This window comes from Mytilus edulis, chromosome 1 (assembly GCF_963676685.1).
Source record: "Mytilus edulis chromosome 1, xbMytEdul2.2, whole genome shotgun sequence".
NCBI lineage: Eukaryota > Metazoa > Mollusca > Bivalvia > Mytilida > Mytilidae > Mytilus > Mytilus edulis.
In genome coordinates this window covers 78,984,760-79,221,274 of record NC_092344.1, presented here as the reverse complement: position 1 = coordinate 79,221,274, position 236,515 = coordinate 78,984,760, and the positions used below count along the sequence as shown (strand labels likewise).

The window sequence follows — 236,515 nt, the reverse complement described above, 5'->3', positions numbered from 1 at the left end:
TATTTTTTGGCACAGGCTCATATAAAATTAACTTCTGGCCATTTTGCATAAGTCTGATACATGAAATATGCTTTCTGTTGCTTTAAATAGATGTTAACTTATACATAGAGACATTAAAAAGTGTTAGTTTTGGTATCTTTTGGTTTTTAGAAGCTCAAATTTGATAGTTTTAATTGTTCTAATTCAACGCCACAATTCAGCACCCAAAATTCAGATATAAAAAATGCCACATTTTTTTTATTTGGTATCATATGGCTTTGAAACTTTGTAACCTGTTTTATAATATACTAAGCTTGAATCATGCCAAGTTTTATTAGAATTGGTCAAGTTTTAGGCCCCTAATAGGCCCAAGACCACAATTAATGACCCCGCTTTTCGTTGTCCACGAATATAGTTCCTTTTAATTAGAGTGTATTTTTCCTTAATTTTTTTTCTTTCCTTTCCTCACTCATTCCTCAAATCTTTTTGGGTGGAAATGAAAGAAGAGAGGTCAAATAAATTTTTGGAGGTTGTATTTTAACTGATTTTGATATGGAATGAGTGATTAGGTCAAGTGCAAAAAGGTGATATTTACAGTTTTCGGAACATCTCTTGACTTGTCAATAGGGGTATAGATGTGTATTGGCTAAATTTGTAAAAGTGATTGCTTCAATCTTTCTGAATTTTGGATATGTATTTGGACTAGGACAAGACATTACACACACAAAAATTGGACAAAAGTGCATGGTGCAATTTTTTTAAATGATGCAAAAGGTTATAAAGAACTGATAGAGGAATTAATTGTGGTCTGTGGCCTAAGAGGTGCATTTCAGCAAATTTAGAATTTTTACTTTGGCATCTTTTCTGAATGATCTATTGGTATTGATTTGTCAAACTATATGAGAAGAAATGATTTTCACTTTCATTTGATAGAAATTTTGTGAAAAAGTCACTTTTCAGGTTAAATGCCTAAAATGTAGCTTTTTCACTTTTTTCACTATTTTTTCAAAAACAGCATGCTTAATTTCTCTCTGACAGTTTTTTTCTGATATCTATTTGTGTTTGTGGTATTTATTTCAGTTGTTTAACTTATTTGTGAACTCTGAACACAAAAAAAAGTAGATAAAAACATAAAAAGAGTACAAAATGTGCTGTTTTAATAGTCTAAGTCTAACGGTCATTATACGCAGCAGGTGAAATGTGAAGTTCTATGCACTTAAAAGTTGTATTCCAAAACAGATTGCACTGAACCTACATCAAAAACACTTATTACTGGTTGCTTAACCATTTCTGTTTCACAGAATACCTTTACTTTCTTCTGTTGGATAGCTAGTGGTTTAAATATTGGCCTTTTGAGGCTGACATTTCATTCAGTTTTTAAACAGTAAAGTTAATAAACTTTGCATCAGACCATACTGTCTGCATATATAGTTGAAAGTGACAGTCTTGTTACATCCAGGCTCCATGTTTTATCATATCTGAGCACAGATTTTAGCAAAAAGAAGTATATCTCCATCTCCCATATCATTTATATGCTTTTAAATATGCAAATGTGGGGAACGGCCTAAACTGGCAATCTGTTTTTTTAAGCATAACATTGCTAAAGACCATTTTATCCACATGCGTTATGCTATTTGAAACTTATATTTCCATCAAAAGTACATTTATAACCTGTTAAAGTTTGTTTGATAACTTAACAACTTCAGAAAATTGTATTAAGTGAAAAATATTACATTTGATATAAGGCCTCACCCTAATTGAAAACCTCTATTTTTTGGCACAGGCTCATATAAAATTAACTTCTGGCCATTTTGCATAAGTCTGATACATGAAATATGCTTTCTGTTGCTTTAAATAGATGTTAACTTATACATAGAGACATTAAAAAGTGTTAGTTTTGGTATCTTTTGGTTTTTAGAAGCTCAAATTTGATAGTTTTAATTGTTCTAATTCAACGCCACAATTCAGCACCCAAAATTCAGATATAAAAAATGCCACATTTTTTTTATTTGGTATCATATGGCTTTGAAACTTTGTAACCTGTTTTATAATATACTAAGCTTGAATCATGCCAAGTTTTATTAGAATTGGTCAAGTTTTAGGCCCCTAATAGGCCCAAGACCACAATTAATGACCCCGCTTTTCGTTGTCCACGAATATAGTTCCTTTTAATTAGAGTGTATTTTTCCTTAATTTTTTTTCTTTCCTTTCCTCACTCATTCCTCAAATCTTTTTGGGTGGAAATGAAAGAAGAGAGGTCAAATAAATTTTTGGAGGTTGTATTTTAACTGATTTTGATATGGAATGAGTGATTAGGTCAAGTGCAAAAAGGTGATATTTACAGTTTTCGGAACATCTCTTGACTTGTCAATAGGGGTATAGATGTGTATTGGCTAAATTTGTAAAAGTGATTGCTTCAATCTTTCTGAATTTTGGATATGTATTTGGACTAGGACAAGACATTACACACACAAAAAATTGGACAAAAGTGCATGGTGCAATTTTTTTAAATGATGCAAAAGGTTATAAAGAACTGATAGAGGAATTAATTGTGGTCTGTGGCCTAAGAGGTGCATTTCAGCAAATTTAGAATTTTTACTTTGGCATCTTTTCTGAATGATCTATTGGTATTGATTTGTCAAACTATATGAGAAGAAATGATTTTCACTTTCATTTGATAGAAATTTTGTGAAAAAGTCACTTTTCAGGTTAAATGCCTAAAATGTAGCTTTTTCACTTTTTTCACTATTTTTTCAAAAACAGCATGCTTAATTTCTCTCTGACAGTTTTTTTCTGATATCTATTTGTGTTTGTGGTATTTATTTCAGTTGTTTAACTTATTTGTGAACTCTGAACACAAAAAAAAGTAGATAAAAACATAAAAAGAGTACAAAATGTGCTGTTTTAATAGTCTAAGTCTAACGGTCATTATACGCAGCAGGTGAAATGTGAAGTTCTATGCACTTAAAAGTTGTATTCCAAAACAGATTGCACTGAACCTACATCAAAAACACTTATTACTGGTTGCTTAACCATTTCTGTTTCACAGAATACCTTTACTTTCTTCTGTTGGATAGCTAGTGGTTTAAATATTGGCCTTTTGAGGCTGACATTTCATTCAGTTTTTAAACAGTAAAGTTAATAAACTTTGCATCAGACCATACTGTCTGCATATATAGTTGAAAGTGACAGTCTTGTTACATCCAGGCTCCATGTTTTATCATATCTGAGCACAGATTTTAGCAAAAAGAAGTATATCTCCATCTCCCATATCATTTATATGCTTTTAAATATGCAAATGTGGGGAACGGCCTAAACTGGCAATCTGTTTTTTTAAGCATAACATTGCTAAAGACCATTTTATCCACATGCGTTATGCTATTTGAAACTTATATTTCCATCAAAAGTACATTTATAACCTGTTAAAGTTTGTTTGATAACTTAACAACTTCAGAAAATTGTATTAAGTGAAAAATATTACATTTGATATAAGGCCTCACCCTAATTGAAAACCTCTATTTTTTGGCACAGGCTCATATAAAATTAACTTCTGGCCATTTTGCATAAGTCTGATACATGAAATATGCTTTCTGTTGCTTTAAATAGATGTTAACTTATACATAGAGACATTAAAAAGTGTTAGTTTTGGTATCTTTTGGTTTTTAGAAGCTCAAATTTGATAGTTTTAATTGTTCTAATTCAACGCCACAATTCAGCACCCAAAATTCAGATATAAAAAATGCCACATTTTTTTTATTTGGTATCATATGGCTTTGAAACTTTGTAACCTGTTTTATAATATACTAAGCTTGAATCATGCCAAGTTTTATTAGAATTGGTCAAGTTTTAGGCCCCTAATAGGCCCAAGACCACAATTAATGACCCCGCTTTTCGTTGTCCACGAATATAGTTCCTTTTAATTAGAGTGTATTTTTCCTTAATTTTTTTTCTTTCCTTTCCTCACTCATTCCTCAAATCTTTTTGGGTGGAAATGAAAGAAGAGAGGTCAAATAAATTTTTGGAGGTTGTATTTTAACTGATTTTGATATGGAATGAGTGATTAGGTCAAGTGCAAAAAGGTGATATTTACAGTTTTCGGAACATCTCTTGACTTGTCAATAGGGGTATAGATGTGTATTGGCTAAATTTGTAAAAGTGATTGCTTCAATCTTTCTGAATTTTGGATATGTATTTGGACTAGGACAAGACATTACACACACAAAAAATTGGACAAAAGTGCATGGTGCAATTTTTTTAAATGATGCAAAAGGTTATAAAGAACTGATAGAGGAATTAATTGTGGTCTGTGGCCTAAGAGGTGCATTTCAGCAAATTTAGAATTTTTACTTTGGCATCTTTTCTGAATGATCTATTGGTATTGATTTGTCAAACTATATGAGAAGAAATGATTTTCACTTTCATTTGATAGAAATTTTGTGAAAAAGTCACTTTTCAGGTTAAATGCCTAAAATGTAGCTTTTTCACTTTTTTCACTATTTTTTCAAAAACAGCATGCTTAATTTCTCTCTGACAGTTTTTTTCTGATATCTATTTGTGTTTGTGGTATTTATTTCAGTTGTTTAACTTATTTGTGAACTCTGAACACAAAAAAAAGTAGATAAAAACATAAAAAGAGTACAAAATGTGCTGTTTTAATAGTCTAAGTCTAACGGTCATTATACGCAGCAGGTGAAATGTGAAGTTCTATGCACTTAAAAGTTGTATTCCAAAACAGATTGCACTGAACCTACATCAAAAACACTTATTACTGGTTGCTTAACCATTTCTGTTTCACAGAATACCTTTACTTTCTTCTGTTGGATAGCTAGTGGTTTAAATATTGGCCTTTTGAGGCTGACATTTCATTCAGTTTTTAAACAGTAAAGTTAATAAACTTTGCATCAGACCATACTGTCTGCATATATAGTTGAAAGTGACAGTCTTGTTACATCCAGGCTCCATGTTTTATCATATCTGAGCACAGATTTTAGCAAAAAGAAGTATATCTCCATCTCCCATATCATTTATATGCTTTTAAATATGCAAATGTGGGGAACGGCCTAAACTGGCAATCTGTTTTTTTAAGCATAACATTGCTAAAGACCATTTTATCCACATGCGTTATGCTATTTGAAACTTATATTTCCATCAAAAGTACATTTATAACCTGTTAAAGTTTGTTTGATAACTTAACAACTTCAGAAAATTGTATTAAGTGAAAAATATTACATTTGATATAAGGCCTCACCCTAATTGAAAACCTCTATTTTTTGGCACAGGCTCATATAAAATTAACTTCTGGCCATTTTGCATAAGTCTGATACATGAAATATGCTTTCTGTTGCTTTAAATAGATGTTAACTTATACATAGAGACATTAAAAAGTGTTAGTTTTGGTATCTTTTGGTTTTTAGAAGCTCAAATTTGATAGTTTTAATTGTTCTAATTCAACGCCACAATTCAGCACCCAAAATTCAGATATAAAAAATGCCACATTTTTTTTATTTGGTATCATATGGCTTTGAAACTTTGTAACCTGTTTTATAATATACTAAGCTTGAATCATGCCAAGTTTTATTAGAATTGGTCAAGTTTTAGGCCCCTAATAGGCCCAAGACCACAATTAATGACCCCGCTTTTCGTTGTCCACGAATATAGTTCCTTTTAATTAGAGTGTATTTTTCCTTAATTTTTTTTCTTTCCTTTCCTCACTCATTCCTCAAATCTTTTTGGGTGGAAATGAAAGAAGAGAGGTCAAATAAATTTTTGGAGGTTGTATTTTAACTGATTTTGATATGGAATGAGTGATTAGGTCAAGTGCAAAAAGGTGATATTTACAGTTTTCGGAACATCTCTTGACTTGTCAATAGGGGTATAGATGTGTATTGGCTAAATTTGTAAAAGTGATTGCTTCAATCTTTCTGAATTTTGGATATGTATTTGGACTAGGACAAGACATTACACACACAAAAAATTGGACAAAAGTGCATGGTGCAATTTTTTTAAATGATGCAAAAGGTTATAAAGAACTGATAGAGGAATTAATTGTGGTCTGTGGCCTAAGAGGTGCATTTCAGCAAATTTAGAATTTTTACTTTGGCATCTTTTCTGAATGATCTATTGGTATTGATTTGTCAAACTATATGAGAAGAAATGATTTTCACTTTCATTTGATAGAAATTTTGTGAAAAAGTCACTTTTCAGGTTAAATGCCTAAAATGTAGCTTTTTCACTTTTTTCACTATTTTTTCAAAAACAGCATGCTTAATTTCTCTCTGACAGTTTTTTTCTGATATCTATTTGTGTTTGTGGTATTTATTTCAGTTGTTTAACTTATTTGTGAACTCTGAACACAAAAAAAAGTAGATAAAAACATAAAAAGAGTACAAAATGTGCTGTTTTAATAGTCTAAGTCTAACGGTCATTATACGCAGCAGGTGAAATGTGAAGTTCTATGCACTTAAAAGTTGTATTCCAAAACAGATTGCACTGAACCTACATCAAAAACACTTATTACTGGTTGCTTAACCATTTCTGTTTCACAGAATACCTTTACTTTCTTCTGTTGGATAGCTAGTGGTTTAAATATTGGCCTTTTGAGGCTGACATTTCATTCAGTTTTTAAACAGTAAAGTTAATAAACTTTGCATCAGACCATACTGTCTGCATATATAGTTGAAAGTGACAGTCTTGTTACATCCAGGCTCCATGTTTTATCATATCTGAGCACAGATTTTAGCAAAAAGAAGTATATCTCCATCTCCCATATCATTTATATGCTTTTAAATATGCAAATGTGGGGAACGGCCTAAACTGGCAATCTGTTTTTTTAAGCATAACATTGCTAAAGACCATTTTATCCACATGCGTTATGCTATTTGAAACTTATATTTCCATCAAAAGTACATTTATAACCTGTTAAAGTTTGTTTGATAACTTAACAACTTCAGAAAATTGTATTAAGTGAAAAATATTACATTTGATATAAGGCCTCACCCTAATTGAAAACCTCTATTTTTTGGCACAGGCTCATATAAAATTAACTTCTGGCCATTTTGCATAAGTCTGATACATGAAATATGCTTTCTGTTGCTTTAAATAGATGTTAACTTATACATAGAGACATTAAAAAGTGTTAGTTTTGGTATCTTTTGGTTTTTAGAAGCTCAAATTTGATAGTTTTAATTGTTCTAATTCAACGCCACAATTCAGCACCCAAAATTCAGATATAAAAAATGCCACATTTTTTTTATTTGGTATCATATGGCTTTGAAACTTTGTAACCTGTTTTATAATATACTAAGCTTGAATCATGCCAAGTTTTATTAGAATTGGTCAAGTTTTAGGCCCCTAATAGGCCCAAGACCACAATTAATGACCCCGCTTTTCGTTGTCCACGAATATAGTTCCTTTTAATTAGAGTGTATTTTTCCTTAATTTTTTTTCTTTCCTTTCCTCACTCATTCCTCAAATCTTTTTGGGTGGAAATGAAAGAAGAGAGGTCAAATAAATTTTTGGAGGTTGTATTTTAACTGATTTTGATATGGAATGAGTGATTAGGTCAAGTGCAAAAAGGTGATATTTACAGTTTTCGGAACATCTCTTGACTTGTCAATAGGGGTATAGATGTGTATTGGCTAAATTTGTAAAAGTGATTGCTTCAATCTTTCTGAATTTTGGATATGTATTTGGACTAGGACAAGACATTACACACACAAAAAATTGGACAAAAGTGCATGGTGCAATTTTTTTAAATGATGCAAAAGGTTATAAAGAACTGATAGAGGAATTAATTGTGGTCTGTGGCCTAAGAGGTGCATTTCAGCAAATTTAGAATTTTTACTTTGGCATCTTTTCTGAATGATCTATTGGTATTGATTTGTCAAACTATATGAGAAGAAATGATTTTCACTTTCATTTGATAGAAATTTTGTGAAAAAGTCACTTTTCAGGTTAAATGCCTAAAATGTAGCTTTTTCACTTTTTTCACTATTTTTTCAAAAACAGCATGCTTAATTTCTCTCTGACAGTTTTTTTCTGATATCTATTTGTGTTTGTGGTATTTATTTCAGTTGTTTAACTTATTTGTGAACTCTGAACACAAAAAAAAGTAGATAAAAACATAAAAAGAGTACAAAATGTGCTGTTTTAATAGTCTAAGTCTAACGGTCATTATACGCAGCAGGTGAAATGTGAAGTTCTATGCACTTAAAAGTTGTATTCCAAAACAGATTGCACTGAACCTACATCAAAAACACTTATTACTGGTTGCTTAACCATTTCTGTTTCACAGAATACCTTTACTTTCTTCTGTTGGATAGCTAGTGGTTTAAATATTGGCCTTTTGAGGCTGACATTTCATTCAGTTTTTAAACAGTAAAGTTAATAAACTTTGCATCAGACCATACTGTCTGCATATATAGTTGAAAGTGACAGTCTTGTTACATCCAGGCTCCATGTTTTATCATATCTGAGCACAGATTTTAGCAAAAAGAAGTATATCTCCATCTCCCATATCATTTATATGCTTTTAAATATGCAAATGTGGGGAACGGCCTAAACTGGCAATCTGTTTTTTTAAGCATAACATTGCTAAAGACCATTTTATCCACATGCGTTATGCTATTTGAAACTTATATTTCCATCAAAAGTACATTTATAACCTGTTAAAGTTTGTTTGATAACTTAACAACTTCAGAAAATTGTATTAAGTGAAAAATATTACATTTGATATAAGGCCTCACCCTAATTGAAAACCTCTATTTTTTGGCACAGGCTCATATAAAATTAACTTCTGGCCATTTTGCATAAGTCTGATACATGAAATATGCTTTCTGTTGCTTTAAATAGATGTTAACTTATACATAGAGACATTAAAAAGTGTTAGTTTTGGTATCTTTTGGTTTTTAGAAGCTCAAATTTGATAGTTTTAATTGTTCTAATTCAACGCCACAATTCAGCACCCAAAATTCAGATATAAAAAATGCCACATTTTTTTTATTTGGTATCATATGGCTTTGAAACTTTGTAACCTGTTTTATAATATACTAAGCTTGAATCATGCCAAGTTTTATTAGAATTGGTCAAGTTTTAGGCCCCTAATAGGCCCAAGACCACAATTAATGACCCCGCTTTTCGTTGTCCACGAATATAGTTCCTTTTAATTAGAGTGTATTTTTCCTTAATTTTTTTTCTTTCCTTTCCTCACTCATTCCTCAAATCTTTTTGGGTGGAAATGAAAGAAGAGAGGTCAAATAAATTTTTGGAGGTTGTATTTTAACTGATTTTGATATGGAATGAGTGATTAGGTCAAGTGCAAAAAGGTGATATTTACAGTTTTCGGAACATCTCTTGACTTGTCAATAGGGGTATAGATGTGTATTGGCTAAATTTGTAAAAGTGATTGCTTCAATCTTTCTGAATTTTGGATATGTATTTGGACTAGGACAAGACATTACACACACAAAAAATTGGACAAAAGTGCATGGTGCAATTTTTTTAAATGATGCAAAAGGTTATAAAGAACTGATAGAGGAATTAATTGTGGTCTGTGGCCTGATGCAACTTCCTTGCGGGGTACCATTTTGGATCGTGAGAATATCAGAAAGAGTGTTATTTATTTTGACATGTATTGTTCTGTTAGTGAGAAAACTATTAACCCAACCGAGCATGTTACCCTTTATCCCAATTTTAACCATTTTGTTTAAGAGTCCATACTTCCATATCATATCAAATGCCTTCTGAAAGTCAATAAATACTCCAATTAAATATTCTTTCTTTAAAAATGATTTTTGTATATCGTTATCAAGTCTAATTATTTGTTCCATCGTACTTCTATTTTGACGAAATCCACTCTGATAAGGTGAGTAAATATGGTTTTTCTCAAGGTACCACCTCAGTCTGTTATTTATCATCTTTTCCATAATTTTTACAAAATTAGATGTTAAAGCAATTGGTCTATATGCATGTGGGTCACTTGAATCTTTCCCCTTTTTAAAGCTTGGAATTATTATTGAATGTTTCCAAGCCAGGGGAAGATCTTGTGAGAACCAAATTCTGTTATATAATAAAAGAAGTACATCAAGTGATTTATTACTAAAACTTTTAAACATACTATAGGTAACTTTATCTTTACCAGGAGATGTATCTGATGTATCAGCAATAGCATCCTGTAATTCATTAAGGGTAAATGGTTCATTATAACTCTGAGAGTTTTCAGAAAAATATTGTTTCAAGTTTTCAGCTTCTTTAGACTCAATATGTTCTTTATGTGATATAAATTCTTCTGAATAGTTACTTGAACTACTTACATTGGCAAATGCTTCAGCTAATATATTAGCCTTTTCTTTAGTAGATTCATATATTTTATTTTTATAATTGTCAATTGTATGTGCATTAATAGCAGGTTGTTTAGCTGTTATCTTAATAATCATTCATAAATAAAAGTTGAGGCTCATTAAATTTAAAACTTGGATATTTCCTTGTCTTATTAAATAAAGTAATTTAAAAATCGCTGTGAATTGGGCTAGAAAGGGTTAAACGCGAAATAAAGTATCTGCGAAAATACGTTGGTTTACAGTATAACTATATATCCGATCATGTTCTCTCAAGCTTACTATGCAAGGCGACCATTGCCTTATATGAAATACAGGAAATAGATGATAAAGTGTTTTTGTTAATCAAAACAAAAGTTTGTAAAACAAAGATTTCTCTACTATCGCCTGCAAGTGCAGTTTTGACGTTTTAATGAAAAGGTTTCAAATTGACAAATTGTTATTACGTTTGAGTTGATGTGTAACATAGTAAAGCTGATAAGAAAAACATCATTAAAAGGTCTTTTTGTATACAAAAGTTGAGAATGGAAATGGGGAATGTGTTAAAGAGATAACAACCCGAAAAAAGAGCAGAAAACAGCCAAAGGCCATAAAAAGGTCTTCAAAACAGCGAGAAAATCCGGCACCTTAACAAAATTGTATACTAGTTCAGTTAAAATGAATGTCATACTAAACTATAAAACATATAAATGAACTAAAATTATAAGAAAACGAGACTAACAATGACCAGAGGCTCCTGACTTAAGACAGGCGCAAACTGCGACGGGGTTAAACATGTTTAGTGATATCTCAACCCTCCCCCTTTACCGCTAGCCAAAGTAGAAAAAACAAACATACCGCAATACGTACAGTAAAACTCAGTTTAAAAGAACCCGAGACCGATTTCAGAATAGGTAACAAAATAAATTAAGCAAAATGACAATGATAGATAAATTTACAAAGAACTACCAGCAGTTACTGACATGACAGCTCCAGATCTCTATTAAACTGATTTAAAGTTTATGTCTTGATCATATGAAAATCAAGCACAATTCCTCTCGTTTGGGCTTTAGTATCATACCATCATAAAACATATGACAAGAACATAACCCGTAGCATGCAAACAACTGGTATGCATATGTAAAGAAAATATACTGCATTGCAATGAGAACACATTTGAACACTAAACCTAGTGAAAGAGAAAAAGGTTAAAAAAGGTCAATAAGAAGTATTCTTATTTGACATGAGATGGTCTGAATATAGCAATAATATGCAAGAGCTTGCAGCTGCTAGTACTGAACCTAAGTGTTGTCAACGAGTACACATGACATCACCTAAGGTTTGCAAAAAAGGCGAGCAACATTAATTATAATCTAAATGTTTGTTCAATTTACCAATTAGTCAGAGAATTAACAAGAAAACATGGCAAACGCACAGTTAGAGAGGTTTTGCATTTTCTGATTCTTTAATTTTCTATGTTGTGTTTCGTGTACAGTTGTTTTTCTGATTGTCTTTTTCTCTATATGCCATGGCGTTGTCAGCTAATTTTCAACTCATGAGTTTAAATGTTACTTTTGTATATTTCTCATTTCGTTCATTATGAATGTAAATTCAGAAAAATGGATCGATCTCAACAAATTTATTTATGAATATTGAACAGCGGTATATTACTCTTGCTGGTAAACTGTGTGTCCCCAGATGGTAAGATCAGTTCAGTAGTTTGTGTATCTTTACTAAGTTGGTTTTCTATAACGTACTTTTGCATATGAATAATCCATTGAGAAATTGTAACATTATTTTTTTTCAAAGTCTAAGGTTCTAACTTTTCAGGTGAATTGGAATTTCGTTTGTTTTGATTTTTCTTTTGGGACTTCATTATTATGCTGTTCATGTGTTCCTGATGGATTCCTGGTGAAATTGTTTTTCAATTTTTCATCAATGTGCGTTTTATATCAATGTTGCTTACATTTGAATTTGCCATTTTCTAATTTACACTTGAATACAAGAATAAGGATATCATTAATACTCTATATTTATATTTGTAAATTCTTATGTCTGTCTTACATCCACTTTAGGTTTTTTTTATCTATTTAACTTATTTTCTTTTTTTAAATGAAAAAATTTAAAGAAAATAACAGCTAATTCATGGTTTTATTTCATAAATAGACATAGTGTTAGTAAGTCTGGGGGCGTATTGCGTTTCCGCTAATTTTTCAAAGTCCAAATAACACGTTTCCGGAAATTTAAAGTATACGTTTCCACAATTTGTATTTATTACTTTTCCGGAAATTTACCTGGTAGATTATAAATATTTGCATATATATTAGATACATTATTTATTTATTTATTTATTTAATAAAGAAAAGGTTTTGATCTTATATCTACAATACACTAGATATAACCATGGACGAAATGTTTGAATATTAGGTCGTTAGTTCTGAGTGCTGATTACAAAGACAAAAATTCCGATTTTGGTAAATGGCTAACACATTGCTTTGGTTTGGCTTACTTGCCAACTGACAAGTTTGAAGAATGCTCCATCTGACCATAAATGCATGAAGTTTGTCGATTATATATATCGATGGCAATTCGAGATTTCCACCAACCATTTAGGCATCACCTCCTGATCCCGAGGAAAAGAGAACAACTAATGGTGCCCAGTCTTTTATGCCTACCTGAGCTAGCAGTTTTATGCTAGCCATCCTAACATTTTTGTTTTTTTCGATGCGTTATTGAAACTGCAAACAACATCATACATAAAGATGAGAACTCTATCTGTAAAAAAATGAAAATGAGAAGATGGACTTCCTTCTTGAACAAAATACAAAGCTTGTAAACGGTGAATGTACTACTGTGGTTTTTGTACAACTTGTTGGCTACAAATATTCAGCCAGAACTGACTTACGAACTCATATCAAGGTATATCTGATTAGTGCTGACTTTTGAACACACGTTTTCATACATTTTAATGATGAATTTTACTTGCATGTTATGATGACCTTTAACATAATAAATATTTATTTCTTATTATGACTTAGCTTTCGTTCAACAGATATTCCTTAATAATTTGTCGAAAAGTAATAAAAAAAATCCGGAAAAGTTACTTTTTTTCCGGAAAAGTAAGATATTTATTTGCGGAAAGGTAGACTTTTTTCAGGAAACGTCATCTTTTTTTCTGGAAAAGTAATGCCAATTAGCGGAAACGTAAAATGCCGCATTCTGGAAATGAAAGAAAATATTAAAATGTATAAAAACAAAATCTGTCTGACACTGACCTCGGTTATACACTAACTACTTGTTTTATTACTTAGATTATTGATAAAAAAAAAATGTTTATTCATTTCATTAGCACATAGGCGAGTGACAGTTTTCCAAAAAAGCTTAGTTAGCGATTTTTGTGCACCACCCTAACATACGAATAATTATATAACATTTGAAAGCTTATTTTTGTACTTTTTGTTTTTCCTTATCGTCAATATTTTCTTTCTAAAGATTAAAAAAATTATCTGATTCTTATAAAACAAAATACCATAATTCCGAATAAAATGCAAATTAAAATGTTAACTGCACACAGAAATATGCATTTCTGGGGGAAAATTGAAAAATTATAAAATTGAAAAAAAGCTTAATGTTTGCTGAGATTTGAATATTATTATGTCAGTAATATATATAATATAGCTATCGTTTATCGGCCAAGTCAGTAATATATATATAATATAGCTATCGTTTATCGGCCAAGAGGGTTTTTTTCCATCATTTAAAAATGTAATTAATATGATATAGGTTAGGATGCAGCCTTCTAATGAAGCTCAATCTATGAAAAAAAACACCATCTGCAAATAGAGATAATTTTGATTTTGGGGGCTAAATAATGTTGCAATTAATTTGTCAATATCGGCAGAAAATCATTAACCATATTTGAGAAAAAGGAGTAATCTGAAAGACTTTAAGGAACAAACCAGATATATCTAGTAAACATTAGTTTTCCGATGTCGAAAGACATGTTACGAAGTTTATATATATATTTACGTTAGTGAAGTTCTAATTTTAAAAGTGCACATATACAGATTGTACATGAAGGGAGTTTATTTCATATTACACATATTCAAATGGAATTAAAAATAGACTGCACTTCAAATTTACCATAACATACCTGCTTTCAAGCTTTCTCATTACTTTCACCCCAATCTTATTGAAATGTAGATCTCTGATTTCGTTATACGTATACGCTATATAACCAGGCGATTCGTAGTTGGTCTTAATTTTAGTCAGATTGTTTTATTTTAACCTATGTTTTACACTTACACGTACCATTTTGTACGTTGTTTTTACATGTCAATTAATATCCCTTATCAGTCGGTGAGATCTTCGCACCATTAGAAACCCTAAAGAAAAATAGTTTCAATTTTATGTACTATCTTTAAAAAGATAATATTCAAGCAATGCTTGACAGATGATCTACTAAAAGAGGGACGAAAGATACCAAAGGGACAGTCAAAAATAGCTCTCTGTATTTCGGAATGCCTTAAATGATAATATCATGTGTCACATCTACATTGAAATTTAAATGCCATCCTATTATATGGCCAATCAAATTTGAAATGAAAGAGGCTCAAATGCATTTATATTTCAGATTCTATTTATTTGTTACATGAAGCCGAAGTAAACATTAAAAACAAAACTGCTTGGTAATACATGTAGGTTGTCTACGTTCACAAAGGATATTGGTGCTAATTGGAAGATTTGTTGTTGTGACACCTACAGATTAATCTCGTCCTTGATACTAATAAATAAAAGTAATGTACTGTTCACGGGGATCGTCAGTTTTTACTGTCGAAGGTCGGTTGTTCCGTACTTGGGCTTCCACCAATACAAACTGATCGCTTCAAAATACTTTAGTAGCGTAAAGTGCTGAAAATTGCGTTCAACACCAACATTCAATCAATCATCTTTAGTTTTTGGTGGGGTTCTTATTGCTTAGTCTATAGTGTTCTATGGTGTGTGTTGTGTGCTATTGTTTGTCTTTTTGTCTTCTTTTTTAGTAATGGCGTTGTAAGTTTATTTTCGACTTATGAGCTTGAATTTAGTGTCCGTATTATATATTTCGCCTCTCTATTGCCCTTCCATAAATTGACTTATAAAATTCAAACAAACATACAAAAACATTTAACTAATACGTCAACAAAGATATTTGGAGAAATTGAAAGTTATTATGTATAAGATCTGTGATTTCTAGATTCTGATTCCATACTTCATATGCCTGCTTTTTTCATTAAGGGGCACACAACTTCACATGAGATATACGTACCGAAATATAAAGAGTTGCAGAATTTGATTGAGAACCCCTTAATACTATAAATACATGACTTATGCATCTTAATGCTAATCAACTTTGTACTTTTCTAACTTTATAACTTTTTTTTATCCCAGCGTCACTGATCAGTCTTATGTAGACGAAACGTGCGTCTGGCGTATAAAATTATAATCCTGGTACCTTTGATAACTATTGATACCACTGTGTCGATGGCATTGCTGGTGGACGTTTCGTCCCCGGAGTATCACAAGCCCAGTAGTCAGCACTTCGGTGTTTACATAAATATCAATTATATGGTCATTTTTTTTAATAAATTTCCTGTTTACAAAACTTTGAAAAACTAAGGATTTTCTTTTTACAGACATAGATAACCTTAGCCGTATTTGACATCACTTTTTGAATTTTTGGCTCCTTAATGCTCTTCAACTTTGTACTTGTTTGGCTTTATAACTTTTTGATCTGAGCGCCACTGATCAGTCTTATGTAGACGAAACGCCCGACTGGCGTATTAAATTATAATACTGGTACCTTTGATAAATATTTAAGCAGGCAAATAAAAACTAGTGATGATACTGATGATACATCTACCAATAGTGATAAATTTGGTGAAGATATATGGTTTTCTTTAATTTTTTATTATTTGATTTTGTCGAATTTTTTTATAAGCCTTGCGTGCGTGTCATGCACATTTAGAATGCAAATCCAAAAGAGTTTAGACAAACAAAAAGGGATTGAATGTTTAAAATATGTAACCTTCTTTTTTTCTTTGCAAACAGACTATATTGTGTTTCCCAAACACTTTGCATACAGTTATTCATATCACAACATAATTATACTATTATGTTGTACAGACAAAGTGTGGACCAACAGCAAAAAAGGCGAAAGGCAAACTGCAATTCAAAAAATACCTCGAAATCAACGACACTTCATGGGAAAGAGGGACTTGGTATTATTAAGAATTCGGGAAATCGTATTTAAAGATGGTTTTTTTCTTTACTTTTATTTTAAAACCAATGACATAGAAATTGGCATTACAACTTAATAGCTTAAACAGAGATTGATTACCATATAAAGGTTTGATATAGTTGAGTAACTTTATGTTGGCGTTCATAATTATTAAGCCCAAGTAAGGATAGAACAAACAAACACCTATACATTATACATTTTTATTGAATTGTCTTCGCGACAAATGGTGGAAAACATAATCGACACCTTAAATTAATGTTGGTGTAACAAATGTGTTATGTGTGAATAACTTTATCAAATTCAAACTCTATTGCCTCGTCGCAAGGTCAGAACTAGCTTTAAAATGTCAAATTCCAGTTTATGTTCGGGATATGTCGAAATTAAACTCATAATAGATACGAGGATTGCAATTTTATATTTGTAATCATTTTCAAGACGCGCGTTTCGTCTACAAAAGACTCATCACTGACGCACGAATAAAATAAAGTACGAAGTTGAGGAGCATTGAGGACAAAAAAATCCTAAAAGTTTTGAAAGATACAGCTAAGGAAATCTATTCCTGAGGTAAAAAAAAAACTTAGTATTCAAATAATTCGAAATTGTGTAAACAGTTAATATATAGTTATGACCATATCAATGATACTGGTCAAAAATTCTCCTTTTCTGATACGATATTTACATGTACCTTCTTTAATCAATAATCAGAAACTGTGGAGGAAATGCTTGTTCAAAAGTTACAGTATCAAAGAAAAAAGAAGATGCATCAAAGTTTTGGATACTGAAGGTCTGAAGTATATGTTTTCAAACTATGCGAAGATATACTTTCCAAAAGCATCAGGGTTTATTTGATTTCATTTGATTAATTTCAGATGCACGATTCCTCCAGGAGATCAAAAGCATTTGGAAGCAGGCATAGTCTTTCAAAGAGAATGTTTTGGGTATAACTTGTGTAGTCGGTGGTAACATAATAGATTCAGAGTGCAATAGACAGAACATATATGTGTTTTCTATAAAGGTGTTGTCTAAAGGCAGCAATGCAATTATAGAAATATTTGGCATTATTCTAGAGTACTTAGGAAACACTAGACCCAAACAAACCAGATTTACACAAAAAGAGGATCAACGACAGAAAAAGATCAAACACATAAAAATCAAAAATAAATTTGATTACCTATAAGAAAGTTATACCAGGACAAAGTGTTCACGGTGTTTAAAGGTTTCAAAGAAAATTATATCATAAAATACAACAGTCCAATGAGATGATTCATTAGGTATAACGATGCACTGACTATAAAACCGCAAATGACAGAAAACAACATAAAGGAGAAAGGGCTATAAGGGGCAAAATTGGCCCCATTTCAGAATCTATTGATATTTCTTTCAATTGATCTCTATGATATGGAACTTATAAAACACCAAGAATTTTATAGTTATCTCTTGCCGTTTTCTTGTTATGACGTCATAAAAATGGTATGCCGACTAAGCTAAAATATCAGCTTTTTACGTATTTTATCCTTTTTTTCTATGTATTGTGTACTTTGTACAATAGATTACACCATAAATAATCAACGTGAATACATTATTACTAGTGAAACATTGTATTAATACAATGAAGAACAAAATTGATATAAAGTTTAACTATTTAATATCAGTAATATAGTTGCTATGGTTACAACAAAGTTAACATTCGTTCTATGAATGACTAAATTACAAAAAAAAATCACAAGAGGGAATCTACAGTTATTGTTTGTGTTTTCTTTTACCTTGAATTACCAAAAATTAGTTTGTGTGTACTTTTATGTACTCTGCTGATAAAAACACAAGAAGGTAGAACATATTACGTACTAGTATACATATAATATATGAATAAAGTTCACAATTTCATAAACTATACATTTCAACAATTACTCAACCTTAACAAAACTGAAATACTGTTAGCACATTTATCTTTACAAATTTTTCACATGTTCTTCATATCAAACTAAAAATATAATGCCCTTTTTTTATACCTCAACCTTCCTTTTTTTAAATGTTGCCAAGGTTACAAGTGCTACATCAGGAGATAGTGTATCAGATCAACAAAACTGCTACTAGACTATGATTATGATTTTTTTAAACAGCAGTTATCACAAATTCAGATATTATGTAATCAATAATAATTATGCCAGTTTGGTGTGACAATTCAGTGTTCGAATTTACCAATTTAACTATTGCAATAAATGTCCTCCTTTCTATATTCGTCATCTCGGCATAATGGTACCCTGATATCGACGTCATCTCGGCATAATGGTACCCTGATATCGACGTCATCTCGGCATAATGGTACCCTGATATCGACGTCATCTCGGCATAATGGTACCCTGATATCGACGTCATCTCGGCATAATGGTACCCTGATATCGACGTCATCTCGGCATAATGGTACCCTGATATCGACGTCATCTCGGCATAATGGTACCCTGATATCGACGTCATCTCGGCATAATGGTACCCTGATATCGACGTCATCTCGGCATAATGGTACCCTGATATCGACGTACGTCAGTTTGATTCCCAACAATGGTACCCTGATATCGACGTACGTCAGTTTGATTCCCAACAATGGTACCCTGATATCGACGTATGTCAGTTTGATTCCCAACAATGGTACCCTGATATCGACGTATGTCAGTTTGATTCCCAACAATGGTACCCTGATATCGACGTATGTCAGTTTGATTCCCAACAATGGTACCCTGATATCGACGTATGTCAGTTTGATTCCCAACAATGGTACCCTGATATCGACGTACGTCAGTTTGATTCCCAACAATGGTACCCTGATATCGACGTACGTCAGTTTGATTCCCAACAATGGTACCCTGATATCGACGTACGTCAGTTTGATTCCCAACAATGGTACCTTGATATCGACGTACGTCAGTTTGATTCCCAACAATGACATACAAAACAAAAATGACATTATACTATATGCCTATATGTCCAAGTAGTTGTTCAGCAAAATACAAATGCTTAACATGTTTACTCCTCCGGTTCACTGTCACTATCATCAATGACTTCCGGCTGATTAGCATCATGAACATAGTCCCTCCATTGATTTGCTTGATTTCCTTTGCAACTTTGATGCCGGTAAAAACTTAGAAACCATATAAATGACGAAATATGACTACAAGTACCAACAATTCGATCACCGGCCTTACAAGTACAGTACCAAGCCTTTATGCAGCAGTCATCGTATGTAATCCATAGATTATGCGTTTTGATGCTTGTATGCCTGCTTGCCATTCTAACCCTAATGAGTTGATGACATCATGTCCCTGTTGCATGACTTCATAGTATTCGTCAATTTCTAAATGTTCCTCAGTATAACTATTTGCTTGTTTAAGCTGGTATACACCGAGCGTTATGTCCCTAATGTCCTCCTCCGATAGCTTCGGAAAATCTTCAACTCAATCGTTGCCATCTACTTTTTGCCACCTACCACTTCTGGAATGTAAGTTTTCATTTGATACCCGTTCCATGAGCTCATTTTTCTTCTTTGACATGTGAAGCATGCTTGCACCTAAGAGAAGGTCTTCAGTTTCATTACCAACATTAAGTGGTGGTCTATACTTATTACATGTGGCACTGACAAAACGTGTATATTCACCAGCATACGGTATAAGGGAATTTGGTAATACCTTGTCAAGCAATTGCCACTGCTTGATTCTGCCATTAGCGGACCTTTGTTACTAGACGTGTTGTGTTGCTGTCTTCAACCGAAAGTTGCTTCTCGTTACGTTTGAGAAAGCTTGGCATTTTAATTTGAATACCAAGAGGTCGATACTGTCTCGAAATCCCCGATCAACCACAACAACATCATTTGTATCAAACCATTCCTTAATTTTCTCTAAGTTATTTTTGAAAATTGAGTTTAAAATTTTGGCATTATTATTTTTGCCGTTACAAAGGTAGGGTCCAATCACACTTACAATGTATCCTGTAGTTGTGACAAACATCATTGGCTTAGTCAAGTTGCGAAATTTGTGCATGCTATATGTACTACGTTTAAATTTAAATTGTCCACTCTTTTGTATGTATATATAAGTACCATCAATTACGAGTATGGCAGTTGTGTTTGTGATATCACCAAATAATGTTTGTGCCAGTGGACGAGTGTGGTTTTGTATAACGCTTTCTCGGGATACATTATCAAATCCTAAATATTTTAGGTCCACGCAACCACTAATAACTTACAAATGGTGATGCTGAAGGGAAATCTCAAGGATGAAGAAACTAAATAGCCAGATATACATAAACTTAAATCGTTCAAATGGGAGAATGACCATGTAAAGCACCAAGATAATGATTTATCATGTACCAGGTTGGGAGTGTGGCAGTTGTTGTCCTTTCGTTTGATGTGTTTGAGCTTTTGGTTTTGCTTTTTGACTACGGACTTTCTGTTTTGAATATTCTTTGGAGTTCAGTATTTTTGTTATTTTACTTTTTTTGTTAGATTGTTCATATAAAAAAAATAATAAAGCATGTTCAAAGTCTAACAATTTTATGTCATTTCCGTCTCTGATACAGTCCAGATGCAAATACAGATCGACAAAGTATAGAATTTATGGTTAATTCCTTTTTAAATCCATTCAACTAGGATACGACCACTTTGAAACTTTGAAATCGGGCGGGCGGGTTGATAGATTTTTTCATACATAAATAATCTTTTAAGAATAATGTTTTGATCAGGGAGAATGAAAAATAAATACTGAATAAGTGTTTTTGCCATGCATACATTCAGGGATTTGTTTGTATTATTTAGCTTATACATGCTGATCTCTGCGGCTGGATCTTTTCTAATTGGCTAATGGTGCGTGTGGTATGGATACCCATTATATTGCTCCACATTCCATTGAAGATCTTACCAATGAGATGCAGGCTGTTTTCTTGTAGACTTTTGGGCAAAATCGTAGGTTGCGTCCGAGAAAGACGAGTGTTGAATTTGTCTTCTTGTCTATATAAGGATTGTGTTGGACCTGTTGAAGTATGTGTCCATCTGGGTTTTAGAATTTCGGGCTTTCGGGTTCTTACTGCTCAGAACATTTCATTGCGTTATTAAAGCACATAATTAAGTCTATGGCCCATTTTTTTTCATGTTAACCAGATCTTCTTGTAATATTATATGTTCACGTTGTGTTTTCATATTTCTGTATAGCAGACAATCATCAGCAAAAAGTATAACGGTTGATTGAACAGCATTTGGCTGGTCGTTGATAAGACAGAAAGAGAGACAGAGAGAAAGAGAGAGTAGGGTTCCGAGTACGGTTCCTTATGGAACTCCTGAGTCGACTGAAGCTTCTTCCGAGTCCTCTTCATCAATGACAAGTTTAATTTCATCTTTCTCTGAGTAAGAAACATTTCCAGTCATGAATATATTAAGTTGTCTTCTCACAACATAGTTCCTCTAGTTGTGTGGCACGGTGTCAAATGTTTTCAAAAAGTCCAGGATATCAACATCAACTTGGTTACCAGTATCATCTGATTTCATGAAGTCATGCAGTGTGACTAATAGCTGCGGTGCGTGAGTATCTGGACCTCAATCCATCGTGAGACTTAAAGTGGTGTTAGTACTCTGTGCTTATGAGGGTGTTTTGGCATGTGCTTGTGAGCAGATATGTCAGTCTAGTATTTTATACGGCACAGATGTGAGTGATACTGGTCTGTAATTTTCTGGTACGTGTTTGTCTCCTGTTTTGAATACGCTCGAGATATTGACGTTTAGTTAGTCTCTATGCAGTAGTCCAGTATGACACACACAAAAAATACAGATGTAAAATTATTGAAAACTTTATCCCGGTCTTACTAGCATAGAAGTACAATAAGAGCAATTCATACACATAATTTACAATTGAAATTTTAAAATAATGAAATCAATTGCTTATGTATTTTAATTAAGTTATTATAACATGCGGGTTAAAGTGTAATGATTCGGTAAACTTAATGTAGACTCTAAAAACCAGCTGGGAAGGTTCGTAAGTCATATGATATGTTCTTTTTAAAACGTGTGCAATTTTAGTTATAATTCGTATATGTTAATATCAATCCTGGTATTTATGATGAGTTTATTCCACGTTTATTCAGTAGCATTGGCTAATCAATTACGGATTTAGGATTTCAGAAAAGGTGGCTAGCTGACTCAAAAAGGAGGCCCCTCATGGGGATGTTCAAGTAATCACATAATCACATTTTTTGTTGCAAAAATATAGTATAATCATTAAAGGGACAATTCTAAAGTATGATTTTTTTTCGTTTTTACAATTGTGTCAAATTAATTAATTCCCTTGCAAGAGACGGATAATGCATGTTCGATTATTAAAAGGAAAAGAATGTCAACATTGAAATTAAAACAAAGGTAAATCATTTGATTGTCTGGTTCGATCCACAAAAAAATCATTCTTCAACAGGTAAAAAAAATCTCAGTAATTAATCATCAAGTTAAAAAATTTTAGGAATACAAATTTATTTTTTTTTCAAAATTTTAAACAAGATCATCACACAATCAAAATTACAGTCCACGATTATCAAATAGTCAAACAGTTATGAAATGTGTTGTCCAGTAATCAAATAATCACTAAAAAACGACAAAGTAATCACATAATCAAAAATCCCATGAGGAGGCTCAAAAAGGCGGCCGCTCCAGTCAAGCTACAGTGATTTCTTATTAAAGCTACCAAAATTTTCTCCAACATTTAGGAAGAAAACTCATTTCGTTTATAAAGTTAGAGATCCTTTAAACAATTTTAGAAATATTTGAAAACCGCGGCTTATATTGACGTCAATGTAACATAGACGACAAAAGGAGGAACTGTTTGGCCAATCAAAAATGATCTTACATCACGTGAAATCGATACGGAAGAGAAGAATTCCGAGGTCAATCATATTTTCGCATTCTTCTGAGGTAGTTGTTTTTGGTTGCATGCCTTTAGCATAATAATGAGTTGACATTTCCAAACACCAAATATTTCACCTGACTGCATTCCCTACTTAAAATACCATCTATGTATCTCTTCACACCTTATTCCCCTCCTGCAGGCAAGCCGGTCAAGTGGCCTTCACCACTTGTTTTTTGCGAATATGTAAACACTACGGTCTATTCTCGAAATCTGTTTCATCACTAATTGGGTGGAAAAGAAACACTCATACTCTGAAAAGAAAATGTAAACATGTGACCGATAAGTCAAAATTTTAATTGACTAAAAATAAAATAACATCAAATTATGCATAATTTATCAAAAAAACAAATGGAAATATGAAGCTGGTTTTGCATGTTTGTTTCTCCTAGGCCTGCTTCGATTCATCCAAAAGCCAAACACGTTTTGGCTTGAGTAAGAAAACCGGTGCTAGTGAGCATGTGTGAAATTTTCAGAACTGGAAGTGAAAACTCTGTAGACATTAAAAAAAATTTGCGTCTCATGGATTTTTTTGTTATCGAGAATGCATAATGACGTCATAATTTTCAATGAAAAAGCACGCATATTACAAATTTACATGATGAAAGAAAACATATGATCTTTCCATAATTGGTTTTAAATTTACTTTTTATTGACCGTGACAATACACAACGCTATCAAGTCCAATCCAAAAAAAACAAACCTGCCACTTAGACAACTTCTTGTTTGGGTCAAGACTCAAGTCTAAGACTTACTTGCAAAAATTTAATTACATCAGTAATATCTTATGATGGTTCGAACATGTCTTTGGAAAAGCTTTACACATTATAATTGTTTTAACAGGGCCTCAGATAACTACAACTGGATGAAAAAGTTTTGTAATTTCGTTACTTATCCACATTGGAATAAAGATGATCAGCTATAGGTGTATGAACAACTTCATGTTCAAATATGTTACATAAAAAATTAAAGAACTTTCATCAGTTTATTTTCACTCTTTTTTCCTTTTTTAAACCTTGTCGTCCTGGGACTAAGTATTTTTAAAATCTCTTCTGCCTCAAAGTCCTGCATAAAAAAATTAAGTCACTATTAACACATTTATGAAACTGCATGGCAGAATCCTGCACATGTTCTGTGTAACTTAACAATCTACAAAATAAAAACATGTTTAAGATACTTAACCAGTACATGTATATTGTTTAATTATCTTAAACATGTTTTAATTTTTAGTTATGAAACTATGATATGTAAAATTATTTTGTATAAAAAGAAAAATTAAACTTTCTGACTATAAAACTTATTCCCCATTTCCATTCTCAATTTTGCTTAACCAATAGTGTCAAAGAGGCGACAAACTTACCAAGGAGCAGAAAACAGCCCAAGGCCACCAATACATGTAGGTCTTCAACAAAGCAAGAAAATCATGCACCCTGATGTAGGCTATAGCTGAACCCTTTAACAAAATGTGTAGATGATTGAAGATGGATGTCACACTAACCTCTGTAAAATATAAAATAAGTAAAAATTTTAAAACAATTAAGGATGTACTTAGGTGAGGTAAGGTGAAAATTAATAAATTAAGAAGTTAAAATTGATGCTATAAGCTGGTAAAGCATCAACTAAGGATAAAAATAAGTTAAAAATATTGACAGGTCATGGACCTCCTTTTCGAGATATTTGAGATTTAAAATATGGCGGGAAAAGGCTGACTCTGACTTTTACCTTATATTTGCATTGGTATTATTAGGTCTCAAAACAAAAGAAAGAAAATTAAGAATCTTCTTAAATTTTGGTAAATTACCTTTCGTGAGCTATTAAGTCTTATATGAAAAAAAAAATGGGTGTTATGGGGCAAAATATTTTACATTGTATTGTATGGAAAAACACCAAGGACTCCGAACATTTGACACAAATTCCAAAACCTCACCTAAGTACATCCTTAAGACAAACAAAGGCTTGAGGCTCATGACTTAAATGCGGTGGGGTCAAATATGTTTTGTGAGATCTCAACCTTCCCTTTAACTCTAGCCAATGGAGAATAAATAAACACACAGTAATATTCACGGTAAAACTAAATTATAAAGAAGTCTTGAGTCCAGTGTCAGGATTGGTAACAGAAGAAAACTTATGCAAATGACAATGATACATAAGTTATCATTCAGTCATTCAATGTCATTGCGCTTAATAGGACCATCTAGAAAACTAATTTCAAGTCACATTTACATGTAGACAGTAAAATATAAAAATTGCATGACTGATTATCGTCTATTACATTTTCATATACATACATCTACATGTACACAACCTGTTACAGGGTGAATTATATTTGTATGACAATCTTCAAATAATTTCTGACTACTTTCAGATTTTATGTATTGAATAGAATTAGCTGATAAAAAGATTTAAAGAAGATTTCAAGTTGTTATTTATATCTGGTAAGTAGTTAGTTGTTTATAGAAAAGAACCAGGAATAACTATTCCTATAGTATAATACATTTGTCCTTTTACCCTCAACTGAAAAATGTACAAATATTCAAACCTGAAAACTCTTAAATGGCCTAATTTATTTACAATCCAATGAACAAAAAACAAATATATGTTATCCAGCTACAAATGACAACCCCTGAATAAAGGCCTCTTACTGGGGACAGACACATACAGAATGTGGCGTGGTTAAACTCGTTTGAAGGTGCCAATTCTCCCCTAACCAGGGACAGCGGTGTAACAGTACACCATAATAACACTATAAAAATGAGTATACATTTTTGTACATGTACATTGCATGTACCGGTACATGTATACTACTACTTTTTATAATGATCTGAACAGTGAACATGGTGAAGTCGCTTTTGAACCATGTAATAAATGTTTTAACACATATAGATATTTTCATATGTGCTGAATATTAGAAAGTTCTTACATTTGTAGTATTGGGTTCCATCATTACTCAGAAAATAGGAATTTAATGTCATGTTCTCCTTGTCTGGAAAAGTCCTTAAAATTGATACAAGTTGAAAAACAAGATAAAAGTAAGAAATTTTGTTAAATTTAATATCTGTAGTCTGAAAAAAATTAAACTGGTTTCCAAAACCACAATGAAATATGTTTCTATTTGAATACTGAAATGCATTTAATAGATGTTATATACAGTCCGCCAAAAGTTAAGCACCACCTATTTTTATTGCATCAAATTTTTTTCAAATTTAAAAAATGAATGATTCCTTGAAAAAAGAAAACAATCATATAGCAATTTTGCTAATGTATACCATAAACAAACCACAAATATAATTTTGGTCACTTATGAAGGTTCAATGCATGTAGGTTTTTCATTCATAGAAATAGTGGAAATTACACTATTCAGATACGGAATTTAAGTTTCACTGTGACTTTATTTTTTTACAACAATTGATCACTCAATATCATTAAAATTTTCTACACATTATCTTTGGTATGTTCGGCAAATTTAATGTCAATATTTGAGTCAATAGCATGTGTAAAAACCTCTCTTCCGGTACAGTTTCATAACACAACGTATTATTCTCGGTACAAGCCTTCAAAACTTTAGTTGAGGTAATCTGTTGCATTAAACAACAAATGCCACTTTTAAATCGACAGAATATTGTAAAGGTGGATCTCTGCGATTGAGAATTCCGCCAATGGCATTTCAGACATGTTTGACAGTGTTTATGCATTGAGACATGGAAGGCCAAAAAATAGTGTAAATGGCTTGTTGCTCTTTGGACTTGGTATAAATCCTTGCCCTGTGTGGTCTAGCGATGTTGTCCATGTACATTGTACATGGGTCTTGTCAATGTTGACACAAGTGGGGGATTATTAAAATGAGGGACTACAAGGCCTAAATTAAAATATTGTTTGTTTCCCAAATCCCGAACCTGCCAAGCCAGGTGTGGGTAGGTAGGTAGGGAAATAATTTAATTTTTCCAAAAAGCTTGAACATTATCGGACAATCCAGCAAGCCTGAAAATCCAAAATGAATAAAATAATATTTGACTTAGTTTTGACAATAAAATTTTATGAGTAGCACCAATTTTGCAGGGTCGGTCGGGATTGGGGAAACAAACAATATTTTATTTTAGTCCCAATGTTTTAAGGCACCAAATCTCTGTATGTCTGTCCGTTTATGTTACCCTGCAGAATATGCATACCCAGCTTGTAACGGTATACATGTAAGAAGCAACCCCGTACTGGAACACCACCAGCACTGAATGCAGTCCTCGTGCAAACATTGTTTTGGTCATAGGCCGTTTTTTTCCCCGCGAAATTCGTATTATGGTGTCTACTGGCAGTAAAAGAAACTGACTCCCATCTGACCAATGAGTGTTTTGTCAGCTTCTTATGTTCAAGCATAGATAGTCATTATCCCATTTAAACCTAACGGTATAGTGCCTGCCTGTAAGTACAGGTATCTATACACCACGACTTGCTCTTCGGTTGCCTCTATGAAGTCAACGGACCAATGTACAACACTAAGATGACCACCTGGAGAAACCGTGTATTTGTAAACACGCAGATGACCACCTGGAGAAACCGTGAATTTGTAAACACGCAGATGACCTTTGATAAAAGGTTGCTTGACTAATTTATCGGAGTTCAATCTTTTTGGTCGGAATGGTTTTTTTTAGTGTATGTTAAAGATAATTCATAACACCATACATTAATATTTTTTTATCATTGCTTTATTGCAAGTTGGAAAATAAGCCTTTTGATAGGTAATTTATCATCGAACCATTGATGATGTGCTGGAGTTGTCACCCTTTGTATGTTGAATTTTAAGTTAAAAAATCAGGAAGAGTTCACACTTACATTAAAAATTAATTGATTACCAGTCTTTTATATTAAGTTATGTATATGATTTACTTCTTGTAGTTGTATTGGTTACTTTCAATTATCATTTATATTGGAAAAAGTGCATCATAAATGATCATATGATACAATGTAATTGACCTGTTTGATAGAACTTGTAAATTTTGGAGTTGATTTAGGTCATTGTGTACATGGTGTAGGTTGTATAGGGAAATATACATCTATTTCGAAATTTCATGGAGAAATTCAGAATAATTGTTTTGCTCTTATTGACATTGTGTGGCATCAGTTTGAGTCCAATACATAATTTTGGATAAGCCTGGGTTATCAGTGCTTTTTATTGCTATGACTTGCCTCCATGAATTTATATAAAATTTGAACATTAGGTTACTACTGTTGCCTCTATAGATTAATTAGCTTTGCATTGTTAGTGAGCTAGGATACCTGTTTAATCATTGCTTCTGATGTATTGCCTTGAATTAGATCATTGTTTACAAGGAAATAAGATTAAACTAGTTTCTTTTTTCATTGCTCTTTCAGTCTTCTAATCATAGATAGTGTCAACATTTGATTTAGTTTTGTTTTTAGATAACATTAAAAATACATAAGTTTGATTGAACAATCTTAATTTGTTATATTTTTTAAACAGTCAAATACATGTACATAGACTCTTTAATGTATTGGGGAATTCCCCTATAGCTATCCCCTGCAAATCTGTACAGCTATTCAAAGTATGTCTGTTTGCATTTTTATAAAGTTTACTTTAAATTAGGCAAAGTTACTAATAGCTGGACTAAAAGATTTATAACCTTTAAGTTCAAATGATGGTTTATTTGTTTTCAATATAAGAGTTGTCTAATATTTTCAAAAATATCAGAACTAAACTGAATATTTTAAGCAAAAGTTATCAGCAGCACAAAATCTTCAAACAAGTCATTATGATTGAACCATCAAAAGACTCCTTACAAGAGTTTTTGTCTCTACTCGCTAAAATGATACTTAGTCTTGCTATTCAGTTCCCTGCAATGTACATGGCAGTGTCAACAATATGTTTTAGTAGAATTTGAGAGGAACCACATTCAGTACAATCTTGGATGCAGGTGAAATAGCATTGGCACATCCAATGTCTATGGGCATGACTTAGCCTTGGGCGCAGGTGAAATAGCATTGGCACATCCAATGTCTATGGGCATGACGTAGCCTTGGGCACAGGTGAAATAGCATTAGCACATCCAATGTCTATGGGCATGACTTAGCCTTGGGCGCAGGTGAAATAGCATTGGCACATCCAATGTCTATGGGCATGACTTAGCCTTGGGCGCAGGTGAAATAGCATTGGCACATCCAACGTCTATGGGCATGACTTAGCCTTGGGCGCAGGTGAAATAGCATTGGCACATCCAATGTCTATGGGCATGACTTAGCCTTGGGCGCAGGTGAAATAGCATTGGCACATCCAATGTCTATGGGCATGACTTAGCCTTGGGCGCAGGTGAAATAGCATTGGCACATCCAATGTCTATGGGCATGACTTAGCCTTGGGCGCAGGTGAAATAGCATTGGCACATCCAATGTCTATGGGCATGACTTAGCCTTGGGCCTATGGTTTATTGACATGGATGTTTTACATAAGTTACCTGTCAAGGTATTGCCATTTTAATATCAATATTTGCACCTTATTATATGTATAATTCTATTCAAACTACATTCAGGCCAGACATTTCTCTGTGTCAACAGCTTATAAACCTCAAATCATCATTTTCAATCAAATAACATTTTTGCTAATTTAAAATGTATCTTCAAAATTTTAATTGATAGACAAAATCTAACAAAATTTATCAGCAAGACGAGACCTTATCCCAACAATTTTAAAACAACACATGTTAAAATATTCTTCATGTTCTTGTTGTATTCTGTTCAAAAAATGCAAGGTGATTATATTGATCAACACAGACTGCTTTGAGCCTTTTGTTGTGTATGGAATTTCAACTATATATGTATAAATGTATTCATTGCTATCATTTCCTCCACTTTAATAAAGATTCGATCTATCTGTTGCTATCTTTTACTCCACTTTAACCAGGATGCTATTCGTTGCTATCTTTTCCTCCACTTTAACCAGGATGCTATCTGTTGCTATGTTTTTCTCCACTTTGACAAGGATGCTATCCATTGCTATCTTTTCCTCCACCTTAACCAGGATGCCATCCATTATATTGCTATCTTTTCCTCCACTTTAACCAGGATGCTATCTGTTGCTATGTTTTCCTCCATTTTGACAAGGATGCTATCCATTGCTATCTTTTCTTCCACTTTAACCAGGATACTATCAATTGCTATCTTTTCCTCCACTTTAACCAGGATGCTATCCATTGCTATCTTTTACTCCACTGTAACCAGGATGCTATCCATTGCTATCTTTTCCTCCACTTTAACCAGGATGCTATCCATTGCTATCTTTTCCTCCACTTTAACCAGGATGCTATCCATTGCTATCTTTTCCTCCACTTTAACCAGGATGCTATTCATTGCTATCTTTTACTCCACTTTAACCAGGATGCTATCCATTGCTATCTTTTCCTACACTTTAACCAGGATGCTATCTGTTGCTACCTTTTCCTCCACTTTAACCAGGATGCTATCCATTGCTATCTTTTACTCCACTTTAACCATGATGCTATCTGTTGCTCTCTTTTCTCCACTTTAAACATGATGCTATCCATGGCTATCTTTTACTCCACTTTAACCATGATGCTATCCATTGCTATCTTTTCCTCCACTTTAACCAGGATGCTAATCGTTGCTATCTGTTCCTCCACTTTAACCAGGATGCTATCCATTGCTATCTTTTTCTCTACTTTATCCAGGATTCTATCCATTACTATCTTTTCTCCACTTTAACCATGATGCTATCCATTGCTATCTTTTTGTTAGAATGACTATGATACAATGTAATGTAAAAGACATATTTCATTGATGTGTGATTTTCATCATAATACTGTGAATGTTTTGACTCTCAGCCATTATGAACATTGTTGATAAATGTTTGATAACATTGGTCAGTTATTATTAAAAGTGGTCAATGATGATAGAACTTAGAAGTGACTCATTCTGTCACAGATTAATGATAAATGGCGGTACCTACTTAAAGGGTGTTTATTATTACCAATCATTTCTATGAAATAAGTTATAATTTTGCATTATTGGTAGCGTGACAAATAAGAAAATTGATAATTCCAGTCAAACAACAATGAACAGTGGTTTATATTATAGACTGGCTATATATGAATCATACAGATTTGCATGCATTTAAAAATTGTATCTATATTTCAATGTAGAATAATAAAAGCTTTGTTTTTTGGATTTTTAGAGGAATTTCTTTGCTTGTTTTAAAAATCAATATAAACCATAAAGTACTAATTTATGTTTCTGCAGAAATTTGTCTGCAATTTAGTTTAACATTTTATATTTTTAAAGGATTAATTGTCCAATTTTTATAAATAAATTTTATATGACAGTTTTTCATTAATTATTATGTAAATATAGACTGAACAAAAACTGTTACTTACATCAATCTGACAATAGAATAAAAGGTTAATTGACACTCCATCGAAATATTCTTTTCATATAAATCCTGCATAGAGGTTATGCGTTGTAAGTATAAATTGTTTTCTTTAAAAACAACTAATTTTGTATAAATTCTTATAATTTTTTATCATGTGAATTTGAGAAAAAAATATATTTCTTATTAATGCTTCGGTTCAATTAAGACTCTGCAAAGGTTGAATTAAAAACATAAGTCATTTGAATGATTTTCACAATTGAATCGTAAAGATTTTGTTAATAAATTAGCAACATTGTTATGCCTGGTCTTAGATGACAGATCGATGCATTATTATGCCATATTGTTTATCTGTCTGTATTATTTTTTGTTAGTTAGCACCATATGTTAGATTAAAATTTCTGTTCAAGGTAGTTTACATGTACATGTGTACCATGAATTTGTGGTCACATGAACTTTAAAAAAGTAAGTACATATGTTAATCATGATATTTACTTTTTAATTTATGCTGCATTAGGGTGTTGACCCTGATTTCCTAATTACTATATGCATGAAAATTTGCAAGTGTGAACCACTCAACTAGTCATGGTGTTGTTCAGACACAAATCTTTGTTTTACCCTTTCATATGCTTTTACCTTTTGGTCATCTTTGGTTTTCATGCTGTACTGGCCTCAAATATGGGAGGTTGTTTTTTATCTTTTGATGTTATGTGGCATCACACTTTTACATGTACTGGTTTACAGTTAATTACAACATTTGTTTGCCCTCTGCATTTCAAAGCATATATTTTTTTGAACTAAAATTATCATTGTTTTGATGTCATCTTACTTACAATTATATCTATCAGTCAAGTCATGTTGTCTTTTTTGTTGATGTCATCTTACTTATAATTATATCTATCAGTCAAGTCATGTTGATGTCATCTTACTTACAATTATATCTATCAGTCAAGTCATGTTGATGTCATCTTACTTAGAATTATATCTATCAGTCAAGTCATGTTGATGTCATCTTACTTACAATTATATCTATCAGTCAAGTCATGTTGATGTCATCTTACTTACAATTATATCTATCAGTCAAGTCATGTTGATGTCATCTTACTTAGAATTATATCTATCAGTCAAGTCATGTTGATGTCATCTTACTTACAATTATATCTATCAGTCAAGTCATGTTGATGTCATCTTACTTACAATTATATCTATCAGTCAAGTCATGTTGATGTCATCTTACTTAGAATTATATCTATCAGTCAAGTCATGTTGATGTCATCTTACTTACAATTATATCTATCAGTCAAGTCATGTTGATGTCATCTTACTTATAATTATATCTATCAGTCAAGTCATGTTGCATGATTGATGTTTCATTAATTTACACTGAATAAATAGATTTACCTCAAATATCTCTATCATTACAAATTGATAACTAATATAGTTTTGAGTTTAATACATATATACATGTACATACATATAGATACAAACAGACTCAGTGTTTTCATAGCAAGTTCAGGCTACTAAAAGTTATAATTCAGTTCTCACAATCATTACAAGTTGATGACTAATATAGTTTTGAGTTTAATACATATATACATGTACATACATATAGATACAAACAGACTCAGTGTTTTCATAGCAAGTTCAGGCTACTAAAAGTTATAATTCAGTTCTCACAATCATTACAAGTTGATGACTAATATAGTTTTGAGTTTAATACATATATACATGTACATACATATAGATACAAACAGACTCAGTGTTTTCATAGCAAGTTCAGGCTACTAAAAGTTATAATTCAGTTCTCACAATCATTACAAGTTGATGACTAATATAGTTTTGAGTTTAATACATATATACATGTACATACATATAGATACAAACAGACTCAGTGTTTTCATAGCAAGTTCAGGCTACTAAAAGTTATAATTCAGTTCTCACAATCATTACAAGTTGATGACTAATATAGTTTTGAGTTTAATACATATATACATGTACATACATATAGATACAAACAGACTCAAATTTTTCATAGCAAGTTCAGGCTACTAAAAGTTATAATTCAGTTCTCACAATCATTACAAGTTGATGACTAATATAGTTTTGAGTTTAATACATATGGCAGATTTTACAATAAGAAGGAATTATTGTTTTTTTGTATCCATCAAAAAAGCAATTGCTGAAACTGTGAAACAGACTGTGTAATGGAGTAATGCATTATGTTATTGAATAAAATGTGTCTTTCTGAGTAAATAAAAATAAAAATTACTCTGTGCTTGTGTTTTTTGTTAGAATTAGAGGGTTTTCAATTTCAAAATATTGGACATGGAATAGACATCATGACCTACTTTACTGACATCCAGCTTATTTGGAGTGGAATTTTGAAGTATTATTTATAAGTTGAGCCTTATCACATGGACTTATATTTTAATAAAAAGTCTTCTTTTGTGTTTTAATCATAACTTTAAGGCAGATTTTTATTGGTAAAGGCTAAAAAAGGTAATTTAATAATATTGTTGCTAACGTCACGTCTTTTCCGTCCATTGTGGTATGTCACGATCGCAATTTTCTTGTTGGTTCTCAGACAGGCAATTGTAGTTATTTTTATCCCGGGTTTTATAAATAATTGAAAATAGCAATCATATTAAATTTGGATGACGTAAAGGGGTCAAAGGACTTGAGGAATCAATATCATTGGCTGTTTTATTTTTTGCGAACGTTACTACTTGAGGTTTCCGTCCAAATCAGTGTCACGTGAGCAACATATATTTAGATCTGTAACTCTCCTGTATAGGAGTTACGATATCGCCCTTTGCAGAATTAGATTCGGAGTCAGTTCCTTCACATGATGGGGTAGCAAAGAAGGTTAGTTGTATGTAATATCGTTACAAGAGGACCTTAAATGTATTCCGTCCATCAAAAAGACGTTCGCAACAAAACGTAATGTCATGATAGTAGATGTTGCTAATGTTACTATTACGAATTGGTTTCATGTGTATTCATTTGATATAAAGTACACCTGCAAATGACATTCTGTATATTTAGAAATTCTAAACCAGACTGTACAATTTTATTACTTCAGGCATATATTAAACATCACTGTGTGCATACATTTGAACTTTTAAAGATGTTGTTGCTCATGTTACATGTCCAAATGTCGCTAACGTTACTTATTTTTGTCTCCGTCACGTTAGCAACATGAAAGTAGGAGACAGAACACAATACTGTAAAATCTGCCATATATACATGTACATACATATAGATACAAACAGACTCAGTGTTTTCATAGCAAGTTCAGGCTACTAAAAGTTATAATTCAGTTCTCACAATCATTACAAGTTGATGACTAATATAGTTTTGAGTTTAATACATGTACATGTAGATACAAATAGATACAAACAGACTCAGTGTTTTCATAGCAAGTTCAGGCTACTAAAAGTTATAATTCAGTTCTCACAATCATTACAAGTTGATGACTAATATAGTTTTGAGTTTAATACATATATACATGTACATACATATAGATACAAACAGACTCAGTGTTTTCATAGCAAGTTCAGGCTACTAAAAGTTATAATTCAGTTCTCACAATCATTACAAGTTGATGACTAATATAGTTTTGAGTTTAATACATATATACATGTACATACATATAGATACAAACAGACTCAGTGTTTTCATAGCAAGTTCAGGCTACTAAAAGTTATAATTCAGTTCTCACAATCATTACAAGTTGATGACTAATATAGTTTTGAGTTTAATACATATATACATGTACATACATATAGATACAAACAGACTCAGTGTTTTCATAGCAAGTTCAGGCTACTAAAAGTTATAATTCAGTTCTCACAATCATTACAAGTTGATGACTAATATAGTTTTGAGTTTAATACATATATACATGTACATACATATAGATACAAACAGACTCAGTGTTTTCATAGCAAGTTCAGGCTACTAAAAGTTATAATTCAGTTCTCACAATCATTACAAGTTGATGACTAATATAGTTTGAGTTTAATACATATATACATGTACATACATATAGATACAAACAGACTCAGTGTTTTCATAGCAAGTTCAGGCTACTAAAAGTTATAATTCAGTTCTCACAATCATTACAAGTTGATGACTAATATAGTTTTGAGTTTAATACATATATACATGTACATACATATAGATACAAACAGACTCAGTGTTTTCATAGCAAGTTCAGGCTACTAAAAGTTATAATTCAGTTCTCACAATCATTACAAGTTGATGACTAATATAGTTTGAGTTTAATACATATATACATGTACATACATATAGATACAAACAGACTCAGTGTTTTCATAGCAAGTTCAGGCTACTAAAAGTTATAATTCAGTTCTCACAATCATTACAAGTTGATGACTAATATAGTTTTGAGTTTAATACATATATACATGTACATACATATAGATACAAACAGACTCAGTGTTTTCATAGCAAGTTCAGGCTACTAAAAGTTATAATTCAGTTCTCACAATCATTACAAGTTGATGACTAATATAGTTTGAGTTTAATACATATATACATGTACATACATATAGATACAAACAGACTCAGTGTTTTCATAGCAAGTTCAGGCTACTAAAAGTTATAATTCAGTTCTCACAATCATTACAAGTTGATGACTAATATAGTTTTGAGTTTAATACATATATACATGTACATACATATAGATACAAACAGACTCAGTGTTTTCATAGCAAGTTCAGGCTACTAAAAGTTATAATTCAGTTCTCACAATCATTACAAGTTGATGACTAATATAGTTTGAGTTTAATACATATATACATGTACATACATATAGATACAAACAGACTCAGTGTTTTCATAGCAAGTTCAGGCTACTAAAAGTTATAATTCAGTTCTCACAATCATTACAAGTTGATGACTAATATAGTTTTGAGTTTAATACATATATACATGTACATACATATAGATACAAACAGACTCAGTGTTTTCATAGCAAGTTCAGGCTACTAAAAGTTATAATTCAGTTCTCACAATCATTACAAGTTGATGACTAATATAGTTTTGAGTTTAATACATATATACATGTACATACATATAGATACAAACAGACTCAGTGTTTTCATAGCAAGTTCAGGCTACTAAAAGTTATAATTCAGTTCTCACAATCATAACAAGTTGATGACTAATATAGTTTTGAGTTTAATACATATATACATGTACATACATATAGATACAAACAGACTCAGTGTTTTCATAGCAAGTTCAGGCTACTAAAAGTTATAATTCAGTTCTCACAATCATTACAAGTTGATGACTAATATAGTTTTGAGTTTAATACATTGTACATGTAGATACAAACAGACTCAGTGTTTTCATAGCAAGTTCAGGCTATCAGGCTACTTAAAGTTATAACTCAGTCCTCGAAATCATTATGCAAGTTTAGTCCGCTGACTAAATTTCTTTTAGCTTAAGGTATTAAGGTTAATGATTTATTATAAAATGATTTTTTATTAGCTTAAAATTTTCTGACATCTTACTTTAGGCACTGGATCCTAATGAATTTGTGTTATTTCCGTACAAATCTGTCTGTTATAATATTAGAAAATTAAATTGTAGAAAGAATTTGACCTATTGCTGGGCTGAGTAAGGGAACTCTACTTATAATATAACATAAAATCATACTGCCATTTTGTCAACAGTGATTTTACCAAAGTAAAATATCAAGATGCTGTTTGTAAAAAATTAAACCTAACTGTTCAAGCAGGCAATTTGAACTTGGGATTGGCTTGCTCCAGTCTCTCCTTGCTGCAGGCAAGTGGGAGATATTGTAGAAATAATGTATACATAAAAGTATATACTTATCTTAGAGACCATACACCTTATGAAGATAACTATAGATTATCGTTGGTCATCTCAACAAGATTGATTTTCTTGCTTGAGTCGGCACAGCGAAAATGAGAAAAGCAATCAAGTTGAGATGACCAATGATAATCTGTTTATTGCTATTTTACCTATATATGAAGACATTGTTGACAAGGGACATGTGCCCCCTTAGTTTCTAGCGTTAAATTTTCATATCACTCTACTTAGTATGCTTAGAAAAGAAATTATCAGCCAGTAAGATCAAAGAAAATTTCGTAAAATAACAATAAATGTATATATAACAGAGCATGAGATATCTTGAGATTGCAGTGAGGTCAAATCTTCTTGTTCTTGCTGAAATATAAGGCCTCACTGTAACTGAGATGAAGAACAGCAATATATTAAAGTGTAGTTCCTCTTGCTTTTTTACTCATCCCTACACATAAGGGGAGACAAGACATGGGCATACTGCTCCCAGCATCAGTACCTACAATGTGGTAAAGTTTGTAAATAGTTCAGTTGAAGGGGGACACCTAATGGTAAGTCAATGATATTTTGTTTCAGCATAAGCATATTTTTCAGCGAGATTATTTTGTCTAGGCACCTTCAATCATTATTTCATTGACTTCAAATGTTTTACATAGTTTTATACATGTTAAAGAATTGCCTATTTACATTTCGCTATGAAAAATAACTCACAGGCGAGTTATATATCTGTGTCAACAGTTAATGTGAAGTGATTTTGTTTCATGAACTTATACACATCCTTATTTTTCTACTACCATCAAAATTTGATGTTGTGATAGTTAAGTTGAACTTAACAAAATAAAGCCATTAGACTTATTGTTGACATTTATACAGAGGTCTATTCAATGATTCAGTTTGCCAATCTCCTGTCAAGAGAAAATGTTTACAGAACAAGTTAATAAAAAGTTTTGTCACATATATCCTAGAACTTATTGATTATCAGCTAGGCTAGTTAGGCCTAAAGGCTGATGAAGGTAAAATTGCTAAATGAACCTTCCACAAATCAATTTATAATCTAAGCTGCCCTGTGTGTTCTATTTGATGGCTTTCAATCTATATAAATGTTATTTTTACAGTCTTATAAGATACCTAACTAGTATTTAAAAGTTCAAAGCCAGTGTAGCTGTCTTGTTAATAAAAACTGAATTATTTAAAAGTTCATAGTCAGTCAGTGTAACTGTCTTGTTAATCAAAGTTGAATACAATTTAAAAAGAAATGACTCACTTGAAGGTGAGGGCCCTCATGGGGTTTTTGATTATGTGATTACTTGGCCGTTTTTTTAATGATTATTTGATTATTAAGCCAAATATTTCATGATTATTTGATTACCTAGGACTGTATTTTTAGTTTATGATTATTTGATTACTAAAGATAAGCAAATATTTAATGATTATGTGATTATATTGGCAAAAAAATGGTGATTATGTGATTACTAGGACCCCCCCCCCCCCCATGAGGGGCCTTGAAGGTGTAGTTTTAGTTTCAAGGTTTAGCCATATTGTTTTAGGCTTTATAAGGGTTTGATCATATGTATATAAACATGTATATATATTATGGAGGAAATGGGGTATTACTGTAAATATATGTAGATACTTGTATAATGTATCTTCTTTATACTTGCCTTTATTACTGTAAAATCTTGTTTACCTGCACAGAATTCTTTATCTTAGCATTTACTACAATAAAAAAAGTTATAATACTAAATTTTTATCCCCTTGTGTATTATGAACATTATTATTAACTGGCTATTTCTATATTGGCCCTGTTATAGAAATGAGGTTGGCTGTATTGGAACTTAGACTTGCAGAGTAGAGGGCCAAAACAGATCATCGAGGATCTATAACATGACGAATACAGAAACTGCCAGTTCATAATACTATTATTAAATGATATCAATTCTTCGATTGAAATGGTTCTCTAACTTTAGTTTGCCTCAACCAAGTGTTATGAAACTAATACATAAATGCTTTTTACCATAAAACACAGGTCAAGTTTGAATTTTGTTGGCATCAATTTCACTGTTCTAAAGTTATGCCCCTTTACAAATGAAACAAAATGCTGGAATTTTTGTTTCTGTTCTCTAACTTTAGTTTGTCCTAACAAAATCTTATGCAACTTATATATAATGCCCATTACCACAAAACACAGATCAAGTTTGAATTTTTGTAGCATCATTGTTACCGTTCTAGGGTTATGCCCCTTTACAAATGGAAAAATTGCTGGAATTTTTGTTTCCATTCTCTAAACTTTAGTTTGCCTCACCTAAATGTTATGAAACGTATACACACTGCTTAGTATAGCTACAAAACTCATATCGAGTTCAAATTTAGGTAGCATCACTTTTACAGTTCTTAATTTATGTCCTTGTAAAACGTTATATGCTAGCAGAGGCATCATTTAAATCATGGACACATTCCCCATTTATTTTATGTTATTTTAGGTTAAAATTATGAATTAAATGTATTTAATGCATACATATATCCAAAGTTAAGTAAGCTTAAGTGTAAGAAAATTGAAACCATTAATTAGACCATGGACCAATATGGCTTTTTCCATATTGTACCGGTCTGAAAAGCAATATTAACTCTTGATTTATATTGACAGTGAGTGCAATGTCATCAGTATTGTACATGCTGATTTATCCATATTAGGGCTGATTTGCTCAAACCATTTAATAACGTTGCATAATAAATGTATATTGGACTCTCGTGGATAGATGTCTGATTAGCAATCACACAACATCTCCTTATATTTATATATGTTATTAGACTTAAATATGATACCACAGGAGCAATAATAATATTAGAGCTATATTTGGCCCCAGAAATTACAGAAATTATGGAATTTCTAAAGTTCACAATGGTTATAACTGCAGACTGTTAATTAGAGGATTGCATATTGAATGTTAATTAATATTATCACTCGGATATTTTATTTGCATGGTTTATTTCTGTGAGAAATTAGAAAACTATTTAAGCACACGACCACAGACAAATTAAGTCATCGTAATCATTATAGACTTGATATTATGATAATTGATTTTACACAAATATGGTGTACATGTAATATGTATTACCTTTACTGGTTACCCAGTCTTGTGGTGACTACTTATTATCATGTTTATTAACATCCTTTATGTACATACAAATCCCAATATCAATTGTTCAGTTCACAATTACAAACGAAAGTGTAAAATGATATTGTTGTAAGCAGTTCAAATCTAACTTGATGTTCATTGCTTAGAAAGAGGTAATTAATTTTTTGTTTTATTTGATTTTGTTAAATGTTAGGCTAGATGATTTCCACACCTTTTTATGAATTTACAGAAAAAGTAATTGAACAAGTCATAAGTGGTAAAACTTTTCATGTAAGATTTAATTTAGGTTGTCCTTTAAGTTTCCAAACTCAATTTGAAAATGGACACCCTATGAAAGTAAGCCATTAATTATCTGATTGGTTTTCTCCTGTAAACAGTTTCTTTTGGTTGTAAAAGAATTTTTACTATATAAAGGCATTCTCTGATGCCATTTGATAATTGTCTCTTCAGATGAATATAAAACATCTTTAGAATTTAAAAATCTTTAAGAAATTTCTGCAGCCAATTCTGTTGATCCAGTCTATAATTTTAAAGGCATCAGCCGTGATAGACTTTATTATGTTTTTTTAGTCCCCTGCATTGACAAGCTGAAAAATCAGTGCTAATTAACTATTTTTTACAGGAATTATGCTCCTTCACACAGTACCTATACTTTTTGAGAGATGTGCATGGGGGGCAGGATTTTAACTCATACTTTGTTGTCCATGAACTTTTAAAAAAAAATTTCACTGAAACAACTGGACCAAATTTATCCCTACTTTGACACAATCATCATTATCGACTCAATATTGAGGTCACTGCCTTTTAATGAAGATTTTTACGATATATTTTTTTATGATTTGCCTGATATGATAAAAATGATGAGATAAATCATTAAAATGATCAACAAATTTTGCCCATATAGTTAGTAGATTTTCACTCTTTAATTGAATGGTTAACCTCAAATGAGGATTTTCTACCCTTTTCTGTGTTTTGAGCAAAAAAGTAAAAAAAGATAAAGAGAAAATAAATAAGTTAAATGATCAGCAATATCATAAGTAATATATTATAAATACAAAGTCAGTAGTTTTCCCTCAAACTTGTATAATGTAAGTTTAACAATGCAGTTTTAAATTGAAAAAAAAAGAAGTCCTGAAATGTTTGTGTCAGTAAGTTATCATTATGTAATTCTGGTTTTCTTAAGTTTTTCTTTTCCTGTTGTAATGTTCTTATAATGGACTACTTGGCCTTGCCATAATTCACCATGACATCAAGGTTATTATAAAAATCCATCTCTCAACTTGTTGTATGGTATATATATAAATGGAATATTTATAATAGTAATAGTATTACCATACATAATTTATAAACTATTTTTAGATTCAATATTTTAAATAAATTAACTAACAAATAGAATGTTGATTCGAATTACTCAATAAACAGATTTAAACGGGTTAGATCCGTAGAAGTGTTTTTATGTGAGGTAATGATAGTCGAGTGACATAAGAGAGGGTATTAGTCATTGTATAACTATGGTTAACCAGCAGGCCTTTGAGATTTGTACCACTATAGGGAAATGGACTATAAATGTAGAGTAAATGTCAGTTGGTGGATATCTGCTACTAGAATCAATATCATTACAATTGATTAAAACCTTTTATTTGATTTCCTTTCATTCTAACACTTTAACATTTATTTTTATTTATCCATATATCAAAAATTTATTGTTGAAATGGGATATGGGATAAATGTTGCAGGCTAGTTATCTTTTACTTAATTGAATGAATCTCATTATGTCTATAGTGATGCACCTTTGGCTACAGGTACAATACATGTGTATTTGCTTTTCTTTAATTATAGTTCAAAATGATGCAATAAAAACTTCTTACTATTATTTTAGCAGCATACTAGATAGTTTAGTACTCTGATTACTCTCATTTGAATTTATTTTTAGATTAATCTTACCAACATTTTAAGCAATGAAACATGATTGTTGGCCTTGTGGGTGTAAATTTGCTTTATATGGATACAAAAAGCTATTCAAAAGTCTGTTTTATTACTTGTCAGTAGGTCTTATTATTTACATGGATTGAAATTGTTTGATATAGGTCTACTTGTCTAAAAATGAAAACCAATAATGGTGCAATTAGGATTTTAAACAGTGTTTCATTCGATCAGTTTGTTTTTTTATACAATTGAGATGGGTTTTTCGTCACCTTCAGAGGACAATGGAAATATTATTTAATAACAGTACTGGAATTTGTTTTCTGATGGTTTGAATGTGACTTTTGGTTGCTATCATGTATACTCATTTCACCTTTTATTCATATTTCTGTATTGCCAACTTCTGGCCCTGTTATTAGGTACATGTATATATGTAAACAGTTTTTTTCTAATGAATACAACTTTTATCAGTTAAGTACAGTCAAAATAATGCATATGTAGAATTTTCATAGGGAATTATTGCTAAGATAGTTATGTAGTTTCCAAATATATAGAATTCATATTCTGTAAATTCAGAAATTTTTGTGATGTTTTATTTATTGAAAAAAAAATTGCGACATGATTGTTGTTGCAAAAAAAAACACCTTGTATTTAAAATTTGTATGCAATGCAAGAATTACTGGAATCGTCATACTTAATCTTGCATGTTTGTTGATTATTAACAATAGCAATAATAAATGCACACCCAAATTTCTGAGTTGGCAGTAGAGACAGTTATTTTTTTACCATTTTAAAAAGTCTAAAGTATAATAGCCTAATTCAAGAAAATTTTTGGTGTTTATTTTATTAGTTATGGTTAAACTGTGTTACAAGGAAGAGCATTGATAGAAAGACCAAAAGAGATGGTTCAATATTCCTCAGAAATATATGGTCATTTTATCATGATAGAGCTTATAATAGTGCATAATTGAAACTACTAACTAAATTGCTTATTTCAAAAGAAGAAGAGGTAAAAAAAAAAAACATGAAATATGACACTATCATAAACTTAATTCTGCTCTGCATTGAAGGAAAGACCATTCTCAATTTCTGTTTTTATTTTGGAGTCTGCAGTTTACTTCAGTTTTCTTCCTATACATAATGCCACCCCTTTCTTATCTTTTCAATGTAACTTACAATAATTGGCTTGTGGGTGTATTATATAAGACAATGTTTCACAATTTAGTCAGTATATATAGATTCAATACTATAGAAAAAATCTAAATTTTTCATCACTGAGGTGTCACAGTTTTTATGCCCCATTTATGGGCATAATGTTTTCTGGTCTGTACGTCCGCCCGTCTGTCCGTCCTTTCATATGTTCGTCTGTTCGTCCCACTTCAGGTTAAAGTTTTTGGTCGAGGTAGTTTTTGATTAAGTGGAAACTTAGTGTACATGTTCCCTATGATGTGATCAAATGCCAGATTAGAGAATTTCCCCCATTTTCACAGTCCACTGAACATTGAAAATGATAGTACGGATGGGGCATCTGTGTACTGGGGACACATTCTTTATATGGACAATATTTACAAAACTGATTATTGGCATACAAATTTGCATTAATAAATAATTGTGTTTTTAGAAAACACATTTTATACTAATATTATATATATGATGTCTATATATAAGTTTGATATTTGTACTGTCTAGTGTGAAGTACTAATTACAGTTGTGGTTAACCATATTCAGTACCATGCCTGAATGTTAAAGGTCACAGACTGCTACATGTAAATCATCTGGTAGTAGATAGTAGGTATCTTATAGACTAGTTGATATTATCCATTACTTCAAAATCAATTTTACAGATATTCTCGAGGCTTTATGTATCTGGCTGTTTACAAGCCATTTGTTTTGTTCACACTTAAATAACATTTAAGTAATTCAGTTTCCAAGATAAAATGTAAATTACAGGAGAAAAATCAATCTGCATATTGTGTTCTTTTCCTAATTATTCAGCAAAAAAGCGAAGTTTCTATTGATGATGATATTCTAGGCATGAAAATCTACCAAATAATGCCAGTGTATTGTTATTGGTAAAACTTCAGTTTTTTGCCTACAGTTTGTATTTAAATTAAGAGCATGATAATGAAGTTTGTCAATCAACAAGAATTAAAATGAGAGAGTCATGACATTTTATTCTTTATCACTCAACTTTTTTGTCCTGGAATGAAAGGATTGGTTTGTTAGAAAAAGAAAGCTACAATTAGTTGAAAGCTGGTCTTAAAATTTCTTGATTGAAAAACTAATTATGTAAAAGGTTGTGTCAAATCCTGTATTGATTTCATAGAAAGCAGATTATTAGAGTTGAAATGATTGAAGAAATTGAAAGACGTTCTCTTTGAAGTCTTTTTCTTTTTTGAACGAAAAATTTGAGGTTCATTATGAGAGCATTAGGATAACGTTTTATCTGTATTTTATAGTTTTATTGAAAGTTAATGATATGAGGAAGTCTGAACTCAAACTTATATTACAAATCTAACAAATCTTGAAATAGATTTAATTTCATAACAAATGGTATGTTATATGTGTTTTGTCTGACCTAATTGTACTACAAAAATAAGAAATAAGCTGCATTGCATGATTAGAAATAATTGGTATGGTATTTCTGGGCCAAAACTCAATAAGTTATTTAGATATATATGCACTTATTGTTGTTAGCCGCAAACAAAGTTGAACTCGGCTTACAATTCAATGGATTCCTCTGGATGCTCAGTCCAGTTGTCTACATGTTGTAAATTTAATGGTCAAAAGTTATCTCATTCACAATACCAAATCTCCTTATTTATGTAAATTTTTTAAATCCTTGAAATGCAATTCAAGAAACTAATGATCTTACATGTATATGTATGGCCCTTATGTTGGACGTGGGGTACCTCATAAAACCCAGAATGGAAATGGGGAATGTGTCCAAAGTGACAACAACCTGACCAAAGAGCAGAAACATTGTGCATAGATATTGTAATATGAATAATTTGTTAAGGCTAATATAGGAATCAATATTGGATTATGTATGGGATAGCCTCCACAAATATAGAAAATTGTATTGTTTTGAAGACTCTCTTAAATGTAAAAAATACACGCATGTTGAAAGTTAAACAATTGAATTTTACCGTAGGCCTTATTTTATAAAATCAAACCTTTGTCAGTAGTAGATACAACTTTTGTTTTTAACGTCTTCATAGTAGTCTATTATGATTCTTTCAAACTATAATATGGTGTAAACTCATTTAATGTATATAGCCTATTTATTAAAATTGTTGATGTAGAAATTTGTTTAGTTTTTGTGTTACAACCTCCAATCTTGTGGATAGACATTTAAATACCTTTAAAATTTGCCTGATATTAATTATTAATAACTGGTTTTGCAGGAACTTCTACTTTCACAGCTTCACTGTAATAAACTAGAGTTACCTCCCATTGAACATAATTTCTTTTTCTTTTTTAGGTAACAAGCTTGGGGAACTCAAAGGATTATCAAACTATTGCCATAAAGAGTAAGTAAATTATATAATAGAAATGTCGTGCTGTGATAATAAAAGTGCAGATATTAAATTGTAAATTATGGTAATAAAATGTTCTCCTACCATGATTTTATGTCATACATAATGCATTACATATTTTAGTTTGATGTTCTATCTTGTAGACATTTATGAATGTATAAGCATTTATTGATCATATCTTTTGTTCAATCAACTGATCAAGTGTTGATTGGGGCTTGAAAATCATTTGGAATGCTGCCCTCCATAATTGATTGGAAAGATGAAGTTAACTTTATAATGTGAACACTTTCTGAGTAACTTTTTTTTATAGATATATATAGATCTTTTACCATGTTAAGGAAATTTTAAAATCAAAAGAAATAAAACTTTTAAAAGTGAACTGAATTTATCGAGTTCTCTAGTCATAGAAAACAATAGGCCTTAGAATGGTGAATCCTTTTAGGATTATTGATATTTATAGACTTAACCTAAATTTCTATTGAGAGATTCCTTAATTACTGTATACTCGAGTGTAAAAACTATAAACTTCTTATAGATATTCATTTATATTGTCAAAGGAATGCTGATACTAGTAATGTTCTTAAGATTCACTGATCTCTAAAGCCTAAAAACTAGGCTCTATCTAAAGTGTTGTTTAGTGATTGATATATATAGCCCAAAATATCTAAAGTGTTCTTTAGTCATTGATATCTATAGCCCAAAATATCTAAAGTGTTGTTTAGTCATTGATATCTATAGACCAAAATATCTAAAGTGTTCTTTAGTCACTGATATCTATAGCCCAAAATATCTAAAGTGTTGTTTAGTCATTGATATCTATAGCCCAAAATATCTAAAGTGTTCTTTGGTCACTGATATCTATTACCGAAAAACTATGCTCTATTCTCAAGTGTTCTTTATTTCATGATATCCATAGCTTCAAAAATAAGTTCTACCTAGAGTGTTCATTAGAGTCAATGATATCTACAGCCTTAATCTATGCTCTAAATAGTGAGTTCCTTAGAGTCACTGATATCTATAGACTTAAAGTTATGCTCTATTTAGAGGGCTCATTAGAGTCACTGATATCTATGACCTAAACACTATGCCCTATCTAGAGGTTCCTTAGAGCCACTGATATCAATAGCCTAAACACTATGCCCTATCTAGAGTATTCCTTAAAGTCACTGATATCTATGGCCTAAAAACTATGCCCTTTCTAGAGGTTCCTTAGAGTCACTGATATCTATGGCCTCAAAACTATGTCCTATCTAGAGGTTCCTTAAAGTTACTGATATCTATGGCCTAAAAAGTATAGCCTATCTAGAGGGTTCCTTAAAGTCACTCTGACTACTACTAGTCACTGATATCTATGACCTAAAAACTGTGCTCTAAATAGAGGGTTCATTAGAGTCACTGATATCTATAGCCTCAAACCTATTCTGTATCTAGAGGGTTCCTTAAAGTCACTGACATATATATAACCTAAAACCTATTCTCTAACTAGAGGGTTCCTTAGAGTTACTGATATCTATAGCATAAAAACTACCCTATCTGGCTCCTTATAGTGAGTTATCTATAGCTTAAAAACTATACTCTATCTACAGGGTTCTTTAGAGTCAATAACAGGGGTCGAAATTAGTGCTGGTCCGGTTGTCCAAGACCAGTAGAATTTGTGTCGGACCAGTAGATTTTGTCAGCTGATGGTCTGGCAGACCAGTATAAATTTGTCGATAAAAATCATGGACAAAAAATTTCCCTGCGAAATCAATTACACGGTACTCAGGGTACAAAGTATTACAATTAACTTCTCAGGTGAGCTTCCTCCACAACAACACAAAATGAGGAAAGTTTTGGAAGGAGTTAAACAACCGGACAAAATTAAAAAAAAATAAGTGACATTCAAAAGGAATGTATTTGTCAAATGAATGTAATTTTTACAGGACCAGGAGATTTTTCAGTCCACTGGTCCAGCTTGACAGTACACAAAAAAAGCTTAAATTTGACCCCTGGTCAATGATATCTATAGCCTTTAACTATACTCTTTCTAGAGGGTTCCTTTGAGTCACTGATATCCTTGATTGGGATGTTCCTTCTGCTTTTTCTTAAAGAATGTACATATCTGAATTTAAGTTTGATATAAACTGCATGTGTTTATATATATACTATGATGTCTCACATTTCAATGATTATAAAATTGTTTAACAATTTTAAAAAAAACTTTTATTCCATTGATATAGATAAATCAGTCCTCAGTTTGACTCAATTTTATCACAAATGTAGATTTATTATTGAAGTCAATTAAATCCTACTGCTAGAGCTCTTTTTACAAAATATTGTAGGATAAAATTAATCTTATAAAAAAGTTATACTGAATTGTTCATGACTTGCATGTACTTTTTCTTTGTATGATTTTTTTGTGAAATTAATCGTATGATTTTGATAAAAGATAGTATTTCACACCCACATTTTTACACCTGTATTGTTTATAAAGCTTCAGGAACTGGTCTGCAGATTTTTTTTGCTTTCAGATATTTAATAAAGGTACGTTGTTATAAATTAATTATGCTGTACTGGGTAATGTAGTTTTTGGATAAACATATAATTTGCCAATTTATAATTAGAAGTAAGAGTTATATGTTTTTTGGGGGGATTTTATGCATTGAAATTGTGTGGAGTTTAAATTACTCTTGGTATTGTACTAATTTTTTTCCATAGGCAGATTGGGGGGAAGGGGGGGCGCTGCCCCCCCCCCCCCCCTTTCTGGGAAAAATTTGGTTGATTATATAGGGAATCACTGAAGCATGACCGGAACGGCCCCCCTTAGGTCAGTCAGTGCCCCCCCCCCCCCCCCTCTTTTATGAAAAGGTCTTGATCCGCCACTGGATTCTTCATACAATGATAATGGAATCTTCTGTGGAGTGCAGTCTTACAAAATATTAGAGTATTGTACTGCATTATGTCCTACAATATCAGCAGTAGTTCAATTGACATAACATCAAGCCTTATTTAAAGGAAGGGTTGAGAACTCATATAGATATTGTTAAACCCCTCCACCAGTTCATGAGCATGCATGTTCCAATTGAAAGAGCTGGCTTGGTTTTCTGAAGCCATATCAGAATTTTTTCTTTTTATTTTTGAGAATTTAGAATGTGGTGCTATTTTTGTTTATTTATTTAATGTAATCACAACTTTTTTACACTTTGCGATTCAGAGCTTGACATATTGTAAAGGCAACCCTGTTAGTTAATTTTATCTTTGGGTTGCTGTCTCATTGACATACAATGTATATACCCACATCTCAATTTATTCATACAAATATAGAAATACTCTTATTGTACTATCATAGACCAAAAACAAAGATGATTTGTTGGATGTTGACCCTTGTGGTTAGTTGTACACTGAGATAAGTAAAATAATGAAATGGTTGATCCCCAATAGTATATACAGTATTATGATTGGTCAGTTGTACACTGAGTTAAGTAAAATAATGAAATGGTTGATCCCCAATAGTATATACAGTATTATGATTGGTCAGTTGTACACTGAGTTAAGTAAAATAATGAAATGGTTGATCCCCAATAGTATATACAGTATTATGATTGGTCAGTTGTACACTGAGTTAAGTAAAATAATGAAATGGTTGATCCCCAATAGTATATACAGTATTATGATTGGTCAGTTGTACACTGAGTTAAGTAAAATAATGAAATGGTTGATCCCCAATAGTATATACAGTATTATGATTGGTCAGTTGTACACTGAGTTAAGTAAAATAATGAAATGGTTGATCCCCAATAGTATATACAGTATTATGATTTGTATAAGACATGACCTTATGTTGCCCAAGGAATGTATTAGTTAGTCTAAAGAATTTTGATAACATCATTATTATTTAGGCAGTCAGTAGTTATCACTGCGTTGGACAGATGCTGAAGCCTTCAAGATGTATATTGATCAGCATTTTATTGATTATTAACTGTATGTATTGTAATTAAACGTATATTAATTTTGCTTGATTAATTAAAGATGCAAAGAAATCCCTGTGAGGTGCCCATAAATTCCTATGATAAAGATCACTAGATATAAAATTACTGACTAAGAGATTATGTTTCACTATACCATATTGTCATATATACATGTGGTATTATGAATAATGAAAAAATGTAAGCAATTATTGATTGATTTGAATTTTCCCCCTTTTGGTACCCCTTATTGGCAGGAACAATTTCTCCCTGACATTGGGAAGTGTAATACACAGAATTGACAGGAATTACTACCACAATAAGATCACAATTGGTTTCCATAGTGAAGTGTACAAGCTAGGTTGCACATTTCTACAATTGTTGGGGAAATATATATGTGTATTTTTTCCACCTACATTTTTTCTGTGTATAATTTAGTGGTGTACAGGCAATGACCAGTGAAAGTGTATATTGATTGTACAAACCAGCAGATTTTATGTTAATTTTATGTCAAGATTACCGTATTTTATATATCTATGGATTAATATTTCATTGGTAAGTTCTTCTTGTTAAGATTACCTCTGTACAATTTGATGAGAGCATCAATTATTTTGGCTGTGTGTTAAAAATAACACAAAATGTGTAACTATTGATTGATCTGTTATCTTGTAACAGGTTTTCCTATTCTAATGAGATTGACAACTCACAGAAAACTTGTTTTATCTACTTAATTCCTTACGAAAATTAAAATATTAATTTTGATATTTGACAAGGAACATTTAGCCAGTAGGATAATAATTTGCATGTTTAAAAACAAGATTGATATACGATTTAACTTAGCTGATTAATTTGTAATACAAAAACATGTTTTTGTCAACTCAAGTTGTAATAGATAATGGGTGTTAGCTGTAAAATCAGTATTATTTAAACACTTTAGCTGCCTGTAGTATCTCACAAAGATTGAATAATCAATCAAATAATTATCACAAACTGATTAACATAAAACTTAAGTCCTTGATGGTAACAGGTGTCACAAATCTTTTTTAATATTGTAGTAAGGTATAGTTTTCTCATAGTGACTGTATATAGAAAGTTTATCGTCATCCATCATTAACACCTTTGTTTCCTAGTGTGTAAACAAGTGATGTCCTTGTTATGAATTTCACAGTATTTTAAAGATCAGATTTCAGAAATCAGTGACCAATTTTTAAAAGATTTTCTGTTGGATCAACCTATAGATATTTACTTCGGAATATTCATGCAAGAATAGTTTGCTTTGTCAGCGGAATAAGACTTCCTTCCATAGTATTTCGACGAAATACTATTTAATTTATTTAAGGTTGGCATTTAAATTTTATCCTATAGTATGGATTAATTTGGTCATTCATAAAATGCATTCCGTCATTGTGTCAATATTTGTATAGTATGATCTCCTGGAGGGGAGAAGTTGAACTTAAATTATATAATTTATGATCATCAGTAATCTCCCTTTGACAGAAAAGAAAAAAATATGGCTTCCTTGAAATTAAACTTTGATTATCTTGGAATTTAAAATCACTGGACTATAGATTTATCATTCTGTAACCATCTATCCAGGTAAAATATACTCACATTCAATTTAGGGAAAGGTAAATATACATTTTTCTTTCACAAATGCATAAGCAGCTGGGACAATGTGTATGTACATAAATTTTCTATTTTCGATATATTCTTACACTTAGGAATATCTTGATTGTGAAAAGTAACCATGCATTGATTTTATATCATAACTGTACTAATTATGGACCTTATGAAACCTAAGTGTAGTTTAGTAGAAATACTTGGCATTTTGTGTAAGTTGTATACCTTACATTTGCCTTATTAGCCAGAGATCTTATCCTTTAGCTGTATATAATGTGTATTCTTGGGATTAAAGAAAACAAACAAACGTGGAATAAAACAGATGGTTTTACATTTATTTGATGGGTTTAGATGTAAAGTAAAGGTTAACCAGGCATGTTTATATATACAAATGTATAAGACAAATTAGTGGTAAAATCCATGAAAATGTCCTGGTTTTTCTTGTCAATATTTAAATAGAATTTTGCAATCTTACAGAGAGATATATTAGTGTGACAGCCCCCTCCCCCTTTATGGAGCTACATATATGTTTAAACTGTATAGATATGTCGCAGGTTCAACTCCTTTAATGTTGCCTAGTTTAACAACCTCAAAACCCTTTCACACACCCCTTTTCCCCCCCTTAAAATCTAGACCAATGGGGAGATCTTACCTACACCATGATATTAAGGTTAAGGCATAACAATAGCTCAAATAGTCCTCAGAGGTGGGGAGAGCATCCACATTGTACCATTAAAAAGATGAAATAACTTCATGGTGTCAAGTGTTTTATAAACAGGGCTAGGGTCAGTTGATTTTGTGTATTCTTAAAACAAATTCAGGACATATATATTTTCTGGACTGATCTTGATCAAATGAACTTTATACAGAAATAAAGTTATCAATGACTTGAAACAGCTGATATAAACTATAACAAGAAAAGAGTGAAATGTATCTTTGGAAAGTAGCCATTATGCCAGTGGCTATAGATGAAGGAGAAACTTTGATGGTGATATCGCCACTTTGTAAGAATAGTATGATGGGGAAAGTTGCTGTTTATTGACATTAATCATTTAAATAAAGGTGTTAAAAAAAAGAGAAAGAAAACAGTCCAAAATGATTTAATTAAAAAGTTTTTAAAGTAGATATATATAGTTTATCAAAAGTGTAAATTGACGTTCACCTAGGTCTAAAATTGGAAGTCTAAGACTTGTGTTTACCATAATATTTATAGGGCATTTGTTGTAATTTTAACACTTGAAGGAGGTTGTTATCATTGGTGTTAGCATATCATGTTTTAGGATAATTGGAGTAAGTAGAATGTTTCTAAGACTAAGGAAAATAACTGATTACTTTTGATTGATAAGACATACATGACATATTAGTTTGTTGTTGATCATTAAAAAAAAATTGTTTTTATATTTTTTTAGTATCTTTCAATTCAATGCAGAAATAAATGTCTCATATAAATTTAGCATTAAGTTTAATGTTGATAAGGTCATGTTTAAATTATATAAGTTTCTACACTTGATGTATGACTAAACACAATTGTGCAATACCTCCTCCTACAAATAATGAATAAGTCTATTGCAATGTACATGCATCTTCAGCGATCATAATGTAATGCATTCTCTTTTTATGTAATGTTCGTTTCTGAGATATTATAACAATATTTGGTGTTGAATGATTGTAAAATGTACATTTTCCTCTATTAGGGTTTATATAATAACCTTGACCTCATTTTCATACTAAGTTCATTGGTCAAAACCTTAAGTTCCAGTGGTTAGTTGTGTTTCTCTGATACTATGAGCAAACAATCAGGTAAAAAGATCAAGTATATTTGGTGCAAGGAATGGTGCCATGGTGTCCAGGTTGGTCCGGTATAGTATGCCCTTCATCTGACCTTGACCTCATTTTCAATTGACAATATTGAGTTTAAACAGAGTTTTGGAAATCTTTTCCCCTTGGTGTTCCTTGGAGAAAATCTGCTGGTCCTCAATAGTGTTTCTATTGCAAAATACCAAAATTGTGTTGATCCTTGGCAAAAGTTTGGTGGTCAAGACATTCAGACCACCACTTGGGTTTAAAACCTCTTCCTGAAATAGTTTTAACATAAAATAATCCATCACGATCAATTAAACAGACAATTCAGTGGGTACACTCTTGTATTATTTTTGTTGTATTCAAATTTTTTGAGTGATACCACAAATTTATTCATTAACAAAGATGATGCATTTAATTAATCAGTTTTGACAGTCAATTGAGATGCCTATGTTGAAGTCTATAGAATATAAAACAAAATTGCAAAATGCAATCTGTTACTTGACTAGAAAGGAAAATGACTGGACTTATGGGAATGAGTCACACTGTCACTGGTTATTTATATGATTGGCAATGAGACAACTAGTCACCAAAGACCAATATTAGGACAAAGAATGTAAAAACTAAAGGTCACCATACAGCATTCAACAATGAGCAAATCCCACACCTCATATTAAGCAATAGAAATATGCATTACAAAAAAACTAAAACAATGACTGTTTAGTATAAGATTTGTGAATAGATGATTACCTACATTCCTCCCTAATTACAGGAAAGATTTGTTCTATTTGATGAGGAAGATAACATAGACTACTACTCAACCTTTGATTAGGGTTGTGATGTTGTTTCTGTTTTGTCAAGGGTAACATGATTTGATGCATATCAGTTTATGTAGCTTCGTTGGAGGGGGTGTTAGATATGTACTGCACAGGCATTATTTTACCATTGTTAGGTTAAGTTTTTCTAATATTTGAAATGTCTTGAAAGGCGTTGTGGCACTAGATCACACAGCTATCTGGTATTTCTTTTCGTTTTATCTTTCTGTCCAATTTTCCATGTTAAACTGAAATATATATGTACAAAGTTTGAAATATAACCCATGTTTTTAGATCTGCAATTTTTTGTCAGATGATTTTTTCTACCTGCATAGTGATTAGAATCACAGGTTTTGTAACATTGTGGTACATTACTGCCTTTTCTGCGTCCAGCGCTTTGGACCACTCATACTACAAGACGGTATATCCTCCTTTATGACATTTAAGTCTCTGAATAATACTGATTATATATTGAATGGATTTTAATATTAAAATTTCTAGCATGAAAATATGTAGAGCACAACAGGAAATAAATTCACATGATAAATATACATTCATATTTAGAAAAATGGGATATTTTTAGACAAAAGTTATATATTAGGATTATGATGGTCATCTGATAGAGGAAGTGGTATACATGTATGTTGACTTCTTGTCTGAGTGAATGTACATCATCAGTTAATTAATCACATGTGTGTTAGTATTGCATGTAATTTGGGGGTGGAATGGGGGATAAGTATGAACTCATTGACCAAAGGAGGAATGAATGAAAACTATCATAAAGGGCAATCATAAAACTAAGGTACATGTAAAACATTTATCCTTACTGGAGGTCTGCAAAAAAACACTTTTTTTTAACAATTCAATTCCTTTGAAAGCATTACCTAAGCCAAGAATCAATTATTCAATGATCATTTGATTTTGTCTTAGGTTTGACAATAAGAAAAAAAATTATCGACCTAAATTTTGCTCTTGTGGGGTCTAGCCAAAGTGCATTAATATTTTACAAAAGTCAATTTAGGCTAGCTTTGGAATGTCTTTATAAGTATTCCCGAGTTTGGTGATATCTGGATGTGGGAAGCCTTGCCCTGGAAGGTCCAAACTTGGCTTATTTTCGTATCATGCTTTAAAGATCATAATGTCAGAGATTTGAAAAATACTTCCTCTCTAATGACATGTAGTTCTTTGACCTTTTTGAAATTTGTAACATTATAGACCAAAGGTCAATCAAAGTTAAAGATGTCATTGTACAGTCTAAAACGTATCTGTAGTTTGATGGAATAGATGCACTCAACATAGTCACCAAATGTTGAATTAAAGTTAAAGGATATTGACTTCTTTTCTGTCTTCCGAAGTTATTACTCAGGGAAGTAATGACATAACAATTGTTAAATTGGAAATGTTCAGGGAAATGATGACTCTTTAAACCTGATATTCAAGAGCTTTACAATATGATGAGGCTGGTCCCTAAGAATGCCTTATCCTCACTAATATTCTCCTGTTACATGTAGGTCTTTAACATAAATCACTGCAATTACTATATAATTTCAAACCAATTTCCTACTTTGTAAAACAATCCGTTATTGTTTGTGTCCTCGTACTTTACCATGTTAAGATATGTAGAATAAAAAGAGTATTTGTGTAACCTGTAGGAGCACCTTGTGTAAATGGAGGTGTTTTATACTAATTAGTGGTGATGAAAATGCTTTTTTTCTGTATATTTTTATAATATCCTCACTTACCACTTATTACTGATGTAGAAGAAAGTATGTGGTGCATTAAACACAAACAGATGGTTTTTACATACTGACTTATCTCACCGACCTTGAACAATGGTTTGTAAGGTTGTGTAAGGATACAACTTCAGGTTATTTGTTTAACAGCAGTAGCAACAGTAAAGTCTACAATCGGAGTTAATATATGTCCCCTCTATGAGTCCTTATGTTTTATAGCTGTTGCTGTACTAATACCTGCAGCTAGACTCTGCTAGAGCGTACAAAATTTTCTTTGATCAGTTCTAATTTTGATCAGGATATGGGAAGCTTTGCCCTGGATGGTCCTGTCTTTGCTAATTTCTTATCATGCTGTAAGGTTGTCAAAATTTTCTTTGATCAGTTCTAATTTTATGTCTTATAGTCATTCACGGGTCTTGCTATAGTAACTGATTAACTAAGACTTTTCTTTGACCAATCCCTCTCATGCCTTATAGATGTTGGCACCAAAACTTAACGCTAGGGAAGACAGACTTTCGGATTATTGGACCCCTTCTACTGCTGATATAGGTATTGTTTTCTCCAGTGTCCCCTTATATTTCACAATACATGTACTATACTTGAGATTATTACATTTATAATTCAGTTTTTCGTCATCTCCGTTTCTAATCACATTTACCAATGCTTTATAGAATACTTCCAGTTTTCCAATACCTCCTGGGATTAACCTATGGAAATGGTGTTTTTTCCCTCAACTACTTGAAATTGAAATGCCTCATTTGCAATAATTTTTAAAATGAATAAAATAGAATGACAAGCTGTTGAAATAAATGAGTGGGTGAGGTATTATATAACAACACTCAAATTTATATTTTTTTTTTATTCCCTGAACTTAAAACTGAAATAGATTTAACACAGTGCTTTATAACCGTCCTGAATACAATAAAAGATTATAGAACAAGAAGATGAAACTGAAAATGACATTTTTTTTAATTTGTGAATTCTTTTGAGATTTAATGAGATAAACAATATCAAAATCTTTACAGATGAACTAGATATTCTAAGGTTACCTTTGAGAAGTAAAACTATATGCTAATACTTGTTTCTTTCCTTGTTTCAATGGTTTCTTCCTTATTCCAGATATTCAATAGTCTTCTAGACAAATAAAGATATGTAGTATAAATTGCATGAACTATCCACCTGAAACCAGAAGGACAGGGGACTTTTACAAGTATAGGTCATATTACTGCCTGCAACAATGAGCAAAACCCATACAGAAAGTAAGCTTAAAAGCGAAACAGAAAGGACAAAATTTGAAACAGGTCAAAAGAGAAAAAAAAACAATGGCCATATTTATTCTTCAAACATCAAAAGAAAGCGATCTGTATTGCAAATAAACAAAAGTGCTTTTCAAAAGACAAAAACAAAGTTCTTATATAAGCATACTCTCAGTTACTGAAAGCTTCAAGTTCAAAGATTACTAAAAAAGGAGCAGTGTTTTTTTTCATTAATTAATTAACCACTCAACATGTTCGAATATTATTTAGTATTTGATATAAGTGACAAGTAGCAGTAAAAAACCTTTCTAGAATACTTATCATGACTGCTTGCCCCCTAACCAAGACTCTCACCTGACTGCTACATGAAACGATGAGTAGTGCAAAATTTTTTGAATTATCACCATGTACAATGTACAGTCCTGGTATAATATATATTCAGGGTAGAAACTCATAGACTTGTGTTTATTGAAGAATGCTTATGATAAGCAGTTAGTTTTATCGAAAAAATCTAAAGCTTTAAAAATCTGGAATGGGAAATTAAAAACAAATTAATTATTTTTGAAACCATTCAATTTATATAGAATTTTTCTTTCATTAGCTGAGAGATATTACTCAGAGCAAATAATTCTGTCTGTTGGAGAAAAAAATATTGATCTTGCATCTGTACACAAAAAACTAATAAATGTTCTCTTCTGGGTTTTAGATTAAAAGTGAATGAACTTCATCATCATCACAGTACGGATAATTAATAGCATTAAGATTAACTTTAGTATTACCTCATTCTACCTTAAAACAAAAAAAACGTTTGTAAATATTCAATATATTTCAGGGCCTTTTATAGCTGACTATGGGGTATGGGCTTTGCTCATTGTTGAAGGTGACCTATAGTTGTTAATTTCTGTGTCATTTTGTCTCTTGTGGAGAGTTGTCTCATTGGCAATCATACCACATCTTCTTTTTAGCTCACCTGGCCCGAAGGGCCAAGTGAGCTTTTCCCATCACTTTGCGTCCGGCGTCCGGCGTCGTCCTGCGTCCGTCGTCGTTAACTTTTACAAAAATCTTTTCCTCTGAAACTACTGGGCCAAATTGAACCAAACTTGGCCACAATCATCATTGGGGTATCTAGTTTAAAAAATGTGTGGCGTGACCCGGTCAACCAACCAAGATGGCCGCCACGGCTAAAAATAGAACATAGTGGTAAAATACAGTTTTTGGCTTATAACTCAAAAACCAAAACATTTAGAGGAAATCTGACATGGGGTAAATATGTTTATCAGGTCAAGATCTATCTGCCCTGAAATTTTCAGATGAATCGGTCAACCCGTTGTTGGGTTGCTGCCCCTGAATTGGTCATTTTGAGGAAATTTTGCTGTTTTTGGTTATTATCTTGAATATTATTATAGATAGAGATAAATTGTAAACAGCAATAATGTTCGGCAAAGTTAGATTTACAAATAAGTCAACATGACCGAAATGGTCAGTTGACCCCTTTAGGAGTTATTGCCCTTTATAGTCAATTTTTAACCATTTTTCATAAATATAAGTAATCTTTTACAAAAATCTTCTCCTCTGAAACTACTGGGCCAAATTAATCCAAACTTGGCCACAATCATCTTTGGGGTATCTAGTTTTAAAAATGTGTGGCGTGACCCGGTCAACCAACCAAGATGGCCGCCACGGCTAAAAATAGAACATAGGGGTAAAATGCAGTTTTTGGCTTATAACTCAAAAACCAAAACATTTAGAGGAAATCTGACATGGAGTAAAAATGTTTATCAGGTCAAGATCTATCTGCCCTGAAATTTTCAGATGAATCGGTCAACCTGTTGTTGGGTTGCTGCCCCTGAATTGGTAATTTTGAGGAAATTTTGCTGTTTTTGGTTATTATCTTGAATATTATTATAGATAGAGATAAACTGTAAACAGCAATAATGTTCATCAAAGTAAGATTTACAAATAAGTCAACATGACCGAAATGGTCAGTTGACCCCTTTAGGAGTTATTGCCCTTTATAGTCAATTTTTAACCATTTTTCGTAAATCTTAGTTATCTTTTACAAAAATCTTCTCCTCTGAAACTACTGGGCCAAATTAATTCAAACTTGGCCACAATCATCTTTGAGGTACCTTGTTTGAAAAATGCGTCCAATGACCTGGCCATCCAACCAAGATGGCCACCACGGCTAAAAATAGAACAGGGGTAACATGTAGTTTTTTGCTTATAACTCTGAAACCCACATCATTTAGAGGAAATCTGACAAGGAGTTAAATTGTTAATCAAGTCAATATATATCTGCCCTGAAATATTCAAATGAATTGGACAACCTGTTGTTGGGTTGCTGCCCTCCAATTGGTAATTTTTAAAGAAATTTTGCTGTTTTTGGTTATTATCTTGAATACTATTATAGATAGCGATAAACTGTAAACAGCGATAATGTTCATCAAAGTAAGATCTACAAATAAGTCCACATGACCCAAATGGTCAATTGACCCCTTAAGGAGTTATTGCCCTTTATAGTCAATTTTTAACAATTTTCATTAATTTGGTAAATTTATGTAAATTTTTACCAAATATTTTTCTCTGTTACTAATGGGCAAAGTTCATTATAGATATAATTGTAAGAAGCAAGAATGTTCAGTAAAGTAAGAACTTCAAACACATCACCATCACCAAAATACAATTTTGTCATGAATCCATTTGTGTCCTTTGTTTAATATGCACATATACCAAGGTGAGCGACACAGGCTCTTTAGAGCCTCTAGTTTAAATATATGCTACCATTTTGCTTGTTGAACCTTTCAGTCCCAACAAGTGATTTGACTATGATGATTTGGCATTTAAAGACCTGTTTGCTACCAGGAAAACAATACTGGCTCCATGAAGGCTCTAGTTCTGTCAGAATATTTGTTCTGAATATTCTGATCTGCTTGTGGTATTGTATTACAAGTATATACCGTTAGATAACAGGTTTCTATTCAGTAACATTTCATTACTATCCCTTGGGTATTGAAATCTTCTATTCTAGCTTTATCTGCCATATTTTTTAGCTCACCTGGCCCGAAGAGCCAAGTGAGCTTTTCCCATCACTTGGCGTCAGGCGTCGTTAACTTTTACAAAAATCTTCTCCTCTGAAACTACTGGGCCAAATTTAACCAAACTTGGCCACAATCATCATTGGGGTATCTTGTTTAAAAAATGTGTCCGGTGACCCGGTCAACCAACCAAGATGGCCGCCATGACTAAAAATAGAACATAGGGGTAAAATGTGGTTTTTGGCTTATAACTCGAAAACCAAAGCATTTAGAGCAAATCTGACATGGGGTTAAATTGTTCATCAGGTCAAGATCTATCTGCCCTGAAATTTTCAGATGAATCGGACAACCTGTTGTTGAGTTGCTGCCCCTGAATTGGTAATTTTATGGAAATTTTACTGTTTTTGTTTATTATCTTGATTATTATTATAGATAGAGATAAACTGTAAACAGCAATAATGTTCAGCAAAGTAAGATTTACAAATAAGTCAACATGACTGAAATGGTCAGTTGACCCCTTTAGGAGTTATTGCCCTTCATAGTCAATTTTTAACCATTTTTCGTAAATCTTAGTAATCTTTTACAAAAATCTTCTCCTCTGAAACTACTGGGCCAAATTAATCCAAACTTGGCCACAATTATCATTGGGGTATCTAGTTTGAAAAATGTGTCCGGTGACCCGGTCAAGCAACCAAGATGGCCGCCATGGCTAAAAATAGAACATAGGGGTAAAATGCAGTTTTTGGCTTATAACTCAAAAACCAAAGCATTTAGAGCAAATCTAACATGGCGTAAAATTGTTTATCAGGTCAAGATCTATCTGCCCTTAAATTTTCAGATGAATCGGACAACCTGTTGTTGGGTTGCTGCCCCTGAATTGGTAAATTTAAGGAAATTTTACAGTTTTTGGTTATTATCTTGAATATTATTATAGATAGAGATAAACTGTAAACAGCAATAATGTTCAGCAAAGTAAGATTTACAAATAAGTCAACATGAACAAAATGGTCAGTTGACCTATTTAGGAGTTATCTCCCTTTATAGTAAATTTTTAACCATTTTTCGTAAATCTTAGTAATCTTTTACAAAAATCTTCTCCTCTGAAACTACTGGGCCAAATTAATCCAAACTTGGCCACAATCATCTGTGGGGTACCTAGTTTTAAAAATGTGTCCGGTGACCTGGCCATCCAACCAAGATGGCTGCCATGGCTAAAAATAGAACATAGGGGTAAAATGCAGTTTTTAGCTTATAACTCAAAAACCAAAGCATTAAGAGCAAATCTGACGTGGGGTAAAATTGTTTATCAGTTCAAGATCTATCTGCCCTGAAATTTTCAGATGAATTGGACAACCCATTGTTGGGTTGCTGCCCCTGAATTGGTAATTTTAAGGAAATTTTGCTGTTTTTGGTTATCTTGAATATTATTATAGATAGAGATAAACTGTAAACAGCAATAATGTTCAGCAAAGTAAGATTTACAAATAATTCTACATGATTGAAATGGTCAATTGACCCCCAATGGAGTTATTGTCCTTTATAGTCAATTTTTTTAAAACAATTTTCATAAACTTTGTAAATTTTACTAAAATTTTCCACTGAAACTACTGGGCCAATCATTATAGATGGAGATAATTGTAAGCAGCAAGAATATTCAGTAAAGTAAGATCTACAAGCACATCGCCATCACCAAAACACAATTTTGTCATGAATCCATCTGTGTCCTTTGTTGAATATTCACATAGACCGAGGTGAGCGACACAGGCTCTTTAGAGCCTCTAGTTTTATTCTTCCTGGTTGTGAACAGTTTGTTTTTAACATATGTATGTTTTTCATTGTTTTACCAGTTTGAAGCACACTTGTGTATGTTCTTCTTGTTTGCAGCATGCATATGTATGTTCTTCATTGTTCTACCAGTTTGAAGCACACTTGTGTATGTTTTTCCTGTTTGGAGCATACATATGTATGTTCTTCATTGTTCTACCAGTTTGAAGCACACTTGTGTATGTTCTTCCTGTTTGGAGCATACATATGTATGTTCTTCATTGTTCTACCAGTTTGAAGCACACATTTTTATGTTCTTCCTGGTTGTAGCATACATATGTATGTTCTTCATTGTTCTACTAGTTTGAAGCACACTTGTGTATGTTCTTCCTGTTTGGAGCATACATATGTATGTTCTTCATTGTTCTACCAGTTTGAAGCAAACATTTGTATGTTCTTCCTGTTTGCAGCATACATATGTATGTTCTTCATTGTTCTACCAGTTTGCAGCAAACATTTGTATGTTCTTCCTGTTTGCAGCATACATATGTATGTTCTTTATTGTTCTACCAGTTTGAATCACACTTGTGTATGTTCTTCCTGTTTGCAGCATACATATGTATGTTCTTCATTGTTCTACCAGTTTGAAGCAAACATTTGTATGTTCTTCCTGGTTGCAGCATACATATGTAAGTTCTTCATTGTTCTACCAGTTTGAAGCAAACATTTGTATGTTCTTCCTGTTTGCAGCATACATATGTATGTTCTTCATTGTTCTACCAGTTTGAAGCAAACATTTGTATGTTCTTCCTGTTTGCAGCATACAAATGTATGTTCTTCATTGTTCTTCCAGTGTTTGCAGCATTTTTTTAACCCAGCAACTCAAAGAGCTCATTGATATTCAGTACCAAGCTTCATATTGGTAACCTTTGCAGTTTGACAAGATAAATTTCTATATCATCTTCCTGTATGTTGCATAATTGTATACTCTTCAGTTTTCACATTGATGCACATATAAAATGTTAATGTTTTTCTCAGGAAGGACAAGACAGACAGGCTTTTGTGTGCATATCCATTGTTTGCATTTACATTGTATGATATTGTATTTTCTTTCACTTGAAAGTGAAGAATAAGGAAGAGTAGTACTTCATATTACAATTTGAATGGTTAAAGAATAAACTGTCAGCTACAGACTGCTTATTTATGCAGTAGCTCTTAAGCCTTATTATTTTACGATTGAGTTATCTCCCTTGCTTATTGCATATTATTCTTTAGTAAGCACATAGTCAACATGTACCAATCTTGTGATGGTCCACATACTTTTGACCAGTGGCCAAATAAGATTGTGACAAGCAATTAAAAGTAAAATGAAAAGATTATGATACATCTGTATCAAACATGTGTGTTGGGATGCTTAAAGCTATATGTGAAATAAAGATTTATTATTGACTTGGAAAAGAAAAGAGAAAAATTCTAATATTTGTTATTTTTATTCTTGCAGGTAATTAATGGCTAAAGACCAGGTAAGTTTCTCATATTTATCATGTTTATAACTCACTTTATTTCAACATTATCAGAAAAATCTAAAAAGTTCAAAGATTTTAATAAAATATGTTCAGATATCAATATAAAAGATGAGGAAGGTGATATGATTGACAATGAGACAAATATTATTCATGTTTGTTTTAATGATGCTAATGTAATTTTTTTAACTGCAGTTATTTAGCAATTTGTAGACAAGTAAGGACCTTAGACATTTTAGTAATGTTAGGTTCAAAATGTCTGTTTTATCTTCCTGTACTGGTTAATTTACCTTGATTAATAAAAAAAAAGGGAATAAAAGCAAAAAGTGTAGCTGTTTTAAAAAAAATGGTGAAAGATACCAAAGAGGCAGTCAAACTCATAGGTCAAAAATAAACTGACAACACCATGGCTAAAAAGAAAAAAGACAAACAAACAACAGTTTACAAAACACAACATAGAACACTTAGACTACGCAACACTTAAACCCTACAAAAACAGGTGATCTTAGGTTCTATGGAAGGGGAAGCAGATCCTGCTGTCACATAAGTCTGCATTGTTTGTAGCTATATATATTTAGTGTACAAGAACAAAAAGGAAGCAGAAATATAGAGGACATAAAAAACATAAAAAAAAAGAACATACAATAGCCAAAAAAAAAATTACAAAAAAACCAAAACTGTTGTTTGCTAAACACAACACAGAACACTTAAGATTGACCAACACAAATTCCATCAACATATCATCTCAGGATGCTCTGCAAGGGAAAGCTGTTTCTCTGCTTTAGTTGTGGCATCTGCTGTTTTACTCTTGATAAGTAAAAATGGGATGATGAGTTACATTTAACATTATGGACTCTCATTTCAATATATTATCAGGTCTAAAATTGTCTGTTTAAAAATTTAGAAAACAGAAAAAAAAAAATTAGGTTTAAACCCCCACATGCATTCTATTTTTTATTCTATTTGATCATTCTGCTCTTCTACTTGTTTGGTTCATATATATCCTTGGCTTTTAAAAATTGGGCTATAAGTGGTCATGACAGTCAGTAGTCAAAGTCAGGAGAGAGTTTTGAATTCATGGAATTGATTAAGTGTTATTTTCATTTTCATGTAAGCAGCAATAGTTATATTAAAACTATTAGCATTGACATTTTAAAAAAGACTTTCATCATATAAAGGTCTTATCTTTCAAACATTATCTTAATGAATTAAAATGTAGTTAGACATCCATATCTCAAGTACTTACAAGCCACCTAGCTCAATAAAAACAGCAACATATGTTGTTAAACATTCATTGATAAAACTGTCGATTTCCTTTATGTAACAGTCCTTATATCTCAGATACTTTTCAAATTTGAAAAAGTAACATTAAAAATGAATTAATTGTATACAAAGGTCACAAAAGATAAGAGAATGTCTTTGGAATGTATTGACTAGCAATAATAATGATTAGTAATGTGTTAACCCACCCTGATCAATGGCATCAATATTACCCCCTGCAGAGGATCATCAATACAGGTATAGTGTGCAAATTCAATGGATACAACAAATGTGTGAAAAAAAATTATTCTTGCTGTCGGTCTTATTTTTTGGGGTGGAATAGTTGGTTTCCATAGTTACGTCTTGTGTTAATTGATTGGAATGGAAAGGTATAGCAATCAATGCAGTAGTTAAATCGTTGTGTATACTGTTGTGTGTTACATCATTGACAGTGGACAGCCGATATATATTTACTATCATCAATAGCTAGGGGATAGTAAGAGGATATATGTTTTCTGTTAGGGATTAATTCATTAACAATGCATTCTGATGATAGGATCTGCTTGAAGGTTAGCTAATGAATTAGTACTATTTTTGGATTTGTTTTATGAAGATTCTGTATTGATGCACTTTGGGTTTTCAATAACAAATTAGAGTAATGAGAGAAGTATGGTCTATATACATGTCATATGGTAATTTGTTATGGATAGATATTGTTTAATCAGTTTTAACTCATTATGCAGTATTTTCATCTGAAGATTTCATTAATGTGTGTGTAGTGTATTACAGTAAAGGCTATATTAAAACTGTTTAAAAAAGAAAATTAGAATCAAATAGAGAGACATATGGTACCTGGAGTGACAGAAGAGGCTTAGGAATCAGATGCATAAAGTGCAAAAGATGAGAGTTTAAAAGGAGATGAGGTCAAAAAAGAAATGAGTGGCTTAATTAATAATTTGAGTTTGAAGCATTTTGTGATAAGTTGGTAATATTGGGCTTACACAGAGATATATTTACTCGAAAGATTTTGTCTTGGGTATAAACTGATTCAAATTGAATTATTTGAAAGATAAAATATTTATCTTGACATATTGAATTTTAATGTATTGGCGAGTTATGTGAACTGATAAACATAGTATCAGTTATACATAGGTTTTTCTATCTTCAGAAATTTTACAAAATTGGTCTTTAAATTGTACAGTTTGACTTTGGTATGGAATAATACAAATGACCCCACAAAACAGATACAAAGAATAGTATATCTCTATAGGATTCCAATTCACTTTAAAGTAGATGGAAACAAAAACTAGACTGAAAATATGAAAATAGATTTTACTTTGACATATATTTTCAATTTGTCAGTTGATTTCATTTTCCAGATTAACTTAGATTTATAGCCTAAATTTCAGCAGTAACTTTTGTATATATATAATCTATTTTTTATATATAAACAGTATCAAGTCAATAAGTCTGGTCAATATAAAATATGTTTAAATATCATATCACCTTGAACTTTTTAAACACCTACATTTTTGGACTGACTGACTTTGATGGATTGATTGACATGTGAAGAACTATTAATTTTCAGTAAGTGGCATTTTTGTATGGACTATTTTCATCTCCCCAGTACCTTTTTATTTGGCCTCAGGATACTGAACAAAAGTCCATGTCAAAAATGATGTTGTGTTCAATTGATATATTATTTTACTTTAGGACAGACTTGTAAATGTATAGGGTAGGTCTTTTTTCATATTTTTTACTTGAATTGTATTATATTTTAACCAAATACAATGCAAACATAAAACTTTAAAATGCTTTAAAATAAAAAGGCTAATAGATCAGAAATATGAAATTATTAGCTTCATTGTAAATTTATTCAAAATGCAAAATTGGTTCTGAAACGGATCTTGTTGAGTGAGTTTATTATGTTATAAATCGTTTTGCATTGAGTGTAGAAATATTGTTTTTTCCCTGCAACTGGATATTATGTAGATGGGGTTTAATACAATCCCAAATACATGTTTTAATAGAGATGACATTTAGATAGTGGAGAGGAGACAAATATTACTCTATTGCAATTCAGTGTGAATGGAATTTATGGAGATTTTGTCAAATAAATCAATGATTGCAGGATAAAAAGCATGTATTCCAATTCTTAAAAATCATTATTTTATTGGATGAGAACCCATATTGGACATTACCATTGCATAGCAACAATGACAGCATATTTAAAATGGAACTTTTACTATTGTTACTTTAGGACCAAGTCTTTTTGTGACTAAAAACAAATTATAGGCTGAGATCACTGACAATTTTTCTTTTAAAACAGCCAGGAATCGTGCAAAGAGGCCTTTTGAGGGAGATTGTTAAAAGTGTTCTCCAATTGCCAATATAATTTGAGGGATTGAAAGAAAGCCAATGGTTTTCATCTCTCTATTCTCCATAAATTAAAACTTCAACCAAAGATTCTTTTTCGTGAGTTTTGTCAAGTTCACAAGTTGTGAAGAACTAGACTTAGTTAAGTAAAATTTACACCACGTCTGTAAGTGTCATGGACAAAAAAGTCTGTAGGGCTTTGACTGCACTTATCTAGTACACTTGTTATCATGTACACCATTCATGAAGGTTTCTGCATGATCATTAATTCTTCACAATATTAAAATGTAATTGTACTGAGACAAAATATGAATTTTAATGACAATGCATAATAATATGACTAATTAAAATGACATGCTTTATGTCATACCATAAGATATGGAAACAAGTTTCGGCTTGTATTATGTCTAACACTTTAACTTATTTAAATGTGTTACATATGTTTGAAAAATCATATAGAGAAATAATCCTAGAAACATTATAAGTGGGTTTCATTGGGGTCTAAGCGTGATGTAGGACCAAATCGTAACATGTGAAAGTCAAATTATTGAGTGTGATAACGGGAAACAAATTTGTACATGTGTGGGACACGTGCAATCACAAGGGTTATAATTACAATGATAAGTAGGAAACAGGAATTGGCCAAAACAATATGCATGGCTCAGGATCCAACCCCCCAATTAGACCCCTTTGTTTAACATTGCTTTAGAACTCCAGTTTGATGTGTGTCATTGTGGACTATCAGAATTTGTCTAATTAATGATCAAAAATCAAATGTCATTTCCTAACTAGATTTATGCATAAATTCAAGACTACTGATAGTTTATTTAGTAGTTATGTAACGCAGGATGTATAATTTATCCATTATAAATAAACAAGATTCAGTAAATAAACAAAAGAGTACATATTGTCCATTTGGCTTTCACTATCAGTTCTAGATAAGTAAGCCTCAATGATCTAGCTATCATTTCTGGTTTACATTTATTCCATTTATGAATATGAGAAATGTACAGATAGTGATCAAAGCTTCCATTGTCTGTTATTATAACAACTCATTAATATACTGTAGAATTTCTTATTAACTTTCTAAAGCAGAGATCTATTGTAAATGAACATTTAAATATCTCCATTTCTATTGACAGAAGTCATTTTTTCTGCTCAACCATTTAAATGATTTTGTTTTGTCTCTTATTTGTTTATGCACAGTTCAATATAAAAAACAGAAGACCTTGTATGATTGCAAATGTTTTTCCTTTCAAGAATATAATGACTTTATCACTGTGACTCTAATTATTGTCTATTTATATTCGTCTGTCTGTATACATGTACAAGTTGTGTCATATTCAGAACTTATGAATGCCTTGTAAGTTGAAGGATGTTAATGAAACTTGGTATTAGAGTTTCCCACAACAAGAAGGTGTGACATGATTTTGTTTGGAATGTCTTTCTGCATGCCTTGACCTTGATAGTCACAAACAGTTTCAAATATATATGTTTAACATTTTTCTACACAGAACTTTTGAATGCCTTGAAGGATATAGGGTGTTTTGCTAACATGGTTTAAATATCTGTCTGTAATGTATGGTTAGTACTTATTTAGATAAAAATACAAGGGCAGAATATCTAGTTTTTGTTGGTTTTCTGTCTTATTTATGTTTTTTTTGCCACCTCTTCTTGTATGTATAATAGTATATATGCCATGGTTTTATACTCTGAATGGATAATGGTTTGTATTAGAACTTGTGAATCTTTATCTAAATTAAAATGTCTCTGAATAAATAAATAATAATTTACTCCAAATGTAAAATGACTTCCTCAGAATTGATATCTATCTTGCTCAGTCTACAGTACACAATGATGGTATTATTCCTGAGTTGTTCTTCTGAGCAATGACTCTTCTTCCCAAGAAAAAAACTTGTATCATGAATCACCTTAATGTGAAATATTTCTCATTCCTCTATTGACTAGTACTTGATAGTGGCATCTTTCCTCTCGTAAATTCGTTAAGGTTAATGATTACTTGATAGACTATAAGAATCTATTTTTCCGTTCCTGCATATTGTATTTATGGAGACTATAAGAATCTATTTTTCCGTTCCTGCATATTGTATTTATAGAATGTTTGTCAATGTAGGAGGTTTACTGTTACGTGGTACAATCAAAACCTTTTCTTCAGGAACTGTCTGTACAATGAATCATAGAATTGATTTGTCATTTCTTTATCAATAACATTCATGTTGTATTATATACAAAACAGTTTGTATTCTAGGAAATATCTGTTCACAGAAATCTTTGCATACCGTATATATATAGTAAATAATAATTGATTTTTTTTTTTAGAAAAGTTGAGATTAATTTAAAACAAACAAAAATTGTCAGAGGTCAATGGATGATGACCTTAAGCTTATATTATACGATTCCAAGTACCTGCTGATGTCTTTTTTTGTGATACAACTTCTCAGTTTTCAAGAGAAAAAAATCTTCTCAAAATAAAATTTACGTCTTTATTCAATGGCCTACTGAATCCTAAGATTTTAACTCAGCCAATCCCATGGAATAGCAGTATTTGTCTTAAGATAAAGGTCTGAAACGGGATTCATGTTTCATTGTTCAGTGTCACTGATCAAGTTTTTAGGCTTCTAAGACAGAAGTTTTATGTTTATTTCTCTGGCAGACGACACTCATTGTGGCTTATAAATCATAATGGTGGTTCTTTCTTTAAGCCCCTCTTCAGTCTTGACCTTATTTCATAGGTTCATGGTGGAAATAAATAGGAAGAGGAGTTTTCAACTATTTGAATTTAAAAAGCATGAGATACAAGCTCAATATCCTGGATGGGAGTCTGTGTCATGGCATTTTGACCACACTCCCCCTAAATAGTTACCTATTGTCAATAATTCTCATGTAAGTCTGACAGAAACATAAGAGAACATGAGGGGATACAACTGAGGTCTTGTCTACTATGTTTTATTGTCTGTAGGGTTATTCATTACTAAGTGTCAATATTCTATTGTCTTTTTACACTCTGTCTAGTATATTGTGACATTTATGAATATTTATGGAAAATTTATAATTTTTTGTTGTTTGATTGACATAAAAAGATTGTTTGTGGTTTTGATTGTCACTATAACACCCTTGGACATGATCAAGGTCACCTGATACCTAATGGGTAGTGTTGTAAAGATGGGATACAGTATTAGGGGTGATCTATAGTTTCCACTGTATTAGAATTAGGGTTATTTTGACTCTATAGAGATTTTGGACAGAAGCTTTGTTAGGACCTAAATTCTCTTATTCAGAGCCAAATTTTGAAAACATTAATTTTGATTCTTCCATATTTAATTGATAAATGGACTTTACACGAAGATAGACTTGGGTTAAAGTTTGTTACACATCAATTACTTCCTTTGTTGGCTTATATGAAACATTGGAAGGAGCTTTTTTATGATGAAGAGACAATATCTGAAGCAAATTTTCAAAACTTTTTTTTTTTTTTTACGTTTCCAGTAATTTTCTGATAGATTGACTTAGTTTTTCACATTTAACATTTACAGACACACTGGAATTAAACTTTTATGACATAATAAATTTGGTCACCTTCATGGATTGTACTGAAACTTGGACAGTTCAAGACAATGATGTACAGTAATGATCTAAAGAAAAAGCTTGAATTTTTATTTTAATTCTGTATTTTATTGATAAAAAGACTCACTTTTAAAATCAACATTACACTTTTACACTGACAGCAGCAATTTGAGACGAGACACAGGAACGCCTTACCATTTTTCTTCACCTTGCTGAATATTGTTGATCTGGAAAAGAAATAACAGGGGGGAATGTAAACCCATTTATTATGTATTGTGTGTTTCATCAAAAGAGCTAGATGAAGATGCTGTGAATACCCCCATCAATTAAGAAATTATTGGTATCAATATCCCTTTGATCCTTAAGTTGAAAGGTCAATGTATAAATACCACAAATAAATGAAGCAACAAACAATCAGTCAATAGAAAATAAAACTTTCTGATTGAGTTAATAATCAATAATTGAAAGTATATACTGGGTAAAAAGTATTGTTTCAAGTTGTATTTATTTTATAAAGATGCATCTCAAATAAACTTTCCCAGAACACCAGGTGCATATTTTATGTTTACCTTGGCATTCAGATAATAATGCCTTTTTATCATCTCTATATACTCATAATTGAATTAGCAATTCACATCTATAAATAAGTTCAAATGTCTTTGTGTTAGGGAATGATTGATATGTATATCTTTGAAAGCTGGTTTACATTTGTGCTCTGAGGGCATAGAAAATAATAGTCTCATTGATTCGCATCTTATATGCATAATAAACTTGTTTTTTTACAACCATTATATAATTCTTGGAATAAATTTTGAACACGGATTATTGTAATATTGTTGTCAAAATCATCTTTTATTTTAGTCTGTTGCAAAATATTGTGGTTTAAAAAGATAGATAGAGGCGTGATCTTACATCAGTTGTACAAAACAAATAGTTCATTTTAATTGTGTATCCTGTATTTAAGTAGGATCTCCTTGATTTTCAAGGTTCACAAAATTCTTTCTATTAAAATGTTATGATGTGAATGGTTGATTAATTCTGTGTCCAGTCCAGGTGTGTATTGAGTGGTCAACAATTATTTACCTGTAATCATTATTGATCTTTAATGTATACAGGGAGGAAAGTACACAAGAAATATTTATAAAGAATGTTGAAAAGTAGGGTAAGCGATCAATTTACAATTTTCTATTTTAAATGCAAGAATTTATTAAAAGATGAGCTCAATGGTGTTCCTATATATTTAAATTCCTGTCAAGGCCAGGGAAATATACACCAATGTATCCATTGCATATTGTAATTATGCACAATAATTATTGAAGACATAGTATTTGTTTACACTTTGTTATGAATATTTCACAAGTAGTTGGGTTTTGATTAGTATTTCTCATTGATTGCTTTTGAAATAAGTGTTATCTGTTACTAATATTACATACATTGTAATGACCAGATGTCTTGTTCTTTGCTGTTTTACATTCCCTGTCTCAACCCCTCCAACCTCACTAAGTAACAGGTTTATTTTGACAAACCTAAAACTAGCCTATGGGTGCTCAGTTGCAAAAACCATTACCTCAGACTGTAACATCTTGCTTACTGATTGATTAGTAAAAGCTTCTGAAGAAATATGGATACTCACAGTTACAGTTATGTCACCTACTCTAGCTAGAAATACCATTTAATTCAACAAATAAGTTTGAAATTTATTATCCTTACATTAACCCCCCCCCCCCCCCCCCCTGTCTTTGGAGAATTACAAAAATTTCACAAAGAAGTCTAAAAGAGCTATTTTGACATAATGTTTTATCCAATATCATTTTAAAAAAATAGAATGTTTTTAATTCACTGCAATTCTTCTAGAATCTGGAATATTTTTTTAGCAGAAGCTATTTAAATCATACGATTGCATATTGCAATAATGGATTGTAATAATGACGTATATATAACTAGTGGTGTGTACTTGATGATGTCAGAATGCTCCTACAGAAGATTAGAGTTACAAACTAATCATGGCTCAGAGGAATTATGCTGACTACATGCAGTAAAATGATATTCTATAGTATTGAAGTTTATTTTGATTATATGTCTTGCTGTAATGATGTCTTAGATTTATGTTTATTTCAATAATGGAAACTGCAAGGTTGAAAATATTATCTATGTGAATTTGAATGGTATTTGTTATTAGCTTTATTTAACCTTGATCACAGCGACAGAGTTCATTGCCCTTTAAATCATTCCAAATATTGCAGGTGAAACATCTTAGTGTGTTCACTTTTGTGTTTCAAACTGGTCCCCTGATAATATTATAGGCAGTAGAAAGCCTATACCTATTTGACCCCATGCTTTACTTACTATGAGGGGGAGGACAGGGGTAAGGGAGACAGGGAGAAAGGGGGTAGGAGAAAGGAGAAAGGGGGTGGGAGAAAGGAGAAAGGGGGTAGGAGAAAGGAGAGGAAGGCTGGGAGAAAGGAGAAAAAGTTGGAGAAAGGAGAAAAAATAAAATATCTCTCCTTTTGAAATTTTTTCTAAAATTTCAAGAAAAAATATCTCAAAAGGAGATGTTTTATTCTAATGGGAGAAAGGAGAATGGGGGTAGGAGAAAGGAGAAGAGGGGTGGGAGAAGGGAGAAGGGTACCCCCCTGTCCTCCCCCTCTACTATAACATTTGTCTTTCAATGGTTTTTCATTTTTACTAATTAGAGTTAATTGTTTCAGTTGAGGCCCTAGATATTAGAAAATTGCTTTACAATATCAGTTTTCTCCACTTTTTTCTGTAATGCCTAAATCGATTACTAATTTAGGTAATTAATTTATGAAGTAAATTAAATGGATTAAGCTTGAGTTGTCATTCTAGTTGAAAGATTTTTGCAATCTAAGTAACATCAGAAACAACTCTATTACTATTTAAATTGAAATACACCAGTCGTTCTATCTCACACTTGAATAATTTTGTCCATATGGGCATAAACTCAACTTAAGCTCTGTCAGAAGAAGACATTGTACATGCAATACCTGCAGCTTTCTTGGTTACTGGCAATAATGGCATACAGTATAGATTTTGTTTCCCACTGGTTCCCAATACATGTATTATAATATACTCCAATAAATCTAAAGATATAGGTCTACCACATCTCCAACAAAATATATGGGTCTTTTATAATAAAGATGTAATTTACAGGAGTTCAAAGAAGATATTGTTTTAACTGGTCTGATATCCTGTTTTACCGCTGTACATTTGAAATATATTGTCTTCTCTATCTGGTCTCCTTCCTTTAAGGATTGACTGTGATTTATTGGAATGTGTTATAGATTTTGTTTCTTACCGGTGCCCCTCACATTCTTCCAGATTTATTGGAACCAGTTATTGATTTTATTGCTGTATATATCTAGGGTATTGTAACAGTCAATAGCTTTAGATTAAATCCATTGTATTTCTACACAAAACACTGATATATTATACTGTCTAAATAAACACAATAAGAGGACCAGAATAAATCTGCTTATTGTCATCAGCAATGATGGATCACAAACTGTTTACAATCATTGATAATCAAAATATTCCACAGTCTGTGTCCATCTATATTTATATTGCTTTCTTTATCCATCTTTATAACTTATGTTGGTAGCACTCAATAAGTCTCAATTTGTTTAATTGTGAGCTTGTATATATATTTAGTTTTTCTCAGTCAGCAGGCTTCACCTTGGACTGTGTAGCAGCCTGTTTAAGAAGTCAAATGACATGTGTATTTCACCTTCCCATCTAATATGATGGTCTTCTGGGGATAGTAATGTCCCATTAATGACAGTCATTTCTTATTTTTGTCCTGGTGATGTAACCTTTAAAAAAAAAAATTTTTGTTAGCATAAGTAGATCATATATACATATTAAACTACTTGGTAGCGTTTGTATTTCCAACATAGGTGGCAACAGCCACATTTCTGAATTTTCTACTTTTTTTTTATAAAAACCCTTACAAAAAGTGATTTGTGATAGTAGAACTGTTTTAGAAATTGAAGTAAAAAAAATGGCATTTTGCATAAGAAAATCAGAAGCTTTTTTTCATGGAATTCTCAAAAAATTGGAGGGTTACTGTTTATAAATGCATATTAATTGTTAAACATCTGCTTTAACTGTTATTTTGTAAAAACCAAATTCACATACATTCTGAAGAAAAGTGTTTGTTATTTATCAAAACATGAGTTAGGTTCACAATAATCACAATATTATTTATTAATTCCACAGATGGATGCCTGCTTTGACATTCATTATAACAAAACAATCATACAGAAACATATTATGGATGATGGGAATTCTAGATATCTCAGTGCATATTGTAACTTTTGTTTGTTAGTGCAAATACAGCAGATCTGAAGCTGACTTTCAGTTGTATGAATAACTGTCCAGACATTAGTCTATCAAAACTTTATTTACTAGGGGCAAGATGTATATAAATGGTTATCATAATTATTTTTCAATTGAACCTACGTCATTTGGGGTCTTGTGAATAGTTGTCTCATTGGCAATCATACCACATCTTCTTATTTTTATATACTAATATTTGAACTTTATGAGCGTAAAAATACTTGTGCATCTCAACAGGTGAATTTTAATTACGTTTTTAGTTTGTAGTATTATAGAACATTCCTATGTCAACTTAACCATTGTTGTTCCGAGATGTTTTCCATATGTATGGACCTTTTATGGGCTATAACCCTTTAAAAGTTTGGCTCTATTTACTGCACTGTAGCAATTCTCAGTCTAAGAAATGCTATACTTTTATCATTATTGGTTGTTCAGTGAAAGCGCTTAAGTGTTTTTAACATGTTTGTTATTCCAAAATTGTCATTGTCAAACTTTGTATCTGATCTAACTGTGACAAGAAAACTGGCAATCCTTATATAATTAGGTCAATTAAGATCGGAGTCAAAACCCCTTGCTTTTGAGGATGTAATTGTGGATTTTCTTCCTTCCCTGTTGTCTCTCTGTAATTCTCCTATCACAGCTTTGAAACAGGGAGCAGATATTATAAGCAATGTCACAATATCTGCAGAGAAGTTATCAGCATCATCATAATAAGATAGGACACATTATCAAGCTTACTTATTTCAAGAGTAAGACTGTGTAAAAAAGGGGGAAAAGACTAGTAATAGAACAATAAACAGATAATTGGGGTTTCTCTATATAGATATCATCAAATATCACCCACTCATTGCATTTTAGGATATCAATGTGTAGAGAACCCTATCAATGGTGTATATAAAAATAATTCTGAGAGTACATCATAAACAATATATCTTAGCTCTGTATGCTTAATGTTGTATATTTGCTGATATTTCTAATGATTCAAGTTCTCTGAAAATTGGAAATTTGGTTGACTATATAGGGAATCACTGAAGCATGACTGGAGCCCCCCCCCCTTATGAAAAGTTCTGGATCCGCCACTGGATAATATGCAAATGCTACATATCAAATTAGGGGCATATATTTTGCATGAAGTATGGTATATGCATTTAATATCACTATATAAAGACAAGAAGCAGTCATGCAAGAACCAATTGTTGGTAAAACATATAAATTTGAAAAGCTGTTTGAAGAACTACATTTTGATAACAGCCAAAATTTGGATCTCAGCTACACTTCCAAGAATTCAACAGAATTAGTGCATTCTGATGTATACTCTGAGAGATGATCTTTTATCTTAACTTTTTTTTAAGACAAATAAGCTGAAGAGAATTATTATATTATTAGATGATGGTTGATCTCATCTTAAATTTGACTTTTTCTATTTTCAGACAAATAAGCTGAAGAGAATTATTATATTATTAGATGATGGTTAATCTCATCTTAAATTTGACTTTTTCTATTTTCAGACAAATAAGCTGAAGAGAATTATTACATTATTAGATGATGGTTGATCTCATCTTAAATTTGACTTTTTCTATTTTCAGACAAATAAGCTGAAGACATAATCAGAATTATGGCAGGTGAAGAAGTGGATGGCCTTGGTCCATCTCGTTGTAGAGATGGAAATTATGGAATTAGCATAGCAGATTTACGAATAATTAACGAACAAAAAGGATTAGAAGCTGTAGAACATATACAAAGCAAATATGGCAGTGTTGTAGAAATCTGTAATTTATTATTTACTTCACCTAATGAAGGTGAGAACACATTATATATATATGGAGAATTAAAAGTAAAATTGAGAATGGATTGGGGAATGTGTCAAAGAGACAACAACCTGACCAAAGAGCAGATATCAGCCGAAGGCCACCAATGGGTCTTCAATGCAGTAAAAAAATCCTGCACCTGGAGGTGTGCCTCAGCTTGCCCCTAAACAAAAATGTATACATGTACTAGTTCAGTAACATGTTATTATAGCCAAATTTGGTTAGGAGAATAATTCTTATTGCTGTAGCTTGGTTTCAAATGATGAAATGTCAACATTGAGCATCAATATTTGAATTATGATTGAGGTCATTGGATCATTCTAAAAAAAAAAGTCCACCAAAGACTAAAATTGTTATTTGCTTCTTCCCTAGTGTATAGTTTGTAATTCTTGGATAGAATCAAAACGGGTGGAAAATGTCTGCTTTTAGTCACAATGACATGTCTGCCCTAAGTAAGACTTATTTAGAGTCGTCAAAGTATACAAATCAGGACATAACAGAAGCTGTATTAAGCTTTTAAATGACCTTGCCCTGGGACAATTACGTTGTAAGCTAGAAAGATCAAAATCTAAATGAGGGTGTGTCTTGTAGGACATAAGCACATGACATTTAAATGTTACTGATCAGAAAATATATGTAATATTTGCTTCTAGACATTAAACATCGACCAATGAGTTATTATTGCTATTAGAAAAAGCTACAATATTGGTGTATGGAATGGGTGTCATTCTTTCAAGACACAAAAACTCCTTTGTGTAGTCATTAATGGGTGCTCATATGCCTCAAGTTTGGAAGAAGTTTATGGGCTTCATTCCTTGGACTAGTCAAAGCAAAGACTTGAAAACTGAACCTATAGGGTTATCCCTATACTGGGTTTAGATATTGGTTTATAATGAATGATAAGTAGCAGATAAAGGTTTTTGTTCATTCAAGTTTACCCTCTTTTAATAGAATTTCACTCTGAGTCCATTTTCTGTCATTCTGCCATTCATTCTGAAATCCCACAGTTGTCGACTTTTTTTAGATGATATCTGTACATAAGGATACTAGATCTAAATTTGCTTTCTGTTTGGGATTACATGAGTACCTACTTTTCACAGAATTTCAGCCATTACTAGTTAGAATTTGAAAATTTCATTATTATTGTGTATATTATAGGATGTTTTTTATGCTTCATTCAGCATGATTTTATTTTTGAAATATGTCGTTTTTGATGATTTTCAAGATGGGGCATTAGTGTCATGCCTAGTTTTCAGTTTTGTATATATCATTAACTGAAGTAGCTGCTTAGTAGGTTTGGGAACATTGCTGCTCATTAGAATCAAGTTATATGTAGGTCATATAAATGCTATATGCCATAATGATGTTGATGACAAAATTCTAATCGAGTTTGAATGATTTGACTGTTGAGAATTTGCAGTGCCAGTTTGATTAGATAAGGAAAGGTTTGAAGTTCCCTGTTATAAGACAGAAAATCAATATTGGAATAAATACTCCATGATTCAAACTTGATTTCATTATAATTTGGATGTGATTTATACTTACAAAGCTAAAAATACATTTAGAATATAAAAGATATTAATTTTGGCTTTAACTGTACTGGTAGTTGTCTTTTAGGATTTGTGTTCGGTGTTGTTGGGTTGCTGTTATATTAATGCATATCTCCCCTCTTTTATTCATATCTTTCATATTAACATGATCTTTCAATGTATTTTGTTACTGTATTAGATGGTAAAGTTAAACTGAAATTTTAAAGCAACGGTGGCTGTGATGTTTATTCTGATTTTGATTGGATAAAGCTACAAATAGTAGGGCATTTATACTGTAATTGATAGTCTCAAATTGCATATTCCAGCCAAGACAATTTTTAATTGATTTTAAAATGTATGATTTGTTGATGTTTTCATTTTCATTTTTAATAAAAGTGCTGTGTTTAAAGATTTGCTAGTTCAAGCAAAGCATGGCCAGAAAAATTACTCAATTTCCCACCATCAAATTGCCAATTGATGTCCACAAATCTTCAAATACAATCTGTCATCTTCTATATACATGTAAAAATGTCATCAGAAGTATTACTGCATGTAAATCAACTTATTTTCACAACTTTCATAACAGGTTAAAAGTCCTTCAGAAAGATTCATGAAAAAACAAATCCAAGTGTATTAAAACTGGCAGAATAATGCTTATATCAACTCTTGTAGCTAGCCTGAGTAGCTAGCTAACTAAAAGATGAATCTATTTCCTATGTAAATCTTATACGTTCCTGATAACATCTTTCAGTGGCTTTCTCAAGTTATGTTAAGCCTACATATTAAATCAGTTCCTAGTATATAATTATATAACAATGCCATTATTCATATTTAAATGTCTACTTTAGTCTTTTTGTGGAAGTCTGTCGCACTAGTTTTAAATAGCTTGTAGATCTGATTTTAGTTTTGTGTGATATATTTATAACAGTTTCTTCAGACAATTATTGTCAGGCTAATCATGGCTATTGATTTTTATGTCACAATGAAAAAAATCGGCAATCTCAAGGGAGAGAAGTTGAGGATTCCACAGAATAAATCACTTCATTTACATCAAAATGTTTCCTACTTTTCCCATCAAGAAAGTCTTAGTTTACACTTGGTTGAATTGCAGGACATCAATTTTGAATTGTTATAAACCCGGGTTAATTCCATTGCTTGATTAATGGACTTTGGATGGTTGAAAAATACGATATGACATTCTCTCGCCCTCACACCATAGTAATATCGTCACGTTAATTAGATTAATTATAGGATTGGGATATTTTAAAAGCATAATATAATGTGCATGTTTTATTAATGGGAAAATTAATAGGTATTTATTCTTTATAGAGTGTCATATTGTATGATTGATGTTAGATTAATATATTTGCCAATTTTATGATTTGTGAAAGGATCTTTTATTTAATAAATTTTGTAAGAGTTGTTTCCCTTTGATAGTATAATTATTATTTAATGAAATAAGGTTTTTCTTTGACATTGCAAGGACTCTTCAGTTTAGAATATACAATTCCTGATTTTCGTTGTAATTTCCCCATAAAATCCTAGAGTTTAGTGCTGAGCCCACTGTCCTAATAAGGTCTTGTCTAGCCGTCTTCAATTAAGGTTTTGACCTAGATTTCATCAAACACTCAGATAAGATTGAAGATTTGCATATGTTTACTATGACATGACCTTTTGAGAATATATATGCCAGAGTTTAGATCCAGAATTAATGGTTCACTGATCATGAATGTGGTAAAGTGTTACTGCAGGGCATGTCGTCTTTGGACAAATATTCTTGTTTTATGTAATATAATCTTTAAATATACTTTTTGTAAAGGACCCAATATTGTTGTTTTATACTATATAATCTTAAATTATATACATATTGAATTGTAAATATTTATTTTTATGTTTTTCAGGATTATCAGGAGCACCAGCTGATTTAGAAGATAGAATAAAGTGTTTTGGTTCTAATGTTATACCACCTAAACCTCCAAAGTCATTTTTACAGTTAGTGTGGGAAGCACTTCAGGATGTGACTTTAATTATTTTATTAATTGCTGCATTAGTTACTATAGGTTTATCATTTTATCCTGCTGGAGATGACGGAGGTGACGGTAAGTACATCTGCACCGGTCAGTCGGTCATTTTGATAAGATGAACTCTTGTTAACTTAGAATTATAAGGATGTAGTATTCTGGCCATCTTTTAATTTATGTCCTACATCCATCACTGGTTCCCAAGTTTGTGTAGTGAGATGTAAGGAATTGAAGGAACAAAACTTCATAGTATGGAATATACTGTGGATTCATTTATTTTCGTGGGTATCAATTTTCATGGATTGAGGAAAACTTTTGGTGGATATCTGATTTCTAGGTTTTACTGATTGCTGTGTACAAAGCCTATAGAAAATTTGTTCTTCTTTGAACATTTGAATTCGTGGTTCACCTGAAACCACGAAACCCATGAAAATTGATATCCAGCGAATAACAGTGAATCAACAGTACTAATTTTCTAAAATGAAGAACGAATGGGTGAAAAGATTATCATTCAAAAAGTTGTTAACATTGTGTACAGTTTTGTCTGTAATCTACGTTGGACTTTGAAAACTGTATAGTACACATGTACTGTTCCAACCAGAAATTGTTAAATCCAACCGACTCCAAACATAAAGAACTTAAGTGCCATTAAAACTCTATTCACAACTTTCTAAAACATTATTACACTCAAACCAATACTGAAATGGAGATTGGTTTTCCATGTTGAAAATTATTGCAATGTATATTTTTAATTCTTTCCCTTGGTAGAGAGAAAATTGAAAGTACTTTGAATATAATAGAATTTGATGTTATTTTGAGTTGGATTGCTCTTGGGAGGATCCCTCAAGTCAAATGTATTGTAGCATATTCAAATCTTTTCCACATTAACTAACACATTAACATTATTGATGGAAATTCTCCCTAACCACATGAAACTTGGAAATCTGCACGGTATATATGTAAAACGCAAATCGATAGAAATGCATCCAGAAATAAAACGTCAATCAATTGATGTAACGACTGAAAAAATCTAACGTCTGCTTCCAAAACAACAGCGGGAGAGAGATGGCAGTCCCGACATTTACAATATTCAGTATCAATTAATATCTGTTCGATGAGAAGCAATCGTGTTAGATCTGTATCTAGTTTGTTAATCATATTGTAACTGATGGTTCGATCAGCTGAAAATTAAGTTGCCGTTGTGTGAAAAACTTAAGGTAGAATTAAATCAATATGTGTTCCTAGTCTTCATCAGCTCAGATTTGTAATTATTCAACAACGGCTTTTAAAGTAAATTGAATCACCGATTCACCTTGATGTAATCTTATTTTCTTTGTTTAATTTGGCAGTTTAAATATCGGTAATGAAATACGACAGGAGTGCTTCTCCGTTATATCTTTAGCATAGTACTGAATACTATAAATCTAAAATAGTACTCAATCAGATGACTTTAGATTTTTATGCTACAGATAATGATGTCCACAAACTACAAAAAATTAGATGCAATTTTATGCAAAGTAGACCCCCACAAGCTTTATTTCATGAATAACTGCTCACTGGGTATGAAATAACTTCATGCTCACTGGGTATTATATAATTTCAAAAGATCTTCGAATGGAAATTGAAAGTGTGGCAGGTCACGTTGAACATCTTAACATTATAATATTCCAGACCATATATCAAATCTTTCAATAAAACAGAAGCAGTGTAACACTGTGTGAGTGGAGAGATTATAATCAACTTCATAAAAGAAAAGATTGATTTATTAATAGAGATATCGTTTAATAATGTCATATTTAATCTTAAGAGACTTTGAAGTCCAGAGCTGTAGTTAATGTTGTTTTAAAGGAGACTGCATGCAAGGTGCAGTTATTTGTCTTTTAATGTCTTGATGTCTTTTTTATAAACTTTCTAGCCATATAATCATATTGATAAAAAAAACTTTAGTGTCTCTGACAGAACAATCATCTGTTTTTCTGTAAATTCTGTTTCCTTTCACTATTGAAACTGACTGCTATGTATAAATAGTCATTAAACAATAACATTTCTTCACTAAGACCAGTCTGTCAGTAAGCCTCTTTATTGATAGGTTTATTCTTATCAGACCTAGTAATATATGTAAAATCCTTTAAATAATTAATAACTGAAGACATCATCAATACACCATCACAATCTTAGTCTAGTGACGTCATCAAAATTATCAATATCATCATTATATAGAACGAAGCGATTTTCTTCTGTCTGTATATTGCTTTTATTACTGCATAGAGTGTCATTTTTATACTCTGTTTCAAAATGCATTCTGAACATGAATACAACTGCAAATAATTTTCATTTCAAAAAAATTATTGTTGCATGACCTAAACTACTTGGAAAAATCCATTTTCAAAAGGGTTTTTATCAACAACCTTAGTCCATTTAGATTGTCATACACAAATATTTAGGTAAAAGAGCATTCAAAAAGAGTAAAGTATTTGTCACAGTATTTCAAATTAAATGATTTTATAGCCTTTTTTTATCAACAGAAATTACTTTTGTCCTCCATTTGCCTGTCTATCCTTTCGCTTCTGTATTTAGGGATGTTTTGATATTTGGTCTGAAACTTTATGATGCTAAGACACAATGTAAGATGTACTTTGTAACGAACTTTTAGATCTGCCATGACAGAACTATCTATAGAATTTTATTGTCTGCACACTTGTCAAGGAATTTTCGCTCAATATCAATGTAGGGGTATCTCATGCAATTTGTTTCTTTTTGATAATTTTGAAGAAAGTGCAAGCATCTGCATTGAAATCAAATTTATTAACAGAAATTGAATTGACTACAGATCTAACAATTATTGTGATATTTGATTTTCCAGGACATGTTGTTGTTGTCCTTGAAGTGATTATATAACAACATAACAATAAATGTTTCAGAAGTATCCCTAAGTATGATTGGCAGACGACAATTGCTAGCGACAATTGCTAGGCATTCCAAAATTATATCATATTTCCCAATAGAATACATCATTTATTACTCCACATTCTCCAAATGACAATATCACAACAATGCATAGGAAAACAAATGAAAAACTTTATTTTACCAAAAAAGTTGCATGGTTTCTAGCATGAAATATAATATGAGAATTAAAATTTAGAATGGAAATAGGGAATGTGGCAAAGAGACAAAAATCCGAGCAAAGAGCAGAAAACAGCCCAAGAACACCAATGGGGCTTCAATACAGTGAGAAAATCCTGCACCCGTAGCTGAATGCATCTTCTTTGTTGTTTTGTAAGATTGTGAAAGTAATGATCATGCCCACATTGTAACAATTTTAAGCACTACTTGCTCCATGCAAAATGTGCATAGGTCAACACTTTTACACCCAATAAAACTACAAAAAGAAGCATTCATTTCTGAGATACTACTTGTTAATTGATGTTAAGTAACTATCAATTAAAATGCCAGGTATAAGGCACTTGATATTGCAAAATTTAGAACAAGAATTTATGTTAACCTACTTTTAACTAATTTCAGGGAGTGATTCTTCAGAGCAAGAGGCAGGATGGATAGAAGGAGTAGCAATTTTAGGAGCCGTTATAGTTGTAGTATTAGTAACAGCATTTAATGACTATAGAAAAGAACAACAATTCCGTGGACTGCAAAGTAAAATAGAACATGAACATCAATTTTCTGTGATTCGTGGAAGCAAAGATATGCATATTCCCGTAGGAGATTTAGTTGTAGGAGATATTTGTCAAGTAAAATATGGTATGTATTTATATATATTAGGAGATTTATATGTGGGTCAGTGGAAGTATAGGGTATTAGGTACAGTGATATGCTTCTTCAGTGTTCTCCCCAGGGCTTTTTGCATCATGGTAATGTGATGCTACATTGCTAGAATTTGAAATGAGTTTCTTATAGATAATGTTATTGATGTGATGCTATCATTTCTAGAAACAAGATGGTCTTTAACCATTGACATATATCTTGAACTACCAAAATTAATGTCAAAATAATGAGAATTAATCCGTTTCTAATGTGAGGATTGCAGTCCAATATGGAAATTTAAATAATTGGAGAGATATTTATTTTGTTTTTTGTATATTAACATCAGTAATTATATAACATGTATAAAAAATGCCAATGCTTGGAGTGAACTATGATTTAAGGACAAATTATTCAGAGATAATTATATTATACATGGAAATACTTGATACAATGAAATATATCATTTATAGTTTTCCTCAACAAAGTTTAGGATGTAAACTTATCATTGGCGTCCATTTATGTAAGTTATAAATCAGTTTCTCAGATTCTGAAAGACTTACAATCAAATAAGAAAATGGAAGGATCTTTATACAAAGTGTAATCAACCACCTTCTAAAAATAAGTAACTGTGACCTATATTTGATGATCCATTGACCTAGATATAGATTAATACTTCTAGAAACAATAACTTGATACAATTTTTGTTAAATGTTTATATACAGTGCATTTTTAAACCCTTAACACATATTGAAAAAACCAAAAGAATGTATACATCAAAAATGAAATACATTAAACTTACTTATTAGGAGACATTTAAATTATCAAAAGTCAAGTTTTTCACTGAAATCAATTCAACAATTTTATAAGGACTAAAGTTTATATTAACTGTTGTATATTTGACCTTACGGAGAATGCAAACAAGTAGCAAATATAGTGCTTAATTATAACGTCAATAACATGGCAGAAATGTCTATTTATCAAATAGTTATTAATAGACATGTGTAAATTGTCAGGAATAAGTCATGATACCAATACACACAGCACCATTCATGTGAATTGTACAGACAATAATTTTTAAATTAAATTGAATACAAGATTAATGTTCTTTCGGGAATAGTATTTGGAAAAGTTAGATAGAAAATAAAATGAATGAGGAAAGCTGGCAAACTAATCAAAAATGCCAGATTACTCCCCCTTATCAAAATATCATTATCTCGTCATTTATTTTAGCTTCCTGACATAAATCGTTTGCTGCTTACAAATCCGTGACATAATAACACATACTATGAATAAAAGGAAATTTGGGTACATATTTTATATTGCAATGCACTTAAACAGGATTGATTGTTTTTGTCCAGTTGCAAATATTTCATGTGTATCAGGAAGAGTAAATGTTGATTGATATGTATATATGAACCATGTTTTGTACTAGACAAACTTGCTGATGAGATGTTTAACATGTTAATTCACAGGGTAACAGTCTTCAAGAAGACATATCACCCTACTGTACACATTATTCTGTCTCAATCAGACAACTGGTTGATAAGAAGAGGCGAGCAAACACACGTTTGGGTTTAGTTTAACCCAAGTTTGGATCAAAGCCTCTACATTTTGCAATTGATTAAAGTAGATATACTGTTTGATGTATTTTCACATCACTTTCTTGTCAACTTTTCTGTTTACCTACTTAATACTTATATAGTCTTACACATGATGTACAAAAATGTATGAAGTTGAGTGATGGCCATCAATGATATTTTCAAAGGAACTACAAATCAGAGTTTACTGAAATTAAGTATAAATCTTCATGTCAGCAAAATGTAAAAAAAGTAACAATACTTTTTACATCTATTGCTCATGAACTTACTGATAACTATATAATGGTAGTAGGGGTATTGTTAGTCAGTAATGGCAGTAAATCTTTTTTTTAATTCCATGCATTGAGATTAAAAAAAGTAGTTCAACCCAGTTGTATATGGATGTCCTTAGTCAGAAAACATGTCAGTTGATGTTTTTGATATATGATAAGTGTTTTTCCCTTTAAAGATGTAGTATTTTTATGAAGACAGAAATTTATTAGTTTATAGAGAAAAAATGCTGACCTAGATTTCTTTTGATTTGTTTGTGTCATTGGGTTGTGCTTTCTCATATCTGTTATTGCGAACCCTATGATAGTTTTCCATAGATTCACCTGCAAGTTACCTGTCGATTTAAACTTTTGTAAGTTCTATTGTCCCATCTAACAAATACAACAGGTATTAATCTCTGTGTAGATCATTCACCAGGACCTTTAAATTTCTTCTAGGAGAAATTTATCACTCATTGATTAATTTACCTGACCAAAAAAGTATCTGTTTTTTTATTGAAATACTTCTATAAACTCACATAAACTGTAAGCAATATTGCATTTATTCAATATATCATTAATATATTTTCAATCTGTTCAATATGAAATCTGATTTAATAATAAAAAGTTTATTTTAGACACATTTTTCAGTATTTTCCAATGTTTTTGTTGTTGTTAATTTATAGAATATGTTTATGAAGACCTTAATTTAAAAATAATAATATTCAAATTTTTATTTATCAAACACACAAAAATATTTATTGAATATTTGATCAGAAATCAACTTTTAATTTTTAAATCATTATTAATATTGAACACATTAAAAACGAGTTTTTGGTATTGAATAAATACAACACCACATGCAGTTTTGTGAGTCCTTTCTTAGTATTGGTATAAGTATTTTTTCATCATTGACAGTTCAATTTTTTGTTCAGGTATATTTTATCAATGAGTGATATATTTCTCCTAGAAGAAATTTAAAGGTCCTGGTGAATAAACTATACAGAGAACAATACCTGTTGTATTTGTTAGATGGGACAATAGAACTGCCAAAAGTTTAAATCGACAGGTAACTTGCAGGTGAATCTATGGAAAACTATCATAGGGTTCGCTATAAATTGGTTCACAACTTGTTAGTTTTATTCATCATTATGATCATTTAGACATGTTAGATTCTATCAATCAGACAAGACAAAAACAGGGATTTATGAAGTCTTAGTGTCTCAATAATGCTGAACAACTTTACATAGTTATTTAAGCCTGCTCTTTTAAAATCTGTTCTGATTGTATTAAGTTGTTGTTGTTGCTGACTCTTTGATCTATAGTGACTCTATACTAAAATCTCCTTTTATTGATACCAATGGCAATGCCAGTCTGTCCTATCACAGATCAGGATATTGTATCTAAATGTCACACTCCTGTCACCAATGTTTGTTTGTCAGGAATCCAAAACTTTTGACATTTAGATTCTTTATTGAATTTGAGAATCAATAATCTTATTTGTATTTTCATTTCTGAAAATAAAAAATCTTTGCGATTTTCCAATTGTTGAATTATTTGTCATTGTGTGTGGGCGTGTTGATGCATACTGTAAGTCAGTGTTCTGGATTAATGAAGACATGTAAACATACTGAGTTATATAATATAGGTTGACAAGTTGTCAGATTTCAGGTTTGGAACACTGCTTTTCTCTGAGGCTCTTCTATTCTCTTAACATCAGGGTATATGCATTTCAAATAAGACTTTTGTCATAGCTTTTAAAAATGAAATATTCTGTTTTTGAAAAGTGTGTCATGCAAGAGGTAACAAATATAATGTATCTGCCAAAATCCTTGTTCTTCAAATGACAACTGAATCTTTATAAGCTGAGTTTGTCAATATTTTGTCATATTTTGTCATATTTTATTTTTGAAACCCATTTCTGTGTTCCTGTCTATCAAGCTGATCAAAGATATAATCCATCTCTCTTTATAAACAACATACTGACCTGAAACAGTGGTGTAACAGCACAACAGAAGATAACCTACATTAATCAGTTGAAAAAGGCTTTACTGATCAAATTGACACAACACATGTGAAAACAATTAACAAAAGGACTTTTTAAAAGACTAAAATTAAAGATCTGACAGTACTCTCACTTACTGAAAGCCAGTGCAATGTCAATAAATAACATAAAAAAATTATGAATCAGAACACATCCAATGGATTTAGTATAAAGATAATATAAAAATTCAATTTGTATATTATCTTGCAATGCCCAAAAATATTAGAGGGGTCAAGCATACTTGAAATTTCTCCAAATCACTCTAGCACCATGCAACTTTAACTCTAGACAGAATACCATAATAAGTAAATAAACAGTCCATGCCTTTGTGATTGATTTGATGGAGGAAAATTGTTTGTCATAACTACAGCCCCTTGTAGTATCAGTCAGAACAAATTATAGATAAAGTAGAGCTCTTGATCGATAGTGCTTTAAAAAGATTTAGTAAAGTCATTGATCTGAGAGGAGACAATACTAGCAGTAGAGAAAACAATAGTCAATTAAGTATAGATGTGATCATTGATTTGTATGGTATTAGGGGGGTTACTTAAATTAATTTGATTCAGAAGTTTGCTATAGTTTTAGATTCAGATTTCCTGTATTTTTATGAATCAGCAGGCACAACTTCCTGCAATGTCCAAAACTTTCCCTTGTTTTCTTAACATATTACATGTACTTTGATAGAGATATTTCTGATAATACCTCTCTTAAAACAAATGCTGGGCAGTAAACTTCACAAAACCAAAAGATTTGTTACTTTTAGTTACCCATATTTTGACGTATTTTCTATTAGGTAATATATTGTATGTTCACAATTTGATCAATCTAGTCTGCAATTTATTTACATTTCCCACTAATATTTGTTATTTGTTTATATGTGCACAATTTAATTAATCTAGTCTGAAATATCGTTACATTTTCCGCCTTATATTTGTTTTACCTAATATGAAAAAACACCTTCATGGCCTTTATCTAATAGTTATACAGTGATCTGTATGAACAGTCTATGACAATTTCTTGTTTGTAACACTCCTGCTTCAATGTGTAAATTTATTGGTATTGTCCTGATCAGAGGAAATAGTATGTAAATAGGAACTCTACACAATTGTCCACTCCACTTTATCACTGAATCAATACCAATGTATTGTTATCATTTATCTGAACTGTCACTCTGGAAGAGAATCGTGCTTGACCATTTGTTACTTAGAGAAATCTTCAGATTAATGACATAGTGACCATCTAGTGATAGAAATTAAACATTATCTGTATAATATTCCTTTAGAATGAGAATTTTGACACAAGTTTTCCCAAGTGGTTGAGGACATATTGTTTTTATGTATTGATACAATGTTTTACATAATTATATTGTGATTTGGTATTCATAAACATCTTTATTAATATTGATCAACGTTAAATAAACATCCTGAAGGAATTCTGTGGAGAGAAGAAAAATCTTGGCATCAGCTTTCAGTATTTTGTCACAGAGTATGAAAAAATAAACAGGTTCTTGGAAACTTTGTATGCCATGGCAATAGGGAGTTTAATTTTTTGTTGAATAGACGCTTTTCAGACCACAATTTGGGTTATGTAGTTTTAGTGATCATTATACAATGTTTATATATTTCCAACAAAACCATGCCGTAATACTGAGGTTGTGAGTTGGATGGCAAGGTGCGTTTGATCTTTACTGACTAGGACTGCCAGTTTTCCTGCATAATGTAGAGAGTTCAATCCAAGTACCAAGACTTCTACCACCAACAAAAACTGGAAGAGAAATTGTATCTTGCATTCCTCTGGTATCTTAAATGAGAAAGTGTATCTTGCATTCCTCTGGTATTTTGTCTCTGAAATTGTATCTTACATTTGTTGGGTATGGAAAAATCATTTAAGAGATGCATACACATCCATATGGTATGTCTTTTTTAGACAGAACCTAAAGCTCTTAACCCATATCTGGCATAAAATATTCTGTTATGAGGTAGTATTGTATGTAAAGCTAACATTTTCAGTGAGATATTGTCTTGTGAAAGTCACAAATCTTATATATATCTCTAGTACATTTATGTCACCTTTTAAATGGTGTTTTGTTAGGGAAAATGTATTAAAATGTTGATTTTTATGTAGTTTTGATCTTTAGAAATTTTTGAACATTAACATCATAGAGTTGTAGATTAAATCATTAGATGCCATTATTCTAAACAGTTTGTGATCGATTCAGACCAAGCTGAAGTCTGTCAATATTTATTGGATTGGAGTTTGTGGCAAGCAGAGTTTTATACAATAGCAAATCAAATTTTCTACAAGATCTAATTGAATCTGCATTGACATTAGAACTTTCTAAATACATTGTCAGTCAATGTTACTGTCTCAGGTCATGAACATAAATCTTAGATCAGATGGTAATGGTGCCAGATGCTTCATTAAACATTCGGTCCAGTTGACAATATTTTAAACTGGTCTGAATAAAAAAAATAGCTGGACAATCAATTAATGACATGCGGTCAGATACAAGTCTCATTTGATTTGACTGACAACCATTTATTTTCCATTTTACTCTTTCAATTTAGTGTCACTGATGAGTTTTGTAGATGAAATGCACATCTGGCGTTCAAAACTTTTATCTTGGTATGAGTTTATTTAATGGTTTTGACTTCATCCAAAATTTTACACTATATCTTTTTATAATGATATTACTCCACATGTTAAACTATTGCAAAAAAACAGTTCTATTAGCTAATTTGAATTCCTGATATGTTCCTGATACTGTTTTAAAAATATCATTCTGATAATGAGATACCATTGTCTACACACTGATGTAACTGCACTTTACACACTTGTGTAACACTCTACAAAACAGTTACAGTTGTTGGGTACAAACCAAACATCTTACTGTTATAAAACATGGCCTGTTAAAATCATTACAAATCTTGCTGAGTTTATGATTTTTGTAAAAGTCAAAATTACACAAAAACTGCAACACTCATTGACATTGTTTATATAAAAGACAGAAAGTTGAATATGACACAAGTATGATTTAAACTACTGTAAGCCTCAAGTTTCAAAAGCTTTACACAGCACTATATCAGGTGGCTACTGGTTGTTTGTTTTTTTATTAACAGTTACTTATTTTCATTAATGCAAGCAATGAGTAGAAAATGGCGATGTTTTAGCATTAAGTTTAAGTAAGGTTGTATCTCCTCCTGATCTGGTGCCAAGATGAAGACCATTTGTATCAGTTATGTTCACTTTGATTGTAATAACAGATTTATCCAACATTGGCTTCTTTACATTCCATACATTTACAGTCAGTTCCTATTGATGTGCAAATCTAGTGCAAAATGTACAGCATGTTGATATCGACATTTGAAATATCACAATATTAGTATGAAATTTCTACTGCATGTGTATTTGAATAGTAAAATGAAATCAAATTTTATTTTATTTGAACAATGTTGGAATAGAACTAATTGCAGGAAAGTTTAGCCACAGTCATCCTTTATTTATAAAAAAAAAGAAGATGTGTTATGAATGCCAATGAGACAACTGTCCACAAGAGACCAAATGACACAGAAATTAACAACTATAGGTCACTGTACGGCCTTCAACAATGAGCAAAGCCCATACCGCATAGTCAGCTATAAAAGGCCCTGAAATGACAATGTAAAACAATTTATGTCTTTATGTTTCATAATGTTGAGTTCACTTCCTTTTTAAATGAAGATGTTTTCTGGAAATATTTCTAGTTAATAAAGTTTATATGTCAAGGATTGACAAAAGTCAATATTTCTTGCTTGGCTGGTTGATAAGCAATCTGTTGAATGATGCTGTTATTAAGCTTCTCGTGCTTGATTTATCAATCTTAATTAATCTGCATCAGTGAACATTGTGGGCAAAGAAAAAAACATTGGAAAATACCATAGCAATTATTTAGGACCATAGGCAAAGTTCTAACCTATAAGTTTGCAAACAGTGCCCTTATTTTAGTGATATATTAGAAATAAAAGAAACAGAGGGAGCATTAAAAATTGTTATATATTTTTAATATTTCTGATGATACCCAAGTTAAGTCTTAACTGTGAACCAGTTGTTTTTTTAAAAAGCATGCTAACTGTTAGTTACTCACATATATAGCTTAGATTTTATTTTTCTTTAATTTCTTATTTTACTAGTATGATGACCTATATTACATGGTTGACTAATTTCTATTTCAGGTGATCTTTTACCAGCAGATGGTATCATTATACAAAGTAACGATTTAAAGGTAGATGAAAGTTCGTTAACAGGTGAATCTGACCATGTCAAGAAGGGAGAATCAACAAGCCCTATTTTGCTGTCAGGTATACAATTAAACAATTAAGTAAACTACAAAAAAAAAAGATGTGGTATGATTTCCATAGAGACAACTTTAAATATAAGAAGATGTGGTATGATTGTGCCAATGAGACAACTCTCTGTCCAAGTCACAATTTATAGAAGTAAACAATTATAAGTCAAAGTACAGTCTCTAACACAGAGTCTTGTCTCACACCGCATAGCAAGCTACAAAGGGCCCCAAAAATTACTAGTGTAAAACCATTCAAATGGGTAAACCAACGGTCTAATTATATATAATCTGTATAAAAAACGAGAAACACTTATGAAGCAATGTTTTACTTCTGCTTTTGATGAGGGACTTGAGATTGAGGGATAAAATTCCCAAAAGAAAGAAGTTATTTCTGAAAAACTTTAAACTTCAGCTGTATTAAGGTTTTTTTTTATGATTCCTGGATGACAGATTTCATACTTAAAGGCATCTGTAGCTTTGAAATCAGCTTAAAAAAAATAGAACCATAGGCCAACATAAAAAAAGACAGTATTGATCAGTCATTCATTATCAGGTTTAGGCATTGACTGTTGTGGCCATGAAATTTAATTTGTACAAACATGGAACCAAATAGAAAAGAATGTGTTGTATTAAACCATCTTGTCTTGAGATATTTTCTTACATCGAATACAAGATCAATATTGTTGGCATTATTACCATGTATAACTGACCATTAGACAGAAATCAATAGTCTCCGTACAACGAACAGAAAATGTCAAGAGTTGCGATGGAACACTTAGTCTACCAAGGCAGTAATGAAGAAATTAACGTTTAAGGGAAAAAATAACTGCTTTTCACACTTATTTGATAGACTGGCATTTTATTTGAAATAAAACAATTTTCAATCTTAAATGAAATTGAATGTCATTGGGAAAGTTGTAAGATGTAAATATTTGAAGAAAATCTATCTTCCGCTAAATTGTATCATTACTATATTAAATTGAATTTAGAAGGAAGGATCTTACAGGGAGCATTAACCTTTGCTATTTGTTTATTTAATTACATGAAAAGTGTTTTCTGAAACAATAAATTAGAATATATTTTTTTTCATACTTAAAAGCTGATCTGAAAACATATCACTTATATTCTTGTACAAAAAAAGGTACCCATGTCATGGAAGGAAGTGGGAAGATGTTGGTCACAGCCGTTGGAATTAACTCACAAACTGGTATTATTTTTGCCCTTTTGGGAGCCTCACAAGGTGAAGAAAAGGAAAAAAAAGAAGAAAAGAAAAATGGCAAGAAAAAAGGAGATGGTCCAAATGAAGGTATATAGTCCTAAATAACAAAATATCCAAAAAAAGAAATTTAGTGATCAAGATTGGTTATGGAAATAAAAAAGGCATGATAAAAGTTCTAAACCAGAGAGTCAAGTTTTAAAGAGCAATTTACTGTTCAGTTAGTGCATCTTGCTTTAAGCAGAAATTTTGGTTATTGGGTGAACCATTATCTGGAACATTAATTTGCATGACTTGCATAAGTGCACATTTAAAAAGTGTTTTTCTGTCAGAATTTTCTTACTCTTATGTAATTCTGCCAGAAATTTATCCTTGCATTGATTTATATAAGATATTGTGTTGTTATTAAATGTTGTTAATGATGTGTTCAATGTTTATAATAACAAGAAGTGGTGAAATTCTTTGATAAGGTTTTTCACAGGATATTTTTTGTCATTGATGTTTAAAATGAAAAAAACAGACTATTACACATATTAAACTTATAAAACTATTATTCAGGGGAGATAACTTCAAATGTCTTGTGTAAGAATTATGTCCATTGATTAGGATAAAACTGAATATACCAGATTACTGACTTTAATTTTGATAAAACTGACTGTTTATATAGACAATTTAGACTAATTCAAAATCTGATAATTGCCCATTCAACTTTGATAAAACTGTGTTTTTCATTTATTTCCAACCTGATTGATTGTTATTGGTGTTTTTTGAGGATTGTCTGTATGGTCTGACATTTGATAATATTTCATTTTTCCATTAAAAAAAATAAGGTTTAATGGTTGAGAGACCAGATTAGGATGATAAACAGCTATTTTTTTTCTAACATCTTAATATTTTGAATATTATGACTTAATTTATGTAAAATTAAATATATTTAAACTTTAAAAATAATTAAGAAGGTAAAGAAGTCAATGGTCAGTTGTTATATCACGGGTCACTATGACCTAGTTTTAAGGCAGCTGATCCTTGGTTATGTTTATGTTGTTTGTGTGCTTTTGTCAATCTGTTGTATTTTGCATGTTTTACAAAATAATCAGAAATACTGTTAAGATATTGGGGGTTTCCACTTAAAAAATAGTTTTAAGAAACACTGAACTCTTTGTGGCATACTTTAGGGTCAGTCAAATCGTTTGTTGTTATTGAATAATCCTTACCAACTTCACATTTAGACATATTGGCAATACTTAGAAAAATCTTGCTCAAAAACAAGCTTTTAAGTTAGAATATTTTTTAATATAAATTTTTTACAACAATAGTACGTATACATATTTTAGAAACATTATTTCATAAATTTTATTATATTGAAATTGCAATTTACTGCATGAATACAGAAACCAGTTTAAAACAGTACTAGTTCAAATAAACTGTTTACATTTTTCTGCCTAATATCAATAGTCTTTAAGTTAAGAAAGGTTAGTAAAATGATTGATTTTTTGCTCTTGGTTCATTTATATTTTGCTATTCCTGAACTGCTGTAAAAGCACACCAAATTATTAAATGGTAATTGTAATACATAAAAGTTGAGATCAATTTTTTTCAAGAATAACGAGAAAGTGATAATGTAAAAATCATCCATTTATCAGATAAGGGATTAGATAGATAACACCATAAATAAAAAATGACAAAAATTCAATTAATACAATAATGTTATAAGTCTAGATCAATAAGTGTATGGATATAGGACAATGACCTTCATATGATTGATATAGTAAAGTAAAGGTCATTCCATATATAATATAACATAGTATGCTCAGTCAATAATGTTAGTCCCAAGCTAGTGCCCCATCATATATCATATGTAAACTAACTGATGAGATGTTATGGTCACTTGTAATGGCATATAAACTTAATGTAATGTTTCATAAGCAATAGTAATTACGATTTCACTACAGTTTGAGTTATATTCCTAAAACTTCAAATGATAAAACAGGTGGGGAAAATATTTGAAAATAAAGGACTGAAAAATCAAAGTACAAAGATGTCTTAGTTATCCCTTATATAAAATAAATGAGTACATCTTCTTCAAACTGTCCAATCACCAAACAAAAAAGAATCAAGTACATATCAACATAAGATATATTAAAATAAAATAGAATGAGGAAAAAGGGGGTTATTTTGGCCTAAGCTATAAGCCATGACTTTTGCTAGTTGCTGCTAGCTTATAAAGCGTGTCTTGTTTCTGAAAATATTTTAAAGATATAAATATTATAAAGTTATCTTTTAAAAAAAATATATATACATATAAAATACATTCCAACATGTAATATTTGTGATGTAAATGAATAGAAAAGTAAAATGTTGTGTGCTTGTTGTCTAAATGTTGTTTACAAATAGTCATTGTGCTCATTTTGAGATATCCATGCTAACAGTCATTGTGATCCAGTTATTGATTTTTTTTTTATAAAAGCTTCAACAATAGATAAATTTATACCATGTTTAACTGAAAAGAGTTAGAGACTTCAATACATGAGCGAACATTTGTAACCTTCAAACTTTTTGAACAGACTGACAACATAAGAAGCTAATCCAAAAGTCCATTTTCCAATTCCAAGCTTTGTTTTCAATATGATTCAAAGAGAAGTTTTAGAATATTTTAGAACAAAATACAACACCTATTTCCTAAATTTAAAATCTCTTAGAAAAAGGGAGGTAACTAATGTTTCCAGTTTTAGAAAATTTAAAAAAATAAAAAAAAAAAACATATTTCTAAATTTAGAATCTTTTTATAAAAAAAAAAACGGAAAACACCATTTTTTCAATTTTAGAATCAATCTTATAAAAAAAAAAAGGAAATAACCTATTTAAATGTACACAGTGACTGTTAGAGTATAGCTGTCAATTCTTTTTATGGTCACAGCTGCTCAAATGATTTATGAACATCGGCATTCATTCTACCAACTGGTTAATACTTTTTTGGTTTTTATATTCTCTTTAAGTATTGTAAAAAATTTTCTTTTATTTTACAAATTTTAATTATAGAGCTGAAAGAAAAATATGATGTTTTATTTATATATATGGTTTTGAAATTTTTTCCCATTAAATTTTGTGAACATTTTGCATGTTTGTTTTCTTCTCCCGTTCTCCTCCACATTATAAAAACCCAATTATTTGTCTGTCTTCAAAATAGACTGATGTTCATATTAAAAAAAAATATTAGCACTGATTTTATTTTACAAAATTATTTTTTATATGCTTTACTTATATGTATATCCTAAATAAAGTAAATGTCCTTGGCTCCCATAAGGTTAAAATTGATGAATGGGCACAACTGACTTGCTTGTTTTTTTATTTGAGATGTGACAATAGTGGCATATCGAGGTAAAGTACAATAATGCCTTCTCAGTTTTATATTATTTTGTTGTCAGAAAAAAATGGCAAACAATTTTCATGATAACAATTCTGGTTTGAAAATAAAAATAAAATTAGACTTTATAAATATGATGTGGTGTTAAAATGAGAACAATAGAATTATAATTGTCAATTATTTATACCACCATCATTTTGGTTTTTATGAAGGGTCTTTCAAAAATTTTCTTCTCATTTCAATCTTCTCAAAATGTTAACTTGTGTTGATTACAATTAACATGTTAAAATCGTCATTTAATCATTCATGTATTTCAAAAAAGATAACTTTTTACAAATTATCTTCTCTGCTAGTTTTACACTGCCTCTGAACAATTTTTGAAGTCTGTGCCTCTCAACCTTAGAAAATTGCTTGCTGTTTTTTGGTTGTTAGATAGCAATGTGTTCTGTTGTGAGACCATACAATATGCACCTGTGCACTTATTCAATCCTTTAGAGTGTATTGATATGATAATAGTCTGTTATATGAATGAAATTATATGCACTTTTAAAATGTACTTCACTTTTTATATCTGATGGAACTATTATATTTATTCACAGTTTGAAATATTTCATTGAAATGCATACTTTATTTAATGTAAAAACAAACCAACAAAAAACACCAGAAACATTATTTATGTTTAAGAGGTGAAAATAAAATGTGAGGTAGATTTTGAAGTGTCGATCCTTTATATTGGGACATTTGTTGACTTTTATAACTATGCTTCCTTCCCGACTCTGGCTTACAGGTTCACAGACTAACACTGCCGGACAAACAGTTCCATGTAAGTCAGTTACCTCCCTTCTAGACATTTTAGATAGTTTCACAAATAAAGATCAACATACAGAAAACATCACTGTTTACCAGAAAATAATGTTTTACAAGTGTGATTATTATCATACAAATTTTTTAGGCAAAAATGAAAACAATTTTATCCTTTGGATTTTATGTTTGGTATGTTCATAAAGTTCTAAGGATATAAGATATGTTGATCTTATGTTGCGTTGATATGTTTACCAACAAAAGTGAAGGTGACATAGTGCCATTAATGTCCTCCAACCTTGACCCTCCCTCCCCTATTGCTTTGTTTGGTGAAAGATTTAATATGTTTTAATAAAACATTCAATGGGATCAGAATATATTTAGTACCAATTGTCATCACAGTTTACATGGATAAAAAGGTGGGAACTCATGTCTTTTTTTACTTACATATCTGCCTTCATTTGTTGGGGAAATATACCTGTGTCCATCTCTAACAGTCTTTGAGTGGTTATTGTCTCACATTTAACACCTAAAGTTTACATAAACACTTTTCATATTCATTTTACTTTTCTTTTTTTTAATAATATCTTTCCACATTTACCTCACTGCATTTACTATCACGAAATAATAACAAGCATGCTTCCAGGCACTGCACAACATTAAAGTAACAACACTAAAATGTAAGTTAAGTCATCTTTTTACATCCATTGTCTGTCGTCATAACCTGTAAAAACTTCACTGTCAAAAAGATATGGCTACACATAGGAATGATTTGATATTTGATCAGATTCTGTATAATAATAAGCTGTACCATGGAAGCAAATTGAAGATCAGCTGGATAGTAACTTCCTGGCCTTGTGGTCATAAAAATTTTGAGTACGATTATCGAACTAGTACTTAAAAATCAACCAATCAAAGTACTTGATTTGGTGTTTTGAGTACAAATACTCTGCGTATTGAGTAAAGTTTTTTTATCCAGGATCCTGATTGATTATCCTTTTCATTTTAATTAGTGCACAACAACATCTGCATCTTGTTGTTCCATTCCATACAAGTTTTCAGTAACATAGATAGAAAATTTGGGTCCTAGGGATAGTATTAACATGCTAAATGCATTGAACATCCCAGTATAGTCAAGATGATGCATAAATATTGTCTTGGACATTTATGAAATATTTGCCACTGAACATTAAGCAAACATTAATCAATAAATCATAAGGCCATTAATACCAGGTGAATGATACAGCTCATTAGATTCTTTAGTTTTATAACTCATTTATTCATGTACATATTCTGTGATGTAAAAAATCATTATAATGTGATATTTAATATGTGTCTTGTTTGAGTTTATCCATTACTAATTCTCTGTGGTGGGAGGAGTCACATGTCAGTCCCTACTTAAGTCCACCAGGCCTCCAAGCAATCATTATAGGTCCACCAGGCCTCCAAGCAATCATTATAAAGCAATGATGTTCACCTTGACTTTGTGCTTTGAATGTTACTGTGAATGTCACTACACCTTTTGTACATGTTATGTGGCTTATTCTATAACGCTTTTCTATCATACACATTTTATACATGTTATTTGGCTATTTATTTATTACTCTTTTCTCATATACATTTTATATGTGTAATGTGGCTTGTTGTTTATTGCATTTCTATCATACTCATTTCATAACCGTCTTTTCTAGCTATACTCTTCTTTATTATTGCATTTCTATCATACACTGTGTGTAAATGTTTGGCTTTTCTGTTACTGCTAATCTATTATTCTTATTTGTATATGTCAAGATATTGAGCTGTTCATATTATATTATTATTTGATTTATTTATTTTGTCATATATATATATTATTTTTCATGATATACATTTCTTTCTATAATGGATAAAGATGATAATCAAATACTGCGCCTAAGGAAAGAAAATAACACTTGATACTTCTGTATTTCAAAATTGTTTTCTTCAATATCTCAAAAATGTTCTAAACAAGTCAAATACTTATGAATATTCAGCATTTGTGATGCAAAACTTTCATTATGGAAATTGGCAAAAAAAAAAAAAAAAATTTAAAACCTTCAGGTTTATTTTATTAGGATTCACATTAAAATGATTTCTGAAATTATGCCTTTAAAGTTTATTAATTATTGATATTTGTTGAAATTTGAATTTTAATGTTTGGAATTTGATGCCAGTTATCTGTTTATTTAATATGAATTTATCTTTCAGTCTTTTAATGCATCTTTCTTATCTGTGCTTGTGCTATTGGTGGCTGGCTATTATAGCTACTGCATGGTCTTCTATAGATATATCACACGTCATGAGAAATTTTCTTATTATGATATGACTTATTATAGAACTAAAAAAGAGATGTTTTAAAGTCCATTGAAATCAATTTCTGATTCTTATAATGTTAAGGAAATAATTGAACCAATAAAATTGAGAATGGAAATGGGGAATGTGTCAAAGAAACAACAACCTGACCATAGAAAAAACAATACCAATGCATGCATATATATTACGTCTTCTGTGAACATTTTTATTTACATAAGGTTTGAATCCCAAATATATTTCATTCAGTGATAATTGATAAAAAAAACATTGGCTTCTAATTAATTTTTGGGACAAAGTTTACCCAAAGTGATCTTCACATAATTATGGAGCATGTGTAACAAAAGTGTGACGATAGAGTGATGTTTATTTGTTGTTGTTTTTTTTTTTATATTTTCCATTATATGTTACGGAAGTATTTTCTAGAGTAATATGCTATTTTAAGTATCTCACTTTAAAAAAGTAAAGTAAAGTAATCTTTATTTAAAGTCATGTTGCATATATACACAATAACAATGAACATGAGCTCTTTAAACCGACTCTGTGCTGTATTTTAATACCCATAGGCTTTGAGTAAGTTTACATCCATGTTTTGATTTCTTATAAAAGTGACCAATGTCATAATACTCAGTTTAAATTAGTATCTTAGAAAGATAAGCGGATCTATCAAATAAGAAGGTCAATCTGACCTATATTTTACACTTCATTAACTTTTATGATGAAGTAATCTGATTTTAAGTGACCTATATTCCTATAAAGATTATTCTTGGAGAGAATGATAATCACTTTAGAAAAAGAGGCGATATGTAACAAGTAATTACAGTAAAACAGAACAAATATATAACTATCCAAGTTTTATGAAACAAGAACTATTTACTAGTTATTTTCAGAATGGGAGTATATATATCCTTATTTATTTACTTCAGCATGCAATTTTGTATGAATATACAATTTCCATATATGATATGTTCTACATTTTCTTTCTAATTTATCTTTAATTTACAATAGATCTTCTAGCTCTGTACTATATTCATTTCAAATATTTATAAATTTACCAAATTATTTATTATTAATTTTTTTATTTTATGTTTTATTTTATTAGTGCTTACTAGTGACGCTGACGTTAAAGTGGGTATGTGTATTTATATATTTTTTCGGCATGTGTTTGGCATGCGTTTTGACTACTTTGTCATGTCATTGAAAGAGCATTGTGTCAGGCATACAGAAAGTTGTCCTTGATGCAAACTTGTTGAATAGTTTCATGTGTTTCTGAATAGTGTTGGCTTTCGATTTCTTAACCTAAGAAAAAAGTAAAGGTTATGAATAAAGGCACTCAAACAAAAGGAAGTATTCAAACTGTAATGGCTTCATGAGATTTTGGAAAACATTTCAAGCTTGGCTTCAGTTTTCTTAACCTTAGTCTTAGAATAAAGTAAAGGTTATGAATAACTGCATGTGGATAGAAGGTTTCTGAAAGATTGTTTAATGCTTGGTATCAGTTTTCTTAACCTAAGACCTAAAGTAAAGGTCATGAATAACTGCACGTTGATATCAGGAAGTATAGAACAGGAAGCAACTTAAATCTTATGATTGATGATCAATTCTGCTGCAAGTTCTTCATTAGATTTTAAACATTTTTTGAATGTCAGGTATTAAAAACCAGAATTGCTAAGATAGAAAGAATTGATGTAAATCTATTAAAAGTCACCTGAAGCAGGAAGCTTACTCAGCAATATTGATTTCAATACTTGGGAAAATTTGAAATGTTTAGAGATCAAATTTCCATTTCTACTAAAAAAAAGTCTATTGTTTTCGGAATGGTTTTGCATGGACAAACAGTTGAGATTTTGCATGCAGGTTTTTAAACAGAGCATTTGTTTCTTATGCTTGTGACTTTATTATTATGTTGGTTTTACAATTTGTAAGTGAAATTCGCTGCATGGTTTCCAATAGTGAACACAATTTACATGTAAGTGAATTCAGAATGATCCCCTACATACAGTAGATGTCACTGAGATGCAACCATGACAAAGTAACAAAATACCATGAGAAATATCACAGATCAAAGAACCTGGTGACTCTTGAATTCGTGATGTTGTATGCAGACTTCTATGTGTGCATTTGATTTTGTTTCAATTGAGGATCTAAGTTTGATATCCATACTCATTTAAAACAGTTGTAATAAGGGCTTATAAGTTAGTTTATAAAGGACAGGATTTTGATTAGTTCTGGCTATCTACATGCCATGTTCTTATATATTTGTTTCTTGTGATTCAAGTTTCCTTGACTGTTAATGCTATTGTGAGGATTATATTTAGTTATCTTTGGTGAACAAGTTTAGGGACTGCCCAGTTTTTTTAAGAGCCAAAGCTGAAAAATTTGTTTCCTGTAGGTAACTAGGTTTTATAGGTACTAACATAAGTTTTTGCATGGCGATCTAGAATTGCTGTAGATGCCTGAATTGATTGTTGAATATAGTTACGTCTGCAATTGTTTCATATATAAGTGTGCGATTGTTTCATATCTATAGGTGTGCAGTTGTTTCATATATATGTGTGTGTTTCATATATTATGTTACAAACTCCCAACATTTTAAAATTATGCATAAAAACAGTCTATTTTGACTTATTTTAGTTAAATGCACTTCTGTGTGTCTTATGATCTTTGGTTTACACAAAAGTGCAGAAAAAAATATTGTTTACATACAAAAGAAAACAAATCACTGACCAAATATATAGTATTGTTTTATTTAGACTGAAAGATTAACAATTGAAAAAAGGAATACCGGTTACGAACAACTCAGAAAATATATTTTTCCTAATTTAGCTCCACTTAAAAAAAAAATCCAGTTAAATTAAGATATATTGTTGTCTTCATGCTTAGTTTCTATTTTGATAGATCTTGGATCAATAAATCCAGAAGTGCCAACAGGAAACTCCCATAATTCCAACAATACCAATGCTGTTAACAACAAAGTGGGTAATGGTGAGCCAAAGAAACCTGCACCACAGGCATCAGCAAGGAAAGAGAAGTCAGTCCTACAGGCTAAACTTACCAGACTTGCCATCCAAATAGGATATGGAGGTAATTAGATGTATTCTATACTAGTATCTAGTTTATACTTATGATCTATTAAGAGCATACATTTTTAAAGGTGTTAGAAATAACCTTGCATAATATAAGAAAAAGAAGATGTGGTATGATAATGCAATCATCTATAGGCCACTGTGCAACCTTCAACAATAGAAAATCCCATACTTCATAACAATCTATAAAAGGCCCTGAAAAAACATAGGTAAAACAATTCAAACAAAAAAATAACAGCCTGATTGATATATGTACAAAACTATTGAGGAAAAACAAGTATGATGTACAACAACAAAAGACATTCACTAAATTGAGCGATTTACTTGTTTGAGACGGTCATTGCTATAATTATCTCCCTTTGTTTCAAACCTTTTGTAGCTATAATTATCTCCCCTCATTTCAAACTGGAGTGCCTATAATTGCCTCCCTTATTTCAGACAGACTATATTATCTTTCTTTGTTTCAGGAACTGCCATTGCTGTAGCTACTGTATTAATTCTCATTATCAAGTTCTGTGTGAAGGAGTTTGCCATCAACGGGAATGAATGGACAAGTGACAAAACTGCCAACTACATTGAACATTTTGTCAAACATTTCATCATTGGTGTGACTGTGTTAGTTGTAGCAGTACCAGAGGGTCTTCCATTAGCTGTTACTTTATCTCTAGCTTATTCTGTTAGAGTAAGTTTATCTGCAATTAAATAGTTAAAAGCATATTTAGATGAAACCTAATATTGAGAATAAGTATACACTCAACATTTCTCAATAATTGTTTGTTGATTTATTCTTTTTAAACCAAGCATTACTGCTACATGACTACCCAATCTGCTATTCCAGATACTGTACCGTATCAATATTGATTTGTAGGGGACTCTTTTTTGTGAAGATCGTGTTATAAAAGGTAAACAATGAAAATGTTCAACAAAATACAAATTTCCCAAAGGCTTGTATACTGAATGCTAAATGATAAAGTGACATATCTTGTTGTTGAATTTATCTTATTAGAAGCATATAATAAATTAACTTTTGTGTAAATATCATAAAGGATACCTTCATCTGACATACTATGTTATTGTCCTGATATCCTTTCAATATTTGCCTATAAAGCTTATACAGCTTCAGCCATTCAGCTTTTAGTAATACTGAATACTAAGTTGTAAGTAATCACTAAATAGGCCTGTTGTTTTTATTTTGATAGAAAATGATGGATGACAATAACTTGGTGCGACATTTAGATGCTTGTGAAACAATGGGAAATGCAACAGCCATTTGTTCTGATAAAACTGGAACATTAACAACCAACAGAATGACAGTTGTTCAGAGTTATATTGGAGGTAAGGGCATAGTAGTATGATATTTTGTAAATTCAGAAATTTTTGGGAGCATTTTGTGATTGCAACTTTTTAATGACCACCCAAAATTCAAAATTTATCATTGTGATTTCAGCAAAAAATTGCATACAGGTATATATATTAGAATTCAGAATGCGAGTTTGTATTACTGCGATTCTCAGGCTGTGATATTATGCACCTATACAAAAACCTCACAATAATTTCTGATTTTCCGGTATACAACTGGAACTTAAAGGGAAATTCCGCGATTTTTGTGCCCCACCTACGATAGTAGAGGGGCATTATGTTTTCTGGTCTGTGCGTCCGTTCGTCCGTCCGTCTGTCCCGCTTCAGATTAAAGTTTTTGGTCAAGGTAGTTTTTGATGAAGTTGAAGTCCAATTGACTTCAAACTTAGTATACATGTTCCCTATGATATGATCTTTTTAATTTTAATGCCAATTTCACGGTCCACTGAACATAGAAAATGATAGTGCGAGTGGGGCATTCGTGTACTGGGGACACATTCTTGTTTACTTATCATCTAATTATGTTCATCTTAACATAAAAAAACTCATTTGCAAAGTTTTAAATTTATATTCCTTCTAATGACGGAGAAAATCAAGTATTTGTAATTTTTTTGATGACCTTCTCGAGTGGGTTGTGACGTTTTAGCCCGATGTGTTGAATTCTGGGAAAATATAAAATCTGTTTATCTCTTATAGTTTATCAACAATTCACGTAATTAAAAGCGCACAGTATGTATTTTGTTTGAATGCTAGAATAAGGTTAAAGTAACAACACTAGATAAAAAGCCATACAATTTACAGGCTAATAATTTTATACAAGCCACAAGTCTTAAAAAATGAATCCCAACATTAAACCTTTTTTTTTTCGTTGGTGTTTCACTGAATTTATATGACACACGCAATGTAATATGAGTTAGAAAACATTGCAATTTGAAAATAAATATCGTTAATTGACTTTAAATGTGTAAATTGATTTTAAATTAATCTTCTTTTTTTCAGGAGTTCATTACAAACAGGTTCCTAACTTTGAAACTTTAGCTGCTAATTTTAGAGAGTTGATAGTGTGGGGCATAGCTATCAACAGTGGTTATACCTCCAGAATAAAGGTAATGGTACCCCTATAGTTGTCTTTTATACTTCTAACTGAGTCAGTACTAGGACCATGGAGAAGTTATTTCCTGTTCTCAATATAGAGAATGGAAATAACTATTGATGTTCAGAACAATTTTCACAATGACTTAATAAAGTGATTTTTTCCTTTGAAGTTTTACCCTTGTTATGCACAAAACATAGATCATTGATGACAGATGTTAAATTTATTGAGGACTTTAATTAATTTTTCAATAAAAGTTGTTTCGAACTGTTTATTTGTTTCTGATTTTAGTTATCAGATGACGGGGGTCTTCCTGCACAGCTAGGAAATAAAACAGAGTGTGCCCTGTTAGGATTTGTTCTGGATATGAAACAGAGCTATGAATCTGTAAGACAAGAAGTGACTGAAGAACGTTTAACCAAAGTATACACCTTTAACTCGGTAAGGAAGTCTATGAGTACAGTCATTCCTACCAACAAGGGCTACAGGCTTTTCACAAAGGGAGCTTCAGAAATTGTTTTAAAAAAGTAAGTAAAATTGATTTATGCTCAAGTTTTAAATTTCAATGTGTGAATAAGAGCATATGATTCAGTTACAGGGGAGGTAATGCCATCACTCTTGTAAGATTTAAAAAATAAATTGGATATCACAAAGTTGTTCTAAACACTTTGTTAAATAGACCTTGATGCATATCACAAAGTTGTATTAAACACTTCGTTAAACAGACCTCGATGCATATCACAAAGTTGTACTTTTAAGGGGGCTCGCGGGTCTAAATCAAAATTTTTATTTAATATAGGATTTTGCTATATTTTTCTATAAATTAACTTTATCTTATACCTAATAGAAAAAATGAAATAAAAAAATGGGATCACCGTTCATTTATGCTGACAATCTGCCTTCGAAAGAAGCATACATTTTTGTTAATGTCCTTTTTTTCTGTTGAACTAATAGGAGAAATAGCGGTAATATCGAAATAAAAAAAGAACTAAATTAACGAAATCGCTTAAATTGTACAATTATTTAGTTTGTGTACAGCTTATTCGAAAACAACAATAAAACATATAGGTCAAAAAAGATATTTCAATTTTAATGCCAAAAAAATGGCATTTTTGCATCAAAGGGAGATAACTTGAAGCTTTTTCAAAGATAATTTACATTTTAAAAGTCGCCTGGGGCCAACAAGATTGATTTGTGTACCATATGACAAAGTAACAACTACTAAAGATAATTAATAAAATTTGTAAAAAAAAAAAGTTTAATTTTTTTCTGAAAAATCTTATACCCGCATCATTATTCTTCTTTCTTTATTTTAGATGTACCCATATCTTAGATTGTAAGGGCCAAGTTTTACCATTCTCCCCAGAGGATCAGGATAAAATAGTGAAAACAGTCATAGAACCAATGGCAAGTGATGGACTTCGAACAATCTGTTTGGCTTACAAAGATTTTGTTAAAGGTAAAGATTCAGATAGTACAGCTTATAATTTATTAAAGCTAGTGTTATGCTCATTTAACATAATGAACTAATACAAGATGTACCTAACTTTAATCAACTGTCTTCCATCCATCATTGAACAATGACATTCTAAATGACAATAAATGACAATTGGGACAAGTCTTGAACAAATTTTTTAAAAAACTTGTATGCATTATGGTTGAAGAAAACCCTTCCCATATAGCTACTTCATAACCAAATTGTCTCTTGCTGGACTTAATGATCAATTAAAGAAATAGGAGAACATTTTCTCTTCTGTAATTTCAATAATTTTATGAGTTTTCTGAAAAAGGCAAGACTGGAATCTTGAGGTACAAAGTAAATTTTGTATACTGCCTATTACACTAGCTAAAATTGTCAAAATCTATACTAAGCTATATTTCTGTATTATAGGTGAAAGTGACGGTGTCAATGATGTAACATTCTCCGAGGAACCTGACTGGGAGGAGGAAGGTGACATAGTAAAGGGTCTGACATGTTTACTGGTTGTTGGTATTGAAGATCCAGTAAGACCGGAGGTTTGTATTTTAATGGATTTCATGCTAAAAATATGTTAATTTGAAAGTAAAGGTTCAAATTAAAAATTTGATATACGGGTAGTTGATATGCTGAATATAACCATGTATCTAGATATTATTAAACTGATCCACTCTGAGGTCCAAAGGTTTCAAAACTAAACTTTGTTTGATTATATTAATAATTGAATGCATTGGAATCTTTGATATGCTGAATCTAACTATGTATTTATAACTAGGATATAGTACCATAATAGGTAAATATCCAATTTCAAACTATTAAGTTTTAGACCACATTTATTCTGTGTCAAAAACCTAATTTTTTTTTTATCCCAATCCAAATTAAGAGTGTATCATGCTTAAATGGTGAGTCCATACTTGCATCAGCTGTTCAGGGTTGGTCCTATGTGGTCGTATCAAGCTACGCTCTAGCAGAGCCTTTTATTTGTAGATGTATAAATTTTTATATCTGATTTGTTATAGGTACCCAATGCTATCAAGAAATGTCAGAGAGCAGGTATCTGTGTAAGAATGGTAACTGGTGACAATGTGAATACAGCAAGATCTATCGCCACTAAATGTGGAATCCTTGATCCTAATGAAGATTTTCTTGTCATTGATGGCAAAGAATTTAATAAACGTATCTTAGATGAAGACGGCGAGGTATTACATTATGATTAGACACCATTATTTGATTATTTACAGAATCTCAGTTTAAAATTTTAAAAAATACAGTATTTTGAAAAATGCGCAAATCATGTTGTTTTAATAGATTGTTGAAAATTGGCCTAGATAAGTCCAGATAGTACAAGACAGTGTACATTAAAAAGACAATACCTTGTTATTGTCCATAATATGCATGAAATATCTGCAAGGGAAATAACCATCCGGAAAATTGTTTCCCTATAAAATGGTGAAGTCTTTACAAGCTATGGTAAATACTGAAACATGTTGATGTTTTGAAATCCTTTTATTATCTTTTTTTTCAATTTGCTTGGCTTATAATGACACTGATTTCAAATACTGAAACTAGCTTATAAATATATACACAACAATAATTAGATGATACTTTTCAATTTCTGATTTTTTTCTGTTTCTGGAGAGTATATGTAAACCTTGATACATTCTTAGTATTGTTGTTTTCAGGTTTCACAGGAATTATTTGACAAAGTTTGGCCTAAATTACGTGTACTGGCCCGATCATCACCACAGGATAAATATGTACTAGTAAAAGGTATTATAGACAGTAAGATGAGCACTGCTAGAGAAGTGGTAGCAGTTACTGGAGATGGAACCAATGATGGACCTGCTCTCAAAAAGGCTGATGTCGGATTTGCAATGGTATGTTCACCTGTTAAGTTAAGATGCTTCATTGTTAAAAGAAGATGTGGTATGAGTGCTAATGAGACAACTTTCCTACCAAGGCACAATGTATAAAAAGTTAATAATTTTAGGTCAAAGTATTGCCTTTAACACACTCTTGGCTACCACCGATCAGCAAAGTATAAGGCCAAGGGATCCCAAAATGTCAAATAGGAAAACCAATTGTCTAATCTCCATTAAAAAAAAATGAGAAATGCATGTGAGACATATACGCATGGAGATATATAATGTTATTGTGGTGCCAGACTGAAAATCTATAACCTCACATATGTGGTGGCACTTACCTGTGTTACAGTTTTTTTAAATGCAACTCCTTCAAATCAGATATTTTACAGGACACAGAGTTGTGCATCTGTTATTTTAATTCTGTCTCCTAATGATCATTAATGTTTCCCATATCTAAACATCTATTGAAGCCATTTCTATTTATATTATATGGAGTTGTCAAGTTACACTCATCTTCCTTTAAAGACTCACCCATTTTCTTTACTTTATATGATATATATTTATAGGTATTAAAATGTTTGATGAGTTATGTTTGTTCTTTATTGTATAGGGTATATCAGGAACAGATGTAGCCAAAGAAGCCTCAGACATTATTTTAACGGATGACAACTTTACCAGTATTGTTAAGGCTGTGATGTGGGGTAGAAATGTTTATGATAGTATTGCTAAGTTTTTACAGTTCCAGTTGACAGTCAATGTTGTTGCTGTACTTGTAGCTTTCCTTGGAGCCTGTATTATTGATGTGAGTTGTAATACGTTAAGAGTTAAATTATTAGACAGTTTGCAGACCTTGATTGTTTTTAGTGGGAATTTTGATTGGGTTCAAATTGTTTGATATAAAGTAGCAATCTTTTTATTTATCTGTAAATTTGAACAGTCTTTCACTTTAAAATATGAACTCTTTCCAACACTCCTTTTCTGTCTGTCATTTCTACATTTATTTTCAGAAAAACTCCAAAATTGTGTCTACCATTAATATTTGCATTGAAGTCAAATATTTGGCTTTTTTTTCCTTACTGGATGTTTTTTTTTTACTTGGAAATAAAACAAACTTGATAAACTGTTCAGTATAAGGGACATTTGCATAAAAAAAATATATCAGATCATGCTTGGACTGTCTATTTCAACAAACATGAAAAGTTCATTAGGTCATGTTATATACATTTAAATAGAGTCTACTGTGGATTCATCAAAACTCATTGGATTACAATTTTCATGGGTACAGGGGAACCACAAATTCATATGTTCAATTAATTGAATATTTTCTAAGGGAATGTATGTAGACTGCCAAAACAACATGATTAAATATATCCACAGTTTTCCTAAACCCATGAAAAATTGGCACCCACAAAATATAAATCAATCCACAGTTAATGGTGTTGATATAGCATTTTAATTGTTTTATATGATTCTTGTTACAGGACAGTCCTCTCCGAGCTATTCAGATGTTGTGGGTGAACTTGATTATGGACACTCTGGCTTCATTAGCTCTTGCTACAGAGCTTCCTAGTGAGGAGTTGTTAGAACGTAAACCTTATGGCAGAACGAAAGCTCTCATTTCTAGAACCATGACAAAAAATATTATTGGTCATGCCATCTATCAGCTAACTGTTATATTTTGTTTACTTTTCTTGGGTAAGTCTTTTATAGAGCAGTTAGTAATGCTTCGTAAAAAGCACTGTTGCCAAGTCTATTACAAAAAAATTGAATGATCTAAATTATAAATATTGAGATACAAAATGCCATCTTGTCCTTAGCTTTAGTATTGTGACTATATCTAATCATTTCATGTAGCTAGTTTTGAAATTAAGTGCTAGTTCTTGTCAAGATAATATCAAATGCACAAAATCACAAAAAAGAAAAATGATATTATAAGGCTTATTCTGAACAATTTATGAATCTTTTTAACTTAATGTAAGTGTGTAGTGGCCAATTGTTACAGTTGTTAGTTTCAATTCAGCAATGAACTATGACCTTTGACAGAGACCTGTCAATCAATAAATCAAAGAAATAACATGTTTACTTTGTCTATTTGGAAATAAGAATACAGACAGTTTGTCTACATATTCAGTTTGAATCTTTACATAAGTGTTTTTATAGACATACAAAATAGATATATTTGTATTGTCAAGATTTTGTAAAATGTTGTATTTGTCTATATTTTATTTACAGGTCCTCAGTTTTTTGACATTGATAGTGGAATAGGAGGAGATATTCATTCTCCACCAACTCAGCACTTTACTATTATATTTAATACATTTGTTATGATGACTCTTTGTAATGAGGTCAATGCTAGAAAAATCCATGGGCAGCGTAATATTCTGGAGGGATTACAGAGGAATCCAGTATTTATAGTTATCTGGATAGGAACCTTTATAGCTCAGGTAAAGTTATAATTATATATTACAAATGTAGCTGAGTGCTGTTTAAGTACGGGTTATAAGGAGGTTTTAGAGTACTGAAAATCATGACTGTTCTGCTGAAGGGGAATGGTAATATTTTTTAAAGTAAAAAAAGACTTTTTTAAATTTGGTTAGGAGTAGATGCGCTTATTTTTTTCTGAAATAGCCTATAGTTTGATAGGAACATTGGAAGCTCAGGTCACATCTCTATATTTGTATGCCAAAAGACTAACAAGACAATTGCTATGAAAGCTGATGCAAACAGAATGCATACAAATTAAATTTTAATCAAGATATTGAATAATATTACATCGAATTTTACAATTTAACCATATTTCAGATCTAATTGACAAATATATATTATGATCTATATGAAATATTTGCCTCTGAATACTAAACAACAAACGAGCTGGTAATCAGAACTGCCCTTTGGCACTAAATGTTTTATTTTACCATCAAAATTGGTCAATATGTTTTATACTCAATCCACTGTTTATTTGCAAAACACATATATGTACTGTAATGAGTTTTAATTCATAAGGGATATGCCATATAATTTCAGATAGTACTAGTACAAGTTGGAGGTTCTGTGTTTTACACCAAAGGATTAACACTAGAGCAGTGGTTTTGGTGTATATTTTTAGGAATAGGGGATCTGATATGGGGACAGGTAAGTATCTTAACCGATAAGATTGATTGATTGGTTGGTGTTTAACTGATTATAAAGGTGGTGCATACTTTGAGGCTAACAAATTGTTGAAGTATTCAGTATTTGATTCTAGTAAAAAAAAAACTAATAATAAACTGCTGTACATTATATTTTAAGTTTTAGAACAATACTGTTATAACTGGGTATTGCAGTCATAATATTAATGCTCATATGTTTTAAACAAATGAGAACTTGATTAAGTTAGCACATCAAAATGAGAGACAGAATCCTGTGGATTTGTGTTATTTCGGAATTAAGTAGAGGAAACTGTCTCTATCACTGGCTTACACCCACTTATTGAAGCACATGAATAAACATTTCTTGATTTAAAGTTCCGACTATTGTCAACTCACTCGTCATTATGTATATTACAAAAAAGAAGGAAGTGATAACATGGGAATGATTTATTTTCTTTTATGACAAAAAAATATGACAAAAAAACATCAATATATATATATATGTTTTATGTTGAAAAATGTTTGATATATTTTACAGCTTGTTACAACTGTTCCAACAAGTACAATACCTAAAAATGTTTGCCGTCGCCTACGTGGCAGACACGAAGAAGATGAAGAAGTCGATCATGACATTATGATGGAAGAGGAAGATGTAGGAGGAAGGCGTGGCCAGATCCTATGGGTCAGAGGCCTTACCAGACTCCAGCAACAGGTAGGAGGTCATTTTATCTGTCTACGGTCAAGTATATGCCACATAAATAAATGGAAAATCAATCTCGTGTTATGTTGTACAGTTACTTACGTAAGATAATTATTAAAATCTCATGTGTAGGGGAAGTTTTAAACAATTTACAATAAAAAGATATAATTTTAAATGTGAAAACAAATTGTTTCACTATTTAATAGTTCATGAGGCCATTTCATCTCAATTAAAATATCTTTGCATTGTTGACTTGTAACAATGTGACTGGATACATTGTACAAAATCATTGCATTTTGAGTCATGTTATCAAGGCTGCAATACATTGATTTAGATAACAACAAAAAAAGATGTGTCGATACATGTGGCATGTATATTTATAGAATCAATATTCATAGTCCTGTCTTGTTTGATAGACATATGTTGTATTTAAATGCCTGCATTAGTGTACTGTAGGGTTGAATTAAAATGAATGAATTAGAAATGATAAGAATTTAATCGCATTATTGAACGAATTAACAGTAACACCAGGATTGAGAATTGGCAACTATTTGGTTAGAAAGTTTCTTTTATTCCTTTAACTTCTCCCTTTTATAAAAATATGACTTTAAAAGTTTTGAAATTAAGAATAGTAAAATGAATCAATGAATTAAAAATTGATATACAAATATTTTATTTATATTATACTTTTTTAACACAGATTCTTTAATTGTAAAAGGAAGTATTAGGGAAATAGTAAATTTTAGATAAGCTAAGCACCAAAAAGTTAAATTTATCAAATAAAATTGTCACTCAGATTTTATTTTGGAACACAGAAAAATTATTACATATTTCAATCCTGGTGAATTATTATATAGATTTTTATGATGTTTGTTTATTTAATTAAGCTTGAAACATTTTTTTACTGATTATGTTTCTTGGTCTTGGTATTTGATTTTGATGGCTTTCTTACTTTCTATCTAGCTAATCTTTGGTTATCCAACATTTTTTAGTGTAGACTAGTGTTTTAGTTTGAGTTATTCCCCTTTCTTTCTTTGTTTATTTTCTTTTACTGTAGCTGCGGTCATCAGATTATCAACCCTTTTTCATTTTGGTGTGTTGTCTTGGCAACATTAAATCATATGTTGAACACACAACTTTTTTTATTGACAGCTGCGAGTTGTTCGAGCGTTTAAGAGCACACTGGAAGATCTTGAAGAAAAACGTAGTATACACAGTTTTCACAGTTTGCACAGTTTACGTAGTTCGCGCAGTCACCCTGGGCCGCGTCCCATTAGTGAAGATCTGTCTAATCACCATCAAAGACTTCGTATCACTATGACAGATGCCACTCATTATCGTTCTCCTCATACTTTTGCAGAACGGACTTTTAAAGCTAAAAGTCAATCATTTGAAAATGTACCATTAGTTAGTAAACAACCATCTCCTGTTTTGGCCCCTATTAATCCAGCCCATAAAGAATCTCCCCCTAAGATTGTAAGTCAGTTAGACCAGAAAGGTGTGACTGAAACCTCTATCTAAGTAAACAGTGCAATATTGATGTCAGCACAGTGTCCTTTTTATTTCACTCAACGCTTTAGGTGTTCTCAAATTCTGTGAAAGATATTTGAAATGTATCCATAATATTTATACACATTCCTTATGTTAACCATCAGATTGACATTTTTACTTTTCATTAGAGTGCATGTATACATTGACATTATTGAAAGAACATTTCATTTTTCAAAAAAAAAATCTTTTAGTTTTTTGTAATTGTAAAAAAAATTAAAAAAAATTTTAAACATTTAACTGAAGTTTTTGAAAATGACTACTCTCTATTGTTTCTTTGTCAGTGGTTGAATTTACAAAGGTTTAGGAATACACAGAATTTGAAGTTTTCAAATTAAGTGCATGCTCCATGCGCTGTGATCAAGAATGTGATAATTCTCTGTTGTTTAAATTTCCCAGCAAACATGTTGGTATTGTATAGATGTTTTTTGTCCTAAACCATTTGTTGTTTTGTTGTGTCCATATTTTTAAGAAAATAACTGAAAAGATCTTTATGCTTAATTGTTATATTCTCAATGTTTAAAAGCTTGTGAATTCTCACACCACAATGCTTCTGAACTTTTGTATTGTAATTGTTTATAGATGTTCTGCTGAACCTTGTGTTGATATTTTAAGTGTTTTTTTGGCTTTCTGCCAACTCTTGCCGGCATTAGCTGCCATCCCTTTTGTAGTTGGTCTGTAACTTTGTAGTCATTGATTTTCTATTAAGGATCTGAAGTTTCAGAGGATTGATATTGATCACCAATATTTTATAGGATAAAAAAAAAAATAAAAAAAATATCAATTGGTGTATTTACCTGTCAAACTTTTAAAAAAAATAACATTGTCAATTTTAACCTTATGAAAAGTGATTTTTTTTACAAATTTTATTTTCATGTAAGATTGTAAGGTAGGGTGTCTACCTATTGTTTTGTAAAATCATCAAAAACAGATCCATATAATACCCTAGATTGGCAACTACAAAGTAGAGCCTACAGCTGTATATCATTTCCCTAAACCCCAATGTTTCAGTTACAATTCTGTAGACTAGGTAACAGTCAAGATTGAACAATTCTTGGAAGAAAAACTAAATTGATTTCATGTGAACACGATACAATTTACTCTACACTAAATTGGTTATTTATCATTCATTCCTATGTAATTTTTTGTTTTCAAACTATGTCATCAGAAAATTAGCCACATGTGCACATATGATTGTCAAAGATTCATAATAGCTGTATTGTAAAGTTGTCAATCTTAGGTTCCATATTTGTCTGTCGAAAAAAATCTTTTCGCTAGTGTAAGAAAACAGCTGTTATGAGAGCTAAGATAAATTTGAGAAGAGGGTTACATCCATATAATAGTTTTTTTGTCATGACATTTAAATGCTGGACTTTTTTTTCAAAGTTTTCCTAATTTGTGATTGTTTTCTGTCTTGACTTTTATCATTCATACTACTATATTATTCTCTCTAGATGTTGTTCCTATATACTCTTAGTCATGTTTTTTTATGTTTTCTTTATTTACAGATACGTGTTGTTAATGCTTTCCGCATGGGCTTAGATGCACGATTTGACAGTAATAGTATGTCTTCAGTACACAGTTACCACTCCTTACAAAACCCAAAGATTCGTAAATCCAAACCTATGTCCTCTCCCTCAGTTGATGAAGGGGCTACTGCCGAAACTCAGTTTAATAATTGAAGATAACGGCATCTGGAATTATGTTGTATTAACTGTCAGCAATTTTGTAACTTTTGTCATAATAACAGTGTAACATTTTCTTTGCAATATTATGGCACTGGACCATTTTACTGATATCTTTTTATACTTTTTATTATGTGCCAAATATAGAAAGCTCATTGAGAAAACGATCTATTTGAAGAGTTAGAATTTAAGAAAGATTTGAAATAAATTGCTCTAAATGGTAGGAGTCCTAAATGTAGATTTTTAACAATAATCAAGTTTTTATGTAACGCGATCTAGTGTTAGCTGAAAGTGAAAATTTTAAGATTTTTTTTTACTTTAGCATTAGGGTAATTTTTGATAAGCAAGTAGTTTAGCTTTTCATTCCATCTAAAACTTTTGCCATAAACTTTAAAATAAGTGAAAAGAATGAAGAGAAATGGTAGCTAAAGGTAGTGGCATGAATTAGAGAATATTTTACATATCTAGTGCCACTTTATTGTATTATATCACTAAAAGTCCTGGAAAAATTGAAAAGTATTCTGTGCATACGGGGAAAAAAATTATTTACATGTAATAAAGTTTTTAGATAATCTTTTGACTTTAATACTTTCCAGTATTTCTGCTTTTTAAGGGGGTGGTATTCAAAGTAACTGATTAATTCAATGTTCAAACATGTCTTAATTTTTCCAGGGCTTAAAATAACCTCATATATTTCATGACATGACACAAGTGTGTGCGTGTGTGTGTCTGTACTTGCCTACTTTAATACCTTCATTTGTGTGTTTGTGATTAACTCATATTTTGGTTTTGCCCCCGTTTTTCTAAGTTGTAGACTACTTGTATGCTTGAAATAATTTTATGCAGTTTTTGTTTTTGTTTCAGCAGAATGAAATTATCATGGCACATCATTTCACCGTTGGCAGATATATTTTAATTATTTTCTGCATCGTATCATGAATCATTTAATTTATATACCACCAATATTTTTAAATTGTATAAATTTTAGAAGTTTTGTATTCAATCATGCATGTATCATCATTCTTTTGGGTTTTTTCTTTTTTACCCTTTTTAACCGTCTTTTAAAGTCCAAGTATTTTGACATATATCTTATGTTTTTTAACGTAAATGAGAAATGATATTTTTATTAAAAGGTGACAATGTAAAATGATTAGATAGTGTTGAAATATGATTGGATAAGGTAAAAACAGTGTTAAAATATGATTGGATAAGGTAAAAACAAAAGATATTTCAAGGTTTTCAGATACTTCTGATGTGTCATTGAAGTCAACCTCTGGTCCATGTTTATTGATAAGAAGTTCAAAATTGCTGAATTTCCTTACAGTTTCAATGCAAAAGGGAGACAAGTGCAATATTATTCTCTTTTGGTATCAGTCAGATTTCATACAAAGGATTGAAAGCATAAAAAAGAGACAAAAACATATCTTTTTACATCTTAAATCATTTTTACTAACCCATATGAAACATTGGTAGGGGGACAAGGCCAGATTCAATAAAAGAGAATAAGGCAATTAATTTTTTTATAATCAAGCTTTTTGATGAAATATCAATTATGGAAAAGATTGTAGGAATGAGCCACCGGTTATAGGTAACTTTTTAGAGTTTCAAAATATACAATAAGGGTCAAAATATAGGTTGAATATATATATAAAGGTTGGTGATTATATCTCAAGTATCTGAAATATTTAGTATTTTTATAAAGATGCAATTAAAACCACAATCCACAATTGTAGTTGTATCATCTATTTTCACTCTCCATAAAATAATGTATATAAAGCTAAAGTTCTATTTTTTGTCACACAATATATGAAAGCGTATGATTTTGATAATATTCAAAATATACATAAAGGGTGGGGCACTGAATGTCTGGTCTGCTCTCCATTACAGCAAAAGGATTGAAAATTGTCTTGCAATAAATTCACTACTTTTAAAATGATAAATTTTCATTACTATTTACTGAATCAAGTTATCAACAGGATTCAGGGATGGTTCTATTTTTTTTAAATAAAATACTTCATGCACATATACATGAGAATAAGATATATCAAAATAAATAACAATCATTGAAAGCTTCTGTCATTCCTGTATAGTAATGTATTTATTCTCAATATTATTAACATATATGTAATGTTTGCCATGGATACATGTGATGAAAGTTTTGTCATAATAAAAGAAATATCTTATGACCTTCCGTGAGTAGTACTTGGTTGGAAGGAATATTGTATGAATGTATATGTCAAAACTAAGAGAACTTTCGATATTGGGACCATATGTTGAAATCTGTATTATAACTGCTTAAATTATTTTTTTTGAAAAAGAAAGAAAAAAAAATGTTGATTTCGTCATTATGTAATAGTCTTTGATATCATATTTTGAAATTGATGGGCTGACATTCAAATATGTTGTTACCCTCACCCATGGAAATATGTTGTAAAACTTCTTTATGTTCCCAATATCAAGTTGTTTAGTCAGTATGTACGATAGTGGTCACAAACAAACATAAACACACACAAAGTCCTTTGTAAATATTTATAGATCAAATATACAACTTGTAATGTATTAGTGATATATTTCTATACCTCTGCAAGTTAATCAAAGTAAAAGTATGATATTTAATGGTTATATGGTAGCCAGCCGAAAAACCAATATTAAAATTAAAGAGAGACAACTCCCACACTGCGGAAGGAGTCTGTTTTTCCAATGGTGTGCAATGTTCAGAAGAAAATCTACATATGCATCTCTTTGGAACTTTTAAATTATCTCAGGATGAAACAGCTCAAAAATCAATAATATACATTCCTTAAATGAAGACAGCAGTTTCTTTTTCTGGTGATTAAATTTTTGAACATGGATTTAGATGGGGCATAAATGAAATTTTCAAATTGGCATTAAAAGTAAATGAAGTTCCAAAGTAGACAAAACTATAAGAATTGTTCTCAGGAAGAATAGAATTTATACTTTGTAAATAACTGTTGATAGGCTTCAAAATACTATTATATTTTAGTGTTATTTATTATGCTGACTAAACGTGTAAGGGATTCCCAAAATAAACTTTTCTTTAGCAATGGCATCAAATTGTTTGTCAAAGATCTATGTAGGCGTTGTTGTGAACAAAATTGATGTACAAATTTTTCCTTAATCTACCAGATTATGTATTACAATTATTTCCAAAACATTTTTATTTTTTTTAATTTAAATAAAGGTGTATAAAGTATTTTAGGTAATAATGTAATTTTATGTACAGGTAATAAAACACTGTATAAATTATGTGTAATGTGTGTATGTAGATTTCTGGCTAGAAGAAATTGGTTTTAATGTATATTTCTCTTCCAGCAATTAACATTTTAGGTCAAACTATATGTTTAGCAATACACCAAGACTCTTTATGTATCGAGTAGATGGGAGTGCTGTCCCTTTGTTAATGGGTTTTTTTAATAGAAAATAAAGAATAAAGAATATTTTATTGTTTTTATTATGAAAGATGTTTGAGATACAGACAAAAATTGTACAAGGAGAAACACAGCAAAAATTGGGGACAAATGGATTTTCGTGACATCTTTTCCTAAAAAAAATCACTTATTTACTCAACAACAAAATGTAAATAAGAAAACAATTTTTCTGACTGTTTGTGTATATAATGTTCAGATCATCTCACAAGGACCTGTCAGTATACATTGATTCATTGTATTTGTCAGTTGTGCACAAAAGCATGGATTCTACACAAATTTCTGGCCAGTCAAAATCCTTTTAATGTTTTATATTTTTAATAAAACTCACAATACAACCGCAGCACAGTAATGTGATATTTTGCATGTTTTTGTGTTCTGCATGCTTTTCACACTTTATTTTTTATTTTATTTCAATGCATGTTTTAATTACAGATTATTAATTAATATTCCTTTTTTTTTAATATTAATTTTAATAATTGTTATCATCAAGTATTTGTTATATATATTACAAAATATTTTCAGAGGAAGAAATCAGGATTTAATTTTGAAAGAAAAGCAATGGTATATATATGTGAAGATATGGAATTCTCCTGTCTTGAAAAATCATTGAACAGGATTTCCTGATAATAATATAAAATCTTGTGGTGAAATGAAGAGAAAGTATTATCATAATATTTCAGCAGTAATTGAACCTCCTTATATAAAATAATTCTCTTTGAAAAAAACAACACATATGGATACATGAATTACCAATGAGCAAAATAAAAAGCACTTGAACAGACGAACTATTGACAGACAGATGACTGATTATTGTAGGTAATCAATGTTAAATACCATTGTCCTTGTAAGTGTCTGGTCATTTCAGCGTTTCAGTTTTAAAAAAAACAATTATTGGTTTTCAGGGTGTGCATTTCAGCTTTCTAAACTAAAATTCCTGTCAGTTGCTTTTAAGTTTAAAGATCCCAAACAAATTGTTTCAAGATATTAAACTGAGTTGGTCTGATAGAAATCAGTACCCCATGTGTTGAAGAATACCTCTAATTAATTTGAGGTAAATAGGTCAAGGTCTTGGAAACATTTGATAGACTTAATTGTGTCAAATATTAGTTTCTAAGTGCCATATTTTCAACATTATTCAACCTTCAGCAACCTAAACTTGAAAATGCCCCTTTGAATAAACATTGAACAATCCCTGTTATTTTATCCTTCATTATTCATTCCTCAGTATAAATGTTTGCAGTGGCAGATCCAGAACTTTTCATAAAAGGGGGGGGGGGCGCTGACTGACCTAAGGGGTAGCCCTCTCGAGTCATGCTTCAGTGATTCCCTATATAATCAAACAAATTTTTCCCACGAAAGGGGGGTCCCTGGATCTGCCTATGGTTTGGATCAGTTTCTCTGAATTTAAAGTTAAAGGTCAACTTTATAATTGCAATGGAATTAATATAAAGAATACACGTTTGTTGTAACGTTTACCTCATTTGGTTGTTGTTCAAGGTTAAATTTCTACGATTACTTCATATTCTCAGTTTATCTAAGTTATAGGTCAACTATATGGCGTAAAGGAAGTACCTGGTTCATCATGCTATTACCATCTTAGACTTTTAAAATAAAATCTTCTCCAAAACCACTGAACGTATTTAAACAAAAACCTTCCAGTACCTTCTGAATGGGTACATCTGATTTTGATCGCATTTTCAGTTATCATTACTGATGCTAAGCACTTATGAGACCTTGATTTCAAATACGTTCAATATAAAATTAACGATATGTCAGACTTTAAGGCATTTCAATGTGCATTTTTTTGGAGGCTACAACAATATTGGTCAATATATTTGCTTTAACAAAATAGTTTAAGGTCAAAAGTACTAGTGTCTGATGTATCTTATTTTATGGCATATTAAATTATCAGGTATGTTATTATTTTAAGAGTTCAAGAATCTGTTAAGAAATCATATTACAATATTTAATCAGCATTAAACACTGATGTTTCACCTGGAGGCATAGCATATCTTTTTTTTTAATTAATTATTGGTGCTTTATCCCCCCTATTACAAATGACAGTAAACTGATTTAATATACTTGTGTTATTAAGTTGATAACTAAATAACCTTAACTTTAGAGGGATGAAGTACTCTCTGTCAACTGATTGGTTCATGTTTGTGTGGAGGGATGAAGTATTCTCTGTCAACTAATTGGTTCATGTTTGTGTTGTTTTCAATGAAGTTCAGATCTAAGTATTAATACTTTGTCAATATAGCAGTATAGTTCATGGAGAATGAAAGCAATTTAAATTTTGATACTTTGACTTGTGTTTCACAATTAATGGTACAACTTAAATTGATAGTTATTATATAACTGCTCTTTCACAAAAAATCTGAAGAGTAATAATACTGATAAGTCATACACATTTCATTATAACTTGTGATCAATTTTAATTGTAAGATTAATTGTGAAAAAAGTAGCAGAATTGTATATGACTTACAATTCATCAATTTTAGTTATAATATTTTTTGGAAACTCAAACCAGAACCCAACACCTTTAGTGTGGTGACAGAATAGGAAAAAGTCGATTATTAAAGGAGTTTAATTTCACTTCATGGTACACAGCTAAAAATTGACACAGTCCTAGAAAAATGATTTTACTTGAATTTAAGATTGGTCGTCAAAAGTGGTATGGTGCAGTTTTTTATGCCCCACCTACGATAGTAGAGGGGCATTATGTTTTCTGGTCTGTGCCTACGTTCGTCCGTCCGTCTGTGCGTCCGTTCGCTTCTGGTTAAAGTTATTGGTCAAGGTAGTTTTTGAAGAAGTTGAAGTCTAATCAACTTGAAACTTAGTACACATGTTCCCTATGATATGATCTTTCTAATTTTATTTCCAAATTAAAGTTTTGACCCCAATTTCACGGTCCACTGAACATAGAAAATGATAGTGGGAGTAGGGCATCCGTGTACTTGGGACACATTCTTGTTTTATTTAAGCTTTTAGTCAGCAAATTTTACTTCAAATGCAGATCATACGTGGCATGTAGCTTGGCTTTTTATTCAAAAGCTGCCCTCGAATATCTTTATTTTTTGTTTTATTCAAACATGATACATAATGCTCTTTGCATTAGGCGAAAAAGATAATCCTAAAAGCCTTTTGATGACAAAATATGAAGGTAAAAAGCTACTGTTAACGGGGATATTTTGTGTTTTATCTGATTCCAACATCGATCATTCAATAAAGAGCTGACGAATGGATTATATCATATCTACTATAAAGTAATATTGCCATTTTTATTTTCATGTACACATGTTTTAATGAGGTAAGATTGTATAAAACGATATTTTTTTAAACTTTTAAAAATCTCTGCTATTCAATTATCAACTTTAAAAAATTCTGGATAGTTTTCTCCCGTTCATGATTGGGCTTAGTACATAGTTTTCCTGTAATATTTGGACTTGATGTTTTATTGTTTCGTTGAAATATTTGGGTGTCCGTAATCTTATTTAAGGTTATGCTTATATGATTTTTAACCGGATTTTTGTGACAAAAATGTCGGTTATTGATTTGGGGATGTACGGCGGGCAGTCGGGGGGCGGCAACAAATGTTGTCCGTCCATTTACTCATGAACCATTCATCCAAAGCTTTTAAAATTTTAATATGTTGTTACTGACAACAAAATGAAGGTCAAGTTCAAAAATGACGATTTTGACTTTTACCGTTCAGGAGTTATGGTTCTTGAAAGATTGAAAAATGGCGTTTCCAGTCATGTCCGTGCATTTACGCATGAACTGTTTAACCAAAGCTTCCCAAATTTTAATATGTTGTTACTGATGAAAAAATGGAGGTCAAGTTCAAAAATGACGATTTTGACTTTTACCGTTCAGGAGTTATGGTTCTTGAAAGATTGAAAAATGGCGTTTCCAGTCGTGTCTGTGCATTTACACATGAACTGTTTAATCAAAGCTTCCCAAATTTTAATATGTTGTTACTAATGACAAAATGGAGGTTAAGTTTAAGAATGACGATTTTGACTTTTACCGTTCAGGAGTTATGGTTCTTGAAAGATAAAAAAAATGGTGTTTCCATTCATGTTGTTGCATTTACTCATGAACCATTCAACCTAAGCTCTTTCAAATTTTAATATGTTGATACTGATGACAAAATGCAGGTCTACTTTGATATTGACGATTTTCACTTTCACCGTTCATCAGTTGTGGTTCTTGTGATATTGCCAGGACACAAATAAATGTTAATAAATCCGGTTTGCTGTCGTTGTGACCTTTTCTTTGATATTGAGACAGATTGACGACTACAAACAAAAATCTATCACAAACTTTGGAAGGCGATTTTAACTTTCTAATTGTCAATTTCCGCATGTCACAATGTACTGCACTCCACTGCGCCATCGTGTAATGTGCACATATCTCAAATGATACCTTACGCTCGTGCATGTTGAGTCAAAACAAACTCCATGAACTGGGTGTATCCCCGACTACTTAACGCAGGCTGCAGATTTCAAGGTGATATTCAAACATATTAGTTGAAGATAATAGCAAAACGGTATGGTAAAACTCGAAGAATGACGTAAATGACAAACACAATTCTATAAAACTCTACATATACCACTAAAGATCAACACAAAATATACTGAAACCATGGGTTATTTCGTGTGCCCACGGCAGATTAGGCAGATTCTGTTTCAATTGTGGCATCGCGAGTGTCGAACTTGGAAATTTAGATTTGGTGACATGTAATTTATAATGAGGAAGAACTGGCGACTGAAATAGAAATAATGTTACCTTTTAGCTCTGCTTTGACCCAACTCACTAGCAACATCTTTTTGCGGTTTAAGATTTTTAGATACTAAGTATCAGATCAAATCTGAAAATGTGAAATTAATTGTTTTGTTCCATTCCTGTTTGTAACATATTGATACTTTTGATTCGCATGTCACACAGGTTACATGTTGTTGACACAACCGAACTGAACTCTTTTTGACATTTTTGGAATTCCCCTAACTTTTGTTTAAAACATAAACATCAGTAAACTACTGTTTCCACGTTTCTTTTAGACATACAGATAAAAAAAGCAGACGGCTCAAGTCAAGAAATCTAAGTCACGGCTATCAAATGTTGTGCTTTGTGTACTATTGTTTGTCTGTGGGTGTTTTCCTTTTTTGGCCATGGCGTTGTCAGTTTATTTTCAACTTATTATGTCCCTCTGGTATTTTTCGTCTCTCTTTCATATGCTTGCATCTTTTGTAAAAAAAAATACAACCAAGACAAGAAATGTCATTCTCTAAAACAGAACTTTTACGTATAAGAGCTTTTTAATGATAATTTTTCATACAGCCACTATAAATAAACTCATCTTAGATACCGGGACTGAAATTTTACATTTACGCCATATATGTAAACCTTTACTGGGAGTCAAACTGTATTCTGAATTACAAGAACATTCACAGAAAAAAGTTTTTACCATCAGCAGTGTGATATAAATGCTAACCCTGGTTCAGATATCAAATCAAATATACAGACCAGACTGTAGGGCATGACAACCATGACAATTGGAAACATTCCGCAGAATACATTCATGTGATCATGGATAGTGTATACTGTCGATCAGAGATGTTTTTTTTTCTTGCCTTTTGTTCACAATTATTTTGAGTTGCAAGCAGCAGTACAAGAAGTTTCTTTCAATACATGGTTCTTTTGACATTTGTCCTAGTGGTGCACTGATTATCAGTTGTTTTATGTCCCCATTTATAGATTGATATGGCCAAAGTGTATTTTGCAATGACGAAATGTTTGAAATTGATGTCCAATGATGCTGAATAAAAGCTCGCTATATGTGGTGCACAAACATTTGAACACCACTCTATTGTGATGCACAACACGTTAAATATTCGAAGTTAAACATGCCTATTCACATTATTATATGATGCGTGGCTTAATAATTTTGTCATGTTCTTTAAACACTATTGACAAATAATGACATTCGAGATTTGCTAAACCTTCCACTTACGAACATATGTATTCTAGCCAAAGGTCAGAACATCGTAATAATCTTCCCACATTACAGTAGTCATTTGAGGTCTGAATTTCTGATTAAAGTTGCATATATTTAGTGCTATGTTACACTATCCTGCATAGCATGCCGACCGTGCAAGGTCGTTAAAAACTTCCATTTGTTGCATAGAATATTTTTTAATCTTTCATCACTTATTTTGGGATTGAATAACCGAAACTTTCTGCATTTTCAAACGAATAAAAGGCTGTTCTATTATAAAAGATATCTTTTAAAAGTTGTTAGTTTATCTTTAAATGATTTATATTTCTATAAATACAAATTAATTTCAAAGAAATCATCATGACATTGTGAAAACTCAATTATAAGTATGTTATGGAATAACTTTTGTTGCCTGTTTTGCATGTACCAAATTCAATGTATATGGCCAAAACTTAAGTTTTCACTTTCATTGAGGTATACTATATGGTTATATTAATAAATACATATTTGTTCATAATTTTATATGAATTTTGTTAAGTTTTGACAAACGTTGTTCTAATTACATGAAAAAATTACATCATTTAAAAGTGAAAACTACACCCCTTTTTGTAAAGTCGCATACGTGTTTTCGGAAATCTCATTTAATGATGGGTTTCCACTTTTTTAATGAAAAATTGAATAAGGAAGAAAATATATTCAAGTTTTCAATCATTCTACTGTAAAAAGGGTATTTAAATTGGAACTAGATATTCGATTTTGTTTTTCTTTGAAAATGACATGTGACCTTTGATCATGATTTCTGAAAAACTGCACCATATTTTCTTTTGACGACCAGAAGAATCTCAAAGTACATATATTTCCGAATCAAAGATATGTGATATAGGCGTGTACCATTTTTGACGATTAAAATTTCATAATGCCGACTTTGGTCACCGGCCTACTTCAACAAAGTATTGGAAAAACATTTAATATGTTAATAGTGGACATATCCTGGGTTCACTGAAATCACCCAAATTAGTGTTATCTTTTACTGCTGAGAATAGGAGTCAATATTATGCATCACTGATGCAGTTGGTTTTATTAACAGTGCCATAAACCCACCACTTATCAATAGATGTTTACTTCAAATATTCATATGATCACATATATAGCAGTCTCTTCTCTCAATTTTAAATCCTGGATCTAGAACTGTTAAATGATAAAACACAAAGCATTGAGTAGACAATTTCAAGATACATTTTGAGTATGTCTGTTAATGAACCCCATTCATACACACATATAAACAGTTACACACACTATACATTGACATATTCTGGAAAGTATAGTAATTTACCATGAGAGAGTTTATTCAATGAAACTTCTACATGAATATGATGTAATAGAAGCAAAGACAGAACTTGTGTATCATGGGGAAAGGTTTTTGAACTGCACATATGTAACACATAACAAACTATATGTTCTCACTAATATATATGGTATAGGTCTTTAGTGCTAACACATCCAAAGCTTAGAACACTTCACTAGTAATGGCGATCTTAATTCAGGTATGTTGAGCACAGTAGGTCTGGGACTATATATTCACAAATATCATCTTGCTTGTATATAACATTATACTCCATATACATATCTGTTTGGTCTATTTTTCTACAAGACCTTAACTGTTTGGTTGCATTTGCCTTTGAAGAATATCAAAAACATTTCCTCTTATAAAAGATTTTATATAAAATTAAATTTTACAGGGTCATATATTTAACTCTGTTGTCAAAAGTCCACATGTGTAAAATTCTCCTTTTTTCACTAAATCAAAATTTCAAAATTCATATTATTTCGCATCCCTGTGTCTGAAGTATCAAATATGCCATGCTTCTAGAAGAAAGACTTTTGCTTTGTTTGTTAAGAATTTGCTTATTGAGGTCAGATGAGGCTGAGCTTAAATTGTTGGATCCTATTGGATGCCTTATATAGTTCCTGTGGTAATCAAAATATATTCCACTTGTATGTTCTATCCTGTCACCTTTTATTTTATATTCAGTTTGTCATCCACATCAGATTCATAACCTTAATACAGCCTTGTGCTGTAGGGAAATAACACTAACAAACAAACTATCATTCAGTAAAACAACTTCATCCAATAATGATTGGGTCTTCTACTACTACTAGTCACATACATTTTGGAGTTTCTATCAAATAATGGAAGAATGGAAGAAAAAAAGTACTGTCGTCAATGAGACCAATATATTTAGTACAAATTATATGGTAAAATTCGAAATATGATTTTGAATGGAATCTCATTTTCAGGAAAAACTTCATAATGCAGTATGAAACAATAATGGCCTTACTGTAAGAATAAAAACATTGAGTGCAATATTTTTTCAAACAAGGATTAGTTATTTTTCTAGAGTTTTATACTTTTGAGGGAAAAAAAACAGTCTTAAATCCTTATGAAGTTTGTTTTCTTGAAACATTGTTTACTGTAAAAACCTGAAAGCTTAGCAGAAATTTGCACATAACTCATCCTCTCTGACAAAAATGACTTGATAAACCTAATACAGATGAGTCTTCTTACAAAATAACATATGATGATTTACCTGACAAAGACGAAATAAACTGCAGTCATGATTTAAACAGAAGTGTTTATTGATTATAGCATAGAAACATATACCGGTATTTTGTTTTTTTTTTCTCATTCTGCCATGTATTATACAAGCTACCCGATCATATATGGTAAGATATAGGCTCTGTTATACCAGGTTTGGTTATACATATGGCAAATCCTACAAATATCGAATGAGTATAAAGATATATTCCTATGATATGAGGGACATTTGCAAACAATATATGCATTAAGATTTAATATTGTAAATGAAAAATCATTGTGATGTAGAATTTTATTTTTTTAAGCATCATTTCAAAACTAAGAAAAAACATGACAGATTAAATACAAAGCTAGAAAATTTATGATTTGAAACATTGAATAACTGCATGATATATGTAAACTGTTTCTGTTTTCAAATTGCATACATAAATTACTAATGTTCAAGTGTAACATAGGAATGTATTAATAAAAACATTTCCTAATTGTAAATTTTCCATTTTCAGATCCGAGTAGTTAATGCATTTCAAATGGACCTAGATACCTCTCATTTAGACAGCTACGATAAACGAAGTAGGCCATCACTAATTAGCCTACAGTCACTCCAGGCCAAATCTGGGGTATCAAAAAAGCCGATGCTTGCAAGCTCCCCCGAGGTTGAGGAGAGTCGATCATCACCATGGTTAGGACATCAAGATAGTATACCATATGCTGATGAATAATATGTGTACAGACTTTTTATAACCTTAAAATTTACAGTGGGGCATTTCATTATGATCCTTTAAAATATCAATAACTGGAAGATGTTAAATATTATTTAAAATGAAACAAAAATGCATACAAGACCGCTAAAATTGTCTGATCATTCATTTGGTTGTTACTACAGTAGAATCATTTGGTTCGTTACTACAGTAGAAATGAACAGATATAGAGTTGTGTGTCTTAACTTAGTGAAATGTCTGACTTGAGCTTTTAGGGTTTTGTGTATTTAGTTGCATTGCTTTCATATTTTATTTTAAACAGCAGGAGTGGATCTATCAGCAGTCTGTATGTTGGTTTTTATTACTTCCAACAAATCAATTAAGATATTTATAATCAGTTTTGAATGCAGATGCAAACATTAAGTTGTGTATAATGAATAGAAAAATTCCATCGTATCAATCACATCAAAATAGAATCATTGTGCTTCTAGAACCACTCCTGTATTTTACTATGTTGTTTTCAGTGACAATGTAACCGTTTTCAGGGTTTTAGCTTGTTCTGTGTATAATTATAGTTTGAACATACTATAGTACTTTTGTACTTTGATTTTTTTCATTTTTTAAGTTCATATCTCTTGCAAGTCTTGAGCTTATAGTATATTGCTTTTCTATATCTTCAACACAGTAATCAGGGTACTTGGTAGCTATTTTATTCAAGAATGATGCCAATAAATATATTGGATTTAAAGATATCAATTTGTAAAAAAAATTGATGTGGTCAGCTTTTAAAATTACATCAAACCAAGGATTTGTATAGTAAGTCTTACTATACAAATCTTTGATTAAACCAAAGCTATTTAATTTTTTATACCCCTATAGGACAGAGTTCGAGGTTCAGGATGCATTAATATCAAGATCAAGTTTGTCTAGGCTTACAAACTTTTCAACACAGTTATCATTTAAAATCAGCAACCATGTCTGTCCTCTCTTAGACACACTTTAAGCATTTTATCAAATTGAAAAACAGAAAATATTAACAAACTGAGTTACCAAGTACGCCTGGCTACGAGGGTTGAATAAATCAAATATAGAAACTTGTACATATACAGAGAATTATTTATTATCTTTTGTGTATATAGTTTAGATTGTTAGTGATAACATATTTATAAGTTCATACACAATTGTTATTGTCACAATGCAAATAGTGGCCTAAATTACATTTACAGTCACATACTTTTATCATTTTGAATATTTAGTTTTCACAATTTTTTAATTTGAAATGAAATAAATAGTGTTTTTGTTTTTTTTTAATTGATATCTAAAGTGAATCACCTTTTCTGCTATTTTTGATGGATCGGATAGGTCTAAAGCTAGATGGAATGATATGAAAGTAGCATATATAGAATTATTACATGCATGAGATTATAGCACTATTTATAGGAATTTAAATAGAATACTCAGCAAGATATAAAATGTAGTACCTCTTCCTAGCTCAAGGAGATTAGAGTTACTTACCTTTGTGAATAGAGTTATTCCCCTTGAAGTGCATGTGGAGAACTTGTCTGAATAGAAGAATAAATTTTAATATGTTAAACATAACATAATATCTTTCTGTATGATAAAATACAAATACATTCCTCTTTTCTGGGTGTAATACTTTAATTAGGAAAACATCAGGGGAGATTACTTTTGTAAAAAGATCAAGAATTGAACTACAGTAAGGGGGATTACTCTTGAGCAAGGAAAGTGTCATACTTTGTTATATATTTATGATCATGTGAAAAATTGTGTCTAAATGTTGAATGCAATAAGGGTAATATTTGTAATATTATGTATAAATGGCTTCTGTTTACAAGAGTTTTTTCAAGGTCATTTCGAGGTGATTTTTTAGATAACTATGCATTTTAATGTTTTAGTTCAAAAGCTTTTCAAATTAGAATTCATATCATTCACAATTGAAATTTTTAGAAAAATGTTAAAGCAAAATAAATAGTTACATATCAAGATTTAAAGTATGAAATTAAAACAATTGATAATGTTATAATCTTTTATACTAGGCATATCAAAAGTTTACTGATGGATGTTTAACAGAAAAACAAATAATAATAATTTATAGATTTTTTTTCTTCTGAAAAACAGGTCTAACCTAAGCTTCTTTAATTAACAGAGAACATAATGTTAAAAATAAAAGAGTTTTTTTAAGTATTATATAGCATACACATGACCATAGATTCTATCACCAGACATGCATGTATGTAGCTTCTAATATGCATTAGTATAAAATCTTCAATATTTAAACTATTTATTTTTGTTAGTTTTTTTTATTAATTTTTGTCTGTATCTTGGATTGTTTATTTTATTTTGAATTAGACTAAATATTTGTTTTTATTTTATCTAAAATGAATATGATGTTGTATATATTTATTTGTGACAAAAATCTAAGATTTCTGCAGTTCCATGACACAAAGTAGAAGGTATGGTAAGACCATTTTCTAGAGCGCCAAAATAAAAAAAGTAATTAAGTAAGTGAAACTTATCCTCATGACATTCACAAGACAGCATATTTCAATTATCTGAAAATTGTACTTAAATTAAGTTTTTAACTTAGCATACCAAACGTTTGATTTTGAGCCCAAATTCATTGAACTGACTAGGGGAAAAGAGGGGGGGGGGGGTTGAAATCTAGAAATCATTGAAATGACTAGCTTGATATGTGTCTGTCCCAAGTCAGGAATCCAATCAGTTATTGTGTTTAGTTTAGAAATGTTTGTCTTTTAAGGAAAAAAACTTCTAGACTATGGTAAATTATGAGCTTAAATATTGTACAAACATTTGTTTATTATTGAAGATCAAATGTTGACCTCTGTGAGCCTTTTTGTCTCTTTGGATTCCTTTAGAATATCACCCATATCCATTATTTTTCTTCAAAACTTGTGTTAGCTTTTACATTTATTTAACATAATGGTGCTTATCATACCTCTATTAAGATGGCAATCAAAGTATTAACTGCAGTGTATTGTTTCTTTGGTATGAAGCAATTTTACATAATCTACAATTTATTATATAACATTTAACATTAAACGTATGACCTTGCTTTTTATGTTACAGCTATACAAAACACTTAACTCAAACTAATTCTTTCAAGTTTTAATGAATGTACTACATGTACGTTATAATTGTACTTCATATGAAAACACTAAAATTCTTTAGGAGCTCTTGACTTAAGACTGAAATAAAAATGAACTGCCATACTGAATACATTGAAATAATGCATGTTAAAACATCTGTTAATCATGTGATTCAAATAACCTTTAAAGTTGTATGCTCAAAAATTGTCAATAATTTTACCTTCATCAGTATTACTGAAATTGGTTCATGATAATTTGACAAATGCGGAAAAATTTGTTACACATAATTATTAAAGTTGACCTAAGGATTAAAGACCTTGGCTTATATTTTGCAATAGTACTCGGCCTTTGATTGTTCTATACCTCTTAACTATTAAAGTTGAAATGGTTAAGTAATTTGTCAAGGTCACTCTAGAGGTCATTGTCCTTCCTTCTGTATAGGACCACTCAAAGATCAAAGAAGGCTAAGTGTAAACCATAATCCTTTTGGTATTTTAATAACAAATGGAATAAAAATAAAAAAACAGGCAAAAAGTATCTATCCAACTTAAAATTCAATTTGATATGAAAATACAAATATAAACAAATAAGTGGGCTTGCTCTGCATGATGTTGGATTATCTAAAATTGCTTCATAATCTCAGACCATATAAATATCGTGAACTTTCAGATTTTTCAAAACATATCACTCAGATTAAGAATATTGATTGCATGGTTAAGAGAATTCTAAGTATACAAAATTATTTAAATTTGTACAAAATATAAACCTAATGTTACTTTTTTTTTTAAATTTATGTCTCTGCTGCAATTGCCAGTCAAAACAGTAGCAGCATCTTAATCTCCTCTCTTAAACTAATTTTCTATTTTCAGATGTTCAAGTTTCAAGAGAAAATGACCAATAATTTACGAAAAATCAAGACTTGCAAGAATTTTATGTATTGTGAAGTCATAGCTAGTAGATTCTGTGTAGAACTGTTGTGTATTATGTACCCATTCAGCTTGTTAATTTTCATTTGAATATGATACATCTTATTTCTTATTGGTTTATAATCCCCATCATGTGACATAATACTTTTTTCTGATTGGTTTGTAATCAATATCATATGAATGAAAACAATTGTGTGCATGTAAACTAATTTGTTACAATAAATACACATTGAATGAGAACAAATGAACAATGTACATATAAAAAAGAAAGTTGAGTGTCACTGCATGTTCAGATATTGCACGATGTAAATATATATACCATCTTTTTCCAGTGTTTGCCATCCCTGCACAAAATATTCATTAAAATGGAATCTAATAGACTTCCAGATGTAATTCATTCATTAAACAGATAAAGAAATACTTAATTGAATGATATGCCAAAAGAAAGTGGTTCATTTTTACTGAGAACTTGTATACAAAATCAAATGATTAAGCAAGACATATACTGGGGAACAATGTTCAAAGTTAAGATATTTTACATTGGCTTGTTATAGACAAAGATTGGATTGGTTGGTATCCCAATATGAATAATGAAAAATAATTTGATTCTTTGAATATAGCTCAATAACCATTACTCAAAGTTTCTGTAAAAACTGACATCACTTTTTTCAGAAACTTAAATCAGCAATTCCATTTTGGAGGTTCAATTTCTGTCATTAATAGGAATTTTTAACATGGATCTTATTGGCAATAAATTTAAGATTGTATTTTAAGACTGAAATATATTTTTTTCTTACCAAATTAGTTTTTGTCTTGCTCTGGATCATTTGATTTTAGTATAAGAGTTGTCAGGAACTATCCTCTGAACTCAAATCTAAGCTCAGGGATGTATCACAATTCTGCTAGGAGTTTGAATACTTCGAGTATTACAATATAGTAAAGAATGATCAACATTTGCATTTCTAAAAAATCAAAATAGCTTCAAAGTCCCACAAAAATGATGCATCAATACGCCATTGCTTCAATTTTATCTTTTGTCTTTACTTGGAGTACATTTTCCCCTTTCACTCATTAATTCTTTCAGAATGTGAATTTTCGGCTAAATATCAGCTAGCTTTGAACAGAATTGTAAATCATGATTTTTGTATGATAAAATTTCAAGTATGTAACCTGTTATGAGCGAAAGTTGCTTGTCAGGCAGATGGTTTGAAATATCAAACTTTATTATCTCCCCTTATCTCCCATCAGATATTTGTGAAAGGGGAGACAATTCAATTATGTCACTCTTCAATATTTTTTAACTTTAGAATAAGTATATGGAGTTAATTACTATGGGTTTAGTGCAGGTCATAGTTGATGTTTTGAAATTGTTATGCATTTAATCATGCTTTATGTAAGCTATGATTTAAATTTGACTGAAAATTGTCCATATTTGCAATGAAAATTGTCCATATTTGCAATGAAAATTGTCCATATTTGCAAAGAAAATTATTCAAACAGCAACAACTAAATCTATTTATGCATACATTATTTAGACTTAAAAAAATAAATCTATGACTAGACAAAGTGGAGAGTTGAATTGCCCTCATCCTGCCACAAGTTTTGAAAAGAACCGGTTTTTAATTTAATTTTTCTTATTGGAAGTAATCGGTTCATCTTTATTCTATCAGCCTGTTTTTCAAAAAATATGACTGTTTGTTACATGTTAATTCGATAAATAACTGCATGACTTTTAGATGCTTTTCCTTTCTATCCAAGGTAGAAAACCTAACATAAAATAAAAATGACCAGTTGAAAAATTGCTAAAATGTGTTGGTTGCTATGAATGATTAATGTTATGTGAAGAGAAGTGTTTGAGCCATTACATGGCCAAGTATTCCATTCCCTTTAACACCGTTTATGTGTGTATATGTTAGATTTTGATATTTTTACCTTTAGCCTGATTGTTCTGTACATACAAGATTGAAACTAGTTCATTGTGATATTATGAATATTTAATGATTTCTACAAATTACTTCGACATCTCATTAGATATATACATTATATATATATACTGTATTGTTTTTAGATGTTACATGTTATAAATGTCTGACTTGGCTTTTCTATTAGATTGTAGAAATGGTTGTAGGATTTTATTTTTTTATTTTCTTGGAAAGGGATATGCCAAAGGAGAAGGTATGATGAGAACAATTTTTGGGCCCTTTGAGATCACATGTCAAAAGTTATTTAATTTTTGTCAAATACGTCCCTCACATGTTCAAAAGGTTTCATAATTTTTGCTTTTGAATTGTGTCTAATATACCTGTGTTTCTGTTTCAACCTTGTCATTAAAGTTCCAAAATAGCCTCATTTTGAAAATTGATTATAAATGAGCACTTTAAATGCATTATCTAAATAGATATTTCGCTGTAAGCTGTCTTATACAAAGACACAAAATTTCTTTTTGAGGAATTGAAAAATTTTATTTGGCAATTTCAGGAGCCAAACTAAAGCTCTTATCATACCTTTGACTTTATTGTACAATGTAATTTTAATTTTTCTTAAATCTCACAAAACAGATTTTTTGAGTCCTTTGCCAGAAATATATTCCTGTTTAATCCCTTGTGTTGGAAAGTAAAACTACTACATAAAGACTTACATTTGGAACCAACGTTAACACAGAGTAATTCAAAAACATTTGCAAAAAAAAAAATGAATTAAAAAACAACTAAAAATTGATTTTTGTATTTTGTCAATTTAAACCATTTATAGACATTTGAAGTGTTAAAAATTATGAAAAAAACACATTCTAGATTCTGTATCTGTATTTTACCCCAGAAGAGCCACCCATTATATCTGAATCTGTCATTAAATATTCATATTGTCATTGATAATAATATAATACAATTTTTATTGTTTGTTAGAACATAATGTTGCTTTATTGGTAGTATTGTTATATAAAGCTGTTAATAACATGGTACATGCCAATGTGTTAAAAACAAGCAGAAAAAATAGTTCAAGCTTTTGTATTAATAAGTCAAATTTCCTAAAACTTTCTTTTTTCCTTGTCAAATGCTAATTTTTAGTTTTTAAGTGAATAGTTTTAACTGTATAATGGAGTCTTATTCTAATTTTTCTGTGTAAAGTGTTATTGAAATGGTAGTCTAAATTAAATCTATTTATAAAAGTCAATAAGACCTATGATAGATGAAATCAGTATTGTTACAGATAGTATACTATTTAGATTTCTATCAATGTTCTTTTATCTTGTGTGTAATTCATTATGTTTTAACTTAAAAATATAAAAGGTATTGCATTTTTTCTGCTGACATTTTAACATAAATTTAACCGGCATTATCTTGGGTTATTTCCCTTTGACATGCTGAGAGGATTGTTATCCATCTAAGAGTTAGATATTCTAGATAATGTTAAACGTGTAAGTTCTCATCATATTTGTATTAAAACCAATTTTTACAAAGATTTCCTCTGTTTATTGATTTCCCTTGTCATCATGAGTCCAGTAGAAGCTATTTCAATCCGTCCATTCCATTCGTTCCATCCAAATAATGAATGAATTGCAGGTTTTCATGTGTGGGCAATGTCAGCTCTTGTCCAATGAATTTCATCATGTGCATTCTGTTTTTGTTGGCCAGAAAATATGTTGAACAACATCCCATTATTTAACCTATCACCTAATGTTTTACTGATCATGGTCAAGATGATGAAAGTCCATACTGTTAGGTCTGGCTGTGCTTATCTTATTGGAGAACCTGAGTTGGGGCCGCCTCATCACCCAACCCTAGTTTTTAAAGGCAGTGCTTTAAGGCCTGACTTTCAAGTCATGAGGTTCATCTTTCCTTACGCTAATCTTTGCTGGGGGTCATTTTGCAAGAAATAGATCCGGAAATGTTTAAATTTCTCCTCTACTTTTTGTGGTATGTATTGGTTTTTGTTCCTTTCATTTACATTGGGAAATAAAGAAACGATCAGTGTGTATTGTTCGTTTTAAAAATCTGTTTATGTCTTTTGCATTATAAGCAGTCAATCTGATTACAAACTATCATTATTCGAATTCCGTGTGGAAAGAGGTCCGTTCAATTTCGAGTACTATTTGCGATCTAAAGATATTTTAAAATCATTTCACTCGTTGATATAACATGATATTATAATTAAAAGTCGACTGACCGTGAATTATATTGCATAATATACAATTTAAAGTATTTCTGTACGTGAAGCCGTATGACGTTATAGTTATTTCGGTCTCAGTTATGTAAAATATGAAATTATCGTTCCTGAATAGGGTTCCACTAATTAAAGACAAGAAGCGTCAAAAAGTGATAAGAAGCGACAATAAAATTAAAATAGCGATAAGAAGCGACAATATAATTATTTTAGCGAGAAGAAGCGTCAAGAAGACTATATAGCGACTATAAATAAATAAAAAAAATGTCATTGCAACAACTTATTCCCCATAGATATTAAAAAAAACATGCATTATTTTTTATTATAGGGGCGGTTATAAAACATTTTTTATATTACTGCACATTGATAGATAAAAATATGTTTTTATTAAGAAGAAAGGGATTAGTTTTTATTAGATATAAAAAAAAATATATTTTATGCACACGCTAAAAATTGGCCATCAAAACAAAAAAATTTCAATTTCCTTTTAAAGAATTTATTGAATCAAAACCATGCAATATCAGGCGCGGATCCAGAGGGGGGGGGGTTCCGGGGGTTGGAACCCCCCCTTTTTTTTGGCCGATCAATGCATTTGAATGGGAGCATATAGCTGGAACCCCCCCTTTACTCTGGGTTGGGAACCCCCCCTTTTAAAATGGCTGGATCCGCCCCTGAATATCATTTCCTTTCTAACAGTGAAATTCTTCTTTTTCATAGGGACATATTTGATAGGTGTAGCTTCACCCTATCACATCAAATGAGAATAGCCTCGTGAGAGAATTACGATTCGCTTGTCCCTTGTTAGTTATTGTCGCTTCGTCACTAAATTAAACTTCTTGTCGCTGTTTGTCTCTAAAATTCTTCTTGTCTCTTATTAGTGAGACCAGTCAGTTCCGTCCTCAACTTCCGTTTTTGCACTGCAAAACAATCACACAATTAACGATGCCTAATCCTTGTTGGTGTGTACCTGTGTGTCATTTAAGAGGAGGACTTGCATTTCTAAATGACTTAATAAGAAGGAAAAGTTGGATCAACGCCTTGGCTCAAACGTAGATTGTCATGTGCGATGCAATCGTAGAACCCATATCAATCAGCTGTTGTTTGCAAGGCACATTTTACTGAAAACGACTACGTTCAGGAAACTATTCATGGTAGAACTTTATTTTCTTTAAGAAATATATACTGTTATTTATATAATCGCCATGCAAGTAAACCAAAGTCTGTTTGCAACCGCAATTATCGTTTTAGAATAAAAAGGGGGGTGAATTCAAGACGTCATAACTTTTGGGATTACGATTCAATATCATCTGTTTGACATTTTTTGGTTAATACTACAATTGTATGGTTTTTCTACAAGAGATATATTATACTGATAATTATTTTAGCAGTCATTATGTAAATTCGGTTGTAATGACAAGAATTCATGAGCTATGCCTCGGGCTTTCTTGAAAAATATCAATGACAATGTAAACAGGAACAAAACATTGACATGAATGATGCTCTCCACCTATGTTATAGTTATTTAGGTATGTGTGTTGCACAAGTCTTTCACAAGTTTCAAAAAAGCTAATGTTATAAAACTTTTTTCAGGGCACATACCCACTTTATAGAGACTTGTCTACTGCCATGCATTCCCATCCTATTTTCATGCACCATTTGTAAGCAAGAGACTGAATGGTTTACAAAATTAAAAATCAGGACGGTGTCCCGTTAAACCAAAAGAACTAAACTGGATGAATATTGTAGGAGAAATCTAGAGGAAAGTTTTGATTTGTGAAATTGGTTTTCCTGAACAGATCATCCTGCAGGAAAGATTTATAACTGTCCACCACCAACTGACGAGCTAATGTTGAGCTTCACAGATGGAATTACTCAAACACCATAAATGCCTATGTTTTCAGCACAGATTTCACAAATCATGACACAGCTGTGCATTTTTATGCCCCACCTACGATAGTAGGGGGGCATTATGTTTTCTGGTCTGTGCGTCCGTTCGTCTGTTCGTCCGTTCGTCCGTCCTTCTGTCCCTCTTCAGGTTAAAGTTTTTGATCAAGGTAATTTTTGATGAAGTTGAAGTCCAATCGACTTCAAACTTGGTACACATGTTCCCTATGATATGATCTTTTTAATTTTAATGCCAAATTAGAGTTTTTACCCCAATGTCACGGTCCACTGAACATGGAAAATGATAGTGCGAGTGGGCATTCGTGTACTGGGGACACATTCTTGTTTATACCTGTTAAGAGTCGAAAACTAAATATTATTTTTATATAAATAAACATATATTGTGTCATTTTAGAACTTATATTTTTCCAAAGGATGCATGAATGAAAGTAGTGAAATTCATTTTGCTTTGATATATAGATTTGAATTACAATTGTTCATGTTATTGTAATGCATATAAAAATAAGGAGATGTGGCACAATGTAAATATATGATATTCTGTGAGTTTATCAAACTAAAGGGGATAAGAAATGGGTATAAGCAGTTACAGGACTGTACTACTGTACAATCTCCAACAATGAGAAAAACTCATACTGTAAAGAGAATTTCATATTTACAAGTAAGTTTTGTTTTTGCATTGAATAATTTTCTTCTATTGTCTTAAAAGCAAATATGGGAAGTGGTTAAAATGCTAATGAGACAGCTTTTATGGCCACCAGATGTCATTGTTACCTTGATTAAAAACTCCTTTTTAGCTCACCTGACCTGACTCATCACTTGGTTTCGTCGTCCATAAACTTTTACAAAAAATCTTCTCTGAAACTACTGTGCCAAATTTAACCAAACTTAGCCAAAATCATCATTGCGGTATCTAATTTAAAAAATGTGTGGTTAGACCCGGTCAACCAACCGAGATGGCCACTATGGCCAAAAATAGAACATACAGGTAAAATGTAGATTTTGGCTTATAACTCTGAAACCAAAGCATTTGGAGCAAATCTGACATAGGGTGAAATTGTCTCTTCAGTGAAGATCTATCTGCCCAGGAATTTTCAGACAAATCTGACAACCCGTTGATGGATTGCTGCCCCCAAATTAGTAATTTGAAGGAAATATTGTAGAGTTTGGTTATTATCTTAAATTTTATTATAGATAGAGATAAACTGTAAACAGCAATAATGTTCTGCAAAGTAAGATCTACAAATAAGTCAATATGACCAAAATTTTAAGTTGACCCCTTAAAGAGTTATTGCCCTTTATAGTCAATTTTTAACAATTTTCATAAATTTTTGTATTTTTGGTTAATTTTTAAAAAATATTTTCAACTGTAAATACTGGGCCATGTTTATTATAGATAGAGATAATTGTAGCACCAAGAATGTTCAGTAAAGAAAGATCTACAAACACATCCCCATCATCAAAAACACAATTTTGTCATTTTATATGTGTCCGTTGTTTAATATGCACATAGACCGTCCAAGGTGAGCGACACAGGCTCTTGAGAGTCTCTAGGTCATTAATACAGGTAGATAACTTTATCATGTTTATACTGAAAAATAATTTTGCTTGGAGGGAGAATTTAAAAAAAGTTCGTCTTCAAAAGAGTTGACATGTTACTATGTACATTAACCATTATGTTACTTGATGTTCTAGCAATACACACAGAACGGAGACTAGTCAATCTTTGTGAATTATTTTTCATAGGATAGGAGTAATTGAATATGTGTATATAATCAATAATTAAAAATAGTTTTATTTACATTAAAAAGGAAAAGTTCTTATGTCTTAAAAATGCATTTCATGGCGAGGTACAGAAAATATACTGTAAACAGTAGACTATAGATATAGGTGAACTAGGCACAAGAGAACTCTAAATCTTAAATACTACAAACCACCTCTGTTCTATGGAAGATAATGATATAACGACTAGAAATACACACAACCTGTAATTAACTGCCTTTACAGCGCTTTCGCGCTTTGATTTTAGTGTTTGTATTGGTAAGTCTGTTTTTTGTTTGCCTGTCAGTAACATTTTTCCTTAAGGTGGTACCTAACACTACAGGGAGATAACTCTGTAAAGTCAGCTAAACGTTTTAATTACATTGTGTTGTAAACAGAATATTAAGCTTCTCAATGATCAAAATTGGTGTTTGTCAAATTGCTATATAACCAGTGTAATTTTTCTGACAAAACGGTTGGTTCAAAATTTTTTAAATTTTTATATTTTTGTTAAAGTGTCAAAGTTAATACTTTGGCAAAAGGAGTATGTCGATAAGGTCCTAAAATGGCCCCCTTTTTTAGCGTAAATTTCAAATTGGAATTTATTGACTAATATCACGATAAATTATAGTTAATACATTGACTAGATAGGATATAAGCCATTTTGTTGAAAATTTTACGTTTCTGCGTTTCATTATGACGTCACAAGTTGTACTCATATTGATTTTTTACGAAAAAATCAATGAAAATGGGTAAATTTCTAAAGATTATTTGACAGGAAACATAGAGCGCATACGTCGACAACAAAGATCTTTTAAAATAATGTTTGTGAAGACATTTAACATGTCTTGTTTGAATATGAAGCTTGTCGACGCATGCGCTCTATGTTTCCTGGTCCTTTATTTAGTTGAAATCCAGTTGATTTTGTCAAATTTCACCAAAATCCCTCATCTTGACCTTTTTGGGATGTAAAAATCAACGTGTTAGAATTAAACTTTGACAAAAACAGCTCTGTTTAACATTCTCACATGTCTTTAAGGCAACTTAAAACAATTATTGTCTTGTAACCATGAACTTTATAATTGGGGCCAAATATGGCACTTACCGAACTTACTCCTTTTATGAAAATTAAACAAGCCAAATTAATTTTAGTGAAAGTGTTGGGTACCACCTTAAGTCATTATGTCTGTCTGTATTTTTTTCTTACTTATGGATTTTGATTAGGTCATTGTTATCTACATACACTTTATTGTGAGGTGTACTGATAACTGATAAATGCATGTTATGATTTTAGCTCACATGGAAATGATGGAATATGGGGAAAGTGAGCTTTTGTAATCACTTCAAGTCGTGGTGTCTGTTGTATTAGTCCATGCATGTTCACTCTTTTATTAAAAATCATCCTCTAAAACCACCTTATCAATTTCATTTAGTTAAAACAATAGGACAATTATACATAGTAGTATACAAATCCTTAATAAGTACATGGAGAAAACTTCTACAAGTAAGCAAACACATCCAAAAGATGAAATAAATATCAAAAGGTATTTGTCAAGCCTTCAACTTTTGTCGCAGGAAGCTCAACATAGGGATAGTGATCCGGTGACAGCTGCAACTAGGGCAGCGTTAGCTAACTTCTTAAAAGCTTTATATTTTAGAAGGTGGAAGACCTGGATGCTTCATACTTTGTATATAGATGCCTCATGTTACGAAGTTTCCTTTCGTCACATTTCCATGGACCTTGAAAAGTCAAGATATTTTCTTTCTTATTATGAGTAATAGATAACTAGATTTGGTATGTGTGTAACCTTGCAAGGTCCTCATGCCCGTAAGACAGTTTTCACTTGACCTGGACCTGATTTCATGGATCAGTGAACAAGTTAAGTATTGGTGGTCAAGTCAATATCTCAGAGAATATAAGCAATAGTTCTTGTATACTTCCATAGACCTTGACCTCATTTTCTATTCAAGTTTTTATATGATGGCAAAAAATGTTTGATGATGTTGTCGTCTTCTGCGTTGTCAGCGTACAATTTTCTCATTTCAGAAATTAAAAATAAAAATTTCTTCAAATATTTTTGACGGGATTAATATTCAACAGCATAGTGTTTTGTTCAAAAGCAAACAATTTTCTAAAGTGCATAAAACCACATTAATTCTGTGTCAGAAACCTATGCTGTGTCAACTATTTAAAAACAATCCAAATTCAGAGCTGTATCAAGCTTAAATGTTGTGTCCATACTTGCCCAAATTGTTCAGTGTTCCACCTCAGTGGTCGTATAAAGCATAGAACATCTGGTTGTGTTTTTGGTCTGTTTTTAGCTCACCTGGCTCGGAGCTTTTCTCATCACTTGGCGTCCGTCGTCTGTCGTCCGTCGTCGTCGTTAACTTTTTACATATTGAACTTCTTCTAGAGAACCATTGAATGGAATGAAACCAAACATGGCATGAATGTTCCTTATGAGGTGCTGACCAAGTGTTGTTACATTGTAGCCGATCCATCATCCAAAATGGCCGCCAGCGGGGGACTTAGTTTAACATAGGACCCTATGGGAAATGCATACAAATGACATCTTCTAGAGAATCACTGAATGGAATGAAACCAAACATGGCATGAATGTTCCTTATGAGGTGCTGACCAAGTGTTGTTACTTTGTAGTCGATCCATCATCCAAAATGGCCGCCAGCGGGGGACTTAGTTTAACATAGGACTCTATGGGAAATGCATACAAATTATCACTGAACCAGTATATATTCGTTTGGGGCCAGCTGAAGGACGGCTCCGAGTGCGAAAATTTCTCGTTGCATTGAAGACCTGTTGGTGACCTTCTGCTGTTGTCTGCTCTATGGTCGGGTTGTTGTCTCTTTGGCACATTCCCCATTTCCATTCTAAATTTTATTTTTAAATGACTTCTAGAGAACCACTGAATGGAATGAAACCAAACATGGCATGAATGTTCCTTATGAGGTGCTGACCAAGTGTTGTTACTTTGTAGCCTATCCATCATCCAAGATGGCCGCCAGCGGGGGACTTAGTTTAACATCGGACCCTACGGGAAATTCATACAAATGACTTCTTTTAGAGAACCACTGAATGGAATGAAACCAAACATGGCATAAATGTTCCTTATGAGGTGCTGACCAAGTGTTGTCACTTTGTAGCTGATCCATCATCCAAGATGGCCGCCAACGGGGGGACTTAGTTTAACATAGGACCCTTGGGAAATGCATACAAATGACATCTTTTAGAGAACCACTGAATGGAATGAAACCAAACATGGCTTAAATGTTCCTCATGAGGTGCTGACCAAGTGTTGTTACTTTGTAGCTGATCCATCATCCAAGATGGCTGCCAGTGGGAAATTTTATCTGTTTTTATATGATTTCAAAAACCCAAGTAGAGTCAGGTGAGCGATACAGGCTCTTGAGAGCCTCTAGTTCTTATACTTAATGCAATAGGTCTACTATATTTGGTGTATGGAATGGTTGTAAAGTGTACATGTCTAGCTAGCAGATGTCATCTGACCTTTACACTCATTTTCATGGTTCACTGACCAAAGTTAAGTTTTTGCGATGTGGTTTTCTTTTCTATTACTATATGCAATAGGTCAACTATATTTGGTGTATAGAAATATTTTATTATGTACATGTCAGTCTTGCATGTTTTATTTGACCTTGTCCTCATTTTCACGGTTCATTGCTCGGTGTTAAGTTTTTGTGTTTTTGTCTGTTTTTCTTAAACAAAACTATAAGAAATAGGTCAACTATATTTGTTGTATGGAAGTATTGAAAGCTGAACATGTCTTTCTGACATGATACATCTGACCTTGACCTCATTTTCATGGTTCATTGGTCAATAATCAGTTTTCTTGGTTAATAAAATTGAGAATGGAAATGGGGAATGTGTCAAAGAGACAACAACCCGACCAAATGAAAAACAAAAAACAACAGCAGAGGGTCACCAACAGGTCTTCAATGTAGCGAGAAATTCCCGCACCCGGAGGCGTCCTTCAGCTGGCCCCTAAACAAATATATACTAGTCCAGTGATAATGAACGCCCTACTAATTTCCAAATTGTACACAAGAAACTAAAATTAAAATAATACAAGACTAACAAAGGCCAGAGGCTCCTGACTTGGGACAGGCGCAAAAATGCGGCGGGGTTAAACATGTTTGTGAGATCTCAACCCTCCCCCTATACCTCTAACCAATGTAGAAAAGTAAACGCATAACAATACGCACATTAAAATTCAGTTCAAGAGAAGTCCGAGTCTGATGTCAGAAGATGTAATCAAAGAAAATAAACAAAATGACAATAATACATAAATAACAACAGACTACTAGCAGTTAACTGACATGCCAGCTCCAGACTTCAATTAAACTGACTGAAAGATTATGATTTCATCATATGAACATCAGGCACAATCCTTCCCGTTAGGGGTTTAGTATCATACCATCATAACATATATGAGAAGAACATAACCCGTGTCATGCCAACAACTGTTTTTAGAATAAATGTGTTTAGTTCCGATGCAAAGACCTTATCAGTGACTCAATATTAACGCCAAAATATGCAATCTTTAATGACTTGACAACAGTATCGTAATTATATCCCTTCTTAATAAGTCTATTCAAAGGTTTTGTAAGTTCTGAGGTGAATACTGACACCTTTGTGCTTTATAAAGAATATTTCCATAAGAAATTGGATTTGAAATACCTGAACGTATTAGAAGTCTGCATGTTAAGCTATATTTACAAATGATGTCTTTATACCGATGATAAAATTTAGTAAATGTTTTGACTAGTTTGTGATATCGAAAACCCTGGTGTAATAATTTTTCAGTAATACATAAATTTCTCTCGTTTAAATCTAAAACATTGTTACATACACGAGCGAATCGTACAAGTTGAGATATATAAACACCGTAAGATGGTGACAAGGGAACGTCACCATCTAAAAACGAATAATTAACGATAGGAAATGAAAAATCATCCCTTTTATCATAAATTTTAGTATTCAGCTTTCCATTAGTGATATAGATATCGAGATCGAGAAAAGGGCAGTGGTCATTGTTAGTATTAGCTTTATTTAAAGTAAGTTCAACAGGATAAATTTCATTAATATACATACTGAAGTCGTCATTATTGAGAGCCAAAATATCATCCAAATATCTAAAAGTATTATTAAATTTGTTTATCAGATGTTGTTTTGATGGGTCTTTGCTTATTTTTGTCATAAATTGTAACTCACAACAATACAAAAACAGGTCCGCAATAAGTGGTGCACAGTTAGTCCCCATTGGAATTCCGATAATCTGACGATATACGGAATCCCCAAAGCGAACAAAAATGTTATCTAGTAAAAATTCAAGGGCATATATAGTATCAAAGCATGTCCAATTAACATAGTTTTTTTGTTTATTGCTACTAAAAACTGACCTAAAAGAGTTTGAACATATATAATCACATTCAGATTTTTTGAATGCCCATTTAATTAGGTGTGTGAATTTTTTCTTAATGAGAATGTGAGGCAATGTGGTATACAGGGTAGAAAAATCAAAACTTTGAACAGATTCAAAATCACCAATATACGCATGCAATTTATCTAGTACTTCCAACGAGTTCTTGACACTCCAAAAGTAATTTATTCCACTATTTTCGAAGGCCTTATTTGAACAATTTATTATCAGCTAGGTTTTTAATTGTGCCAAGTGTGCTGGTAAGAAGAATAGACAATTTAGTAGTTGAACAATGGCTTGAAGACGAAATAAATCTATATTTGTAAGGGGTTTTGTGTAGCTTCGGAAGCCAATACATAGTTAAGTTGATTTCTTCGAATTTATTAGCAATAGGTCAACTATATTTAGTGTATTGCCGGTGAATGGTTGTAAGGTGTACATGTATCTGTTTGGTTTATATGACCTTGCCCTCATTTTCTTGGATCATGTTAAGTTTATGTAATATTGAAGTAAAGCTTTCCAATTATAGGACTATCAACATAATATCAATCGTTAGTAAAGAATGCGAGACATTTCAGGGTGTGCACTCTTGTTTTCTGTTCGTTAAGTTCCGTTAACTATCTACATGTATTATTAATTAAGGGTAGACTCAATATTCTCGCCACTTGTTATACTATAAATTAAATACAGGCTTTTAAAAAGCTTGTTATTTTGAAACATAGACAAGAACATCTTAAATCCGCCTATGTTGTGACATTTATCATGATAAACCACAGACGTGACAATTTGTCTAAAACAACTTTTCCAGGATACAGTTCAAGATTTGTATGGCATAGTTATCCTATTTATGTTTTTAAATATTTATGACTGCTTCGAGCATCTAGAATGCGCATCTGGTGCATTCGAATTTGTATCGTAAATTATCATTACAATCATTGGTCTCTGTCAAATTACAGATCTAATCACATCCAGATTCAAATGAAGTAAGATAGATATTTTGCACTATATGGGTCCTTGACTTTGTTATTGCTTTCCGAAGTGGTACAACGCACTAATATTGAACCTACATACATAATAAAGAGGGGGTCGTTATTCGGAGAGCCTGGTGTCATCGAACCAATAGAATCTGATGTCGTCAACATCACAACTTAATTGGACAGAAATTAATACGATACACAAATTACGCGAGCCTAATACAAGAATATGATATACCACTTAATGATAAACTTGTTTAAATTTGATATCCTATTGCGAAATCACCCTCAAAACTTGTATCAAACTTAATAAATTACAAGTATATCAGGTTTAACATGTATTTTTAATGTAATTTTCACACAGTCTCGCATTGCCATGGAAAAGACTCTTCTTTTTTTGGCATGGAAAAAAATCTTCTTTTTTTTTGGCACACCCGCCTAAAAGAAACAGTGTGAGCTATCGAATTCTTTTGGCGCCTGTCGTCGTCCCTTTACTTTTACCAAAATCTTCTCTAAATGTCTTGGTTCGGAACAGAACTTCATACAACTTCATACATGATCATTTCCAGAGTAGCAGTATCTAGCTTTATAAACAAATATATGTCCGATGGTCCTGCCTACTAACCGACAAGAACATAGTGATAAAATGTAAAGTATTGTCTTATATCTAAAAAAAAAAAAAAAAAAAAAAAAAAAACTATAATAGATGGGAGAAAGGCAAACACATGTTCAGAATGTCATGACCTATCTACAGTAATTTTCAATTCGCTGTCCACGGGCACTCCGGTTTCAGTGGCGGATCCAGAGGGGGGGTTCCGGGGGTGCGCACCCCCCCTTTATTTTGGCCGATCAATGCATTTGAATCGGGACATATGTTTTGCACCCCCCCTTTGCCCTGGGCTAGCACCCCCCCTTTCGAAAATTCCTGCATCCGCCACTGGGTTTCATCAACTTCCTATATCAAAGTGTGCTGAGAGTTGTGTTGAATACCAAGAAACAATCTATATATCTATCAATATATGAAAGATCGTATATCTTTCAGCATCTTTCATTACGTTGCATGTATGACATCTACTAAGAACCACACATATAAAAAATAAATAAAAGAGATGTGGTATGATTGTCACATCCGCCAACAATGAGCAAAACACATACCGTATGCTAAGCTATAAAATGCTCTGACAATGCACAATTCTAAACAATGAAAAAAAGACTTGAATAACAATAACCTTATTAATGTTAAAACTGGCTTTGTTTGGAATTGTTTGTTTGCTTTTCGGCCTTGAATGTTTGTCTCTAATATTTTATTAACTGTGCATTTGCATTCAGATATCGCAGATCGAATTTATTCGTTTATAGTGTATTAATGTACGTTTTTTTGATTGAGTTAAGCCTGCCAATTGACATTTTAATGTGTGTTTTTCTATGTTGTGATGTTATGCTATTGTTTCGGAAAAAGGGAGAGAGTTTCGATCCATTAAAACGTTCAATCCCGCTGCAAATGTTTGCACCTGTCCTAAGTCAGGAATCTGATGTACAGTAGTTATCGTTTGTTTATGTAATTTATACGTGTTTCTCGTTTTTCGTTTTTGTTATTTTATATAGATTAGACCGTTGCATGGTTTTCCCATTTGAATGGTTTTACACTAGTAATTTTGGGGCCCTTTATAGCTTGTTGTTCGGTGTGAGCCAAGGCTCCGTGTTGAAGGCCGTACATTGACCTATAATGGTTTACTTTTTTAAATTGTTATTTGGATGGAGAGTTGTCTCATCGGCACTCACATCACATCTTCCTATATCTATTGGATGGAGAGTTGTCTCATTGGCACTCACACCACATCTTCCTATATCTATTGGATGGAGAGTTGTCTCATTGTCACTCACACCACATCTTCCTATATCTATTGGATGGAGAGTTGTCTCATTGGCACTCACACCACATCTTTCTATATCTATTATACACAAATATCTTCACAGACAACCAACGACAGCCACTAAATTACAGAATTTTAACTTTGGGCAAGTAGAGTTTTTAATCCTCTTATTTCATGCAGCTGTCATTTGGAAAGAACTTCACACATAACATTGACCGAAGAGAAATGACACATAGCACCGATCTAAGAGTACTTGCAATCACTTGAAGATAGTCCAAAGTTACTTTAAATTCTTTAAAAAAAACATGCTTTCTCAGAATATGCTATTAATCAGTACAAAAATCCAACGTATTTAGGTACATCAATTATATAACTTTATAAAAGCAACAGTATTTTTATCATGTGATAGAACTAGCCAAACGTATCTGTGAAGTCATTGATTTTTTTCACATGAATGAATTTGAAAAGTAAAAAAGGCAATTTCCAATGCATAAATGTAACCAGAGAACAAAATTTACTGTCGTTTTAGCTTGGTGTCAGCTTATCCAGTCATGTCTACTTATTATTCCCGTTTTCCAGCATATTTTAGAATGACATTCTAATTTTAAAACTTGAAATTAAGTATGAACCGTATGTGAAGGTGTCGCAAAACCCTCCCTCTCATGCCTCTGTCGGTAATATAATCTACTGTTTCTTTAAAGGGTAGCTACGTCTATAATCATAGCTCAGCAAACTGCGTATAAATAAATACATGTATGCACTAATACTAAAGTTATTTGCACCCTGAATAAAGAGTTTTAGTTGTACGTTTTGTCATCTCGTTTACAGTAGATTATGATAAACAGCTGCGCCATGAGCGCATGATACGCCCGACGTCTTGTGTGGAAGTTTTATGCAATAATCATAAACAGTTTCTGAGGAAGTTTTAAGCAATGACCATTTATTGTTTTTGAGACACGGCGGGACATGTAAAAAAAAACCTCCCCTTTTTTACAAAATACTCAATAACTCAAAAATAAAATTTTGAGTCATCACCAAAAAGTATACAGATCTTTAGATTAATATAACAAAGAAGTGTGTAAAGTTTTAAGCAATAATCATAAATCGTTTTTGAGATACGGCACGACATGTAAAAAAACCCTCCCCCTTTTTTACAAAATACTCAAAAACTCAAAAATGAAATTTTGAATCATCACCAAAAAGTATACAGATATTAAGATTAATATAACTAAGAAGTGTGTAAAGTTTTAAGCCATAATCAAGAAATGTTTTTGAGATACGGTGCGACATGTGAAAAAAAGCACACCCCTGTTTTAGTTACAAAGTGCCATAACTCAAAAAGTGTAAATCTTATTTTCACCAAAAAGTATACAGATCATTTGACCATCATAAGAAACAACTATATTAAGTTTCATGAAATTTGGATAAGTCGTTCTCAAGTTACGGTGCGACATGTTTACGCCGGACAGACGGACGGACAGACGGACAGACAGACGGACGGACGGACGGACACCGGACATTTGTATACCATAATACGTCCCGTCAAAATTTTGACGGGCGTATAAAAATGGGAAAATGTATTTCCACAAAAAAAGTATTCAACCAGCTATATCATATATATGATATTGTGCCCCTGTTCAAATCAGTATCCTCTTTAGTTGTAGATGTGTGTTATACAATATCGTACATCTCGGCTTCGTCTCAATTTTTCAGGCTTTGGAGTTATGATCTTTCTATTTCCCTCTCAACAATCTATATTGTGTGTTTGTACTGCAAAAAGTATTTGAGTTAAATTAAAAGTTGCAACTTTTGATTGGATATAATGGGGAAAGATATATGCTGAAATTAAATTCGGAAGTGGACATATGGTACTTGTAATCTATGAAGACCGCTATGTTTATAGCAAACTTTGTGTGTGTGTGTGTGTGTATGTATGTGTATGTATGTGTTTGTGTGTTGTCGGGTTCTTACACCTCATATTTATTCAGAGTTTTACTTATATGATTTGTCCGTATAATGAGCACCAAAACGTGCAAAATGTAGAACTATGTGACATGTTTTTGGTATAGACAAACTGAAGGTACTATACCAACGAGGTTAGTTATCATCTCCAAAGTGCTTATTCAAAAGAGTAATAAAAATTATGTAAGAATGGGAAGATACGTCACTCGACCACTGATGTTACATCCTCACAAATTGAAAAAGCTAAATATTGATGATTTGACGGAGACAAGATTGTCCAAATATTGACATGGTCGATCTTATAATAAAGGATGAGGGACATATATACAAACGCAGTTACCTTTAGTCTTATAACTTTGACGGAAAAACCAATACATTTGTATAACTAGTTTTAGTCCAATGTTATAAGATTGCAGATGAAAAGAAAGATAAATAAATAAACAAATGAAGAGATAACAAATCAATTAATTAGATTAATCAGTAAATATTTAATGATACATTCATTGATTACAATAACCATTTTCTTATAACCTTATAATCTTTGTTCGTGCGAAAAAAAGAATATTTAACCTAGAAATAATGCAGCTATGGAAATTTGTTTAACCTTGAAATAAACGAACTTACAAGGATTTTGTTTTTAATTTGTCATACTTTTCCATAGTAGTTTTGAGACATAAAATAGTCAGATTCATCAGATTGCATTATGTCTTACAGAATGACAAGTCTTTCAATCGACTGAAAGAAGATTACAGATTTTGTTACTCGTATGCATTGATTTTGTATTGATTTGTTGATCAATATAGCTTGTTTTGTAGTATACACCACATACAAACCATATAGTGCTGCTTGTTCTGATCTACTGCATCCTAAATTGCATTATTTTGACATGTGAAAGTCTAGTGGTCCTACCTTCAATATGTATTTACAGAAATCTATATTTTGGCATTGGAAATATACTGGAGGGGTGTGTGTCTTTTCTTGCACCGGCATTTGTAATACAACCGGTTATTTTTAAATACATAACAAATAAGAGTAACGTGAACATTTGTAATGTGTATTTTTAGAAATATTTGTCCAAAATATCAATGAATTAAATTCATCACATGATAGTATTGAGGATTTAAAGTGTAACGTGGTATTTTTTTATTTCTTTTTTTGGTGTTTTACAACATTGATATTTTTTATCTTAAAATTCGAACTGAATGAAAAACTGGATTTTGATGAGAAATTAATGTACAGACGTGTAATTTCACGTGATTATAGAAATTATCAACATTTATTATTTGAATTTGAATAATGGTGATATCACGGCGATGCGTTCTAATCAAGTTTTACATGTATGATGTAGATAGCGACTGGGGATGAAGTCGACATTTGACTTTTGACCCTATTTTCTCAACAAGTCTCTTCACATCTTTGCCGACAGGATTGTATGCTAATGAGTGAATTAAACCCACTTATAGGGTATATATAAAAGTGACAATCTCCTCGTGACTGCTCGTCCAATCCAGCATAGGTACTTCCTGTGACTGAGTTCATTCATATACTAGCATACCTTTTATGTACATACATAGTTTGTAATATAGTACGATATCATTTTTACCCTCAAGGAAGAAGTCGTGTCAAGCAGACGACAAATAATAAAATATATGTGAAACTATAAAACTTTCAAAGTTGGATGTATATAAAATGGAAGATTTTATGCCTTTATGGTCAAGCTTAGAAAGAGAACAATATACCCTTCAGAGACTAAATTCATCGGGCGACGAAATAGACATCGGCTCCGAGGGTCAAAGGAGTAGCAGTCCGTCTAGCGTTTGGAGTACGGACAGCATGGACGATGAAATGTATCTTGAATATTTGTTTTCTCAGGGATTAGCGGATAGTTTAGAAAAGACAATAGCCGTGATGCCAACTATTTCTTGTGAGGATCATTCGCATCTGAACAATTTTCATATCAACGAGAATGATAGCTCGGATGCTGAAATAAGTGTAGTAGAACAGAAAGTTACGGATGATGTTTTTGGAGCTAACGAAACTAACGGAACTGTAAACAATGAAAAGGATTTTGTAGTATTAGGTGTTGGACTTCAAAACCTGATGCACAACTATGCAGCAAAAAATTCATTAGGAGTAAGTAGTTCAACTGTTCAGGAATACCAAATAGAATTGCCATTAAAATCACCTACGCTTACACATATAAACAAATCTTATATCAACCGCACACAGTTTACATTAGCAACGAATTCTCTTCTAGCGCAATCAAGTTTATTAAACACTGTGAAAATGAGAAATATTAAAGCCTCTACACCAAGGGCAAACAGTGCAACTAAAGACAAAAACGAGGAGAAAATTTATCACTGTACGTACGCTGGGTGCAACAAAGTGTACAGCAAAAGCTCTCATTTGAAAGCACATTTGCGTCGACATACCGGCGAGAAGCCGTTTGAATGCACGTGGCCTGGATGTGGCTGGCGCTTCTCGCGCTCAGACGAATTAGCGCGACATAAACGATCTCATTCAGGAATAAAACCTTACCAGTGTAAAATTTGTGAAAAGAGATTTTCAAGGTCAGACCATCTGTCCAAACATCTTAAAGTTCATCGAAAGCGGTAGCCAGTAGCTGTCAGAATAGTTTTAACATAGGCCGTGGATTCGTGCAATATTTTATTTAACAGTTAAGTGAACATTGTTTCGTGGCTATGCATTTTTGTGGGAAATGAGTGATTATGGAAATAAGTTTTTAAGTAACATATGCCTCAAGCATTAAATGTCGCATATTTAATAGCAGAACGCTGTAGTTGAATCACATTTTTGTGCGGATGAGTCCCAGTTTGGAAACAAGGATGCTTGCAGAAGCTCTTAGCAGCATAATCTGGTGGCCCTTTAAAATGACCACATCAGAATCAGCAAGTTTTACATGCCATATTAGTAAAATTTATAAAGTGACCTTTATTATCATATCAAACTACCTGACCGTATCAAACATTGCTGGACAATGGACACGGATGAAAAAGGTCAATGATCAAGTTGTCTCATAATTGTAGAATTCCCCGTTTATATTTTTATACTCAGTACACACTGGTGCTTTTATAACTATTTTACAAATGTTGACTTTTAAAGGACAATTTGATGTGAATTTGTTTTAAATAGAAATTATTTTTGTTGAATGAAGTGTTTTGTGTCTTTTAAACAGAAAACTACTTAGTATTATTTGCATATAGTATTACATTTAACACGTGGGAAATATGTCACACTTAAAGTATTTTACTGTACTTCATTTATCTAGTTGTCACATTTTAAGTTTTTATATTATTTAACAGGTAAAATATTAGTCATCTTTTAATGGGGAAACGCACAAACAAACACATAAAATCTATGCAACTATTCAATTAGAAAAATTACGAGCTAATGCAATAATGCACATGCAGACCGATATAGAAAAAAGAGATGTCTTTGGTGTTTCGTGTGTTCCTGTTCATGGATATTTCATATGTTAATCTTGTCCAAAATGCACGTGTTTCAATAATTCATTATATACAATGCACGATATCGTGTGTATCTAATGATATATAAGACATGGACGTGATATATTTTTTTATTGTTAAAGGTCCAGCGTCAAATATTTCATGCATATTCAGGACAAAAAACGTGAATGTATGGAATCTATCGAGAATTAAGTTGAGAAGTACAGTGGTCGACATTAGAGTGTAAAATAGTCTGATAATTAGGTGTAAACAATATAATATGTGGATAAATCGTCAATGAGACAGAAGCAGGACAACACAAAAGGACACTTAGAGGTCTCTGCACGAATTTCGACAATTAAAGACAAATGTCCATACATAAAAAGTATGTTTTTTTTATATTTAAATCCCCAGCCTAGAAAAGTGATGAATAAGTTGAAGGTAGTATGTTGAAAAATATATCATTTGTAGTAGATTCCAATTTGACAAAAAAACATTCAAGTACAGTCAAACAGCCATGCACTGATGAGTGTTTCGACATGTGAGGGACACATTAACATATGACGGGTTCAACAATCTGTAATAAATAAGCAGATTTTATTTTTAAAAGGACATACACGAATGTCCAAGAAAAATTAGCACAGAAAAGCCCTTGGTTCGATAAAAATGGTATGGATATAACAAAACGGAAAATCTTCAAGCAAATAGAAAATCAGTACTTTATCAATCAATGCTAAAAATTATTAGTCTGAAAGCAAGTTCAGATAACTTAATCTGCTGATATCATACCACACCGTCCAATGTACAGGCTTATATCGGTGGCTGTATTTTGTGTTGATTTCATTCAGCAAGGCGATGCATATTACAAGATGACTTAAACAGTAATCCTGATTGATCTCATGTAGCAACGCAGTGTCCAGTACAGGAAGACAAAACAGCAATAAGGGTTGATTTCATGTAGCAATGCAATATTCAGTCAAGGAATAAATAAACAACAATCAGAGTTGAAATTATGTAGTAACTAAATGATCAGAACAGGAAGAAAAAAAAACAGTTATCTGACAATCGCTCTTATCCGGTGATTCTTTTTTGTCAAATCAGTTGAATAATGAGGAAGCGATGGTCTTACGCTTTTATATTAAAAGTCTTTGATCATTTCTCTATATCATATGCATAGTGGGTGTACTACAATTTTTATTACAGACCCAGTTAGTCTTAAAATAGGTCGTCAGACATTTGCATGGGGGTCCTGGCTCACTGATATCTAAAACGCTTACAGTATATAGACGAAGTATTATGTATGATTGGGTCAGTATGTCAGCCTCCGGGCTAGTCAGACATCAAACAATTTCGGATTAGTTTGTTTCAAGAGTCCCTTCATATTGTTTCCATCTTTTATATGTCTTTCAAAATAAAAATTGACATATTACTGCTTGCTTGAACAAGTGGCATGCTATAAGTTATAGATTATCGTTGATCATCTCAACGAGATTGATTTTCTCGCTTGAGCCGGGACGGCGAAAGCGAGAAATGCAATCGAGTTGAGATGACCAATGATAATCTGTTTATCGCTATTTTACCTCCACGATGTCAATTTCATGTCAATTTCCTTAGCAACACCACGTGCCTCCTTAGTTTCTAGCGATGATTTTCCATCTCAAGCGAGTAGAATGATATGAAAATTATCACAAAAAAAGATCAAAGGAAAAATGCAAAAAATAGCGATGATATAAAAAAGCTAATGCTACACAATCTCTTAAGTGGCAACTTTAGTTTAAACATATATATTTATAGTGGATTGGGAAACAAGTTTTGCAACTTATATTAATTCCTTTACACTTTGCGGGTGTGAGTGCTGCCTTGTAGTGGCATTAACCTGCTCTTTTTCCAAATCTACAAGGGTGTCTTTAATGTGCAAAAGATATGGTTCTCTCTTAACACGGGTCGGCCATTTATCGTCCCCTTCCGACGGACTATCATCGTTTCATCAAGACCATACTCGCAAATGGTGCCAAGGGAGAGCCGAAAAGTGGCAACTTTGATTAATGAAAATAATAACCACCAATATATGATGTACTTACATGACTTGCTTTTTAAAATACATGCAGTGGTCGTTACAAGAGTGCAATGAAGTATAATTGATGTTTCAGCAAATTCAGTACTTTGAGCTTGCCTTCAGTAACTGCTAGCATTTATTTAGTATTGTTGTAATTTATCTCGTGGTTTGTCGATATCAAAAGGGAAGTTACTGAGTACATTATTTGTTTAACACAACCTCTTACATGTGTATGATCCCGTCACATGCAAAACAAATCTAAATGGCTCCCCATAGGTATTTGTTGGTGTTTCTATTATTTCTATTTTAAAGAATGATTGTGCTTATTGATGGCATACTTTTAGTCTTTATCTTTTCGGTGAAAAAACACGTGACAAGCATATAACATATATATTCTTGTTACTATTGTAGGTTTCCTCAAAGCATTTGACAATTTTAAGATACAAGCTTGACCTTAACTTTATCTACCCGACATTTATACGGGGTAGTTTATATGAGCTTGATAATGTATAAATATGATTAGATATGGTGCAAACTTCAAATGTTGTTTTCTGAGAAAATAAGAATAAAGATAAATATTTTGCATAGATTTGTTGCAAACCACTGACATGATGTGTCCAAACATGGTTTTAGGCCTGACACCAGTGTATTTCTTTGCATGTTGTGGATATAAGAAAGTTTCTGTCACAAATGATGTCTGTGTAATCCCTTGACATATTCAGTATACATAAGCAATTTGTTTCTTATTACACACCGAATCCATTAAACGAAAAACTTACAAAAGCACTAAACTATTATCCAATTTTCTTGAGGTAAATACAAAATAACTGATGGCTAATGGGTTAAACGTTTTTACTTTAATGTCAACCAAAACAAATCAAGTGAAAAATCTATTAACGTTTTCTATCTGTACATAGTAAACAAGCATATTGCAAAACATAAATTACTGTTTTACATCTTAAAGTCCTTTTTAGATGGTATTGTACGAAATAACAGATAATTACATTTCTATGGATAACCTTGGATTCGATTGACTTTTCGTTAAAGTAAGGTTGTTTATCTCACAGAAGTATACAACAAATAGCTTCTGGGATGCGGCAAATGCAAAATGTGTCAATATTTATTTGTCTTCGTTTTTATTTGAAGACCAAGGCCCACAAACCATGTATTACGGACGCACGCAATTCAGTTACTCATATCAATTTAATCAAACTGGTATTCGCCGGTATATATACTGCTTATGAAGACAACTTTCATCACGACAATCTTTAAACCATAATATTTGATAGACATTAAAAGGGAAGTTAGTCAAATACTAGTGTATACTGCAGAACCTTTAGTTATTATTATAGTATTAATGAATGGGTGTTTTTATAATGGCCCTGTTATATTCCAAGGTCTGTAATAATGGTCGAGGAAGTCTGTAATGGCCCGATGCAACGCCGAGGGCCATTACAGACATCCGAGGCCATTATTACTAACCGAGGACATATAACAGGGCCATTATATAAACACCCATTTCTTAATACATTTATTAACCAACTGACCAAAAGTGTATGTGTTACTGCCAACTTGATGTACTCTGCCAACTTGATGCCAACAGGAGCCTCTGGCCTTTGTTAGTCTTGTATTATTTTAATTTTAGTTTCTTGTGTACAATTTGGAAATTAGTATGGCGTTCATTATCACTGGACTAGTATATATTTGTTTAGGGGCCAGCTGAGGGACGCCTCCGGGTGCGGGAATTTCTCGCTACATTGAAGACCTGTTGGTGACCCTCTGCTGTTGTTTTTTATTTGGTCGGGTTGTTGTCTCTTTGACACATTCCCCATTTCCATTCTCAATTTTATCTCTTACTCTTTAAATGACAGTTTAGTTTGAAAAGAATAATTTGTACTTCACCATGATAAAGCTTTAAATATACCAAATATCCAAAATATTAAGTTGAATGAAGTTATGTGTGGAAAAGCAGGATGACCAGTGATTCCTTTATATGGTTCTTTAATGTTGGTTGCTGGTTACTAAACTAAATAGAATACAAAAAGGTATTATACTCTTTACAACTTAATTTTATTAACTTTATTTAAAAATCCTTAACTGGGCTTAATACAGACAAACTGGGCATTAATACAGGGCCATTACAGAAAAACAGGGCCATTACAGAAAAAACAGGGCCATTACAGAAAAAACAGGGCCATTACAGAAAAACAGGGCCATTACAGAAAATATGTAATATTTGATACACAGTCACTTTTGGCAATAATGTACTTAGTTGGTTAATAAATAATTATAGCATTTGTATGAGGTCAATATGGGATTATATCCACCTAAGAGAAGCATATTGACTAAGGATTGAGGTCGATATGCTTCTATATATCGATATAAAATCGTATTGACCTCAACGAAAGGCTTCAAGTGTTAAATTATTAAGCAAAAACTTTTGCATGGACAATGTAAATTTTGGATTTCTAGAATGTATCGTAGTAAAATGCTGTATGCCCTGCGCAATATGCTCGGTTGTTGCCCTACAAACAGCTCTACACAACAGTATTGGCGAGCAAACTGGGTAAATAAAAATGTACTTGTATAAAAACCCTATTAGAAAATCATGTTTATGGGATTATTATGAATGTTGGTCTCTCGTCATATTGTTAATGTAGAAAAACACCATCGAATTTCAGACATATTATAAATTGGCAAAATAGCATATTAATAACCTTCTAAATATTTAAATACCAGGAAGACAAGATTTATCTTACTTTGATATACTATGGTGATATAGGTCCAAAGACCCATAACTAATTAGTCAATAATACAAACTTAATAATACTGTAATCAAGTGACAGATAAAGTCATTAGCTTGAATAAATTATAGTACTAAGGTGTAAAGGCCGAATTTATATAGTACAGTGTAGCGTCGAGCAAATTCGTACAATCTTTAACAAAATTTTCAACTTTGAGCTGTTGTTATAACCTTAAGTCCGTTGTCGGTCTGTCGTGAACTGTTTTAAGTCCGCTCCTCTAAGACCAAAATTTTAAGCAAATGTTTGCTAAATTTATTGCCAGGGTGCGCAGATCAAAAACTATTGCCGAGGATGCCGCCAACAGGGTTATCGTTACTGTAAATATCTAGAAAATACTAAATCATATTCGAATTTATTTTGCTTTATATACTTGTGGATATATAGTTGTAGTTGTTTTCGTCACACCATATTGTATGATATTTCCAAAATGAGAATCGATTAATCGTTTGTGGTTTAAAGCAAAAACAAAATGATCAACAGTATCATTTCTTCATATACTTTATATAAAGTTGGTGTATGAAATATACTCGAGTTACAGTCGCTGTTATTACAGCTGAGAGCGTTTTGTAAAAATCACATTTTTCACACATTGATATCGTAAAATATCAGTCGGAAACACAATGTGACCTTTTTGGCTAATACGCACAGCGAACGAGCTTCACATTGTGTCGAGCGATATTTTTCGATATTAATACGTACTCACTATAGATGTGATTATATCGTTCTATCGATTTTCCCCCTTTCGTAGACAATTTTACACATTTTGACGTCGCTGATATCTTCTCCTCGGACGTTGTGACGTCGCTGATAATACTTGCTCACGTCTCAAAGCCGTGATACGAGAAATGATGAGCGGCTACAAGGTTATATAGACAAAGGAATAGACGATAATGCTCATATCAGCAAGTTAAATAACTATTTATTGTAGTTGTATAATAGATTATCTGCTTTTTATGTACTGATATTGTTCTATCTATGTATGACATACTAGTTTCGGTATGGTTGACCTGCGTCCGATTTAATCACGACTATGTACGTAAAAAGCTCCTTCAGTTATAGCTTTCATTGCAGATTTTTAGTTTTCAATGCGTAATGAATAAAAAAAAATACAAATAAGTTTTATCGAGAAAGTCTGGATATTATGGTCCTCACATTTAATACGTTTAAAGCAGTTCATGAAAATAACTGTTACTTTATTTTTTGACCGTCAGTAATAGGCTGTTTGATACGTCATTTTTATATCTTTTATTGTTTGTTAAATTATTTGTTGTTTTATTTTTTAGGGCGAAATATTTTGGCCTAAATTTATTGTTAAACTGTGGCAAACATAAAATTATGATAATTCGTGCATAGTTTGGATATAATGCATGTCATCTTGGCTTTTCCACATGTACTTATACTATTTCAGAAAACCCGTTCTTATATTCGTACATGGTACGCCCAAGAACGTTTAATTTTGATGTTAGAATTAAAGCTTTTGTCGATAGTTGCACCATAGACTGGTTTACAAACCCTATAATTATTAAAACACTTATAAGTGAAGATTTCCGCCAATTAACAGATAAACATAATATGAGTACTTGTATACTGAAGCACATGTTTCCAGATAAAAATCTGTTATAAGTATTTCCTTTATCTAAGTTGAAATATATTAGTTACTATAATTATTATTTTTGACCTGTCCAATTGACTACTGTTTATAAATAACTTCAGCCCACATCCGTCCACATATTTACAGCTCGCCTTATTGGACCTAACCGTGGACCGTGTACCAAGGCCCAGAAAAGCAATGAATGGTATGGGCTCCAACGAAACCCACTTATTATTTGATCAAATCGATAACGAGGTCCATATACCGGAATAACAAGAAGAGCAAGGCGACTTATATTGTACTGCAAACTCCTGTCTTGATACCAGCACAAACGGGTATAGGCAGGGTATGCGTGAATGTTTGTCTTCGGTGATTCAGGGGAACAAATATGTATCACTTCATAGAAAAGAAAAGCCGTATGAAAGGTAATTGAAAGGAACTTAATAGTTGTTTGGTCTTGTATTTTCTTGTAAGTTAGATGACCTAATATTATGAATTTATTTACTACATGTATATCCTTTATTTTCGTTTAAATGACTCTAACGAAACACAGGAAAAACTGTTAGTATATATCATTAGTTATTGACCTTGTTTCCTTATTGGAATTAATGTGACTAAGTTCAAAATAGTTATGTTAACGCCAATGTACGTTCGGATACAAAAATGGAGATGTATATGATGACAAAATATATAAGAAAGATTCCGAGAACAAAGCATCGATTGTGGAATAGTTGCCAACACAAGATGCCCTATCATATTGTAGTAGATATAGTTGTCTTTGCTTTACTATTGGAACCATTACAATCAACAACATAAATAATAAAAATCACAATGCCATTATGCTACAGTGATTTCCGGACCTTTTCAATGATATGTTTGGTGGTTTTGGAGGAGTTTCGAATACAATGTCCCTACCCACTTTTGTCGTGCTTAATGACTGGGTCAGTTAATAAATGGACCGAGTTTGCATTTTAATTCAGTGCTGAAAGGTCAGTTGTATATATTTTATGCATTTTCATATGACTTAATATGAGCATTGCAAATTATTTTCAAGGTTATTTGTTGTGGCAATTTCAAATATTGGGAATATTAGGAATATGGTACCATTACCAAGTTACTTAATTGCCGCGAATAAGCTTAAATTTAGACTTGAAATTTAGATATAAAAAAATGTGGTAAGATTTCCAATGAGACAACTCTCCACAAGAGACCAAATGACACATAAATTAACAGGTATGGGTCACCATACGGTCTTCAACAATGAGCAAAGCTCATATCATTTAGAATATACATTTAGCAACTGATATATATATAGTATTGTCTAGAACTCATACCTCAATACATCCATTCAACCGGTATCTTGCATACACTACCCAAAATGAAATTAACTACCATACAAAAATTGTGAAGCTAGACATACTGTTCAGAATAATACCTAGGAATCATTCATGATATTTGAATATCCAAACTGTGAGTATATTCATAAAGATGATTTTACAATAACTCTTTATATACAAACTCGGAATATCAGAGAACTCTCCCTTTTCTCAATGTGGTAGTTTTTGTAGACTCAAATTAAGATATGCCAATATTCCAAGTTCATAGACTGACAACCATTCATCAGACTTTCTGTCGAATTCCACTATTTCGTAATGAAATTGACAAAAGATATCCAGTAAAACTCGAGTTTTCTGTAAACGAATGTCATCCTCTCTATAATATAGAAACGTGTCGGTGTCCTAAAATGACCAGTCTCAGGACAGCGTCCATAAAAGGACAGGATAATTGAACAATTACATTGAATGACTTTACTGATAAAATTGTTAAGTGTCATTTAAGATCAAAAGATCGACTCAACATTTATGTAAGCTAAGTACTGGTGGATTTGTCACTTCACACAATAGTGACAAGTATACTTACTTAATGTACCAACCAATTATCAAAACATTTCCATTGATAATATTGTTAGATACTAAAAGTGAAACTAGTTCAATTCATCATGTAGCGCACATCTTAAATGAAATGTTGATCAAGATTCATAGTTTTACAGTTTTCCTGCGTATACTTCGAGACACTGACAATATCAATCTGTAATTTTTAAATGTTGAATCAAATCATAAATGTATACAGAAAGTTCTTATCTACAATACTGTTTACTTCTCTATGTATTTACATCAGAAATAAAGAAAAAGAGCGTTCTGAGGGCATGTAAAGTCACATGTAACAGTTGTCACTGGACGTTATAAAGCATGATATGACTTCAACATTCGAACAATCACTAAACTCAGCAGAAAGTCAAAAACACGAGGAGACAACAAAAAAATATTTTAGCCTTTAAAATTGAAGTATGAGAGTCTTCTTATTTAAAAAAAAAAACTTTTTTAATTGTCACCAGGAGAAGAAAAGCTGAAGTTTTTCTCAGTTCCTATTGGTTTTAGATTGTTATGTTTGCTTATTGTTTCTATCTTAAAATACAATTTCTGGTCGGAAATATAATAACGTTAGTAGTACTTATTTAAATTGCACAAGAGCGCATTTTGACGATCAATGTCTCAATGTCAGAGATTAACTGCAACATTGGCGCATGGGATTAAAAAATCAGCAATCTAGATCATGTTCTCTTGAATATTAGATTGATTTTAATGCAACAGATCATGAATATTGGACGGACAAGTTTCTGGAGCCGCATTTTCTAACAGCAAAAAGTGCAGCAAATTAAATTTTAATCTAAAAATGGGTGAACACTAAATGCTTTCTAAAATTATCATCAATGTAAGTAAATAAAGACAGCTAATCACTTCCTATACAAGATTAAAACTGGCCATACGACCCAAATTTGATATGATCTGAAATCATCTTAGGATAAACTATAAAGGTCAAATTACATATAAAGCAGATAGTAAATTTATATCAGCTGATAAACAAATTCATATATCTACATTAGATATATTTATAAACGTGTGTAGAATTTTAATGATGATTTCAGCGTTCATGGTGCGACTAAGCTCATGGCACAAAAGCTGTTAAATATGAACCATATGACAAATAATTAAAACGTTCTGCTTATAATTAAAACCGGTCAGCCACCCAGTCTCTCCGATAAATGACCGGGACATTAGCCTTTTTCGTTTGGTATATAAGAATGGTGCTGACGCCAACCAGATCTACACTTACCTATTATAAGACTTATCAGTGTTAGTCCTATCAGAGACATATAATTGTCTCTGGTCCTATGGTATCATGTGAAACCATAATTGCTGGCCGCATCATGCATGCTCGGTCTATCTATTCACGGATATTTCCATGAAAGCTACCTCGACTCTTCATCTCAACGGAATATTATACCGTTCTGATAAGTTTTAATTCATATGATCATTTATATTGAAGTTTTCTTCTTTAGTCAGTCCAAACAATATTTATTTGCCAAAAAAACAACAACAATGAAATATATTTTATAGTTTTTTTCATACTGTGTTGTTACATCACTGTACAAGGTTATAAAAGTTAGGATTGAGTCCTCTAATACGTTTTTACTCCACTACATTTTTATGTGCCTTTCCCAAGTCAGGAGTCCGTAAATAAATTCAGAGCTTGTCGTCATTGTTTTGTTATAAGTCAAGCTGGTTTACATACATATGTTCCTTTTAAGTATGTGCAGTACGAATCCTGTTTTAATATTTGCTTGCATATGTTCTGTGGTCTATTTTACGGCTTATTGAATTGTTTTATGCAAGTCTTGTATCACTTAATATTCTTGCATGATAACGGATGTACATTTCGTTTGCTTCAATTTTCAAATTTATCCTTTTTAATCTAATAGAGCATACTAATTCTTGCATCTTTTCGTCTTTGTGTTAAAGATCTCCATATCATATATCGGGCTGCTCGTATTTATACCACCAAAGGTCCTCGGTGTTTCTCAAATCTCATTTCTTATATAGATTAGACAGTTGGTTTTCCTATTTGAATGTTTTTTTACATTAGTCATTTTTGTGGTCATTTATAGATCTTTATAGCTTGCTGATCGGTGTGAGCCAATGCTTTATGTTCAGAGAAGGTCGTACTTAGACCCGGGGCTACAATGGTTTACTTTAAAAAAAATTATGACTTGGATCGAGAGTTGTCTCGTTGGCACACAACTTCTTACTTCTAATTACCTTTCGTTTTAGATCCCGATTGTATTATTGACTTTAGTACATATGTTATATTGGTGAACATAGTCATTTCATTTGAGTTCGGTGTTCTCGATAGCTTCTTTAGTTTATGCTTATATATATGTGTACTCTGTCTCTATTTTTTCAGTTCTTCGTATCATGATTATGTATGACAATATTTCTATAGACCATTCCCGAACAGCTTTTAGAAGATTTGAACCTGAGACTATACCATCATCATACGGATTCAAGATGTTTATTAGCCGTAATCAAGGACTCTCAATGGGTATACACTAAAAAGTTAACAATTTCACATTGTTTGTAGGCTTCTTTTTTTATATTTATTTTATTTTATAGTATAACAAAACTATAAAAGATATAGTTAGTTAGTGCGCATATAACTGTACAAAACGGGAAATATAAATATGACACTGGTATATTCTGATACAACTATACAGTCCATTCTTTTAATGTGTTTGAGCTTTTAATTTTGAATTTTTCTTGGAGCTCAGTATTTTTATGATTATTTTTTTATATTAAATCGAAACAATTCCATAAATGATACTACATTAATATTAACACTTATTTTTCAAGATTATATTGGTACTTTTAGTTATTTTACGGAATCCTCAGATGAATCCGACAACGGTTAAAAACATGGATTTATACATTCATAACATCCTTGTCTGCAGTGCGTTTGGCCAAATATAGTCATGATCAATATTGTTAAAGATATAAATTGACTTCGTTGTAAACATGTGCAATTTTTGTTTGTAGGTTGTCAATAATCTTTTCTAACATCACCACAGTCATAAATGCATTTAATTCGTAGACAATAGGTCAATGGCCTTCATAGTTAAAACGGTAAAAACCGTTCGAAACAATTGGAAGAAATCGTTAGCTGCTGGTGTTGCTGTGTATTTTGTTGGAAGATTTGCAGCTCGAAAATATAAGTGAGTTTCCAATTGAAGGTCGTGATACTCTCTTGGCTCTGCATCTTATCGGCCAATAAAAACTGATCACCACAAAATTACACAATAATGTTGAAAGTGGCCTTTAAAACAGTAAATGGATCAACTTCATCAAAAGTCATCCACAATATTTCATTTCTGGAATCATGCCTTTCACCAAAAAAAAGATCATCAATTTTGCAGACCTTTATAACGCTATTTATTAAATATAAGGCACACTTATACTACATAAACACGAAAATATTAAGATTTACCAGAAAAAGAAAAAAAAAGGGACTTTGGAAAAAAGGGAGAGGGCTTTAAGTACCTATGACTTTTTATACCTTTTTCTGAAATTCTCCACACCATGATAAAATCTTTTACAGAAATTCATTCTACAACAGTTTTACATACTTTCAACCAAGCTCTAGATGCCAGTGATTTCGTGTGTTTGTTCTAGTTGAATCTAAACAAGGAGATAAAAAGACAATATTTTTTTCATTAGATAGTCAATGAATAAAAGTACTACTGTTTATATAAAAGTATAATCTGACTTCAGAAAAATAAAAAAAAAGTGGAATACAAAAAATCTCTATTTAAGTAATACATGTATTTCTTTATTTTTTCAGTGAAGATTTATTGAGAAGAGAGTTTTGTAAAGAAGCAAAGGTAGGAACTTTATTTGTGGAGGAAACCGGAGTTCCCAGAGAAATCCACTGACCTTGGATAGGAAACTGACAATCCTAGTCAATTAAGATTGGAGTTAAGTCACACTTGATTGCACCTGAACGAGCTAGGTTTGAACTCGCAACCTCAGTGTTGACTGGCTAGTGATTATTGTAGGAACTACTTAGACAGCCACTGAGGCTTTTCATTAATTTTTTATAATTTTTTATAAGTTAACACAGATATATTTTATTTGAGATCTAATTAATAATTGTAACACATCCATTTGTTTATTTACAGAAATATGGAAAAGTAAAAATAGGTGTGACAGATAAACCAAGAAGAATTATAGTGTTTTTGAACCCAGCTTCTGCATCAGGGTATTTATATTATGATTTTTAATGGGTAACAGTTTATTTTTCATTGATTCTGTACCGTTACTTTTCTTGATATTAAATCTTGACTGAACTTGGATTTCTGAAATGTAGACATCAATTTCTTTTCATTTTTAAATCACTTATGTCAAAGTTCAGATAATAAAAAACCATGTGTGCATAAATTGGTCACAGCTTTAAACATTAAGTGACAAGTACAAGTGGATGGTGCCCTTTAAATGACAATAAGCCATAACTTGGTTATAGGTCTTAATGCCAATTTGCAAAGCACCAGCTTGAATAGAAATAACAGTAACTAAAAAAATCTTAATAAATTACCTTTTAAGGGGGCTCACAGGTCTTAATCAAATTTTTTAATTAATATAGGATTTCGCTTTATTTTTCTATAAATGAACTTTATCTTATACCTAATAGAAAAATGAAATAAAAAAATGGGGTCACCGTTCATTTACTCTCACAATCTGCCTTCGAAAGAAGCATAGATTTTTGTAAAGGTACTTTTTTCTGTTGAACTAATAAGAGAAATAGAGGTAATATCGAAATAAAAAAAAATTGTTGTTACAGAAATTGCTCAAATTTTACAATAGTTAAGTTTAAGTACAGCTTATTTGAAAATTATATAAAAAAAAAAAATAGGTCACCCATGAGTTAAAAAAGATATTTCAATTTTAATGCCAAAAATTGGAATTTTTGCACCAAAGTGAGATAATTTGGAGCTTTTCCAATGATATCAACATTTTAAAAGTCATCTGGGGCCAACACAACTTGATTTTTTTGAATGATTTATGTACCATATGATAAAGTTACAACCACTAAAGGTAAGAAATAAGATTTGTAGTAAAAAATAAATGTTTAATTTTTTTCTGAAATTTTTATACCCTCCTTTATACCAGTTTTCATGAGATAAAAGAAATTTTGGTCCATATCGCTCTCTAAACTACAGCTGAACAAACATAGTGGAATTCAGGACAAAACCACAACCAAAGAGCAAAAATCAGCCTATAGAGGCCTCCAATGGGTCTTCAAAGTAGTGAGAACATCCTACATCACAGGCCAACATTAGTTTAAATATATAAATTTTGAGTTTCCATTCAGCTAAGTTATATCAACACACAGAGATCACGTCTTTTGTTATTGTCAACATTATATACCTTGTCCATGTTAATTAGAAACTCCCTGCAAAACATTTTCCCACATCTCATTACACTAGAACTGATTCTTTTATAGGACAAGGGGTTGTGCACCTGCAATTTAAATTTATTTAGAGCAGCTTTACAGAATTCCAACAAACTTGCACAGAATTTTTATTGGAAATAAAGTTTTAAGCTTGCTATTTTATCTTTTGCTTTTAGCAATTTTTTGGGATTCGATTTAAAAAAAAATTGGGGATTCCATTCCTGTACCAAATCACAGACTACACAGTTTCTTTCTATTTTACCTTACTTTTAGATGGTAGATGATACACATCTTTGGAACATGTTCACTTTTTTGTAATAATATTATTTTATTTATAGAGGAGCCGTGAAATCTTTCAATAAGAATGCTGCACCAATATTACATTTAGCAGGAATAGAAGTTAATGTAGTAAAGGTATGTTATTAAATTGTATTGTTTTCACAGAGTATGATTATATGGTTGATTGATTTTAAAAGGGTCACCATTAAACCCTTATCTGGTTTAAAACACATGTAAAAACTCTGGTATATAACAGTTAAATTCGTCCAAATGCAATACCATTTGTTCACACCAACATAAAACCTTTCAAAATCAAAATTTGTGCCAATGTAGGTCACCCATCATATCCAGAATTGAGGTTGAATTGAAACTAAGAACATGGACTGGTATTCCTTAGACCAAAGATTAATAGCAAAGATACAATAGTAGGAGCTAAATGTCAAGGTAAAACTTTCAAGTGGTAGCCCTGATAATATTTTTGGTGGCCCAGTGTTTTATGAAACAAAAATCTGCAAAAAATAGTTGCTCATCCAGGTGCCATGGCTTCTGGGCACTGTAAATTTTCTATCCTTGGATTTAAACGTTAGATATAAGAACATTCAAGTATGAAGATCTAGTTACATGTATCTAAACTTCAGTAGCATCCATGGAAGAAATCTTGTAGCATACCATTGGAAAGAGAAAAAAAACCCAATAGAAATGCAAAAATATATATTGATTGATATTTTGCCAGATTTTTATGAAATTTATACTAAAGGTTTATATCAGCAATGTCTGGCACAATGCAATTTTCTGTATCATTGAAAAAAATCAAGAGTTACGTCCCTTGTAGATTCTAAAACACATTTGCAATATAATTGCTCTTACGTGAGCAATTCTTGTCAGATATATATAAAATTTATATCAGGTTTTAATGTTATACATGTAACAGCAATATCTCAGACAAGTTAAAAAATCAGCAACAATCCACTATTTATAAAAAGCTATGTCCCTTGAAAATATTGATTGTATGGGAAATTGCATTTTGAGTGCTCTCAAGCGTACTTCTGATCATTTCTCACTTAATTTTATTATATAGTTATAAGGAAAGGAAAACATTACTGCTTGGATAAGTAAAATATGTGCTTCAAAGGGAACATTGGAATTTTGTTCTTTATTTAATATAATTTTAACAGACAGAATTTGAGGGACAGGTGAAGAAGTTTCTAACAGCTTTAGAGAAACATGAAACTAATGCAGTTGTAGTGGCAGGGGGAGATGGAACATTACTAGAGGTAAATATTTTTATAAAGTTGCTTGATTTATTGTTGTTTCCATATATAACTTCCAGTGGCAAAAATTTCTTCCATACTCAGGACACAAAACTATTGATACAATTTGTATTTTCTGCAAGGTAGGAAAACATGGATGAAAGGTGGGAAATTATTTTGCTGCTTGAAAATGTAGTGGTTGGAAAGGGGCATAATTATGCAACCTACAGACCCCAAAAAGAGTTATTCTAATGATAAAATAATTAACTTTTGTGTGACAATTTAATTTAACCAACATCCTAATGATCCACATAATTCATTTGAAAATTTGTCTGGCATATAATGAAATGCATCTATCCCTTATTTTTTTTCAGGCAGTGACTGGTTTTATGAGGAAGGATGATATGGTACGTTATATAAGTACATTTTTCATAATATATGATACAAATTATGTAATAAAGAGAAATACAGAGCATTAGCTAATGTCAAGCTGTCAATATGTTTTTTGATGTATCAGAGGTATCTGAAAAAGGGAGTTAAAATTGCAGATAAAGTCTGTGTTAAGGCCTCTTTCTTCTTGTACAATTAAATAATTACCTCTTACAGTTATTGAACTATTGCTTACATGTCTTTCAATATTTTAAAAGACCATTAAACAAAAGCAAATACAGTAATTGATATGTATTATTATACGCAACTCAGTTGCGGAGGGAATAATGTTTTTGACCAGTCTGTCTGTCTGTTCGTCAGTCCTGTTTTTTGTGACACCACAACTCCTCTCAAACCACACAACAGAATTTCATGAAACCTTTTTAGATGATAAGGACATAGTATGTAGATGTGCATATCGACAGGAAATTATGATTCAATTTCTTATACAATTTGTTTTTTTACAGTTATTTTATTTCTCCAGTGACAATGTGGGGATGTGGGGTATGCGCTCACTAAGTTTCTTTAGTTACTGCTATCTTCAGTCATGTAGGAACCATGATTCACCCAAATTTCAAGCAGATTATACAATATTTCAACCAAGAAATAAGAATAAAAGTGGATTCAATGTGTTTGTTACATTTGTCCCAATTGTTAAATATGAATAAGAGGACACACTATTATCTTTTAAATTTTTTATATCATTTGAAGCAGTTACCATATCAATGTTGTTTTATATTATTCAATTTTAATGAAAAACAGCAAAATTTATTAACAACAAAAGCTTTTATGCCACCCTGTTTCCAATCAATACCGATAGTGTTGCATATTATCAATTTTTATGCAAAAATGTCAGGTAACCAATACAGACTCTATGAATCCTCTGGAACTTTTGTTTCCACATAAGTTTTATTAAGAAATTAGAACAATTTATAACTGATATATGTGACATTGTCCATTTGATTAATTTGATATGTATTAAAAATTTCTTTTTCTTCAGTCTTTTCGACAAAGTGTACCATTAGGAGTTATACCTCTTGGAGCAATGAACAGATTTGCCAGACTATTGTTTGGAACAGACAAGGATGAAGTGAGGTACATACATACTTAGTTAAAATATTACTATATTGACCATCAGTATAAAATAGGACTAGTTATTAGTATCTAGTAAGAAGGATAATTATGTTTTAGCTAAGTATATATGTAATCTAGATATTAGTCAAGATATGAGGCAGACTTAAAATTGAGAATGGAAATGGGGAATGTGTCAAAGAGACAACAACCCGACCATAGAGCAGACAACAGCAGAAGGTCACCAACAGGTTTTCACTGCAACGAGAAATTCTCGCACCCGGAGGCGTCCTTCAGCTGACCCCTAAACAAATATATACTGCATCTGTTAGATCCTGTATCTCTAGATTAATTGTATAGATTCATTTAACATAGTCACCAAATTTTGATTATTTAGTAAGAGAACAAAAGTTTAAGGGTTTAAAAAAATTTCAAATAAAATCTTTGCTTAATGATTTAAATGACTTGATAGTTAATAAATTCAGTTGTTTTCTGACGTGAACTTCCCTGAAAAAAAACCCATTATGAATATGATATTTCTTGTGCAACCTCTTTTAATTGTCTGACAGAAAATTTATGAAATTCTCTTCATATTGATATTTTTTATATCCTAGCTTATTATAATAGGAATTTTGTCTCTGTAGGATGCTATTAGAATCAGCCATGGCAATAGTTAAAGGAGAAACAAAGAAAATTGATGTCCTTGGCATTCAGGTAACACTTATATAACTGACACAATACTGTTTCCTTATGCATTCAGTTTACAGTTTACCTATTATGATCAAACTAATATATCAAGTAACACTGCTTATAACGCTATTTACCATGTCCTTAGTATCCAAACATTGCTTTACTAAATAGAATTTACTCATTGATATGCCCTGATTATTTAGATACAAAACTTTACTTATTCCAACATTTCAGTTTTCCAAAAAAAATGATAACTTTATTTATTACAGTATTTGCAAATAATTATGCTTCATATGCAAGATAAATCTGATAATTTTATTTTACACCAACAATAAAATCTCTACTGTATTGACTGTTTTTTGAAATGCATGTGACATTTAGTAGTAAGAGTTGTATTGATATGTGTTGGTGGGTAGACATGTCTTCCTGCTCAGTGTGACCATTTTAAAACATTTAACCTAACATTCAATATAATATACTTTTACAAAGCAGGTTACATAAATCTTGTCAACAATGTGTTCTCAACTTTAGTATTACAGATATAAAATATAAATCTAGCCATAAACTTATATTGGGTGAAGATGTAAAATCTGCCTAGTAATCTGTGAGGTTGTAACTTCCCAAAGAGTGATTGTGAGTGTTGTTTGTGTCCAACGTTTTCATTGAGCTTACACTCTCCTGTTGAATATAATTTATGTATGATATCTATTATTATAGCAATCATCTGTCTTTGTAGGGAGAAGATGGTAGAACATCCTTTTCTTTATCTGGATTACAGACAGGTGTTTATAGAGATGCTGAGGCTAGGAAATCTAAGTAAATATCTTGTCATTTCATTTATTACTAAGCTGATTTTCAACAAAAATGTCGGTTATTGATTTGGGGATGTACAGTGGTTGGTCGGGCCGACAGGCAGCAGCCTAATGTTGTCCAGGCATTTACTTATGAACCATTCAACCAAACCTTTTCAAATTTTTATATGTTGTTACTGATGACAAAAATGAAGGTCAAAATTGATATTGAGGATTTTCCCTTTCACCGTTCAGGAGATATGGTTCTTGTAATATTGAAAAATGCTAGGACACAAATAAATATTAATAAATCTGGTTGGCTGTTGCTCTGACAGCCTCTTGTTAATTCTAACATATAAGAGTGATTTTATCATCTGTAAACATATTTTAATGATTGGCTAGCTACGCTCAAGAAACCACTGTATTTATGTTTAAATATCTGAAATATTTTGAAGTCATAAGCTTCACAAAATGTATGTCTTGTTTGTCAGAATTGCCACTCTTCAATTGATTCCCATATTATATAAATCAGTTTAAATAAATTCTTCCTGTAAACATTTCATGCATATTATTTTCTGTACAAAAATATATCTGCATTATATAAGGGTTGATGTTGTATTTTACCATAAGTAGATAAGCAAATTTGAAAAGTTGTGAAAAATTATGAAAACTCATATTTATGACAGATTTATATTCAAACAGATATTGGTACTTTGGCCCATTAAAACATCGCTGGACCCACGTCAGAACTGTGATGAAAGAATGGCCACCAGTATTTAAAGCAAAGATCAGTTATGTTTTAGCCACAGATGAAAATACAAAACCTGTTTATACATCTCAAATCAAGAAACAATCACCTGCCCCACAATCTAAAAGTTGGTTTAGTTTTCTATATAAGATGAAGCCAGCAGCACCAGGTATGAGTTTTTAATAACTTAATGTATGTTAAATAAATTCTAACACAAGCATCTAGTAGAATATTATATATAACATCTTGCGACAGTTTAATTTTGATATTTAAAACTCAAGTCTTGCCTAGCATTTTAACATATTCAAGTGCTTAATATTTAACTGTTAGTTTTGAAGAAATATTATATTGCTTTAGAAAGCTTGGTGAAATCTATTTTTCTAATGATTCTAACAAGATCTAAAAGCAATTTGTAGTTTTACTATAATCTGAGAAAAAAATAATTTTGTGAGACATCATAAGTCATGGTTATGGTTGCCTATTTTCATGATGTTAAAATAATGAAATTTGAAAAAGAGCAGGCTAATGCTGCTACAAGGCAGGGCTTGCACCTGCAAAGTGCAAAATGGAAAGGGATTAATATAAGTTGCAATAACTGGTTTCCACATCCACTATAAATAATATGTTTAAACTAAACTAAACCAAAAATGGGTCATCTCAGGTACTCTAGAAGAATGTTAGGTTTGACATTGAATTATCAATAGTTTGGTACTTATATCAATAGTTTGGTACTTATATCAATAGTTTGGTACTTATATCAATAGTTTGGTACTTATATCAATAATTTTGTACTTATAGATCCCAGATACAGTGAAGAAGAAATGGATGACAGTTTAGATGAAGAAATAACAGAAGAAGTAGATACAATAGAATTCTGTGTCAATTCATCAAATCTAAATGACCCCTCCGAGGTGAAGAATCTGTTAATATCATAAAATGTAGATTTACGATAAAGATCAATGAGACAGCAACCCAATGAAACAAAAAAGCAAAAGACAGCTAAGGTTTTAAATACAGGACGCCATTTTAAACGGAAATTAAAACAGAATTTTCAAGTAAACTGATACATTATGATATTTTAATTGAAACTTGTTTAATCATTTCATTTGTTATACTATCTGGCCTAGTCTCAAGCCAATTCACTAAAATATACAATTATGAAGTAGTTCAAGATTTTATAAGTTTTACAGTAATTATAAGAAAAACTCTTTAAATTAAAGAAATTAACCATATTATTTGAATTTCTAAAAATTTGAAAATTAATAATTATAGATAATATTCAGTTATAATGTTTAAGTGTTTTATGGACAAATTTCTCAGTAGAGTATCTACTTAAGAAAAGTACAATTGACAATCATTACAACTACAACAGAGGCAAATACAATACTTTGCTTGAACCTTAAGTTTCTTTCTTTTCTCCTGTCCATCAATTCTGTTGATTGTTAAAACTATTTGTCATGTCAAAGATTTATTCCATGACTGTATCTTGAAACAAACAATTTATGTTATATTAGTGAATCAATTGAACTTGTTCACTCAGATTTATATTAGCAGATACATTTAATTAAGTTGCTGGGAAAATTGCCATCCTATATTTTTGTTAATACAACACTAATATCATGAATATTTCAACTTGTGTGTCAATATTTTATGGGTATGTCACAAAATCTCTGTGTTTACTCATATTGATTTGAAAAGGTACACATAACTCTTAAGTTTGAAAAGATAAAATAAGTGAAGATTTGTTTTTTTGTAGAATTTGAAGGGGTTTGAGTGTAAACTAGGACCATCAGAACCCAACAAAATGGATGTCATCAAAGAAGGGTATGTTCTGTTACAGTTTCTGTACATTTCAATGTTTTTCTTTTGGAATTTACTGTTGATGTAATGAATAATTATGTTGTATTAATACATTAAACAAAATAACTGTGTGCATTAGAATATACCAAAAACAAAGAAACAGCACTCTATCTCAATGTCACTGAAAAACTTCAAACAAATTCCTCAAGGAATATGAATATAAGTATTTTGAAAACAAATGCAATAGATATTTCAAAAGGTCAAATTTAGATTTGCAGTTGTTACAAAACTCAGATTACAACACATTCCTTAGGATCAAATTGTTGACTTGATATTCTATTCTTAAAAGTATCATTTCAGGCTAAAAAAAAAATCTTTCCTGTGTTATCATTCTGTTTTTAGTAGAATTCAATATTTTATGATATATTTGTAGTTGGAGAAGAATAAATGATAAAAATTTGCAACTAGGATCACCTACAGATAGATCACTCATTGTTAAAAAGATAAAGTTGATTCCTGAAGTCGTCGTAGATCAGGTTAGTTAAACTATGTTTCGATAAATGATGCAGAGTCAAATATTTATTAGACCAGAACAAAAAAAATATATATTAATTTATGGAAGTAAACATTTTTTAAAGAATTTTGGTATCCATGAAATTATATAAATTCATAGTATTCTATCTCTGTTCCTAGCTTTATTGAATCACTGTCAAGTCAAAACTTGGTATTAAAAATATGTGCTTTGAAAACAAGCCTTATTCCCCCCTCAATAACCCCCTCCTCCAAAAAAATACATACACTTTATTCCATAAGGAACTACCGGTATTTTTTAATACGACCCAAATTTTTTTTGTGTCGTATAATGCTATCATGTCGTCGTCCTAAGAGGCATTTAGATTCCAGACAATAACTTTAGTTTAAGTAAATGGATGTCTATATATTTTCACCAGAAGGTTCAATACCACTAAAGGAAGGTTGGGATTGATTTTGGGGGTTATGGTCACAACAGTTAAGGAATTAAGAGCAAAAAATGGGCCCCAATAAGCATTTTTGTAGTTTCCAGACAATAACTTGTGTTTAAGTGTATGAATCTCTCTGAAATTATACCACAAGTTTCCAAACCACAAAGGGATGGTTAGGATTGACTTTGAGGGGTTATGGCTCAAACCATTTAGGAATTAGGGGCAGAAAATTGGGGGGGGGGGGGGGGGGGTCTGGTTAATGAACAATTAATATAATTTAAAAGCAGTGTAGGGGAGGTAATCCAAATATACATTTAAAATACAATGTTGTCTATGTTTTGATTTACCTCCCTTACACTTCTTGTAAATTATGTATAAAGAAATGTCAGGTTTTGGACTATTTTCAAAAAAAAAGGAGGGGGAGGGTCAATAGACAACAGCATAGTGTATTGCATAGAAGCAAAAAAGGGGGTTAACCTTTTTAGGGGAGAGGGGGGTGGGGGTTAAATTGATTTTTTTTGGGGTGGGGATCAATTCACAACAGCATAGTGTATTGGACAAAAGCAAAAAATATATATAAGTTCAAATCATATAACTAATTCTAAGTTCTTTGACTACAGTTATTCTGTGTCAGAAACCTATTGTGTGTCAAATATTTAATTACAATTCAAATTCAGACCTGTATCAAGCGCACATATTGCAGAGCTCCAGATAAGAATTCACAAATTGGGTTTTTAACCCACCATTTTCAAATATAATTGGGTGATAAAGTTTTTTAATTGCATGATCAATTCCAATTCACCCCTCATGTTAATATCAAATTGGGTTTTTCACCACCAGGCTCCTTAATGTATTGGGTTTTTCATCAACACAATATTGAATATTTAGGCAATAGCAACCCCAGATTTTTTCCATCTTTAATATGTTTCTTTCTTTGTTTAGCTGTTTTATCTGGTTTAGGGTTAGGGTTATTTGCTAGCTGTTTTATTTGGTTTATTCACTGAGGAGCAATTGTAGGTTTAATTTGTGTTCCGTTTCAAACCTTCTGCCAGTTTTGTATTTTCTCATATAAACTGTAAAAAAACGGATATGTGTATTCATATGCACTCGTCTTATACCTTTATATAATAAATTCTGAGACCAGTGTGTATTCATTAATTAACAGTAAAATGAAAAAAAATAGTATATAAACTCTAATTATACTTGAATGGTTTTGTTTTATTCCAATTTTCATAAATCTGGGTTTAGTTGTCTTTTATTAGAACTTTTGGTTTCTGATGCTTTATCATGTCATTATTGATTTGGCCTTTCACTTTTTCCAACTGATTTCGTTTTTGAGGGAACCCTGTTTTTATTAGCAATGTTCTCGTTAAGGTACGCACACACGCCGGTGTGTTCGATGGACGCTTCCTAAAAACACTGGCTGAGTCTTGTTATCATCATAACTTTCCCTCAGCTTTTCAAAAGAAGCAGAAAACATGCTTCTATTCAATATTTTTACCGGACATTCACTTTCGTTTTAATTCAATGTATGTTATGATAAATCCTGAGAAATGCAAAAAAAATATGACTACATGACACACGCTAATTGGATAAATGCAGAGAAGATCGAAATGTTTTCAAAAACACGTGTACCCTTTGAGCAACAGAAAACTCTAACAGGGACCCATTTCAGCTACTTGATGCAGGGATCTATTTTTAGAACGAAAGGAAATTTCCAATTATAAATATTATAAAAATAGTTTACGCGACGACTGTAAACAGATAAGGGTAAATAACGCAAATGGTAGCCAATAAAAGGGTTGAGAACTCATGGTTTTGGCATATTATTGGGTTTTCCTTTGAATTAATTGGGTTATTGAACCCTGCAATGGGCAATTGCATTGGGTTTTTTATTATTTGTATTGCGTGATCACACAAATACGCAGCTTATCTGGAGCTCTGTATTGTGTCCATTTTTGCCCAAACTGTTTAGGGTTGAACCTTTGCAGTCGTATCCAGCTGTGCTCAGCAAAGCAATTTATTTTATAATATTTCTAATATATATAAAGGAACTTCATTCCATGACAAGTAAGCATATTTTATAGTCATTTCAGAATTTAGTGTCTTTGTCCTGAGAAAACTTAATATTTGTATTTTTTATATTTTTAGGAGGAACCATCCTGGTTTGATATTGATGGAGAAAATTATGAAGCCATGCCCATAGAAATTAAACTTTTAAAAAACAGACTAAATGTATTTTATAATGGAAGTATTTCATCTAGCTGATATTGTCATGTGATAGTTATTGAATAAATGTTTTGAATATATTCTGTCCTGTTTATTTATATATCTGATATCTCGTATCTTGTTCTCACTTGGTATCCATTGTCCATTGTTGTCTGTTGACATTAACTTTTACAAACATTGTCTCCCCTGAAACTACTGGGTCAAACATAACCAGTCTTTGCCACAATCATCGTTTGGGTATCTAGTTTATAAAAATGTGTCCAATGACACTGTCTGCCAACAATGATTGCTGACATGGCAATGTTTTTTTATAATGATTATTGTTAGAGTTTAATAGCAGTGCATCATAAGTCTTTGAAGGCTGGCTGATATGTAAATAATGTACTTAAATATGTTGAATTATTATGTAATATCAGGTTGCACTATAAAATAAATTATTATTATATATATATAATGGTATGATGTCGTCTGCGTTGTCGTCCGAAGACACATTTGGTTTCCGGACAATAACTTTATTTTAAGTGAATGGATCTCTATGAAATTTTTTAAGAAGGTTCAATATCACAAAAGGAAGGTGGAATGGTGGCTAACTGTTTAGTAATTAGGGGCCCAAAACCAGAAACAAGCATTTTTCTAGATTCAGGATCCTAACTTGTGTAGAAGTATTTTGATTGCTCTGAAATTGTACCGTAATGTTATACACCATAAGTAGAAGGTAGGTATTCATTTTGGGGGTTATGGTGCCTACAGTAAAAGGAATTTAGGGCCTAAAAGAAGCATTTTTGCAGTTTCTGGACAGTAACTTGAGTTTAAGCGTATGGATCTCTCTGACATTGTAGGACAAGGTTCCATATCACAAAGGGAAGGCTGGGATTGAGTTTGGGGTTAATTGGCCTAAACATGCAGGAATGAGGGGCAAAAAAGGGGCCAAAAACAAGCATGTTTCTAGTTTCCAGACAATAACTTGTGTTTAAGAGTATGGATCTCTCTAAAATTTGATGGTTACTGCTCCAAGGGGGGATTCAAAAAGTTTGGTGGGGTTCCAATTTTTTAAGGGGTTCATATTATTTTTTTCAAAATTTTTCAAATGTCATATTTTTTTTAAAGTTTCTAGAAGAAATATTCCGTTGCACAGTATTGCACATTAGATTTGTAAGATCTTTGACCACATTTATTTTGTGTCAGAAACCTATATTATGTCAAAAATTAGATCACAATCCAAATTCAGATAGTATCAAGCTTGAAAATGTGTCTAAATTTGCCCCAACTGTTCAGGGTTTGACCTCTGTGGTGGTATCAGGCTGCGCTCAGGGAAGCATTTTTTTGTCTTATATCTCAAAAATTATAATAGATAGAAACTTGAATTTGCAAAAATGATCAGATCTACAATTAAGAAGGAAATAGCTTGATGACTCATTAGAGTTATTGCCCTTTGATGACAGTTTTATTTACCTTTGGCCCTATATTTTAAATATTATAATAGATAAATAGACACTTTAAATCACAAAATATACCAACTTACAAGTAAGATTTTGAGATATAGTTAGTAGACTCTCAGTCTTTATAGGAGTGATTGCCCTTAGATTAGGACTTTTTGTTTACCCTCAATTGTTTTTTAAACAAAAAAACTATAAAGAAGAAATAGAGAAACTAAACAGATGATCAGCTTTAATACCGAATCAACAAAACAGATTTTTGTCATGAATTCTATTCTTGTCTACAGTGTTGGAGAGTGTCATACACATAGACCAAGGTAAGTGACACAGGCTCTTGAGAGCCTCTAGCTATTCTTGCACTCAAACCACATAATTACTGGTTAAAGATTTCAATATTCCATGTTGGTTAAGTGATCTAATTGCTTGTCTCTTTATTCAGAGTTGGTAATAGGCAAGCAATTGAAGATTGCCAAGACTTGGGGAAGAAATATTTTTTAAAATGATATAGACGTGTTATTACCGGTAAGATGTGTCTTCCTTCTTGTTGTGAGTGCATTGTTGTCACAAAATTATATTTAAGTTGTTATTTTGGGAATTTTTTGGGTTTTTTTTTTGCTGCTGGCAGTTGAATTCTTTTAATAAGTAAACTAATCGAGATTTAAAGGATTCTGATGCCTTCACAAACTTATTTTAATCCTACCACATATTCATGTGTCTGTCCCAGGCAAGAGCCTCCTCATTGGTTGCAATATGTGGTGTCTTAACAATTTCCCTCAAGAAAAATGTTAATGGCTGACCTTGGTTACTTTTGATTTCATTTGTTTTACATAGCTGGTGGATCAATGCTTTTTGCACCAGATATCTATGGAATTGAAATAGCTGTGTATTATATTGATTTTATGTTTAGGATTTTCTTATACATATTTTTTCCCAAAAAACTTTACCCTTTTTTGTAGCTTTAATTGAAAGTATACATTAAAAAAATTATCAGTCTTTTTTAAATAGAATATGTTTTATTTTGGCATTGTTTCGTGAATATGTTTATCATCAACCTAAATATGCCAATTAGAAACCCAAAATTTGATACATTTTGTTGTATTTAATGGTTCTGAGTTTGATCAGTAGTTTAAGAAATTATCACAAAGCAAAATCGATTATGTAAATATCAACATTTCTCCCTTTTTGATTTTTATTATCCACCTCAATGGGCAACTGAACTGTTATCGAAATTTGAAGCTATGTCAGTTAAAATGAACAGTATTGATGAAATAAAAAGTGCAGTTAGCATTGTTGATTTTAAATTGAGTGAAATGAAAGGTGATATGAAAAAACTATCCAAACGTGTACTTGATGTAGAAACAAGCCAAAACTTCATATCCAAATCATTCGATGAAAATATTAAAGTGCATGAAAAAACAAAAACAAAAAGATAGAATCTGATATTAAAAAACTTGCAACAGAGTGTGAAGCATTGCGCAATGATATGTCATTTATTAAGCGGGACTCAAAAAACTTGTCAGATTCAAAAGTCAACCTTCAGAAAATTTTTAAAGCAAATGAAAAGCTCAACAATGATCTTGAATCTATCAAGTGTGAATCTATGCGCGATAATTTGCTTTTTCATGGAATAAAGGAAAGTGAAGGGGAAGATTGTGCTCTTATTATTAAAAGTATATGCGAAAACAACCTAGAAATTGAGGATGAATTAAACATAAAATCTGCCTTTCGTCTTGGTAAAAAAAATGAGGTAGCATTATTGAGTCAAAATGAGGGTCAGGAACGTATACGGCCTATATTGGTGAAATTTAGTGACAGGCAGAAACGTGACAGTGTTCGTAAAAGGAGTTACAAGTTGAAAAGTTCGTCAATTTCTATTACTGATCAATATCCGAAATCTGTTGTGGAAAAGAGGAAATCATTAATTCCCTATCTTAAAAAAGCTCGTGATGCAGATGTGAAAGCAGTGCTTATTAAGGATAAATTGTTTATTGGAGGTGTTTTATATTCAGGTGGCCCACTTGATGTTGCTATTGCAAACGCAAAAAAGGAAAAAATTAAATTTAGTGATTCAGAAAATGTTTTACATAAAAGTCAAAATCATGATGGTGCTGATGTCAATGAATGAAAATGGTATGCAAGTATCATAGAAATCGTCGGAAGTTTTAATTAAAAATTTAAAGTGTTTATCTTGGAATATAAATGGTGGTTTTGAAGAAAAAATTAAAGATGAGAAATTTTAAGAATTTTATTTGTACTTATGATATTGTGTTTTTATCAGAATGTTGGATCAATAATACATGTAATATTGAAATTGATGATTTTGTGTGTAAATCTATCCCTTTATCTAGAAAAAAAGTATAAACAAGGGTGTGGTATGTATGTAATGATAAGAAAAATATTATCACCCTATGTTAAAATAATTGACATTTCATATGAGACATTGATTTGGATAAGGATAGCTAAAGAACTGACTGGATGTGAAAGTGACTATTTAATTGCAAATCTGTATATACCACCACAGAACTCATCCTTTTATAGGATTCATAATTGTGATTTATTTTATGAGCTTGAGTCTCAAATGATACATTACTCAGCTGAATGTCCAAATATTTTTGTTATTGGTGATTTAAATGCTAGAACAGCTAATATGAATGATTATGTACAAAATGATAAATTACATGATAGTATTTTAGATAGGGTTGGTGATCTGTTTACATATGTTGCTGATGAGGCTTTGTCTTGCCGTAATAACCCAGATGCAGGAACCAACGACTATGGAACAAAACTACATTTTGTACTTAATTTGTGTAAGAGCAGTGGACTTAGAATTATAAATGGGTGCCACCCTGATGGACTTTCAAATGATTTTACATATAGTGGTCCAAGAGGTATGAGTGTGATCGACTACTTGTTAGCTAAGCCAATTAATATTGAAAAAGTTTTAAAATTTATTACAAGTAATTTTACAACATACAGTGACCATGCTCCCATACATGTTCAATTTAAAACTGACTTTACTATGCAGTGCAATGATATAAATTCAAATTTAATGGATGGTGAAGAATCTCAATTTTTCAAATGGAATAAAGAATTTAGAGACTTATGCTATAATGCCCTACTAGTTAATGCTGATGATTTAAGTTCAACGATAGCTAATATGGACATAGCGTCTCAGGATGGTATGGACTTGTGCATAAATAACTTCACTCAGTGCTTAACAAATGTGACAGCTCCTTTTTTCAAACAAATGCCAAAAGTAAAAGCGAAATTCCCAAAATCAGAGAGTAAATACTGATAAACCATGGTTTGACCAGAAGTGTAAAGAGCTATATGCCAATTATTGTAAAAAATTACATACTTTTAATGGTAAAAAAACATTTAATAGTCATATAGATTTGAACAGTGCCAAAAAAGCTTACAAGAAGTATGAATGCAAGCTCAAACGTAGTTACAAACGACAGGAAGGCTATATGTTGTGTAAACTAAAGAAAGACAATCCAAGAAAATTTTATTCATTATTTAGGGAAAAAAATCAGAGGAAATGTGATTTAAACATTATTGACTTTTTTGAATATTTCAAAGAACTTGTATCAAGTGCGCCGAATAGCAATAAGAGACCCGAAGTGATTAATAATGAATGTGTTTTTGATGAACTAGATGCAGATATTACTGCGGATGAGATTATAAAGGCAATTTATGAACTTAAAATGGACAAAAGCCATGGTCCAGACTGTTTGCTGAATGAATTTTTCATTGAATACAAGGATTTTATTATACCATATTTATGTACTATTTTTAACGCCGTATTGATTAGTGGATATTTCCCGTCATCATGGTCAGATGCCATCCTGGTACCAATTTTCAAATCTGGTGATGCTAATTATGCAGCAAACTATCGTGGCATAAGTCTTGTCAGCAATCTAGGTAAACTTTTCACCACAATACTCAATAAAAGATTGTTAAATTGGGCAACTGTCAATGATATATTATCTGATGCACAGTTTGGTTTTCGAAACGGTTATAGTACAGTTGATGCTGTTTTTTGTTTATACTCTAGCTGTAATTCAAAATACACTCTGTAAAAATAAAAGATTATATTGTTGCTTTGTAGACTACTTGAAAGCTTTTGACTCAATTGATCGCTTATGTTTATGGTACAAAATTTCCAGATTAGGTATTCGGGGAAGACTATTAACTGTTTTAAAATCTATGTATAATAATGTTAGAACCTGTATTAGATTCAATGGGCTAAACTCTGATTACTTTTGTAACAACCTTGGTTTAATGCAAGGGGAAGTTCTTTCTCCAATTTTATTTTCTTTCTATGTGAATGATTTTGAAAATGAATTTATTGCTAATGGCAATTGTGCCTTAGAGTTTCAAGATATAACATTATTTTTGTTAATGTATGCTGATGACATGATTTTGATGTCTGAAACAGTAGAAGGTTTACAGGAAATGTTAAATATTTTGTCAATTTACACAGAAAAATGGGGCTTGTCTGTTAATACAAAAAAAACAAAAATTGTTGTTTTCAGGAAGATTGGAATTGTACGGCCTAATGAGACATGGGTCTATAACGGTCAAACAATGGATATTGTGAAACAATTTTGTTATTTAGGTGTATTTTAAATACCGTAGAATTGTAAATTTCTCAAAACACAGAAACATTGTGCAGAACAAGGTAGAAAAGCTATGTTCAGTATGAGAAGAACTGCATCATCATTATGTTTAAATGTATTTACAATGCTTAGTCTTTTTGATACTTATGTTAGTAGCATATTAATGTATGGGTGTGAAATATGGGGAGTACACAAATCTCCTATGATAGAAAAGGTCCATTTGGACTACTGCAAAATGTTATTAAGTGTCAAAAGAACGACCTCAAATGTGATGGTCTATTTTGAATTAGGTAGATTTCCACTGCAGTATGAGCGTAATTATAGAATACTTAAATTTTGGTTCAAAATTTTAATTAGTGACAATTGTATATTAAGGTCTTGTTATAAATAACTTGTGTTAAATTGTTCAAAATGTATGAATTGGGCAACATATGTTAAAAGATTGATATATAGTCTTGGTATGAATAATTTGTGGGATAATCAGTGGTTGTTAAATGTAGACAGCTCATATTTACCTTTGATAAGACAGTGTTTGTTTGATCAAGCTATCCAAGAGTTACAATTTTTATTAGATTCTTCTTCAAAGTGTAGATTATATAAGTATGTTGTAACAAATGTAGTTTTGCAATTTTAAATTAAGAAACAGTTTATTGTAATAAAAGATATTTTGTATTGATGAAACTTCTGACGTCACCTATTGTTTATTATACATATTGTTTATATTGTTTGTAATATGCCATATGTATACACTGTACATGTACTTGATTAAACTGATGAGCCGTTAGGCTCAAAGTTAATAAAGAATTTGAATTTATTTAATGTACCCTCATTTTCCAGTGGCAGTCCAAATTTCCCCGATCATTATCCTGGATGGCCTCTATTATTACAAGACCTGCCTATTTAGTGGAGTGACCAAGCCAACTACTTTTCAACTTTAAAGGACCATCCTACCTGAAGGCTAAATTATGACTTTTTGGAAAGAGAAATGATTATTCTTTAATTTTTGCCTGGACGTAGAATTGAAATATGGTGCAATTTTTTTTTAAATAAGGTCAAAGGTTAGTGATCGAGTTTTTCACTATTGTCAATTTATTTCATAAGAGGTTATAAAAAGTCTCTAAAAAAATATCTAAAATACTAAACATGAAATTCACAATGAAATAAACTGTGACACTTCATTTTCAACTTAATTTGAAAATAATGAAACCACCAAATGCACATTTTAAAGGGAATTCAGACTAGCAACAAAATGAAGATGTAACAACCGAATCTCAATTCATTTTTTTTTTACATCGCATGTACTTCTAAAGATATATTTCTGAATTTTACGGCATTTATAAAAAGAATTAAAGTCAATTGGGTTTTTGCTTTGATGTACATATGTATATTTATTGCCAGTCACAAATATCTCACAAGGCAATTAAATCAAATGAGTTTAATGATGGACCAAAGTTTCAGCGTATATTCTAGCTCTATGAACTTTTTAGGGTTTATGTGCCTTTGCCTTACAAAAGCACACATGGACCCCTTAGAAAGAGTGGTTGTATGGGATATTTTAACAAATAAAGGGCATAACAACTATCGAAAACCTGACATCAGTCATCGTATTTATCGTCGTCTTCTTCCAATATTGCTGGGTGAGTTCAATAATTTCTACAACCATCAGACCCTTCACATGAACAAATATTAGTAGACACGTATTTCAGTTGGTTGCATACACAGTTGTTATTGTAAGCTGTTTTCCCTTGTCCGTATACGTACAAACAAGGTTTTGAAGGAAATCTACTAACATAGGTCCATCAAAGAAAACCGAGAGCAAACCGTTTTTACCCTCTTACCAACAGAGTCTTTGGAAAGTATGATCACTATTTTAGCAATATGAGAGTTTATACCATCTTGCACCATCTTGCGTTTGAAGATGATTCGTTTTGATACTGAAATACAACTCTAGCCATGGAGTAAAATGTATTTTTACCATCGATTTATTTTCTGCTCCCTCCTGTATAATACGACCACCTTTTCTAAATAAAGCAATACCATTAGGTACATAGGACATGTCTTAGATTCTGTCTATTTCCAAATTTGCTAAACTAGTCCGATATCTACGTACTTTAGAATAGGATGCACAAAAACCAGAGTTTGGATTTTCAATAAAAAATTTAGAGCCGAACTCATGGTGTAATTGTTATGCCAAAGCAATATGAAATGGGGTTTACAGGTTTATGTTTAAAGCAAGTATGAATTCTGTTATTGCCAGGACTTTTCGCAGTTTGTCGACAGGAAGTTTAGAAACATAATACTATAATCTTTCAATGAGCCTCAGAATAACGAGGAGGTCCATATCATATTCATTGAACTATAATGCAATGTTAAAAATCCTCATTAAAGTTAATTTATAAGAAATACTGACTTCGAATGACAATAGCATGAATTGTTCTATATAATAAGAATGTTCTTATCCCGGGCATAAAAACAATGCCGTATTTGGCGAAACCTTTTCAACTTTTTATCTCCAGTGCTGTACAACTTTGTACTTTTTTCACTTTCGATCTTTGATATCTGGGCGTCACTTGTAATAGGTCCTGTTTGGACAAGGCGCGTTTTTGGCGTATTGAATTTTAAACCTGATGCTTTTTGTTATCTATTAATCATGTTTTTCTTTGTCTAATATGTTCTCCTATTTATTTGTAATGTAGTCCTGTAATATTATGTTGTCATTTCAATGTTATATTTAACTTTGCCATTAAAGTGCGAGGTTTGGCATGCCACAAAACCAGGTTCAACCCACCACTTTTATTCCCCTTTAAAAGTGTCCTGTACCAAGTTAGGAAGATGGCCATTGTTATATTATTGTTCGTTTCTGTGTGTGTTGCATTTTAACGTTGAGTCGTTTGTGTTTTCTCTTATTTTTGAGATATTGAGATCAGACGTGGCACGGTACTTGTCTATCCCAAATTCATGTATTTGGTTTTCATGTTATATTTGTTATTCTCGTGGTGTTTTGTCTGATGCTTGGCCCGTTTCTGTGTGTGTTACGTTTCGGTGTTATGTCGTTGTTCTCCTCTTATATTTAATGCGTTTCCCTCGGTTTTAGTTTGTTACCCCGATTTTGTTTTTTGTCCCTGGATTTATGAGTTTTGAACAGCGGTATACTACTGTTGCCTTTATTTGAAACTTTACAATAGGAAGTTTAAAACATTTTAATTCGGAAAATCATGAAATTATCAATGTAATCTAAATTTAAAATGTTGTAACCACTTCGTTAAAACTTAGTAATACAGAGTGTGCTTTCGCTAAACTGAGTGAAAATGGACAAAATTTAGAAAAAAAAGTAAGGAATTCTAGTTTTACATTATGAATATACAATTAAACTCTGTATAAAATGCAAAATCATATGTCAAAAGACAAAAAAAAGTAACAAAATTCAATTTTTTTCCCATTTTGTATTTGAAAAAAAATCCAAATATCTTTTTTCTTTCCATTTTATAAAAAAACTGCACCGCATGAAATGTCTACGACCGGTCAAAAAAGTTAGCTTGGCTTTGCAAAAAAATCGTGTTTAGCCTGCAGGTATGCCGTAAAATGCGCATCTTTTTCTTGATCTGTCACTCCACTAATTGTATTAATTGTTAACTTTTTCTCGTCCTGAACATGCAATTAATCAAGTAATTAATCAACCCTTTTAATTTCATTTTTTATAAGATACATTGATTAATCACCCCTAATAATCAGAAAAACACTTACACCGATACATTACCATAAAAAAAATCCCGATTGTCCAATTTAACATTTAAAATTTTCAATTGTTCCGCAAACATCTTCCCAATATTATCCTACATAATCTCATTCCATATTATGACCTGTAAATTTAAAAAATGGGGGACAATAGAGAAGACACCGTTATAATTTTTGGTCACAGGTTATTACTCTAGTGAATCGATTGTTATGTAATAACTATGTTTGATAATACATCGCTAATTAAATTATCAAACATGAACAAACGTGTATTTATCACTTACCTGTAAAAAAAAGTTAATCAATCAATAGGTAAATCTAGAAAATAAAAGATTCTTGGTTGAATTATTTAGCTGTTTATTGAATTCAGGATTGTAGTTGTTAAGCGGGTAGATTGTGCAATATTTATAAACAAATATGGTTGAAAAATGGAACATATGGTACTTAGGAATCTTCTTGATTTCGGGTAAGGTCCAATAAGTTTTATGATCTTGTATTGTTCCACATAATCAGAGGCGGATTTAGAAGGTTTTTCAGGGTGCCTGTCCCCTTTTTGTATAGTAAAAATATGGTTGATTGTATAGAGAATCACCGAAACATGACTGGAGCGGATTTTCTAAGGCAGTATGGGTACCCCCCCTAATTTCTGGATCCGCCACTGACAATTTTAGTTTGTCTTGAAGTTGTAAATAATATACTACGTCTAAGACTACTATAGTAGCCCAATAACAAATACTACCGTAGTTCAACAACACATAATAAGTGCAACGCCAACCTCGACTGACTGGTTTGATTCTGTATTCGTATGAAACATGATAAACATAGATCATTCTAAAAAAAAAACATAACCTGTCATGTTGTTCAACTTCACGTTGAGATATATGACAATGTCTTGTCACCAAATAGATATAATATAGGAAGATGTGGTATGAGTGCCAATGAGACAAATCTCCATCCAAGTCACAATTTATAAAAGAAAACCATTATACGTCAAGGTACGGTCTTCAACACGGGGCATTGGCTCTCGCCGAAGCTATAAAAAAAAGCAAAAAATTACTAGCCACATTTCAGCAAGTGTTTTCATCGAATAATATCCCAGAAAACTTAGCACAGATTGACAATTAACCTCAAACAAGAAACTAGACTCCGGACAATTACAGTTTTCCCTTTTAATTATCAACATGAAACAAACTGCCACCCCATGTTAGATGGAATCCATCAAAAATCTCAGCTAAAACATTTTTAAATCGTGATATAGGAGAGAGTCCATTTATTATAATAACATGGGTTTAGAAAAGGGCAGATTATTAATACTAGAATCAGGTTGTACTGCAATGACTTAAATGAACATAGTGTCCATACACATATTGTTCATCCTAACGTTTGTATATGTTGACAGGTTCACCATTGAGAATAATAAATACTCCTTGTCAAATTGCAAAAACTATTGATTTATATTGACACTCTACCAAATGTGTCCATATCACAAAAATATAAGCCAGCAGTCTTATTTGGAAGAACAACATAAATCAACACTACCCACGTTTTACGGTCACCATCATGAAATTGGTTGACCGATACGATGTGTATGTGGCTCGATCAAAATCTTTAGTAGCAAGACACTTTTTTGTGCAGTTTTAGATCTTAGCACATCAAAATAATCATCTGAACTTCCCCCTATCATCACAATTCGACGAAGATTGGATCGTTTAAAGCACATTTTTTTCACTTCTCTTGTATATATATATATAGTTCATGCAACTTACTCAATTTTTGTATATAAAACTTGGCACGATGTGTGCATTCAAATCATATATTTAGGCACTCGAACATTCATTGGTAAACCTTATCCGCGGTAACGGTGGACGAGTTAGTTCCTCAGTGTCTTGTTAACGGATTTATTCATGGCCCATTTTTAATTTATTTTAGTTATCTCTGTCGATGCAGAATGTTACTACGATTATTATACAGATTCCTATGACTGCTATGCAAATGTGTAAGTATATTTTTATACATCTATAGATATTTGGTTATGTTTTTCATATTTTTTGTTTATCATTGTTACTTCGCTACTGAAAAGGCTAATATATTTGGCGCGAATTTCTTCAAATAGTTATCTTAGTCTGCAGCATTCATATATAGATATAAGAAGATTTGGTATGCGTGCCAATGAGACAACTCTCGATTAAGGTAACAATTTATAAAAGTAAACCATTATAGGTCAAAGTACGGTTTCAGCACGGAGTCTTGGCTCACCGTACAGCAAGTCGGTTAAAGAGCTCACCAGAGCTCATGTTTCCTCTGTTATTGTGTATATATATGCCGACTCTAAATAAAATTTACTTACTTACTTACTTACAAGCTATAAAGGGCCCCAAAAATTACTAGTGTAAAACCATTCATAAGGGAAAACCAACGGTCTAATCTATATAAAAAACGAGAAACACTTATGAAACACATCAACAAACGACAACTACTGAACATCAGATTCCTGACTCAGGACAGGTGCAAACAATTGCAGCGGGTTTAAACGTTGTAATTATACCAAAGCTTAACCCTTATCTGAAACAATAGTGTCATCACAACATAGAAAGACACTATAACATATCAATTGAAATGGCTTAACTCAATCAAAAGACATATTATCACAATATAACCTTAGATCATGTTGCTGTCTTAATAGGTCTTTAATAAAACAGTGTAAGGAACTAAATGACCAGGACTGCCAGACCTAACTTTTACACAGCAAACAAAAATTCGGGAAAAGCTTTCATCAGTCGAATATATTTAATTATTTAAATAATGATATTATTATGCTATGATTTCAAGTTTGGCAATTATTTTTAGTTCAATTGTTATTGGTGCAGTTATTGGTGGCTTATTTGGAGTTGCAATTATAGGAGGAGTCGTCACTTTTATATGTTGTACCTTTGTTAAAACAAGCGGAATCAGAGGGCATGTGGTACAGCCAGGAACCTTATCAACTATTCACACTGTTCAAAGACAACAAATTCAGCAAAGTAAGTCAAGATTTCATACCAGTTGCACATTATCTGGAAAGACTTCTATCTGAACCCCTGGTTGACGGCAAAAGCAAAACATATAGGTATATTTGCGGTTTAACTCCTCGAGAATCATGCCAAGTATAACCCCCCAAAAAAAACAGCAAGAAATTTAGTCGGAGATTATACTCGAACGTCTAACCAAGGAGATTATATGAAATATAACCTCCTTGGTCTAACGGATGTTTGCCCGCAGACAAGCTGGAGCTGTTGGAAAATCGCCCCAAAGTTATCTAGCAAAACAGCCGTTGGACATTATAGTAATCTCGGACTACACGAAATTAAACTGTGCCCCTTCCGTAAAACGAAAAAAGAATAAAGATGTACACATGAAAACTAAATTTTATGAAAAAACTTCCAATTATAAAAATGTAAGCAAAAAAGTAAGAGCTTAGAAAAGATAGGAAGACAAATGGTTCGTTGTTTCCAATGCCATCATGCATATGTAATTGCTCAGATTTTTGTGTCCTCCTTTACCCCAACTAAATCCTACAATTGTTAACAAGCTGTTGATTTTTTTACCAAAAAAACATGTAGAGAAACTTTGTAATATTTTCGTGTCTAAAATTTACTTACTATACCTTTTGTTTTTAAGAATCTTTTGGTATAACAGGATTTGCCAAAACAGTTGTTTGCTACTAGAACTAAAGGAACATATATATTAAAGTTAGATATACTGTTCCCAGATACCATCAACCTTAAAAACGATCGAAATAAGAGATCATAAAATAAAGACAATTATGAAAAACAACAAAAGCCACTGAATGAAAAGCAAAGAATAATAAGATAAAACAAACACAAAGGGACACCTTTTTTTTCCAAAACACATGTACCAAGAAAAAGGTTGCAGACATGATAAAACAAGACTGTTCTCTTAATTTTAATGTCCGAAAAAATGTATTTTAGTAATGTGCTGTCTGAAATTCTTTTTATTGTTATTTTTATACTTTGCATCGCTTTCTTATTATGATAAAAAAAAAAACAATAATTGGATTAACAAATTTTCGTTTTCTATTCTGACAATCATGCATCATTTTGTATTTGTAGCACATCAAACAACTTACCAACTGCAAGCTCTACCAATAAATACTTGTCCGACGTATAACCAATCTCAGATCCAAAATCAACAGAAGAATTACCAGTATATACCTCCTCAGAACATGGCTTATCGGAACACTGCGTATCCAACACAACAGGCACCCAGCTGTCCGCCACAACCACAAGCCGACTGTCCGCCGCCACCACCATATTATTAACAATAACAAAGCATTAACCCATTTAAGGGATAACTGCAGTTTTGAGGGAGTAGGGATAACAGTAATGAAACCAGTATAGTACAGGCATATGAAGCTTTGAGGTTCCCTTTCCGTTTGTTAAAGCCAGTGGCGTGCACAAACAAGTTTTATATGGATAGTCGACCTTCGTATGGATAGAAACAAGTGCCTGTGGGCGTGCATGCGAAGCAGATTGTTCAAGAGACTGGTCGTCCAAATAATGCATTAACTAATGTGTAGGATTGTTCGATTATTTGATGAACTGGGCAGTAATGTTCCTTGGGAGTTTGCACAGGACAAGAGTATAATGAGTGGACGTCTGCAATGATAGGGAGAACAAAAAATATCTCGATCGAACGGGAACCGTAAAATAGACTCCCAGAATGATTAGTAACATAGACAGTGATTCGATTTCAACGGCTCATAAAAGCAAAAGAATGCAATGCATTTATATTGGTTTACGCTCAATGTCGTTAATTTATGTGTTAATATGAATGTTTGCTTGATAAAGTAAATCTGAGTTTGATCTTGATTGATTTATCACTTTGGAGATGCTTGAAGGATTCATAAAATATTGTACATGTTCCAAAAAATTGAACGCAGCTTAAGTGTTGAACAAATTGCACTAGTGGGAAATGATCTGCATTTTAGTTCAGATAAAATAAAATTATATACTAAAATACAAATGTCTCAAACAATTTTAAACAAAACTATTCATTTAAAACGTTTCACGGGATGGCGTAACTGCCTTCTTAAAAAATAAAATAAAATTATATATATATATACATATATTTTAATTATATAGATAACTATACAGTGGAGGCGGAGTTCGTCTGATCGTTCGTTTATCCTTCCGTCCCACAACAGCTCCCGAATCGGTTGGCAGCATTTTATAAACGATGACGTAGCTTTCCCTTTCCTATTTCATTTCTTCATCTGCTGGATTTCATAAGTTCGGTTCGACTATGGGATTGCATGCTATTCGTTATATGTGTTATACATAAAAATAAACATTCGCATCTTCATCTCCTCATAATTTATTGAAACATTGTCAGAACCTTTACCATATAATGTCATATTGTGACGTCCCCCCTTGTTCGTTTTTAGTCCGAATTAGTTTTTTTGGGGGGTTCTCTTGCTATTCACTTTGCCATTGATTTGTTTTTTTTCGGGGAAGTCATTGTGTATCAGCAACTCCTCTTAACCCTTGCGTCACTATGTTTTTGAATTTTCTCATATCTTAACTATATAATGCTATTGCTGCATCTATTTTGTTTTTTTCGGATTCCCTCAGCAAATCATGGTTTTATCATTGCTTTATTTGGGTGTATCCATTTCGTAGCTGCAACTTTTACATCTTATACTGTTAGCATTAAAATTATTCATGCTCACTTTGATAATTGTAAATTTAAATAGGAAGATGTGGTATGAGCGCACATGAGACGACCCTCCCGGGGGTATCGAAGTCACGATGTATATAAAAGGTTAGCAATTATAGGTCAAAGTATGGCCTTTAATACGGAGCCTTGACTTACAACAAACAGTTAGCTATAAAGGACAACAACATGACTAGTGTAAATTAATCCAAACACCTATGGACCATATCAACAAACGGCAACCATTGACCATATCAACAAACGGCAACCATTGACCATATCAACAAACGGCAACCACTGTACACTGAACAGGCTCCTCATTTAGGACAGGTGCATAAAAATTGTTTACTTTTACAAATTGCGACTTGGATGGAAATTTGGATCATTGGCACGCATACCACATCTTCTTATATCTATGTAAGCGATTTACAAATCAATAACCTCTAGAAAAATAGTCTTATCCTTTCCTAACCCAAACATATGTTACTTTTATTTTAATTTCAACTGTCTAGCAACCAGAAGATGGCATGTATTACCGTAACAGTGTATTTGCATAGGTTTGAAAAGTAGTTTTGACATCATATTCTATTGAAGTATAAACCAATAAAAAAATTCTAACTGACCGGTGATCTGTCATCACATGGCAGGTATGAGTAGATTATGCAAATCATACTCAGTAAGAATTAAAGTACTTAATATTTTAAAAGTGCAATAAAGTATGCACGTTATATGCAACTGGAGAATTAATTAAGGCTATTTTTTCTGGTTTAAAATAAATATGACTGCAAGGTATACCTTTTGCGGTTTGTTAAAAGGTTTGTTGTATTAAATTTTGATTTTGAATCTGTTATTAATACTATGTGCCTTACAGGACACATTTCTTTACGTTATTTCATCACGATTTCCCCTCGCACTTGCGAAAAGCTGTGGCCGAAGTTATAGAGGTCTCATATAGTTCAGGTCACTGTTTACGGAAATATTAATGGTCCATCAATATGCAGAAAGCATGTCACTCTCCCTACTAGAGGAATCGGTTTAGACCATGTATAAAAACTAAAGTTACAGTACGGGGCTTCGCTGCGTGAAAAGTTCACGTGACTAGATTTTTATACCCGGTCCACCCTCGGGTTTCTATACATGGCAAGATCTACTATAATTCCTATATATTACGAGTAAGATCTTGCCATGGCATGTATAGAAAACAAGTGCCTGTGCTCGTGGGGTTATTTTTATGCAGGATACAGATAAATAAACTATAGATATTCATAAACATAAAATATAACATTGTTGTAGTCGTATTTAAATCTATTTACTGCAAAGGGAAGTTTTACGGCCTTCAGTCAACTAATCATTTAACTCGATAGTCAGGATTTTTGAAATGGTACTTAAGTGATGTGATTTTCGGTGGGTTTTTTTTCGGACATAAAAGTACATATTTGTTTAACTATGTACTATTTTGTTTCTCGTTCCAATATTTTTTTTGTCATATTTATAATCATAATTCATAAATCGCAAAATAAGTAAAAAGAGGCTTGTCAGTTTTACACTGCATTACAAGTTCTCACTTGTATGCCAATTAAATGTAAATTGCTAAAACTACAAATTACTTGATAACAACAGATATTGTCCTTTGTTTGTAAGTTAAGGTGGAATATGTAATTTTCAGCGCTAGACGTAATGCGCGTTTTGATAGTAGCTAGTGTTTTACTCAATTTGCCAGGACATTAATTTGCACTTTCCAAAAAAAAAACAAAAAAAAAACCTCATTCAATGGGACATTTTCGATTTATGACCCCTCATTTATCAACATGATATTTAAGTTATCATGGTTAAAAGTTTAAAAAAAAAATAAAGACGGTATAATTCCTTATAAAACCCATGAATCTTTCTGGAAGTCAACACGATCAGCAGGTGGATTCAAATATCAAATTGAAAAGGCTTATAGTTAAACCATAATGATACAGTTCATGGGACTACATGAAATAGAATGGACACAAACTAAAAGATTATTAAAGTTTCCAATTCTAAATACATGCACGAATTGTGTATATAAAGCTTTAGGAAAATTTAGGGGAAAAAATGCATTTTTCATCCATAAAAAATGTTTTTCTCTATCGTTTATAAATAGGTCTAACCCAACTATTTTATTTTCTTCTGATTTTGTCTTTTTTCGGAAGAACTCTCTAAAAGAATATGTGATCATCTTTCCATGTCTTTGATAAATTTGGTTCAGAAATCAGATACAGGTAATCTAAAATAGGTTAGACATTTATAAATTAAGCGCAAATTTATGTCCGGTCCAGTTATAAATTAGTTCAGATCATGTGTATCAAAGTTTAAGCTCGAGTTAAAGCGCAAATGTCCAGTGTATGGAATGAAAATGTTCTTTCGTGTTATATTTTAAAGGAAAAATGGAATTTAATTGGGGCAGATCAAAGATTTGTATATATAAATCTCTGGTCATAAGAATAAATTTTAAATTACTTTTTCAAATAACTTTGTTTAACATAAAAACTGGAATTTCAACATTTCTACGAAAAAGGGGGACTGACAATCAACAGACTAAAATTGAATATGTTACCGATAATTAAACAAAGATGTTCGGCTTATAAATATATACTTTATTAATTCATTGATAGTTAATTATGTCATTGACCCGGGATCAATTACCTTGATTTGTCCGTTTTGCCCCGACATGCTCTAATCGTTTTGACCAATCACAAAAGCCGTTACAAACTCAACTCGACAATACAAGCGATGCGTCCGGTCGATGCAGGACGGTAAACATTGCATCCGAAAATAAGTTTTTAGTGCAAAATCAATGACGCATATGTTGAATTTAGGTGAGGATAATGAGTATTTAACCTTTAAAAAAATTTACACAAAGAAATCTTCGGATTTGACCTTATGAATAAGTTTTATGCACACCTCGATTTTTGTCGTTGATTTACTTCCCCTAGATCTTGTTCCTGAAACAGAAATACCCGATTAGAAATTTGATATTAAATACAAAGTAAACAGACTGGGTTGAAGCAAAACAGTTGTAACGCAGATATCGTTTGTGAATAATACGTAGTTAATTTTATAGTAATGCTTTAAGAGTTATTCATTTTGACTTACTCATATTATTTGTTATGTTGCATGGCATGGTTTTTTTCATTAATATTTCTGAAACACAACAAGAAATCAACACACATACATGTACTGTTATCGGCTAATATGCTCCAGCCTTTGAGAATTAGTCCAACAATATAAAATGTCTTGCATGGCTCAAATAATTCTTTAGGTTTGTGTTGTGCCTTGTTGGAGGCACTTTCAGTATTAACCAACCACTGAATCTCTTGTTGCCTTCGTCCTAGAAAAGAGTCTGACCAATTAAGTTGTGCTTCCATATGCCAAACCAGTATATTTTACCTAGACCAAAATATCTATACATTGGCAGCACTTATGGTTTGAAAAGTAGACATATTTTGCTGATACACAATCCCAAAAGACATTACCACACAATGTCCATAAAAAATCGTACAATTAAAAATTTCTTGCACGTTGATCTTTTTACCGATTTCACAAAACATGGTGAATAACGAACCCTATTCACGGCTGCATGTGAAATAAAAATGGCAAATTTAAAAAAAAACGCTGTAATTTGATAAATTTGGTTCTGTGATTCTTATTTTAGGAAATAGTTATCAAAGGTACTAGGCTTATAATTTGTTATGCCAGACACACTTTTCCTCTACATTAGACTCATCAGTGACCATGGTGACGCTGAGATCAAAATAGTAACATTGCGAGTAAATTCCTTGGAGATATATTCAAAATTTGAATGGCCACCATTCTATTGAATTTTATGTTTATGTTTGAACTGTTATGAAGAACAGAGTACAAATACAGTTCATGATTTGTACATACATGTATACAAATTTATGTTAATTTTATATATACACTCAAAGACCCTTTTGATATTGAATTACCATGAATATTATTGTTACTTTCAGAGGAACAAATGACCGGGCTGAAGCGCAAGCCATCAGACCTGCCCGGTGATCAGCCACCACCAAAGTTACTTAAGCAAACAACCAGTACAACAATAGATACAGCAGTAGAGAAAGAGTCTGATATTGACAGTCTCCCTCCTCCTGTGTTGGAAAAGGCAGATACGTATGATGAGGAAAGACCTAAGGCTGTGCCTTATGGAATCAAAGCAAATGACAATGGATCAGACAGTTCAACACCACCTCCAGTCTTGCCAAGATTTCCAACATTGCAGCCCTCAAAACCCATGACATCTGACAAGTATTTTGGGTTCGATATTCCTAGTGATAGTGACGATGAAGATGATACCATAAGAAAAATAGCTGAATCAATCAGTGTAGGAGAAGATTCAGTAGACAGTATAGCATCTCTTAAACCTAAAATGTCTTCTATGGGAACAAATACACCTTATGATGATGATAGGTCTATTAGTAAAAGAGATGTACATGTATCTTTAAAAAGGGTAGACACTTTAAATATATCAGATAGTAATGGGTCAAATGGGGAAGAAAAGAAAGCAAAACTGATTAAAAAAGGCATTATCAAAAAAGTATTGTCACCTAAAAAAAGTCTACAGTCAAAGAAAAGTGTTACTGTCAAAAAGGAAAAGTCAGTTATATTGAATTTACTAGAGTCACTTAGAACAGTCCAGAAAATGCCTTCAGGTGCTACGATAGAAAAGATAATGAAATTTGGTGATCATGAAGTTATAGATTTACCATCAGATAGATCTCTTACTGTTTATGAATTTGATGACGAAAAGTTTACATCCATCACACCAAGTAATCTTTTACCGAGACCTTCAGTGCAGGTAGTTTCAGATACTTTAAAATCAATTGAAGATGAGGCACCTGCAGACAGTTCAGCTTTACCAAAACTTGAATGTGTTTCTAGTGAAGAGTTTTCAACAGATGAACTATCAGATGCAGAGACGAACAATTCAGCCCCAGTCCTGCAAAAAATGTGTATAACTTCTCCCACCAAATCACCGAAAAAATTCATTCACGGTGGAATCAGGGAAATTGTTTTTTCATTTGACACAACTGGCTCTATGTACAGTTATATGGAAGAGACAAAAGAAAAATTGCGAGAAATTATTGAACGTTTAAAAATAGATATTCCAGGTGTACGATTAGCTTTTGTAGCTCATGGGGACTATTATGATTTAAAGAATGATAGGTATTTAATTAAATGGCTTGATTTTGGTGCAACTATAGATGAAATATGTAATTTCTTTGAATATTTACCAATTACTCATGGTGGGGATGCAGATGAATGTTATGAATTAGTTTTGCGGAAAGTACGGGAATCTTTATCATGGACGACAGGAAGTCAGCGATGCTTAGTAATGATTGGAGATTCAGATCCTCATGAACCAGGATATGAGTTTGAAGATTTCAAGAATGATATTGATTGGAAAGAAGAAACAAAAAAATTAAATGAAATGGTGGGTAGAACTTGCTCTGAAAAGCATCATTTTCACTCTTTTATCACATTTTTCCTTCAAAGATTAATTGAATGTACATGTTCAAAATGTACAAGATGGTCAAAAGGAAACATAAATTATTAAAAAGTAGTTTTATATAAGTGATGATGAATGAAATGAGGATGTCTCTTTAAATATTGAAAGCAGGAGATTGGAAATTTGTGTAAAAAGTATATTTTTACTGTGCTTGCATGATAACAGTTATAAAATATTGGTATTTGATATCAGCAACAGATGTTACATATTGATCATATATTAACATGCACAATTTCATTAAAAGTGAGAGTTCTATATACATGTACAACATTTACAAACAGAGTTCACCACAAAGTAAAAAAAGTTTTGAGGGTCTGTATTCCAAAGATCTGTATTTAAAAAAAAAATTACATGTACCATCCTTAAATTTTATTCTTTTATTTTGAAATCCACACAGTTAACTAATTTCATTTGCATTTTCCTTAAAATATAGTTAACATGATAAAGAAATTAATGAAATTAAATATTTGTTTTAGTATTTTCTTATTAAGTTAAAAAGATTCAACTTCAATAAACTTGCAGTCAGTTGCAACAGTCTGAATAGATAAACATTGGGTCATTATTACAGTTGTTATGACTTAAAAAAAATAGTGGCCAACTGTACAAGTCACTGCATATATACAAGTCCACATTGTCACGTGAAATACAATGTACATTGTACCATCGAATGCAAAACAGCACTGCCATTTATTTGGCCACTACCTGCTTATTTGATAGACACAAATACCTGATCCACCATGCTATATTGAATCGACAGAAAGTCAAATATAATCTTCTGATAGTGTTTTTCCAGTGAGTACATTTTACTTTTAATTGTACTTGGGGTATTAATACAGAAATGTATTCTCTTTTCAAATATAAGGAACTGCTTATTAAAATTATTATATTATATTTTCAGGGAGTTAGAATTTATGGAATGCAGGTTGGTTACAGATCCGATTTCTACAGACAGATATCACAGACCACAGGTGGCGCTCATCTACGTTTGGAATCGGCTAATCTTACTCCTGATATGTTTATGTCTGTCTGCTTACGAGAAGGCAATCTTAAACTTCTAAAGGTACATTTGTACATGTAATTATTTGTAACAAAAAAAAACAGGCATTGAAATCAACAAATACAATGGTGTCAAATATTAAAAAAAAAAATGAGATGAGACGATAATTTTTCATGCATTTAATTTGATTTTTTTCTTGATTTTTCTTTTACATCATATCATATATAAAAACAAACACACAAACCTGCCTTGATAGTGGATAAGCATGAAATACACATGTTGCACATATCTATTGAAAAATGCTAGCAAATCATCTTAAATTGAAATGTAAAAAAAAATTGCAAAAAATATGAGTGGGTGAATCTTTGTAAAATTGGATGAAAATTTAATAAACATATTAAGAAAAGAACCATTTCCCTTTATCCCATATTAACCATTTATTCAACTCCAGTATATACATGTATCACATAACATTTAATAAGAAAACATGATTAGGATTATTCTGAGAGGAGTGAGACTTATTATACATATAGGATTAAACACATTTTTTCTAGAGGTTATTGATGTGTAAACCGGGGCGATTAACTCACAAACTGAATAAAAGTCTAAAGGACCTCTAAGAAAAAATGTGTTGAATCCTTATAATTCTTAAGCCAAATAATCACGATTTTTAATTAACATTTTTTTGTGTAAACACAACTATAATAACCATCAAATGCACAATTGACATGCCGTAACTAAGGAGTTGGCCGCCATATTGACTTTCTAAAATCCATAAATGTTCGTAAAATGCATCGGAATCTAAAATAGAAAAGCACCTACCTCCAAAACTTCATTTTAACGAGATATTATCTGAATTTGAAGCGTTCAAGTAACTAAATAATCTATCTAATGGAAGTTTTCATTCGTATGACGTTGTGCTTTGCCGTGACGTAAATTCGCAAAAATCATTCATGAAATTTCGCAGAATTTTATTTGAATTTGATACATTTTCGAAGCTTTTGTGTATTCATTTTATTTCTTTTCTGTTATATGCGCACTAAAATAGTCACAACTGTTATGCTTTTGTTTTTTAATCTCAATTTGCTGAAAATCCCAGGATCACTGCAAGCTTGTGTATCGCGCATGAATGGATTACGAAAGTAGTTTCGGAAACATGGTTTATCGAAGTGTAAACTTAGAGAAATATTCTAATTGACCAATCCAATTCAAGTATTTATAGATATGCAAATCATATAAGAACTATAATTATATAATATCTATATTTGATCATAGAAACAATCACAATTTCATACGCCATGAAAGAAGCATTAAAAGTGAAGATGTATGTTGATTTTTTCCTGACCAACATACCTCAATTGAAGTCTAAAACATTATTGTCAATATTGAAATTATGCACACAACTCTTCCAATCTTTCCACCAGTGATATTTTCATGTGAGCCATTTAATTCTTCTAACATAACACTCTACCTTCTTTTAGACTTATGAAGCAGAAGTAATGAAAAGACCAGAATACAAAACTGGTTTAGATTTAGAATTAGCAAGACTGTTCAGTTCATTAAAAAATGTAGCAGATAATATTGCCATGAAATTCAAGAAGAATATAATAGAAGGAAGTACACAAAATGGTAAAAAAGCAGTAAAGAGAGAAAATACGTCCATGACAGAGTCACCTGGTACTAAAATTGCCAAAATGGCAAAGAAGGCTTTAGCTGAAGATGGCAAGGTTAAGAAGAAAATTAAAACATTGTCACCTGAAAGAAAGCAATCAACCTCAGACAAAATTGCAAAGAATTTGATTAAAAAGGCAATTAAAGGAAAGGCAATAAAAGATAAGAAGAAAACAGCTTTAACTAAAGAGAAAAAGAAAATTTCACTGAAAAGTACCAAAAAATCTGGTGTTAAAAATATTAAAGAGAAAAAGAAAACAGCTGCAAAATTAACAAAGAAGCCTGTTGTAAAGAAAGATATGAAAAAGAAACCATCAAAACCAGGTCTTCCAGGGAAAAAGGCCAAAACTGTGTTAGGTTCTAAAGTTCAAAAAACTATTTCTAAAGGAAAACAGACTGCAACTAAAGTTAAAGCAAAGTCTGTAATGAAAGCAATATTGAAATCAAAGACAGTTAAACCTTCAAAGAAAACACTTTCAATTAGACCTAATACAAAGTTAAAAGTTAAAAATACAACTGCAAAGAAGGTTATTAAGAATAAAACTCTTACCAAAGGTACTATTAAGAAAGATCCTAAAACTAAAATATTAAGTAAAGTGAAGTCTAAAGAAACTCCTACAAAGAAAATTGTTAAGACGAAAGTAAAAACTGTAGAAGTAAAGAAGAAAATACCAAAGAAATTAGCAGAAAAGAAAAAAAATGTTCTAAAACAAAAAACTGAAAAGAAAGGAACTAAAGCTTCTCCTGAGAAGAAAAAAATTAAGCCACAAGAGAAGAAAGCAACAAACAAAAAGAGTGAGGAAAAAGAAAAGAAGTCTGCAGCTAAGACTAGCAAGAAGACAGAAGCAAAGAAATCCATTGACAAACCCATCAAGGTATTTTATATTGAAATTTTACCCTTATAGTATACATTAGCATAATAATGAAGTACATGTCAATCAAAAAGTGAACAAATACGACCTCACCAAAAGTAGTTATAAAGCAAATAATTCATTTACAAATAGTAAACAAGTCATTCACGCGATCAAAGTGAAAAATCAGCAAAAAATTTGAGGGGAAAAAATCGAAAGAATATAGCGACATGCTGGAGTTCGTTAGCGCTGCAGTCAGTGCGATAGAACAGAGTGCTGAATACCATGTCGCTAAAAAAGCATGGAGAGAACACTGAAAGGTTTTACCTATATTCTATCTATTGTTAAGGGCTGTTCCAGAAAATATTATGTTCCCCTAGGGATGGCACCTATTTTTAAACCCCCATCACCCACAGAAATAAAAATGAGTTAAAAACAAAACTAAGTTGCATTTTGGTATTACAAATACAACCATTTAACTGCTAGTTTCCAGGCTGCAGATTTGAACTAGCTGAATGTTTGTGTTCATATTAGGCAATAAAGGACTTAATTCTTATATTAATTTAGCATGTTTAGTCAAAATTAACCATTACAGATGCAGGATGCATGCAGGGCAAACAAAGAGATTCTATAAACTGATTAAAATTCAATGCCTGAATCTCTGATCTCACAGACAGGAATCCTTTTGTCTTGTTTTAAAAATCTAATTACATATTTTGGTTTTTAAATATAAATTGGCTTTTGGGAAAAATATTTGTTTTTTTACAAATACATTTTGTTATAAAACAAAAGGTAGTTCATGTACTAAAAAGTGTAAATTTTGAAAAATTACATGTATTTGTATTGAGAAATAAAAAAAATATATCACTGTTTTATTTAAAGCATGAGTTCAGCTGCATTGGTTTTATTATATTGCAGGTTAAAAAACCAAAGAATTTACAGCCAAGAGAAATTGCCAGTATAGCCAAGTTTGTGACAGGACCTTTAAGTTGTTCATCCTGGGAACAGTGGACGCCGCTGATTGCTCATGAAAAACCAAGGAGTGGGAACTGGTCAAAAGGAAAAGGTGGATGTCCAGGATATTGCAATTCAGACATTGATAAAGATAAAGACTCAGTGCTTGTCATGTACGAGTTTGCAGTATCTCCGCCTGACAGTTCTAAAAAATACCCAGTTTGTTTCTATTCACAGAATGAAAATATATGGGAATTTTGCAAAGACAAATATATTCAGAAAGAACTTGAAAGAGTGATCAAATCCAAAGGGTCAATCAGTGTTCGTAAAGGAACAGTAAATAAGAACGATGAAACATTGTTCCTAAAAACTGTAGAACATGTTCGAAATATGTTTGATTATGCATGGAACAGTAACGCTTCTAAAGAAACCACTAGAAAGGATGACTTGGTAAAAGAAGGATTCATTATAGCTAAAGTGTGATAACACATTTATGTCATGTCATCACTGTTATTATTCCATGTATTTCTAATTCCATAGAGTTTCCAAATTTTAGTATTACCAGAATTATCTCCCTTTAGATATACAAATGGTACATAATTGTGATCAATATGTATTTAAAAAAGGGAAAAATCTGTATAATAAAACTTTTTGTTGCTACATGTAAGTTTAAGGATTTTTTTAAAAGAAAAGTATCTGATCAAATCCTAGCTTTTCTGTCATTTTTCACCTTTCTTGAAGTTCCTCATCATTTCCTGTGTGACCCATGTTCCCGTTTTTATACCTGAAGTTTTGATCGGATATATTTCCTATTTTGAGAAGGTATCCATATTTTATTTGCAAATTTTAGTATTGACCTCAGAAGTGGACTGTTTAATTTGATTGATTTATTCTTTTAAAAAGAATAGAAAATGTATTATGAAAGTTACATTTCATAACAGAAGGTTAAATGTTTTGATTGGTTTCCAATGTAAGAAATATTTTAAACTTCTAAGTAACAATCTTTGTTTCTCATTGCCATATTTAGCATGCAGTCTATTTAGGAATTGCACAAGTGCTACATTAATTGTATTTTCATGTGATTGGGCCAAAGGATTGGTGCTGTATCTTTTACAGAGTGAATACATTTTATAATACCATATACATTTTTTATATGGATGCAAAAAATGTATAAAAGTAATCTTCCATAGCAGGCTATGTTTTTTTATAACTTTTTTTTAAAACTTGGTAAACTTTTTTGAAAACTTGTACAAAAAAAGAAAAGGTAAATGCATACATTATCCCATAATATAAAATTTATGTAGTGAGAATTATGGTGTAACTATATATATAGCTATCCATTTGTGATGCCACTATAGAAATTCACCATTCAAAAATGAATGAAACTGGATACTAAGATATTAACATCATACAGATAGTACATGACAATCATATTTTGTATGTAAAAATGTTGTTCTGTTTAGATACTTATTAACAGTAAGTTTATTTTGACTTATTTTGAGGTAGTGAATTTTTGCGACAATAAAAACATGTACTGATGAAATCTTATGCTGTTTACCTAATGCTGTTTACCTAAATATAAAAAGAAAATATGAATTAATATTGTCTAAATGTATAACTGTACATGTATGTTTAACAGCCAAACCTTCAACAGTAAAACCATTAAAAATTCAATGAGGATAAAAAGGGATGAAAAAACATGACAAGTAAAGATACAACCAAGCGAACTGAACTCCTTTATTGTTTATAATTTGCAGCCTTATAAGACAATGCCTCTAAGGCTCTATCTATCCGACAACAGATTTAATGATCCATTCATTAAAATTTTGTAACACTACCTTAACTTCTGAGGCATGGACTAATTAGCTTTACACATTATTTGTTTGCAAAAAATTTCAAAAAAAGGCTTTGCAGTTTTGTTATATATGATTGGTTCTGAGCATGTGAAGACATGGATATTTGTAATGTGCTTTTTTATATTTACATCTAGATATATTTTATATATATTGTTATGGTCAATGTTTTGGTCTTTGTCTATTAAAATGAATTGCAATCTTTTATCAGAAATTTTTTACTGATCATTTGTATGATTTTTTTTTATGAAAGCAAAAGTTAATGAATTTGAAAGACTTTTTTGTACAAATGTTTGAATGCTGTATCATAATTTATGGGTGAAGTTATACCCTTTGAAAATGTTTTATATGATGAAAAATTGAGAAACAATTCAACTGACCCATTTATCCATTGATCACTTTAATATATTTAACATGATAATATAATCATGTCAACTTGGTCATTTCATTGATTTACAATGTAATTAAAGTTTACATTTCATTGTGATAACATAAAATGAACAAATATTAAATGTTTGTGTATAGAAACATTCAATTGTGTGTATGTGTGATTTTTTTTATTGTATATAATGTATTTGAAATAAGAGAGTAGATATAACTCTGATGTATACCATTTTTGTATAAAGAATAACGATTAAATGTAAGGTTAAAGAAATGTGTTCATTATGTTATGTCTGAAAACCAGTCCAGATTGTGTGAACATCAAAAAGTATTGATGGGAAATATTTTATTTTTTGCAGTACTTGTATTATGTGACATGTAAGATTTTTTTCTGTACAAAACAGTCATAATAAATAATTTGTAGTACCACTTTTGTACAATTTTTTTTTGTGTAAGTGAAGTTGAATATTTCTAGATTGTTAGACCACCTATCCTATAGAGCTAAGTGAGCTTTTGTTATCACCTTGTAACTGTCATCTGTCTTTCCATCGACAATTTTTGTTTACAAGTAAGTTATATTTAGGTAAAATTGTTAAGAAACTTTATATCCAGGGAACTGATAATATGAAGATCCTTGACAAATACTCATCATTTAATGTAAATTAGACAGCAAAGCTTGAAGCATTGTTGTCCTCTGAAACCTATGAAACAGGAAATTTTTATTTTTCTCTTAAATTTTGCTATTTAATATAAGTTTTTGGTGGATAGTCATCTTATTGGCAATCATACCACATTTTTTTTCTCTAAAACTATGTAAGGAAAGTCAATACAAGGTTCTAATTAGATGGGGGAAAATGACAGTCGGGGACAGTCTTTGATTTTGATTTGTCAACTTTTGTAAATCTTGTGTGAAACTACAAAGAAAATTCATCTGTAGATGTCAGATGTTACCTTCTTCACCAAAATGTTTCAATAATTAAAAATAAATTGTTAGAATTAAGTACAGGGAAATTAGTTTTATTGGTTTATTTTCTATAGGGCAGATAGATTTAAGTGGACAGAAGGATTGCATATATATAAATATGGTTAAAGCATAGACTCTCTTCAAGTCCATTTCCAAACGTAGACTTGCTTCCCCTCCTCTTTTCAGCCTCCTGGATTCTCACATGAAAGCCACAATACACTTCTGAGATATTCAATAACACCACTAGATTGGTTTTTTGGTGATTACATGATCCCTTATCACATACCAAGTTGGAGAAGTTGCTTCCATGACAAAACTAGGATAGTTATTCATGCAAATATGGAACAAAGTCGGTTCATAATTATATTCTTGTTCTTTAAGTCAATTTGTATTTTATATTTTAAACATGCAATGTAATTACAAGCATTAAATGCCTATTGTAATTTGCTAAATTGATAGTGTTAAAAGTAATTGGTTTGATTGAATGTAAAGCTTTCATATTACAGTTCACAGTCAACTTAGTTGATGTAAAGGACAAAATTTAATTTACCTTTTATAAGTTTTAATTGCAGATATACTTATCATTCGTTGCATACAATATATCTTAAACAAAACAAAATGATCCATCTTAAGGTGGTTCCCAACACCTTCACTAAAATTAATTTGGCTCGTTTAATTTTCATAAAATTTTAACGAAGTATTTACTTTGGCCCTTTGACAAAAATATAAACATTTTAAAAAATTTGAACCAATGTATTTATCAGAAAAATTACACTGCTTACATAGCAGTTTGACAAACTCTAATGTTGATCACTGAGAAGCTTAATATTTCCTTAACAACACAATATAATTAAAACGTTTACCTGATTCTACAGAGTTATCTCCCTGTAGTGTTAGGTACCACCTGAAGACATTGATTTTTTTTTAATAAACATGAAGTTCTGGGGTTTACAGAATAAATAATAATTGGCCAAAAATTGAAGAAAAAATAATAAAAAAAAATAGAAGAGAATAATGAATGATGGCCAAAACATATTTAGAATTGATGACAACATCCAAGACTTCAAGAATTAAGTACACCCCATCCAAAGCCTTATGCAGTGAGAAGTAGAAGAAAAATACCTGGAATGATCCTTAAAATATGTATAGCAATTAAAGAAAAGATTGAAGTACAAGAGCAAAGAACATATTTTAAAAAACAATATTACCTTTGAAGTGTAACACAACAATTGTGTTAGTTATATTTTACAACAAAGAATTCTGATGATTTATAGCTTACTGTAAAGCTTTGTTGATTGGTTTGATTTTCCCCCTGCACTGTTAATTTTTTATTTGCTGAAATGCTTGTTATTTGAGTACTTGAAGATTTTAGGTGTATTTTATATGTTTGTGTTATTTATCTGCATGTTTTAGATGTGAAATAATTGCAAAAAAGAATATTTTTTAATGAAATATATATGGTATAATATTGAAGTAAATATATTATTTGTGATTTATAAATACTAGTCTTTGTCTTACTGATCTCCGCCTAACTCAAATCACTTTCATTGGGAATTTTATTGATTTTCACCTGACATCAGCCTTTTCAAACTGATCTTTTGCTCTTTGATTGATCTTTAACTTGATTTTCATTGATCCCAGCTTGACTTAAAGTGCTTTCACCTTTTAGTTTGAAACATCAATCATTCTTAATGTTTTTCTCTATGTCTTTATGTCATCTTGAGTAGAACTATTTTCAATAGGTCCCAGTAATTCTTAAATTGTATATCTTGCTTTCTTTGTGGGTTCCAGTCTTGCTAAAAAAATCTTTTCTTTGATATCAATATTTTTTGGGTTGTCTTTCGATTCCAGCATAGTTCTGAGCTTTCCAATTCTCAAGTTATGTAAAAAATTATTCTTTGCTGATAGTTTGACAATTCAATATTCTCTTAGAGTAAAAGTAAAGCTATCCATACAAGGATTTGTTCCTAGTGTTTGTATGTACTTTGGTTTGACCATCATAAACTATAATTTGATTCCTTGATTGGTAGTAAATTATGAAGACCTTTATAATAGTATATATATATTATACATTGTGAATGTAATGCTCAGATTATTATATGGCTCACATTCAAACAAGGGATACATGGTTATTGTCAACTAAAAGTGTTCTTCCTAGGTCTTGATGTGTTTCTGTCAAACATGAAATTTCTATAAAGTTTGCCCCTGATGAAATTAAGTCAAACACTTGTAGTATACTCATCTTCAGTGTGTATCCTCACAACTAATTTGTTTTTATAAATCAATGTACAATAAATATATAGTTTGATATAGAAAGATTGGAATCTATTCAGCTGATCTGATGCTTAATGGCAATATGGAAATTGTCGACACTTTGTGTCTGTTGATGTCATCAGATGTAAAATTTTCAAATATGTTCTCCGAAAACTAATAAACAAATTAAGACCAAACTCTTAAAAACTATAAACAACAGAAATAAGCAGCAGTACAAGGGCATAAAAAAGTTGATACACTATAACAATCAATCTTCACCATTTAAGAGAATTGCTCTGTTGATTCTCCATTCTTCAAAAAGAGGGGTTTTATAGGTTTGTTTCCTGTCCTGCTGGTCATCTTGGTTTTTGGATGTAACATTAATTCCTATTAAAACTTCACATGGTGGATTTTAACTTTACTGTTTGGAACCCATAGTTCAATAGGTTCCTTTATAGCAACAACCCTCTATTAATGAAATTATGATGTGAAATCCAATCATAATAATTCGTATTGTCTTGGAGATATATACTTTATAAACAGGTGCTACTGGAATATTGTTACACCATGAATTCAAAGTTCACAATGGAAAAATTGAATCATATTTTTGTCCTTCAGTAAAATGCACATTCATATGTGTAAATTATTAGCTGTGAATCGACAAACTGAAGCAGACTAAATTATCGGTGGAATCCTTTATTTCAAGTTTCAATGGCTATGAATACATGTGTTGTGTGTATTTATCAAACAGTACTATTCAGTTGGAGGAAACCATTTTTATAGATATAAAGGAAAATGCATGTTTCTTTTATTCATGGTTACACTGCTTGATTGTTGCTACATGGAAATCGAAAATTCAAAATTGGGAAGCTTAATTCATCCCTTTAATCGTAAAGTATTGTTTTCAACCGACACTCGTTGTCTAATCTAGATGTAAGTCCTGAAATGAGACAGACTCAACTGTATCTGTTGTATCCTCTATCCCAAGTTCGATGGGAAAGAAGACTGACTGATTGAGTAAGCATGACAGGATACTAAACCTTAGGTGACCAACGGTCATGTTCTTGGTTTAATGTCCTTTAAAAATGAGTGTCAAACACTTCTTGATTGTTGCTACATGGAAATCGAAAATTCAAAATTGGGAAGCTTAATTCATCCCTTTAATCGTAAAGTATTGTTTTCAACCGACACTCATTGTCTATATCTAGATGTATGTCCTGAAATGAGGCAGACTCAACTGTATCTGTTGTATCATCTATCCCAAGTTCGATGGGAAAAAAGACTGACTGATTGAGTAAGCATGACAGGATACTAAACCTTAGGTGACCAACGGTCATGTTCTTGGTTTAATGTCCTTTAAAAATTAGTGGCAAATTTTGAAATTAATAATACCGAAATGGACAATAAAACCAAAAGTTCTTGTCATCATCTTTTAAAAAAAATTCTACAATCCTGTTCCCTACATTAATCTTTGGAGTTGTTGGAAAAGAGAGGCGAAAGATACCAAAGGGACACTTAAACTCAAGTCGAAAACAAACTAACACCACCATGAAAAAAAATCAACGGTAAACGACAAAAAGACGAACTCAGTATAAAAACACAACATAGACAACTAACACTAATCCACACGAACCCCACAAAAAACAAGGGCTTCCTCAGGGGATACAGAAGGGTAAACAGATACAAGAACCCCCAAAAAAACAAGGGCTTCCTCAGGGGCTACAGAAGGGTAAGCAGATACACGAAACCCACAGAAAACAGGTGCTACAGAAGGGTAAGACGATACACGAAACCCATAAAAACAAGGGCTTCCTCAGGGGCTACAGCAGTGTAAGCAGATACACGAAACCCACAAAAAACAGGGGCTACAGAAGTGTAAACAGATACACGAAACCCACAAAAACAAGGGCTTTCCTAGGGGCTACAGAAGGGTAAGCAGATTCTGCTCAACATCGTGTTCATGAAGGTATTCTAACTCGTGAAAAGGTTCATATGGAATGAACGACTTTCCATATTTCAAACAGCTGATCGTCATAAGAATTTGTCAATGTTTTCAATATATTTGAACGGTCTCTTTTGTATGAACCAGTACACTTCAGACTTATGTTATAATTGCAAATGAGCCAATTTTTATATGAACAAGAGAACAAATGATGTCGACGTAAGGAACGATAGGTCACTGTACTAATGTTAATAAAGCATTTTCTCACGACACTAGTTCCGTGCTTGGACCTCCTTACAAATCGACATATAACTTATACATTTAGTGAATGTGTGGAGTTACTCTAAAGATAACCCTGTCACTTAAAACTAAAGAGGCATTCATATAGTCTGCGGAACTTCTAATTTATAACAACAATCTTTTTCATCTTTCGGTAAAAACAACGATATACCATGCACGATTAGTTCTACTTCATTCTAGTATATAGAGGTTTTAAACTTTATAAATTATAATTCGACATTGTTTAGATATAATTTGATTCATTACGCTTTAATCATAATTTAAAATAATACAAATGTCACATTATATAAGAATTTCTGTGCGAAGACAAATCAGATTTCGTCGCAAGAGAAATATGGCACATGGCCGACATTTAACTAATTATTCATGATCGTATCAGTTTAGAGATTATTTTACCAAAACAAGCCCTTAAAAACAAAAGATTCCAAAATCAGATTTTAGAGATAAAACTTATATGATTCAGATGGAGTAAAGCCAATTTAAAATCCGAAGTACTTTATAACGTTAGAGAATCTATATTTGCGGCCATTTTGTTGTGTTTTATATGAGGATAAGATGGATAAGGAACAGAAAAAAAGGATTACTTCAAATATAACTTTTTTGAAGGAAAGACTTGGATATTTAGATCCGATTCTAGAAAGACTTGTAGACAAAAATGTCATAACTGTCGAGCAGAAAGATAGGGTGGAGAAAGTTAGCCCCCCAACACCACACAGGAAATTCAATGAATTCATCCAGTTGTTACTCAACTCACACGACCCTAACTCTTTCAATATTTTTATTGAAGTTTTGGAAGATGAACGTTTTTTCAACATTGTCGAAAAACTGCAGAAAGATAGTAAGTTTATAAATGTTGATTATCAATCGTAAAGTTGTATTATTACCATTTTGGTTTTTGTTGATGCTTGTTCAAATATTTTAATTGTTATATAAATTGTGTTACATATAATAGTAAATATACACAAGATAATTGAATCCTATGATATGTTTATCGGCAACTTGAACATTGATCCTTTTGTCGTTTTTTTCCAAAAATGAACAGCACCTTTCGAATAGCCTTGAACAATAACCTATGGAGTCCTCTAAACATACTACCAAGATTTCCCTTACGAACGGAATTAAACAACATGTCTGTTCATCTTAAAACGACACAATTAAAGTGAAAAAGATATAAAGGGAGTTTAAAGAGGGACAAGTGGTACGAGAAGGCACATATATCTTGTTGATGAGTAGTTACATGACAGGTGTCTTTGGTTCAGCAGAACACTGACAGATCCAAATGATTATGACATTTTGAAAATCTATTTCAAATATTTGCTGTGACGCCTTCTTACTACGTCGTTAGAAGGCAGCACAGAAAAAAAAATAAAATAGCATTGTCATTAATTGAGCTAGGTCCAGAATACCTTGTTTAATACTATTTTCTTTGTACGATTTGTTTGGCTAAATCTACATTTTATTTACAATGTAACTTTATATCTTTGTGTCTGCTATTCTTTTCGTTCGGCCATGCAGTTGGCAATATTTTTCAACTATGCTTTTGATAGGTCCCCGTAACTTCGTCTCTCTTTTTCTTAATACATGTTATTTAGAAATATTGTTGTATTGCTGGGTATATTTTTTTTCTTTTATTCACTCTGGAAAGACCCTTCTCTATCATTTAACATCACTTCTACACTCTATGGAACCTTGAACATGTCTAATCTTATATACATCTCCGGTATTGATGACCAATATACAAACGTCCGGTATAGATGTCTTCACATCTTGTTATCCAAATATACACACTGTCTCCCTGTACAAACATTGGCACATTGGTCGACGAGATTTTTTGTTGTTCTCAACATGAACAAAAATGAAGTATATATACGCGACAATAATTTAATCCGTCAATTAATATCAAAATTCATACAATATTTGAAATGTTTGTAAAACCTTAAATTGAGTTATTACTGTATGAGTGCTCAAAATGCAATAATAAAAAATAACCCTTGTTATAACTGAATATAACATGCATATCAATATTTTATATAACAACTAATGTTTATGGAAATCTAATTTCAGTTTCCAAATATACATTTTTTCTTTGCGTTTTCTGCAGTATGTACAATTAATTCATTAATCGATGTGCTGCCATGCTTTGTTGTTGTACGGAATCGGATCATAATAGTGGTGATATTTATATGTGATTACCTACCAAAAGGAGTTCACTTGACAATACAAAACAAATTAAGCATAAACATCCTAATTTCTCTTAATTTTAATAAGATGCTGTATCTTTCAAACATATCATTTTAAAACATTATATACCTAACAATTTTAGTTGTTATTCTTTTTTTGCTGAACATTGAACGTATTTAGGAAATGTCTTAATTATCTTTATTCCAGTTTCTACACGTACAACAAGTCGAGCAAAATCTTCATATGCACGTGAGAGTGCTATATCTAGTGTAAGCGTTCAGCAACAGAGGCCACCAACAAGCCAATCAACATCTCAGCCCAGACGACAACAACAGACATTTAACCGAGCTAAAACACAAGTAAATACACCGTCAGGACCATTTGACTATGACTTCGAAGAACAAGTAGTTATGGTAAATTTAAAAGTAGTTTGACTTTTTCATGATATGCACGATTGGTTCTTTCGAAATAGTTTTAATTTCAAAGATTTGCAATTGAATTTCATATTCCATTTAGAAAAAGAAAAGCAGAAAACATGAAAATGAACATACATTATAAATTATAGAAATATGTATGTCCCTCTGTAAAACTAAACATTTATAGATATTCTTTTTATTTCCGTCTTTATTACAATTTTTGAAACGTCATTATATGTGTTTTCATATTTACAATATTTTATACTCTAGCCGCATATTTTTAGACAGTTTATAATTAAAGACTTTATTCTACGAGAATATAATGTTGAGGAAAGCAGACATTTCGCGTTTCCATTTAGCTTAAACTTAAAGCTTAAAACCATTTCTGCAATACGCGTTTTGCGTAATTACGTTTTCTTCTACTCTTCTTGAGTATTTGCTGTTTTAGATATGACATAAGACATAAATCTTTATTTAGAGTTAAACAATTGAAAACATTAGATCTGAAGAGCTTTTAAAAATATGAAGGTAGAAAACACGATATGGTCGCATCCAGCAACCATAGAACGTATTTATATTCATCAATCTGTTGTAACTTTCCATTTGACTATTAAACTGTAAATCTTCAATGCAACTTACCTCAGTAAACATAATTTGATTTTCAGTCTCCTATGGGTGATTATGGCGGGGCATCAGGAGGAGTTTATGACAGTTATTGCCCATCTCCAAACATACCAGAGCGAACCGGTTCAGGTTCTTATGCTGATAAGGTGACATCTGCAATAGGATCGATGTTTGCCGAATTCAGCGGGAAACTGACCAATGATTTGTTGGATGGATTCGATAGACGTCGCCACGAAGAGAGAGTTGATCTAGAAATCCGAATGGAAAAGAAAATCGACGATGCGATAGAAAACAAACTTGATGAGAAAATCAAAACTTTCCAAACAGGATGGGAGAAAGAGAAAACAGAAATGATAGAAAGAAGCGAATTGGCACTAAACCAATTGCAAGACACCATTGAAAACATGAGAGCTCAGTCCGATGCTTATATGGAGCTCAAGGTAAAATATGACCAGCTACAACAGACACACTCACAGATGAGAGATAAGGAGAATGAACGATGGGGCCGTCTTACAGCAGTCAATAAAGAAAATTCTGGACTTAAAAATGAGGCCGAGGTTTTGAGAACGGAATTAATGCTTGTAAGGGAACGAGTTGACGAACTGGAAGCTGATAATAGAGCTCTTAAAGATAATGAAATACAAGACCAGCATCGTATAAACCAACTTTTGGCAGAGAAAGAGGATATTATTCTTGAGCTAGAAAGGGCAGAACGAGAAAAGATTGATTTGAAGAACAGGGTTGACACAATGGGAAGAGAGATAGAAAAACTGATGTACCAACAAAATGAACGTGCAATGAAAGATGACCGTGCGTACCAAGAAGCCCTCAAGAAACAAAATGAGCGGTTAGACGAATTATACAAAGTAGTTCAGGCCTTGACAGAGAGGGAACGACAATCCAAGAGTTTATTCATAGGAGGGAATTCGTTGTCAAAGACACAACGCGGATCGGCTCAAGTAAATAGAACAAATAGATAGGGCCACTTGTTTTCGTTTCTTCTCATTTACATATTTTAGAGTTCAATGATTTATTTTAGATTGTTATAATTTATTTAGTTTTTTTACTCAGAATTTTAGTACAGGAACCAAAGTTTCTCATTTATTTCATGGTGTATATCTGTAATGGTTGAACTTTGACGTCTGGCATACAAAACTAATTAGCTTAGTATCGTTAACGAGTTTTAGATACTTCACAAAATATCCAATAGCAAGACTTTTTTCCTAATTATTTATCACTCCCTTTTTTGTATGAATATCTATGTTATACAAAGCCGGATTTATTCTCTAACTGTTTGATTACCAGACTCGCAGTTTTTATCCCATTTTTAATTGTATAATAATTTCGGCTTAAGTCAAAGCAGCTACATTTAAAATCAAATGGCCATGTACGTTCATGGTGTTAGTTTTTCAATATATCTTTTAACTCCTTTTATAAATACAAGATATAAGTCTTCTCAGACTGAACGAGTATATATTCAGGTATCCCAATCAGGGAGAAAAAAAAAATATAAAAAATAATGTTCTTATGCTGTAATGTTACACCACTGTCCCTTGTTTGGAGAGGTTAGCTCTCACAAACATAATTAACTCACATGATGTCCCAAATCAGAAGACTATAATTCATTGGTTGTCTTTGTTTGCCGTCTTCCTTATTTGTTTTGTATGTTTATAGTTTTTAGTTTAAATCAGGCCATTGTTTTTCTTTTGAATTGTTGTCCATTAATTGTCGTTCGCGTTCGGTGGTGAAATTAAAACAAGAACCATTTTAAGTTCGATAGTTACATTTCATTTCCAATAACATGGAATTTTCGCCCTGAAATATATAATTTTAGCTCATATTGCAGCTATTACACGTATATTTTTGTAGATACATATTGTAAAGAATTTGCGTCAAGCTAGGACAGTAATATGCATTATATATCTTGTAATGTTAAATTGATGTAAGGTTCGATTGAATCCTTTCTTTTTTCGTATAATGTAAAATTGTATACACTCATTTATATCATGATTGTTAAATATATTTACTTTGTTATTTTGTTAATACTTCATAAAATATTTGTAATTTTATTCTAATAAATAAGATAATAATCTTTTGGAAGATGATCATATATCTGAATTGTTACCATCCCACTATTTTAACACAGGACAAGGTCTTTGTTTCCAATATATAGAAATATCCCAATACGAAGATTTGTGACGCACGTTGAAAATTAGCCAGTGATGATAGATATATGTAAACCTTTGTATATCGAACAAAACATAATATTAGCTAAATAACAATGTCTAACATTTAAACACTAGAATTCAAATCGACTATTCTATGTATCTTAATAAAGTATTATTAAAGGTTGGAACTTTAAATAATAGTACACAATTTCAATAAATAGGAATAATATTATGTTGTATAAACGATACAAGACGGAAGAAGAGGGTCAAGATAAGAGACGGAAGAAGAGGGTCTGGATAAGAGTGTTTCTTCATTTCTATATTCCTTAATTTGAGGAGATTTTTTCTGTGTTCTTTTTTTTTGTTGCTTTTATTCTTTAGTTCTTTATTTAAGCTTTCCATTATTAACTTTTCACGATTACTTTGGCCTATTTATCACCATTCTGTATTTGTTTTGCCTTTTTTCTGTATCTTTCTTCTCCATACATACCCTCACAGAAGCTGATTCTGGTTAAGGCGAAATGAAAAGTAAATTGTTCAAAAGTGTTGACATTGATATTTTAATCCAAACATGTTTGTTCACTATATTGTCATGAGTTCATGTGTACCCTTTCCCATAACTCTAATTCGAACATATGTTTAGAAACAAAAACAAAAGTTTTATTGAACCAAAAAGTAAAGCAAATATAACGACAAAGAATAGCAAACTTAAAGATATCTACTGTTTAGATAGGGATTTTAAATGCGTCAATTAATTCCAATATGCGATCCAGTTTTGTATCTATCACACAAACACATTTTGCTATACTGTTATAAAGATAAGCAAAACCCATACTGCATATTCAGGAATAAAAGGACTTTTTAGTTTATGTTTTATACTTTTTCTATTTTCTGTTTTCCATCTTTTTCCTTTTTTTTTTAAATTGCACCGAATACAAGGTCGCATCTACTCGACAAAAAAAGCGACGGCAAACTTATATGTCTTCTTAGTGCATAAACAATCTCATATTTTCATCATTTGTAGGTTTGTATACACTATATAGTGTTCTGAAGACTTGTCTGTTTGTCGTCTTTTGTGATATTTTTTAAATGTCGTTGTCAGTTTGTCCCTGATTTTTTAGCCCTTTGGTAACTGCCACTCATTGTTGCAAGATGAGTAATTTTTCATTGTCTATGATAATGATATTATGGAAACTTTCATACAAGAGTGCAGGAAAAGAACTTAAAATTTCAAAACCTTTGAACATCTTGATTGTATACATTTCCACCGCGATCAGAAGATGAATGGGTGATCACATGATATATCAATTTTAATGGCTGATTATCGATGCTTACTATAGTCTAAGGAATAGTGAAAAATCTGGAGCCAACAAAAAACATGGTCGTGCTTTCGACACACGAGTTATAATACTAGTAGCGTTGTTCACGCCCTAATCTTGCAGTAGATATAAGATGTGGTATGAGTACCAATGAGACAACTCTCCATCCAAAATATTAATTTGTAAAAGTAAACCATCATATGCCAAAATATGATCCTAAACAAAGAGCCTTGGCTCAAACCGAACAGCAAGCTATAAAGAGCCCAACAAATGACTAGTGTAAAACCATTCAAACGGGACAACCAACGGTCTAATCTATATATATTAAAAAAAAAACTAGAAACCAGAAACATTTATGAACCACATCAACAAATTACAACCACTGAATATCAGGTTTCTGACTTTCCATCTCTATGTAGCAACATTCCAGTAGCGCCTACTTACGGAGTATATAACTCCCAATTGGTACGATATTACCGGGCTTGTATTTCCTATCATGATTTCGTTGATAGAGGATTGCTACTCACAAGGAAGCTATTAAACCAAGAGTTCCAAATGATGAAGTTGAAATCATCCTTTCGTTTATTTTACGGACACCATCACGAGTTGGTTGACCGTTATGGAATAACCGTTTCACCGAGGATATCGGATAATGTTCCTTATGTCGTAACTACAATACCCTTTCCTTTTCACGAATGTGACCTACCGAATTAGACTACTTACCGGATTTGTAATAAAAAAGCAACACGATGGATGTCACAAGTGGAGCAGGATCTGCTTCCGGAGCACATGAGATCACCCCCAGTTTTTGGTGGAGTTCGTGTTGATTAGTCTTTAATTTTCTATGTTGTATCTTCTGTACTATTATTTGTCTGTTTGTCTTTTTATTTTTAGCCATGGCTTTGTCATTTTTTTTCTATCTATGAGTTTGACTCTCCCTCTAGTATCTTTCTTCCCTCTTGTAGGACAAGTTCAAACAAATGCAGCAGGTTTAAACGTTTGAATAGGTAACAACCCTTAACTGAAACACGATATAGTAATTACACATGAAGATTGATTTCAAACTTCAAAGAGAATTTATTTGTTATTCCTGTAAACGGGAGGTTGGAGTACAAGGCATCAGCAGATGTACCACACAGTTGATTATGCTAACATACAGCATATTGTTGTCAACAAGTGTCATATTGTTACGAAATTCGACATCAATCCACAAAATCAAAAAAAATATTTAGCCGAATAGAAATTCACAAGAAAAACTGCATTGTGTAAAGTTGAATAATGAGATAAAACAGAAAATTCTTTTTATTCAACAAATGCTATTAACAGTAATATTGTAATGATTCTGGTTCCAAATTATAATATTTACATCACAGACTTTAGCTATTCAATTAAGATGATTAAAGATTTCACACAGAAAAGGTTCATGTATAAAATAAAAATGGCACATGATGAAAATTGACTTTCCAGCCCTATATTTTTTTTCTCCAGACGCTGACTAAAATAAAACTTTTTAAAAATTGAAGTCACATATTCGAAAGATTTACCAGCGCCACCACGATCTTGATGACCATTATGAAATGTCTGTGTCCCAGATGACCACTGATATGTTTCAATTGTCAATTCAACTATACAATCGTCCACATTTCCTCCAAAACAGAATGATACTTCATCACATTAATTGTACTTAACAGAGCTTTCTTACAAATTGACGAAAGGTACGTATGCTTGACGAATCATACGTAAGACTCGTTTAAGGGGTCCTTTATTTTGACATATTTAAATAATAGTCGTGGAACTTCGGACAATTATCCTACATGCAACGACAGTTATTAAATTGGACTTTTCCGATATATTTATAGGATGTCGGGACGTACGAATATGTTAAAATATTATACCACCAGGTCGGATGAGATAACACTACAAAATATCCTAAATATATCTAGTAGTCAGACAAAAAAAATGCCCCTAAAAAACTAAAAACCGACCCCTCCCCTACGTATACTCTTCAATATTACAATGTTTTGAATCATCGCCCCCCTCCCCTTAATGTGTATATATTATGATATACCGGGGCAATGGAACGAATATTTTAGCGTATAATTGCGTTTTGCCTATAGTCCTCAACATTCATCAAATATTAGCCACTGGACGATAAGTGATAACTTAACTTCGCGTCTATCTTCCAAACATGTGTATTATTAAATCGTCATATAAAATCCACAATGTATATGGTGTAAAATCGTAGATTTATTTTCTTGATATACAAAATCTGTTTTTCTAGATTTATTCAACATTACTTTTTAAAAACATGTATCATCATTTTTGTTTAGCAAATCTCGATATTCCACTTTGACAATTTGCTGAAAGTGTACTATAAAAAATAAAACAAATGTGAATCTTTAAATTTAGACTAACGTACTTCAATAATGCCATTGAAAAGTTAATCGTGAAACTCGTGCTTAAAAATTTCCCGCGGAAATGTGTGTTCTCGTGGTTTACGTAAGTAACGTATCGGACGTAAGTGTATTTGACACTATTTTTCTCTGTTTGATTATATTAAAATCGTGTATTATTTGCGATATTATCCTTTTTTGAAAAATAAACTTGATTTAGAAAAGAATGCTGTTTTACTGGATAAAACACAGACTCTTTTAACAGTTATTGTGGAAATGAAATACGTGCTCCCTTTACGTTCGTTCGTACCTTTCGTCAATTTGTAAGAACGCTCTAGTATGACCAAAATGAAGGTTGCAACGTGTGGAGGATCTGCGTACCATTCCAGATCCCTAAGGTATTTTTGTGGGGTCTCATTTGCCATTTTAAAACTGTGTTAGTTTGTCAGAACGCCTGCTAAAAAAGTGGGGCATTTTTCTCTTTTTAATTTTATATCTTAAAACTGATAATGCACAACATGATAGCAGATAAAACCGTTATGAATTGACGAGATGTCGTGGGTTATTTAAAACGTCCATTCACATGCACATTTAATTACATTATGACACTTTGGTTTGGGAAGTAAATGAAGATTTATGTGACGCAATACTTGTAATATTTCCCAGATATTTCAATTGTACAATTGCACAATTGTCATGTAAAAAAAATTCTTTGAACAATGACTGTTTTCTTTAGCTAATATTCATCAAATGTCAAAAAATCAGCTCATTCGTCACTACAAAAAGGGACAAAGAGCACTATGCAAATTATTTAATTTCATTTCGTTTTGAATGATGAAATTATTAATAATTGATATTTGATATTTGAAAAGAACCAATATTCCCACGAAGCAGATACATAAAAAGGACTTTGTAGACATAACGGGTTTTAATATAGAACTCGATTTATTTAATGTAATCGTAATATTAAAACAATTTGACGACATTTGACTTTGATTATCGCATCCAATATCATTTCAAATAATGATACTATCGCGTTTGAAGTGGAAACGAATAAATTTAAAATATAACGAGGTTGTATTTTATGATTTCATTCGATTTGTCTCGTTTGCATGTTTTATGTTTAAGGGGGTATGTGAGTCTTTCGCCATTTTGGATTGAAAATAACAAATTAGCCAAATTTGATGTTGAATGCATATAACTAATTTGACTTTTCATTTAAAAGAACCAATTTATAAGATTTTAACTTATAAATATTGATATTTTTATAAGAGTAGATTATTTTCATGGATTTTTAATGTTTTTAAATTGGTATTGTAAGGGGAGTTAACTCTGAAAAAGTGCATTTCTGAAGGAATCTACATGAAATTTTGCTATTTTATAATTTAGCCGAGAAAAAAACAGGTTGGGTTACTATAACTTTTCATCGGATATTCTCAAATGAATTTAAAGTCTTATTTAATTTACAAACGGAACATATTTCATTAGCACTTAAAATTTGGGCGAAGTTCTATGTTAATGAACGTTTGTGCAACACCTTCCGTAAAACAAACACATCATTTTCAGTCATTTAATTTACCGAATTAATAAGATGCTCTTCTATGGGAATATAAGTTATTAACTTGCGATCTACATTAGATTAAAAACAAACACTCGAAGAATTAAGAAATAAAAAAAGAAAAATGAAAATTATAACAAATGCTGATTCATTAAAATGAACCGTTGTAATAGTACTTTAATATTTATTTTAGGAATTTGTAATAAACGTTTTAGGAGAATGAAATCGTTTTCTCCTTCTGATAGAAAGTGGGCTCATATATATTTTTGGGGTTACATTTACTTACTTGATGAAATGATAGTTAATTTGCATAAAGCTTAGTGTTTTGATGATATATATGAAGTGACCAGTTAAATCAAATCTATTTATAAACTAACAATTAATGATTTTCCTTTTAATATTTAAATCAATCATGAACAGTAGATTAATGTTTAAAGTATTTGATCTCGTTTTCGTTTTTCGCCCTGTTTAGTACCACAATGCATTGTTTAATTTTAAAACTTTGTAAGGTAACTGCAAATTACTTAAAAACTACCAGCTGCCATATCCATATGTATATCCTATTATTGAAAATACTTAAATTGCCCATAACGGCGGGGGACTCGCCTAACAAGGAAATTATTATACATTTCTTAAACATTTCAGCAGTATCGTTATTTATCACACAAAAGTTTTGTTTCCTGAATTGATATAGTTGATTCTAGTTATCTACACACAACATTGTTCCCATTCAAGTTTTGCTGTCCAACTCCCAGAAGAACCTTGCATCATACCATTATATGTAGCTGAAATTGAAATTATTACCCTTTCAATTTGTATTTGTTTTAGATTCAAGGTCTATTGTAAAAAGGTTCAAGGGTGTTGTATACAAATTTATTACGTACAATCTCTTGTATGTACTAGTTGCACATTATTGTTAAGCGCAATTTCATGAATGTTATTGTTGTTTATCATGTTTTGTTATTTGAATGATTATTAATTGAAAAAAAGGCACACCAATCCTTTCATTCTAAAGCAAAACAAAACATTTTTTAGAACCAGAAGACATGATTTACTTTTAAGTGTTGTTCGATTGTATGTAACTAGTTTAAATAGGCATGCAAAAAGTCTTTTTGGTGTAATCGGAAACATCTTAGCTTGAGACCAATAGCTTGGAAAGCATCAGTCAGAAGCAATTAAAATCAACACATATTTTGGTTAAAAAACAATGATTGTGTCGTATCGCTTAACACCAAAGTATGAAAATCCAAATTTATAAAAAGATGTTAAAAAAGAAGAAACAAACAAACCGCAAAAAGCAATTTACAAATTTTGTCTGTTTCTTTTTTTTATTATTATTTTTATTTGTAACACCATTTTGTTTGACACAAAACAACTTTCTTGTGTTCGAGGCATTAACTACACCATTTAAGTTCAATTTTCGATAATCTCACTTTCATGTTTCATTTTTGTTTTCATAAGAGGTAACTTTTATAAGGTATACTCAATGTATTCTACTAGTTCAAATCAAATTAGTTTAGCACCAACAGAGTATCAAATTGCTTTACTCACCTCCCCAACCAGAGATTTGATAGTCGGAATGAGGTGCTGATGGGTTATCTAAATTTGTAGTTAACCATGGCACACGTTTAGTAAACTGGAATGATGTTTTGTCTCTGGAGGTTAGATATGTTTCACGTGATGCAGATCGCCATGTTTGACCACCATCAAGACTCACTAGAGTTGTTGATTTATCGATACCATACCCAAACCATTTATTGTCTTCCGAATCATATCCAATTACACTTGCAAGTATGCTGCTTAATCCTGAAATAATAAGCACAATTAATTAAAGGATAAATTCGTAGATACAGTTTATTTAGAAATGATACTCATTAGTCGTTTTTGAGTTTATGAGCATACAAGTGTTTACCAAATTACGTTTACTATATGTAATACATTTCTTATATTCAAAACCAACAAACCGATATTAATACGGCTATAACTTGAATAAAAATTGAATTCATAAAAGATATGATATTGAGTCACAAGATACATTGTAGATAATTTCCTCCCCAAAATTAAGACCCACATGACCAACACGACGGATGCAACACGTGGAGCAGGTGTAGTTTGTGTTTCATAGACCATTGTTTGACTTTTGGTCGTTTTTGCAATAGCGTTCCCAGTATGCCTTCGAATTATGGAACTCGCTACTGGCTGGAGGAAAACGATTGTCTACAGGAATGATTTTTATAAATAAAAGTCATACCAGTAGTTCTGGATAAATGTTACAAATATATAGAACAATTTCGAATGAAAGTATATAGTATATCTCAATAAGTTGTTGTTCATCATCTGTCTTGAATGCTAAATTATGGAACTTCTACAGCAACATATATGTGTAGACTTGCATTTTTAACCCCTTAACCAATACAAAGTCTTACTGACATAATAATTGCTTTAAAACTACATAGTATATGTCGCCATCATGTTGGTTTTGCAATATTTTTTAAGAATTGATACTCCAAAGTGAAATTGATTGAAGCTAACAGATATACAGGTTTAAACCATTGAATCGAAAAAGAGCCATAATTTCATATAACATTTTGTTTCGTTCAGGTATTGACTTACGTGTCCATTCTGATCCCGTTGTAGAGGAATGACACATTGACGGAGAATCCTTCCTAAAATTTAAAAAAATGTACTTTTTTATGTTTATTTCTCTCTAGTAATCTGTTGTGTTCGAATGAGCATGGCGGGTGCCACATGTGGAGCAGGATCTTTTAAACTTTCCTGTAAGCGAACGAAACCATCCAGTTCAGTCTTTTGTACTTTTTTCTATGTTGTGTTTTGTAAACTGTTGGTTGCCTTTTAATCTTTTTCTTATTTTTTGCCATGGTGTTGGCATTTTATTTCCGACTAATGAGTTTGCATCTCCCTCTAGATTCTACATACCAAAAAATAACAAGTCAGGAATATGTCCATTCGTTTGATGTGTTTTATCATTTGATTTTGCCATTTGATTTGGGACTTTCCGATTTGAATTTTCATCGGAGTTCAGTATTTTTGTGATTTTACTTTCTACATGATTTTAACAAAAAAGTAAAAATCATAAAAATACTGAACTCATTTGCTCACTGTGCTTATGTTCGGTTTATGTCGTATTCTGACAGAAGTGTATACCATAAACTAAAAATGTCCTCCTTTAGTAAAATACTCGTTTGATGTGTTCGAGCTTTTGATTTTGCCATTTGATTAGGGACTTTCCGTTTTTAATTTTCCTCGGATTTCAGTATTTTTGTGATTTTACTTTCTACATGATTTTCACAAAAAAGTAAAATCACACAAATACTGAACTTTATTGATCACTGTGCTAATGTTAGTTTTTAAATTTATTTTTTTAAACAATTATTTTGACAGTTATGTAAAAAAACTTGAAAAACGGTTTCTAGTATGTTAAACAAAAATGCATCTTGGAATTTGACATGATTTGTAGTCAGGGACAGTTATCATTGACTTCATATCCTGTTTATATTGTAACAAAAATCAAACTGTTTAGTTCGGAATCCAACAAACGACCATTTTGAACTCCATACGTCTTTCATATTTTGCGTAGTCGAGATGCTTTATTGTTTACATATACCCTATTTTTCTCTTATTCAAATACAAATATTCGATCAATCTTTAACGTTTAGAACAGAAAATTCTAATGTTTGTAATTATTACTTTCAAAATGATAACAAGGGAATATTTGGATTTGGATACTTACACTTTTGGATTAACATCACACACAATAACTTTGCCATTTCCGACACCAAAGCTTCTTTCATAGAAATCTGCAATATGGAAGAAAAAAAAACTTTACTGGTAATACTATAGAAATACAAGTTGTTTAACTCTACCATTGAATAAATAATCATATCACTTACACGATGTTTATTCACTATAAATTATATGAGTTTTTTTCATGATTTTTTTTCTCTTAATTTACTGGAATTACTGAAATCTAATCATTGGTAAAAAAAAAGGTATGCCATTTTTGTTTGAAATAAGAAAACAAACATGTTAGCAATAGTCGCTTTTGTATATTTGTTTGTGATGCTAGTTACAAAAGATGATACTAGTGCTTTAGGGGTAGGTATCAAGTTTCGTACATTTTGACACCATAAAATCTAGGTCACTACCAATGAAAAGAGGATGGTAACGATAATTGAAACATAATCATTGTCATCTGATACATCTGTAACGCTTGTTTCGGAATTACTTACTTAGTATATAATCCACGAAATCTAAGGTGTCTAAGTCATATTTGTTTTGAAAAAAAACCTTTATTTAATCTTTTTATTACTGCTACAAGTATATTAACATATGTTGTCTTTATAATATTTACCTGTAGGATGGCTTCGTTTTGGAGCCACAGAACATATATCTGAAAGAAAGCGAAACATATTAAATATTTGTGAAATCCTTGCAAAGCACAAACTTACAACAAAGCTTTCCATGAAATGTATTAAAGACTATTTTCTATGTTGGTTATCAGTAACTTTTTTATTTCTTTTGCAGGTATAAACAATATGTGTATGAACATTATAGAATCTAATAATGACTTAGGGTACGACATAAAAGTTCTGACTGTTGAATAGACATATTGATTACTAAAGGTTACCACAGACCTCGCAATGCATATATTCTTAGATTTAATCCTTAAATCTAAACGAATGTCTTAGAGACGCTTTTAGCAAAGTGTTTTTTTTTATAGTATATAAACATTGGCATTCACATAAAACTGAAGAAAAACGAATGAGTTAAACTTATAGATTTATGTTTATATTCAAATTAATGAATGGATATTCACATATTAAGGTAAGATATGAAACGTATTTGATAATATTCAACATGGGAACTTGAACATTTAAAAGAAAACATGAGATCGCGACAATTCAATGTTGAAAAATAACATACTGAAAAAGAAGTTTAACAATTAACATCTTTCTTCCAAACAAACCATTATTTAGCGCAGTTTATAAAAATTGTGAGTGTTTCTATGCTGGAATAGTGGTATGATAGAAATTATGCTTGAGTCTTGTTATAGGCAAACATGTCATAGTCCTTGTATTAGTATCGAAAGATAAAAAAAACTTAACAATAAAAAAAGCAATATCCATCAGAAGACATGACATTATTTATATCCTTCTTCAAACTTTTTCGATTTTGCTATCAATTTTCAGTTTTCGCATTACAACAGTGTGACTAGGACCATGAAAAACAATCACTTTGTGTCGCTACAGTTTCGGTGTATAGAGACACGATAAAGGTGAAAATAAGTTTTACCTGAATAGTTGTTACATTTATAAAGGGTTTATATAATAAATGCATTCAATGTAACATTAGTAGACAAGGTGAAATACTTAAGAGTGAGGAATTCAACATGGAGGTTCACAGCTTTCAGGAATGGTGTCATAAATGTTTTCCCCTAATTGATCTTTGTTTAATTGGGACATTTCTAAACTCTGATTCCTTTCACGGATTTGGCTATACTTTTTGGACCTTTTGGATTATAGCTCTTCATCTTTTATATAAGCTTTGGATTTCAAATATTTTGGCCAGGAGCATCACTGAAGAGACATGTATTGTCGAAATGCGCATCTGGTGCAAGAAAATTGGTACCGTTAATTTTATTCTAAAACTAATTGCATATGTTTTTCTTGTTTCAAATAAAGAAATACTTGGTATGAATAAAATTTTGACCTGTCTTGTACTACAGTAAACATTTCACATACCATTTCATTGCATATAAGATAATGATAATTACCGGCAGTTGACAACATATATGTTCACCCTTTTTGCAGTTTATATAATCTAGTAACCATGTCACCTCAATATATATTTATCAGAAAACCAAATTAAATATGAAAGGCGCTTTGAAACATCCATTAAACATGTTTACGTCTTACAATTTATTTGTTTTTCAATAAAATGCAGGCTTAAATCAAATTGAAAGAATATTTTGTCTTCCCTTTTTCACATTATACCATATGTTACGTATTATGTTTCGGTGGTATTACACCTTCACATTTAATTTGACAATACCATTAATTACTTTTTATCAAAACAGTTAATTGAAAACATTAAGCTAACAACTATAACTTGTATATATATTAAGAGAAATTAAAATATTGTAAATTACGTCTTTATTATCATGAATATCATTTGTTTACACGAAAATTTCAATTATTTATCGATGGATATTATCGTTTTTTTGTTTGTTAATGCACAGTGCACATTATATCAAAACTGTACATGGAAAACATGTTCTAATTAAGAAGCAATATTTTGGTCTATTATTTCATCTGTGGTTATTTACTATTAATTAAAAAGGAAAATGATCAATTTCCGTTTTAAAAACAGATATATTGTACTCAAATGTTACATTAAAACATATTAGTTTTTCTCTCCAAAAATAAATATAAGGATGAAATATAAATGACTTTAGAAAACTTATTTCATTAGTTTAATATCTCATTGAACCGATAGTGACGTATTTCAAACGTATTAAAATTCATAAATTCAACCAATAATTCAAAAAGCATCAGATATCATTATACAATATTTCTCATTAATTTCCAGAGATATAATTGAAGAATAGATCAATATTGATTTTGATAGAAATAAACAGCAATACTTGAAAAGCAAATAACAATGGCACTGCATGAACTGAACATTAAATGCGCAATGGTTGATGTTCACTATCATTATAACCTTTATTATGAAAGGGAAAATTGTGAAAACAGATTCAAAATTGACAAAAAATGGTTTTATAAACTTTTGTGTTCTTAAAAGGTAAAACTACCGGTTCTTCAATGAATGCTCACTAAATTATACACCAGACGACATCAGTCAGTGGGGAAATCAATAATTTGCAAATCCTCCAAATATAATTCAGATAATATACTCAGTAAATGGTTTACAATATCATTTCATGGTTCGGATTCTGAAAAACTTAATAACTTTTAACTAGAGATGAAAATATGCGGACACATTGCAAACCTAAATGTATAGCAGACAGTCCAATATTTTCTAAGTGAAATTCAAAAATACTACGGAACGGAAAGAAAACAGGCGTTCATAATGGCGTTGTATGGTAGTGATTTTAGAGAATAAAAACTTAGAAGACACCAAGTGGAAAATAAAAATATAGAAAAAAAACGATGACCTTTTGGCCTTGTAATATTTTTATTTGGAGGGTCACTGACGGGTATTTTGTAGACGAAACAAGCATCTGCCGTACAAAATTATACCACTGGTATATTGCTGAATAATTTTTTGTCTATTTATGATTATAATATTTTCTCACAGATTTGCAAGCACACAACAAGTCATTTACATTCAAGGAAAATAGTTAAGAAAGCCATTAAAACAATGATCATTAGCTTTCTTACAAACGAAATCGTCAAAAGTATAAAGTTTGTCTCAGGAAAAATCGGACGATATTGTGGCTGAAATAAATAATCGCTTCCAGATTTTACGGATCTTTTCGATTCAGACAGCAGAGTTAGTAATGTCATGCTTAAGATGATTGGTAAAATGGCATTAACCGTAATAAACCATGGTCAAACCTATATATGCGATCATTTCAATTGTGAAAAATTCTCACAAAAAATGAATTATAAATAAGTATACAATTACAAACCTGATGGAGCGTCGGAAGTCACGTGACAACCAAACAAACCAAATTTAACAGCTAAATCAGGTGCAACTCCATTTGAATTGTCCTCGGTTATATATATTCGTATATATACAGCGTCTACCAAACGTGTTGGATAAACTATAGTCTCACTAAATGGCACGACAATAGACACCTGATAAAGAAATAGCTATATACAGATCCAGATATTTAATATATTTTAGAGAAAAAAAAAACTAAGGTTAATTGTAAAAATCAAGACGAGTTTTATTTTTGGAATTTTGGGTCCGCAATGCTCTTCAACTTTGTACTTGTTTGGCTGTATAGCTATTTTGATCTGAGCATCACTGATGAGTCTTATGTAGACGAAACGCGCGTCTGGCGTATTAAATTACAATCCTGGTACCTTTGATAACTATTTACTTTGTTGAAGACATTTTCAAGGATACAAATATGAATGAATATAAATTCACCTTATCGTCGTATTGCTTATTTAAAAAAGTCTGCAAATAACCCAATACACGTATTTTTATAGTTCACTCTTTTGATGCCACACATAGTAAACATATATTCGCCAAAAGTATTATCCACCTTGATGTCAACACTTCTATGTTGACATGCCTTATCAATGATACCGTCAATCTCACTTATTTTACCGTCCACAAGATATGGATCATTCGAAGCTCTATTGTTTTTTTCTATACTCAGACAAATATGGCATTATTTATACTCACAATTTCTCCATTTTGCCAGGCGTATCCATCATCACTGTAAGTCAGTGTCAGTTTAGTAGGGTAGTGTGTAAACCCACTTTTATGTTGCACGATTATCTTGGTAACTTTTGTTTTATTTCCAAAGTATACTTGAAAAAATCGTAAGTTGTCGAACAGTTTCCCTCTTTTAAACGGACTCCATGCTGTGAAAAAAATTTATATGCAATTAAATTACTTATATGAAGGCTTGTGAATCCATATGTCGGTCTCATAATGATGAAAGCATTAATGGTTGCGTTTTATTTTCTAAAGAAACACAAATAATTGATTTTCCGTTTGATTAGGGATTTTCCGTTTAATTAGGGATTTTCCGTTTAATTAGGGATTTTTCGTTTTGATTTTTCCTTTCAGTTTGGTATTTTTGTTGTTTTGCTTTCTTTCTACAGAGTGCCGAGAGTGGTGACTCGCTTTACACTAAAAGGGATGAACGAATATGGATTTGAAAAAAGTATTTTAAAACAAACTAATTTCAATATTAAGGATGTACTTAGGTGAGGTTTTGGAATTTGTGTCAAATGTTCGGACTCCTTGGTGTTTTTCCATACAATACAATGTAAAATATTTTGCCCCATAACACCCATTTATTTTTTCATATAAGACTTAATAGCTCATGAAAGGTCATTTACCAAAATTTAAGAAGATTCTTAATTTTCTTTCTTTTGTTTTGAGACCTAATAATACCAATGCAAATATAAGGTAAAAGTCCAAGTCAGCCTTTTCCCGCCATATTTTAAATCTCAAATATCTCGAAAAGGAGGTCCATGACCTATCGATATTTTTAGCTTATTTTTTTCCTTAATTGATGCTCTACCAGCTTATAGAATCAATTTTAACTTCTTGATTTATTAATTTTCAACTAACCTCACTTAAGTACATCCTTAAGAATTAACAATAAAAAAAATGTTTGATACTAGTGACAATTAAAACACAAATGAACAATCAATGCAAACCCATCAAAAATAATATACATTAGAGGAAAATAGGACAAAAAAAAGGGAAACGAATGTTACAGCTACAGAATTACTTTATTCCTTCACAACAACTAACTTTCCTTATTTACATAAGGAGCAAGTCCTATGTTTTCATCGTACCAGTATTAATGGGTTTTTTTCAAATGTATGTCCAACGACAAAAAGGATAATAGATAAATGAAGTATAACAAAAAAGTTTTCCCGTGTATATACTGGAACTTTTCAAAGAAACAAAATGTTCCTATTTATATGTATAAAGCAGATACCAGAGGGACATTCAAACTCAAAAGTCGAAAATGAACTGACAACGCCATAGACTAACGAGAACATTTAATTTGAACATTGGATAGCTGAGGATTTCATCGATGTGATTGAAATTGGTCACATACAATGAAGTCAGTGATCAGTGTCCCCCATCTATTTCCATTGTGAACGGAAATCAGTCAATTAGACATTTCAAACTTTTAAAAAAATCCAAAAAGGAAAAAAAGGAATATAATTTGATTCTAGAAAAAATCATGTAAACGAAAAGAATATTTATCAAAGGTACCAGGATTATAATTTAGTACACAGGATGCGCTTTTAGTCTACATAAGACTCATCAGTGACGCTCATATCAAAATATTCATAAAGCCAAACAAGTACAACGAAAGATGAAACAGTAGAGTAAAATTTCGTTACTATATATCTTTTGTGATGAAAAACTAATGTTTTTACTATAGAGAACGGCTAGTTTTAATCTGACTCTGTGCACCCATTTGCTAAAGAAAAACATAGATACTTAATATTTTATTGGAAGCATGTGAATAAATATTTATCATAACACAGAACTCACCAGATGTTCCATTTACTCTGCCATGGAAAGATGGTCTAGCAGGGTCATCTTCTACCGACGACAATATCTGACAATCGTCTATTCTTCCGTCCTCCATTCCAAGGGAGCCATCACATACTGAAATAGTAATGGAACAGCATGCCAAGGGCTTGATAATGGAACAGTTACACATGACCCCTCTCCCAAAATACAATAACACACAATATTAGAATAGACATAATGGAGATCGAAATAGTGTTATATTACAGCGTCCCTACCCTGAAAAACAAATCTTTAATGCTGATTAATTAAACAAACATTTTTTTCCCATTCGTTTGATGTGTTTGATGTGTTTGAGCTTTGGATTTGGCTATTTGATAAGGGATTCCCGTCTTGCATAGTTAATAACGTCAAAAATTAAATACACACAAACAACATTGGGTGCGAATCTATATGTTAGCTTTATACTGAAGAAATCAATAGAATCTGTTTTATTGCTCAGACATCAATCGTGAAAGCTAGAGTTTTTCACTTTGTACTTCTGGTTATATCAATGATTATTGTAATGTTACTGCACACAAAGTACAGTGAGTAGATGATTTCCTTAGTAATATGAATCAAAATTTTTCATAAATTAGTTTTGAAAAAATATATGTAAATAAAGCTGAGGTTAACAGACCTCTTCCTTTTTCATACTCACACCTGCCACATACTAATCATAAATTTTTGACAAACAAACAAAACACACTATCTTATCCACATATGTATAGATGATTACAGTTATACAGCACATACCATCAGCTCTAATAACACTTATAGTAAAGTTGACTTGTTGTATTTCTGTTGTAAAGAAATCGTCTGCTGTATACGAACTTCCTGCTCTAGGAAACATGTATGTACCGGCTTGGTATGATACAACAGTCCTATCAGTTGTCACATCTTCAGGTACCGTTATAGATGTATTTGGTGCTAACGTAAGGCTTATACTGATAACGTCACAGAATAACACGTTGTCAAACTAATAAAACGACAAATCTTTGATGTATTATATAGTTGAACATTGTAAGACACAGTAACTAAATTAAAACCAATATAAAATTTTTATCCAATTATTTATCTTAATATTTCTACAAGTATGAAAGAATAAGTCAATACATTTTTTAATAGCGAGTTTTCCTAATGAATTGCTTTCTTCAAAATGACGATTATGCTTCTGGTATGCCCAGTTTGATTAAAAAGAACTTACCTCAATTATCACAATTCCATTTTCGTAACTAGTTGAGTATGTCGATGTATTGACCACTACATTGGTGTGCACCATATATGGAGGAATGTAAAACATGACACTAGCATTAGTAGCTAATGCAGTTGAGTTCTCATCGTGTTGTAAGGTAGCTTCCACAACAATATTTGTGCTACATAAGAAAAGAAAAAAAATAAGAACTGGTTCTTTTCAATTATTCTGGTTTCAAGTTTGTAATAGTAAGTATAATCGTGATCCAAAAATGATTTATGTTTTAGATTTTCCTTATCGTTTCGTCTAGATAGCACCTGTTCTATTTCGTAAAAGCACGTGTTCATTCAGTGAAACTAGGGCTATTGTATTGCAAGCCTTATATAAAGTTATAAATATCTAATTCAGTTTGGGCTTGTTATATGTAAAAATGCAATCACTTGATAGAGTTTGATTTTTCGTAAACATGTAAATATACATACGTTCTTTATGATGAAACAGTTTTAAATGCAATTTGAAGTGCTCAAGGATATGCACATTCAAATATTTGGCATTGAACGTTCCTGATGAAGGTAAATCAAGAAAAGAGTTTCGGACGCATGACATTAAAAACGTGTTTTTTTTTTCATTTATTTAACTCGAACACATTTAGTAGCAGCTATTGATAGTGAAATAACATTCTAATTTATTGTAACAAACCTAGATGACAGCGTTTCATTCACAACGGCCTCAACTTTAAGAATTGGATATTCTAACCCTGTTCGTGACACGGTGATGTCATGATCAACTATAAAAATAAAGCTTCCAAGCTTGGCACCAAAACTAAATTTAAATCCTGCTCCATTGTCAGTGATTTCATTGTCACTAAGTATAATATCAACCTCGACATTCACAGCGTTGTCATTGGACTCTGCGTCTTCCCTTCTGTATGACAAACCTACAGACGCATACAATGTTAAAAGACATATGAATGTACTGACAATTTACTCGTTTAACAATTATCAAACACATAATTGTGAATTTGCTGGATTATTCATGATTAACATCAATATGGTTTTTATATTGTTTGCCAACATGAAATATGTTTCTGCCTATATAATGTTGGTATGTTTGCTGCAGCATTGTTATTTTTATTGAGTCATAAATAAAGCATGTTTAAAGGTCTTTTCATTTTTGTAATTATGAGTATATTAAAATAATTGACGATTACGATAATTGCAATAAACAGGAAAAAGACTTCTTTAAAGAAAACATTATCACAAACACAGAAATTTGAAAAAAGTACATAACTTATTTTTATATGTGGTTAAACAGAGGGTTAGATGTCGTGCAACTGAAAGACGATCTAGGTAAAAAAAAGTACATACCTGCATTTGTAACAATGCCGAAATCAATATATCCTTTATCATTTTGACAGTTATCTAATGAAGAATTGTAAACAGGATGGAATACAACATTCTTCGTTGTATTCTCGTACAGACACTTTATATTCTTCCCAGCAGAAATAAGCCTTATGTCTTTAACAATTGCAACTGCTGTACCATTGATTGGTAAACTAACATCTACGATTACATTGGAAACTGACATTGCAGGGATATTCATAACTAACGGAAATGTTACCACTTCTCCTACCGTCATTGTTGTCGGCGATGTTGTGTTAATCATCAATATTGTGTCATGTTAAACAATGTTGGCTAGAGAATAAAATACAAATAAATAAAAGAATAACTATATAGATATTGACAAATTAAAAGATCTTTCATTATAACAGTTGCTTTGTTCAAATTGTGCATTATCGTGTAAAAATGCATGTTCCAAATGTAAGAAAGTAAAAATAGTTTCCTAAACGAAGCCGTGTGAACTATGTGTAAGACTGATTTGAAAAATTCTCTAACTTATAAAAGTAAATATCCTTGTAAACTTATCGCTCCTTTAAATAAACGTATTCTAAAAGTTTACCAATTCAACTTTGTAATAAAATCATTGAATATTGTTTTTATTGGTATAAATATTGATTTTGTTATCAGTAAATTAAAAGCAAACTAAATATTACTAGTATGTTATATACATATACACATTTTGTACGGTGACCTATAGTTGTTAATGTGTGTGTCATTTTGGTCTCTTGTGGAGAATTGTCTCATTGGCAATCATACCACATCTTCTTTTTTATAATTACTCCTGCAAATGTTGGGAGAAGATATGAAATTAATTCAATTGTTTGTGAAAGCATGTATTTTAATATTATATGCCAAAAATTGAGGCAACACATACCGACTGTTTTTCTACGAACGTATCTGTAATCGTTAGATCATTTGCGCAACATAGATCTGTGCATCGTTTGTGTTGACGGTCACGTGAAAATAAACTGTATCTCC

General features: G+C 31.5%; 7 protein-coding genes and 1 long non-coding RNA gene across 29 annotated transcripts in view; 7 read left to right on the top strand and 1 right to left on the bottom strand.

Moving 5' to 3' along the window:
* Positions 1 to 23,433: 23,433 nt before the first annotated feature.
* On the top strand, positions 23,434 to 136,650 carry LOC139491113 (plasma membrane calcium-transporting ATPase 2-like). Of its 22 annotated transcripts, XM_071278576.1 has the most exons (27): positions 23,435 to 23,512; positions 25,870 to 25,939; positions 46,291 to 46,339; positions 63,814 to 63,835; positions 76,999 to 77,211; positions 80,651 to 80,848; positions 84,293 to 84,526; positions 92,631 to 92,756; positions 93,885 to 94,049; positions 98,111 to 98,146; positions 101,555 to 101,584; positions 103,351 to 103,536; positions 104,006 to 104,220; positions 104,738 to 104,873; positions 105,897 to 106,003; positions 106,282 to 106,517; positions 107,307 to 107,449; positions 107,882 to 108,006; positions 108,487 to 108,666; positions 109,150 to 109,344; positions 109,943 to 110,134; positions 110,814 to 111,027; positions 111,565 to 111,776; positions 112,357 to 112,464; positions 112,999 to 113,172; positions 128,943 to 129,118; positions 133,135 to 136,650. In XM_071278576.1, coding segments are annotated over exons 5-27 (3,573 nt in total). In that variant the 5' UTR covers positions 23,435 to 23,512; positions 25,870 to 25,939; positions 46,291 to 46,339; positions 63,814 to 63,835; positions 76,999 to 77,027; the 3' UTR covers positions 133,136 to 136,650. The 22 variants fall into 22 exon arrangements, with proteins under 22 accessions (XP_071134655.1, XP_071134662.1, XP_071134677.1 ...); XM_071278554.1 differs by lacking the exon at positions 98,111 to 98,146 and adding an exon at positions 97,314 to 97,337 and having other exon boundaries at positions 23,434 to 23,512; positions 128,943 to 136,650; XM_071278488.1 differs by having other exon boundaries at positions 128,943 to 136,650.
* Positions 136,651 to 137,738: 1,088 nt separating this feature from the next.
* On the top strand, positions 137,739 to 141,074 carry LOC139491205 (uncharacterized). Its single transcript, XR_011656487.1, has 2 exons — positions 137,739 to 138,503; positions 138,943 to 141,074. It is a non-coding gene; the product is annotated as an uncharacterized lncRNA (long non-coding RNA).
* Positions 141,075 to 152,068: 10,994 nt separating this feature from the next.
* On the top strand, positions 152,069 to 154,454 carry LOC139490906 (Krueppel-like factor 7). The gene has a single exon (XM_071278047.1). It carries the CDS (start codon positions 152,974 to 152,976, stop codon positions 153,898 to 153,900), a length of 927 nt encoding a protein of 308 aa, XP_071134148.1. The 5' UTR covers positions 152,069 to 152,973; the 3' UTR covers positions 153,901 to 154,454.
* Positions 154,455 to 166,089: 11,635 nt separating this feature from the next.
* On the top strand, positions 166,090 to 178,872 carry LOC139490899 (acylglycerol kinase, mitochondrial-like). The gene is made up of 14 exons (XM_071278034.1): positions 166,090 to 166,309; positions 166,936 to 166,975; positions 167,273 to 167,352; positions 168,882 to 168,957; positions 169,998 to 170,096; positions 170,447 to 170,479; positions 171,502 to 171,596; positions 172,217 to 172,286; positions 172,999 to 173,078; positions 173,756 to 173,970; positions 174,600 to 174,712; positions 175,558 to 175,625; positions 176,035 to 176,137; positions 178,715 to 178,872. Exons 1-14 carry the CDS (start codon positions 166,200 to 166,202, stop codon positions 178,829 to 178,831), a joined length of 1,299 nt encoding a protein of 432 aa, XP_071134135.1. The 5' UTR covers positions 166,090 to 166,199; the 3' UTR covers positions 178,832 to 178,872.
* A 9,994-nt stretch (positions 178,873 to 188,866) lies between these two features.
* On the top strand, positions 188,867 to 193,033 carry LOC139520018 (uncharacterized). Its single transcript, XM_071312407.1, has 4 exons — positions 188,867 to 189,051; positions 190,515 to 190,581; positions 191,433 to 191,605; positions 192,695 to 193,033. The coding sequence occupies exons 1-4, from the start codon at positions 189,003 to 189,005 to the stop codon at positions 192,901 to 192,903; spliced, it is 498 nt and encodes a 165-aa protein (XP_071168508.1). The 5' UTR covers positions 188,867 to 189,002; the 3' UTR covers positions 192,904 to 193,033.
* A 3,995-nt stretch (positions 193,034 to 197,028) lies between these two features.
* On the top strand, positions 197,029 to 209,025 carry LOC139490890 (uncharacterized). The gene is made up of 5 exons (XM_071278024.1): positions 197,029 to 197,140; positions 198,296 to 199,779; positions 200,753 to 200,914; positions 202,333 to 203,397; positions 204,292 to 209,025. Exons 1-5 carry the CDS (start codon positions 197,119 to 197,121, stop codon positions 204,808 to 204,810), a joined length of 3,252 nt encoding a protein of 1,083 aa, XP_071134125.1. The 5' UTR covers positions 197,029 to 197,118; the 3' UTR covers positions 204,811 to 209,025.
* Positions 209,026 to 211,994: 2,969 nt separating this feature from the next.
* Positions 211,995 to 217,349, top strand: LOC139490885 (differentially expressed in FDCP 6 homolog). The gene is made up of 3 exons (XM_071278012.1): positions 211,995 to 212,858; positions 214,409 to 214,614; positions 215,283 to 217,349. The coding sequence occupies exons 1-3, from the start codon at positions 212,576 to 212,578 to the stop codon at positions 216,219 to 216,221; spliced, it is 1,428 nt and encodes a 475-aa protein (XP_071134113.1). The 5' UTR covers positions 211,995 to 212,575; the 3' UTR covers positions 216,222 to 217,349.
* A 2,663-nt stretch (positions 217,350 to 220,012) lies between these two features.
* LOC139490879 (uncharacterized) overlaps positions 220,013 to 236,515 on the bottom strand; it is a gene marked incomplete in the record, with an annotated part of 58,493 nt that continues 41,990 nt past the window's right edge. Inside the window, 12 exon segments of the mRNA XM_071277999.1 lie at positions 220,013 to 223,464; positions 224,231 to 224,485; positions 225,293 to 225,345; positions 226,431 to 226,497; positions 227,052 to 227,090; positions 230,352 to 230,520; positions 231,080 to 231,261; positions 232,925 to 233,041; positions 233,699 to 233,921; positions 234,150 to 234,318; positions 234,837 to 235,074; positions 235,505 to 235,816. Coding sequence (XP_071134100.1) covers positions 223,388 to 223,464; positions 224,231 to 224,485; positions 225,293 to 225,345; positions 226,431 to 226,497; positions 227,052 to 227,090; positions 230,352 to 230,520; positions 231,080 to 231,261; positions 232,925 to 233,041; positions 233,699 to 233,921; positions 234,150 to 234,318; positions 234,837 to 235,074; positions 235,505 to 235,816 — 1,901 coding nt within the window.

Bases quoted from the DNA above. Each gene is read 5' to 3' on its own strand.
- LOC139490906 (XM_071278047.1), top strand. From the start codon at position 152,974: ATGGAAGATTTTATGCCTTTATGGTCAAGCTTAGAAAGAGAACAATAT.
- LOC139490899 (XM_071278034.1), top strand. From the start codon at position 166,200: ATGGCCTTCATAGTTAAAACGGTAAAAACCGTTCGAAACAATTGGAAG. The intron at 166,976-167,272 runs GTAGGAACTTTA...GTTTATTTACAG, and splicing joins AGTTTTGTAAAGAAGCAAAG to AAATATGGAAAAGTAAAAAT. The intron at 170,097-170,446 runs GTAAATATTTTT...ATTTTTTTTCAG, and splicing joins GAGATGGAACATTACTAGAG to GCAGTGACTGGTTTTATGAG.
- LOC139520018 (XM_071312407.1), top strand. From the start codon at position 189,003: ATGGTTGAAAAATGGAACATATGGTACTTAGGAATCTTCTTGATTTCG. The intron at 189,052-190,514 runs GTAAGGTCCAAT...AATTTATTTTAG, and splicing joins AGGAATCTTCTTGATTTCGG to TTATCTCTGTCGATGCAGAA. The intron at 191,606-192,694 runs GTAAGTCAAGAT...TTGTATTTGTAG, and splicing joins AAGACAACAAATTCAGCAAA to CACATCAAACAACTTACCAA.
- LOC139491113 (XM_071278488.1), top strand. From the start codon at position 77,028: ATGGCAGGTGAAGAAGTGGATGGCCTTGGTCCATCTCGTTGTAGAGAT. The intron at 94,050-98,110 runs GTATATAGTCCT...TCTGGCTTACAG, and splicing joins AGGAGATGGTCCAAATGAAG to GTTCACAGACTAACACTGCC. The intron at 107,450-107,881 runs GTAAAGATTCAG...TCTGTATTATAG, and splicing joins TTACAAAGATTTTGTTAAAG to GTGAAAGTGACGGTGTCAAT.
- LOC139490890 (XM_071278024.1), top strand. From the start codon at position 197,119: ATGACGCATATGTTGAATTTAG. The intron at 197,141-198,295 runs GTGAGGATAATG...TGTTACTTTCAG, and splicing joins GACGCATATGTTGAATTTAG to AGGAACAAATGACCGGGCTG. The intron at 200,915-202,332 runs GTACATTTGTAC...ACCTTCTTTTAG, and splicing joins GCAATCTTAAACTTCTAAAG to ACTTATGAAGCAGAAGTAAT.
- LOC139490885 (XM_071278012.1), top strand. From the start codon at position 212,576: ATGGATAAGGAACAGAAAAAAAGGATTACTTCAAATATAACTTTTTTG. The intron at 212,859-214,408 runs GTAAGTTTATAA...TCTTTATTCCAG, and splicing joins CGAAAAACTGCAGAAAGATA to TTTCTACACGTACAACAAGT. The intron at 214,615-215,282 runs GTAAATTTAAAA...TTTGATTTTCAG, and splicing joins TCGAAGAACAAGTAGTTATG to TCTCCTATGGGTGATTATGG.